This window comes from Mobula birostris, chromosome 3 (genome assembly GCF_030028105.1).
Source record: "Mobula birostris isolate sMobBir1 chromosome 3, sMobBir1.hap1, whole genome shotgun sequence".
In the NCBI taxonomy this organism is placed as follows: domain Eukaryota; kingdom Metazoa; phylum Chordata; class Chondrichthyes; order Myliobatiformes; family Myliobatidae; genus Mobula; species Mobula birostris.
Genome location: NC_092372.1, coordinates 44156386 through 44444743, shown reverse-complemented (window position 1 = coordinate 44444743; position 288358 = coordinate 44156386). Strand labels below are relative to the sequence as shown.

Sequence of the window (288358 nt, the reverse complement as noted above, 5' to 3'; positions counted from 1 at the left end):
TTTCTTGCTGTTGCCATCAGGTAGAAGGTACAAGTTCCTCGGGACCCACTCCACCAGGTTCAAGAACAGTTACTACCCTTCAACCAGCTTGAAAAAAGGGGATAACTGCACTCATTCTATTTCTGGTGTTCCCACAACTGATGGTCTCACTTTAAGGACTTTTTATCTTGTTATTTCATGCTCATTGTTTATTGCTACTTATTTATATTTGCATTTGTATAGTTTGTTGTTCATTGATCCTGTTTACAGTTACTGTTCTATAGATTTGCTGAGTATGCCCACAGGAAAAAGAATCTCAGGGTTATATGTGGTGACATGTATGTACTCTAAAAATAAAGTTTACTTTGAACTTTGAGCATATTTCTGGTGTCTTCACTTATTGATTTTTGTAAGTTATGTGCATTTGGAGTGGCTGTATCAGTTAAATAAGTTGTTCTTATTTATGCAACACACACAAAATGCTGGTGGAACGCAGCAGGCCAGGCAGCATCTCTAGGAAGAGGTACAGTCGACGTTTTGAGCCAAGACCCTTCGTCAGGACTAACTGAAAAAAGAGATAGTAAGAGATTTGAAAGTGGGCAGGGGGGAGGGGAGATCTGAAATGATAGGAGAAGACTAGGGGGAGGAATGAAGCTAACAGCTGGAAAGCTGACTAGCAAAAGGGATACAGAGCTGGAAAAGGGAGAGGATCATGGGATGGGAGGCCTGGGGAGAAAGAAAGGGAGAGGGGAGCACCAGAGGAAGATGAAGAGCAGGCAAGGGGTTATTGTGAGAGGGACAGAGAGAGAGAAAAAAGAGAGAGAAGAAAAGGAAATAAATAGATAGATAGCTGGATGAATAAATGGATGGATAGATGGATAGATAAATAAACAAGCAGATAGATAAGGGATGGGGTAAGAAGGGGAGGAGGGGCATTAACAGAACTTAGAGACATCAATGTTCATGCCATCAGGTTGGAGGCTACCCAGACAGAACATAAGGTGTTGTTCCTCCAACCTGAGTGTGGCTTCATCTTTACAGTAGAGGAGGCCATGGATAGACATATCAGAATGGGAATGGGACGTGGAATTAAAATGTGTGGCCACTGGGAGATCCTGCTTCCTCTGGCAGACAGAGCGTAGGTGTTCGGCGAAACAGTCTCCCAGTCTGCATCGGGTCTTGCCAATATATAGAAGGCCACATCGGGAGCACCGGACGCAGTATATCACCCCAGCAGACTCACAGGTGAAGTGTCGCCTCACCTGGAAGGACTGTCTGGGGCCCTGAATGGTGGTGAGGGAGGAAGTGTAAGAGCAGATGTAGCACTTGTTCCGCTTACAAGGGTAAGAGCCAGGAGGAAGATCGGTGGGAAGGAATGGGGGGACGAATGGACAAGGGAGCCGCGTAGCCTCCAACCTGATGGCATGAACATTGATTTCTCTAACTTCCATTAATGCCCCTCCTTCCCTTCTTACCCCATCCCTTATTTATTTGTTTGTTTGTTTATTTATTATTTTTTATCTTTTTTTTCCTCTCTCTTTTTTCTCCCTCTGTCCCTCTCACAATAGCTCCTTGCCTGCTTTCCATCTTCCTCTGGTGCTCCCCTTCCCCTTTCTTTCTCCCTAGGCCTCCTGTTCCATGATACTTTCCCTTCTCCAGCCTTGTATCCCTTTTGCCAATCAACTTTCCAGCTCTTAGCTCAATCCCTCCCCCTCCTGTCTTCTCCTATCATTTCGGATTTTCCCCTTCCCCTCCCACTTTCAAATCCCTTTGCAAGTGGGAGGAGCAACACCTCATATACTGTCTGGGTAGTCTCAGCCCCTGGGCATGAACATTGAATTCTCCAACTTCTGGTAATTCCCTCCCCCTCCCTTCCCCTATCCCTATGTCACTCTGCCCCCTCCCCCAGCTGCCTATCACCTCCCTCTTGGTTCCGCCTCCTTCTACTACCCATTATGTTTTCCCCTATCCCTTCTTCACCTTTCCTGCCTATCACCTACCTGCTTCCACTCCCCCACCCCTTTACCTTTCACTTTACTGGTTTTTCACCTGGCACTTACCAGTCTTCTCCTTCCCACCCTCCCCCCACCTTCTTTATAGGGCCTCTGCCCCTTCCCTCTTCAGTCCTGATGAAGGGTCTTGGCCCGAAACGTTGACTGTTTGTTTCCACAGATGCTGCCTGTCCTGATGAGTTCCTCCAGCGTGTTGTGCGTGTTGCTACAAATCTTGTACTATCTCTTCTTTCAGTTACTCCTGACGAAGGGTCTCAGCCCGAAACATCGATTGTACTCCTTCCTATAGATGCTGCCTGGCCTGCTGCGTTCACCAGCATTTTGTGTGTGTGTTGCTTGAATTTCCAGCACCTGTAGATTTCCTCGTGTTTGTGTTCTATTATATCCAGATGATTATTATGTATGGTCCTATCTGTAATAATGGATCAGTCATAAGATAATTTTTTGGAATCTGATTCTAAAACTGGATCAGGTTTGTATTTATAGTCATCATCATCATCAGGTGCCATGCCCAGTTTCAGCTTTGACTGCCATGGCCCACGCACTCCTGTATTGGGTCAAGTGGATCAGTTCATTGGTACTCATATACAGTTCTCTGGCTGCTGTCTCCATCAATCTATGTTCCATACCTATTTTGGTATCTGTCCCCCACTTTTCCTGCGCTACATCGACGACTGCATTGGCGCTGCTTCCTGCACGCATGCTGAGCTCGTTGACTTCATTAACTTTGCCTCCAACTTTCACCCTGCCCTCAAGTTTACCTGGTCCATTTCCAACACCTCCCTCCCCTTTCTAGATCTTTCTGTCTCTATCTCTGGAGACAACTTATCCACTGATGTCTACTATAAGCCTACTGACTCTCACAGCTATCTGGACTATTCCTCTTCTTACCCTGTCTCTTGCAAAAATGCCATCCCCTTCTCGCAATTCCTCCGTCTCCGCCGCATCTGCTTTCAGAATGAGGCTTTTCATTCCAGGACAAGGGAGATGTCCTCCTTTTTTAAAGAAAGGGGCTTCCCTTCCTCCACCATCAACTCTGCTCTCAAACGCATCTCGCCCATTTCACGCACATCTGCTCTCACTCTATCCTCCCGCCACCCCACTAGGAATAGGGTTCCCCTGGTCCTCACCTACCACCCCACCAGCCTCCAGGTCCAACATATAATTCTCCGTAACTTCCGCCACCTCCAACGGGATCCCACCACTAAGCACATCTTTCCCTTCCCGCCGCCCCCCCCCCCGCTTTCCGCAGGGATCGCTCCCTACGCGACTCCCTTGTCCATTCATCCCCCCCATCCCTGCCCACTGATCTCCCTCCTGGTACTTATCCTTGTAAGCGGAACAAGTGCTACACATGCCCTTACACTGCCTCCCTTACCACCATCCAGGGCCCCAGACAGTCCTTCCAGGTGAGGCGACACTTCACCTGTGAGTCGGCTGGGGTGATATACTGCGTCCGGTGCTCTCGATGTAGCCTTCTATATATTGGCGAGACCCAACGCAGACTGCGAGACCGCTTTGCTGAACACCTACGCTCTGTCCGCCAGAGAAAGCAGGATCTCCCAGTGGCCACACATTTTAATTCCACATCCCATTCCCATTCTGACATGTCAATCCACGGCCTCCTCTACTGTAAAGATGAAGCCATATTCAGGTTGGAGGAACAACACCTTATATTCCGTCTGGGTAGCCTCCAACCTGATGGCATGAACATTGACTTCTCTAACTTCCGCTAATGCCCCACCTCCCCCTCGTACCCCATCCGTCATTTATTTTTATTCACACATTCTTTCTCTCACTCTCCTTTTTCTCCCTCTGTCCCTCTGACTATACCCCTTGCCCATCCTCTGGGTTTCCCCCCACCTTGTCTTTCTCCCCAGGCCTCCTGTCCCATGATCCTCTCATATCCCCTTTGCCAATCACCTGTCCAGTTCTTGGCTCCATCCCTCCCCCTCCTGTCTTCCCCTATCATTTTGGATCTCCCCCTCCCCCTCCCACTTTCAAATCTCTTACTAACTTTTCCTTCAGTTAGTCCTGACGAAGGGTCTCGGCCTGAAACGTCGACTGTACCGCTTCCTAGAGATGCTGCCTGGCCTGCTGCGTTCACGAGCAACTTTGATGTGTGTTGCTTGAATTTCCAGCATCTGCAGAATTCCTGTTGTTTGTGTCTCCATCATCATTTGTCTTTGTCTTCCTCTTGCTTTCTTCCCTTCAATTGTTCCCATAATTACCGTGCATTCTATCTCCTCTTTCCTAATCACATGTCCAATGAAGTTACACTGTCTTCTCATGATCTCATACATTATTTCTCTTTTTTGTTTGCTCTGTTCATGACATCCTCGTTAGATATTCATTTCATCCTTAATATTCTTTGCATCCTCCTCAAAAACCACATCTCTGCTGCTACAATTCATTTCCTCATGTTACTAGATATTGTCCAACATTCTGAGCCATAAAACATTAATGGATAAACGTAACATTTCAGTACTCTGAGGTCAGTTGTCATGCGTCATGCCTAGTTTAGTATTGGTCAGTATACTCTTCATTCTCGTAAAGGTGTCTTTTGCCATCCTTATTCTTTTTTTGATGTCCATGTCGCACCTGCCATCTGATCTCACCCACCTTCCTAAGTAGCAAAACTTCTGTACTTGTTTTATGTCTTCTCCATTTGTTCTCAGCCTACAGATAGGATTCTCCTTCTTTTTGGATATCACCATACATTCTGTCTTTTTGCAATTGATAGAAAGACCCATTTTTGCACTTTCTTCAACAATTATATCAATTAAGTTTTGTAGTTCTTCCACCGTACTTGCAATTAACACAGTGTTATCTGCATATCTGAAATTATTGGTGTTTTCAACGCCAACTTTGATTCCCAAGATGTCTCTTATTTTTTGTAATATTGTTTCACTGTACACATTAAATAAATCAGGGGAGAAAACACACCCTTGTCTAATGCCTCTCCTGATTTTTGCAAACTGACTCACTTCTCCATCTATTCTTACAACGGCAGTTTGTTCCCAGTACAGATTTCTGATTAAGTGGAGGTCTTTCGAATCCAGATCTGGAGTTTTCTGTAATATTTCCAATAACTTATTGCGCTTCACTTTATCAAATGCTTTTGTGTAGTCGATAAAACAAACAAATCTTTTTGCACTTGAATAGCTCCTTCTTAACATCAATACTGTGTTTCTTGTACCTTTGTCTTTCACAAAACCACTTTGTTCTTTGCCTATTTCAGCTTGTATCCTACCTTTAGCTCTTGTCATCAGAATTCTTAGAAGTAACTTGGTGATATAACTCATTAAACTTATGGTCCTATGTAATTCACATTCTTTTGCTCCAGGTTTCTCAGGAAGAGTGATAAATACTGATTTTTTCATCTCTTCTGGTATTATTCCAGTCTCATAAATGTCATTGATTAAATCAGTAAGTTTTTGATTCCATAATCTTCAAGGGCGATAATTTGTTCTATTACTAATTCATCAGGACCTGCTGCCTTTCCTTTCTTCATCTTATTTATTGCATTACGAACTTCAGATTTTAAAATACTTGGACCTTCAATGTTTTTCTTAATTTCTGGTTTTTCGCCTCAATCGTCTTCAAACAATTCCTGAATATACTCAGTCCATCTGTTCATAATCTCATCTTTTTCCATGATAATGGTACTGTTCTTTGCTTTCAAACATCCACTTGAAGAACAGAGGAACTTTTTACCAGAGATATTCTTGATTTGTTGTTGTACCCTTTTTGGATCAGTAATAGGGATTCTTTCTATTTGCTCACATTCCTGGTTTAACCATTCTTCTTTGGCTTTGTGACATAAGCTTTTAACTTTTTTATCCAAGAACTTATATTCTGTAGGATTTGTTTTCTTCTGTCTCCTTTCTTCCATTAGATTTTTGATTTCATCTGTCATCCATTTATTCTTTGTGCTTTTTTTCTTTTTAGGAATCACCGACTTTGCTGATTCTACCAAGGCATCCTTTAGAGCATTAAATTTCATTTCTACATGATTGCTATCATCTTTCTAGACTTTGGAATCTATTCCTTACTTCAATTGTAAATTTTTTTCTTAAGTTTTCTTCTTTAATTAATTGCAAGTAGTCAAGGGATTGTTCAGGTTTTTGCTTCTTTAGTTTTTTTAATTTTACTTTTACATGACGTACTACTGGGTTAAGGTCACTATTACGGTCTGCACCTGGATATGTTTTGCATTGAATCACTGAGTTTCTAAATCTTTGGTTTATAGTAATAAAGTCAATTTGATTTCTGGTGTTATCACCTGGACTTTTCCAGGTCCACAATCGTCTTGGATGGTTTTTAAAGTAGGTATTCATTATGACCTGATTATTCATCTTGCACCATTCTACCCATTTCTCACCTTGTTCATTTCTTTCCCCTAGTCCAAATTTTCCTATGGTATTTCCATCAGCACCTTGTCCTACTTTAGCATTTAGATCTCCCATGACAATAACAATATCTTGAGATTTGCATCCATTCTTTGCTTGTTCATGCTCTTCATAGAATTTATCTATATCCTCATTTGTTCCCTCTGTTGTTGGTGCATATACCTGTATAATTGCTAAATCAAATAGTTGTCCTCTGAATCTAACAAGGAGCACTCTTTCTGATATTGCCCAACGTCCTAAAACACTTTTTGCCATGTTTTCATCCATAAGAATTCCTACTCCATTAGTATGGGATGTTCCACAAGAATAAATTAGTGTTTTATTTCTATTCTAACATGTTCCAGCACCTATCCAACGAACTTCGCTAATTCCCATGATGTTAATCTTTAGTCTTTCCATTTCATTTATCACATTGTCCAATCTTCCTGCTTGATATTGGGTTCTTACATTCCAAGTGGCAATAATTTTCTTTTGTGTTACCTGAATTTTATGAGCAGTAGCTTGATGACGGTCAGGGATCTCCTGCTGACCGGAATCAACCCTACCAAGCAAAACATTTTCAGAATTGTCTTGAAGATCCTCTTGACGCTGTTGTTGTGTGACACATTTTATAAGTTTGACCATGGTTTTCTTAGCAAAGAGATTCTAGGAAACCTAGTATCTAGCAATGGTGGTTTGCTATTGCTTACCGTTGGGCGAACTAAAAAAATTGTCATTTCTCTTCCCAAATTTTCATCCATCTGTACTATAGCCATTGACATTTGAGATCGTAGCTCATCTGCCTTCTCCATCATAAGTTCAGTTACTGAACCTGCTGGATCTGCTGTTGGCCTTCGCTCATATCCTGAGCAGAAACCCTTGCAGGTGCTACCGTTCCGGGTCAGAGCGGCCCTGGGAGCAATGAACGACTAAGGAGTACCTAAGGAGACCAAAAGCTCTGAAAGTCCCCAATCAGAGCCTCATCACTGGTTGCAGTTTCGAGTCATACCCAGGACAACTATTTATTGTAAGATATGGTTTCTTTTATGAGTTTGTATTTTAAAGCAAGATTTTGAATGATGTTTGCCACTTGATTGTGCCTGTGTAAGTAATCAGATTGAGTTAAACTACTGCAGGATCTTAGAATGTGTTGGATTGTTTGTGGTTTTTCTTGAGATTTTCTACATTTAGCATCTTGAATTTGTTGGTCTTTTATTAAGTACTTCTGATAATTTTTGTCCTAACCACCTGGTCCTGTATTGTCACCAGGAACACTACTGTTTCTGGGAAGAGGTATCCAGCTCTGAGCCAGCTGTTTGTCACTTCCTCGTCACATCTAGTGTGCACAGATTGTAGAGGACCAGGCTCTTCTGTTGGTTAACTTTTTCTTCTGCGATGATAATTTCATTTTTCTGAGTTGTGCTTTCATTTAAATTCAGTGGTGTGCACTTCTTATCAGAATTGCATATGCTCGCGTGGAGTGCTGAATCCTGTTTTCATTGATAGAAGTATATCCTTGGAAGCTTTATCTGACTGTTGTATAAATTTTTTATATCTGTTATTCCTCTCCTCTTTCTGCCCTCGGTTGTATTAATCTATGTGTATTCGTGTGTACATAGTGCTTTTTAAAAATTGTCATTTCAGTTCTTATTTTTCTTTGTAAATTTTCCAGATTAGTTTTAGACCAAGATATTGTGCCAAAAGAATGTGTTAATGTGGGTATAGTGGTAGTGTTTATTGCCTTTGTTATATTTCTACTACTTTACTTTATACTTTATACTTTACTTAACTTTATTGTTGCCAAACAATTGATACGTACAAACATCACAGCGATATTTGATTCTGTGCTTTGCGCTCCCTGGAGTACAAATTGATAGTAAATATTAAAAATTTAAATTATAAATCATAAATAGAAAATAGAAAAGGGAAAGTAAGGTAGTGCAAAAAAACCGAGAGGCAGGTCCGGATATTTGGAGGGTACGGCCCAGATCTGGGTCAGGATCCGTTCAGCAGTCGTATCACAATTGGAAAGAAGCTGTTCCCAAATCTGGCTGTACAAGTCTTCAAGCTCCTCAGCCTTCTCCCGGAGGGAAGAGGGACGAAAAGTGTGTTGGCTGGGTGGGTCGTGTCCTTGATTATCCTGGCAGCACTGCTCTGACAGCATGCGGTGTAAAGTGAGTCCACGGACGGAAGACTAGTTTGTGTGATGTGTTGGGCTGTGTTCACAATCTTCTGCAGCTTCTTCCGGTCTTGGACAGGACAACTTCCATACCAGGTTGTGATGCACCCTAGAAGAATGCTTTCTACGGTGCGTCTATAAAAATTAGTGAGGGTTTTAGGGGACAGGCTAAATTTCTTTAGTTTTCTCAGGAAGTAAAGGTGCTGGTGGGCCTTCTTGGCAGTGGACTCTGCTTGGTTGGACCAAGTCAGGTCATTTATGATATTCACCCCGAGGAACTTAAAGCTCTTGACCCGTTCCACTTGCGCACCACTGATGTAAATTGGGTCGTGCAGTCCACTACTCCTTCTGAAGTCAACAACCAATTCCTTCGGCTCGCTGACGTTGAGGGATAGGTTATTGTCTTTGCACCATGCTACCAGGTTCTTAATTTCCTCTCTGTACTCAAACTCATCATTACCCGAGATACAGCCTACAATTGTGGTGTCATCAGCAAACTTATATATAGAGATCGACAGAAACTTGGCTAAACAATCATGGGTGTACAGTGAGTATAGCAGAGTACACAGCCTTGTGGGGCACCGGTGCTCAGAGTGATTGTAGAGGAGAGCTTGTCCCTTATTTTTACAGCCTGGGTCCTGCCTGTGAGGAAGCTGAAGATCCAGCTGCAGATCTGAGTGCTAAGGCCCAGGTTCCGGAGCTTAGGAATCAGTTTATTTGGAATGATGGTATTAAAGGCAGAGCTGTAGTCAATGAAAGGGAGCCTTACATATGCATCTTTATTCTCCAGGTGTTCTAAGGAGGAATGTAGGGCCAGAGAGATGGCATCTGCCGTTGACCTGTTGCTCTGGTAGGCGAATTGCAAAGCGTCGAGGTTGACTGGTGGGCTGTGGTTGATGTGTGCCATAACCAATCGCTCGAAGCACTTCATAGCAATTGATGTCAGAGCCACAGGCCGATAGTCATTCAGGCATGCCACCTTGCTCTTCTACGGCAGTGGGATTATCATTGCCTTCTTAAAACACGAGGAGGTCTTAGACTGAAGCAAGGAACAGTTGAAGATGTCAGCAAACACTCCAGCTAGCTCGCTTGCACAGGCCCGGAGAACCCGTCCCCGGACGCCATCTGGGCCCGTCACCTTCCTTGGATTTATCTTCAGGAAGGCCCTTCTAACGTCCTCTTCGGTGATGATAAATCTGGATGCCACCAGGTCCGGTTCATCCGGAGGGAGCGGGACGCTCCTCTTCTGTTTGAATCTTGCGTAGAATACGTTAAGTTCGTCAGGAAGAGAAGCACCACAGTTATTGATATTCCCAGCCTTTTCTTTGCACCCAGTGATCTCATTTAGACCCTGTCATAGTCTACTGGCATCCCTCTGGTTACCCTGGGCTTCCAACTTGGCTCAATATTGCCTCTTGGCGCCCTTAATGGCTTTCCGGAGTTCACGCCTGGATTCCGTGTAGCGACTGGTATCCCCGGACCTAAAAGCCGCAGCTCTAGCCTTTAAAAGGGACTTGACCTCATAATTCATCCAAGGTTTCCGGTTAGGGAATACCCTGATCGTCTTGTGAGACACACAGTCCTCCGTGCATTTCCAAATAAAGTCCGTGACAGCTGAGGCATACTCATCGAGGTTAGCTGCCGAGTCCGTGAATACTAACCAGTCCACCGATTCAAAGCAGTCACGGAGGACCTCATCCGTTTGCTCCATCCAACACGACACTACTTTTGACACCGTGACCTCCCGCTTCAGTTTCTGTTTGTAAGCCAGGAGGAGGAGTACGGCCTGATGGTCTGATTTTCTGAAGTGAGGTCGTGGGACGGAATGGTAGGCATCCTTGACCGCTGTGTAGCAGTGGTCAAGTATATTCGGGCCTCTAGTGGGGCAGGAGACATGTTGGTATAACTTTGGCAGCGCCTTTCTGAGGTTGGCCTGGTTAAGGTCCCCGGCTGTAATGAGCAAAGCCTCCAGATACCTGGTCTCAAGTTCACTGATGTTGGCATACAGTATGTTCAGAGCACCCTCCACGTCCACCTGGGGGGGAATGTAGACCGCTGTTAGTATGACCAAGGTGAATTCCCATGGCAGATAGTAGGGACGACACTTCACTGACAGGTGTTCCAGGTCCGGGCTGCAGGAGCTTGTCAGTGGCACTGTGTCCAAGCACCACCCAGTGTTGATCAGTAGGCAGACACCACCTCCCCTCGTCTTGCTGAAAGACACCGTGCGGTCCATCCGATGGATCGAAAATCCCTCCGGTCGGATGGCACAGTCGGGGGTGGCAGGGGAGAGCTAGGTCTCGGTGAAACAGAATACACAGCAGTTCTGCATCTCCCTGCAGTAGGTGAGTCTCCCTTTAAGATCATCCACCTTGTTCTCTATGGCTTGCACATTAGCTAGTAGGATGGTAGGCATAGGGACCCTGAAGCCCCTCAGCTTCAATCTGACCAGCAGCCCAACTCTTTTCCCACTCTTCCTCGGTAAATAGTGCATCTTTCCAGGTTTCCATTGATGCAGTGTGTTATTGGCAGCTCTTTGAGGTTGGTGGACGCGTCCCGCGGGGATCGATTGGCGGGTCGCGTCGTCGGGTGCTCCGGGTCGGGCTGAGTGATGAGGGAGGCTCCACTGCCACTACCAGCTGCCGGAGGCCCAGGCTGTTGATTGGGTCAGGCCCCGAAGCCAACACGTAATCCCGGATGGCCGGGCTCCTGGCTGAAACAAGTTCGTGAGCTGAGTCATGGTTGCGGAGGCCTCCGCTCCAGCCGAGCCTCGGGCTCGATTTCCGAGGTCGGCGGCAGAGGCCTCTCTTCCGGCAGCTATGGATGTCCACCAATGGGGCTTTATGGTGGTCTCTCCGGGGAAGCGTCTGGGGCACCTTGAGGTCTCCGACATCACTTCTGTGTGGTCGTCTGCTCCGGAGAGGTGCTGGTTAGAGTGGGCCGCGTCTCCAAGCTCTCCGGCATGGTAGCAGACCGCGGGTCTCTGGGAATGTGGTGGGCCTTGGACCAGGCCTCGCTGGTCGGGTCCAGGTGCGGTCCAGAGTTGAAGAAGCAATTTTGGCGCGGTGATCTCCAGCTGGGTCAGTAGCTTCGCCAGGGTGTTGTTGATCTTGCTAGATGTAGGAGATTGTAGGTTTAGAAGGGTTTCTCGGGTATAGGATAGTGTGGAGGGCAGTTTGCTCGGAAGAGCACGCACAGAGTCGCCAGTTACCAGCGCCACCTTGAATGTATTGAGCTCTGTTTGGCAGATTTTCGTAGGCCTTGAAGTAAATTCTGCAGAAAATTTTCCCTTTATCCCTCTATGATCTACTTTCTTTGCTTGTTGATATCCCAAGTACTTATATGTTTTATATTCATCCATCGGTTGTATTGTATCCTGCTGCTCTGTTTTGTTTTCTATTAGCTCTATTGCACCTTTCTTTATGTTTAAGGTTCTGCACCTACCTAGTCCAAAGTTATCTATCTTTCAAAAATAGTTCTACTATTTGAATTAATTGTTTTAGCTTTACTGATAAAACAGCATATCAAATCATCCAATATCATTATTATTATTATTATTATTTCTTCATCTGATTTTTGTTTTTGCACAGTTGTCTTTTGCACGCTGGTTGTATGCCCAATTGGTTCGGTCTTTCATTGATTCTACTATGGTTTTTGGATTTATTGAGTATGCCAGCAAGAAAATGAATCTCAGGGTTGTATCTGGTGACATATATGTACTTGGGTAATAAATTTACTTTGAACTTTGGAAAGACAACGGGCCAAATTACTGCAGGGAATTTAAAACAAGGTGAATTTAGTTCACTTTGTTATGTTCACCATTAAGATGAGTCTACAATGACAGAAGAACTTGCACTTCGGTAAAACTTTCCCAATCTCAAGTGCTTTATAATCAATAAATTACTTTTTGACATGCAGTCATGTTAACAGCATTTGTGTACATAGAAATCCCTCAAACAGTACCAAGGTCATCAAGCAGTCTGCTGGGAGATCTCAATGGGTCGAGCAGCGATGTTATGACTCCAGACTGCAACATCTGCAGTCTCTTTTGTTTCCAGTACAAAACCATGTGTAGCCTCAGGGTCGCTCGGCTCGCTGTCGTCTAGGGAAACAGCCCTCGGCCCCGCCAAACTGGGTAATTAGTTTGTGTGGATGCTGTGTGATGTACCCCACCCTGCCCAAATAACAGAGAATACACCAGATATGATTAAAGGATTTACAGTTATAGATATTACTGGAACTATATAATTAATAGAGAATAAAATATAAAAGCTAAATAAAAGGTGCCACACTTATCAAAGTTCAATATCTTCGTGCACATGCAGTTGGAGCTCAGGACCCTTCTTAAACCTCCGTCAGGACTGTGAGTGCTGATGAAGGGTCTCGGCCTGAAACGTCGACTGCACCTCTTCCTAGAGATGCTGCCTGGCCTGCCGTTAGTCCTGACGAAGTGTCTCGGCCTGAAATGTCGACTGCACCTCTTCCTAGAGATGCTGCCTGGCCTGCTGCGTTCACCAGCAACTTTTATGTGTGTTGCTTGAATTTCCAGCATCTGCAGAATTCCTGTTGTAGGGATACCTTGGGCCTGCTTGCTAACTCCTCTCTCACTCAGGCCACCATTACAACTCAGAGCCCCCTGTCCCGTGTCTGGGGCCCCGCTTCTTTTCCTTTCTGGTCCTGTTGTAATTCAGACTGCCCACAGCTAGCCCTCCCCCCTACACCTGACAGTGGGAGAAGGGCCAAGGGTCTCTTCCTCAATCACGGAGAAGTTAACGAAAGGCAGCATGTACCACATGTCCAGCACAACATCCTTCAAATCCATATTCTTCCTCATTCCCTCGATCGGTAGCTGCTGTTTAGGTTTCTCCAAACTGAAACATTTAGCCAGGGCTACTCCTTCAGCCTCCTGCAGTCGAGACGTCAGCTTCTTCGGGGACTCCTTCAACTCTCACCACAGCCTCCGCAGTTCTGGCTCACGGTTCTTGGCCATCTCAATCTGGGACGCAGTTACCCCACCAGCTTCTTCCACCCTGACCTGAAAAGCAGCAGTTAAAGGATGTTTAGCCTCCAGTTTTTTCTTCCTGATGATGTCTTCCAGGTCAACTTTCAGTTTTTCCACTTCATTTAAACTGTCGACAGTCGTCTTCAGGTTCCTCTCAAGCTTCTGCCTCCCTTTTCCGAGATCTGTCCTCCATTTCTTCACCTCCTCGGAAGTGTAGTCAAACTCCCCTCCCTGGGCTCTCGGTTTTCTGTTGGCCTGAGTCAGAACACTTCCTTGATCTTCCCCAACTTGTAAGTCTTCCAATCTTTTCTGAATCAACGTCTTGAGTTTCTGCTGATCCTTTCGAAGGTGGGTCATTGTTTCTTCTCGCTGGATTAATTCATCAGTACATGACCGCAGTGTCGGCTCGGAATTCCGTTGCTCCTTCTCCACATTAACGAGCGTGAATTCCAAGTCTGCAATGGTTGTCCCACAAGCGCGGCACTCGGTCTCCAGCCGGCATTTCTGAGCACTCAGTTCAGCGGTGCAAATCCCTTCTCTCCCCTGTGTCTCATTCAGATTGACCACCCGGGTTTCCACCCCCAGGTCCACCACCGTCTGTTCCAACACCAGGAAGTTCAACTGGTATGTCGAGTCATTTTTCTCACATTGCACCAAAATCCTCCAGCCAAAAACTCCTCCACATTTGACATTTCGCTTCTGTCGCCCGGGCTCAGCCATTCGTCTCGCCTCGCCTCGCCTCGCCTCATAGTCCCCCAGGCGAATCCAAGCTCTAGGCGGTCATCCACATACGCCAAAACTCCACACACCTTCACTTCCCCCATGGTCTTCCTCATGCCCTGCGGGAAGGATGCAGGGGCTCCAGATATGCCCTTGGGCATCTTTTTGGATTGGAATAATCCTAGGGAACTAATAATGGCCATCTTCGGCTTGGCAGCCGCACTCCTCAGGATCTGGCAACATCCACTCCTCAGATCCAGCACATTAAACCACGTCGCATAATCCACACACACACTGCCTTCATCTTCCATGGCGCCAGGGTCCAGTTGCCGCGACCTCTCTCTCACTGAGGTGTCTTCAGCGGTCAACTCCCCTCCCTCGTGGTAGTTCAGAGCGTCTACTAAGAAGGTATCACCCTCAGCTACTTTCCCCAGGCCATACCACCGCTGGGTCTCGTTTAAATTCGGTACCGGCTCAAGGCTGCTACACACATCCTCAGAAGCAACTCAACACTCTGGGTGCCCAGACAATGCTCCCATGAACTCCAGGGTCATTAACCAATCATCGTCTTCTGGATAACTACTGGCACTGGTACCCAAAATCTCCGGTGCCCTTGCGGTTGTCAAGGGTAAATGCTTCAGACACCGGTTGTAAAACGAACTGTACAACAACTTGACCTGCGCCCCGGGGTCGAGGATAGCTTTAGCATCGCTCACCTCTATCCGTAACGACACCCTGGGGCGTGGTCCCTCTAAGCTTCAGGAATAGGGTCTTTTCCTTTCGGAAGTTCATTGGTACATTGCTGGGAACGTGCTTCCCCAGAGACCCCAAGCCATTCCCCCACTGGGCCTCCACTAAGTTTCCCGACACCTCTCTGATCAGCTGAACAACTGGGGGAGGGGCTGATCCCCTGAAATGATCCCCCTGGCACTGCAAGCAATTTAGCTGCCCTCCTAGCCAGAGAAGACACACTGAAAACTTTCCCCCCTCTTTCAAATAACTGACAGCTGTCACTACGGTGTAAGTGAACCGGACAGCTCTAACACCGTCACCAGCCCGCCTACTTAAACTTTCAACCAATCCCTGTCGCTCTCCCTCAACCGAGCACTGCCACTCATCTAACAACTGAGAGATCCGCTCCGCCCACGTCTCGCACGCCTCCGCCCCTCTTGGGGTGGACACTATCCCAAGCGCCAGGCGGAGCCTGCCAGAGCTAGAACATTTATTCACAGACACTACCTCCAAATCAGAACACTCTTTCCTCTCTCTCCCAACAGCATGGACAGCCCTGAGTTCCACCTCCAACTCGTCAATGCTAGTCTGAACTTGAACAAAGACCTCACCCACCACGTATGCAGCAATAATCAGCAAATAACCCACAGAGACACACATTACTGATTTAAACAGGGCCACCACACAGCATACCAGTAGATCCAATCCCGGACAAGCCCCCACAATGTAGCCCCCCCCCCCGGCCAGCCTCAGGGTCGCTCGGCTCGCTGTCGTCTAGGGAAACAGCCCTTGGCCCCGCCAAACTGGGTGATTAGTTTGTGTGGATGTTGTGTGAGGTACCCCACCCCGCCCAAATAACAGACAATGCACCAGATACGATTGAAGGATTTACAGTTTATAGATATTACTGGAACTATATAATTAATAGAGAATAAGATATAAAAGCAAAATAAAAGGCACCACACTTATCAAAGTTCAATCTCTTCGTGCACAAATAGTTGGAGCTCAGGACCCTTCTTCTTCACTCTGTGGCCCCTCGGACCACCTCGACCGGCCACCTGGGACCAACAACGGTGGTCGACCAGATGCTTCACACGAGTTCATCTCTGTCTCCTCTCCTCGCCGAACACCCCGCTCAGGGTCCGACCCCGTTAGTGGACTCACAGCACCCAGTCCATCCTCTGTCTCTCTCCCTCCTGCCTTCTGCCCCAAAACCCCGCACATACAATATCTTACAGACACACCAAAAGCATAACAACTATCGCAATTGGTTCATTCATCCTCATATCAATAGATAATCCAAAGCAAACTGCTAGCGGGAAGGACTTTCTCAGCCATTAACATAACAAAGAAGCGCTTTCAATTATAACATAACGAAGAAGCCATTTTAATTAGACTACACAGTGACATAAAAAAAAAGAAACCCTTTACACATGTCCAGCACTGCTGATTCAGGACACCAGTCAGACTTAGCTGGTCTTATCTCAAGGGTGTTATCTTTACTCTAGAGTGCAAATTTATCATGATTACAGTAAAACTCTCATAATACAATGCATTCAGGACTTCGGTGGTGCAGAAATGGCAGATTTCTGGACTATCAGATGTTATTCCTAGTAACGGTTCAAGAAACTTTTAATTCACTTTTTTTAAGATGTTGCTCAGTATTATGATACATTTTCCAGATAACCATCTAAGTTTAAAGGAAGTACAGGAACCAGGACCCTGTTCAATTGACAGGAACACAAGGACTGGGGACCTGTGAGTAGAGAGAGTGCACAGGTGCTCTGGTCAGTAGAAACAGAGTGTGGGTACCATCGTCCTGGTGAATGGAAAAAGAACACTGGCACCAAGGCATCAGTGAGTCCAAAAAGAGCACAGAACCAAGGGAGCAGTGAGTGGGAAAGGAACACAGGAAGTGGGGGCTCACTGAATTCAGAAAGAGTGCACAACCTGCGACCCCTGTAAATTGAATTAGAATGGAGCAAACCATACCAAGTGAATGGGATGAAGCAGTAGAATTTCAGAATAGTCAGAGAGGGAATTATTAGAGTTTTACTGTATTCAGAAGATGACAATGTCATATTCCCTCAATACCACATTAAAGTGTTAGCCTCAGTCCCTAGAGAAAGTGTTGAACCCAAAATTGATTCAGAGCTGAAAGACCACCAGCTAGATACAAGCTCCAAATAATTAGTTGGCACAGACCTCTGTATGACTATGCGAATTATCTATGAATCGGTTTACTGTTGTTTCTTACACTACAACATAGATTATATTTGAAAAGTACTTCGTGGGCAGTACAAATGCAATGTCCTAGGGTCGTAGGCAGTAATTTATAAATATGATTATTTATTTCCTTTCCAAACTCAGACAGCCATCCAAAACGTCTATTGAGTGGAACTGTCTTCCCTCACAATCTAAGTTCTTTTTTATTTATGCTTGAAGGAGAAAACTGTATATAGTAACAATTATATAAAAAGAGTCACCAGAACTAGAAACTTGGACTCCATTAGGGTTACTTATGAATAAAGCACATCCTGTGGAATGTGAAAACAACCACAGAAGTGTCTGATTATAATAAAACTTAAGTGGTTCACAAGTGTCCTTTAGGAAGGGAATGAGCTTGTTGGGCCTGATTTATGTCTGGTTCTTGTCTCACATCAACGTGGCTAAGTCTAATTGCTCTTCGAAGTGGGCAATTGCATCAAACATCAGCAAGTGGTTCAAAACAGGCCATTATTAGCTTTTCAGAGCATTTGAGAGTATTTAAGAAAAAGGGTGGCCTTGCAAAGTGACCCATTGTGGAGAAACCTACTAAGAAGTAAACTGAGAAATTGCTCTTTCTCAAACAATCTGAATTTGAAGAGGTCAACTTACACTTTGTTCATTAAAAAAATACGTTTTGTAGCAAAAGCCAAAGAAAGTTACAAAAATAATGCTTACATCATGACTTAAAGTTAAAGTTGATAATCCAGATAGCAACAATATGAACTTTAATATATCAGCTTTAACACAGCCAAACATTACAATGTGATTAACTCTGGCATTAAGCCACATAAGAAGATATCATGGCTAGTGGTCAAAAGCTTGATCCAAAATGTAGTTCTAAGGAATAGTTTAATTGTTAAAGGAAAACATAAGATTATGAGAAATAGGAGTACGAGTAAACCATCTGACCCTCCTGTGCTGACATTGACTAAAATAATAACTAATCTCCAAATCAGGAAACTTTTTCCCTTACTCTTTGGCTCCATTAATGTCCAGAAATCTGTTCACTTGTATTCCTAATGAACACAAGGACTGAGGCAACTCCATTCTTGTGAGCAGACAATTCTAAAGGTTCACCACCCTCCGAGTAAAAAAATTTCCCCTTATCTCAATCCAAAGTGGCCTACCTAGTACCCCTGGTCCTGGGCTTCTCAATCAGAGGAAAAGTCCTCTTTATTCTAGCCTGCTAAGCTCTTTTAAAATTTTGCAAGTTCCTCATACTCATACTTTTCTAAAATCAAAATTATACTTTTGAAAACTGTTTGAAAGTTCAATCCTGGCAGACATTTGATCCAATGAGATTGAAATATAATGCTGAACAAGATACATCCATTCATCTTGTATGTTTTTCCATAGTAAAGATAACTATCATCTGGAAAATGTACTTTCAGTGCCTTTGGTTTTAGCTAGAGTTTTGGTGAAACTCATTGTTTTGTTAATTGATTAGGATTCTACATAAAGTACAAAAAAATGATGCTACACAAATGGCCATTTATTAGCTGTTTGAAAGTGCTATATAATTAATTCCACTCACTATGCAGTCCTGCAATGTTTCTGGATGCATTATATTTGTGTGGGGACATATGGAAGTGTCCCTTTAAGAATGGAGTGTACCACGTCAACAAGCACAAAATGCTGGGGGAGCTCAACGGGTCAGGCAGCATTGATGGAAACAAATAAACAATCGATGTTTCAAGCCAAGACCCTTCATCAGGACTGGAAAGGAAGGGGAAAGAAGCCAGAATAAGAAGGTGTGGAGGGCGGGGGGCGGTGGAGGTGTAGAAGCACAAGTTAGAAGGTGATAGATGAAGCCAGGTGGCTGTGGGAGGGGGGATGAAGTGAAAATCTAGCAGGTGATAGGTGGGAAAGATAAAGAGATGGTGAGGGAGGAATCTGATTGGAGAGGAGAGTGGACCATGGGAGAAAGGGAAGGAGGAGGGACACTAGGGAGTGGTGATAGGCAGGAGAGGAGAACAGAAAAGGTAAGGGGGGGGCCAGAGTGGGGAATTAAAGAAGAGGGAAGGGGTAGGGGGAAAATTACTGGAAGATGGAGAAATCGATGTTCATGCCATCAGCTTGAAGGTTACCCAGATGGAATGTGAGGTATTGCTCCTTCAACCTGAGTGTGGCCTCATGGTAGCAGTAGAGGAAGTCATGGATAGGAATGGGAATGGAGATTGGAATTACAATGATTGGCCACTGAGAAATCCTGTGGTGTACCACATCATATGACTTTTTGATACATTGATGACATCACTGTACCTCAGCCGAGAGTTTAATGCTGTCAGTAAAGGATTTTCTATCGTTAACTTTATCTCCTCTTACTTGTCTTTTCAAACAGCAACCTTAAGGACAATGCATTGGCACTGAGTTTGGAATGCTGCTACTTGAGGGAATAGCAGGAAATAAGAAAGGGGACTCCCTCAGTAGAGCAGTGATGATCCCGCACAGCCCAGTCAGACAGCTTAAAAGAAATGGAGTGATATAGCTATTTGCCTATGGGTGAAATAAATGGTAACACTCCTGCAGGTGAATAATATTGTCAGTGTCCTGGGTGAGAACATAGAATTGCAACAGTACATGAAGGCTGCATTGTTGTTAGTGTTACAGGCAGAAATAGATGAGATTTGAAGTCTAACTCCTCCATAAGCTGTACACAGCATCTCATATGAGTACTTTTTAGTATCATCAGAGCTTTGTGTGACCTGAGTAACCTGGAACCAAAGGAAATAGCTGCTGATTGTGGTGAGGTCGAAAACTAGCTGAGAAAGATGAAGAGTCTGAACTTTCTGTTGGAGAAGGCTTTGTGAATATTCCTAGCGAATGAGAGAATTCAGATGAAACTACTGGATATGCTGGACATAATGTAGAATAGCAACCAGTACGGAGATGTCACTTAAGAAATATGAGGCAGTTTCACTGAGGACACAATTTCAGGGTGCAAGGAGGAACAACCCCACCACAAGAGTTATGGTAGTGTTGCCTTGTTTTCACAGCCAAATCAAAATGGCACTGAAAGTGATTTCAGTGGGAAATCAGCAGATCATCTGAGTGCAAATTGTGGGAGACCTCACGAAAAAAGGTCTAGGCCTCAGAATGCCTGTTCAACATTGCCCAGAGTCACAGTTAGTCAGAAGAGGATAAGGATATAGAGCAATCTCACTGGGGAATCTTGCATGTCATCAAATGAGACAATGAGGAAGTGAAAACCAGGATGCCAAACAGTTTCTATTGTACACCACAGAAGGGTAATAAGAGCAGTAAATTTATTGACTGAGGAAGCTATAAGAATGCATATTGAAACAGAATTTGGGCAGTGTATCTGAAATACTTCACCATTTTCTGTGGAGCCAGAGTAAAACTGTAATAGACACTCACGTAAGAGGAGATTGCTAAATTATGAGGGCCAACCAGTAGGATTCCTCATGGAGAAGATTGGCTCCAGTAACTTTTCACAATTATGAGCTCCAAGCAGGCACCAGTTTTCACCAGTGTAGTCTGCAGTAAATTGCTCACATAGGAAATCATTTTTAAGATGATCAAAGCATTAGGCAGCAAGGATATCCAGGAGCCATTCAAGCCTCTGGCCCTACTTAACTAGACCGTTGGTCAGGTGGGCTTGGGAGGAACCAAGAAATATCCAGCTAGCAAGTGCAGATGAAAGATTATCAATCTGAAATTATAATTCTGTTTGTTTACAGATCCCGCTTGGTCTGCTGAGTGTGTCTGGCTTTACCTATTTATAGATATGACTAGATGGATATGGGATTCCATTGAAACTCATAGTATCTGGAAAAGATATATGAAAGGTTTCACATGCAAGATACGGTTAAGAATTCAGTGAACAAAAGAGCCCAATGTGATCAAACTATAACAGCTATGTTTGAAAATATAGGCTGTAGTGAACATTTTCTTACTTTGAAGATGATGCTCTTCTTTGAATTGTCTTCTTTTAAATGTACTTCTTTGTAATTGTGTTTATCTCATGGTTCAGATATAATTGAGGGTGGCACTCTTGTTTAGGGTGTTATACCCCCCTATCACCAGGTGTAACTAGTAAATTAGGAGGTGTACCTAGTTATACCTAGTGATCTTGAAGGAGCATCAAGGAAGGAAGGCGGGTGAGTTGAAAGGGAACTTGCAAGTGGTGATGTTACATCTACTTGCTCCCTGATAGCTGTTGCAGGTTTTGAGAGGGTTTACAATAATCACCTTGCTGATAAACTGCAATGCAGAACTGTAGAAAGGTGCACTCTACAGTCCCAGAATGCTGATAACAGGAAATCGAATGTTTAGGGTAGCAGTGGGTTGGCAGCCCAGTAGGCTGTTTAATCTGAATGGTTTCTTAGATGTTGAAGTTGCACTTATCTAAGCAAACGAAGTATGTCCCATTTTTCTCCTGACTGGTGCCTTTCAGATGGCGGAAAAAAATCAATGAGGATTCAGGAAGTCATTTATCACAGGAGATCTAATCCCTGACCCGCTCTTGTGGCCATAGTTTGTCAATGTGTGGCTCAATTGACTTTTTGGTCAATGATAACATCCAATGGTCTATGGAATGGACAAATTTTGAGGAAAGTACAAGAGGAAACGGAGGAGTTGTTGCCCATAATCCATCAATGCTCTTTGAAGATGGGGCTACTGGCAAAAGACCAGAGAGCAAAATATGTTACTTCCTTTTTAATAGAGGGAGTAAGGATAATTCCAGCAATTACAAGCCACTCAGTTTTATTTTGGTGGTTGGAAAGTTTTTCAAGGCGTTGTTCCAGGACATGTTTAATAAGTAGTTAGAGGAAAATGGACTTGTTAAATGTAAAGTGTGCCTAACCTATTTGATAAGGGACGGAGTTGATGAGGGTACTGCAGTCAAAGTAGTGTATATGCCATTTGTCCCACATAATAAGCTTATCAGCAGTATTGAAGTACAAAACGTCAAAGAGACATTGAAGCATGAAGGAAGGCTAAGTAGCAGACAATAAAAGTTACTAGTAATTGTTACTTTTTCTGACTAGAGAAATATGAATAGTGGCATTTCCCTGGAATCAGTGATGAGACCATTGCTTTTCTGTGACTGATATTAATGATTAGAAACCATGGCTTCTAAATTTGCAGTTAACAGAAATCTTGTCAGTATTATGAGTATTATAAGCTATAAAGAAGAGTGATAGATGGACCCCCATCCCTTTGGTAAGTGATCAAGAACTAGAGGTCACAATTATTCGAGTGCAAGAAAGACGAGACTGTGCAGGCGCGTGATGTAACAGGACAGCGCGGAGAGTTTAAAAAGGAAAGTTGCTACCAATGGCTTTCTTTTGGATCGGGACTACAGAGCGTTGTGGGAGCTGAATTCTGAAGGAAGGCAGTTTTTTTAAAACCTTCTTCGAGTGCAAGAAGGACGAGACTGTGCAGGCGTGTGACGTAACAGGACAGCGCGGTGAGTTTAAAAAGGAGACCACCCTATACAGCGGGCAGCAGAGTGAGCGGTAGCAGAGTGTAGGGCTTTGGCTTCAACAGGCTTCGGCGGTAAACGGGAAGAGGCGAGAGCGAAGCACCAACTCTTTTTTTTCTCCCCCCCACCCCGCTTTCGCAAATCAGCCCAGACAGACAGGAACAGCAGGGCTCTCACAGCTAACGGTTTAAAAGGTTAGTCTGTTTGTCGAGGTAAGTGGGTGAGTAGACTTATTTTTCCTGTTTCATTCCTGTAGAATTAGGTAGTATGCCTGCAGGGTTAGTGCTTTGTTCAGGGTGTCAGATGTGGGAATCCTGGGAGACCTCCAGCCTCCCTGATGGCCACATCTGCACCAGGTGCACCAAGTTGCAGCTCCTCAGAGACCGTGTTAGGGATCTGCAGCTGCAGCTTGATGACCTAGTGCTTATCAGGGAAAGTGAAGAGGTGATAGACAGGAGCTACAGGGAGGTAGACATCCCTAGGCTACAGGGGTCAGAAAACTGTGTGACTGTCAGGAGAGGGAAGGAAAATGCCTGGATAGTGGAGAGCACCCCTGTGGCTGTCCACCTCAGCAATAAATATCTTGTTCTAGATGCTGTTGAGGGGGATGACCTGACAGGGGACACCCACGGTGACCGGGTCTCTGGCACTGAGCCTGGCGCTGTTGTGCAGGAGAGAACGAGGGAGAAGAGGAATGTGGTAGTCATAGGGGATTCCATAGTCAGGGGAATGGACAGGAGATTCTGTGAGCCTGATAGACATACCCGCATGGTGTGTTGCCTCCCAAGTGCCAGGGTATGGGATGTCTCGGATCGGGTCCAGAATATTCTGAAGGGGGAGGGTGAGCAGCCAGTTGTCTTGGTACATGTTGGTACCAATGACATAGATAGGACAAAGGAGGAGGTCCTGAAGAGAGATTTCTGGGAGTTGGGAAGGAAGCTGAGAAGCAGGGCCTCCAGGGTAGTAATCTTAGGATTGCTACCTGTGCCACGTGCTAGCGAGGGCAAGAATAGTAGGATCAGGCAGATGACTGCGTGGCTGAGAGACTGGTGCAGGGGGCAGGGCTTCAGATTCTTGGATAATTGGGATCTCTTCTGGGGGAAGTATGACCTGTTCAAAAAGGACAGGTTACACCTGAACCCGAAGGGGACCAATATCCTGGCGGGAAAGTTAAATAGAGCTGTTAGGGAGGGTTTAAACTAATTTGGCAGGGGGATGGGAACCGGAATAACAGAGCGGAGGAAGGGGAAAACAGAAATAAATCTAAGGTAGTGAGCAGTAACGATGTCAGGAAAGACAGGCAGGTGATGGGGCAAATTTGTAGCCATTGGGATGAGTTGCAGTGCAATAAAGTTGCAGTGAAATCAAAGCGAAGAGTACTAAATACTGGTCTTAAGGTGTTATACTTAAATGCACGCAGCATAAGGAATAAGGTGGATGATCTTGTTGTACAGCTACAGATTGGCAGGTATGATATTGTGGCCATCACTGAGACGTGGCTAAAGGACGCATGTCTCTGGGAGCTGAACATCCAAGGATATACGGTGTATCGAAAGGATAGGAAGGTAGGCAGAGGGGGAGGCATAGCTTTTTTGGTAAGAAATGATATTAAATCATTAGAAAGAGGTGATATAGGATTGGAAGGTGCAGAATCTTTATGGGTTGAGCTAAGGAATAGCAGGGGTAAAAGGACCCTGATGGCAGTTATTTATAGGCCTCCAAACAGCTGCAGGGATGTGGACTACAAATTACAACAGGAAATAGAAAAGGCTTGTCAGAAGGGCAGTGTTATAATCATTGTGGGGGATTTTAACATGCAAGTGGATTGGGAAAATCAGGTCAGCACTGGATCTCAAGAAAGAGAATTTGTAGAATGTCTGCGAGATGGCTTTTTAGAACAGCTTGTTGTTGAGCCCACTAGGGGATCGGCTGTACTGGATTGGGTATTGTGTAATGAACCGGAGGTGATTAGAGAGATTGAGGTGAAGGAACCCTTAGGAGACAGTGAACATAAAATGATTGAATTCACTGTGAAATTTGAAAACGAGAAGCCGAAATCTGATGTGTCGGTATTTCAGTGGAGTAAAGGAAATTACAGTGGCATGAGAGAGGAACTGGCCAAAGTTGACTGGAAAGGGACGCTGCCAGGAAAGACGGCACAGCAGCAGTGGCTGGAGTTTATGCAAGAAGTAACAAAGGTGCAAGATAGGTATATTCCCAAAAATGAAGAAATTTTCGAATGGAAAAAGGATGCAACCGCGGTTGACAAGAGAAGTCAAAGCCAAAGTTAAAGCAAAGGAGTGGGCATACAAGGAAGCAATAATTAGTGGGAAGACAGAGGATTGGGAAGTTTTTAAAACCTTACAAAAGGAAACTAAGAAGGTCATTAAGAGGGAAAAAATTAACTATGAAAGGAAGCTAGCAAATAATATCAAAGAGGATACTAAAAGCTTTTTCAGGTATATAAAGAGTAAAAGACAGGTGAGGGTAGATATAGGACCAATAGAGAATGATGCTGGAGAAATCATAATGGGAGATAAGGAGATGGTGGAGGAACTGAACAAGTATTTTGCATCAGTCTTCACTGAGGAAGACAACAGTATACTGGACACCCAAGGGTGGCAGGAAAGAGAAGTGTGCGAAGTCACAATTACAACAGAGAAAGTACTCAGGAAGCTGAATAGTCTAAAGGTAGATAAATCTCCCGGACCAGATGGAATGCAGCCTTGTGTTCTGAAGGAAGTAGCTGTGGAGATTGTGGTGGCATTAGCATTGATCTTTCAAAAGTCCATAGATTCTGGCATGGTTCTGGAGGACTAGAAGATTGCAAATGCCACTCTGCTATTTAAGAAGGGGGCAAGGAAGCAAAAAGGAAATTATAGACCTGTTAGCTTGACATCGGTGGTTGGGAAGTTCTTGGAGTTGATTGTCAAGGATGAGGTTACAGAGGCATATGACAAGATAGGCAGAACTCAGCATGGATTCCTTAAAGGAAAATCCTGCCTGACAATCCTATTACAATTTGTTGAGGAAATTACCAGTAGGCTAGACAAGGGAGATGCAGTGGATGTTGTATATTTGGATTTTCAGAAGGCCTTTGACAAGGTGCTACATATGAGGCTACTTAACAAGATAAGAGCCCATGGAATTACAGGAAAGTTACATACATGGATAGAGCATTGGCTGATTGGCAGGAAACAGAGAGTGGGAATAAAGGGATCCTATTCTGGTTGGCTGCCGGTTACCATTGGTGTTCCACAGGGGTCCGTGTTGGGGCCGCTTCTTTTCACATTGTACATCAACGATTTGGATTATGGAATAGATGACTTTGTGGCTAAGTTTGCTGATGATATGAAGATAGGTGGAGGGGCCGGTAGTGCTGAGGAAACGGAGAGTCTGCAGAGAGACTTGGATAGATTGGAAGAATGGGCAAAGAAGTGGCAAATGAAATACAATGTTGGAAAGTGTATGGTTATGCACTTTGGCAGAAGAAATAAACAGGCAGACTATTATGTAAATGTGGAAAGAATTCAAAGTTCTGAGATGCAACGGGACTTGGGAGTCCTTGTACCGGATACCCTTAAGGTTAACCTCCAGGTTGAGTCAGTAGTGAAGAAGGCAAATGCAATGTTGGCATTCATTTCTAGAGGAATAGAGTATAGGAGCAGGGATGTGACGTTGAGGCTCTATAAGACGCTGGTGAGACCTCACTTGGAGTACTGTGGGCAGTTTTGGTCTCCTTATTTAAGAAAGGATGTGCTGACGTTGGAGACGGTACAGAGAAGATTCACTAGAATGATTCCGGGAATGAGAGAGTTAACATATGAGGAACGTTTGTCCGCTCATGGACTATATTCCTTGGAGTTTAGAAGAATGAGGGGAGACTTCATAGAAACATTTTGAATGTTGAATGGCATGGACAGAGTGGATGTGGCAAAGTTGTTTCCCATGATGGGGGAGTCTAGTATGAGAGGGCATAACTTAAGGATTGAAGGGCGCCCATTCAGAACAGAAATGCGAAGAAATTTTTTTAGTCAGAGGATGGTGAATCTATGGAATTTGTTGCCACGGGCAGCAGCGGAGGCCAAGTTATTGGATGTATTTAAGGCAGAGATTGATAGGTATCTGAGTATCAAAGGTTATGGTGAGAAAGCGGGGGAGTGGGACTAAATGGGAGAATGGATCAGCTCATGATAACGTGGCGGAGCAGACTCGATGGGACGAATGGCTGGCTTCTGCTCTTTTGTCTTGTGGTCTTATGGTCTTATTATCAAATACAGTGAAAAATAAGTAACACTACTTTAAGTAATGTGTGCTTAGAGTTTGGAATATCCTGGTTATGGAAAATGTGAAGATGGTCCTATTGCCATCTCCACAGGGGAATTAGTGAATAAATATTTGCAAAGTTCAATAAAGAGCTGGGGTTTTAATCTATGAATCTGTGAATATCAAGATTAAGTAGTGGGGCTTTCTCCTGCTAAAGATGCTCTTTGCTTTACATAGATTGCATGAATGTTACTTGCCACTTATCAGTCCATGTGAGAATATCATCTGATTTTTGCTGCATTCAGGCATGGACTGCTACTTCTGATTTTTTGGTAGAATGACGAATTTGCTGAGGCTACTGAAGACAGCTATGTCTAAAGTTCTTCCTGGTGAACTCCAGCAGTGACTATGGCATTTTCCAGCAACTCAAATGGAGAATTTTCTCTTCAATTCCCACTGAGTTCAATTTCTACCATCATTTTGATGCCATGCGTGTTCAAGTATTGTCCAGACATTAAGGTCAGTCGCTCTCATTTCACACCTGGAATTCGGTTTTTATACTTATATTTGGCCCAATATGTTTATGAGGTTTGGAACCAAGTGGATCAGGGTAAACATAAGTTGAAATTTCTCAGTGAGTGTTGCTTGAATACATCTTTTCATAACTACTTTCATCTACCCTTCTTGGGCAATACATCAAAGTTGAGGATGATTTGTTTTCGCTGGACTTTTAAGGATCAAATGCTGGATCTGCATACTCTACCAGAAGGGACAGCTATAATAGAAAAACAGAGGGACATGCAGGAGGGAAGGGTTAGATTTATCTTAGAGTAGCTTAAAAGGTCAGCACAACGTTGTGGGCTGAAGGGCCTGTACTGTGCTGTTGTGTTCTATGTTCTTTGTTCTATAACTTAATGAGATGGATATGTTGTCTGAAATATTATGCACTCTTTGCGTTGTTTGAGCATATAGCCCCATCAGAAAACTGCCAAATGATCAGTGCTTTCTGCATGCTTTTCCGCTAATATGAGTGATCTTGTTAAGTTTTTCCACAAGTCTTTGCAAATAACCTTGAAGAACCTTTTTTTCATTCTCCTGGGAATCACTTTCTGTGACATAGCTCAGAATAAAGTGCTGTGTCTCAGCACACAATATCATTGCCCAATATGGAGTTGATGGAGATTGAGCGGAGCCTCACTGCTGGAGATGTTCATCAGAGTACCTCCACCTTGCCAGCGGATTTGGAGAATTTCATGAGGACAGATTATGTCACCAGTGCTTTGAGATGTTTATTTCAGATTGTCAATATTTCTGACAAGTTAAAAGGGTGTGAGGATCATCCCAGCAAAGCAGATGACAGATTTAGTGTTCAAATACATTTTTCCAATGATGCTGGGTTAAGTTTGGACCTGTGCAGAGGAGAAAGATACAAGGTCCTATGTTGTGATTATCCTGCACGGCTGCATGACAGAAGTCTCTTGGATCTGTGGGCTGTTCCCAGGGATACACACAGAGATGGACATTAAGTGCCGCTGGGAGACCATCAATTTAGTGAAAAGCATCCTTCAGTCTGCCTAGAAGATGATGGCCTGTCAGTGCATCGAGGTGTCCATGGAGGAATGCTGCAGACTGGCACATTCCAGCCTGCAGGAGTACTTGCTGAGGGGTACACTGAAGCTCGGTGCAGTCTCTGCAAGGGGTCAGTGGGAAGGACTGCAGTGTGGAGTTTTTCTGCTACTGGAGAGGAAGTCCCTCAATTATTGTCGTAGTATACCACCCTCGAGTGCCACGAGTGCAGCAGTGCTATTGATATGTAGGAATATAATACAACAGTACAGAAAACATTGACTATGAATGTAAAGAATGAAAAGGCATTGAACAGTTTATTCTTGTAAATATTTTATTATCAATTAAGTTTGATTTGATTAAAAAAAAGATTGGGCTCACTGAAGCCAATAGTGAATTTTGATAGTGGTGTTTCCTATCACTTGAGACATAGCTCCCAAAATACTGGAAGTGATCTACTTGGATTTTGTTATGCATCTTATAGTTGGGAAGTGGATTGATGAAGGAACTTTACTCCTTGATGTTCCATCTAAGACCCATCCTTTCCTATGCCTCAGAAGAGGAGTCATCGATGGTTTCATCTCAACTGATAAATCAATGTCATTGTGTGCTATAGGTCAGTGACTGAGGTTGAGAAAGATTCAATAGTTTCCTGCTGGCTATACCAAAGAATTGCTACTCTCTAGTGGGAAGTTAATGGGAGGTGAAGTTAATTTTTGTAACAAGGATGGCTGAGAAGGGGGTTGAAAAAGCACACAACTACAGGTAGTGGAAGTCGGAATTCAAAACTGAAAATGATTAAGTGAACTGCTTTGCCCTAGATAACTGTTTTGAAGGCTGTTGGAACTGCATTTATCCTGGAAGCTGGAGAGTACTGTGCAAAAGTCTTAGGCACGTGTCAAAAAGATTTGGTAAAAGGAAGATACTGTTAGAGTAATTTTTGGGTTTAGGTCATGTACACTTAGCAAATGGCTTTGGCCACCAGTCTTCTGTTCCTTGACAATGTACTGTGGATTGAGTTTGTAACAATGCATTTCCTAAAAGCTGTGAACATCAGAATCCCAGTCCATTTGTAGCAATGCATTTCCTAAAAACTGTGAATACCAGTCCAGACGTTGCTGGTGCTGGTGGGATGGATGTAATCAGGAAGTGTGAAGTAGCCTCAAAAGAAAGCATTGTCTATACTTTGTAAATATGGATTGCCCTTTTGTGTTTAGCAAATAAATATTGAGCCCCACGCTGGGCCAGCAGACCTTTCCACCTAAAGCATCTCCATATGATGATGCCTGCTGTACCTGGTTTTGTCAAATAAAGAAGCTGCTTTGTATCTACTAGTAACTCTCTCTCCAGTGATTTCATTCATGCAACAACATTTGGAGTTAGGAGTGGGATACCTTCGTGACTTATCATGTGGCCAGCGATCCTAGCACTCTAAGTTGATTTTGGATCTCCCCCTCCCCCTCCAACTTTCAAATCCCTTACTCACTCTTCCTTCAGTTAGTCCTGACCAAGGGTCTCGGCCTGAAACGTCGACTGCACCTCTTCCTACAGATGCTGCCTGGCCTGCTGCGTTCACCAGCAACTTTGATGTGTGTTACTCTAAGTTGTTGAGTATTTTTCTAAAATAGCACTCACACTTCGATCTGTTCGATCTGTACACGGGTACACAAGGTATCACGAACACAGAGAGCTGAACTGGTAGATATAGAAGTGGTGTGTGCGTGTGCATGTGTGTTTATTTAAGTGGGGAAACTTTGCGTGTTAACCTGGTGAGACGGAGCCACCAGTTGCAAAAGGTGGTTACCGACGGTTCGGGACGTCAGAGTAGGGGCGTGTATACTCGTTCGGGGAGCTGCATTTTAGTGTATACGTTTTGCAAGTGTGATGCAAAGAAATACAGCAGGCATCATGAGTTCAGGTACTAAAAAGTGACAGATTGTGGAATACATATTCTGCGGTTTTAACTATGTGCTGTTTAACTGGTACCCGTCTTTTATATTTTGCGTAGTGTGGGAATTGGTGTGGGATTATCTCAGGGAGAGGTTTTACCCAGATTGATCTACCAGAATAGCACCTATTGAGGTCAGGCAACGTCAGTTTGAGAACCCTGATGATCCGAGCCAGCCCTTGACAATGATTACGACCATTCATAAGCCCTTCACCCCCAGGGAGAACAGAGCATCTTGTCTGAATTACCCTCACTTAAAGTCGCCAGTGGGAATTCAGAATTCTGGCGTAAACTCAAGGAAATTGTTAAAATTCACCAGATGCACCCGAAAGATATACACGTGTTGGTGAAAGCGAAGTGCCTGAGGAATATGTGGGACTGTATGGCCCAGGGGGTGCGGGATGGTACATGGACAACTACCGGGAGCGCCAGTAATGAAGAATGATGTCACTCTTTTAAAGGGGAAGTGAGGCAGCGACTGTGGGGAGGCAAGAGCAGCTGGGGAACGATAATGACAGTGACCCAGAGGGCTGACGAGGCTGCCATGGATTACGCAGAAAGTAGGTATCAAGTTTACGAGGAGTATTCCGGGTTGGATAATCCAGGGAGGGATGACGAAGTCTTCCTGAAAATGCTGAAGGATGGCCTGAGCTCAGCCCACCAGGAAGTTTTAGATTTAGGCATAATGGTGGGGTCGACCTACTCTGCCATAGTTTCGTGGGCCACTGAGATAGACCAAAGGAAAGGCAAGAGGAATCGTAAAGTGGGTATCGTGGGTGCAGCTACTACGACGACATCGAGGGTTTGTTTTAGGTGCCAGTAACCAGGGCACCTAGCAAAGGACTGCCGGACCAGGTATCAGACAGTGAAGGAGTTGATATGCTACAGCTGTGGCCTATCGGGACATGGCTGGAGACAGTGTCCAAAAGGAAGGGGAAAAACCCAAGCGAAGGTGGCGGCAGACACCCAGACTATCCAGTCTGACTGCTGATCAGATCATAGAACTAGTAAAGACGGCTTCTAAATCAGGAAAATAGCTGGCGGTGGCCCCTACTGCCAGCGCTGGTAACCCGCGGACGTTCACAACAGCATTGTTCGGGGGCCGGCAATGCAATATGTTAGTGGACACAGGGGCATCGGTATCGATAACTAACCTACCCTTGCCAACAACCCGACATGCTATTTATATTATGGAACTAGGAAGAGAAACAGTAAAAGCTGAAAGAAGCGAGTCGCAAATACTAGAAGTCGGGGGAGTGCAGCTTCCAGTGTATTTCTGGGTATGTCCAAATAATGAGGGCACGATCCTTGGAATAGATATCCTAAGAGAAGCAAGAACTGTTATAGATTCGGGAAAAGGAGAAATATATGGACAAGTCGGGGCAGCGAACGTGTACAACCAACAGAATACACAACCTGGCTAGTATAGGCGCAGCTGCCCCGATCATTAGAGACTGGAGCCCGGATGGTGTTTATGGTTTACTTTGTCAGCAGTTCCCAGCTGTGTGGGCCAGACACAAGCAAGATTGTGGTCAGGTAAATATAGACCCAGTTAAAATAGCTGGGCACCTGCATATCCTATAAAACCTGACGCGCTGGCAGCTGTCCAGGGTATAGTGAAGGAACTAAAACACCAGGGGATACTCAGAGAGATTGCGGCCACTACTAACTCGCCTATATGGCCAGTAAAGAAACCCGATGGGTCATATCAGTTAATAATACCGCCCTTAATAAGACCACGCCCAGATTGCATTCCATCATGACGAGCCCTGCGACATTCCTGAATGGCCTGTCTCCAGAACGTAATTTTTTTTCAGTCCTGCAAATCGCTAATGGGTTTGGGGGGGCTCCCTTTGGCACCGGAATCCCAGGACCGATTTGCCTTCACCCTGGGTGGGCGGCAGTATACGTGGACCAGACTCCCCCGGGGATTCCACAATAGTCCAGCCATTTTTCATAAAGTCATGGCGCAGACTTTGGAAAAGCTCAATTTAACGCACTACCGGTCGACCATTTTACAATATGTAGCTAATCTACTCATTGTTTCGGAAGATGAAGCGGGCCATTTAGGAGCGATGGCCAGTGTTTTAGAGGTACTGCAGAATGAGGGGTTTAAAATCAAGGCTCAGCTAGGCAAAACAAACTGTACAGTACCTGGGCTACACCATTTCCCAAGGGTGGAAGGACATGTCAGATGACAGACGCTCGGCAATCAGCTCCATGCCCCGTCCAGTCAACGTAAGGGGAGTGAGGAAGGTGATAGGTTTGTTTAACTACTACCAAAATTTTATACCGGGGTTCTCAGCACTAGTGGCCCCGATACAGGCCTTGATTAAAGGAGGGAAGCCCCCTCCGGGAGAAGTAAAGTGGGGGTCAGAAGAGGCAAAGGCCTTTACAGAAATCACGAAAGCTCTGGTTTCCGCACCCATGCTAGGGTTACCAGATGCAGCTCGCCTCTTTCACCTATACTGTAGTAACGAGGGAGGGTACTACAACGCGGTAGTAATGCAGGACCATGGGGACACTAGAAGGCCAGTGGCCAATTACTCTACGAAACAGGACCCAGTTGCAGCTTTAGACTCCCCCGCTGCGTTGCGAGTAAGCGAACCAGTTGTGATGATGGGGCAACTGATCCTACACACACCCCATACCATTGTAGAGCTCCTGAACACGGGGAGGCTGAGGGCAGTCACCAATAGCCAAAGAGCAGCTTGGGAGGCAGTTCTCATTCCATAGGACAAGTCAGTAACTATAGTTAGAGACACTGGGGAGAATCCCGTGACTGCTGTCCTAACAGAGGGAGAAGCACATGAATGCCAAATGGAAATTGTGAAGGAAGAAGATATCGGTGTGAAGGAACAGCAGATGAAATCGTTATAAATGGGTCTAGGAGGTACATAGATGGGAAACCACGAACTGGGTGGGCCGTGGTAAAGGAAACAAGTGAAGAGTTAGCTTCAGGAGCACTGCCAGGGGGCTGCTCAGCTCAGGTAGCAGAACTGGTAGCTCTGGTAGAAGCTCTACGCTGCAGTGAGGGCAGACGGGTAAATATATATACCGACAGCCGGTATGCATTCGGGGTGGTGCATGATTACCTAATGGCTTGTGCATAACTTCAGCAGATGCTAATATTCAGCATGGGCACCTAATACAACAGCTACTGGAAGCAGTGAGCCTGCCAGAAGAGGTGTCAGTGATTAAGGTAAAAGCGCACCAGAAGGGTGAGAGCATGGAACAGAAGGGAAATGAGTGGGCAGATGTTGCTGCGAATAAAGCAGCAGAGGAACAAGAGACAATTGAAATTGCAAGCGTGCAGGAAGGAACGAGAGAAGCCAGTTTAGTAAAATTACACGAAGAGGTGGAGACAGAAGAGAAGGGAAAATGGAGGAGAAAAGAGCCAAAGGAGGGACCGGACAGGTGCTGGACACGGGGAGTAAAGAGTGGAGATGGCCCCACCATGTATTAGGCAGATACTACTGAAGTTATATCATGAGGTGATGCATCAGGGAAGGCAAAGCATAATCACAACCCTCCGGCAGGACTGGTGGTGGCCAGGGATGGGTGGGGATGTTGAGAAATTCCGCCGCCGTTGTATCATTTGTGCCCAGCATAACCCTGGTAAGGGCAGAAAGCTACAGCTGGCAAATCTGCCTTCAGCCGAGGGGACTCTGGGAAAACATCCAGACAGACTTCACAGGGCCCCTGACAAAAAGCAGGGGGAAAAGCTACCGTCTAGTAATTATGGATCACTTCACCCAGTGGGTAGAGGCTTTCCCAACAAGGGACTGCACTGCCCGCACCGCTGCATGGATCCCAGTTCAGGAAATCCTCCCAAGGTGGGAAACCCCAGTTCAGGAGGATTGAGATCAGGGAGCTCATTTCACGGGGAAAGTGATGAAGGAAATGTGCCGACTGCTGGGAGTTCGACAACGGTTCCACATACCCTACCACCCCCAGAGTTCAGGGATGGTAGAAAGGATGAACCGAACAATCAAGACAAGAATGCGTTAGCCAAAGCTACAGCTGAGACAGGAAAGACATGGGTTGATGTATTACCAGGAATCTTAATGAGATTGCGCACAACCCCGAACCGCACGTTGGGTCTCAGCCAGTACGAATTATTGACGGGGCAAGCAATGCGACTCCCTTATGGGGTAATTACGGGTTGTGGGGAGCCTGGGGCTTACAGGGCTTACAATGACCCAACATGTGAAAGACCTTTGTAACCAACTTAAAGTGTTGAAGGACTGAGCGAAACAACAACAGCGAATCGCTGATCAGAGAGAGCCAGAGGGAAAGGAGATAGTCCTTCCACAGTCCGGCGACCAAGTTATGGTGAGGGTGCTGCCGGAAAGGCCACGGTTTGCCACCAGCTGATGAAAACATACCCGGAGGAAACGCAAGGGTAGAAAACACCGAGAGCGTGGCAGAAGACACTAAGAGCTTGTTGGAAAACCACAAATAGCCTGTTGAAGTGTGATGATGATGGTACTCTGTAAAGAAGGCTGGTTGCTGAAGGTAGATGATTAGTTTAATAGCATAGAATAGAAAACTATTGGAAAATAGATGGGGAGGGATTTTTAAGTAAAAGCAGAGGCAGCAAATTCCACAACTTCGATGGCATTTCAGACTGCACACGGCATCTGAAAGCAGTCATCCCCAGTCTGAGGAGCTGGGCCCTTTTCAGCAGTTGGGCCAGTGAGCGACCGGACAGTTCGGAAGGGGTGCCACCGGGGAAAGGTCCTTGCAGACATTTACATAGAGGCCACCCCAACCCATTCCCATAGATCTATGAGAGGGCCTGTCGGTGCTCCTGGAAAGAGAGTTTTAGCGACCAGAGAATGAAGGGCTGAAGACGAAGGAATGTGATTAAGCTGCAGTCAGCCTGCAGGGAAAGAGCCGACAGGCACACGAAAGAAGCCGCATTTCTAAAGACTTGTTCAAATTTCTGGAACAGCCTCTCTGCTTAACGTTTGGTAGGTAGTGATTAGGGAATGCTAGGGTAGATATCGAGGCACACAAAACTGGGGAATTTCGAGGCAGGGTGTTTTTGCTGCCCTATTTGAGTAGATCCTCTTAGGTCGGCCTTTCCTGGTACAAATTTATTTTTGTCCAGGAGGGCCAAGAGGAGGGACTGTTAGAGTGATTTTTGGGTTTAGGTCATTTACATTTAGCAAATGGCTTTGGCCACCAGTCTTCTGTTCCCTGACAATGTACTGTGGATTTAGTTTGTAACAATAATGAAATGAAAAGTTTCTATATATCAAAAAATTACAATAAAGTGCAGTAAACAGTAAAAATAACTAAAACCAATCAATAACACCAACAGAATCAACACACTCATTTGTAGGGCCAGTGATGTTGTGGGGATGGAACTGGACTCTCTGACGGTGGTGTCTGAAAAGAGGATGTTGTCCAACTTGCATGCCATCTTGAACAATGTCTCCCATCCACTATATAATGTACTGGTTGAGCACAGGAGTACATTCAGCCAGAGAGCCATTCCACTGAGATGCAACACTGAGCATCATAGGAAGTCATTCCTGCCTGTAGGCCATCAAACTTTACAATTCCTCCCTTGGAGGGTCAGACACCCTGAGCCAATAGGCAGGTCCTGGACTTATTTCCTGGCGTAATTTACATATTATTATTTAATTATTTATGGTTTTATATTGCTATATTTATACTCTATTCTTGGTTGGTGCAACTGTAATGAAACCCAATTTACCTCAGGATCAATAAAGTATGAATATGACTATGACTATTTGGTGTGACCTCTCTTTGACTTCAAAACTGCATTGATTCTCTTTGGTACACTGTTGTGTAGTTTTAAAAGAAAATCAATTAGTAGGTTGTTCCAAGCATCTTGAAGAACTTGCCCCAGTTCTTCTACTGACTTTGGCTACCTCACTTGCTTCTGTCTCTCCAGGTAATCCCAGACAGCCTCAATGATGTTGAGATCAGATATCTGTGGAGGCCATACCACTGGTTGCAGAACTCCTTGTTCTTCTTTTTGTTGAAGATAGCTCTTTATGACCTTGGCCATATGTTTGGGGTCATTGTCCTGCTGCAGAATGAAGTTGGGACTGATCAGCTGCCTCCCTGGTAGTATTGTGTCATGGATGAAAATCTGCTTGTACTTCCCGGCATTTAGGATTCCATTAATTCTGATGGATGATCAATTCCATTTGTAGAAATGCAACCCCAAACCCGCAGGAAACCACCATGCTTCATTGTTGGCTGCAGGCACTCATCCATGTAGTACTGTCTGGGTACAGACAAACTTTGTCCTGTTTGAGCCAAAAATTTCAAATTTTAACTCTTCAGTTTGAGCACATGCTGCCATTGTTCAGCACCCTAGTCCTCGTGGTTTTGTGCATAAGTGAGTCGCAAGGCTTTGTTTCCGCTCTGGAGGAATGTTTCTTTTTAACGGCAACTCTTCCATGAAGATTACTTCTGACGTCTCCGGACTATAGAGAGGTGTGAGCTGATATCAGTGCTGGACTTCTTCCAATTTAGAAGGGACATCAGTTCAATACAGTTTTCATCTGTTGCATTCAGTTTCTGTGGCTGACCACTGCATTTCTGGTCTTTAACCTTACCCTTCTCTTGTTCTTCTTCAGCACATCTTGAAGGTGCTGTCTGCCATGAAATTTCTGCTTGAGAGAGACTGGACGTTTCTGTTTGGGCTGATGCAGATGACTACCTTGTGTCTTGTTGCTATGTTCACTCTTTTCATGATGTAGGAACTAATAATTTGGTTAAGCTGTCACATCTGCCACACCCTCATCTTCTACGTTGGTTGTCCTTTGGTCAGTTCGATTCCTTCTACACCCATTTCTGTTTCATGTTAATCAGTTTAGTTCAGTCAACTCATTATGTCATTGATCATTAGCATCCTGTTTGTTACCTTGGTTTAATCATACACTGAGCTATACATCGACAAAGTAATCAAACTTTTATTTGAATGGTGGTCTACTACTTAATATGTTACTTTCTTGAATGAAATACAAATATTTCTCTGTAATATTTAATTGTTTGGAAAATGAATGTTTGGAAATCTAAAATTTGCTCTTTTCTACAGACATACTAATGCAGAAGACAAAAATAAACATCTAAAGTAAAATTTATATAAAAGATCTAGGGTGCCAAAGGGCTTTGAGATGTCAGGAAGTGAGTCTACACTTTAGGATACCATGTCTGTAACCATTCATAGAGCCCAGGATTTAAGTAATTGATTCAGATGAGATTCTGGTTAATAGTGACCCAGGATATTGATGCTGAAGTGCCACTAATAGCAATGCCATTGAATATCAAGCAAGAGAGGGTTAGACTCCCTTTTTTAGAGATGGCTGTTGCCTGGCACTTTTGTGGCATGAATGTGACTTGATACTTGTCAGCCTAGGACTCAATGTTTTCTAGTTCTTGCTCTATTGAAAGTATGCACTGCTTTATTCACTGAAGTGTTGCAAATGGAATCGTGCATTGTACAATCACTACCACTCCTGACTTTATAATGGAAGGAATATCATTGATAAAGTAGTTGAAGATGGCTTTGCTCTGAAGAATTTCTGCCATGATGCCCTATGGATTGAAACTCTAAAAATTGTCTGTGTGCGAGGTATAACTTCTTCCAGTGGAGTGTTTTCTCCATGATGCTCCTCGACTTCATTTTCATTCAGGGTATTTGATGCTACATACACCCAGATGAAATTAAAGGCAGTCACTCTCACCTCCGGAATTCAACTTTTATGACCTTGTTCGGACCAAGGCTACAATGGGGTGAAGAGTCGAGTGGCCATTGTTATTGAAAAGTATGTGCCACTGAACAGTATAGCAATAACATCTTCCATTTCTTTGGTGAAGCTTGAAAGAAGACAGGTTGGACTTAGATGCATAGAGTCGTTCAGTATGGAAACAGACCCATCAGCTCAAGCTAAGTTTATCATGTTTGTCCATAAACATCTCAACATTTTGTATCCATGTACTTGACGTATATATTTATCCTGATGTTAGTGAACAGAACATATCTGAATAATTCTGAAGTTTGTCAGGTAGCTGTTCATGTTGTATTGTATTGGAGCAACCTGGGTAGAATCTTGGGTCTTTGCTGCTAAGGCAGACATGTTATTTGATCCCATGGTCTCTACTATATCAAGTGTATTTTCTTGTTAACACATTGAATGGATCAGTTGTCTGGAGACAAATTCCTGTAATAATGGGGATCTGAGGATTGATAACCCCTGTGCAGGGTTTAGACCCAAACTGTTTGCATTACCCCCAAAGATGTTGCTCAACCTGCCAATTTTCTTTAAATTTCACCTCCACTCTTACTATAGAGACAACTGTGCTCTGGGGAGAAATCTCTTACTATAGAGTCATAGTAAATAGTATGTAGTCATACTACATCACAAAAGCAGGCCATTCAACCTATCTAGTCCATGCCAACCTGATCTTCTGCATAGTCTCATTTACCTCCCCCAAGACCATAGCCCTCCATACCCGTCTCATCCATGTAACTATCCAAACTTCTCTTCAATGTTACAATTTGACCCACACCTGCCATCTCTGCAGGCAGCCCATTCCACACCTACAGCACCATGAGTGAAGAAGTTCCTCCTCAGGTTCCACTTAAATATTTCACTTTCCATGCTAAACCGATGACCTCTAGTTCTAGTCTCAGCCAATCTGGGGGAACAATCCTGCATGCATTCACAATATCCTTATAATTTTGTATATTCTAGTCAAAAAAAATCCCTCTGTTCAGCTATTACCAAGTCAATGTTAGATCCAGTTTGTGATCTTGCCCTGCATCCCAAAGACTTTTGGACCAAAATTCTGAAATTGCATTTCATTTATACTTTTATACTTATATTGATTCAATCTGTAGTTTCCAAGGAAACACATGTTCAAACAATAATACAAGAAGGTTTTAGGATGGAATGTGGCCACTCCTCCTATTAAGGCCATACTTAAGATGAACCCATGTGAGAGCAATCCAGTTCATTCCATACCTATGCCCATTGCCCTGCAAAGTTCTTCCTTTCATGTATTAATGTGGATTCATTTTGAATGCTCCAATAGCATCTACTTCCATTGCTATTCAGGGCACAGTATCCCAGAGATTACTACTCATTGTGTTAAGGAATTTTCCCTCATGTTACCCTTGCTTCTTTTGTCTAGTGCCTTCATTCCTTGGCCCATGGTTCTTGGCTCCTTTACCATTAGCAAATGGTTTCTTATTGTCAGATCTGTCTGCTGTCTTTTTATTTTATTGTAAATACATCTGTCCCTTTAAATTCCACTCTTAGGGAAGTCAAGTCCCGTTTCTCTTGTAATGGAAGTAACCAAAGTCCCTCGTCACTGGAATCTTTTCTGTAAAGCCCTTCTGTATGCCTCCTGAATTCTTTAGATTTTGTGGCACTGAAGTCAGAGATAATAACCCAGTTCTGTTTAGAACAGTGTTTTAAAGGGCTCAGCCTTACTTTCTCTTTGCCTCCATTGATATCTTGTTTTCTCCTTGCTTTGTAATAACCACAATCTCAACCTGCCCTGCTTCTTCCTAAGAATTATGCATATTTACCCCCAAATATTACTGTTCTTTATGGAATTCTTCCATTGGGTTTATGTTGTCTGGGTATAGTAAACTTTGACATAATACGCGCGGACGCAATGCAATTATATTTATTGTTCGCCTTGAACAATATTTGTTTTCAGGAATATATGAATATATGGTGTCATTTCCCAAAACTAAATTTCCATAAATGTAATTATCAGAAACAACAGAACCAAATGTTGAGTCGGGGAAAACTAGCTCTGGGCTCACCTAAAGGGAGCCCGAAACCCAATTTCTAAATGAATCCGAACATATAAAAAAAAACGACATTATTATTATGGGTTCGAGAAAGCAACTAAGTGCAATCACTCTGCTCTGCGAACGAACGGACAAGATGACTGTGGGTTTTGTTATCTTTTTTTAAATAAACGTACTTTTTAAACGTTTCGCACATTCCGTCTGCACACAGCATTAATTTTAAAAAAAGAACTTCCTAAGAAGAAGTGGTTGGGCAATGGGGAGGAAATGAGATGTTGGGTGGAGAGGAGGAGAGGGGATGCTTGTGTTTGTTGGGACAGGACAGGACAGGAGAGGAGAGGGGAGCGGAGCGGAGCGGTAAAGTTGAAATGACATTTTTTCGGCAGCTCCACCAATGGTAACAAATGTTGCAGAGCTCCTTCTGCCTCCATCCGGGTCTCGGGCTGGCCAGCTCGCTCTCCGGGAGAGGTAACAACATGGCGGAGGTAAGGAGACGCTGGACCGAACGACGGGTTCGGACCGGCATTGCGGGCCAGCCGAGCAGCCCCGACACCGGCAGACACCCCCTCGCTCCCGCCGCCTCCCCGCTCCCCCATCAGGAGGACGCGGCGCCGAGTTGCGGCCGCTGCCCGGGTACTGGGCGCCGCTCCGGTAGATGGAGGGACTGGGGTAGTTGTGGTGGGCTGGGGAGGAGAGAAGGGTACGAGGGATGTGGGGGTTGGACCGCCGGCGGCCCGGCTCCGGGCAGGGACGGGCGGGTGATGTCGAAGCCGGGCGCCGCGACAGGCCCGTTGAGATTCTTTGGCCGGCGCAGTCCCTCAGCCCGCGGCCGGTGACGAGGAGGCGGAGTTGTTTAGGAAGAAGCTGGAGTGGTTGCGAGACGCCGTTTCGCAGTTCCTTGGGTTAGTGACTGGAGGAGGAGGAGGAGGAGGAGGAGGAGGAGTAGCCTCAGATGGCTGAGGCTCGGGCCGAATAACTTTTAGACAGCGGTTAAAGGTAGCGCAGCGGATCCTGGCCAGAGAGAGGGGTGCGAATGGGCAGAAGATGCAGAGAAGGTTAGGAAAAACGGGCGGGGCGGAGAAGTAAAGGAGTGAGAAGGGTGAGGGAGAGAAAATAAATTCAAAGCAGAACTTAGGGGACCGTTTAAGACTAGATGGCAAAAATAAATCGTTGAGAGAAGAGTAAGAGGAATGGACATAATGGGAAAAGGGACAGGGAGGAAAGTGGATCTGGAAGAAAACGAAGTAGGGAGAGATAGGGGAAAAATAGTATAGGTAGAATTGCATTAAGCAGAGAAAAGGGGAGTTGATAAAAAAGCATGGGCAAGGGTTGACAGAGAAAAGGAGTTAGACAGAGAGGGGGCAAAAACAGACTTCTGGGAAGAACAGTGGTTCAAACAAAACCGTGAAAGTGTATGTAAAGACTCTGCATCAGGTCTTGGAGGAAAGATTGCCCGTATATAGTCGTACAAGGGAAGGGTGGGCAAAAGTTGGTGGTGATGAGTGGAATGATGGGCAGGTGGAACTGGGGTTGGTTGTAGAATGGGATGGGAAAGATGCGATAAATTAAAGGAGAAAAGACCTAGATGGACAGGGTTGTGTGTGTTGCATGAAATTGTTCATACCATACCATTGGGTTGTAAGTTACCTAGGCTGAATATGAAAAGTTGTTCCAATTTATATTTGGTCTCTCTGTAACGATGTAGAGGGCTAAGGTCGGACAGCACAGTATAGGATTTGGAGGGCAAGTTAAAGTGAAATGCTACTGAAGCCTGATGTGACTGCTGTAAACAGTGCAGATTCTCCACAAACCGTTGCCTCTTCTATACTTGGATTCTCTAGTGTAGTAGAGGCTATGTTGTGAGCAGTGGATCAAGTTGAAAGAGGTCCAGCTGAACCTCTGTCTCACTTCAGGTCTGTAAATGGTGGTGAGGGAGGAAGTGAAATGACAGATGTTGCAACCCCTTCAAATGAGGAGTTGACCAGCTATTGTCAAGGAGGGAGTAAGTATAATGAATATTGCCAAAAGTGGAAGCTGATAAATTGTGGAAGAGTAAAAAGAAGTAAGGTGTAAGAAGTAAAGTCAGAGAAGGGGGGATGGAGGGGGAAACAAAGCATGAAGGATAGGAAATAGGACTGTAGAAAGGGGAGAGAGAGAAAATGAAGGGGAAAATAATGGGGTCAATTTGGATAGAAAATGTAAGAAGACCAGGATAAAGTATCTTTAAAATGCCTGAAGGACAGGGAGAGAATTCCATTTCTTAGTACTAATGACTCAGCCTGCCAGTGGATGGATTTGGAGGAGCTCAAATATCTTGGGATGTTTTAAGAGGCTCGGAAAAATTAGGAAAATAAGCTGAAGATGAGGGCACAGACTCTATGGCTCAACCTTTTTTATGCCTTTAACTGAGGGGTCTGTGGACCACAGGTTGGGATCCCCTACCGCAGAGGAATTTGAAAGTCAGATTAGGAAAATTAAAAATGAAGTCATTGGTTGTCAAGGAGTTAAGTCTATGTCAATGAGTATAGGGAGAAATAGCTGAATTGGATTTGGTGTGATTTTTAAGTTTACACGTTCTTGAAGAAAGTCTGAGCTGTGGAGCACTGAAACAGTCATGGTTGTGGATCACAGAAGTATGGGTAGGGGCTCAACAGCAGATCATCTGAAGCAAACTGGAGTCAGATAATCTTGTGATGGATCAAATATGTGGCGGTAAGTTCATCATGGCATCAAATCAGATACCATAGTACTTTAATCTTGTGGAGTGGGAGATGGAGATGGTGGTGGAGACTGAAAATGATGGCTTGAATCTTACTGTTCATTACTAGGAAATGTTAACTGAAAAGCATACATTTAGAGAATAGATGATTTATGAGAACTTGACCTGCATGTGGTATCTGGTGTTGTTTTGAATTGTGTTCACAAGAATCAGAATGAAAATGAGAATTGAGTGGGGGAGATACAGCAAAGCTCCTCGAGAAATGGCATAAGAGAAAGCTGGTGATGTTTTTAAAAAAGGGAGAAGAAGTGAAAGATCTCTAGAGAACTTGAGAGGAGCTAACCAAAAAGGATGTGAAGGGACAGAATCTCCAAAGAAACTGGTAAAGTGGAAAAGGAGATGGTCAAAATTCGATCTTTATGATTAGGAGCCATGTGGAAGCGGGATGAGAGCCTTTGTTGATATATGGAGGAAAAGAGAAACTAAGGAGGGAATACAGCAGCTAGATAGCAAGTGGCAAAAGTCAGTGGTAGGTGATCAGGAGTGAGATGAGAGAACTGGGGATGAGCAAATTGCTAGAAGAGCATTAGCCTGAGAGATTGAAACAAAAGCTTTGTATCTCTACTGGAAAGAAGAAAATAGCCAAAATACTGAGTAGGTCAGAAGACAACTGGGATAAGTGAAACTTAATGTTCCATGGAGACACCAGCAGAAAAAAGTTAGTAATCAACTAGGTAATTTTATAAGTGCAAAATTTACTAAAATTAAAAACAGAAAATACTGCAAATGACAGGTAGTATTGATGAGAGAGGGGAAAAACAATCTGTTTAATTTTGTTGATGTCTCATTTCTGGTGAAAGGTCTAAAATGTAAGTTCTGGTCCTCTATCCAGAAGTGACTCCCTGATTTGCTCAGTATTCCCAGCACTTGTTTTTGCTTCAGATTTTCAGCATTTAGAATATTTTACTTTGGAAACACAAATTTCAGCTAAAGTGTAAGCAGGGAAAAGTTGTACTTTCTTCTGCAAAGATGTGACAGCTTAAAAGCTGATCGTGATGATATTTTAAAACCAAAGCTAAGCAGAGATTTTTTAATCAGAAATCCCTTAAAGTTATTATGGAGTACTAGGTGCTTTTGTCTAATGGCTAGATGGGAAAGAGAGACTAAATGTATCAGGACATATTCAACTCTGATCAACAAATTATGAGAATAAAATTCTGGTTAGTTTTCTGCCAGACTGTTTCTTTCATGACTGCACCAAATCTACCAAACCAGTTCAAGAATTGAAGAATTTAATCCAAATTGATTCTCCGTGATTCCTTTTACTTTAATATAACGATTGAGAGTAGAAGAAATTATAAAATGTCAATGGCGAGGGAGAAACAGAAATTATTCCAAAAGAATGGATGGAGATTACATGGCTTTTATAGAGAAAACAGTTTTAATGGAGAAATATCTTGAGGTGTGCTCCATGTGCAGAATTGAGCATGGTGCTGATGTGAATTTATTGTTAAGACATTTTCAAAGCTTTGTGTACCTGGTTTTTGAAGAGGCATTTTATTTATTTACATCAGTGGAATTGGTAAATAGGTCTATTAAATCTTCAAAGTAACTTCTAGTTATTTTAAATCAGATTGTATTCCTTATTATTGGTGTTAACAACTTTTTTGCTGCTGTAATGAAATGAGAAAGCCATTACTATAAATATTTTCAGTGAATATTTTATACATATTTTCAAGCTGTGTTCCAAAACACTACATAATTCCAAAACACTACATAATTACATGGGTTATGAAAATGTTTTGTTTGCAGATGTGCAAGTAAGTTTGAGTAGAAACTTCAGCAAAAAATACTTCTGCAAAGTAGCATCCCTTTTGCCCAATCCCCAATAGGTGAATAGAAAGCTTTGGCCCCAATGTTCAGTGTGTGATATATTTTATGCATTGGATGTGAATATTTTGTTAATCCTTGCATTTTGAAATATTTTATTCTAGGCTTCCTATGGAAGTTCGAGTCCAGGTATGTGCTGATCTACTTTACTTTTGGGTGTGACCCCTTGTAGTTTAATTTTTAAGATTTGTTTTAAAGAAAATAATGTATAATATTAGTGGCTCCACCCTGCAGTTAACATAAGCGTGCAACACAAATATATGTATTATATAAAGAGGATGCATTTAATTATTTAAATGATGTTCTTTTTGGTATGGTGTTTTTTGAGTGGTAATTTTTATTCTATTTGTAGTTGTCCTTTGCAACAACTAGAACAAATACTAGATTTCATCAAATTATTCAACTTTTATTAACCTACTTTTTGCTGTATGATGAATTTTAGAAAACATGCAGTCCTTGCTTTAACAGGCATTTTGTTACCTTACATTAATTCAGTTGACGGCAAACTGTCTTAAAATCTAACATAATTACTGTTAGAGTGATTTTTGGGTTTAGGTCATTTATACTTAGCAAATGGCTTTGGCCACTAGTCTAATTTTCCCTGACAATGTACTGTGGATTTAGTTTGTAACAATGCATTTCCTAAAAGCTGTGAATCCCAGTTCAGATGCTGCTGGCGCCTGGGATAGATGTGAACCAGAGGTGTGAAGTTTACATGTAGTTTCGAAGACAGCATTGTCTGTACTTTGTAAATATAGATTGCCCTTTGTGCTTAGCAAATAAATATCGAGCCCCACTCTGGGCCAGCAGACCTTTCCACTGAGAGCGTCTCCGTATGATGCCGGCTGTACCTTGTTTTGTCGAATAAAGAAGCTGCTTTGTATCTACCAGTATCTGTCTCTCCAGTGATTTCATTCACGCAATGACAATTGGTGTCGGGAGTGGGATACCTTCGTGACCCATCGTGTGGCCAGCGATCTTAGCAGTCTCAGTGGGTGAGTATTTTCTAAAATAGCTCTCACACTTGGAGCTGTTCGGGTCGGTGGTACACGGGAACACGAGGTATCACGAGTGAAGAGAGCTGAACTGGTAGATATAAAAGTGGTGTGTGCGCGTGCATGTGTGTTTATGTAAGTGAGGAAACTTTGCGTGTTAACTTGGTGAGACGGAGCCACCAGTTGCAAAAGGTGGTAACCGACGGTTCAGGATGCCAGAGTGAGGGTGTGTATACTCGTTCAGGGAGCTGCATTTTAGTGTATACGTTTTGCAAGTGTGATGCAAAGAAATACAGCAGGCATCATGAGTTCAGGTGCTCAAAGGTGGCAGATTGTGGAGTATATACTTTGCAGTTTTAACTATGTGCTGTTTAACTGGTACCCGTCTTTTATATTTTGCCTAGTCTGGGAATTGGTGTGGAGATATCTCAGGGAGAGGTTTTACCCAGATTGATCCACCAGAATGGCACCTATTGAGGTCAGGCAATGTCAGGTTGAGAACCCTGATGATCCGAGCCAGCCCTTGACAATGATTACGATCATTCATAAGCCCTTCACCCCCGGGGAGAAACAGAGCATCTCGTCTGAATTGCCCTCACTTAAAGTCGCCTGTGGGAATTCAGAATTCTGGCGTAAGCTCAAGGAAGTTGTTGACATTCACCAGATGTACCCTAAAGATATACACGTGTTGGTAAAAGCGAAGTGCCTGAGGAATATGTGGGACAGGATCGCCCAGGGGATGCGGGATGGTACATGGACAACTACTGGGAACACCAGCAACGAAGAAAGATATCTCTCTTTTAAAGGGGAAGTGAGGCAGCGGCTGGGGGGAGGTGAGAGTAACTGGGGAACGATAATGGCAGTAATTCAAAAAGCTGATGAGACAGCCATGGATTATGCGGAATGTAAATATCGAGCATATGAGGAATATTCAAGGTTGGATAATCCAGGGAGGGACAACCCAGTGTTCCTGAAAATGCTGAAGAAGGCCTGTGCTCAGCCCACCAGAAAGTTTTAGATTTAGGCATAACGGTGGGGTCAACCTGCTCTGTGATAGTTTCATTGGCCAGTGAGATAGACCGAAGAAAGTGCAAGAGAGATCATAAAGTGGCTAAAGTGGATGCAGCTGCTGTGATGTCCTAGAGAGTTTGTTTTGCTTGTCAGCAGCCAGGGCACAAAACAAGGAACTGCTGGAATAGACGTGGGAGGGTAAAGGAGTTGATATGCTACAGGTGCGGCCTATTGAGACGTGGTTGGAGGCAGTGTCCAAAAAAGAGGAAAGAAAAACAGATGAACGTCACAGCAGACACACAATCTCTCACCTCATCGGTGCCCAATCTGACGGTCGATCAGATCACAGAGCGAGCAAAGACGGCTCCAAGTTCTGGAAAAGATGTGGCGGTGGGCCCGCACTGCCAGCACTGGTGACCCGCAGATATACACAACAGCATCGTGAGGGGGACGGCAATGCAATATGTTAGTGGACACAGGGGCATCAGTATCAATAACTGACCTACCCTTAGCACAACCGGACACGCCATTTATATTAGAGGTGTAGGAGGGAAAGCGGTGAAAGCAGAAAGAAGCAAGTCACAAATATTCAGAATCGGGGGAGTGCAGCTTCCAGTGTATTTCTGGGTACGTCCAAATATCGAGGGCTCCATCCTTGGAATAGACATCCTAAGGGAAGCAGGAGCTGTTATAGATTCGGGAAAGGGAGAAATAATATGGATAAGTCAGGGGCAGCGAATGCGTACAACCAACAGAATACACAGCCTGGCTAGCATAGTCGCAGCTGCCCCGATCACCAGAGACTGGAGCTAGGATGGTGTCTATGGGTTATTTTGTCAGCGGTTCCCAGCAGTATGGGCTAGACACAAGCAAGGTTGTGGTCGAGTAAAGATAAACCCAGTTAAAATAGAGGAGGGTCTGCATAAACCCCATAACCAGTACCCTATAAAAACCGACGCACAGACTGCTGCTCAGGGTATAGCGAAGGAACAAGGACACCAGAGGATGCTCAGAGAGGCTGCGGCTCTTACTAGCTTGCCTATATGGCCAGTAAAGCCCAGAGGATCATGTCCATTAACAACAGGCTATACCGCCCTTAAGACCAGGCCGAGATTGCAACTCATAGTGGCAGGCCCTGCAGCAATCCTGAATGGCTTGCCTCCAGAACATAAAGTTTTTCCAGTCCCTCCAAAGGCAGACATTACTGCGAATAAGGCAGCAGGGGAACAAGAGGCAATTGAAATTGCGAGTGTGCAGGAAGAAACGACAAGTCAGTTTAGTAAAATTTTATAAAGAGATGGAGGCAGAAGAGGAGAGGTGGTGGAAAAAGGGAGCAAAGGAGGGACCAGATGGGAGCTGGACACACAGGAAGGGAAGAGTCGAGGTGGCCCCACCATGTATTAGGCAGATACTACTGAAGTTATATCATGAGGTGATGCATCAGGGAAGGCAAAGCATGATCACAAACCTCCGGCAGGTCTGGTGGTAGCCAGGGATGGGCGAGGATGTTGAGAAATTCCGTCGCCATTGTATCATTTGTGTCCAGCATAACCTTGGTAAGGGCAGAAAGCTACAACTGGCAGATCAGCCTCAGCCGAGGGGACTCTGGGAAAACATCCAGATAGACTTCACGGGGCCCCTGACAAAAAGCAGGGGGAGAAGCTACTGTCTAGTAATTGTGGATCACTTCACCCGGTGGGTAGAGGCTTTCCCAACAAGGGACTGCACTGCCTGCACCGCTGTATGGATCCTAGTTCAGGAAATCCTCCCAAGGTGGGGAACCCCAATCCAGGTGGATTCAGATCAGGGAGCACATTTCACGGGGAAAGTGACGAAGGAAATGTGCTGACTGCTAGGGATTCGACAACGGTTCCACGTACCCTACCACCCCCAGAGTTCAGGGATGGTAGAAAGGATGAACCGAACAATCAAGAATGCATTAGCCAAAGCTACAGCTGAGACAGGAAAGACATGGGTTGATGTATTACCAGGAATCCTGATGAGACTGTGCGCAACCCCGAACTGCACGTTTGGTCTTGGCCCCTACGAATTATTGACGGGGCAAGCAATGCGACTCCCTTGTGGGGTAATGACGGGTTGCTGAGAGCCTGGGGCTTACAGGGATAGAATGACCCAACATGTGAAAGACCTTTGTAACCAACTTAAAGTGTTAAAGGACTGAGCGAAACAACAGCAGCGAATCGCTGATCAGAGAGAGCCAGAGGGAAAGGAGATAGTCCTTCCACAGCCCTGCGGCCAAGTTATGGTGAGGGTGCTGCCGGAATGGCCGGGGTTTGCCCCCAGGTGGATAGGACCACAGACGGTACTCCTAACCAATGATACTTGTGTCTGTGTGCAGACTCGGTGAGGCAGCCCGTGGAAACACTGGACTCAGGTTAAAGCATACAACTCACCTTCTTGTTGCTCCCACAGACAGAGCGGGGGACCAAGTGTACCCAGTAACCATGTAATTACAGAGAACCCAAGAGAGGAACACCAGCCAGCCATGCCAGACCAGACCACACCACAGCTGATGAAAACATACCCGGAGGAAATACAAAGGCAGAAAACGCCGAGATCGTGGCAGAAGACACTAAAAGCTTGTTGGAAAACCATGAATAGCCTGCTAAAGTGTGATGATGATGGTACTCTGTATTGAAGGCTGGTTGCTGAAGGTAGATGATTAGTTTAATAGCATAGAACAGAAAAAAAATTGGAAAATAGACGGGGAGGGATCCTTAAGTTAAAGCAGAGGCAGCAAGTTCCACAACTTAGATGGCATTTAAGACTGCACACGGCATCTGAAGGCAGCCACCCTCAGTCTGAATGAGGAGCTGGGCCCTTTCAGCAGTTGGGCCAGTGATTGACCGGACAGTTCGGAAGGGGGTGCCACCGGGGAGAGGTCCTTGCAGACATTTGCATAGAGGCCACCCCAACCCATTCCCATAGATCTCTGAGAGGGCCTGTCAGTGCTCCTGGAAAGAGAGTTTTAGCGACCAGAGAATGAAGGGCTGAAGACGAAGGAATGTGATTAAGCTGCAGTCAGCCTGCAGGGAAAGAGCTGACAGGCACACGAAAGAAGCCGCATTTCTAAAGACTTGTTCAAATTTCTGGAACAGCTTCTCTGCTTAACATTTGGTAGATAGTGATTAGGGAATGCTAGGGTAGATATCGAGGCACACAAAATTGGGGAATTTCGAGGCAGGGCATTTTTTTGCTGCCCTATTTGAGTAGATCCTCTTAGGTTGGCCTTTCCTGTTACAAATTTATTTTTGTCCAGGAGGGCCAAGAGGAGGGACTATTAGAGTGATTTTTGGGTTTAGGTCATTTACATTTAGCAAATGGCTTTGGCCACCAGTCTTCTGTTCCCTGACTGTCTACTGTGGATTTGGTTTGTAGCAATGTATTTCCTAAAAGCTGTGAATCCCAGTCCATTTGTAACAGTGCATTTCCTAAAAGCTGTGAATACCAGTTCAGATGCTGCTGGCACCTGGGATGGATGTGAACCAGATGGTGTGAAGTTTGCATGTTGTTTTGAAGACAGTATTATCTATACTTTGTAAATATGGATTGCCCTTTGTGTTTAGCAAATAAATATCGAGCCCCACACTGAGCCAGCAGACCTTTCCACTGAAAGCGTCTCCGTATGATGCCGGCTATACCTTTTTTTTGTCGAATAAAGAAGCTGCTTTGTATCTACCAGTAACTCTCTCTCCGGTGATTTCATTCACGCAACAACAATTGCAACCCAAATATTGGGTTAAGCATTAGAACAAAAGTGTTAATATTTAAAATCTGAAATTATGGTATAACAATGGCGACCTCTCTTTCAGGCAAAGAAACTTAAGTATTTTATTAAATTTCTTGGCTGTGGCATTTAATCAGCTATATACTGATGATTGTCTTTCGCAAATCTGAAACAATTAAGATACTGTTCAACGAATGAGAGAGGAACCAGAGGACATGCTAAGCTAATTCACAAGAAGTTGAGGCAAGTGATGCTCTTGTTAGGTTTATTATGAGATTATTTAATTTGAATTATTAATTTCACTTCATAGTGCCTGAGGATATACTGGAGATTAGTAGGTTTGTCACTATTGTACAAGCTTTTATCACTGGTTAGGATACAGTTTTTCAGTTTTGAATTGCATCTGCTAATACTTTGGTGCATATGCATTTGAATTAATGTGGGTATTTTTATTGAATAAATTGAACATAATATAGTGTTAGGTGTGGTCATTTTCCTCTTCTTATGTTAACCAAGATAAAACAAAAGCAAAATGCCATAGTGCTAACAGTGAAATTTGTTAAAATAATGTCAGCCAGCAGAAGTCTGTTGATCAACAACTTGGTGCTATAACAGTGTGTCCACGTATCTCTCATGTCAAAAGTAGTTTCTATTAACTATTCAAAGAATTTGTATTGTACTGCTTAAGGGTAGAGAAAGTGTATATGTAAATGGAAATTCAGCTTTTGTGCAAAGATGTAAATTTATTGTGGATTTTTGGCTTGGAATCTATATACAAACTTGTGTATAGATATTTTAAAATGTGCCTATTCAAATTTGATTAGAATGCTTTCCTTGAGTACAAGTACTTCTGATCATGTGCTAATGAACCCGGCTACATATTTTCTAAACTTGGGAAGTATTTCAGTCATACAAAAGTCATGGAATCTTGGTAGATTTTTGGGTTTTCCTGCCAAATATTTACTTTGCAGCTATGTTGTCATTAGTGGGACATCTGTCTTTCTATTTTGGCTGGTTTTAGAAATGTTTAAGTTGCTAGCATGTGCACATTTGGGATAATAGACACAGGAAAGAAAATTAAAACTTGCTGATTATGTGAAATATCCTGTTATGTTTATTACATCACCAGATCTCCATCTCTGCCCTAGTACTGAATCAGCTTCAAAGGTGATGATGTTCGGGTTGATTAAGATTTCTCCTCCTCTTTGAGTGGCTAAAAATACTCCTGTAAGCTAAAGATGCATTTATGAAAAAGGGTTATCACATTATTTTTGGCCCAAACTCTTGTTTTGAGCTGCTAATCGAATTGTACAGGGGATCCATTTTCTTCCATAATTGATGTCTTTTACTGACCAGTTTGATCATCTGACTTGAATCCCTGGGGGAGCTGGAATAGGTTTGCTATCTAATTCTCTTTTTGTTGTTTCTTGGAATCTGCTGGTCAGCTTCATAGAAAGCATAGTTTATCCCATGCTCCAGTTTTGGAGTTTTCAGCTTTTAAAACTTGTTCTTATTTTCATTTTATTTCAAGGTTATCTACCATCTTTCAAACTTTCTAAAATGCATCTACTTCACTGTTGAAATTACCTTTCATTTTCATGCTGTGATCATCCTCTCATCTTTGTATATGGTAACTAACAATGCTGTTTTTTTTTAGCGGGGAAAGCTAATTCTTTTTGATTGTGGGAACTCCTGTACAGAAAATGTGAATAATTGTGGAATTATAGCTTCTGGTGAGAAATGAAATGCCATTTGTTTGGAAGTCATAAGTCCTCCTGAAGGAATTGTCAACTGAAAACTAGTTTTAATATTTCAGATTTCTTGCACTGCCATTTGCCAGTGTCATTTCAAGATCCCATAATTGATGCTCCTCTACTTGGGATGAATGTATTTTAAATTTTTAAATGTTTCATTTTATGACTTGCATTTAGTGATACTGATAGAAATCAAAACTCGTGGACCAGATCAAATGGCAAAACTTAGCGCTATGTTTGGTATTAACTGATGAAAGTCTCAGTGGACTGTTTTATGAAAATGGCACTGAGCTACCAAAAACAAATGATTTAATTTTTTTTAGTTGCTCAGTACAATGGTCTAGTTTTCTGGCAAAAAGTTGGTCCAATGGAGAAGGGGTTGTTGGGATCATGCAGTCATATGCTGTCAGAGCCATTTAGTCTGTTGTGTTGTAGCAGTGACTAGGAATCATTGTGAGACTTATCGAGCTCTGTTGCTGGTGCTTTTTCTTTCATTATTCTCCCATTCAACAACTTCATTTGGCTACTTTTAATGTTTGTTTATGATGTTCTGTCTGTCCTATGTTTTATTTAAATTACTTAAACACATCTGAGTTTTTTTTTGCTTAAATGCTAATATATCCCTCCCTACTTTCATTTTCACTTTCTGTTGGCATTGAGCAATACTAGAATTTAGTATTTTTTCATATATAGTGATCTTTTGCCTCTAATAGCTGTAGTTTCTTACACGTTTTGGAATTGAGTACTTTGTAGAGGAATTCTGATTTTGAATCTTCATATTAAATAACCAAATCTTTTGAATTAGCCAATTTAGTCTTGGGCAAATGAAATCCTCTCTGGAGTCATCTAAATCAAATCATTTAAACTTACACTGGTATCTAGTATAAGCAGTTTGTGAAGTGATTGATTTGCCAGAACACAATATAAGATGTATCACAGATTTAGTATACACTCATGTCATTGTTTTTACTTTATAGTTGGCTCATTATCGTCTGAGGATCATGATTTCGACCCTACAGCAGAAATGCTAGTGCATGATTACGATGATGAGCGAACACTTGAAGAAGAGGAAATGTTAGAGGGAGGGAAGAATTTCACATCAGAAATTGAAGATTTGGAAAGGGTATCTATTTTTTTAAACAGTGAACTAACTTTACATTTGAATTGTTTGAAATTGAAATGGTGCTGCTTTGTCACAAAATTCATCAATAGTCTTTATAGCTTAATATAATGTAAAGATTTGTAATGTAGGACTATCTTCCATGATCATGAATTATTACTCTGCTTAAGAATAGCTGGTGGTAGGGTTCGTAACTGGATTTTTTAAAGTAACATTCTGTTTCTTTCACCTTGTGCTAAAAAAAATTGTAACATGCTAAAAGAGGAAAAGCTAAGTCAATGTATTCTGTACAGAGTGTATACCCATTAAAGAAAAATGTTTTCCTATACTTATCTGTATACATTAAAAGGGACATTACCAGGAATTTTTATTTATTAATGGGATGTGAATATGGCATTTATTTTCTATCCTTCTCCTTATGAATAATGCTTTGATAAGAGAGCTGGTAATAATGGTGCTGTGTCTGAATTTGCATTTTCCAGTCTAGGTAGGAACAGCTGATATCCATGGTCATAATTACTACTGTTATTGGATAAAATATATATTTTTAGCAGATAGAAACCAATGTCGTTATGGAACATTTTCTTTTAATCTTTCTACTAGACGGTGGGAATATTAGCCATATGAATGGAGCCTGCATGCACTCTTGAAAGCAGGGGAAAGATATCAAAGCCAGTCAAACTATGTTGATTTTTTCCAATGTATTGCTGGAAGTTCAAGCTTTTGGCTGAGAGGTTTGGCCCAAGCCTTCAGTTTAAACTTTTGGGCAATGTGAAATTATATGGATTATGAACAGGGAATTAGGAAAAAGGGAAAACCAAATTGACTTTTTATGTTAATTTTGATGTTTAAAGTGAAACAGCTGTCATTCAACAAACCATAAACACAAGAGATTCTGCAGATGCTGGAAATCCAGAGCAACACACACAAAATGCTGGAGGAACTAAGCAGGTCCGGGAGCAACTACGGAAGTGAATAAACATTTGAAGCTTCAGGACTGATGAAGGGTCTTGGCCCAAAATGTCAACTATATATTCCCTTCCATGGATGCTGCCTGACCTGCTATGTTCCTCCAGCATTTTGTGTGCGTTGCAGTTGTTTCTCAAGGAGGACAATAAAATTTCTGTCAAATATGAGAACAACTAAACTTTGGACAAGTTTTATCCTGTAAAGTTTGAGATTATTGCATTAAAATTCTCTTTAAAAATATGCATGAAGCCAAATACCCTGGAGTACTTCTCATGAGATAGATACTGTGTGCCATTGGCTGGAGAATTTCATTCCATAACAGTCTTTTTGCTTCATTGTCTGGCATGTCCATGTATAACCATCAAACCAGAGGTCCAAACTTTATGTGAGAAATGTAGAAAAATGTTTGGGGGCAGCATTAAATTTGCTTAAAAATGAGATGCCATGTTAGTGAACTTGTAATATAGTACTAGTTGTATTCTAAACAGCAATAGCAGCTTGGAATATAGAAAACTAAGTGGTCGCACAATTAACAGATAAAATCAAAGTTCTGTAATCCTGTCTCACATCACGAGTGCAAGAAGTAACAGGAAGAGGAGGCCATCCTCGCTGTTAGTGAGACCCAGCATGAATAGCAGAAACAATAATGATGCATTTGCAATGATCTTCAATGGAATGTGCCGAGTAGAGCCTTCAGATTAGCTTTCCTCTAAGAATTTGGCATAGATATCAGTTTTCAGCCAATTTGATTTACAAACGGGGAAAAAAAAAGGCTGAGATCCCTGGATACAGGAAAGGTTCTGGAACTAACTAGCATCCCAGATACAGAACTGAAATATGGATTCCAGAATTAACTTGCCTTTAGCAAGCTCTTTAAGCATAGTTATGATATTAACATTTAATTTAGAACGCATACAATTGTTGAGATACATCCTGTTAAAGAAATGCAGAAAAAATACAATTCTGATAATTACCAGCAAAGACAGAAGTTGTTGTCAACAAAGTTAACAAGCAATGCGTACATGCCAATAATTTGCTCTTTACTGTTCGTTTTGGGTTTTACCTGAAGCTCCTAGCTCCAGCCTTGCCACATCCGTGATTCAAACATGGACCAAACAATGGATATGATGTGACTGACTACTCATGACTTGGAGACTGTATTTGACTGACTGTCATTAAGATTCCTAGTAATACTAAAGTCAAAAAATTTTAAAGGGATATCTCACCATTAGTCAAGAGTTCTACCTTGCATAGAATATGATGGTTGTGTGTGTGTGTTTTTAATGAGGTCGGTTTCCCAGTGCAATCACTGGGGCCGAATACAATCAGCTGCTTCATCAGTGACCTTTGTGAGTCAGGAATGGGGCAGTTTGCTAATGATTGCACTGTGTTCAATTCCATTTGCAGTCATCACTAATCATGCCTGCATGCCGTTACATTTGAATGTTGTTCAGGCATATGCTGACGAGAAACAATTCAATTTGTTAGCCAATAAAAATCTACCCAAGATGTTCAGTGACATTTTTTTCTAGTCCCCTGCCCTCCAAGTTTGCTGTAGCTACAAGAGCAAGTCAAGGGTTGGGCATCCTGAGCAAATGACTTGCTTCCTGACTCCCCAGAGCCTTTCATTTACAAACAATTCAATCCAGGACCAAATGGCCTGCTTGGCTGCCACACTGTCCACCAACTGACCCACCTCCGACCCTGCCCTCCTTATTCACAGGTGTTGCCCCAAGGTTTCAGTGTGAATCACTGACAGTGTAAGCAACTTTCTGAAGCTATTTACAGCAATATTTTCCCCAAACTCTTGACTTGTACCACCACGAAAGGCAGGGGAAACAGACACACAGGAACATTTCCACTAACACATTTTCCTTTAAGTCCTGCGCTATCTGATCTTAAAAGTCCTTTACAGATCCTTCAGTTCTGAGTCTAAATCTGGCTGTTCCTTACCCAATATTATGTGCAGTATCTTCTACAAAAAGATTGGAATGGTTTATGAAGGACATTTGGGGGTAAGAAGAGCCAGCTTATTATCTTCCTGTCAGTGATACCCACATGATATAAACACATTTTTTTTTTAAAAATCACCAGGCCTAGGAAGAACAGCAATTATGCTGCATTAATTAGAATAATATGGGATGTACTTCTATGTGCCTTTCTTGATTACTCTTTTCAGGCAGAACTCGCATTCATGGAAGCTTGGTGTATGGTTCAGGACAATGGCTAATTTATTTTTCCACAGCCATTTGTTCATCATTTTTAAATGTTATGAAATCTGTTCTCCATCAATCTTTAAAGAAATTATCTGTCCTTTATCACATTGCAACTTAAATATCCCCTTACCTGAAATGCAGTCAAAATGCTAAATTTTACTTTGCATCTAGTCATTAGTTGCTTGGTTCACTGCTTTGTTTTCCACCAAAAGATGCATGCTTGTTTTGAAGAACCTCCTGAAATAAATTCCCTAAGTATGTGCAGGGTCTGCTTTGAATCCTTCATACTGGATCACCTATTTTCAATTATTATGAAAGTATTACCTTAACAATTCATCTTTATTGCCAAAGGACTGTTTTACGTCCTTTGCTTGCTTTTTATTCTAAACTCATGTTTATTTTTGTCTTGCACTTAAAATTACATTCCAAACTCTCTGTCTGCTTGTGGGAATGATAGAAGTACTTTTGGATGGAAATGCAGATTGGAGCTTGTGATTTTCGTTTCTAAAACTAGTTTGTATTATTAAATCTAGTTGGCTTGGAATTTATTAAATTATTTTTTTTAATAGTTAATAAAATGTGAATGAAACTGGTAATTCTAAATGGTTAGGGATTCCTTATCTGTCATTGAACAGTGAATAAATAATTTGTGTTTAACAGGAGAGCAACATGCCACTCGATGATTTGCTGGTACTCTATGGATATGATCCTCCTGTTCCGGTGTTAGAAAATGAAAATCCAGGGAGTTCTCCAAGTGAACTTGCTGATGAGTTACCTGACATGACTCTTGATAAGGCAAGCTTTATAATTTCCATATCTTTTTTGCAATGTATATATGTATGCTTGAAGAATGTTATTTAATGTGTACACTCGATTTTGTCCAATATATTTTCTTATTTGGATTTAACAGGAGGAGATAGCAAAAGACTTACTTTCAGGTGATGATGAAGAAACACAGTCTTCTGCTGATGACTTGACTCCATCTGTAACTTCTCATGAAACAACTGATTTATTTCCCCGACATTTAAGATGTAAGTTATGGGTTAAAAACAAAAGTATCTTATCAAAAACTTTGGGTCTCCAGTTATATCCACAGGTTGTACAATTAGCAACTTAAAAGAGCATGCAGCTGACTAACATGTTATTAGATCAGTGCATCACAAATAGTTCAATACTTGCAGCTCATCTTTGTTTCAAAACCAGCATGTGTATATTAGCAGATATGTTTTTGGATCATGTAACTGTACTTGATCTATGCTCATTCAGCACCATTACTGTCATTTGTAAGTGGGATTAGTGACAGGTCATCTTGTACATTATAATAGAAAATAATGCTTAATAAGTATTTTTCAATATTTTTATTGGAGGTAAAAATTCTGTGTTGGGAAAGTACATTTTTTTTGTGTGTTTTATGCTCTGGATTTTACTATTAACTGGACAGAGCTTCCAAAATCATCTGATCCTTAACTCATAACCTTGGCTGTGTACTCCATACTTACTGGATTCGTATTTCATAATGCAGTTTTCCTGAAGGCCTCTCTCATAGCATTTGGTGAATGAGTATGCTTACTGTGATATGTGGTTAGATTGTACAAGATCCATCACTACAATAAATATATCTGTTGACAAGGCATCTATCTTCTTGTTTGGGTGGTATTACACGTGAAGTTCACAGGAAAGTATTCCAACCCAGATGTCAGTTTCTTGTACGTGAAAGTATTTTTTTTTAAAGCTGCAGTGTTTATTGAAGTATGTACTACAATCTTGTTTTAGCTATAAATGTGAAAACCAAGAACAGTGTGTGCAGTTCCTTGACATAATGGGCTATAATTGAGATACTTTTTTAAAGAGTGCAGTGAAGTATTTTATATGAAAGTACTTTGAAATTCATCTTTTTCTAAACACACTTTGCCTAATTACAGACATATTTTGTACCTCAAAGTGATTTTGTTAAATTTCATAAGCCTAGGGATAGTAACTATGTTTTTAAAAAAAATACATTTGGAGATCTAGCCTTTTCCATATTCAGCTGAACTATTGATGGATATGTGGGACCATGTACAAATATTGTCATTTCAGTGACTATTACAAAGACCATTATTGTTTCAGTTGTGTATATATTTACCTGATGTTGGGAATTTTGTCCCCAGGAATGAATTGTAGGTTTATCATGTGGAAAAGCAAACAATTATTTGCGTGGCTTTATAGTTATTGCTAAGCACAAGATGGTGTCAACGCAGGGAAATCTTTACTTTCAGCAATCATTTTAAACAAAATGATTACTTGCATGTTTCTTGGCAAAAAGTATGATAATGGGCATACTGATCATCATTCTCTCGGAGTAAGTCAATTTTTAAAGAGTAATAGCATTTTTCTAACACAATTTCCTTCCTTCATTCATTTTAGAGACTCTTTCCTTGTCTCATGTATTGTAACATTTCCCCTTTGCAACATGTAAATGCTTGGCACTATTTTCTCACTTGGTTGAGTTCTGTGTTCTCTTGTTTTCCAGCTTGGATTATTGATCTTCAAGCAAGTTGTCTGCTGGTTTTAAACATTACACAAAATGTATTGACGGCTTCGTTGTGGCAGATGGCCACTTCAGTTTGTTGAAATTATGCTTGAAGCACAACCTGGCATTGTGCGCTATATGCTTGGAAGTCTCCTCCTGTACCAGACGGGAGAGTCTGCAAATCTCCAAGAAAAGCATCCATTGCAGGAGTGAGGTCTGGGAGCCAGGTAAGTTGGCCCCCACCATAAGCCTGCTCCACAGGTGCCAAAAAATATGGTTCCTCCTAAGGTTACCACTCCTGCTGTGGCTCAACTTATGGCGCTGCTTTGTATGAGGAGTCAATCCAATGTAGTGCCAAGCAAACTTGATGCCAGGATGTCACTTCTTTTACTCTTGCACCATTCTATTTCCACCAAACCTTTCCCCACACCACCCCTTTCCATTGCCACTATTTCTGCTTCTCCCTTCTCCCTCAAACTTGCCACAACAACATCTTTTCGTTTGAAGGGAAGATGTAGGAAACTCCTTCTGGAATGTGTAGCAGTTGGTCAGGCATCATTCATTATTTGCGCTGACCTGTTTGAGAACACAAACTGCTGTTGACAAATTCTCCAGTGATGGCAAGAATTTTCCTTTATAAACAACAGGAAATGTGGATATTTGATTGTGTTGCTGTCCAAAAAAAAGTAATTGGTTCTTCATTTTATTCTGCTAAGATGAGGTCCAGAGACCCAAACAATACAGATTCCTGTTCTTATCCAAGGATTACTTCATTTGAAGATGAATCAGATGATATCTGGAACAGTTGCATCCATATTTGGGCACTACCTAAATCAGACTTAACGTCTTTTGTCCTTAACATTATCCAAGTTAGTCCATTTCAACTCGTGGCATGAGAGTGGGTGAAGAATTTTTAGCTGGTACTTTCACATTTTATTCTTCTTGCATTCTCCTTAATCTTTATCTTTGAAGGCATCTGTGACATTATTATCACTATTACTACACTGTGTTTGTACTTGCTTAGCTGCTGATGGAGTCAAGAAAAAACCTTTTCTCCATGATGAAAAGAAGGTTGTTGAATACATCTTTGTACCCGATGCTATTTCTGCATCTGTCTTTTGTGGGCTCTTTTGAAACTTGGCTGATGTTTTGTTTCAATGTGACTGATTACCCACAGGAAGCCTCTGAGATTTTGCATTCAAAGAAATGATATTAAAGTGCAATGTTCATTTTAGTCTTGCGACACCATCTAAGGTGACAGCTTCTCTGTGACCCATCAACACTAAGATCTATCTACATTTGAATTTTTGACTTGTCAGGACTGCTTATCACATCAGAGCATAAACCCCAGTCCAGAAACCCTTGTCTTCAGAACTCTGGGGTTTCTCATGACTTGGAACCAAGGTCATAAACATGGCACTGTTTGAATTCAAGAAATGTTGTATGCGTGTGGTTTTATTACAGAGCAAAGGGGATCTTTGAGCTACTCACCTTTCTACCTTGAACTTTTTGTGATCAATTGGAGTTGTAGGTATTCCCCTCCTCCAAACAGAAAAACGCTGGAAAGGGAAAGAAATAAGTAAGGCAACATCTTTGGAAAGAAAATTAGTTTAACTTGCTGTTAACTCCATGCTTAGAAAAGCCTTCTCTAGCTATACTCCACCATTGTAAATTCCCATTTTCTGTACCAAGTTTTATAGCAGATACTGTCTTTTCCTTAAGTGTGTGGGATGTCAGCTTTGTTTTCTGGATGTGTTCAACATATTTTTAATATTGGTCCATTGCAGTTTCTTTTTTGAGATTGCTGTATTTAAGATATTCTCTACTCATCTGTGGACCAATTTCAGGATTCTTCATTTGGAAATATAACCAAGCGCTGTCTTGCATTTTGAGGTCAAATTGTGTCTTGTATTGTAGTTCTTCTTTTGGCCTCCAGTTCCAACCTCTTGGCCTATTAATTGTTGCATTCTTGACAAATAAGAATATCTGTATATATGGTGCATGATTCCGTAGCATTTCAAAGATTGCTTTTTCTTGCACCTATTCATTAAGACTTATTTCTAGAGTGCTGGCAGTTTTTGAGTACTGATCATGTGTGTATTCCAATCCATTTTATTGATGGTGACATTCAGTCAGTTGAGCCAACTGTAATTTTATTTAATTGTTCAGGAACTGAAATGGTTACTGCCTTGGTTTTCAAATGGAAAGTGGTCATTTGATAGCTGTTGATTTGTGTTAACACTCGACAAACTTCAATTTATTTCAGATTTTTGCACGTTTAAAAGATAGTTTGATTGATATCCACTTTATTTTGTAAATTCTAATTTGTTCAAGTTTTTCTTTCTCATTGAATATTATATCAAAAATAATTTATTGTATTCTTTTTGGAACCTGGCTTTGAATAAAGCACTCCAAATAATTTACTCAAGAAAAATAAGACCTCAGTAAATTTCATAAATTTCTTGCTGATTTTGAAATATGAACAATAATGGCAACTGTTATTCTTTCAATTCACTAACTGATGAGAGCAGTTCGTGTTCAGTTGTAGAAGACCTTTCTTTTTAATGTTCTTCAGAACTGTATATTTAATACATTGGATGTATATAGTTATATTTTTGTTTTCAAATTAAGATTGCAAAGAGCATTTGACTTCTCTTTCTTGCCCACAATACTGTTTCTTCAAGCAGTCTTTGTCACCAAAATTTGTATCTTAACATTGTGCTTGTCCAGACAAATATGAAAGACATCCAATTTATGTCTGACCCGATGCATAAAAATGCAGAATTAGCATTTACAAATCTCATTTCAGTCCCTATAGCTTCTCTAGCTACTTTACTCCATCATTTGAGCTAAGCTTTATTCTTTACTAATTGTTAGTGCTGACATCTGTTTAATAAGTTGTGTAAGGAACACTCACAATGCACTGGAGGAACTCAGCAGGTCAGTCAGCATCAGGTGAAAAGATTAGTCGACGTTTCGGGCCGAAACCCTTCGTCAGGACTGAAGGAAGAACTTTGGGGAGGGTTTGAAGAATGCTGGTAGTTGAAAAAACAGTAATTTTAAAGACAAAGGGGTGGAGGAGGGGAAGCAGGGAGGTGATTGGCAGGAGAACAATGCGAAGTAGTAGAAGCAGGCGGAACTATGAGGGAGGTGATGTGAAATAGGGATAGAGGAAGGGAGGGGGAGGGAATTGCCGGAAGTTGGAGAAACCTATGTTCATACCAAAGGGCTGGAGACTACCTAGACGGTATATGAGGTTTTGCTTCTCCAACCTGGGTTTAGCCTCATCATGGCAGTAGAGGAGGCCATGTATGGACATACCGGAATGGGAAGCAGAGTTGAAGTGGGTGGCTACCGGGGGATCCTGTCTGTTGTGGCGGCTGGAGTGGAGGTGCTCGACGAAGCGGTCCCCCAATCTGCGTCGGGTTTCACCGATGTAGAGGAGGTCGCACCGGGAGCACCGATGCAATAGATGACCCCAACAGATTCGCAAGTGAAGTGTTGCCTCACCTGGAAGGACTGTTTGGGGCCCTGAATAGTGGCAAGAGAGGAGGTGTAGGGACAGGTGTAGCAGTACGCTTACAGGGATAAGTGCCGGGTGGGAGGTCCATGGGGATGGACGTGCGGATAAGTGAGTCGCGTAAGGATCGATCCCTGCGGAAAGCGGAGAGGGGTGGAGAGGGATATGTGCTTAGTGGTGGGGTCCTGTTGAAGGTGGCGGAAGTTGTGGAGGATAATGTGCTGGATCCGGAGGCTGGTGGGGTGGTAGGTGAGGACAAGGGGAACTCTGTCCCTGTTGTGGTGGCAGGAAGATGGGGTGAGGGCCGAAGTGCGGGAAATGGAGGAGATGCGGGTGAGGGCATCATTGATCACCGTAGAAGGGAAACCACAATCCTTAAAGAAAGAGGACATTTGAGATGTCCTGGAACGGAAAGCCTCATCCTGGGAGCAGATGCGGCGGAGACGGAGGAATTGGGAATAGGGAATTGCATTTTTGCATGTGGCGGGGTGGGAAGACGGTATGAACGTAGAATTCTCCAACTTCCGGTAATTCCCTCCCTTCCCTTCCTCTATCCCTATTTCACATCACCTCCCTCATAGTTCCGCCTCCTTCTAATACTTCGCATTGTTCTCCTGCCAATCACCTCCCTGCTTCCCCTTCCCCACCCCTTTATCTTTAAAATTACTGTTTTTTTCAACTACCAGCATTCTTCAAACCCTCCCCAAAGTTCTTCCTTCAGTCCTGACGAAGGGTTTTGGCCCGAAACGTCGACTAATCTTTTCAACTGATGCTAACTGACCTGCTGAGTTCCTCCAGCGCATTGTGAGTGTTCCTTTGACAACAGCATCTGCAGATTATTTTGTGTTTAATAAATTGTGTATCCATTTAGGTGAACATCCCATCGGTTAGCTGTTTTTAAATGTAATTACACCACTTGTCCTTTTTATACATTAACTGCATCAATTAATGTTAATTTTACTGATAGAAAAAGTTGATTTGCTAAAGAACTGTTGGTAAGTTTTTCTTTCATTTTGTCTTTATCGAGTCAGCGAATCTGTTTCAACAAAATTGTGTTGGTACATTACATATTTAACTGGTTAATCAGAGATTGGCGAAGAAGAGAAGCAGCTACTGGAGTACTTTTTGGTGCTCAGACAAAAAAAAATGGACCTGTGTAGTTTCTGATTTTCTTTGTGCTTTGCAACTCCCAAAAAAATAGACAATTTTTCTGGTTGCTTTTGTTGAACTTTAATACTGTTATCACAGAATAGTAGTAAGTAGAATTTTTAGCCACGTAGTTGACCAAGTAATATCTAAGGGGTAAAATTTTCTCCTAGGGGCAGTGGTGTCCTCAATTTCATGGGAGGGATGTGAGAAGGTGAAATAAATATCCAATTCAGAGGCTATTAGGCATGAGAATCTTAAGCAACATCTTAACCCCAGCATTTGTGTACTTGATGACTTAATAATGTTTTGATATCTAATCAGTAATTTGAGGGAAAACTTTGTAATTGTTTTATTTAACCCTTGGGCCAATACTTTTAACTGAATTTTCAATGTTTTTAGTGTGATTAATAAAATCTTCGATCTTCAGGAATATGCTGAATATCTATGGAAATTTAGATCATTGCCTTTTGTAGGGCAGTATCTGAGAGCCTTATGTTGAGTTAATGTAGAAATTTACATCAGTCCCCAAGAATTCCTTTGACATATGTCGCTGCCTTTTGGTCAAGCCGAATCAATTTCACATGATAGGTTACTTAAAATCTTAAAACCTTACAAGGATGTTTACCATTATAAGAACACTGGTGTAAACAGCATATGCAAGTTATCAAATTTTTATTGTACACTTTCACTGAGTGGACTTGAAAGTGTAATTGTGATAACTTTTCACATGTTGTTTTCACTGTACACATGATCATTTATAGCAACAGTATTTTTGACAAGATTTGAAACCAAGATGCATGCACTCTGCTCTCTCGAATAATACTTGACACAAAACCTTTTTGTTATGAGGGCATATTGCATTTAAGATATGGAGGGTGTAATGCATGGCATCAAAACATATTCAGAGGATGAATTCTGAATATTGTGGAAAATCTGTAATCGAGAAGGAAAACTGATGTTCTTGGTTAAGAATGACATTTCCCATTAGAAGCGCAAAACAAATTTTTAGCCTTCATGTGACATTTGTTTTTGCCTTTTACAGCAAGCACTGTCTTTGATGGTGATAAAGAATCTGAAGATGAAGAAGGACAAGATGATTGTGTTCCTTCTGAAGATTTGAAAAAGGTAATTGAAGCTTAATGTAGAATATTTAAATTTTCCACTTTGAATTTATGTTCTTCAGAATATTTTGTTTGTCCCTTTGATTTTTGAAGGCAAGTTAAAATGGCAGAATTATCTATCCCAATACCCACAGGAAAGCTCGAGCTGCGTTTCTAACTCTGCATAAAAGTTCCTCAGGGTCATTAAGTTCTCAAGAAGTTGACCCAGATTGCCTCAGTGTGAAATTAATCCAGATTTGAAACTCTATTGATACATTTGTGATCCATTAAATAGTGCCTTATGAAAGGATAACATAATTAATAGAACAAAACATGTAGTTACTGTTGCTATTTTAAAAGTGTTTTAAAAATAGTGGGTTCCAGTTAATTGGGCCGTTGGTTAATCGGGGCAGCCACTAATTTGGGACAATTCTTCAAGAACAAAAAATAATGGATAGAAGTGGCCAGGATTTCTTTTGTTTATTTGGGACACTGGGTTGCTTAATTGGGGTAGGGGATTGTTCAAAAAGTAGTTATTTTGGTCACTGATAGTTGGCGAGAAATAAGTAGCAAGACAATTCTGAGTTGTTCTGCTCACTGCGGTTTCAAGCATTCAGGCTTGGAGATGCTAGAAATGGCCAGGAGTGAAAATGAGACAACTTTACTACTTCAACAATTTGGGAACGACTAAGAATTTGAAGTTATCACTGTTATCTTGAATACAGTGAAAATGAAGATTTGGAGAATGCAGTCATTGATAGCGTTATATGAAGGCGGTCCATTACCTGCACTAGGTGTCTGTATTGATTTTGTTCAGTCAATCAAAAGAACACTGGATGAATTCCTCAGGCAAAACTATAAGGAACTACAGTTTTATAGTAGTGTAGTTGTATTGTTAGTGTTCTAATATGTTCTGCATTTGTTTTAAATACATAATTTGTTAATCAGTTAAATGGTAATTTGTTTTCAATCCATTTAAAAATATTTCCATGAAACTTCGGCTAATTGGGGCAGCCACTTAATTGAGTCAAAATGTACTGGTCCTGATGTGTCTAAGTTAACCAGAATCCACTGTATATATTGGAGAATTTGTGTTAGAGCAGATTTGTTAGTCAGTCTTCTATAATTTGGAGAGCCCTTAGAAATAAATGTAACTTATTTTTCCCAAAGATTTCTGTACCATTTCTGAATCCTTTTCCGCTCACCAAAATTTAAAGTTGAAGAATACATGCAGTTTCCCTATTGATGTAGAAGCAATAACTCAGAAGTTTGTTCGATTTCTTCTTGCTCCTCTTCTAAAGGCGATAATACATATTCAGACAAAGTACCTTAGCAGCTGATGGTCATTTTACATCTTTTTCCAAGTTGTATAGATTAATAGCTGCTTGACTAGTATTTTTGAATCATGGTTAAGTTATCTGATTTGTTTTGACCTCACTTCATAATTCATTGAGGAGATACAATTAAATGATAAGTAAGAGTGGAAATAGTGGCTCATGTTTTTTTTTCCTCACTGGTCTTCATCAGTGTATTCCACTCTACAATTTCAACTTCTGTTTTAGTGAGACTTGACTCATGCTGTGTGATTATTTTGTTTAAGTCAAGAAAGAGAGTTAATTTTCTCAAAGGGGCTGAATTTAATTCATATAGCACCTGTTAAGTCATCAGGGCATCTAATAAGTTGCTTTGACCTTATACTGGTTTTGAATTTAATCTGATTTTAAGATTTACTTCAGGGTAGAAATATAATTCCTTAATGGATTGAGTGAGTTTTGTGGGTTACTGGAAACTTGGGTAGAATGGTGGAGGGTAGTTGACTTTGTGAAGTCAGATTCTGGTAGGACATGGATAAATGGCAGGTCCTTGGGAGCATGAATGTATAGAGAGACTTTAGGGTGGAAATCCATAGCTCTCTGGGAAAACTTGACCACGTGTGTGATAGGAGAGTGAAAAAGGCATTTGGTATACTTTCTTTCAAAGGCGGAGGCTTATAAGAGTTGGGACATCACATTTCAGCTGTAGAAAACATTTGTTAAATGACACTAACAGTATGGTATATAGTTCTGGTTACTTCACGACAGGAAGGAGCAATAAAGAGAATGCAGAACGTGATTACTAGGATGTTGTGAGCAATAGAGGGCTATAGTTATAAGGAGAGATTGGATATGTCAGGTTTATTCTCACTGAGTGAGTAGTGACCTTATAGAAGTTTATAAAATTATGAGGGGAATAGGCTGTTATTTCCCAGGATAGGGGAATCTAAAACAAGAGAGCGCAGTTTAAGGTGAAAGTGGAGAAATTTAAAGGCGATCTGAGGGTTAAATGTTTCACACGGTGGGGGTGAATATCTGGAAGGAACTGTCAGAGGAGCTAACAGAGGCATGTACAGTTATAGCACTTACAACCAGATTTGGCCAATACTTGGACAGGGAGGGAGGGATATGGGCATAATGTGGCCAAATGAAATTAACTCCGACAGACATGACAGTTGACATGAATGTGCTATTTCTGATGGAAAATAATTGTGTTTAATCTTAGCTTCATGTAATGTTCAAGATTTATACTCCCCAGATTTAAGATTTCTTCAACGTGGTTCAAGAAGATGGCGTAGGTTAGGAGAAATAACAGATGGCAATTGTGTGCTAGTCTTGCTCATGATGTCCTGCGCTCTGAATCAGTTTTAAAAAATTACAGCAGAGGATAATATGTTGAATTAAAATTATTTATCATCAATGCAGAAGGTACCTGGTGTTTCAGTGTATCAATAAATAATATCAAATTAGAATCTCTTTAATTGCTTTGTTGCTTTCTGGAAAGTAAATATTTTAGCTGGATAATGATGACTGATTATGGATTCTCCTTGTTTAGGAAATAATGGTGGGTTCAGAGTATCAAGCTGAAATTCCATCAACGCTTTGTAAATATAAAGATGGAGATAAAGGTGAGGGATATCTTTTATGGATTATATATTATAAAATATTCAGGACTCAAATGACTTTTCTCCAGGTGATCCCTAATAAATCAGTACTTTTTTTCTATAATCACTATGATTTTGAATCCACGGAACTGCATGAATTAAGTGCATTGGGATAATGTCAGCTTTGAGAATCTACAGATACAATTGTCAGGGTTGGTTTGGGTATTTTGAAAGAAGAGTCATAGTCACAGAGTGCTACAACACAGAAACAGGGCTTTAGCCCACCTAGTCCATGCCTGCATAGTCTTCCACCTAGTCCCATTCATACCTGCAGTAGACTACAGCCCTCCATACCTTGCCTACCCACATACCTATTCAAACTTCTCTTCAATGTTATAGTTGGACTTGTGTCTACAATGTATACTGGTGGTTCTTTCCATGTGCACCATCCTCTGGGTAAAGAAATTCACCTTTAGCTTCCCTTTAAATTTTTCACCTTTTGCCCAAAATCAATAACCTCTAGCTATAGTCTCATCCAGACTGTGAGGGAAAAGCTATACTCCCATAATTTAGTATCCATTTATATTATCTCCGCTCATTTTCATGTGCTTCAGTGAATTAACCTTTCCCTATAACTCAGGCCCTCAAATCTTGGCAACATCTTTGTAAATTTTCTCTGTATTCTTTGAGCTTCAATAATATCTTTCCTGTGACCAGAACTGTACTCAGTACTTCAGATTTGGCCTCAACAACGTCTGATACAACTTTAACATAATATTCCATGATCTAATTTATGAAAGCCAGTGTGCTAAAAGCTCTTTTTGTAACCCTGTCTACTTATGATGCCGCTTTCACGGTATGATAGATCTGTATTTCCAGATCCCTTTGTTCTGTGACACAGCTCAGTGCCCTGTCATGTACTGTGTTAAGTTTTAACGTAGTTTGTCTTTCCAAAGTGCAATACCTTACCCTTGACTCCTTTAAATTCCTTCAGCCATTTTTCAGCCCGCTTCCCCCAGCTAGTTCAGATTACTTTGCAAGCTTTAGTAGCCTTTCTTACAGTCCACTACACTCCCACTCTTGGTGTCACCTACAGTTTTGCTGATCCTGTTCACCACTTTATCATATAAATCGTTCATATAGATAGTAAACTACAATGGAAACAGCTTCAATCCTTGCGGCACGCAGCCACAAGCTTCCAGTCAAAGAGACGGCTGTCTACTACCACTCCTGGCTACACCCGCTAAGCCAATATTGAATCCAGTTCACTTGGATAAGATGGTGGCGCGGACAGATGTAGTGGCTTCTGCAGGACCAACCAAAGGTGATATTGTCTTTGTTAGAAGTATTTGTTATGATTGCAAGACCCTTCTGGACCCTAAGAACTTAGTACTGCGGAGCTAACCCATCAGCAAATGCTTGTTGGCAGTGAAACTAAAGGAGCTGAACTTGGTGCGGATCGTGCTGTTACCTGGATCAGAGAGGTGTCGGAGTGGGTGCACGAAGGAGTTGTGTAGACCAACAGCGAGTGGTAGTCTTAGTTGTTTTTCTTGTGATCACTTGACCCTGATGGACACTGATAATGTGGAAGGCTGCACGTCCAATTCACTGGTTTATTGGCAAACGGCAGGGGAGCTGAAACAAGGACTAGGCCTCAAGCTGCAGTGTTGCCTGTTTGCCGCCACTCAGAAGAGAGGCATCAGAGCTGGTGCGCTGGCAGTATGGTGTGTCATTGCTACCCACCAATGTTCACTTGGCAGAAAACAAGATGCATCGTGTTCAACTGTGTGCTGATGCAACATTCATAGACTCAGGGACTTGGACTATATTTTATGTGACTGTATTTTACTGCTATCTTATATGTGCTATGTATGCTTAGTACTGTATATGGTTGTGTTTTACACCTTGGTCCTGCTGTTTTGTTTGACTGCATTCATGGGTGTTCATGAATGGTTGAATAACAATTGAACCTGAATGGCAAGTGACCTAACCTCCTTAGAAAGACCTTTGACAAAATCCTCTTATGCAGAATTTTGACAAAGACCTTGCTGAGGTCCATGTAGACCAGGGGTCCCCAACCCTTTTTTTGGACCGCAGACCGGTTTAATACTAACAATATTCTCGCGGGCTGACCGGGTTGGGGGGGGGGGGGGGATGGTGTTCAAGTAGGGTTGCCAACTTTCTCACTCCCAAATAAGGGACAAAAGTAGCAGTCAAATACAGGACACTTGTGTTTACCCCAAGAAAGACTACCATGACCATGAAGCCTTGCGCGGGCACCTGTGTGCACATGAGTGTACGTGCCAATTTTTTTTTCTACAACTCAGTTTTGGCTTAATCTTCCCGATTCTGTTAAGTGAAACTACACTGTACATACATTATTTCTACTTTATATAGGCTGTGTCCTCATCATTTCATTCCTGCTTTTGCTAAATGTTCATATTATTTTAGGTTTTATGTGTCATTTGATATGATTTGGTAGGTTATTTCAAGTTCAACAGTGCGTGACAGGGAATGAGGAAAGGTGCAGCTGACTCATAGCGTTTTATATCGCCAAATCATATTGTTTCCTCGCGGCCCAGTAGCACATGCTTTGTGGCCCGGTACCAGTCCACAGCCCGGTGGTTGGGGACTACTGATGTAGACAACATCCATCTGCTTTTCTTCATCAGCATTCTTGGTACCTTAAAAGCTCTTAAGATTTTTAGACATGACCTGCCATGCACAAAACCATGTTGGTTATTTCTAATCAAGCCCTATGTATCCAAATACTCAAATGTCCTGTCTCTTATATACCTGCCAACAATTAACCCATAACTGACTGCAGGCTCACCTGCCTGTAATTTTCCATCTTGTTCTTAAACCCTTTCTTAAATAACAGAACAACATTAGCTACCTTCCAGTCCTTCGGCACCTCACCCGTGGTAAAAGACATTTCAGATATCTCTGCCAGAGCCCCTGCAATTTCTGCACTAGCCTTTGACAAAATCTGAGGGGACACAAGGACCTGGGGATTTATCTACTGTATTTCACGTCAAGACAGCAAGTACCCCCTCTTTTGTAATCTCAGTACTGTCAAGATTGTTTAATGTCATTTTCCGTAAACAAATGTAAGGAAAACAAAATAATTGTTACTCCAGATCTGATGAAGTACATAAAACACAAAAGGAAAAGAACACAATCATAATGCTAAAAAACACACGCAAATATACAGTTGCAAGAAAAAGTTTGTGATCCCTTTGCAACTACTGGGTTTCTGCATTAATTATTCATAAAATGTTGTCTGATCTTCATCTAAGTCAATAATCGACAAAATGCAATCTGTCTGAACTATAACACACAAACAATCGTACTTTTCATGTCTGTATTGAACACTTTGTTTAACCTTTTACAGTCCAGGCTGGAAAAAGTACGTAGAACCCCTTTTTAGTAGCAATAACCTCCATCAAACATTTCCTGTAGCTGCTGATCAGACTTGCACAATGGTGAGGTGGAATTTTAGACCATTCCTTCATATAATACTGTTTCAGTTCATCAATATTTCTGGGATATCTTGCATGAACAGCCTGCACGTCATGCCACAGCATCTCAATTGGGTTAAGGTCTGGACTTGGCCTTTTCAAAACCCTGAGGCAGCAAAGCAGCCCCAAACCATGTTGCTCCTTCCACCATGCATCACTGCCTGGTATGGGAACTGTACCTCCCTTAATCGCAGGATCCCAGTGCATCTGTAGTTGTGAACTTCCCATGACTCAGGACATTTACAAGGACAGGTGTGTAAAAAGGGTCCATAGGATCATTGGGGACCCAAGTCATCCTGACACAATCTACTCCAGCTGCTACCATCTGGGAAGCAGTACCGCAGCATAAAAACCAGGACCAACAGGCTTCGGGACAGCTTCTTCCACCAGGCTATCAGACTGATGAAATAACGTTGACTTGAGTGTACTATGTATTACATTGACTGTTCTATTTATTATAAATTATTATAAATTACTATGATTGCACATGGCACACTTAGATGGAGATATAACAAAGATTTTTACTCCTCATGTACGTGAAGGATGTAAGAAATGAAGTAAATTCAAAATTCAGTTGAGATGAGGTTTTGGTGTTGGTGTGCATTTCCCTTATTCCTCCAAACATAGTGGTGTGCACTTCTGCCAGAAAGTTCAACTTTTGTTTCATCTGTCCTCAGAACATTGCCCAGAGGTGTTGTGAAACATTTAGGTGGCCTTTTGCAAACTTGAGGCATGCAGGTGTATTTTTATGGAGAGCAGTGGTTTCCTCCATGGTGTCCTTCCATGAACTTCATTCTTGTTCAATATTTTTCTTATAGTAGACAAAAGAACAGAGACTTTAGCAAGTTCTAGAGATTTCTGCAGGTCTTTTGTTGTTATCCTTGGGTTCTTTTTCACCTCCTTCAGCATTGTATGTTGTGCTCTTGGTGTGATCTTTGCAGGATGCCCACTCCTAGGGAGAGCAGCAACAGTACTGAATCTCCTCCATTTGGAGACAGTTTCTCTTTCTGTGGACTGATGAACACTCCGGTCTTTAAAAATGCTTTTGTACACTGTTCCGGCTTCGTGCATCTCTACAATCCTTCTTCTAAGGTCCTCTGAAAGTTATTCAAGGCATGGTGCACATAATCAGATCTTTCTAGAGAAGAGTAAGCTATGTCAATATCCTGACTTTGTCTTTTTATAGGGCAGGGCACCTCTACAACCTACACTCCATCTCATCGTGTGGATTGGAACACCTGACTCGAAATAGCTTTTATAGAAGGCATTACCTCAGAGGTTCACATACATTTTTGAACCTGGACCGTGTTTGTTTAAATGGTGTGCTCAGTATTGACAAGAAAAAGTACAATTGTGTGTTATTAGCTTAGGCAAATTATGCTTGTCTATTATTGTGACTTAGATGAAGATCAGACCACATTTTATGAGTAATTAATGCAGAAAACCAGAAAATTGCAAAGGGTTCGCAAACTTTTTCATGCAACTGTGAATACTTAAGATAGCTTAAATACAGTACGTTGATTTTATGTCCATAAGTGACACTAGGCTATAGATAAGGTGACTGACAGGAAATAATAAAGTAGTGTTGGTATTAGTGGGACTTACTATTCACTACTCTTTTGCTTCGGTTTAGTAGTCTCTGTGTCTGACTCCCAAATGAATATAGATACAAAACATCCATTTCTTTTCGCTCCATGCATAGATGACCACGCTGATATTCAAGAGGACCAATTTTGTACCTTGCTATCCTTTTGCTCTTAATACACCCTTAGAAGCCCTAGGGGTTTTCTTTCACATTGTCTGTCAGAGCAACCTCATATCCTCTTTTTGCCCTTCTGAATTCTCTTTTTAGTGTTCCCTTGCATTTCTTATACTTCTCAAGCACTACATTTGATTCTGATTGCCTCTATCTGATATGCGCTTCCTTTTTCTTTGCCAGAGCCTCTGACTTGATAACCAGGGTTACCTCAACCTGTAAGCCTTGCCTTTATTCTAACAGAGGAACAGAATAGATTCTTACTCCTAATATTTCACTTTTTATGCCCTGTCACTTACTAAACATATCTTTGCTAGAAAGCAACCAATCCCATCCTTGTCTGCTAGATCTCTTCTAATGCCATCAAAATGGACCTTTATCAGATTAGAATTTTAACCTTGGGACTAGTCATATCCTTCTGCATAAATATCTTGAAACTAATGAAATTATGATTGCTTGATCCAAACTATACAACCACAAGTTATTTGTCACGTATCCTCTGTCACTCCCTAAGAGGAGATACAGTATCATGCTCTCTTTAGTTTGGGCTTCTACACATTTGACAGACTCTCTCCCATTCAATCCTTTTACAGTATGGGTGTCCCAGCCAATATGTTAAAAGTTAAAATCACCAGCTATCACAACCATATTTCCTGCAGCTATGTTATCTCTACAGATTTGCCTCTTTAAATGACTGGTAGGTCTATCATATAGTCCCATTAATGTGGTCATTTGTTTTTTATTTCTCAGTTCTACCCATATTGTCTCAGTAGACAAACTGTCCAATGTGTTCTCTTGAGCAATGCTATTGTGATATTTTCCCTCATGAGTAATGCCATATACATGTGTTAGTTTTACATGGAAGAATAGATAAATCGCTTGTATTGACCGTGGTGTATTTAGACTTTGGTTTACACTGAAGAGGATACTAATCAGAATTTGACCATATGAAATTCGGGTAAATACAGATTGTAATGGTCTGGTTTCCATAGCTAAGGAAGGGTAAGGTTGTGATAGACTTACTGTAACAAAGATTTGGCCGAATACTAGGTTCTTGAAGTGGCAGGTTACCTCGAGATGACCGGGTGTATATTTCCTACAGTTTAGAACAGGGTTCCCCAATTAGTTTTCCACAAGGGCCAAAATGTCTAGGGTTTTTATTCATGGCGCCAGTAAGTTGTTTTATGGGCAGATGTTGTTGCTGCTATTACCATTATTATTAGTAGTAGTAGTAGTTGTAGTGGTGGTAGTAATAATAATTTAGGCCTGGGATTCTCAAAGCCCGTGTTGTAGGTCACACAAGAAAACAAAATGCAGTCTTGAAACAAAATAAGTCCAAAACCAACTATTTAATTATGACTCTAGCTATCACAAGTGTCAGCTGTCCCATTGAGAACTCATCTGGGAATGAACACGCGCACGCACGCACACACACATACACCCCCCCCCCCCCCCGTTTCTGTTCTTTCATTTAATCTATTTGTTCTTTTTAATTAAGCTATGTAGCATGTGAAGTGTAGCTGTAAATGAAATTATCTGTATTGTTGTAATATTATTATATCACAATAAGATTGACAAATGGACAAAAATAAATTGATTCACTCACCAATCAGTGAAAGAAGTGACAGCGACGGGATGAGGCAATCCTTCTGATATTGGGCCTGTATTCTGTTGTGGCAATCCTGAGGCACTGGCCAAGATGTGCGTTGGAGAGTTTGTTTCAGTCCTGGTTCTTGATAGAGTGCATTGAAGAAAACGATGACTCACATATGTACGTGGAGGGGAACAGTGTGAGTAGGAGCATTGCAATAGCTCTCGAGTTTTTGAATTGAGCTTGGAGAACCACGTTGATCCAAGAGTCACTCACCCCAACGTCCTTGTGTTGTGCTTTGAGCAACTCAGATGTTCCCGTTTCCAAGACCTCCATCTGAAGAGATGCCTCATCTATGGAAGGCACCAGCCTTTTGGCCTCTGCAGTCCGCTGGCCGACAGCCAAAACGGAGAACGGCTGTCTCAGGAAGAGGAGGATGTCACCTGAGAGTTTAGGGGAGCTTTCAAGTCATTCCCTGAAGTTTTCTGCCAGGCTCATCACGAAATCCGTCATCACTGGATCCTCCCGCATTTCGTTCTTCTCGCAATGCTCCCGCAGACGTGGAAAGTGGAACTTTCTCCCATGAATGTCTCGCTCCAAAAAAGTTCAGCTTTGACTGGAAAGCTTCAATCGCCTCGTACATGTTCGCAACAGTGTGGTTGTTGCCTTGTAATTGCAGATTAAGTTGATTTAGATGAGACATGATGTCACACAAAAAAAGAACGTGCTATCACCTTGTTGTCACTTAAAAAACCTCTTAAATCCTTGGACTTTTTGGCTCTGGAGGCTGGATAAAAATGACACAAGCTCATCACGCAGGTCACACACCCTCTCCAACACATGGCCTTTGCTCAGCCAGCGAACATCATTATGCAGCAAAAGATCTTTGTGTTCCGCTGACATTTCCTCCAGCAATACTCTGAAAAGGTGATGTTGCAGACTAGAACTCTCATGAACGAAAAAAACAGTCTCGTCACAGTATCCATCGTCTCTTTCATTTCCCTGCACAGTTTAGCACACAACACTGATTTGTGAATAATGCAATGAAATGCCAAGAGTCAGACGAAGGGTCTCGGCCTGAAACGTCGACTATACCTCTTCCTAGAGATGCTGCCTGGCCTGCTGCGTTCACCAGCAACTTTTATGTGTGTTGCTTGAAATTCTAGCATCTGCAGATTTCTTCGTGAAATGCAAAGAGTGCTGGGTTAACCGCAGCAAACCTGCTTACCAAGTCCTTGTGTTGTCCCAGCATCGACAGAGCCCCATCAGTGACAACGGACACCATTTTGCTCACATCTAAGCCATTCTTCTTAAAGAAATGTGTCAATTCATTAAAAATTATTTCCCCACTTGTGCGCCCAGGCAAAAGAAGCAAAGTAGCTCTTCCCAAAAGGTCTTCCCATCAAAAAATCTTGCAAATGCAGATAGCTCTTCTGTATTGGTTTGGTCACAGGACGAGTCTATGGCTAGTGATATGGCTTCTGCTTTCTCCAAATCGGTGAGTAGATTGGAAAAACACTCCTCTGCTAAAATTTCTACTCTTGTTGCCATGTTAGCCGACAATGGCACCGTCTTTAATAGCTCCACAACCGTTTTCTTGGTTTTCTCATCATGATTTAAAACTTCGCCAACCATATCAATTGCACACGTTTTAATCAACTCGGCATCACGCGCTGTACGGGTGTGAAGGTCAAGTGTACAGTGTGGGATGAGGTTAAAATAAATTAGAGCAGCGCGTGCTTTATTTACATGTTAGGACAGGTGCATTCACGTAAATGCCAGTGGGTCGGCGCGGTCCAGACCTGGCCCGCAGTCCGCCTATTGGGGTTGTCTGGTTTAGAGGAATGAGTGATGATCACTTTGAAACAAGCAAAAGTCTCATTCAGCATGCCAGGATATATGCCTGGATGATGTGCTCTTGTTAGGATGTTTAGAATCAGTATTTGTTATCTAAATTTGGTCATTCAGGATGGAAATGAAAAGAATTTCATTATTTCAAAAAAACTAGAAGATATTTACAGTCATCCAAATGAATTGCTGAACATTGGAGATGGAGTGCAATAGATTTATGTTCATATGGGAATCAAAGTATAAAGAGGTAGTGCAGGAAATTGATGCCAAGGTAAAAGATCGACCATGATCTAATTAAACAGTAAAACAGATGGCTGTTATTTTTAATGTTTCCAAAGCAAGGGCCTTCCTAATTTCTCCAGAGTTCAGTGTCCACTCCGCCCACTTTCACCGTGACCACCACTTTTAGTTTGGCTTGGTCAATTTTTGTTGCAGACTGTCAGGTCCAGAAGATTTGTTGGCTTTCTGGTCCCTTTATTACTTCACAGCCTTACTAATTATTTTTAACTTCCTCATTTATTGGGCCATTGATTCACTGCTATGTATGGAAGTAAAAGCATAAAATATTCGGTTTAATAGCCCAGATTTAACTTGCTCTATTTCACAATTTCTCCTAAGTAAATCTCTACCCAAATTTAACTTCATTAAAACTCAAAGAAATCTGTTTGTTATCTTTTTGCCAGTTCATTCTCATGGCCAGTTTTACCTTTCTCATCAGTTTTCTCATCATTGCGTTGAGTAGATTTTAAAAATCTGCACAAACCTCGGGCAAATTGCTCAACTTACAGTAGTGTGAGCTCAGTCTTTTAATTTATTATTCAATTTTCTTAGCTCTGGGCAAAACACTTTTCCAGTAGATTTTTTTCCAGATATCTCTGTGAATGTAACACCTTGTGACTTAATCTGTGTAATCGGTTTTAAGTTTGATTATATTTGGATGTCATTGTGAAACAATGTGAAATTAAGAGATTCATGATCTTTTTAATTTCAGAAGATCTAAGCTATTTCTTCAAATTTAAAAACTGCTGTCACTAATGTTTTTTGTTGTTCCTTATTTTTGCATGTAGTTGACTCTATTTTCTGATTGTCGGAGCCTAGAGAAGTCTTGACAATTGTGGTTATGCCATCCCTACTTTTTCGTTCCACAATTGTTCAAAAAGCCACTTGATTTGCCTTATACAACTTCAAAACTTGTCCTTTTGAAATCATAATTATCTGTTATTTCTGTTTGTCTTGTTATGGATGCACCTTACAATGACTGAAACTGCCTTTAATCTTGAGCTTTTAGCATTTTTCTGTGTTTGATCATTTCTTGTTGATGCATTGCAATAGTAAAAGTCTCAGTCCATTCTAGACACAATCTGTTTAACCTTCCCTGTCAGTACACTGCTCTGTAACCTTATGATTACTTCTGTTCTACATGTCCTTGGTCTTTCACAGCATAACTCCATTCTTAGTTCTGCCAATGTCATTTCCCATTCTGGAACTCTGTAGAGATATTCTTAATCCTTGCATCATATGGGTGATGCATAGCCTTTAAATACTTTTGATAGTTGTTGATTACAATTTCTTTCCCATTAACTCTCCTTCAGCATTTCCTGCTCTGCTCTCTTGAAAAACCTTTTGAAGATGAGGATATCATATGTGTTTTTTTCATTTGTCATGAAAAAAGAAAATATTTCTTGCTTGCTGGTAAAGTTATTAGATGAAGTTCCTGCAACACTGCATTCTCATTCTCATTTTTGAATGAAATGCAGTCATATATCCTCCCTCCCCATCTTTGACCACTGATCAGATTTCCATATTGTTACACATTTGTACTTAACAAAGCAACTGTGATTGCTTCTGGGATCAAGTGCAATTATAACTATTCCCTTTTCTGATCTGTCCCAATGTTCAAAGCTCCAACTCAGTTCACTGTTGATGTAGTTGTTTGAAACGTCACTGGTCTCAACTTAAAAACAGTTATAATACATAATCTGGTCTGCCATCTGTAACAAATCTTTTGTTTCTAGGATTTCAATTATTCATTTTTAATGTTAGATTATCCACTAAAAATAAATAAATTATAGATGTTTTAAGCCATTAGATTTTTGTTATGTGTTTAGTCATGGAGTCATAGAATACTGCAGGCTCTTCAACTCACCCAGTCCAGACCGACCCAGTCCCATCTACCTCTACTTGGACCATACTCCTTCAAACCTCTTTCATCCAGCTTCTCAAGTATTACAATTAATCCTGCATCTACCACTCAGACCACGACCACGAGAGATAGGAGCAGAATTAGGCTATTCGGCGTGTAAGTCTGCTCCACCATTTCATCATGACTGATGCATTTTCCTTCTCAATGCCATTTTCCTGCCTTCTCTCTGTAACCTTTCACACCCCGACTATTCAAAAACCTATCAACCTCACTTTAATTACCTGGCCATATGATCCTCCCTTGTTCTGTATTCGAGCATTGGCCCAGAGCCATCAAAAGCTCCTTATACAATAACCATTTCATTCTGGGAATCATTTTTGTGAACCACCTCTGAATGCTCTCCAAATCAGCATATCCTTTCTTAGAAAGAATCTTCTTACATAAGAATCTGATTCTTGAAAGATCATTACCAATGCCTTCATAATCTCCCCTGCTACCTCTTTCAGAACCCTGGGGTGTAGTTTATCTGGTCCAGGTGACTTATCTACCTTTCCAAGCACCTTCTTCCCAGTAATAGCAATTGCACTCATTTCTGCTTCTTGATGCTCTCACACTTCCAGCATACTGTTAGTGTCTTCCATAGTAAAGGCAGATCATATTACTATCTCTCCTGTGGGTTTTTCCAGCGGTCCGATATCCACTCTCACCTTAATATTACTCTTCATATATCTGATAAAAGCTTTTGTATCCTCTTTGATATTATTGGTTAGTTTGCCTTCATATTTCAACTTCTCCCTCCTTATGGCTTTTTTTTATTTGCCTTCTGTTGGTTTTTAAAAGTTTCCCAATCCCCTAACTTACCACTAATTTTTTCTCTGTTACATTCCCTCTCTGTGCCTTTTATGTTGGTTTTGATTTCCCTTGTCAGCCATGCTTGTGTCATCCTGCCTTTAGAATATTACTTCCTTGGGATCTATCTATCCTGCACTTTCCGTATTTCTTTAGGAAAGTACAGCTATTGCTGTTCTGCAGTTGTCTCTGCTAGTGTCCTCTTATAATCAACTTTGGCCTGCTACTCTCTCGTGCCTGTATGATTCCCTTTATTCCACTGTAATACTGATATATCCATTAGCTTCTCCCTCTCAAATTGCAGAGTGAATTCCATTATATTATGATCACTCTCCTTTACCTTAAGCTCCCTAATCAAATCCAGTTTATTACACAACACCCATTCCGGAATAGCTGAGTGGGCTGAACCACAAACTGCTCTAAAAAGCCCGTTCGCAGGCATTGTACAAGTACTGTCCCATGGGATCCAGCATCAACCTGATTTTCCCGATCTACTGAAGCTGCATATTGAAATCCCCCAGGATTATTGTAACATTGACCTTTTGACATTACTGCTGGCACAACTTCTACACTTAATGCCATCAAAAAAAAACTGTACGCACTAAACACAGGTTGAAAATATGAATTGCCTGAAGTTTTTATATGAACTGGAGCAGTAGTTGGTGGAGGCAGTTCATCATGTCCTGCATGCTAATTTGGGTTGCATGAGATCCCCAAAGCTAAGATGCACTTCCTTTCAGTTCACACTGTGCAACCAGTCTAATTTCATCTGCTATTGCTTATTATCTGTTCACATTCCAATGAAGTGTCTCGGGGCATGCTGCTATGTTAAAGGTGCTGTCTAGGTGGGAATTCTGTGTTGAAAATACAAATCTTCCAACTTTTCATAGTGACATCAATGTTTTAAATATAGAATATAAATTCTTATCACTGGTACAATTATTTGAAAAACTGATTTCTTCATTTGCACAATGAAGGACACATTCCTAGTTATGAGCATTCATTTCAGAATTTTGTATGAAAAAGAAGGTAGAAATTGCACTGAGAAACTGTTTTGGAATGTTGAATGTTTATCATCAAATTCTTTCACCTATGTATTGGTTTTTAATTGCATGACGTGTCTGGATATATTCATGCTTCATTCAGAATTAAATTTAGAGTAACGTGTATTTTATTTCCAGTCTATGAAAATGAGGACCAGTTACTCTGGACTCCCTATTTGCTTCCTGAAAGTACAGTAAAGGAGTTCTTGCATGAAGTAGCTAAGAGATCTGCAGATGAGAAAGGTGTTGGTAGTATACCTGAAGACACGCATGTAAGGGACAATGAACAGGTGAATATTTACTGAATGATATTTCATTAGAGATAATTTTCGTAGAATCTCCGAAAATATAATTCCAAGTGCATTAGAATAGTAACTTTCCCAACTAAATGAAGGAGGTGAGTTAAACAAGAGAAACACTATTTGTTAGAAATTAGAATACTGTAATGGTATGGAGCAGTTGATTATTATATGGCAATAAACCAGCAGTGACTAACTTTTAAAGAGTTAATATAATTTAATAAATACTTTAGAGCAAAATTCTCAACAGAAAGTGGTTAATTATGTCTACCAAGAGATGTTAAAGATAAAAGATTATGATGTTGCCAAAGAAACAATAAGCCTGACATTTGGGTAAGTCTCAGAATTCAGCAAGAAGACTGAAGGATTATTTATTTTTAAAAAGGCAAACTAGAGCGCAAGGGGATTCTAGTGAGAGACGACAGATTAAGTGAGTGTACTACAGAAAGACATGGTCCAGAAGATGTAGCAGCTGAATTAGGTCATTTTGTTCATCGAGTTTTTTCTGCCATTCCATCATGGCTAATTTGTTATCCATCTTAACCCCATTCTCTTGCCCTCCCGCCATAACCTTTAACACCCTTACTAATCAAAAATCTATCAATCTCCACTTTAAATATAACCAATGACTCGGCCTCCACATCCGTTTGTGGCAATAACTTCCACAGATTCACAACCCTCTGGCTAAAGAAATTACTCTTCATCTCTTTACTGAAGGTTCACCCTCAGCACATCCACACCATCTAAGCCTTATGTTGGGCTTTGTTATAACAGCACCAAAGACAATGCAATCTTATAAAAGTAGGATAGAAAGTTAAAATAGCAGGCAACTTTTCTCTCTTTAGCTGCTTTTATTAATGTATTGAATGGATGACACCTGTAACTTATCCCCGGGGCAACTTTGGCATAGTTCTATCAGAGATACTCCCTTGTAGGCTATCTATCCCTTCCCAATTTCTCTACATGTTAAAATAAGCTTATTTTCTCTTTCCTTGTTTTTGACAAAAGGTCTTTGACCTGCAGTGTCTGTTCTGTTTCTCTTTCCACAGATGCTACCTGACCTGCTGAGTGTTTCCAGCGTTTTCTGCACCTACTATGATTTTCATTTCACATTTTGATAAATGTTAGGCTTTTATTTTAGGAAGGAACCATACAAATACAGAAAGTGTCAAAAATGGAAGTATTCAATAGGGGGAGCAAAGAGAGTTTTAAAAAAAAGTGTTACTGGCTAGACCAGCATTAATTATCAAGCATCAAACCTCAGAGATAGCATTATCTGGTAACATAAAAAGTACCATATAAATCTAAAATAAATTAAAGGGTATCCAATTCAAGGGCGGGACTATTATTTTAATTCTGTTAAGGAAGTGAATACTGGATGAATGAGCAGAATTCTCTGAAATTACTAGAGAGTTTAGGACTGCAATTGCTAAAGAAGAAAATCTGAAGCTAAATAGTAGTGATTAAAGTCCTTTATTTGCCTTGTATTTAAGGAACAGAAATAAAGGTTATTATGATAGGCCTTAGTTTGATTCTATGGAAGATATGTTAATTATGTTTGTATATTATTGGAAGTTTATAGAAAATGGATGAATTTAATATTTCTTAGTAATTTGATTTGGGCTCATTCACAAGTGTTGATCATCTTCAGCTGGAACTGAAACTGTCCTATATTAGCAATTTTAACTTTTTGAATGCTTTTGACAGGCACTCTATGAACTTCTAAAATGTAACTATGTTGTTAAAGAAGCACTTGGAAATTATCATTCAAATATAAAGATTGCACAAGGTAAAAATACTAATATACTTTGTTTAAAAATGCTTTAGTTGTGAACTTAAATAATTTTGGAATTTTTTTTGTGGAAATATCAATTTTTATTATCCACAGATGACCAGTCAGCTTGGACAGAAGAGGAATGCAGAAACTTTGAACTTGCTCTTCGACTTTATGGCAAAGATTTTCACCTAATACAAGCTAATAAGGCAAGAAAGATGCAATGATATTTATTTAAATTTGGTTATAATTATTTAATGCTATAATGGATTTACCTACAAATCTCTCATCATAATATTATTTAATTCCATGAACCTGGTGAGTTGTAATTTTGTCATTTATTTGATGTTGAATAAAACCAATTATTATAGTGCCTTGATTAGCACCACCCCATGAAGCACTGATTTGTTACTACTTTTTGGTACTTTTTTTAAAAGGAACTACTGAGACTATGTGCAACTGTACTGAGAACTTGGCACAAATTTTTACCCTCTGCTGGTGCTGTTGGTGCTGGCAGCTCAATGCAGAGAGGTTGCCATTAAGGACTGTTGCTGAGCAGCTTAAAGGATGCAGTCTCCAAGTACAAATGTTGGGTCATTGCGAGGGACTGTCAGCACCAACTTCATGTCATGACAAAATACCTCTATGATCTCTGTCATCGCCACCTGTTGGATTTGATGGAACGTGCTATCTCTCCTTGGGCTGCACAGCTTTTCCCAGTACTAACGACTCAACAACCAGCAAACCACACAAAAATGCTGGAGGAACGCAGCAGGTCAGGCAGCATCTATGGAAATGAATAATTAGTTAACATTTCATGCCAAGCAGCTTCCATCACAAGAGGCTAATTTGGTGCCAGTGCGTAGACACAGTTTTATCAAGATCTGTTCCTATCAACTTTAATTTTAGCGCCTTGCCCATGAAAGTGGTCAGTGTCTTAAGTTTATCGTTGAAAAATACCCATCTAATGTAACTCATTTCTTTCCTGGAATATAAATAATGTAGCCAGAAGAATGACCATGAAAGTAGAAAGTGAAAAAGCTGCAGATGATACAAATCTGAAATAAAAACTGAAAATATTGGCTGTACTCATCCAGCAGTATGTGTGGAGAGAGGTATTGAACGACTGTTCAGATTGATGACTTTTCATCAGAGTTTTAAAAATATATTTTAAACTGAGGGGTGCAGATAACAAGGGAAACGTCTGATACTGTAGAGACCAAGGGAATGAATGACACAAATGACTCTGATTACAGCCAAGAAAGGGTGGTGAAGGCTTGTTACTCTCAGCTGGTCTGTCTAAAGAAGCTATAGGTTGAAGTAGGAACCTGAAAATTCTACACTTTTTTTGTTTGACATGTAGATACATCTAGAGAAGTATTTTGTACTAAACATACATGAATGTGAGTAAAATGAATTGCTTTGGCGGAAGAGGTTATTTGGCCATTTGATTACTAATTTAATTAGCTCGGCACAACATTATGGGACAATAATGGGCTATAATGTTCTATGTTCCATACCTTTGCTTTTTGCCTCCAGTCAAGGTGCTTGTTTTTATTTTTAGGTCAAGAACCGCTCTGTAGGGGAATGTGTGGCTTTCTACTACATGTGGAAAAAGTCTGAAAGATACGACTATTTTGCTCAGCAAACTAGATTTGGGAAGAAGAGGTACAATGTTCATCCTGGAGTTACGTAAGTAGATACAGTAAATGATGAGATTGCAGTAGGCAGATAACAGCTGGAAGCTCTTATTGGGAAAGCTGACTTAAGGTAAAGTTAGTTGGTGTTGAGGAACTCATACATCTGCATCTTGACAATCCTGAAGCAGTTTGACCATTTTAATTTTGCTGACTTTCTTGCTTACCTTAAAGGAACTAAACTTTGTCCATTCATTTGAAACCTACAGTAGTTTTTTTTTATTGTAACTTATATGTTTCATGTACCTTCATTCCCAAGATCAGTATTGAAAAAGCAGGTAGGAGCTTGATTTATGTTTGAAAATTCCAACTTAACCTGTATGGTATCATTTTCTCTCCCAAAGCCCGATGAATTTTTCATTTCATTTCATTTCATTCATTCAGTCTTTTGATGTTTATTGTTAAATCTCCTTCCAACACTCACTCAGCCAGTATATTCCAGATCATGGAAAAATTGTGTCCCTGGGTTAAATCTTTTTTTCTGTGTCAATCACCTTAAATATGTTGATACCAAAGACTGCAACTGCAGAATCTGGACCAACATGCAAAGAGCTGGAAGAACTCTGTAAGTCAGGCAGGCATGTTTAAAGGGAAGTGGGTAGATGAAGGTTTTACCCTTCATCTGGAGTCAAAGTAAAGGAAAGATAGCCTGTAAAAAAAGTGGGTGAAGGGTGGAGATGATAGGCAGAGGAAGAGGGGACAGTGGAAGTGTCATCAGAAGCTGGGAAGTGATCAGTGGAAGTGAAAAAGGGCTGAAAGAGATGGGAGAGGAAGGTGGAGCATGAGAAAAGGGAGGGAGACCAGTGAGTGGCAGATGTGGGTGACGGACAAATGGAGAGGTAGAAGGGGAAAGAGATTATAGTGTCATAGAGCACTTCAGCACAGAAACAAGCCCGTCAGTCCATCTAATGAATGAATGAATGAATGAAATTTATTTCGGTCAGTACAAACATAACAAAAAGCATCATTTTCAACAATGATTTCATAGGACAAAATTACAACAAAAAAACATAGATGTTCTTGAAAACAGACTGAAAGGGTGTAGGCTGAAGCGTCAGCTTATTACGCCTAACCCTCTTACTTATACAATAACATATTTGGTGTCAATCATCACATCAAAACAAAAAATTTCATAATCTTTTAACACAAAATCTAATTCCAAGTATCATTTATTTACATTACTCCCATTCATTTTAAATCATGTGTTTTATATTTGTTCATTAAATTATTTTTAAGTAATTTTTTAAACTTAAGTGTGGTGCATGTTTTTAAATTCTCACTACAACTGTTCCATAGATTCACCCCTCTGACTGAAATACAATGATTTTTTAAATTTGTTCTTATCCTTTGCTTTTGAAATATACATGTTCCTCTCAAATCATGTTGACTTTCTCTCATTTTAAAAAACCTTTGGATACTTTGTGGTAGCTGTCCATTTTTTACTTTATACATAATTTGCATTATTTTAAAATCTACGAAATCTCTGAATTTTAAAGTGTTTAGTTGAATAAATAGTGGATTGATTGGTTCATAATAACTTGTCTTATTTACAATTTGTATGACTTTCTTTTCGAGTAGAAAAAATGAGTTTGTATTTGTTTTGTATGTATTTCCCCATACATCTACACAGTAAGTCATGTGTGGGACTGTAAGTGAACAGTATAATGTATACAAAGATTCCTGATTTAAGAAATCATGCGCTTTGTACAGTATTGCAATAGATTTTGACATTTCTGCTTTGACATAATTTATATGTGGTTTCCAGCTTAATTTATTATCTATTACCACTCCTAAAAATTTTGTTTCAGATATCTTATCAATTTCAACATCATTTATTCTAAGTTTACTATATGTTTGGTATACAGTTTCCAAATATTATGAACTTAGTTTTACTTAGATTCAGTGATAATTTGTTAGTATCAAACTATTTCTTTATAATTTCTAGTTCTTTCTCCACTATATCCAAAAGTTGTTTCAGATGTTCCCCACTACAAAATATAGTAGCATGATCAGCAAATAATATACATTTTAATGTCTGAGAGACTGTACATATATCGTTCATATACAAAATGAACAGCAATGGACCAAGCACTGAACCTTGTGGAACCCCACAAGTTACCCTCAAAAGTTATGAATTCGAGTTGTTTATATGTACATACTGATACCTGTCTTCCAAATAACTACTTAACCAGTCATGTGCTACCCCTCTAATACCATATCTTTCTAACTTTGTTAATAATAATTTATGGTCAATGGTGTCAAGTGCTGTTTTTTAAGATCAAGGAATATTCCCATTGTGTATTCATTTCTTTCTATAGTATTTGATATTTCTTCTAAAAAATCTATTAATGCTATTGTAGTGGTTCTGTTTTTTCTGAAACCATATTGCTGTTCACAGAGTATATTATGTTTTGTTATAAAATCACTTAACCTTCTTACAAATATTTTTTCCAATATTTTGGAAAACTGTGAGAGCAAAGAAACTGGTCTGTAATTTGAAAATACATGTTTATCTCCAGCTTTGTATATTGGAATGACCTTGGCTGTTTTCATTTTACTGGGAAACTTTCCAACAGTCAAAGACTGATTGCAAATATGAGTCAGTGGTTTCACAGCACAGTCAATGATGTTTTTAATTAAATACATATCATATCCATTCCAATCTGTTGATTTCTTGCTCTTTGATTTATATACTATATCAATTATTTCTTTTTCCTCAGTGCTCTAATAAACATAGTGTAATCTGTATTTAACTGTTCTTCTGACTAGTCTCATCGACCGTAGCCCTCGGTACCCCTCCCATCCGTATACTTATCCAAGTTTCTCAAAAATGTTACAGTCGAATTGTATCCACCACTTTAGCCTGGCAGCTTGTTCCACACTCACACCACCCTCAGAGGTTCACTCGATTGGGCAATTGAGACAAGGTGGTTTCTAAGGAGAGAAAAACAGGACAGAGGCGGAGCAGTTACTGGAAGTTGGAGAATTTGGTGTACCTATCACCAGGCTGTAGACCAGTGGTCCCCAACCACCAGGCCGCAAGGAAATGGTATGATTTGGCGGTATGATGAGTAAAAAACAAACATCGCTTGAGAGTTTCTTTAGAAGAGGTGGTAGGGGACATAAAAGGCCTAACAATGATGATAACGCAGAGACAGCTGAGGCCAAGACTGCAAAAAAAAAAAGCTTCCTTCAATAGAAAATACAACAAGTTGTACATAAAATATGACTTTAATGCGACAGGTGACTCACACGCTCCAAGCCCCCTGTGTGTGATATGTGGAGACAAGCTGGCTAATGAGGCAGTGAAGCCCTCAAAACTGCTTCGGCACCTTGAGTCCAAGCACCCTGCATTTAAAGACAAACCCATTGAGTCTTTTGAGCGGAAAAAACATGAGCAAGCAGGACAGAAGCAAGTGCTGAGACCCACCACCTCCACAAATACTGCTGCTCTGAGAGCGTCGTACTTAATGGCTAGCCATATTGCTAAGGCTAAGAAACGTCTGTTTGAGCAGCTTTGCGAGGAAATGGATGCTAAGCGGGATTTTCTGCGATAAAACTAAATTGCGGAATAGATTGGACACAAGGAACCCCCTTCGAGTATCAGTGTCTCCCATCACCCCTCGATGGCACCATCTCGTTGCAGGGAAACAAGCCCAGGGTTCCCACTGATTCAGCGATATTGGTGTGTTGCAATGATTTTATATGTTCATACGAGGAAAATATGCGCTGTGTGATTAATATTAAATTCGTTAGATAAAACCTTTTAGAAACGAAATTGAGTGTATTAGCCACTTACAAGTGACTTATAGTTGACTTATCACCTATATTCTGGTTGTGATTATACCCCCCCCCCCCCCCCCCCGGGTCGGCCGGTCCGCAAGAATATTGTCCAGTCCGCAGTGCAAAAAAGGTTGGGGACCCCTGCTGTAGACTACCAAGGCAGAGTATAAGATGCTATTCTAATCTGCATTTAGCTTAACTTTGGTGATAGTGGAGGCTGAGGACAGACTGCTTTGCCTCACATCTTCATTCTGTTTGCTGTGCCACCTGAATCTCCTTATGGCAGGCCTTTTTCATTCACTTCCTCATTCCCACACCTATACATCTGTCTTTGATTTGTCTCTCTTCAAGTTCATCCCACTTCCCAACATTGTATTTTGCAAGTCTTCCAGCAAACTGCAATTATGTCTTGCATTCCCCATACATGTAAACTACCCCCCATATCCAAGAAGAGTGACAGATTGTGGTTGCAGCCTGACTTTGCCACATTGAGGACTACCTAGCTTTTGATACATAAACTGAACTAACTACTAGCTCAGAATTAGGTGCCTGGGATAATTTGATTTTCAACAGCTGAACAGATTAGTTTAGTCTGTTTCTTTTGAAGATAGGGGAGCAAATTCATTCTACAGACTATGTTTTTTCCTACATTGACATTTTGTGTCTATCATATCTTTGGTACGGGATAGGTGTAACTACCACATAAATCTACATGTAACTAGTCCAATATGATCCACTGTGTGAGCAGTAAACTTCGTTACATACTTGCTTGCATATGTAGTTGTTGTTTTCACTATCAATGATGTATACCTGTTGTGATAAGGAGTGAAATCCCTCCCCCAGCTTAGCTGCATATGCTTGGTTCCAGTGCCACGGTAGTTGTAACCTGAGATTCACCTGATTGGAGTAGATTTCCATCAATATCAATACCTAATTGGTCTTCCATGTCCTAATGATCTTAAAGCTCCTTGCTGCAGAATGTCCACCAGTATTTAATTGTGGTGTCTAAGCCATATGTTAGCAGCATTTTTTCCAATATTGAAGAAACCAAAGCCGCGTACAGCGTGTGGTATAAAGTTAAAGAATGTGTTCTCGTTAATACGGACCGGAATATTTCAGAATTGCCATATTGCCATCTATGGAGTCCAGAACTGCATTTGCTAACGCATCACAGGCTGCTGTGTAGTTACTATGTAGTCCACAAACTTTGTAGTAAAATTATTTATTTTAGTTAGGGTATCTTCTGTGAGAGATGTATTGTTTCATTTCCTCTCAAATTCTGTCTCTTGAGCTTTCAACACACTCAAAACAGAGCTTAGGAAGCTGTCCAGTCAGCAGCTGAAAATCCTATATGTGGTTGAATAGGTGTCTGGTGGCCATATCCATGAGGTACAATGAATAGCCCAGGAAGCACACAAGGCCTGACCTCATGCTGCAACACCAAGAGGTTCTTTAATGCTTGTGGCTTCCCCACCCGCCCCCACACAGATCATAGCAAAATACAAGCATAGTTTAAAAATTGCATGTTACCATGATAGTGAAGAGTACCAAAACTGTGCATAACTCAGTTTCAGGTATATTATCACTGACGTATCTTGTGAAGCCAAGGAAAGACGTCGGGAGTAAACCCTGAGGAAGAAGTCCAGAGCCAGGGTCCGTAAGGCAGTTTAATGTTGCTTACAACTTCACCTTGCCCTTCCCTTGGACTACATCAGTGACGTGGAGAGGGGGAGCCCACTGCATGGGCAACAGCCAGTTCTTCAAATCTTCCCGTCCAGGCTTGTGCCCTGGAGAGGACATAGTCCACCAGAGGCTCAAACCCATGATCCCCTGGGATCAACGGCTGCCTACATCTTGTGAAAGTAGTTTTTGCCGCAGCAGTAGTCCAATACATTAAAGTTATTATAAACTACAATAAGAAAAATATAAAAATTAAATAGTGCAAAAAGAGAGTAAAATAGTAAGGTAGTCTTCATAGATTTATAGACCAATCAGAGATCTGATGGCAGAAGGGAAGAAGCTTTTCCTAAAATGTTGAATGTGTGTCCCTCTGACTCCTCTTTGGTGGTAATGAGATGAGGGCATGTCCTGGGTGGTGAGGGTCCTTAATAATGGACGCTACCTTCTGAGCCTGTCTTGTATGGTGGGGAGGCTCGTGCCCATGATGGAGCAGGTTGAGCTATTATTATATTATTGATTATTGTATTGTTCAATATTTCTGCAAATTTCTTTTGCATTTTATTTTAACCTTATGTTAATATTTTCCCTTTATTAAGCATAATTTAAAACTTCTTGACTCTTTCCACCAGATGTGCCTCTGTTTATGCTGAGAATCCTGTGGCTTATTTTGAACCTTGTTGATTGCTTGAAAGCAGTTAAAGATGTCATTCCTATTAGGGTATTTTATTGCATTGATTAGCAAACTTGGCAATTGCTTTCTCAATAGGTAACCAATAATTGAAGTATTCTAGCCTTTTCTCTCTACCGATTTTCATTTTTTTTAAAGTAAAAATTGTTTCTTCCATACCCAACATTTTAAAAGATCACACAGGGCAAATTAAACACTGAACCAGCTCTGCCTTGCTTTTTGTCAGCTAATAGTTTTTGAGAATCTGTATTATCTATTCCTGGTCCAGTTGTTTTTAGTATGTGGAGTGAAATAACTATTTTCTATTCTATGTGAGAAGTTTCCTAAACAAAAGTAATTGTTTCCTAACATCAGTAACTTTAAGTTGATTTCAAGTTTTCAAATATGGTATCCTAGTTATTTACTACTGTTTCATGTTTGGTGTTTAGTACCTTTTGTTTATATGGATCTTCTCTGCAAAATATAATATGGTCAAAATTTGTATATTAAAATCACGAGACCCTTGTTTTGATAGGTGTCAAAGCACAGCACAAATACTGTATGGATCTACCCTATTTTTGTTCCTTTTCAAATACCTTTCCTAGTCCCTTTTAAAAGCTGCATGAACATCTGTCAACGTTTCGGGCTATGCTTTCCAGATCACAAGAATTATGATTTTTTATAAAATTCTTAATTTCTTTTGAAATTACTTTAAATCTTTATCCTACAGTCATCGATAAACCTACTAGTGAACCATTTTCCCCTCATTTACTATTCCAGTATCCTAATATAATTGTAGATACATGGGCAAAGAAGTGGCAGATAGAATATCGTGTAGGGAAATACATGGTCATGCACTTTGATAGAAGAAATAAAGACATAGACTATTTTCTAAATGGGAAGAAAATTCAGAAATCAAGTGTGTAAAGGGACTTGAGAGTTTTTGTGCAGGATTCCCTAACAGTTAACTTGTAGGCTGAGTTGGTAGCGAGGTATAAAAGACCAATGTTAACATTCATTCCAAGAGGACTAAAATATAAAGGCAAGGATGTAATCCAAGACTTTATAAGGCATTGGTCAGACCGCACTTGGAATACGGTCAGCAATTTTGGGCCCCTTATGTAAGAAAGGATATGCTGATAATGGAGAGGCTCCAGAGTGGATTCATGAGATTGATCCTGGGAATGAAAGGGTTAATATATGGGGAGCATTTGATGGCTTTGGCCTGTCTTATTGCAACATGAAAGGCCTACAGAGAGTGAATGTGGAGAGGATGTTTCCTATAGTGGGAGAGTCTAGGACTAGAGGGCACAGCTTCAGAATAGGACAGCCCTTTCGACAGAGATGGGGAGGAATTTCTTTTGCCAGAGGGTGGCGAATCTGTTGAATTCATTGCCGCAGATAGCTGTGGAGGTCAAGTAACTGGGTATATTTAAAGTGGATGTTGATAGGTTCTTGATTAGTAATGGCGTCAAAGGGTGAAGGAGAATGGGGTTGAGAAGGATAATAAATCAGTCATGATGGAATGGTGAAAAAGACTCAATGGGCCAAGTGGCCTTATTCTGCTCCTATGTCTAGTCTATGGTCTTATTAGCTAAGAGTATTTTCCACTGTGCAGAAGCTTTAAATATGTGTGTGTGTTGGCAGATCTGGTGAATAATCGTCATCATCATCATCATAATTGGATTTAAACTTTTTATTATACACTAATTTAATTTCAAAACTTTTCTTTTTAAGGGATTACATGGATCGCCTTGTAGACGAGGCTGAGATGGGAATGTTAAGTCGATCAATACATTCTCCATCTATTTGTTCTTCTGTCAGTAGACCTGAACCAATTTCTGATCAGCATAGTCTAATGAGCTCTGGACACGAGTTTTCTGGTAAGAAATTTGATATCATTTGCAAGCAATGGTTATTATCTAAGAAATCAATATACTTGAATATGAAAGCGTTTGAACTTTTACAATACAAGTAAGTTTTATACTAATAGAGCTTCTGTCCAAGCTTTTATCTTTGTGACAAAACGATGCATAACATTGTGATTCAAGCAGTGACACCTCTGTTAATTTGCATGTGTCTAGATCTTAGGCAAAGCTCGGCATCATGTTCAGGAACTTTCCTGTTTATGATTGCTCATTCCAATTCCCCAGGCTCTTCGGTAAGAATCTAAGTCAGTATAGGACTGTTGTTTGATCTTGGATAACTGGATTCCAAGAACTTATTAATGTTCTTGTTGATGGAAGGATCAAGAACTGAGAAATACAGAAAGTGTTTGGTCGAGAACCAAAAATGACATGGGGAAAATGTTTGTGTTTAAGTTCAGGAATGCATTGCTAGGGATAATAGTAGAGGCAGATTCAATTGAACTATTCAAAAGAGAACTGGATAAGTACCCAAAAGGAAAGAATATGCAGAACCATGGGTAAAATCAAGGGGGTGTGTCTTGCTGGAAGCTTATATGAAGTGGACAGGCCAAATGGCCTCTTTGTACCACCTTCATCCTGCCATCCAAATTTTCTCTGTGGATAACCCCTCCAATGTATCTTCTGAGTACTGTTGTGACATTCTCCGTAATCAGTAGTGCAATCATTCCATTTTTTTGCCCCTCCCCCCCATATCACATCTAAAATAACAAAACCAGAAATACTGAGCTACCAGTCCTGTATTTCTGTAACCACTTCTTTGTAATGACAACTCTATAAGACTTATGTTCCAATCTACATTGCTTCCTATACCAATACTATTTATGTTGGCAAACTTGGATAAACTCTTTGCATTCACTACGTCCTGAATATTTATACTGAAATATTAAGGCATCCATTACAGCGGAAATGGCAAGCAGTTTCCCAGTCATCTATTTAATAAGATATGTACAAGTATGCTGATGGGATTCTATGATAGGCCACCAAGAGATGGAGGAACATCTATGTTGACAGATTATGGACAGGTTCTGAAACTACAGGGTTGGCATGAGTAGGGGAACTTCAACTTCCCCAGTATAGATTGAATCTTTCTTAATACAAGAAACAGACGGGGTGGGATTTCTTCAGTAAATCTAAGAGATTGGTTGGTTCTTGAATAGTTAGGGCATCAGAGGTTACAGGGAGGATGCAGGAAAATGGGATTCAGCAGGATAATAACCAGCCATGACGGAGGGGCCTATTCCGTGCTGTATCTCAATAAATACATTTTTAAAATTGTGCACCTTTGCATAAAAACACAAGGACAGCAGTGCTGAACAGTGGTGCAAGTGCTCTGGACTGATGAGTCAGGACGCTGTTTGTCTGAAGAAGAGTTGGAGAGTGCTACAGAGTTGAGTGTCTGCAGTCAACAGTCAAGCACTGTGGAGGTTTCCTGTAGGTTTAGTCACATTTTTACAAATGGAGTTGGTGATCTGGTCAGAATTGATGGAATTCTAAATTCTTGGAGGTACAAGCAGGTGCTGATCCATCGCGTAATACCACCAGGGAGGCATCTGATCAGTCCCAACATCATTCTGCAGCTGGACAGTGACCCCAAACACATGGCCAAGGCCATAAACAACTACCTTCAGTGAAAAGAAGAACAAGGAGTTCTGCAACAGGCAGTATGACCTCTACAGAGATCTGATCTCAACATCATTGAGGCTGTCTGGGATTACCTGGAGAGACAGAAGCAAGTGAGACAGCCAAAGTCTGCAGAAGAATGGTGGCAAGTTCTCCAAGATGCTTGGAACAACCTACCAGAATTGATGCGGTTTTAAAGGCAAAGGGTGGTGGAGTTGTGGTATGTGTAATGAATTATCAGAGAACACCGTGGAATGTAATCAGTTGATATATCCCATGGTGTTCTTTGATAATTCCTTACACTGTCCAAGGTTACAGTTAGGGTTTAATTTGGACAAGTGTGAAGTGTTGCACTTTGGGAGGTCAAGTGAACCGAGAAAATTATAGACTTAATGGTAGACACCTTAATAGCATTGAGGTACAGAGGGATCTTGCAATCCGGGTCCTTAGTTCACTGTGCAAGTGGATAAGGTGGTAACAAAGGCATTTCAAATGCTTACCTTCATTGGTAGAGGTGCTGAGTATGAGTAAGGAAGTGGTGCTGCAGCTTAAGAGAAGTCTAGTCAGACTGTACTTCTCCATTGTAGAATAAAAACCATCATAGAATCAATGAAAGACCGCACCAACTTGGGTGTTCAACCATTGTGCAAAAGACAACAAACTGAAAATACAAAAGAAAGAAATAATAAATAAATAAGCAATAAATATTGGGATCGTGAAATGAGTCCTTGAAAGTGGTTGTGAGAACATTTCAATGATGGGGCAAGTGAAGTTGGATGAAGTTATTAGACCATACGACATAGGAACAGAATTAGGCTTTTTGCCCCATCGGGTCTGCTCCACAATTCAATCATGGCTTATCCTTTTTTCCCCTCCTCAGCCCCACTCTCCAGCCTTCTCCCTGTAACTTTTCATGCCGTGTCCAATCAAGAACCTATCAAGCTCTGTCTTAAAAATACCCAACAACCTGGCCTCTGGAGCTGCCTGTGGTAATATATTCCACAAATTCATCATCCTCTAGCTAAAGAAATTTCCCTGCATCTCTGTTTTAAATGGATGCCCCTCTATCCTGAGGCTGTGCCCTCTCTTCTCCCCCCCCCACCCCCGCAAATGGGAAACATCCTTTCCACATCTTCTCTGTCTAGGCCTTTCAACAGTTGAAAGGTTTCAGTGAGATATCCCCTCATCCTTCTAAATTCCAGCAAGTACAGATAATGAGCCATCAAATGGTCTTCATATGAAAAACCTTTTATTCCTGGAATCATCCTTGGGAATCTCCTCTGAACCCTTTCCAATGCCACACCTTTACTTAGATGAGGAACTCAAAATTGTTCACAATACTCAAGGTGAGACCTCACCAGTGCCTTATAAAGCCTCAGCATCACATCCCTGCTCTTGTATTCTCGACCTCTTGAAATGAATGCTAACATTGCATTTGCCTTCCTCACCACCGATTCAACTTGCAAGTAAACCTTTAAGGTGTTCTGCACAAGGACTCCCAAGTCCCTTTGCATCTCAGATTTTTGGATTTTCTCCTCATTTTAGAAAATAGTCTGCACATTTATTTCTTCTACCAAAGTGCATGACCATGCATTTTCCAACATTGTACTTCATTTGCAACTTTCTTGTCCAATTTCCTTATCTGTCTAAATCCTTCTGCAGTCTACCTGTTTCCTCAACACTACCTGCCCCTCCACCAATCTTCATATCATCTGCAAACTTGGTAACAAAGTCACCTATTCCATCAACTAAATCATTGATATGTAGCATAAAAAGAAGCGATCCCAACTCCAACCCCTGTGGAACACCACTGGTCACTGTCAGCCAACCTGAAAAGTATCTCTTTATTCCCGCTTGCTGTCTCCTACCAATCAGCCAATGCTCTAACTGTGCTAGTAACTTTCCTGTGATACCACGGGCTCTTAACTTGGTGTTAACCTCATGTATGGCACCTTGTCAAAGGCCTTGTCTGAAAGTCCAAATATTCAAAAAATATGCATCCCCTTTATCTATCCTTCTTGTAATCTCCTTAAAGAATTTCAGCAGGTTCAGGCAGAATTTTCCTGGGTCACCAAGTACTCCATAACCTCATTGTAAACAATTGACTCCAACATCTTCCCAGTGCTGAGGTCAGGCTAACTGGACTATAATTTCCTTCCTGCTGCCTTCCTCCTTTCTTAAAGAGCGGAGTGACATTTGCAATTTTCCAGTCCTCTGGCACCATACCAGAGTCGAATGATTCTTGAAAGATCATTACTGATGCGTCCACGATCTGTACCACTACCTCTTTCAGAACCTTGGGGTGCAATTCATCTGGTCTGGGTGACTTGTGCACCCTTAGATCTTCCAGCTTTTTGAGCACCTTCTCCCTTGTAATAGAATCTGCATTTGCTTCTCTTCCCTCGCGCCCTTCAACATTTGGCACACTTCTAGTGTCTTCCACAGTGAAGACTGATGTAAAATGCTCATTTGATTCATCTGCCATTTCCTTGTCCACCGTTAATATTTATCCAGCCTCATTTTCCAACGGTCCTATATCCAATCTCATCTCTCTTTTATTTTTACATACTTGAAAAGTTTTTACTATCCACTTTGATATAGTTTGCTTTCATATTTCATCTTTCCCCTCCTAATGATTCTTTTAGTTGCTTTCTGTAGGTTTTTAAAAGCTTCCTAATCCTCTAACTTCCCGTTAATTTTTGCTTTGCTCTATGCCTTCTCTTTGCTTTTACATTAGTTTTGTCTTCCCTTGTCAGCCATGGTTGTACTATTTTGCCATTTATTTCTTTGTTCTTGGAATACATCTATCCTGCATTTTCCTAATTTTTCCCAGAAACTCAAGCCATTGCTGCTCTACTGTTATCCCTGCCTACATTTTCCAATTTACTTTGGCCAACTCCTTTCTCATACCACTGTAATTTCCTGTACTCCACTGAAATACTGCTATGTTAATTTACTTGTTCCACCTCCTTTTCAATGTTTCCTTGAATCTTTTGTGTCCACTAAGCTACCAGGCCAGATTAAGTAATGAACTCTGTAGTGTGAACACATCCTCTTTTCTGAACAGTCAGCTGAGTTGAACTGCCTCTGGTTATATTTAGGCAAAGTATGTGAAACAAAATATAATTTATCCTTGTAGTTATTTGAGCTAACATCAAGTTATAGAGCGCCACAGTAGCTTAGCATTTAGTGTGACTCTATATTACAGTTTGGGATGTCAAGACTTCAGTTCAGGCACTGTCTGTAAGAAGTTTGTGCTTGATTTCCTGTGAGTGTGTTTGTTTCCTCTGGGTGCTCCGGTTTCCTCCCACACTCCAAACTAGTAGGTCAATTGATCATTGTAAATTGTCCTGTGATTAGGCTAGAGTTAAACAGGTGGGTTGCGGTGTGGTGCAGCTCGTTGGGCTGAAAAGGCCTGATCTACATTATAACTCTAAATGAAATCAGTTGGAACAGGTGTCAGGATGGTGCAGCCGTTGGCACAACACTATTACAGCTTGGGATGCTTCAGGTTCAATTCCGGAACCATCTGTAAGGAGTTTTTGTATCTTCTTCCTGTGAAACACATAGGTTTCCCCCTGGTGCTTTAGAGATGTACCAGTTAGTAGGTTAATTGGTCATTGTAAATGATACTGTGACGAGGTGAGTTCCTGGGTGGTGGGCTCATTGGGCCTGAAGGGGCCTGTTTCATGCTGTATCTCTAAATAAATAAATGTAAAACGCACAGTGTGCCTCCTGAGGATCCAACTTAAGCATCTAGATGGTAATATCTGCTCTATTTTGTACTTAGCCGTGCATTTAATAACTAGTGAGCCTTTAGTTAATGTAAGTATGGCGAATAAAAATTAAAAGTGATCTCATTGGTAGGTTGTGTTTATTTATCCTTTTAAGTATATAAATCTTTCACCATCTTTTCAAGAATTAAAATAAATTGTGATATAGTTATAAAGCCGAAAGACTTAAATTTTACTTTTCTGTCTTTTAGCACTGACCAGCGTGAGTACACCTTGCAGCGCTGCCGATGTGAACTGTTTGGATTCATATAATTTTCATCCAGTGGAGAGTTTACACACCAAGGGACCAACTACCCATGTGCCTGCTTTAATAGACGAGTCACTTGGTTTGCCTACAAATGGTGACACAGACTGTCTAAATTTATTTGAGACTGGATTCTACCATTCTGATTTAAACCAGATAAACATGTGCAACAGTGAGTCTGAAAGACCGGCAAAGAGATTGAAAATGGGGATTTCTGTTCAAGAATCTTTTATCAATGACCTTTCTGTAAATAACCTGGATGTGGATTTTGAGAATCACACACATCACATCACTAGTGCCAAAATGTCTGTTTCTGTTGCAGATTTTAGCAGCTTGCCTAGTAGTGAAGCAAATGGCTTCATTAATCCCTGTGCACTACACCAGCATACGGCTCTCCAATCAGAGTGACTCCATTGAAACTTCTTCTGAAATGGTGGTATGCAGTAATGTTGAGCTTGGTGGATGAGCCATCGAGATTGTTCAGTCATTCACTGGAAGTTTGAATTTTTTTACTATGACATCAGTGATGTCTTTTTACCTATAGAACTTTAATCTTGATTTCTCAAGAGTTAAATAGCCATTTATTTTCAGTCCCTAGTAACATAGAAATTTGAGAGATTATGTTCATATAGCAGAGTTGGGGACTTAAAATTGAACTTTACGACACAGTCCTGAACTCTCACGCTATTGCATCTCCTTTGTAGTTGAAGAACCATTTCACCTCCTGACACCACCTTTGGGAATCTGAAACAATAGAAATGGCTTCCATGAATGCACACTACTGTCACGGTAGTGGGTATAGAGGAATACTAATGTTTACAGGTACCTGGCCTTGTCCCTGGCTAATGTAGCATTTTGGAAGTGAACTGTGCACAACCTGTGCAAAGACCTGCATGAACAGAGCCTTCTCATCCATTCACTTAAAACAGAGCACTTCAGTTTATGGTGCCATGAGCGCATCCTTTGGAAGAAAATTGATGGATGAAATACAAGTGGGAGAAAGCCTACAGACTTGCAAATGTTGGGCATGGCTGCCATCTGTAAACGGGTTGGAACTACTGCCAGATTTCTGTGCTGAGAAACTTTTCAAGCTTTTATTGATTAGATTAAATATTGAATTTTGTGATAATTGTATATTTGTTTTTTTAAAAGACTTTAAAGATTGTATTATAGTGTATCTCAAACTGCGCAGTGCATTATATATCTTATGAGATTTCCTGGGGCAGCTGAAATCGTCTCGACACAACTTGGGACTTGCCACTTTTAATCACAATTCTGTTTGACACTTAAGCCATCTTGCAGCAGTTCATTATGTTTTGTATCCATGCCCACAGTGTAATACAGTGAAACCTTGAACCAAACGGAAGCTCTACTATTTTGTAATATATATTCCAAATTTTTAGTCTGTTGTAAACTTCGCAATTTCTCTAAGTAAAAGTTTGCAATAAAGCACTTGTTGAACTGAAACAAGAAAATATTGAATTTTAAATTATAGTAATTATTTGATTAGGTATACAGTACCTAGTATCCATTTTACACAGCAGGAAATAAAATGGTACTTTTATCTGTAAATTGTTGTTGATCATTATCAAGTTCTGATTAAGAAATTTTGGAATTCCCTACCTGGTTTAGTATTAGAAGATACTTGGAATCCAGAAAGATAAGTGTCCTTTGAGCCTATTTATAGTACATTTATTGTCACATGTTTCATTTTGTAGTTTTTGCATTAGTGTTTATTGCTTTGCTTCCTAGTTTCTAAAGACATCTAGGTCATTAATATTAATGTAATTCTTACTGTTGAGCATCTGCTAAAATTGTAGTTAAGCTCTGCTGAGTACCTATTCTCACATTATTTTGTTTTTTTTAATTACAAGAATTTACTATACCACATTTGAGAAAGATTGTACTGTTTTCCCAAGTGATTTGAAAGTGTGACGAAGGTTAATTAGCTGGGATACACAACATGATGAACTGCTTTTGTACAATGTAAATATTTACATTCTGTCTGGAGAATCTATCTTCACCCTTGCCCCTATATTTGCACAATCCCCTAAAACTTAGTGCAGAAATTTTACACAAATACTGCCATTTTAAATGCGCAAGAGTGAATACTGTGGTTTGAGAGACTGAGTTGATTTACTGTGTAGATGAGTATGACTGTAAAGCCATACTATGCTTTCAGTTTTTAATACAGGAATCTAGTATGGTAGATGAAGCTTTAGGTTCTGAGACAGTACAGAGTGGCATAAAGGTACAAGACACAAGTAACGGGTAGCCTTGGCTCTTGCCAGTATAGCGTGGAATTTTGATTCATGTCATCAGCTTATAGCTTGTGTTTATGTGCTGATCTATGCATTTGTCTTCTGTGGGATTTTTCTTTCTAATGTTAACTAAACTCAGTCCTGTACTTGTGGAAATGCTATACATATCCCTTCATTTATATTGAGCGTGATGACTGGAATTGCAAAGGCTAGTCTGTAGTAATGTTCACACAGATTTATGACTGATCACTTGCATCAGTTGCACTTTTTGAAATTTTAAAACCATTCCTAGTGCATTATAAATACAGAAATTAACTATGCATTCAGACTTTGTAAGGTTCCCTTGGCAAACAGTAGTGTGTTTTTTTTTATTACAGGGTTTAATTTAAAATTTACTATTACTGATTTGCTTGTGATTTTTAGAGAAAAAATAAAATCCTTATTGGTATGTATTCTCTTGCCAGTTACATTGATTAACTTCTAACTGAGTAATACAGTTTATTTAAAAGCATTTAGTCCAAAATTTAAACTGTTTAACCTTTTTTGTTTGGGGCTAATGTTATTTACTTGTTACAATGTTTAAATATTTTGAAATGTGTGTTTGGCGTGTAGAAAAAAATGTCCTTCATCCTGCACGTTGAACAAAGATCATTGAAATATCTATGATACTCTACCAAAACTAAAACCAAATTCTTAATGGGAACTGATATTTTAGAATTTTGTAAATTTCCTTTTTTATGTTCATATTAAACAGGGCAATAATTTGAGAGAATGTAATTATGTAGAATTTATGCATCTAGTAAACTACTAAGTTTAAGTTTAAAGTGTCATGAAATGATGCTTGCTTCTTTCTAAATGAGAATCTTATTTAACCACTGGGATGTAGAAGATTTGATGTTTATTGTCAAGCTTTGTTGACTGCTGGCCAAAGATGATTGTCTTTCCTTTCCATTTTGAAAAGTCTGTTCATATACTAATACATTTAGAACTGTAACTGGTGCTGTGGTGAATATAGCAATACTTCACCAAGAAAAGAGACGATGTTTTCTCGCTAGTCTAAATGATTAGTTTCCTAATATTAACTGATCCAGTTACTTGAAGGTTTTACTTGTTTGATGGCTGAAGAATATCAAGGGTAGGTCACTTAAAATACTACAGTTTTTTTCTTCTTGGCTGAAGATAACTATCTGTAGTGAGAAAATCTCCCAGTTGTTGAATTTAATGATACTTTATCCAAAGTCTGTAGTATGAATTAAAATTGCTTATTGAAGGTAAAATAGTGACAAGTTGAACTAACTGTAATTGTATACAGAAATTTGAAAAGTTGATACATTGCTGAAGAGGGAGTTTGTACAATGTTTGTGAAGAATGAAAGCAATGTGGTATTGATCAATATAGATATGCTACTTAAATGCTTCTAGTAAAATAAAAGCACTAGCAATACTGTTCTGAAAAATTGGTGCTACAGCTCCTCTTCAACTACTGTTGTAGTTAGTAATAGAGCTGCCAGTGGGGAAATGGGTTAATTGTTGACAATCAAGACAGCATTCAGTTTTGAAGATATACAAGAAGAAAGCTCTAACATTGTGTTTTGTTTTAATATTTGTATATAAATACTGAAGGTTTTTGTTCAGCATTATTTTGTACTTCTGTTGTACCTTGATGTGTGGTGTATACCATTTCCAGAAATAAAAAGTCTGGAAGTCTCATCTTTATTTTGATTAACTATAACTTTAAAGTTGATGTGAAAGTACATTGTTCTCAAATTCTTCTAAAGGCTCGATTTCATGCTGTAAACCATTTGTACAAAGCCCAGCGGCAAATTTGTGACTCTCAACTATCACCAGTCTGATTGTTAACAATAGTTTCTAGTCAGCAGAAAAATGTGCCTGATTTGTCTGAAAATAGGAAATTATATTGAGCATTGAAGTTCACTTGTATATTCCAAGGTGGCGCATGCCTATGAGTATACTGAGCTGCATTGGAATTGACTGTCCTATTTCTTGAGCAGAGTAATTCAACATTTTACTTTTATGAGACCTAGGAGCAGAATTAGGCCATTTGGCCCATCAGGTCTGTCCACCATTCCATCATGGCCGATTTATTATCCCTATCAATTCCATTCTCCTGCCTTCTCGTCATAACCTTTGATTAATCAAAACCTAACAACTCCACCTTAAATATACCCAATGACTTGGTCTGCAAAGCTGTCTGTAGCAAAAAAAATTCCACAGATTCACCACCCTCTGGCCGAAAGAAATTTTTCATCATCTGTGTTCTAAATGGGTGTCCCTCAATTCTGAGGCTATGTCTTCTGGTCCTAGACTCACCCACTATAGGAAATATCCTCTCCATATTCACCCCTTTCAATATTCGATAGGCTTCATTGAGATCCTCCACCCCCCCCCCCCAACATTCTTCTAAACTCCAGCAAGTACAGGCCCAGAGCCATCAAATGCTTGTCATCTGTTAACCCTTTCATTCCTGGAATCATTCTTATAAACCTCATGCCCACCCATACTTCATTAGATAAAGGGGCTCAAAACTGCTCACAATGCTCCAAGTGCAGTCTGACTAATACTTTATAAAGCCTCAGCATTACATCCTTTTGTATTCTCGTCCTCTCAAAATGAAGGCTAACATTGCATTTCCTTCCATACCACTGACTCAACCTGCAAGTTAACCTTTAGGGAATCCTGCACAAGCTCTGCACCTCTGATTTTTGATTTTTCTCCACGTTTACAAAATAGTCCATGTCCTTTATTCCTTCTGCCAGAATGCATGACCATACACTTCTTTATATTGCATCTGCCACTTCTTTGCCCATTTCCCCAATCTAAGTCCATCTGTGAAAAATCCTGTTTTCTCAACACTGCCTGCACATCGTAGGCAAATGGCCACAAGGCCATTGATTCCTTAATCCAAATCATTTGACACATAATGTGAAAAGAGGCACTCCCAACATTGATTCCTGCAGCAAGCACTAGTCACTGACAGCCAACCGGAAAAGGCCCCCTTTATTCTCTCTACCTTCAGTCAGTCAGCCAATCTAATATCCATTTTAGTACCTTTCCCATCATACTCTTTTTTTGAAAATCAAAGAACACAAGATCCACCAGTCTTTTTTTCCTTTTGCCGACCCTGCTTGTTTCCTCAAAGAATTCCAACAGATTTGTCAGGCAAGGTTTCCCCTAAAGGAAACCTACGCTGCACTCCCTCAATAGCAAGAATGTCCTTCCTCAAATTTGGAGACCAAAACTGCACACAGTACTCCAGGTGTGGTCTCACCAGGGCCCTGTACAGCTGCAGAAGGACCTCTTTGCTCTTGTACTCAATTCCCCTTGTTATGAAGGCCAGCATGCTTTCTTCATTGCCTGCTGTACTTGCATGCTTGTTTTCAGTGACTGATGTACAAGAACACCTAGATCTCATTGTGCTTCCCCTTTTCCTAACTTATCGTGCCTCCAAGTACCCAGAAACCTCATCCTTAATAGTAGACTCCAATGTCTTTCCAACCACTGAAGTCAGGTTAAATAGCCTATAATTTTCTTTTTTCTGCCTCCCTTCCTTAGAGCAGAGTGCCATTTGCAATTCTTCAGTACTCTGGAACCATTCCAGAATCTAGATAGCTTCCTCTTTAAGAATCTTGCAATGTAGTCTGTCTGGTCCAGGTAACTTATCTACCTCAAGTCTTTTCAGCTTCCCAGGCACCTTCTTCTTCGTAAAAGCAGTAGACATTCACTTCTGCTCCCTGTCACTCTTGCATTTCTGGCATCCTGCTAGTGTCTTCCACAGTGAAGACTGATGTAAAATGGTTATTAAATTTCTCTCCCATTACTACCTCAACAGCAGTCTGATATCCACGCTTGTCTCTTCTCATATTCTGAAAAATCTTTTTGTGCCCTATTTTATACTATTGGCTGGCTTGCCTTCATATTTCATCTCTTCCCTCTTTGTAGATTTTTTTTTAGTTGCCTTCTGTTGGTTCTTAAAAACTTCCCAATTGTCTACCTTCCTGCTAAAACATAGCTTTTAATATATTAAATGATTGAGTGTATAGATGGTGATTTTTTAAGTCATCCTTTTACAAACATCAGTGGGTAATTTTGTGTGGCAATAGGTATGCTTTCAATGTTTGAATGGAGATTTAAAAGATAATATTTTCAATGATGTTATTTTTAAGATAAAGCAAAATACACCATTATGAACCCATCATTTGGCTATTCTGCATTACTGAATTTACATTCTTAACTCCATTTTGGCAGTTGATATATCCTTAAGAAAGGTTTTTCATATTAATGGCTGACATCATTTGTTGCCCTTAAACCACAAAAATGTGACAAATGGCTCTCTAGAATTAAGAGTTCTCATCTAACAGGGGTCTACTTAAGAACAGAGCATTTTATATTTGCATCAAAATGCAATCTAGATTCTCTAGTACCGCGACATTTCTAATGCCTTTTATCGTCTGTTACAGAAGCATTTCCTGTTTTGTAATGGAAGCCATTTCATCGTATGCTATTAATGTGCATAAGTCTCATTCTGATTCATTATGCCTGATCATTAGGGAATCTACAGGCCAAACTGCTTGAGAGGAATAAGAAAGCATTTAGGCAACAAGGAATCAGCTAAAGTATCATTAAAACCCCCACTAAAAATGTAATGATGTAATTAGAAAAAAAACTTCCTTTTTGTTTGGATGTTACTGACATTGAGTTGCTGGCTGGGTTTCTCTTGGTCAGAACTTACCCTTGAAATATTTTTAGTTTCAAACAAATGCAGTATGACAATTTCTTTTTCATTAAAAGTTGCATCTGAAACTCAGATGAGAAATTACTTTTAAATCTGGTCAGCAAAAATATCCTACTGTTAGAGCCACCCAAGGAGTTATTGTGTCACCCTGAATAATAGATAATTGGCTGCATTCATTTCATTTCTACATGTCTTTAGTAGATTAGAAGAGGTTTCCATTATTTCTAAACTAAGGAAAAGCTGTTGTGGTTTCAGAGGAGTATATTTAGTTATTGTTCAGATATGCCAAAGCAATTTACCAAATAAAAGATTGCTTTTAATGCAATCAATTTTGATGGAAATGAAAAAGTTTTAGAGTCTGATGTTGGGAATATGTTTTCTTAAGGTTCCAATGTAGGGGCAATGTAAACTGAGATCTGTTCACACTGTCATGCTGGTTAAATTTGATCTGGAAAACGTGATGTTTCAGAGAGTGAGAAATTGCAGGCAGACTTGTCAGCCATGGTCAAAGATACAAAGCTGTAGGCACCTTTGACCTACCTATTTAATGTTTGTTTTTCTATCCAGGGAGTTATTGCTAAGAGAACACCAGAGTAGTTTTAATTAAATGCTGGGAGCCGCCCTGCGAAGTGCTGAAACTGTGGGGCAGAAGCAGAATTACCAAACATGGGAGCTGAAAGAGGAATGCTGACTCAGGGGTACCAAAATAGGAGGGAATTGGTTGTTAGATTATCTCTACCACCAGCAGTAAGATGTAAGAGATTTATTATTGGTTGTGGGTTCAATTAGGTCATTCATACCACTTGTGTGTAACCCCTATGCTATGCCTTCTCCAACATGGCACCTTGTGGGTAAGAGGTTGCAAATTATGATGGCTGCTGGCCTACAGTGTTCAGCTGGAACAGCTCAATGTGTTCTGAAAGGGTGTAATTCAGCATAGTAGTAGAACTAAGCCATCTCTCACTAAAAACATACCTTGACCTATAACCTTCAATATCCCTGCACAACTTTTTGTTGATTGAGGAAAACATTTGAAGAACAAGACCTCAGGTTAGGTACAAGCTTCATAGTCTACTGGTTGGCAATGATCATGTTTCTGAAACCTGGACTACCCTAATAAAGTTACTGGAAAAATACCATCTATGCTATCTGCAGCAGGCTCCAAATTTATTGGAAGAATAAGGAAAAAAAAACGGGGACTTCATGAATGTCCCACATAACATAATGTAGAGAGGAACCTGACGCAAGTTGACCAGGTATGAACAAAACTCCTTTCCTCAAAAACATTAATGAGGCTGCTGGGTTTTTACTACAGTCAGGGGCACCATTCTTTTTATAAAACACGAAATGAACAATTTAAATTTCCAAGATCAATAACAGTGTTATTAAGAGAGGATTGAAGTTCTTGGTGATTAGGACTTAACTTTTGAGGCGGAGGTGACCTGTAAAGGAAGATGGGTTGCCTCTGAACTGGAGGGGACCAATAGCCTCATGGACATAGGTAAGGTGAAATAGTCAGTCTTTTTCCCAAGGTAATGGAGTCTCAAACTTGAGGACATCCATTTATTTAAAGGAGTGGTAAACTGGTTAAGATGCAAAGGGGAGGATGGTCAAACTATGAAACAAACAACCAGTGGAAGTGGTAGAGGAGGGTACAAATGCAATGTTTAAAAAGCATTTAGTCAGATACCTGGACAGGAAACATTTAGAGGATAATGGGGCAAATGCAGGCAATGGGACTACTTCAGTAAGTGTGGCTGAGTTGGGCTAAAGTCCCTGTCATGCTATATATGGTAATTCTAAGATCCTAAAAGGAATATAAAGACAGTCTTTTATCGTGGAGAAAGATGACCAATGAGCACAGAGGGATATAGATGTTGTGTATGAGTCACCAAAAGTAGAAAGCAAAGAGCGTTAACATTTAGAAACAATTTTTACAGTTGTGGAATATTGGTGAGGCAGCAGTTATTGCACAAGTTTGTCCTCCTACTTAGGTAAGGATATATATTAGTAGTAGAGGCAGCCTCAAAAAGATTCATTAAACCAGTTCTTAATATGAATGAGTTATCCTGTCGCAACACTTAAACAAATTATATCAGAAATTGAGTTTAGAAAAATTGGGGATGAAGTTAATGAACCTGAGTATGAGCTGGTAATTGTCAAGATGTTTTGCTAGTGGGCAAAATCTCAAATGAAGAAAAACAATTTCATCAGAAGGGGGCAGTCATTTAAAATTGAGGATGTGGATAAATTCTGTAATTATTTAGAATAGGGTGAACCTTCAGAATTCTCTACCCCGGGGGATTGTGCAGACTAAATAACTGTAGGTATTTTAAAAAGGTAAATGTGCTTGCAACACTGTGTGTCTGACAGAGTGATCAGCAGCACTGGGGCTCCACAGCGGACTGTCTTGTCTCCCTTTCTCTTCACCATTTACACCTCGGACTTCAACTACTGCACAGAGTCTTGTCATCATCAGAAGTTTTCAGATGACTCTGCCATATTTGGATGCATCAGCAAGGGAGATGAGGTTGAGTACAGGGCTGCAGTAGGAAACTTTGTCACATGGTGTGAGCAGAATTATCTGCAGCTTAATGTGAAAAAGGCTAAGGAGCTGGTGGTAGACCTGAGGAGAGCTAAGGTACCGGTGACCTCTGTTTCCATCCAGGGGGTCAGTGTGGACATGGTGGAGGATTACAAATACCTGGGGATACAAATTGACAATAAACTGGACTGGTCTAAGAACACTGAGGCTGTCTACAAGAAGGGTCAGAGCTGTCTCTATTTCCTGAGGAGACTGAGGTCCTTTAACATCTGTCAGACGATGCTGAGGATGTTCTACGAGTCTGTGGTGGCCAGTGCTATCATGTTTGCTGTTGTGTGCTGGGGCAGCAGGCTGAGGGTAGCAGGCACCAACAGAATCAACAAACTCATTCGTAAGGCCAGTGATGTTGTGGGGATGGAACTAGATTCTCTCACGGTGGTGTCTGAAAAGAAGATGCTGTCTAAGTTGCATGCCATCTTGGTCAATGTCTCCCATCCACTACATAATGTACTGGGTGGGCACAGGAGTACATTCAGCCAGAGACTCATTCCTCCGAGATGCAGCACAGAGCGTCATAGGAAGTCATTCCTGCCTGTGGCCATCAAACTTTACAGCTCCTCCCTTGGAGGGTCAGACACCCTGAGCCAATAGGCTGGTCCTGGACTTATTTCATAATTTACTGGCATAGTTTACATATTACTATTTAACTATTTATGGTTCTGTTACTATTTATTATTTATGGTGCAGCTGTAACGAAAACCAACTTCCCCCGGGATCAATAAAGTATGACTATGACTATGAAGTTTTCTAAAGTCAGGAAATTGAGTACTATAGGGTACTAATGATGTAAGAGGGCAAGTCCTGGAGTAGATCAGACAATCATTAAATGGTGAGTTCCTATTTTCTTGTGTTCTTATAAAAGCAAAGAGAACACATGGAAAGTGCTAACAAGTTAAATTTTAAGTGTGACTATAGTTTGCAGACAACTAGGGATCAGCAAAAGTGGAGATCAAAAAGTAAATCTGTGCATGGAGATGGAAGACATGAATACAGTTTGAAATGAACACTTTGGCAGTATGACTGCTCTTGCCAAGACAGAATGTATTTGAGATCTACCTGAGCTAGTGCCTGTGCTATTTTAGCTTTTCTCCCATATCTGTACTCAAGGTGCTAGAAAAACCATTCATTGCAAAATCAACCAAATGAAAATCTGAGCAATAGATGAAGCATTGTGCCGGACAGTTGTGGAGGCCAATTCATTGGGAATATTTAAAGAAGAGGTTGCTAAATTCTTGCTGCTCCTCTTCATACATATTAATGGCCCACCAGAGTCTCCCTGAAAGAATATATATAAAATGTAACTGAGAAGAGGTACTTCAATAGTACATGTGGAATATGTTAGTGTTTTGTTTATGCTAATAGATTACTAATCCTGAGGCATAAACTTGCTGAAGTTTAAAAGAATGGGGGGGCGGTGGGAGAGGGGGATCTCATTGAAGCTACTGAATATTGAAAGGCCTAGACAGAGTGGACGTGGAGAGTATGTTTCCATTATTAGGAGAGTCTAGGACCAGAGGCAACAGCCTCAGAAGAGGATGTCCAATGAGGAGGAATTTCTTTAGCCAGAAGCTGGTGAATCTGTGGAATTCATTAGCACAGACAGATGTGGAGGCTAAGTCATTGACATTTAAAGCGGAGGTTGATAGGTTCTTGATTAGTTATGGGGAGGAGGCAGGAGCATGGCGTTGAGAAGGATAATAAGTCAGCCATGATGGAAAGGCCTAATTCTGTTCTTTTGTCTTATGGTCATTCAATTCACAAAACAAAGAAGAACCTCAGTAACTATTCTGGATACAGAAAACCCTTCCAGTATTTTCTGTTTTTATTTCAGATAGTGGTAGTTGGTTTTTAGTAGGAGATTTTTTTGTTTCAAAGCATTCTTCTGGTGTAGAAGAGGTAGTTTGGTTATACAGTGGCAGTCTCCTTAAAGAAATTGTTCATTCAATTTGAATAAAATATCTCCTACAGGTTTAAGATTGGATCAGTGCTCAACACTGACTGAATCGCAAAAATACATAGTAAGAAGATTCCAGGGAAAGGTAGCTGTTCCCATTTTCTTCTGAAAAGCACAGACAAGTCACAGTGAAGATAAAAATCATGACCTTGCCAGTTCTGTTTTCTCCCACCACTGGCCTGCTGTTTCAATGGATGTCAACCAGAAGTCAAATATGTCTGTGCGACTACATATCAGTCAAATAATAGCATGCACATGGAGGTGAGGTTAATCAGTATATTCACTTTGCAGCGAGAGAACAAACAGATCAAAGCACATGGGTAAGTTCAGTCAATAAGTAGTGCTAGGGGAGTCATTGCGCTATAAGAAACAGATCCATACATTTCCTCTTTGGCAAGTATCTTGCCTGTGGTAAACCATATATATATGTTGTAACTGGGTTACCTGTCTGGACACGCCCCTCTGCTGACTGCTCCTGTGGCTCCTCCCACACATCCCTGAATAAAGGCGATTGTGTCACTGCTCCTCTCACAGTCCGGGACAGACGTACAGCATGGACGTGGATCCATTTTACTGTTAATAAAATTGAAGCACTATCAATTACTCCAAAAGATTGGAAGTAGACTAAGTACTGAAAGGCTTTTATTAACAGTAAAATGGATCCATGTCCATGCTGTATGTCTGTCCTGGACTGTGGGAGGAGCAGTGACACAATTGCCTTTATTCAGGGCTCTGTGGGAGGAGCCACAGGAGCAGTCAGCAGAGGGGCGTGTCCAGGCATGTCCAGACAGGTAACCCAGTTACAACCTATATATATGGTTTACCACATTGTCAAAGACAACTTTCCCTGTTGTAGGTGTTAATTTGCTGTTGTTGACCTGATCATTACTAAGAGGCAAGTCTGGTGGATGTAATTTGTCAGGCTTGTTGGATGTAGTCGACTCAGGCGTGTTCTTCAGTTGAGCATCCAGTATCTGGTCCACAGGACGTCTCCATGTCTGATCTCCAACATTCACTGTGTACATCAGTGGTCCAGTTCTTGTAGCTATCCTACCAGGTGTCCACTTGTCTTCTCAGTAATCAGGCGCTAGGAGTTCCTGTCCAAACTCGAAGCTCCTTGCTGATTTACTTAGCTGCAAGTGTAATGTTTATTCTGTACTTGACTCAGTAGATCTGGTTTCAGGAGGTCTATGTGAGATCTCAGATTCCTGCTCACGATCAGCATTGCAGGTGTTTGATTTGTCATCACATGAACAGAGTTCCGATACACAAAAGGGAAGTTGTCCACCTTGTGCCGTAGAGAAACGTCCTCCTTGTTCATAGCTTTAATGGACTTGTTGAAGGTTTGGACAAATCTTTCAGCTAAGCAATTCATTGCTGGGTGGTGAGGAGCTGACTTATTTGATGCCATTTTTCTTCTGATGTGTACAGTAGTCCGTTATCACTCACAATTTGTTCAGGTAAACCATTTCTGGAGAAGATGGTCTCCAGAGCAGAAAGTCTTTTCTGAGGTGGTTAATGTCATTGGTATGACCTCCGGCCACTTCGAATGAGCATCTGCAGCAATCAGAAACATGGAGTCCATGAATGGCCCAGCAAAGTGAATATACACTTTACCATGGTGAATGAAGACAGCAACTCCCACAGTTGTAATGGTGGCCACAGGGGTGCATTTTAAACTTCGTTGCATGCCAAACAGCTTTTGGTCAAGTCTTCAATCTGTTTGTCTATTCCCAGCCACCACACATACCTCTGGGTGAGACTCATCATCCTGACCATACACAGATGTCCTTCATACAGATTTTCTAACACTCTGGTACTCAGTTTTGAGGGAACCACAACACGAGATCCGCACGTCAGGGTTCTTTGACGTACATACAGTTAGTCTCATCTCACTGAGAACTCTATAAACATAGGGTTAGCATGAGGTGGCCATCCTTGAACTCCATGTAATAAGAATGGGCTCCTAGAAAAAGTGCCCAACATTGCAACTGGGTAGCAGATATCACTGGGATTCCCTTCCTGGGATTGAAATTGGACACAAGGGGCTGATTGTCTGTCACTACGTAAACTTTTGTCTGTAGAGGTAGTGGTGGAGCAACTTCATTCCCCACACTAGACTAAGGGCCTCTCGGTTGATCTGTGTATAGTTGTGTTCTGCACTCGTCAGTGATCTTGAAGCAAATGCAACCGGAAGTCCAGATCCATCTTTCCTAGTGTGTGACAAAATGGCTCTAATGCCATAATGGGATGCATAATACACAGCGACAACTCGCGGATACCTCCTCTTATTTACCCCTCGATCGTGACCCCACTAAGGAGCACCAGGCCATTGTCTCCCACACCATCACCGACTTTATCCGCTCAGGGGATCTCCCATCCATTGCTACCAACCTTATAGTTCCCACACCTCGCACTTCCCATTTCCACCTCCTACCCAAGATCCACAAACCTGCCTGTCCTGGTCGACCTATTGTCTCAGCTTGCTCCTGCCCCACCGAACTCATTTCTGCATATCTCGACACGGTTTTATCCCCCCTTGTTCAATCCCTTCCGACCTATGTTCATGACACTTCTCACGCTCTTAAACTTTTCAATGATTTTAAGTTCCCTGGCCCCCACGGCTTTATTTTCACCATGGATGCCCAGTCCCTATATACTTCCATCCCCCCTCAGGAAGGTCTCAAAGCTCTACGCTTCTTTTTGGATTCCAGACCTAATCAGTGCCCCTCTACCACCACTCTGCTCCGTCTAGCGGAATTAGTCCTTATTCTTAATAATTTCTCCTTTAGCTCCTCCCACTTCCTCCAAACTAAAGGTGTAGCTATGGGCACCCGTATGGGTTCTAGCTATGCCTGCCTTTTTGTTGGGTTTGTGGAACAATCTATGTTCTGTGCCTATTCTGGTATCTGTCCCCCACTTTTCCTTCACTACATCGACGACTGCATTGGCGCTGCTTCCTGCACGCATGCAGAGCTCGTTGACTTTATTAACTTTGCCTCCAACTTTCACCCTGCCTCAAGTTTACCTGGTCCATTTCCAACACCTCCCTCCCCTTTCTAGATCTTTCTGTCTCTGTCTCTGGAGACACCTTATCCACTGATGTCTACTATAAGCCTACTGACTCTCACAGCTATCTGGACTATTCCTCTTCTCACCCTGTCTCTTGCAAAAACGCCATCCCCTTCTCGCAATTCCTCCGTCTCCGCCGCATCTGCTCTCAGGATGAGGCTTTTCATTCTAGGACGAGGGAGATGTCTTCCTTTTTTAAAGAAAGGGGCTTCCCTTCCTCCACTATCAACTCTGCTCTTAAACGCATCTCCCCCATTTCACGTACATCTGCTCTCACTCCATCCTCCAGCCACCCCACTAGGAATAGGGTTCCCCTGGTCCTCACCTACCACCCCACCAGCCTCCGGGTCCAACATATTATTCTCCGTAACTTCTGCCACCTCCAACGGGATCCCACCACTAAGCACATCTTTCCCTCCCCACCCCCTCTGCATTCCGCAGGGATCGCTCCCTACACAACTCCCTTGTCCATTCGTCCCCCCCATCCCTCCCCTCTGATCTCCCTCCTGGCACTTATCCGTGTAAGCGGAACAAGTGCTACACATGCCCTTACACTTCCTCCCTTACCACCATTCATGGCCCCAAACAGTCCTTCCAGATGAGGCAACACTTCACTTGTGAGTCGGCTGGGGTGATATACTGTGTCCGGTGCTCCCGATGTGGCCTTTTATATATTGGCGAGACCTGATGCAGACTGGGAGACCGCTTTGCTGAATATCTACGCTCTGTCCGCCAGAGAAAGCAGGATCTCCCAGTGGCCACACATTTTAATTCCACATCCCATTCCCATTCTGACATGTCTATCCACGGCCTCCTCTACTGTAAAGATGAAGCCACACTCAGGTTAGAGGAACAACACCTTATATTCCGTCTGGGTAGCCTCCAACCTGATGGCATGAACATCGACTTCTCTAACTTCCGCTAATGCCCCACCTCCCCCTCGTACCCCATCTGTTACTTATTTTTATACACACATTCTTTCTCTCACTCTCCTTTTTCTCCCTCTGTCCCTCTGAATATACCCCTTGCCCATCCTCTGGGTACACCCCACCCCCCGTCTTTCTTCCCAGACGTCCTGTCCCATGATCCTCTTGTATCCCTTTTGCCTATCACCTGTCCAGCTCTTGGCTCCATCCCTCCCCCTCCTGTCTTCTATCATTTTGGATCTCCCCCTCCCCCTGCAACTTTCAAATCCCTTACTCACTCTTCCTTCAGTTAGTCCTGACGAAGGGTCTTGGCCTGAAACGTCGACTGCACCTCTTCCTAGAGATGCTGCCTGGCCTGCTGCGTTCACCAGCAACTTTTATGTGTGTTGCTTGAATTTCCAGCACCTGCAGAATTCCTGTTGTTTGCATCATACACCTGTCTGATGGGCACAAATGGGTCATTACGGGTGAGCAGTTTATCTGATGTTATTCGCCTCTTGGTTTCCTTGAATGCTCTTTCACATCTTTCTGACGATTCCCACTTTGCTCTGATCTGCAACATTGCATTCAATGGGTGCAGCACCATATATAAGAAATAGGAGCAGGAGTAGGCCATCTGGCCTGTCAAGCCTGCACTGCCATAGAAACCATAGAAACTACAGCACAGAAACAGGCCTTTTGGCCCTTCTTGGCTGTGCTGAACCATTTTCTGCCTAGTCCCACTGACCTGCACACGGACCATATCCCTCCATACACCTCCCATCCATGTATCTGTCCAATTTATTCTTAAACGTTAAAAAAGAACCCGCATTTACCACCCCACCTGGCAGCTCATTCCATACTCCCACCACTCTCTGTGTGAAGAAGCCCCCTCTAATGTTCCCTTTAAACTTCTCCCCCCTCACCCTTAACCCATGTCCTCTGGTTTTTTTCTCCCCTTGCCTCAGTGGAAAAAGCCTGCTTGCATTCACTCTATCTATACCCATCATAATTTTATATACCTCTATCAAATCTCCCCTCATTCTTCTACGCTCCAGGGAATAAAGTCCTAACCTATTCAACCTTTCTCTGTAACTGAGTTTCTCAAGTCCCGGCAACATCCTTGTAAACCTTCTCTGCACTCTTTCAACCTTATTTATATCCTTCCTGTAATTTGGTGACCAAAACTGAACACAATACTCAAGATTCGGCCTCATCAATGTCTTATACAACCTCATCATAACATTCCAGCTCTTATACTCAATACTTTGATTAATAAAGGCCAATGTACCAAAAGCTCTCTTTACGACCCTATCAACTTGTGACGCCACTTTTAGGGAATTTTGTATCTGTATTCCCAGATCCCTCCGTTCTACTGCACTCCTCAGTGCCTTACCATTAACCCTGTATGTTCTACCTTGGTTTGTCCTTCCAACGTGCAATACCTCACACTTTTCAGTATTAAACTCCATCTGCCATTTTTCAGCCCATTTTTCCAGCTGGTCCAAGTCCCTCTGCAGGCTCTGAAAACCTTCCTCACTGTCTACTACGCCTCCAATCTTTGTATCATCAGCAAATTTGCTGATCCAATTTACCACATCATCATCCAGATCATTGATATAGATGACAAATAACAATGGACCCAGCACTGATCCCTGTGGCACACCACTAGTCACAGGCCTCCACTCAGAGAAGCAATTCTCTACCACCACTCTTTGGCCTCTTCCATTGAGCCAATGTCTAATCCAATTTACCACCTCTCCATGTATACCTAGCAACTGAATTTTCCTAACTAACCTCCCATGTGGGGCCTTGTCAAAAGCCTTATTGAAATCCATGTAGACAATATCCACTGCCTTCCTATCATCCACTTTCTTGGTAACCTCCTCGAAAAACTCCAATAGATTGGTCAAACATGACCTACCACGCACAAAGCCATGTTGACACTCCCTAATAAGTCCCTGTCTATCCAAATGCTTGTAGATTCTGTCTCTTAGTACTCCCTCCAATAACTTACCTACTACCAACGTTAAACTTACTGGCCTATAATTTCCTGGATTACTTTTCGATCCTTTTTTAAACAAAGAAACAACATGAGCCACTCTCCAATCCTCCGGCACCTCACCCGTAGACAGCGACATTTTAATTATTTCTGCCAGGGCCCCCGCAATTTCAACACTAGTCTCCTTCAAGGTCCGAGGGAACACCCTGCCAGGTCCCGGGGATTTATCCACTTTAATTTTCCTCAAGACAGCAAGCACCTCCTCCTTTTCAATCTGTACAGTTTCCATGATCTCACTACTTGATTCCCTCAATTCCACAGACTTCATGCCAGTTTTCTTAGTAAATACAGACGCAAAAAACCTATTTAAGATCTCCCCCATTTCCTTTGGTTCCGCACATAGCTGACCACTCTGATCTTCAAGAGGGCCAATTTTATCCCTTACAATCCTTTTGCTCTTAATATCCCTGTAAAAGCTCTTTGGATTATCCTTAACTTTGACTGCCAAGGCAACCTCATGTCTTCTTTTAGCCCTCCTGATTACTTTCTTAAGTATTTTCTTGCACTTCTTATACTCCTCAAGCACCTGATTTACTCCCTGTTTCCTATACATTTCATACAACTCCCTCTTCTTCTTTATCAGAGTTGCAATATCCCTTGAGAACCAAGGTTCCTTATTCCTATTCAATTTGCCTTTAATCCTGACAGGAACATACAAACTCTGCACTCTCAAAATTTCCCCTTTGAAGGCTTCCCACCTACCAATCACATCTTTGCCAGAGAACAACCTGTCCCAATCCGTGCTTTTTAGATCCTTTCTCATTTCTTCAAATACAATAGGATCATGGCTGATCTGGCCATGGACTCATCTCCACCTACCTGCCTTTTCCCCATAATCCTTAATTCCCCTACTATGCAAGAATCTATCCAACCTTGTCTTAAATATACTTACTGAGGTAGCCTTCACTGCTTCATTGGGCAGAGAATTCCACAGATTCACCACTCTCTAGGAAAAGCAATTACTGCTGATAAAACATAGAAAACCTACAGCACAATACAGGCACTTCGGCCTACAATCTTGAGCCGAACATGTACTTACTTTATAAATTACCTAAGGTTACCCATAGCCCTCTATTTTTCTAATCTCCATGTACCTATCCAGGAGTCTCTTAAAAGACCCTATCATATCCACCTCCACCACTGTTGCCGGCAGCCCATTCCACCCACTCACCACTCACTGTGTGAAAAAAAACACTTACCCCTGATATCTCCTCTTTACCTACTTCCAAGCACCTTAAAACTGTGCCTCTCGTGTTAGTCATTTCAGCCCTGGGAAAAAACCTTTGACTATCCACACAATCGATGCCTCTCATCATTTTATACACCTCTATCAGGTCACCTCTCATCTTCTGCTGCTCCAAGAAGAAAAGGCCAAGTTCACTCAACCTATTCTCATAAGGCATGCTCCCCAGTCCAGGCAACATTCTTGTAAACCTCCTCTGCACCCTTTCTATGGTTTCCACATACCTTCCTGTAGTGAGGTGACCAGAACTGAGCACAGTACTCCAAATGGGGTCTGACCAGGTCCTATATAGCTGCAACATTACCTCTCAGCTCTTAAACTGAATCCCATGGTTGATGAAGGCCAATGCACTGTATGCCTTCTAAACCACAGAGTCAACCTGCGTAGCAGTCTTACATGTCTTATGGACTCAGACCCCAAAATCCCTCTGATCTTCCACACCGCTGAGAGCCTTACCATTAATACTATATTCTGCCATCATACTTGACCTAACAAAATGAACCACCTCATACTTATCTGCATTGAACTCCACCTGCTACTTCTCAGCCCAGTTTTGTTTCCTATCAATGTCCTGCTGTAAGCCCTGACAGCCCTCCACACTATCCACAACACCCCCAACCTTTGTGTCATCAGCAACTTTACTAACCCATCCCTCCACTTCCTCATCCTGATCATTTATAAAAATCACCAAGAGAAGGGGTCCCAGAACAGATCCCTGAGGCACACCACTGGCCACTGACCTCCATGCAGAATATGACCCGTCTCCAACCACTTTGCTTTTTGTACGCAAGCCAATTTTGGATTCACAAAGCAAGGTCCCCTTGGATCCCATTCCTCCTTATTTTCTCAATAACCCTAACCCTAACACCTTGCTGAAATCCATACACACTACATCTACTGCTCTACCTTCATCAATGTGTTTAGTCACATCCTCAAAAAATTCAATCAGGCTCGTAAGGCACGACCTGCCTTTGACAAAACCATGCTGACTATTCCTAATCGTATTATGCCTCTCCAAATGTTCATAAATCCTGCCTCTCAGGATCTTTTCCATCAACTTACCAACCACTGAAGTAAGACTCACTGGTCTATAAATTTCCTGGGCTATCTCTGCTCCTTTTCTTGAACAAGGGAGCATAATCTGCAACCCTCCAGTCCTCTGGAACCTCTCCCATCCCCATTGATGATGCAAAGATCATTGCCAGAGGCTCAGCAATCTCCTCCCTCACCTCCAACAGTAGCTTAGGGTACATCTCATCTGGTCCCGGAGACTTGTCCAACCTGATGCTTTCCAAAAGCTTCAGAACATCCTCTTTCTTAATGTCTATATGCTCAAGCTTTTCAATCAGTTGTAAGTCATCCCTACAATCGCCAAGATCCTTTTCTGCACTGAACACTGAAGCAAAGTACTCATTAAGCACCTCTGCTATCTCCACCAGTTCCATGCACACTCCTTTCTATCACCTCCTCACTTTCCCAGACCAGATGAAGGTCATCGAGTTGCATCTCCAGTTCCCTAACATGGTTCCTAAGGAACTGCAGCTCTACACACCTGACGCAGATGTGGCTGTCTGGGAGGCTGGGAATCTCCCAGACATCCCACATATGACACCCAGTACAGAACACCGGCCTCACAGACATATTTCCTGCTTCTATTCCTCACAGGTAACTTACCTCGCCTCGACCTGTTATTGCCGAAGCCCGAATGAGCCAAATTCCTACCACTCTGCCTCAGATCACTCCGTCAATGACCGCCTCTTTGATGACCATTCCACTAGGCAGTGTCTCCCTTTTATGCCTGAACCTTCCCTACTATCTAACTCACGATTGGTGCTCCAGTTATAGCCACTGATAGGCCACATACAATGGACAAACCGTCTTGAAGCTCCCTTTTTAAATAACTGCCACCGACCTGCGAGAAATCTCTCTTGGTAAAGCTCTGTTGACACCACTGATAGGCCACATACTCATTTCTGTCCTAAATCTACTCCCCCAAATCTTGAGGCTATGTCCCCTAGTTCTAGTCTCACTCACCAGTGGAAACAACCTTCTTACCTCTATTTTATCTATCCCTTTCATATATGTTTCTGTAAGAGGTACCCCATGCAAGGCTTATTGAGAAAGTAAGGAGGCATGGGATCCATGGGGACCTTCCTTTGTGGATCCAGAATTGGCTTGCCCACAGAAGGCAAAGAGTGGTTGTAGATAGGTGATATTCTGCATGGAGGCCGGTGACCAGTGGTGGACCAATCTCTTCGGGATTTTTATAAATAACCGGGATGAGGAAGTGGAGGGATGGGTTAGTAAATTTGCTGATGACACAAAGGTTGGGGGTGTTGTGGATAGTGTGGAGGGCTGTCAGTGGGACATCAATAGGATGCAAAACTGGGCTGAGAAGTGGCGGATGGAGTTCAACCCAGATAAGTGTGAGGTGGTTCATTTTGGTAGGTCAAGTATGTTTGCAGAATATAGTATTAATGGTAAGACTCTTGGCAACGTGGAGGATCGGAGGATGAGAGGTGACCTAATAGAGGTGTACACGATGATGAGAGGCATTGATCGTGTGGATAGTCAGAGGCGTTTTCCCTGGGCTGAAATGGCTAACACGAGAGGGCACAGTTTTAAGGTGCTTGGAAGAAGGTACAGAGATGTCAGGGGTAAGTTTTTTTTTAATACAGAGTGGTGAGTGTGTGGAATAGGCTGCCAACCATCGTGGTGGAGGCGGATACGATAGGGTCTTTTCAGAGACTCCTGGATAGGCACATGGAGCTCAGAAAAATAGAGGACTATGGGTAGCCCTAGGTAATTTCTAAAGTAAGTACATGTTTGGCTCAGGATTGTGGGCTGAAGGGCCTGTATTGTGCTGTAGGTTTTCTATGTTTCTAAGATCTCCCCTCATTCTTCTGAATTCCAGAGAGTACAGTCCCAGGCGACTCAATCTCTCCTCATAGTCTAACCTCCTCATCTCTGGAATCAACCTGGTGAACCTCCTCTGCACCGCCTCCAAAGCCAGTGTATCCCTCCTCAAGAAAGGAGAGCAGAACTGGACACAGTACTCCAGGTGTGGCCTCACCAGTACTCCGTACAGTGGCAGCATAACCTCCCTGTTTTAAAATTCAATCCCTTTAGCAATGAAGTCAAACATCCCATTTGCCTACATGATAGCCTACTTCACCTGCAAACCAACCTTTTGTGATTCATGCACAAGTACTCCCAGGTCCCTCTGCACAGCAGCATGCTGTAATTTTTCACCATTTAAATAATAATCTGATCTTCCATTTTTCCTTCAAAAGTAGATGACCTCGTATTTACCAACATCGTATTCCATCTGCCAGACCCTTACGCACTCACTTAATCTATCTATATCTCTCTGCAGGTTCTCAGTATTTTCTGCACAATCTGCTTTTCCGATCAATTTCGTATCATCAACAAACATGGACACTACACTTGGTCCCCTCTTCCAGATTATGAATGTATATCGTGAACAATTGCGGGCCCAGCACCAACCCCTGTGGCACACCACTCACCACTACTGCCAACCAGAGTAACACCCATGTATCCCAACTCTCTGCTTTCTATTAGTTAACCAATCCTCTATCCATGCTAATGCATCACCCCCAACTCAGTGCATCCTTATCTTAGAGATACGTCTTATGAAGCACTTTATCGAATGCCTTCTGGAAATCCAAATAAATAACCTCCATCTGTTCTCCTCTATCCACTGTGCTCGTTATATCCTCAAAAAACTCCAGAAAGTTTGTCAAACAGTACTTGCCTTTGCTGAAACAATGCTGTGTCTGCCTGAACCAATTTCTTTCCAGGTGCCTCGCTATCTCTTCTTTAATGATAGCTACAAGCATTTTCCCAACTATAGATGTTAAACTAACAGGGCTATAGTTACCTACCTCTTGTCTACATCCTTTCTTGAACATTCGTTGTCTTCCAATCCACCAGGACCTGTCCAGAGTCCAGAGAATTTTGGTAAATTATCACCAAAGCCTCTACTATAACTTCTGCCATTTCTTTCAGCACGATGGGATACATTCCATCGGGACCGGGGGACTTGCCTATCTTCAGGCCCACAAGTTTGCTCAGCACTACCTCTTTAATGATTGTGTCAGGGTCCTCACCTCCTCCCATCACATCCATAACATCTCTCTTTGCCATGTCGGACGTGACCTCCACTATGAAGACCAACACGAAATAGTCATTCAAAGCCAATATCAATTCCCCCTTCTCATCCTCCAAGGTACCTACATTCACTTTAGCCACCCTTTTCCACTTTATCTAATTATAAAAAACTTTTACCATCTGTTTTTATATTTTGTGCTTGTTTATTTTAATTACCTTCCCTTTCTTTATTGCTTGCTTTAGATCTTTGTTGCTTTTAAAGTCTTCCCGTCTTTCCAGTTTTTCATTACTCTTGGTGACTTTGTATGCACAAACTTTAGTTTGATGCCTTTTTTAATCTCCTTAGTTATCCAAGGCTGGCTTTCCCCACTCTTACTGTCCCTGCTTTTAACTGGAATATATTTTTGTTGAGCACCATGAAAAATCTCTTTGAAAGTCTTCCACTGTTCCTCAACTGTCCCACCATATAACCTGTGTTCCCAGTCTACACTAGCTAAATTCTCCTTTATCCCATTGTATTCTCCATTGTTCAGGCATAACACACTGGTTTTTGATCAAACTATTGCACCCTCCATTTGTATGAGAAACACAATCATTCTGTGACCACTCTTTCCAAGAGGATCCCCAACTACAAGATCACTGATTTTACCTGTCTCATTACACAGGACCAGATCTAAGATGGCACTTTCCCTTGTAGGTTCACTAACATGCTGTTCAAGAAAGCCATCATGGATGCATTCTATGAAGTCCTCCTCAAGACTGCCTTAACCAACTTGATTCACCCAATCTGTGTGCAAGTTAAGTTCCCCCACGATAACTGCTGTTCCATTCTTACATGCCTCAGATATTTCTCTGTTTATTGCCTGTGCCACTGTAATGTTATTATTCGGTGGCCGACAGACAACACCCACCTGTGATTTTTTTTTCCCTTTTCTATTTCTAATCTCTACCCAGATGGATTCAACATTCTGCTTCTTAGATCTTATACCGTCTCTCACTATCACCCTGATCTCATCCATAATTAAGAACGCTACCCCACCTCCCTTACCTTCCTGCCTATCCTTCCGTGTTACTTAATATCCTCGGATATTCAATTCGTACTCCTCTCCACCCTGCAACCACGTTTCTGTAATGGCCACTAAATCATACCCCTTTGTACTGATTTGTGCCACAAGTTCACTAACTTATTTTGAATGAAATGTCCTTACTCATTGTGCTTTTAAAATCTTGTAATCTTTTTCCTTTTGCACTTGACTTTCTTTACTCCACTCTTACTTTTCTGTTTTATCTTTTGCTTTTTCTTTATCCACACTTTTCTCTTTTACTTTATCCACATTTCTCCAATCTGTTGAACCCACCCCCTACTATTTAGTTTAAAGCCCTATCCGCAGCCCTAGTTATGTGATTCACTAGGATCCCAGGTCCCATCACAGTTTAGGTGGCGCCTGACCCACTGGTACAGCTCCCTCCTTCCCCAATACTGGTGCCCATTTCTCATTAATTCAAACTCACTTCTCCCACACCAATCCTTGAGCCACACATTTAACTCTCTAATCTTCTTGACTCTGTGCCAATTTGCACGTGGTTCAGGTACTAATTCAGAGATTACTACCTTTTTGGTTCTGATTTTTTAAAAATTTTGTTCCCTTGTTGCTCAGATTCCCTCAGCAGAACCTGTTTCCTCGTTCTACCCATGTTGTTGGTACGCACATGGACCATGACTGTAGCAATATTTGTGAGAAACTGCTGGTAGTAGTTTACAAGGCTGACTTTTTTTCTGGTTTTAGTGCTTGCAGCACTGCTTCAATCTTCTCTTGTGACTTATGTAAAACCTTGCTTGGCAATGACATGTGCACAATATGCGATTTCATTCTTGGAAAAAACTCACATTTCTCTCTCTTTGCACGCAGACCATGCTCACGCAGCCTGGTAAGCACTTTACCGAGGTTCTGGAGGTGCTCTTCATCATACTTGTCAGTCACAATGATATCATCAAGGTAACATTGTGTTCCTGGGATATCTTGGAGAACTTGGCCTGTCGCGCTTTGCCAAATTGCTAGAGCTGATGTGATGCCAAAGATGAGACTATTATACAGGAACAGTCTCTTGTGAGTGTTGATTGTGAGGAATTTCCTAGTTGACTCAATCCCCACTTGTACATAGGTTTGTGACAAGTCAATCTTTGTAAACCTCTCCCCGTCTGTCAAAGATGCAAAAAAAAAGTCTTCTATTCGTTGCAAGGGATACTGCACAGTACACAGCACAGGGTTGGTGCTCACCTTGAAGTCCCCTGGCCTTCCCTTTCTTGATCATCAGGACAAAGGGCATGGCCCAATCACTACACTCAACCTTGGAGAGAGTGCCGGATGCCTCCCAGCTCTGAAGTTCAGCCTCTACTTTAGGACATAGTGTGAAAAGCAATGGGCGTGCCTTATGGAATTTTGGCGTTGCTGTTTCATCCAGTTCAATTCTGGCCTCCATGCCTTTGAGTTTACCAATCACTTTCTCAAAACACCTTCTCATTAGAATTAAGCAGCTGTTGACAGTCTCTGGTTAGTACTACCATTTAGGCTACAGTTGCCTGTTGATGACACATGGAGAGCTTTGATTTTGAGCCAGTCTAGTTGGATTTTTCTCAACCACATACATCTGAAAAGTGTTGGCCCTCCACTTTTCAGCACGAAGCTCTGACTGGTGTGTTTGGTTTCCGTATGTTACATACACTTTCAGTTTGCCTTTGGGAGACACTTTATCGCCTGTATAGGTCTTTAGAATCACCAAGGGCTTTTCTAATGGTAGCTTAGAAAACAATCTGTTGTAGTCGGCCTCGGGAATTACAGACACAGCTAACTCTGTATCAAGATCCAATTTCAGTTTTATACCAGACACATCTGTTGTGATCCATATGATTTCACAATCTGTTTTAGTAATGCTATGCAGTTCTAGGCATGACAGCTCACTTTTGTCGGACTTAGTGTTGTCTCATTCAGTTTCACATTCAGTCAGCTTGTGCATTTGTCTAGTTCTGTGTTTGAAACTTTTCTCTCTGTGTGGAATTTCTCTTTGGTTGTGCTTTTTGTCTGACTTGCACACTCTCTCTGTGACCTTGTCAGTGACACTTCCTGCAAACTTTCTTTGAACCAACAGTCATTTGCATTATGGGATGATTTGCCACATCAATAATATTTTCAACTTTTTGCATCATTCAGGGCATTTTGTGTATTTCACATTCTAAATTCTTTTTCTGTAGTTCCAACACATTCTTTGCTGCTGTCTAACAATATTACAATGGTCAATGCCTGTTCTAAGGTTAGGTCTGTTTCTGACAGTAGCCTTTTTTGTGTGCTTTGACTATGCACGCCACATATGAGCCTGTTCTTTAATAGGTCAGAAAGTCCATCTCCAAAGTCACAATATTGGGAAAGTTTGCACAGTTCTGCAATGTATTCAGAAATGCTTTCATCTTTATACTGGTTCATTTTGTGAAATCCAAATCTCTCAGCTATTACTAACAGTTTAGCGCTCAAGTGATTTTGTAAAGTTGCAACAATTCCGTCGAACGTCTTGCTTGCTGGCTTTTCAGGATTTACTAAGTTGCGTAAGAGCCTGTATGTTTTAGCACCCATTAGCTAAGAAGCGTGGGGACTTTCTTTTCCTCATCCATGTTGTTCACATTACAATACAGTTCAACCCTCTCAATATACAATTCCCACTCCTCTATCAAATTCGTCAACATTTGCGACTAAGTCCATCATCGTGTTATTTTCACTTTAACTTTGCCAGTTGTGCATCTCTTACTGTGTACTGTGCACTATTATTCACACAGCATCCTTTTGTTAGCGCCCGTGACAGCCTTCTCGAAACTGATTCGCTCTTTGCTCTCGCTGTGTCTCTCCCTTCCTCCGAATTCTGTTGTCTTGTAACTGTCAGTGCTACTGGCGACATCCGCTGATATTCAGGTTCGTACTTGTCGTCAATTTGTTGTGTCTGTATAACGACGTATCAATTAAATAAAAGCATGCACACAGAGGTGAGGTTAATTGGTATAGTCACTTTGCGGCGAGAGAGAAACAGATCAGTGCACATGGTTAAGTTATCAGTCAATAAGTAGTACTAAGGGGAGTCATTGCACTAACAAAAATAGATCCATACATTACAGCAAACATGAAGTAGCCTTCAATTATTCTTGCGGTTTTGGGCTGGTTCTGTAGTCGCCCAGAAGCCGGAAGCCAGAAGCCTCCTGGTTCCACGCCTTAACTGCCAAGCACTGGCAGCCTGACCAGAAAACTAAAGCTCAACGAGTGCAAATAAATTGCCTTCACAACTTCGATGAAGGGTAGTTGTACAACCATTGCTCTCCACGTTACACACAAAACAGTAGTTATACTTTATACAAAAGTTATGTATTTCAAAATATACTCTAAATGGCAGACCAACTTATCACTTATTAAAACGTTGTTTTGAAATGGTTCAAGAATTCAGCATCAATAGCTAGGAAGTGCAACTCTAGAGAGTGGACTGAAGCACCACAAGAGGGACGTCTAGTGTTTTTATTTTATTATAGTGTAGTAATTGGAAAACAGCTCTTCTCCCACTTCTATGTCTCGAAGAGCCACAAGAACTACACATCGCAAAGGCCTGCAAAAGAAAAGCAGTAAATTCATGAATAACAGATGAAGCATTTAAGTTGCAAAGTAAACACCACAATCATGTAGAATGAAATGTTTTAATATATGAATAGCTCAAGTCTTCTAATATTTTGTTTTTATGCTTATAGGCTTTTTACCTGTTTATGGGTTTTGAACTAACTTGAAGTAATGTTAGAGTGATTTTTGGGTTTAGGTCATTTACATTTAGCTTTGACTACCAGTCTTCCATTCCTTCAAAATGTATTGTGGATTCCTAAAAGCTGTGGATCCCAGTCCAGACACTGCGGGTGTCTGTGGGATGGATGTGAATCAGAAAGTGTTAAGTTTGTATGTAGTTTCAAAAGAAATCATTGTCTATACTTTGTAAATATGGAATTGTCCTTTGTGGTTAGCAAATTAGTATCAAGCCCCACATTGGGCCAGCAGTCCTTTCCACTGAAAGCTTCTCCATATGATGCCTGCTGTACCTTGTTTTGGCAAATAAAGAAGCTGTTTTGTATCTACCAGTAATTCTCTCAGCGATTTCATTCACGCAACAAGTAATACTTACAACTGATTTGCCAGTAGATAGAAATAATCTATTACTCTTTACCCTATGAAACCTTTCTAATTCTGAGTACTTCAATCAAGCACTGCAGTTTTTATTTTCTGCAATGAATTTAGGCTTAATTTCTCCAAATGATCCATCATAATTATAATCCTCACTTCTGTCAGCTCTCTACTGAATTTGTTAATCCTTTCCCTTTGTTCCCAAACACTTCCTATAACTGAGAATTAAAATAAGTATTCCAGCTAAGATCCAATTGTGTGCAGATTTGTTGTTAACCATGCTTTTGTATTCACGTAGCGCAGAACCCACTGACAATCAAAAACGTAGATGCTCTAAATCCAAAGTAAGTAGCAATTAAATAGAGAATTTAAAAAAACTTAAAAAGGGAAACATTCAACATTTTATCATTTCTCATCTTCCATTTACTTCCATTCTTTTCACAGTCTTTATTATTGTTTAAATGTTGTTTCATACTTTCTCTTTAAGCCATAATGTTGGCCCTTATCTCTATATTCATTCATGTAATTCAGGACATCACATGGACTCCAATTCTAACTACAATATCTTGTACAATGGATAGTTATGTCCTCAATATTATTGCAAATCCTCCTATCTGCCCAGTTCCACAAGAAAAGTTCTCAGGGTAAAAATTATGTATTCAAACAATCAGTCTTATTAGAAAATACTTGTCTTTGAATTTATTTGAAGTTACATTAAAAATAAAATAAATAAGTATTTATTGAGATACAGGGTGGAACAAGCCCTTCAAACCGCACAACAACCTACAATTTAACCCTAGCCTAACCAAGGGACAACTTACAATGACCAATTAACCTACCAACTGCTAATGACATCGGACTGTGGGAGGAAACCGAAGCACCCGGAGGAAACCCACGTGGTCTGAGGAGATCTTGCAAACTCCTTACGGACAGCAGTGGGAATTGAACTCAGGTCGCTGGAAGTATGAAGCATTGTGCTAACCACTACACTACCATGTCGCACCAAATTATATTATACAAGCAATACATTCTTTGGGTCTCATATCTAAGAAAGTGTGTGCTGGCATTGGAGAGGGTCCAGAGGAAGTTTATGAGAATGACCTCAGGAATGAAAGAGTTAACTTACGTGGAGCATTTTTTTGACTTTGGGCCAATACTCACTGGAGTTTAGAAGAATGAGGTGGGATTTCATTGAAACCTACTAGATAAGAGTGGAGATGGAGAGGATGTTGCCAATACTGGAGGAGTCCAGGACCCAAGAGCACAAAGATGTCTTTTTAGAACAGACATGAGGAGGAAATTATTTAGCAAAGGGTGGCGAATCATTGCTTAAAGCAGAGATTGACAGGCTCTTGATTAGAAAGGGCACCAAAGGTTACCATGAGAATGCAGGAGAATGGGGTTGAGAGGAATAATAAATTAGCCGTGATGGAATGGCAGAGCAGGCTCAACGGGCCAAATAAACTAATTCTGCTCCTACGACTTATGGACTACACAGGCCCCTCTCAACAGACCCCAGTCCCTCATCTCCCAGTTTATTTAACCTTCCCCATACCCCACTCCCAGTCAGTCTCCTCCTCCCAAAAGTTCCCATCTGTCCGTCCCATTTACTTCTTTTCCTTTCAAATCCCATCACCTGCACACCCTTGACCAGTGGCCAATCCTGACATTGGAAGCTTTGAGAGGAGGGGACGTCAGTCAGGTCCATTGCCCCAGGATAAGAGGCAGCAGCGGGTCGATACGGTGAAAAAGAACTTTGACCAGCAGCCATGCGGCGTTCGGGATTGATTAACAAGATTAAGCAAAGTAAAGGAAGACAGGGACAACTACAGCTGCATTGTTGCAGCAGCCATCATCAGAGTGGTGATCGTGAGGCTTCAGCTGTTCGAGGCTTCAGCAAAGGGAGGCTTCACTCAGAGCAAGCGAAAGAATGGAAAAGCTCAAGTTTTTTTCCTTCTTTATGTCTGCTCAATTAGGGGCAGTAAGGATGACAGGCAGTATAGCAGAATGCTCCCTTTGTGGGATGTGGGAAGGCAGGGAGACCTCCAGTGTCCCTGACGGTTTCAACTGCAAGAAGTGCATCTAGCTGCAGTTTTTAACAATCCGCTTTAAGGAGTTGGAGCTGGAACTGGATGAACTCCAGATGATTTGGGAGACTGAAGGTTGATAGATAGGACATATAGAGAAGTAGTTATACCCAAGGTGCAGGACACAGGAAACTGGGTGACAGTCAGGAAGAGGAAAGGAACCAGTGCAGAGTACCCCTGTGGTCATCTCCGTCAACAACAGGTATATCACTTTGGACTCCTGCATCAGCAAGGACCAGGGCCAATTGCAGAATGCCTAAAGCCACAATAGGTCAACAGCAGAGGCAATCTCAATGGCTCTCCGCACAGCTTTAGACCACCTGGACAATACAGACACCTATAACAGGATGCTGTTCATCGACTATAGCTCAGCATTTAATAGCATCATTCCCACGATCCTGATTGAGAAGTTGCAGAACCTGGGCCTCTGTACCTCCCTCTGCAAATGGATCCTTGACTTCCTAACCGGAAGACCACAATCTGTGCAGATTGGTGATAACATCTCCTCCTCACTGCCGATCAACACTGGTGCACCTCAGGGGTGTGTGCTTAGCCCACTGCTCTACCCTCTACATACACATGACTGTGTGGCTGACGATACAACCATTGTTGGTAGAATCTCAGGTGGTGACGAGAGGGCATACAGGAGTGAGATGTGCCAACAAGTGGAGCGGTGCTGCAGCAACAACCTGGCACTCAACGTCAGTAAGACGAAAGAGCTGATTGTGGACTTCCAGAAAGGTATGACGAAGGAACACATACCAATCCTCATAGAGGGATCAGAAGTGGAGAGAGTGAGCAGTTTCAAGTTTCTGGATGTCAAGATCTCTGAAATTTAACATGGTCCCAACATATCAAAGCAGTTACAAAGAAGGCAAGACAGCGGCAATACCTTATTAGGAGTTTGAAGAGATTTGGCATGTCAACAAGGACACTCAGAAACTTCTATAGATGTACTGTGGAGAGCAGTCTGACAGGCTGCATAACTGTCTGGTATGGAGGGGCTACCGCACAGGACCAGAAGAAGCTGCAGAGGGTTGTAAATCTAGTCAGCTCCATATTGGGTACTCGCCTACAAAGTACCCAGGACATCTTCAAGGAGTGGTGTCTCAGAAAGGCAGTGTTCAATAGGAAGGACCTCCAGCACCCAGGGCATGCCCTTTTCTCACTGTTACCATCAGGTAGGAGATACAGAAGCCTGAAGGCACACACTCAGCGATTCAGGAACAGCTTCTTCCCCTCTGCCATCCGATTCCTAAATGGACATTGAACCCTTGGACACTAGCTCACTTTTATTCATATACAGTATTTCTGCTTTTTTGCACGATTTTTAATGCTGTGGTGATAGGGGATTCATTTGTTTATTAATGGACAGGAGGCTGTGGAGGCAGTTGTTGGTACGACCTCAGACAAAGTTAGGAATCAAAAGGTTGAGCATGGTGTCCTGAGTTGCATAAATTTCAATGCAAGAATTATCGTAGGAAAGGTGGATAATAGTGCTGAGATGAAGTGGCTGGTTTAGAAACAGAGGCAATCTGTCGTGAGGAGAGGCTGCTGATAGGGCAAAATTGCAGTCAACAGGATAAGTTGCAATGCAAAAGGCAAACAAAATCAAAAAGAGTGAATACAGGGCTTAAGGTGTTGTATTTGAATTTGCACAATATACAGAATAAGGTAGATGAACTTGAAGCAGTTACAAATTGGCAGATGTAACGTTGTGGGCATCACTGAATCATGGTTGAGGGAAGGTTACAGCTGGGAGCATAATGTCTAAGGACACACATGGTGTCGAAAGGTCAGGCAAGAAGGCAGAGAGGGCGGTGTTGCTCTGTTGGTAAGAAGTGAAATCAAATCATGAGAAAGAGGTAACATAGGGTCAGAAGGTGTTGAATTATTGTGGATAGAGCTAAGGAACTGCAAGAGTTAAAAGGCCCTGATATGAGTTGTATACAAACCCCGAAACAGTAGGAAGGATGTGGTCTACAAATTACAGGAGATAGAAAATGCATTGCCAAAACAGCATACTACAATACTTCGATTGGGAAAAACTGGTTGGTGCTGGATTCTTTGGGGGGGGTGGGGGGAGATCTCTGGAGTGCCTATGAGATGGCTTTTTTGAGCAGCTCGTGTTTGAGCCCACTAGAGGATCAGCTATTCTGGATTGGATGTTGTGCGATGAACCAGAATTGATCAGAGATCTTAGTGTAAAAGAACCCTTAGGGTTATGTGATCAGAATATGATCAAATTCACCCTTAAATTTGTAAAGGAGAAGCTACAGTCAGACGTATCAGTATTACAGTGGAGTAAGGGAATTACAGAGGCATGAGAGGAGTTGGCCAGAATTGACTGGGGGGGGGGGAAAACACTGGCAGGGATGACAGCAGAGCAGCAATGGCTGGAATTTCTGGAAGCAATTTGGAAGGCACAGGATATATACATCTCAAAGAGGCAGATGACACAATCATGGACAACAAGAGAAGTCAAAGGCAACACAAAAGCCAAAGGGAGGGCAAATAATAGAGCAAAAATTAGTGGGAAGTTAGAGGATTGGGAAGCTTTTAAAAACCAACAGAATGCAACTAAAAAGTCATTAAGAAGGTAAAGGTCGAGTACAGAAGTAAGCTAGCCAATAGTATTAAGGAGGATACCAAACATTTTTTCAGATACATAAAGTGTAAAAGAGAGGCAAGAGTGGATATCGGACCACTGTGAAACGATGCTAGGGTTGTAGTAATGGGGGACAAGGAAATGGCCGATGAACTGAATAAGTATTTAGCATCAGTCTTCATGGTGGAGTTCCAGGTGTCAAGGGGCATGAAGTGTGTGAAGTTACCATTACTAGAGAGAAGGTTTTTGGGAAACTGAAAGGTCTGAGGTGGCTAAGTCACCTGGACCAGATGCTATATATACCAAAGTTCTGAAAGAGGTGGCTGAAGAGATTGTAGAGGCATTAGTGATGATCTTTCAAGAATTGCTAGATGCTGGAATGCTTCTGGAAGTCTGGAAAATTGCAGATGTCACTCCACTCTTCAAGAAGGGAGAGAGGCAGAAGAAAGGAAACTATAGGCCAGTTAGTCTGATCTTAATGGTTGAAAAATGTTGGATTGTTTAGCATAAGGTCTCATGGTACTTGGAGGCACATGATAAAATAGGCCATAGTCAGCATGGTTTCCACAAGGGAAAACCTTGCCTCACAAACCTGTTGGAATTCTTTGAAGAAATAATGAGCAGGATAGACAAAGGAGAATTGGTTGATGTTGTGTACTTGGATTTTCAGAAGGCCTTTGATAAGGTGCCACACATCAGGCTGCTTAATAAGTTATGAGCCCATGGTATTACAGGAAAGATTCTAGCATGGATAAAGCAGTGGCTGATTGGCAGGAAGCAAAGAGTGGGAATAAAGGGAGCCTTTTCTGGCTGGTTGCTGCTGACTAGTGATGTTCCACAGAGGTCAGTGTTGGGACAGATTCCTTTTACACTATATGATAATGATTTGGATGATAGAATTGATGGTTTTGTTGCAAGGTTTGCAGGCAATTTGAAGATGGGTAGAAGGGCAGTTAGTTTTGAGGATGTAGAGAGGCTACAGAAGGACTTAGATTATAAGAATAGGCAAAGAAATGGTAGATGGAATACAGTGTCAGGAAGTGTATGGTCATGAACTTTGGTAGAAGAAATGAAAGGGTTGACTATTTTCTGAATGGAGAGAAATTACAAAAAAAACTGAGGTTCAAAGGGACTTGGGAATGTGCAGGATTCCCTAAAGGTTAATTTGCAGGTTGAATCTATGGTGAGGAAGCCAAATGAGATGTTCACATTCATTTCAAGAGGACTAGAATATAAAAGCAAGGATATAATGTTGAGACTATATAAAACACTGGTTCGTCTGGGCATGTGGCCAAATGGTTAAGGCATTCGACTAGCAAAGGTTGTGAGTTCGAGCCCCAGCCGAGGCAGCGTGTTCTGTCCTTGAGCAAGGCACTTAATCACACAGTGCTCTGCGACGACACTGGTGCCAAGCAGCATCGGCCACTGCCGGTCTTCTATACAACTTTGCCCAGGCCTGCGCCCTGGAGAGTAAACACTTTCCAGGCGCAGATCCATGGTCTCGCAAGACTAACGGATGCCTTATATAAAGCACTGGTGAGCATTGTGAGCAGTTTTGGGCCCGTCACCTTAGAAAGGATGTGCTGAAACTGCAGAGGGTTCAAAGGAGGTTCATGAAAATGATTCCCATATTGAATGGCTTGTCATATGAGGAGCATTTGATGGTTCTGGGCCTGTATTTGCTGGTATTCAGAAGAATGAGGGGTGATCTCATTGAAACCTATCAAGTGGTGAAAGGCCTTGATTGAGTGAATGTGGAGAGGTTGTTTTCTGTGGTAGGAGAGTCTAAGACCAGAGGACACAACCTCAGAATACAGGGGTGTCCTTTTAGAAGGGAGATGAGGAATGACTTTAGTCAGAGAGTGGTGAATCTGTGGAATTCTTTGCCTCCATGGCTGCCTGTGGCAAAGTCTTTCTGTATATTTAAGGCAGAGATTGCAAGATTCTTGATTGGTCAGGGCATGAAGGGATACTGGGGGAAGGCAGGAGATTGGGGCTGAGAGGAAAGTTGGATCACCTATAATGAAAAGGCAGAGCAGACTCCATGGGTCAAATGGCCTAATTCTAATCCTACAACTAATGGTCTTTGCTATCTTCACTTATCACCCTCCAGTCTCTGTCACTATTTCCACCCTTCCCTTCCCCCACCTGCCAATCAACCATCTCACCTACTCTAGATCCACCCACCAGGTGTCATCTACTGCTGCTCCACTCCCGCCTCTCCAGCTCCTCCTACCGGCTACCTCTTCTCTTTCAGTTCAGCTGAAGCGGTCTCAATCCGAAATGTTGACTGTCCATTTCACTCCACAGGTGCTGTCTGCCCCACTGAGCTCACCCAGAAGCTTTTTTTTGCCCCAGATTCCAGCATCTGCAGCCTCATGTCTCTGTTGTATTTGTCTTTGCTGTTTGCTTGTTTTCCTTCAGGGGTGATTGAGGGCAGAACAATTTATGTTTACGTCCCAACAATATCTGGCTTTAACTGCAGTGCTAGCCTTGTTTTCATGATTTGTCCCTCTTTCAGTGCCTACACACCATCCCCATAATACCACACAATCTCCCCTAGTAAGCAATCGGTCCCGTCAGAAACCTGCTACAGCTTAACTTGGTCTCTGCCCTCAATCTTGGCTATTGGCTCAGGCTCTATCAGAAGGTATGATGATCAGAGAAGATGATAGCTATGGAATGATGTAAACCACTTCTTTTTTTAAACATTGAGAACAATTGCTTTGAATGTTCTCTGCTAGTTCCTACTCATCGTATATGATTTTAGTGAAAACTCAGTGCATTCAACACTATTATTTAATTCTCCATCCAAAACTTCAGCACCTATCCAACACTCTTCAGGGCTAAGCCCACAACAACTTCCCCATCGTCCAACATATTGAGTTCAAGCCCTAGCATTTTTTGTGTTTCCCCACCCCCTTCCTTTGCAATTGCAAACACCATTTAAGTTTGAACCTGTTCACCTCCATTCAGGAACACTTCTTCCGGGAGTGGCAATTAGGCCAATTGCCTAATCTGGAAATCCCTCACCACCCGCCTTCCTTGCCTCTCCTAGTTCTTCAATTGCCTCCTGGTGTGCATCTAGCATAGGAGCAGGATCTGGCAAATATTTCCTTAACCTCATTGTGCCTTGCTTTTATCATGTGTATGTTAATCTGTGACCCTTAATCACCATCTCCCAAAAATCCAACACCCTCTTTTTTAAAATTATTAACCAAAAACAGCTCTTTGAGGATCTAACAAACTGAAAAACCTGCAGATGCTGGAAATCTGAAATAAAAGCAACACTTAGCAGTCAGGAAGCTGAGTTCATGTTTCAGATCCAAGACCCACCATCAGAACCCACAGCTGCCAAACTGGTGAGTGTTTGCAGCATTTCTGGGGGAAGAGGATTATACATAGATTTTCACTAGCTTTTCTCTGAGAAGGCGCCATCCCTTATTAAGTTTCATTTCCAGTTATGCCTCCTTGTTCTAGACTGCTCATGTGAGTTTCTCTCCAGTACCCCTAAAATCTCACTGATGGGAAATACTCCATTTCATTCAATGTGCATATTTTTTAAAACTGCAACGTAATTACATTTTGTGCCACGTTGCTATGTGAAATCTTGACCATCTTTCTAAATATAGAAACAGAATATCCAACAAAAATTGCAAATATGTGACTAAAAATTAAACAGAAATACTTCACATCCTTCTCCTCCTTTAGTACAATTATATAAGCAGTCACTGTAGAAATTTCTGTTGAAAGTGTTGAACATTTATCTCCTAATCCTGATGTCTGATGCATTAAAATAAGTTAATCAAAAGGACCAACCTTCCTACATCATGCCTGTAGTTGACATTAGGAATGTACTGACGCAACTCGAGAGGAAACGTTATGGGGACATCAAATTCCTGATAGCATACATTGGCTTCTTTTTCTGCAACACAACAGATGAGGGGACTATTTTTCACACAAACACATAAAAGGTAAGTGCATATTTTTCTCCTTAAAAATAAGAACATTTACCATTATGCCTGAAGCTCCAAACTGCTAGCATCCTCAAATTCAAGCATAATTCTGAGACTTTTCAATGTTCTTCCACATTAGTCAATTTTGCTGCTAAATGCTAGCATTTAGGCTCATAAATAACAGGAAGTTTGGATAGAAAACTGTCTTTCTCGTAAAATGAAAACAAATTGGTCCTTTTCAGACAGGAGGGAGGTAACTCATGGAATACTGCAGGGATCAGTTCTTGACCTGCAATTGTTTGCATTTATATTAATGACCTTGAGGAACAAACAGTATGTAACCTTCCCAGGTTTGCAGATGATACAAAAATAGAAGGAAGGGTATTTTGTGTTAATGATATTGTGATTCTGCAAAAGGATATAGATCAAGTGGCAAAAGGCAGCAAAACCAAGTTGAATTTGATATAAGACCAGAGGACACCACCTCAGAATACAGGGGTGTCCTTTTAGAAAGGAGGTAAGGAATTACTTTAGCTAGAGAGTGGTAAATCTGTGGAAATCTTTGCCACAGGCAGCCATGGAGGCAAAGTCTTTTGCACATTTAAGGCAGAGATTGCAAGATTCTTGATTGGTCAGGGCATGAAGGGATATTGGGGGAAGGCAGGAGATTGGGGTTGAGAGGAAAGTTGGATTACCCATGATGAAAAGGCAGAGCAGACTCCATGGGCCAAATGGGTAAGAGGCATTGATAGAGTGAACAGCCAACTCCTTTCTTCCCAGAGCGGCAATTTTAAATGCAATTGGTGGAAAGTAGAGGGGAGATGTCAGAAGTAGGTTTTTTAGGCAGAGTGGTAGGTGAATGGATGTACTGCTGGGGGGGGGGGGGGTGCCGTGGTGGATGTTATGTTTTGTAACTTCAAAATATTAAAGTTAATTGAAAGGAAAACGAGAGCTAGGAATGCGACTCTAACCATGTTTACTTTAAACGACTGGTGCACATATCATAAATTAGCATCATGATGTATGCAATTCACTTATTTTTACATATAACCCACAACAAATTATATAAACAAACAATAATGCTTAATCAATTTATTTTCAATTTTAGTCAAATACTACAGAAATATTAAATACACAACAGTGGTAGAGGGATACCTTAAAATGCTTAAGAGAGTCTTCGACAGACACAAGGATGAAAGAAAAATGAAGGGCTATGTGGGAGGGGAGGGCTATGTGATCTTGGAGTAGGTTAAAAGGTTGGCACAACATTGTAGGCCGAATGTGCTGTACTGTTTAATATTCTGTGTTTAAGTGTGAAGTCATACACTGCACCAAGAGAAATCAAAATGCAGGTTATTATCTCAATGGAGAGAGATAGAAAGACTGCAGGTGAGTGAACTAGAGAGGAATCTGTGTGTTCTAGTATCAAAAACTAGGAGGCAGATCCAATAGCTAGTTAAGAAAACAAATGGCATTCTGGCCTGCATTGGAAAGGGAGATTAGTTTTTATTATTATACAATTGTATAATATTATTAATTTTATTATACAATTGTACAGGTGGTTTGTCAGGTCTCACCCGGGATATTACACATAAGATTGGTCCTCTCTTGGGGCCGGCTGGTGGCGCAACGACATCAGCGCCAGACCCGGGAGCGGAGGTTCCCGGGTTCGAAACTAGACGGGTCTGCTCCCGAGTACGTTTTCCATCCATGCCGGGTTGAGTGTCTTGAGATCGCAACTCGACCTCGTAAAATAAAGGGAAAATACTGCAAAAATGTCTGTGTGAGGAGTGGTGCGCCACACAGTCTCTCTCTCTCTCTCGCTCAACCCCTTGTAAAAGCCATGAAAAAGACATCATCACGGACACACACGCACAGACGCGCTCACACGCACACGCCAAAAAAAAATTTTTTTTAAAAGAGATTGGTCCCCTTAGCTAAAAAAAAGGACATAGTGACATAGTAACATTATAAACAGTCTAAGGGAGATTAACAGTCTCCTAGTAAGCTGGGCTATAAAGTTTATATTCCTTAAGAGTTCAGAAGAATGAGGGGTGACCTTATTCAAACATACTAGATCCTAAGGGGGGTTGACAGGGTAGATGTTGAGATGTTTTTACCAGTGAGGAATTCTTGAATAAGGAAGAACTACAAAATAAGCAGCCAGTCATTTACATCTGAGCTATATAAAAATTTGCTCTCACAGAAGGTGATAAAACTCTGGAATTCTCTGCCTGATGGGTAATGGCAGATGAACCATTGCAAGTTTCTAAAGTGGAGCTGGATAGATGTTTGATAAAGTGGGGTAAGGGAAATGCCACTATTTCAGACCAGCATAGATCAGCCACCATCATATTAAATGGTGGCAAAGGCTTGTACAACCTATTTTCTTCTGTTCTTTTGCCATATTAGTGTGCACATAATCAAACAGACTCTTCTGAACTGATTGGCGTATTCCATTTGGTGACTCTGTCTAATGGCAAAGCACAAGTTGTTGAACGTTTCATTAGTCACATGCTTTGGGATTGGTTTGCAAATCTATTTAGGGAAATAGCACAGAACAGGCCCTTCTGGCCCACTGAGCCATGCTGCCCAGCAACCCACTGATTTAATCCTAGCCTAACCACAAAGTCTTTGGACCGTGGGAGGAAAACTGAACACCTGAGGGGAGACCCATGCACACACTGGAAGAATGTACAAATTTTCTTACAGAGACACTGGAACTAAACCTGGATGCCCCAACCTGAAATAGTGTTGTGCTAACCGCTACACTACCATGCTCCCCCCACCCCCGTATATATTTCTCTATAATTGTGCCCGGTGGGACAGGCAGAGAATCAGAGAATCCACAGGCTATTTACTTCAATGAAAATTTTACAATTGCCAGTAAGAAAAACAATACACTTTATTATTCGTAATTATTTGTCATGATGTTTTTAATTGCCTAATTATTGATAATAGTTCTTGAATGCTTTTAATTATCAGGTATGATCATAAGCCTTCAAAAAATTAATAGCTTTGATGGCCAGCAAGAATAAGGACGTGGCTTTGCTGATTTTTACAGGTAATCATGACCCAAATCCACTGTATGAGCTTCTGGAACCTTGCTGATAACAAAATGGGCAAGGTTGACCATCATGGAGATGTTTGTACTATCAGCTAAGTTGAGGATCCGAGAGAAGAATCGTGATTTATTTTAGCAGTATAAATATTGATAGTAAGCTTAAAAGGTACATCACAAAAGACAGATGAAGTCACTCAGCTAAAAAATTTTAGTTGCCTGATTTCTTGTAAATTGTAAACATAAAGGTCAGAATGGTTATCAAGGCTCCATTGCTACGACAATCTCTAGGCCTTGTTTTCCCCAGTCAATCTGCTTGTTATAAACGGTGGGTAATGGGTATGAAAAATCCCACTTGGAGCAAAACACTGGCCTTTAATACTGACTTTTTTATTCCTCTCTGTGCCTTGTGGCACATTGAGTGGCAACCTTGCTGTTTCTTTAGCCTATGGTCTTTTTTTTTTTTAAAATGAGGTTGAATTGCTAGCTTGATGCTCAGCCCAGCATGGATGGAAAGCATACAAGGAGCCAGCTGGATTTGAACCCAGGACACTCGCCTCGAAGTCCGATGCTGATACCTCTACACCATTGGCCAGCTTAATGCTGAGTACAAGGGGAATATCTGAGCATGTAAATAAGGCCTGCTTTTCCCCATCATGATTAAATAATTTTTGTGATGTCATCATCTTCTCTTGATTTTGTATGAGATTCCTACAACTTCAATTACTACTGTTCCCTCCAACAATCTCAGTTTGCTCTTTGATGAAGTGCACATATACAGTATTAATTACGTGATTCCAATGCACTTATTTTAATGTGTTTAACAAAAAAAAACTGACTCTAAAATAATGCATCATACCATTAGAACAGTTGTTGACATATTGTCCCACACCTAATGGATTGACTGGGGTTTCTGTAAGCCAAGTGACATCACTTGTTTTACAAGGACCAAGTCTATCCCGTCCACTGCAAGATCTGAAAGGAGACAAATGTAGGAACTTGAAATAAGACTATCCAAGCAAATTTAGTTACTATGATAAATAACCTTTCCCAAGCAAGTAAGATTTTCTTCAAACTTCTCAATAATGTAAAATTGGTGCCAATCCAATAGGTAAAACATTTTCAGAATTGTAATACAGAATATTGCCAAACAACAACAATGTATGCTACGATATCCGACAATTAACAGATCAATGTTCTGCAGCCTTACGTCATCCAGTTGTGAATGGTAGTGGATAATTACACAGCTAATGCATGAAATTGGCTCCGATCTTCAACAGTGGTAAAAGTGGAGCTCAAACACAATGGAGCTAAAGACAAGGCTGAAGTATTTGAAACTATATTTAACCAGAAGCCCCAAGTGATTTATCCATCCTGGTTTCCTGCCGTGATTCAGACATCTGGAGAACCCAGTCTTCAGCCAATTTGATTCATTCGACATTGTGAAGGATAGCTTGGGGCGCTCCACACAACAGAGGTAATGGAACGGAAAATATCCCCGCTGAAGAATTAGTTGTTTTTGGTGAAGCTGTTCCAATATAATTGCTGCCCAACAATTGACAAATACTACGCCAATTTCAATTTTTCCCCTATTGCTTTAATCGCACTAGGTAAAGTGTTGGAAGCAACGTTCCCTCTAATTTTTTTTTTTAAAAAACAGCTTTACGGACTAACAATTTTTACATGGCCTGAAAACTGCACAGCACTTTATTAAAACATTACATAAAATAAAATATCAGCTGCAGTGCAAGAAAGGCTATGTGCATGGGAGCATTTCAGTTACTGTGCGGCCGTGCACCCGCACAGCTTAGAAGCAGCAGTGATTGGAAGGTGTGGTGGGCAGTGCCATGAAGTGGTACTTCCTCTCCGATAACTTGCATACTGCTGCCCCATTTAGGATTTGCCGTGACCACTTAATTCTAGACCTCACCATAGTCCTTACTCTTGACAGATCAGGTGTGGTGAGAAACAGGCAGCATTTTACTGTGTGTGGCATCAAGGTACCCTGGTAAAATGGATGCACAGCAGTGATAAGAATTTGGGACTCACAAGAGGTTAGATTTGGTGTGGTTATGAAATCTCGGAGGTTTTCAGTGCTAGAAGAAGTTATACTGATCTAGACATAGGGGTCAAATCGTAGTATCATTGAGTTTAGTTATAAATTCCCACTGTGCGTTAATTTCAAAAAATAATTACACACTTATAACATGTTTTAAAATACAGTACCAGCACTTAATGAATAAAACATACCTATAAATAACTTTAGAAATTCCTTTATCATTTCCATCAATTAACACACCATCTATACACCGGAAGATGAATGGGTTGCATATAGACTGGAAAAGGATTGGTTCATATTGCTGATAGACAGTACCTTTAAATAATAAAAACAACATCAGTTACATGTAAAGTGGGGTGCAAGCATGAAGGCATATGGTGGAGTGGCTTAATTCAATGTTATACTAAGATATTAAACCTAAATAAAAAATGACTAATGAGGTGCAAATTGGTTCTAATTGATTGGGAAACTAAAAATACATGGCATGCAATGGCTAATATTAAAATAGTAAATACACTGAGTACAGCAAGTATCCATTCATATAAAACCAAGTACTAAGCAGGAAATGTGGTCCAATTATTGATAATAACCTTTAAACATTATATTAGGTAACAGGAAAAAGGCCTATATTCTTTCCAAGGAGAACACAAGTCAGAGCGATGGAAACATTTCAAAATTTACAAAGGGAAGATATACATTTATAAGGAAGGAGAAAGTAAAATAAGAGAATAATCTTGTGAGAAACATGAAAACAGACTGTGAAAGCATCTGCTGTGCAAAGCTTAATGCGGATGTTGATGGTCAAGAATCTGGTGGTCATGTGGGATGAAGGATACCCACAGTATGAATCTACACCTGTCCTCCAGCAACAGCAGGGCTTAAGAAAACTGGTCACGGCACTAGAAAGTATGGTCCCAATGGTACAGTGATTGAAATGGAAAGTTACCTAAAGACCAGATGCGGAGGAACCCTGAAGAAGGTTGCAATGGTAAGGTGGAGCAAGGCCAGAAATCGATCTGAAAACGAGGACGAGAATTTTAAAACTGAGATGTTGCAGTGCTGGGAGCCAATGTAGATCAACAAGCACAGGTTTTTAATAATGATTAGCGTGGTCTAAGTTGGGACAGAGCCAGCAGTTTTGGATCAATTCACATTTGTAAATGGAGCAATTTGGAAAATGGCCAAAAAGGCACTGGAATAATCAAAATTATGAACTTGAATTTCAGTAGCAAAACTATTTTATAATAGTAACTGAAATCCAAAATAACTTTACCTTATTGAAATGACCACTATTTTTATTAGCAGAATTCACACCTCACTTCTTGAAAATATACAACTCCCAGACAAATTACTTCAAATTTTTAAATCTACACCTCACAAAAGCCTGTTGAGATACAGTAGATAAAAAGCTGGCAATTGCCATATTGATGCTTTATCAGCAAGCACCACAGGTGAACAAAACCCAGAATGTTTCACACAATTCGTGCACAATAGCCTTCATTATTTGGAACTTCTGGGTTATAATTCACATGTATGTGTTTATTTTAAACATGTGCTCTACATGTTCATCATGACATCTGCCTTTGGGAGGAGGCAAATATGGACAATGGTGTACAAAAATAAAGTAAAGATGTGCATACACACCTCACACTCAATAAGCAGGTTTTTATAGCCAATCACAAAATAGAGGGGAAACTCCTGTCAGACTTGGAAATAGGAAAGCTTAAATGTCACAGTATTTATCTACATGTTACTCTGCATCTATTTTAATAAATTGTAATGCAAAAAACTGCCCAAGTAATTGACTGAAACAAGCTTTGTAACTACTGTTCAGCAATGGTAACATAATGCCTTTAACATTCCACTGGGAGGCAGTAGAGGATACACTTTTCTATTAAAAGAAAACTCTGGAAGCCTGCTACCATCTGGAAACAGATAGAAATCTTCACCTACTGAAAAAGCCCCCCATTAGGCTCCGAATCCGATCCTCCATCAGGCGTGACATTCCAATGCAGAAGTACTAGTACACTCCAGTAATATTCAAACAGTATTCTAATACATGCAAGAGATTCAGCAGATGCTGGAAATCTTGAACAACACACAAAAAACACTGCAGAAACTCCGCAAGTCAGAGAGCATCTATGGAAGGAAAGAAACAGTCAACCTCTTAGGTCAAGAACTTTCATTGGGACTGAAAGGGGCAGAAGCCAGAATATATAGCTTCAATTATACTGGTGCCCAAGAAGAATATGGTGATCTGCCTCAATGACTGCCATCCAGTAGCAATTACATCCACTGTGGTGAAGCTTTGGTGATGAAAAATATCAACTCCTGCCTGAGAAGTAACTTGGATCCACTTCAATTTGCCTACTGCCACAACAGGTCAACGGCAGATGCCATTTCATTGGCTCTTCATTCAATCCTGGAACATCTGGACAGCAAAGATGCATACATCAGGAAGCTCTTCATTGACTATAGCTCTTGGTGCAACTAGATCCTTGATTTCCTCACTTGCAGACCCCAGTCAGTTCGAATTGGCAACAACATCTCCTCCAGAAGTGCACCACAAAGCTGTGTGCTTAGCCTCCTGCTCTACTCACTTTATACTTCTGCCTGTGAGGCTAAACACAGCTCCAAAGTCATATTTAAGTTTGCCAATGAATCCACTGTTGTTGGCCAAATCAAAGGTGGTGATGTATCAGCATACAAGAGGGAGATTGAAAATCTGGCTGAGTGGTGCCACAACAACAACCTCTCACTCAATGTCAGGAAGATCAAGGGATGATCATTGACTTCAGGAGGAGGAAACGAGAGGTCCATGAACCAGTCATTGGGGGCGAATCAGAAGTAGATTGGATCAGCAAATTCATATTCTTCAGTGTTATCATTTCAGAGGATCTGTCCTGAATCCAGCCATTCTGAAGAAAGCATGGCAGTGCCTCTGCTTTCTCAGAACTTTGCAAAATTCCAGTATTGGCATGGAAACACCAATGCCCTTGAATGGAAAACCCGCAAAAAGCATTGGACTCGGCCCATCACAGGTAAAGACCATAACACATAGGAGTAGAATTAGGCCATCTGGCCCATTGAGTCTGCTCCGCCATTCAATCATGGCTGATCCTTTTTTTTCCCCTCCTCCTCAACCCCAGTTTCCAGCCTTCTGGCCTCGACAGCTGCACATGGCCACAAATTCCACAAATTCACCACCCTTGCCACCATTGAGCACATCTACAAGGAATGCTGTCAGAGGAAAGCAGCATCTATCATCAGGGACCCCCACCATCTAGGCCATTCTCTCTTCTTGTTGCTACCATCAGGAAGAAGATCCAAGAGCCTCAAGACCCACATCACCAGATTCAGGAACAGATATTATCCCATCAGCCTTCAGGGTCTTGAACCAGAGGGGATATCTTCACTCAACTTTACTCACCCCATCATTTAACTGTGCCCACCGAACTGGACTCACTTTCAAGGACTCTTCATCTCCTGTCCTCTATATTTATTGCTTATTTATTATTATTATTTATTTCATTTCTCTTTTTTTCCCTATTTGCACAATTTGTTGTTTTTTTTTCCTCCACATCTGTTGTTGTTTCCCCAATATGGGTGTGGTCTTTCATTGATTCTATTGTGTTTCTTGTATTTACTGTGATTGCTCGTAGGAAGATGAATCTCAGGGTTGTATATGGTGGCATATATGTACTCTGATAATAAATTCGCTTTAAAATTTGAGAACAAGGTGGTGCGGGAAGGGAAGGAATATAAGCTGGTAACAGATGAAATCAAGTGAGCGGGAAGGTGGGTGGGTGGGGATAGGTAGAGGAGATAAATAGCTAAAGCAAAGGAATCTAATATGAGAGGACAGAGGACCATGGAAGGAGGAGGGGAAATGGAGAGAGGTGCAGGGCAGGTGAAGAGAAGGGTTGAAAAGGTAACCAAAATGGAGAGTGGAAAAAAGGGAGAAGGAGAGAGGGGCAGAAATGACCAAACGTTAGAGAACTCAATGTTCATGACATCAGATTGGAGGCTACCCATGTGGAATATGAGGTGTTGCTCCTCCAACCTGCATATGGATTCATCACGGCAGTAAAGGGGCCAAGGATAGACATGTCAGAATGGGAACGGCAAGTCAAATTGAAATGAGTAGCCACTGGGAGATCCTGTGGAAGACAGAGCGAGAGTGCTCAACAAAGCAGTCCCCCAATCTGCATCGGGTCTCACCAACGTAGAGGAGGGTGCACCAGAGCGCACCGGACACAGCAGATGACCCTGACGGACTTGCAGGTTAAGTGTCACCTCACCTGGAAGAACTGCTTGGGGCCCTGAATGGCGGTCAGGGAGGAGATGTAGCACTAGTCCCACTTGCAGGGATAAGTGCCAGGAGGAAGATCACTGAGAAGGGATGAGCAGACAAGGGAATCAAAAAGAGAGTGATCCCTGTGAGAAGCGGAGAGGAGGGTGGAGGGAATGATGTGCTCAGTGGTAGGATCCCATTGGAGGAAGCTATGGAGAACGATGTGCTGGATATGCAGGCTCATCCTGATACAAGCGTTAGCTCAAATATACATTGGAGATAAGCATTCATCTTGGACATACTATTGTCTGCAAGGCTTCACTTCAGACATGCTACGTCTTTGCCACAGTGCTCCCCAGTAGCCATATTACGATTTTACAACTTCTCGCATTCCAGAGATTCCAAAACCACTTTTGTGCTTTGCCCCCAATACCATTTGAGCTCTGTTTACCAACAGGCTTCTTGTTGTTTTATATTCTCGTGGCCCATTGTCACCCATAATGATTCCTGGAAATGTTTCATTGGGCAGCCACCCTTGTGTGGGCTTCAGGTGATCAGTAACTTTTATCCCCACCCCCATATATATTAGACCTTTTGAGGCTGGAAACCAGCACAGTTCACCAATATTAGCAACAGCCCCACAACCCTATTACCTCATAAGAGCACAAGAAATAGGAGCAGGAGTTGGCCATCTGGCCTGTCGAGCCTGCTCCGCCATTTAATAAGATTCGTGGCTGATCTGGCTATGGACCCAACTTCATCTGCCTGCCTTTCCCTCATAACTCTTAATTCCCCTGCTTTGTCAAAATCTATCTAACTATGTCTTAAATATATTTTTATGAGGCGGCATCTACTGCTTACCCGGGCAGAGAATTCCATAGATTCACTACTTTCTGGGAAAAGCAGTCTCTCCTCATCTGTATTCTAAATCTATTTCTCCAAATCTTGAGGCCATATCACTCAGTTCCAGTCTCGCTTACCAGTAGAAAGCCCCTACTATCCCTCTCATAGTTTTAAGTGTTTCTAGATCACCTCTCATTCTTCTGAATTCCAGCAAGTGTAGTCCCAGGTGACTCAATCTCTCCTCACGTGTGAACGCCCTTGTTCTCTAGAATCAGCCCGGGGTGAACACCCTCTACACCACCTGTAAGGCCAGTATATCTTTTCTCAAGTAAGGAGACCAGAACTGCACGCAGTATCCGAGATGTGGCCTCACCAGTACCCTAACAACTGCAGCATAACCTCCCTGATCTGAAATTCAATCCCTCTAGCAATGAAGGTCAACATTCCATTTTCCTCTTGAGAACCTGTTGCACCTGCAAGCCAACCTTTTGCAATTGACGCACAAGAACTCCCAACTCCCTCTGCTGACCAGTTTCAAAATCCTGGTCTACCTTCTCAAACCAGCAGTGGCTGGTCTGAACCAGCTACTGAAGAAGTATGCCCTCTTCCAACATTAGTTACATTTTGGACTTCAAACCCTTCAACTGAGAAAGAAAATTAGTATGGGAAGAAGATGAAGTGATCAAGAGTAGCTGAAGGATAAAGGAGTAGGAAAAGAGGGCAAATAGGGTATTAGGAAGAAATTTGATAGAGAAAGGACAGTAGTAACCATAGGAACAGAGTGGAGAGACAAGGGAAGAGTGCGAAGTCAGGAGAAGATGAGATGCAAAATGCGAATGGGAGGGAGAATTGAGTAAAATGGAGATTACAAGGGGCAGAAGTAAGTGCAATCCCACAGTCCAAAGACTTACCAGTTAGTAGGTTAATTGGTCATTGGCAATTGTCCTGTAATTAGGCTAGTTTTAAATAGTTGGGTTGCAGGGCTATCCGGCTCATTGTGCCAGAAGGGCCTGTTCCACGCTGTACAAAGTGAAAGGAATGGAGGAATGAGCAATGAAAGATCATGCCCTTAGCAACGATCATAGGTGATTTCTTAAGTTGTCTACCCATTACAACTCCAGTTTACAGAGCAAAAATCAGAGATCACACTACAACAGAAATTTCATCAAACTGAAAAGAAAATGTAAAATGACTACAGTACCAGGATACATGCAAACAAGAGTTCCTTTTGGCACCTTTCCTGTTGTAACAAACACCCCTCTTCCTGCAGACGAAAGTGAACTTGTTGCTCTTCTTATAATGAATCCAAGTGTTTTAAACATTGCCCCTTCAGGGTTAAAATCCATATGATTTCCTTCCGTTTCTTTAACAGATTGAAAATGAGTTAATATATCCATGTACTTTGATTGAATACTTTCTGGCAGCATATTAAGAAACTCAGTTTGATTGCTCAAATCTCCTCTGAGCAAGGCACAAAACAACTTCTGTAATGAGTCCTCAATCACAGAGTCAGAAATAATTTTATCCAAAGATGTTTCTGGAACAAACCGTATTGTCCTGTAATGAAAAGTAAGAAGATTACTTGTATTCTTTAGGAATACCATACACTATTAAACCTCAGCAAGGGAATGATTTGACAAACTCAGATTCCCTCAATCCTTGTCATTTCTTATAGGTACAATCTGCAAATTAAGAATGGTACCGCCCTGAACCCTCATAGCTGGAACTGTTAAGCTCCCAGAACAAAATTCTACAAATGAAATTAAATTTGGTTGGACCATTATGCATATACGATTAAAGATCAGTGATTATATTTATTTCACTAATTTTGGCTGTAATTGGCTATAATTTCCCAATTAGTGAGCTTTCAGTCCAATCTTTGCACTTGCCCCTCCAGAGCACGATGACCAGAATGATCAATGTCACAAATGATATCCTGCACCCTTCATTCTTGCTGCTGCTTTCAACAGAGGGACCTGGGGTGTAAAAGAAAAATCTTCAGACACGTTTGAATAACATATCCGGATAATGCAAGTTGATAGGGTTTTAAGAAGGTGTGTGGTATCTTGACCTTCATTAGTGCATGAAGTTCAAGAGTGGCAAAGTAATGTTGCAGCTCTAGAAAACTTTGGTTAGCCCACTCTTGGAGTGTTGTTCAAGTGTGGAAGGAAGTAGAAGCTTTAGAGAGGGTGCAGAGGAGATTGACCAGGATGCTGCCTGGATTAGAGATTATGTCGTATGAGGAGAGGTTCAGTGAGCTAGGGCTTTTCTCTTTGGAATGAAAGAGGAGACCTGATAGAGGTGTATAAGACAATGGTCCCAAGTCCAGATGCAAAAGGAGAGTCTGCTAACAAAAACGTCAACAGAAGCTCCAAAGACCTCATCTCTAGGAGAGAAAGGGTCTTCATCTAGAAGACATATGAAGTCGAGGGGTGAAAGCTATATCTGTGAAAACCACACCTTCTTGCATGAATCACAAAAGGTTGGTTTGCAGGTGCAGCAGGCTATCAAGAAGGCAAATGGAACATTGGCCTTCATTGCTACAGGGATTGAATTTAAGAGCAGAGAGGTTATGCTGCAACTGTACAGGGTACCGATGAGGCCGCACCTGGAGTACTGTGTGCAGTTCTGGTCTCCTTACTTGAGGAAGGATATACTGGCTTTGGAGGCGGTGCAGAGGAGGTTCACCAGGTTGATTCCAGAGATGAGGGGGTTAGACCATGAGGAGAGATTGGGTCACCTGGGACTGTACTTGCTGGAATTCAGAAGAATGAGAGGAGAACTTATAGAAACATAAAAGATAGAGGCAGAAAAGTTGTTTCCACTGGTAAATGAGACTAAAACTAGGGGACATAGCCTCAAGATTCAGGGAGTAGACTTAAGACAGAGATGATGAGGAACTACTTTTCTCAGAGTGGTGAATCTGTGCAATTCTCTGCCCATTGAAGCAATGGAGGCTACCTCAGTAAATATATTTAAGACAAGGTCGAATAGATTTTCGCATAGTAGGGGAATTATGAGTTATGGGGAAAAGCCAGGTAGGGGGAGATGAGTCTATGGCCAGATCAGCCATAATCTTATTGAATAGCGGAGCAGGCTCGACAGGCTGGACGGCCGACTCCTGCTCCTATTTCTTATGTACCATCCAGCACTGCCACCATTGGAACATGGAATGTAACGATCATGTACGAATGTAAAGCACTAACATGGAATCTCCAGGGAAAGTGGAAGAGAGGCGACACAACTTTGAAACTGACACAAAAAAGGCTACACCAGGGGCTAACTTGAAAGGCGAGGAACATTATTCGGCTATTCCGTCCATCAAGTCTGTATCGCTAATCCACCATGACTGATTTATTAACCCTTTCAACCCCTTTCTGTTGCCTTCTCCCCCATCACCTTTGATGTCTTGACTAATCACGAACCTATCAACCTCCACTTTAAGTATACTTCATCACTTGGATTCCATGGTTGTTCATGGCAATGAATTGCACAAGAAATTCCTCCTCATCTCTGTTCTAAATGGACATTCCTTTATTCTGAGGCTGTGTCCACTGGTCCTAGGCTCCCTCACTACATCCACTCTGTCTAGGCCTTTCAATATTCAATAGGTTTCAATGAAATCCCTCTCATTCTTCTAAACTCTAGTAAGTACAGACACAAAGCCCTCAAACACCCCTCGTACATTAACCTTTTCATTCCCAGAATCATTCTCGTGAACCACCTCTGGACCCTCTCCAATGGCTGCACATTTTTTTCTTAGATAAGAGGCCCAAAACGGCTCATAATACTCCAAGTGCAGTCTGACCAATGCCTTATAAGGCCTCAGCATTGTATCCTTGCCTTGTTTCTAGTCCTCTCAAAATAAATTCTAATATTGGATTTGTCTTCCTTACCATTGACTCAACCTACAAGTTAATCTTTAGGGAATCGTGCACAAGGACTCCCAAGTTCTTCTGTACATCTGGTTTTTGAATTTTCTCCCCATTTAGAAACCAGACTACACCTTTATTCCTTCTACCAAAGTGTATAACCATGCACTTCCCTACACTATACTCCATCTGCCACTTCTTTGCCCATTCTCCCAATTTGTCCAAGTCCTGCAGATTCCCTGCTTCCTCAACACTACTTACCTCTCCACCTACCTTCATATCATCCATGAACTTGGCCACAAAGCCATCAATTCCATCATCTAAATCATTTGCATATAATAAAATTAGAGCAAAAGGATTAAACAGACGAAAATTCAGAGAATATTGTGAAATGTTAGATTTGGAATATGGCGATCTTGTCCTTCATTGTGAACTGCACTGGCTTTCTAAAGGACAGGTTCTGAGTAGGATTTGGAAACTGAAAAATACTGTTCATAATTTTCTAGAAGAAAAAAAATGAGCTGCCTGAGGAAAGAGCCCTTTTATGTGATAACAATTAGCTATTTGATTTAGCATTTTTAGGTGATGTTACCAGCCATCTCAAAGATGTGATTTTGAAACTCCAGGGCAAGAACAAATTGTTTCCTAGCTTAGTAAATGATATCAATGCATTAAAGATTAAGTTAAAACTGTTCACCTTGCAGTTAGAAATGAGGATTTGAGCCAGATTCCGCAATTAAAAGAGCAGACTGAATGTACTGAAGATAATGGCAATTTTACAAAATACATTGAAAAAAATCAGGTTATTGCAAAAGTCATTTGAAAGTCGTTTTTGTGATTTTGCTAAAGAAGAGGACTGCATACTTGCATTTGTAAACCCATTTTCATTTAGTGAACAAAAAAAATCATGAAGATACAAATGGAACTTATTGACTTGAAAACAAATTCATTATTGAACATGAAATTTGATGAGCTTTCCTCAGTCCCAAATGCTTCTGACATGATTAATTTCTGGCAAACATTTTCCAGAACTAAGAAAATGTGCCCAGATATATCTGTCGTTTCGGAACCACGTACAGATGTGAACAAGCATTTTCAGCCATGAAATTGATTAAAAACAAAATGAGGTCACAATTGACTGATTCAAATTTGAAGAATTCTCTGCTGCTCTCAGTAACTAATTTGACTCCACGCATTAAAAGCTTGGCAAAATCAAAACAGACTCAAAAGTCTTATTAAGGTAAGTAATGTTTATCTTGTCTTTATATCAAATCAATATATCATGTAAAATGCTAAATATGTCTTTTTAACATATTTTTACAAGAATTGAATTGGGGGTACAAGAGTTGTAGGGAGCATCTGAAACTCGTGCGTTAAAAAATTGACGCACAGAACGTAAAAGTTTGGCCACCCCTGACCTATGTAAAGCGCTCACGCAACGCCGCCATTCACAACCCAGCGGAGACAACATTTCTTTGGTTTGAGACACGCATCTCCTCTTCTTTCTAGCGTGGCTGCCATGTTAGAATCTAGAATCGATGTTTCAAATACATTTCATTGCTGCAGAACTTCGGAATAGCCTTACTAATTATATGTTAATAAATGCAACATTTAACGCTAATTTAATTTGGATGTATATAGTACTTTATAAAAGTTGTTGCACATATTTTGCATTTTATTACAATCTGCATTGCTGCTTTTAGACAATGTTTTAATTGTTTCTACTCCATGGTCTGGCCTTTAAACGCGCAGGTCGCTGCTGGCACAGTCACCGCCCGCTCGTCCGCCGTTTCCCCGCGGCCCGGATTAAGATCCGGCTGTTTGCGGGCAGCCGCCTACTTACCTGGGGTTTCTGCCCAGGTTCAGCGCGATCCAGGGCACCAGCCGGTACTTGTAGCGCTTCCAGACGGAGAGGAGCCGCTGCAGCATCGTGGAGAAACGGCAGCCACAGCCCGGCCCGGCCGAGCCGAGCCGAAGTTCGAGTCCGCACCGGAGTGCAGTTCCGTCTGCCTGGCTTCGGGCCGCCCTTCCCGGGACCGCTCACACTCCCTCTTCGCTCACCCAGCCCTATATCTGAACTTTCCCTCTCACCGCAGCCGCTATTCAACCTCTCCCCAGTCCCCTCGTCAGTAATCATCCCCTCCCCCGCACCTTTCATTCTCATTTCCCTTTTGCCCCCTCTTCACATTCCCCTACGCTCCTCTTTTTCTCCTACACCCTCCACCTCTCAACAGCCCCCAACACACCCACATCCCTCCATTTATGCTCCCATCCTCCCAACCCTCACACTTTCATAGACTGGGTGTGAGGGGAAAGATTAGAAAGGGACCTAGGTGAGAACTTTTCCCACACAGAGGGTGGTGAGTATATGGAATGAGCTGCCAGATGACCACAGGAACAGTATTATTTAAGAAGCATTTGGTTAGGTATATGGAGGGGCAAAGCCACCAAGTATAGACTTCATTGTGGGGGAATAGTCATAGTCATAGTCATACTTTATTGATCCAGGGTGGGGGGGGGAATGGGTTTTCATTACAGTTGCACCATAAATAACTAAATAGTAATAAATCCATAAATAATTAAATAGTAATATGTAAATTATGCCAGGAAATAAGTCCAGGACCAGCCTATTGGCTCAGGGTGTCTGACGCTCCAAGGGAGGAGTTGTAAACAGGCAGGAATGACTTCCTATGACGCTCTGTGTTGCATCTCGGTGGAATGAATCTCTGGCTGAATGTACTCCTGTGCCCTACCAGTGCATTATGTTGTGGATGGGAGACATTGTCCAAGATGGCATGCAACTTGGACGGCATCCTCAGGAAGAGTCTGTAGCTGTGCTTGTGCTGCAATGCTTCATGACTGAATGATCTTCTCCCACTCCCTCTCCTTTCCCCTCTCTGCTTCTCTTTCTCATTCCTCCCCCCACTCTCTCAAGTTCAAGTTTATTGTCATTCACCCATACACATGTAAACCAGCAAATGAAACAATGCTCCTCCAGACCAAGGTGAACTACACAGTACATTAAACTCACACATAACACATATAGTAATATTGCCACAGATTAAAAGGTGCATTTTATGACACGAGCTAGAAAGTAAATGGTACAATGCTACTTATGCTTCATACTTGATGGAACCTGGGTGGTGGCGGGAGTTCAGTGGCCTCATGGCCTGGGGGAAGAAGCTGTTTCCCATCCTAAATGTTATTGTCTTAATGCCCGATGTACCTCTTGCACAATAATAGGAGGTCAAAGAGATTGTTGGACGGGTGAGAGGGACCACTGATAATGTCCAGTAGCAATCACATCTACGGTGATGAAATGCTTGGAGAGGTTGGTCATGGCTAGAATGATCTCCTGCCTCAGCAAGGATCTGGACCTATTGCAGTTTGCCTATCACCATAATATGTCTTCAGCAGATGCAATCTCAATGACTCTTAACACTGCCTTAGATCACCTGGACAATATAAACACCTCTGTCAGGATGCTGTTTGTTAACTATAGCTCAGCATTTAACAACATCATTCTCACAATCCTGATTGATAAATTTCATAACCTGGACCTCTGTACCTCCCTCTGCAATTGGATCCTCGACTTCCTAACTGAAAGACCGCAATCTGTGTGGATTGGTGATAATATCTCCTCCTCACTGATGATCAACACTGGTGCATCTCAGGGGTGTGTGCTTAGCCCACTGCTCCACTCTTTCTACACCTATAACTGTGTTGTACAGGACTGAAGGAAGCTACGGAAAGTCGTAAAATTAGTCAGCTCCATCTTGGGTACTAGACTCAGTAGTACCCAAGACATCTTCAAGGAGCGGTGCCTCAGAAAGGTGACATCCATTATTAAGGACCCCATCACCCAGGGCATGTACTTTTCTCATTGTTAACATCAGGTAGGAGGTACAGAAGCCTGAAGGCACACACTCAGTGATTCAGAAACAGCTTCTTCCCCTCTGCCATCCAATTCCTAAATGGACATCGAACCCATGAACACTACTTCACTTTTTAAAAAATATATATTATTTCTATTTTTGCACTATTTTAAATCTATTCAATATATGTATACTTACTGTAATTTATTTATTCTTTCTATATTATTTATTGCATTGAACTGCTGCTGCTAAGTTAACAAATTTCACAACATATGCCAGTGATAATAAACCTGATTAAATATCTCTGATAGGTGGAAGAGAGACCCCGATGATTCTCTCAGCAGTTCTTGCCATCCTTTGTAGGGACTTGTGGTCAGATGCAGTTCCTATACCAGATGGTGATGCAACTGATCAGGAGTCTCACCCCACACTCCTTCTCCGTTGATCTTCTTGCTCCTTCCTCCCCATCTCGACTTCTGTATTACTCCTCTCTCTGCTCTGTTTTTCTGCACCCATCGCTCTATCTTCCTTTCTGCTGTTCTCTCTCTCTCACTCATTCTTTCTCCTAATCTTACTCTCTTCGTCCCCCTCACAGCTCTTATTTCCCTTTTACTTCCTCACTGGTCTCTGCTCAATTCATTTATCCTACTTTCTCTCAAAGTTCAAAGTCAATTTTATTATCTAAGCACATATACTGTATGTCACTATATACAACCCAGAGATTCATTTTCTTGTCGACATACTCTGCAAATCTGTAGAATTGTAACTATAACAGGATCAATGAAAGACCACCCAACTAGGGCACTCTACCAGAGTTTGGAAGACAAATATAAATAAGTAGCAATAAGTAATGAGAACACGAGAGTTTGGAAGACAAATATAAGTAAATAGCAATAAGTAATGAGAACACGAGATGAAGAGTAATTGAAAGTGTGTCTGTTGGTTCTGGGACTGGTTGAGGGGTAGTAGCTGGTCTTGAACCTGGTGGTGCAAGTCTGATGCTCTCGAACCTTATATCTTATAGCAGCAGCAAGAAGAGAGCATGACCTGGGTGGTGGGATCCTTGATGTTGGACCCTGCCCTCCTACAGCAGAGCTTCATGTAGATGTGCTCGATGGTGGGGAGGGCTTTACCTGTGATGTACTAGGCCGAATCCACTACTTTGTGTAGGATTTTCCGTTCAGTGGTATTGGTGTTTCCATACCAGGTTGTGATGCAGCCAGTCAATATACTCTCCACTACACTACACATCTATAGAAGTTTGTCAAGGTTTTAGAATTTTGCTATGCCAGACCTCCACAGATTCCTACGGAATTAGAGACACTACTGTGCTTTCTTTGCAACTGCACATGTGCTGGGCCCAGGACAGGTCTTCTGAAATAGTAACACCTAGACGTTTAAAGTTGCTAACCCTCTCCACCTCTGATCTTCTGATGAGGACTGGCTCATGGATCTCTGGTTTCCCTCTCCTGAAGACTACAATTAGTTCCTTGGGCTTGCTGACACTGAGTAAGAGGTTGTTGTTATGATACCATTCAGCCAGATTTTCAGTCTCCCTCCTATATGCCAATTTATCACCTCCTTTGATTCCGCTCACAACAGTGGTGTCATCAGCAAACTCATATATGGCATTGCAGCTATGCTTAGTCTCACAGTTGTAAGTGTTGTAACGTGGATGAAATTACTGGAGAGACAGTCACTGGTAGATACAAAGCAGCTTTTTTATTCGACACAACAAGGCACAGCAGGCACCTCGAGACGCTTTCCGCAGAAAGGTCTGCTAGCTAAATGTGGCCTCGATATTTATATGCTAAACACAAGGGCAATCGCTACTTAAAAAGTTACAGACAATGCACAGATAATGCTTCCTTTTGAAGTTACATACAAACATCACACCTTTGGATTTCATCCTTTCCTTCTGACGCCAACATGTCTGTGTTGGTATCCACAGCCTTTAGTTCAATCCACAATACATTTATTTGGCATTTTACATGCTAACATAGAAGACAATTAATACTTATAATGTATAGATAATACTGTCTTCAAAACTACAGCATCAGGCACCAGAAGCATCTGGTATTTACACCTTTTAGGAAGCCCATTGTGGTGGACTCAATCCACAGTCCTTTGTCAAACAGCTAAAATAGAAGTCTGGTGGCCAAAGTCATTTAAGTGTTAACAAATCATCTACCCAAAAAGAAATCCACTCTGACAGTAAGTATAAAGGGAGTAGAGCAGGGGCCTAAGCACACAGCCCTGTGATGCACCTGTGTTAACGGAGATTGTGGAGGAGATGTTGCCAATCTGAACTGACTGGGGTCTTCAAGTGAGGAAATCCAGGATCCAATTGGTCAAGGAGGTATTGAGGCCCAGGTCTCTCTCAAACTCGCACTCTCTCTTTAAATAACTAGTTGATTTCTGCTACTATTAATATCAATTTTAAATAAAAGTTTCTCAACTATAATTACAATTTTCCTAAGAGACTATCTTTTGATTTAATTGTGACACAACTGATGTGAAAAATAACCAACACTGACTTTAAAACTAAATAGAGCAAGCTGCCAAACCAGTAGATGGTGCTGCTGTATAGTATGAAAACAAACATCTGCAATATCAGCATCCATTATCAAGGAATAATACAAACTCCAAAAGATAAACCAAAACATGGATGAGAACATAATGAAAACCAGAACCCAAGCAGGTATAAATTTGCTTTTATCAAACAAATTTTAGTTAAAATTCGAATTACTAGTTTTTATTCTGGGTGGGACTTTCTGCACTTCAGTTTACGGTGGTTTATAAAATGAAACCCATAACGATTTGAAATGACTAAATCAGATTGCGGGAATCCCTGTCCTGTGACCAAAAAACATGCACTATTGACTGTGCTGAATGTTGGACTGAATCATATAAACCACCAAAGAATCACATAGCATAGATCAGATTTTTATTTCCAACCTCAGCAGAGAGCTTGCAACTCCTATACTCAGTCATATCGTCTTATTCATACAGGAGGATTGTTTACTTTTGCATCCTTGAGGCGAATGATTTAACATGTAATGCTCATTAGTAGTGGCTTATGACCTCAAATGCCATCTATTGTATAAATTCGCCAATGACACCACTGTTGTTGGTAGAATCTTAGTTGGTGAAGAGGAGTGCAATAGGTTGGCTGATTTGAGTGGTGTCACAACAGCCACCTTGCACCCAATGTCAGCAAGGTCAAGGAAATGATTGTGGAGTTTAGAAGAGGAAGTCTGGAAAATGCATATCAGCCCACATTGAGGTGTCGGTGTTGAAAGGACGAGCAGCTTCAAGTTCCTGGGCATCAACAATTCGGAAGGCCTGTTCTGGGCTCAACACATCGATTCAATTCTGAAAAAGGCACTCCAGTGACGTTATATCAGAATCAGAATCAGGTTCCCTATCACTGGCATTTGTTGTGAAGTCTGTTGTTTTGCAGCAGAAGCACATTGCAATACATTTAAAAAACTATAAATTACAATAAGAAATATACATATATAAATTAAGTAAATAGTGTAAAAAGGGAGAGAAAAAGGTGAGGTAGTGTACACTGGTTCATTAACAATTCAGAAATCTGATGGTAGAGGAGAAGAAGCTGTTTCCCTGAAATGTTGAGTGTGTCTGCAGTTTCTTGTACCTCCTCCTTGATGGTAGCAATGGGAAGAGAGCATGTCCCAGGTGATGGGGAGTTTTAATGATGGATCACATTTTGAAGGTGTCCTCAATACAGGGAATGCCAGTGCCCATGATGGAGCTGGCTGAGCTTATAACGTTTTCCAGCTTTTTCCAATTCTGTGCAGTGATCCCTCCATACCAGAAATTGCAAGAGCCTTTGGTGACATACCAAGGATCCACAAACTAATAATGGAATATAGCTGCTGTTGTGCTTTTTTTGTAATTGCATCAATAGGTTGGTCCCTGGATAGATCTTCAGATACGTTGACACTCAAGAAGTTGAAACTGCTCACCTTTTCACTGCTGATCCCTGGATGATGACTGGTGTGTGTACCTTGACCTCACCTTTCTAAACTCCACCATCAATTCCTTGGTCTTCCTGACATTGAGTGCAAGGTCATTGTTGCAACATCACTCAACGAGCTGGCCCATCTTGCTCCTGTACTACTTCTCATCACTGTCCGAAATCTCCATTAGGAGTTTGACAAGATTCAGTGTGGTATGTCGCTAAAGGTCCTTACACGTTTCTACGGATGTCTAACGAAGAGAGTTCTGACTGGTTGCATCACAGCCTGGTGTAGAGGCTCTGAGGCACAGGACCACAAGAGGCCTCAGAGAGCTGTAGACTCAGCCAACTCCATCACGGGCACAACCCTCCCCTCCATCAAGAACAATTGCAAGAGGCAGTGCCTCAAGAAGGTGACATCAATCACTCAGGACCTTCACTGTGCAGGACGTGCCCTCTTCACGTCACTATCATCAGGGAGGAGGCACAGGAGCCCTGAGAACCGTACTCACCTCCGCCACCAGATTTCTGAAAGGTTCACGAAACCATGAACGTTACCGTGTCGTTCATTTGTTTTTCACTATTTTACTTGTTTTTGAAAATTATGGTAATTTTGTCTTTGTGTTGTACTGCTTCTGTAAAACAAATTGCAGTGACAGTAAACTTGATTGCCACTCAGAATAAAGGTTCTGCTGAATAAAAACTGACAATTTCTTGATTCCAAACAGTTTCAAGAGTTTCCTTCTGAAATCATGACTCTGCTTGCCTCTTGAGAGGGTGTGGGAAGCAAAAGACATCAGTTTCACTTATGTGTCATCTATTATGTGACTTACCACTACACCTACAATATATTTTGACACATCTTCAACACATGCACAATATTGTAACAAAGGAGCTCCTCACGCTAAATTTTTCCACCAGTCGTCATATGCACATTGTAGCTTCTTACTCCATATTCATTTCTATGTCCTTCTTCAATGAATGATACCAAGGTATGAACATTGTGACAAGATGTGGAAGGAATTGTGCTAATTCTGCACTACTCCAAAGGGCAACCCTGGCTCTGCTTTATTTCCAGACTTCAGAACATTTTTCCATTGTCTTCTTACAGTCTCTCAGGATGGAGGACATCTTGCTTCTCCTCCATTTTAGCAGAACCCCAGATGACTGATGAGACCAATATGGAATCTGCAATCTCTGCCGTATGTGGGGTAGGAGCTGCTTGACAGGATAGTGTGGAATGATTGGCACCTTCTACTGTTCATACTGGGCTTCTGCATGCATCACAAGATGGTCCATGTTTCGCAACATTCTAGATGCTTGCTCTGTGTTCTGTTTGGGTTCTCATGAGTCAGTAAGGATGATTCATGTTGCCAAGGAAGCTTTGAGAACATCCTTGAAACATTTCCCTGTTACTTGCTAACCTTTACTTGTGAACCTAGAATGGACTGCTTGCTTCGGGAATCTGGTGTCAGCATGTACCAAACTGGCCTACCTGCTGGAGCTGGATGGACATGATTAGAAACCTTGCTGCTGGGGACGTTGGCCTGGCAGAGGATGATAAAGTTGGTTCCATTATAGACACAAGAGGTACTGCCGATGCTGGAAATCTAGAGCAATACACACAATGTGCTGGAGGAGCTCAGCAGGTCAGGCAGCATCTATGGATGGGAATAAACAGTTGACGTTTCAGGCCAAAACCCTTTATTGGGACTGGAAAGGAAGGGGAAAGAAGTCAGAATAAGAAAATGGGGGGGGGGGGGAAGAGAGGGGAGGAAGAAGTACGGGGTGAAGTAAAGAGCTAGAACTTGATTGGTAGAAGAGGTGAAGGGCTGGAAAAGGGGAAATCTGACAGGACAGGAGACCAGGGAAGAGGGAGGAGCACCAGAGGGAGGTAATGGGCAGGTAAGAAGAGGTGTGAGGGAAACGAGAATTTACCAGGGGTTATTTACCAGAAGTTCAAGAAGTCAACATTCAATTATCCTCTCTGTGGCTTTAGGGGCTTTTTTTTAATATACAAGAGTTGGAATGTCTTGTTACAGCTGTACATAATGCTGGTTGCTGTTCTGGTTGCCACATTGACATGAAGGATGTGGCACCATTAGATGTGGTGGGGAAGATTTAGCATGATATTGTGTGGAATGAAAGGCTTTACTTGTAATCATACTGCTGATTCCACCAAGAATGAACCCAAATTTACACAAAATCAAACTGTAGATGATGGAAGTTGAGGATTGATTGACCTTAAGGTGGAGCAAAATCATAAGGGGCATAAATAGGACCTCTTTCCACAGGTGGGGGAGTCTAAGGAGGTCTGTTAAGGGTCAAGTTTTCAAGCAAAGGGTAATGGTTAGATGCAACAAGCTATTAGAGAAAATGGTAGAAGCAGATATGATTACAGCATTTAAAAAGGTACTTGGACAGTAACTTGAATAGGAAAGGAGTAGAGGTATACAGGCCTGTTGTGGAGAAGTGGGATTAGTGTAGATAGGCATCACAGTCACCATTGGTTAGTTGGGCCAGAGGGCTCAGTACTGTGCTGTATAACTGTGACTGAGATAACATTCACGGGTTTTCTTGTGCGTTGGAACACCTACTGTTAAGTGGTCTGGCTGGAGGATGGAATCACTATTACCCTGTAAGACCGTGAGCTTTGTGCTGGGTTTAAGATCTTGATCTTAAACATTTTTTTTAGGCCATTGGCATCAGCCTTGAGGTATTTTCTGTTGCTAAAATGCTTTTTTCCTTTGGTTCAACTTATGAACTCATGCAGTTCCTAAATGCTTTTCCAAAGGCACATTTTCTTTTATGCCTGTGCCAATCAACATGATAGTGCAACCAGTGCTTACACCATTTTATTCATAACAGCCTAGATTCCACCACAATAATGAATGGAGCTCTTTATTTAACGATCAGATACTATTTTTGTTGATTTTCATGGGTAAATGGATTACAGATCATTTTACACCACAACCTGGTCTTGTGTGACTTAGTCTCCAGATAACTGCATTATTTTGTCTGCCTTAGATATAACAACTTTTGGCATGGTCATTCACTCCAGTCAGTTTCACAAGCATGCAGTTTAATATCTCAGCTAAAATGGCATCTTTATAGAATTCAGATTCTTACTGGGCTCGCAATAGCTGTCTGAATGTGCTAATACTTCATCGTTCCAGCATATTATTCCAACATTTTGCAAATGTGCAGCTTTGCAGCAATAACAATGAAACTCTGTATCATATCTCATCAAGCAATCCTTCTCAGTTTGAGATGGCCCATTTTTACAATTTGCCCCAGTGGTGGGTCTTGGGCATTCCTGATTCCTTACTAACTGTAAACCTCACCAGCATCTGTCAGTGATTGTGCTTTCCATTAATGGCATCTGATTAAGTTTATGAGATTATCCTGACTCATTAGTATTGTCGCACATTGATAACTTGCTTGTTAATGTGCTACTTGTTGATCAACACCATTAATTAAAAATCTGTTCACTTGTCACACTTATTGCTTGCAGCATATCTATAATTCTTTGTATAAATGAACTTCCAATCTCACAGTCTGCTTTATATTGCCATTTTAAATTTTGGTTAATCGGGGAAATTTTGGCTTTCAACACGTGGTCTATCTGAAACACTTGGCTATTGTAATTGGTAAGGCTCTCAGTAAGTGATGCCTGGATTAGAGAATATTAGATGTAAAGAGAGGTTATTTTCTCTGGGTCTTCAGAGGCCAAGGGAAACCTGATAGATGTACATAAAATTATGACAGATTGGTAGCTAATCTTACCCCCCTCCCCCACCCCCGAGTAGAAATGTCAAATACCAGAAGGCATGGCTTTAAGGTGAGGGAGTGGGAAAGTTTGAAAGATTTAAGAATTTAAAAAAAAAAATAGGGTTGGTAAATGCCTGAACCATGCTGCTAGGTGAAGTGGTTGGTAGTACATACAGTAGCAAAATTTAAGAGGCATTTTAAGGTTCATGGCTATGTCTTCATCTTTAAATTCCTAAGTTACAATTAGTTCCCAGCCAATCTTTCCACTCCTTCCCCTTTAGCCATCTGATCCATTCCTCCCTCCCTTCATGTTAGATTAATAGCAGAGGCATTTATCACGGTGGAGTAGCAGTCGTCTTAGGCACTTTCTCCAGCCACTCACCAAGGGCCTACCACTGATGAAGAGGAAAAATAATGACTAAAAATACGGTGTAGACAAAAAAAGTGATAATACTTAAAGCCAAATTAATGAATACCTGCACATTGTAACCGTGGGGTTAAATACATGATTTAAAAAGTTTACCTTAATACAAAAGTAAATGTTACAAGTTTTGAGAAATATGATCGTAATATTTTTGTTTTTAATTACTTGGAGCAAAAATCAGAACTACCCTCATGTATATTCTACAAATATATTCATAAAATAATTCGATCAGTGCAAAATTAATAATTGCTGGGATAAACCATGGCAATCAGTAATCATATTGCATAAAGGATGCTTTTGAGACTTAGTCCATGTAGGTGTAGGAAGTGTACCGTTATACACTCAGCCAATAAATAACGCACAAATGATCAGTCTTCTCCAAATCCTGCAAAATATTACTTCCAGAATAAATACTGACCAGGTCACAAACTGGTGGGATGAAATGTGTCTGTATGAATGAGCACAAGATGGGGGCTTTGGTTAATGCCTCATTCAAAAGGCAGCATAGCCTCAAGTGCTGTTCTGGATCAGCAACATACAGTGGAATGCAAAAGTTCTAGTCAAAGTTTCTGTTACTGTGAATAGCTAAGCGAGTAAAAGCTGACCTGATTTCCAAAAGGCATAAAGTTAAAGATGACACATTTCTTTAATATTTTAAGATTACTTTATTTCCATCTTTTACAATTTCAAAATAACAAAAAAGGAAAAGGGCCCGAAGCAAATGTTTGGGCACCCTGCATGACAGTGTTAGTAACACCCTCTTTGGCAAGTATCACAGCTTGCAAACGCTTATCTGTAGCCAGCTAAGAGTCTTTCAATTCTGTTTGGGGAATTTTCGTCCATTCTTCCTTGCAAAAGGCTTCTAGTTCTGTGAGATTCTTGGGCCATCTTGCATGCACTGCTCTTTTGAGGTCTATCCACAGATTTTCAATGATGTTTTGGTTGGGGGACTGTGAGGGCCATGGCAAAACTTTCAGCTTGCACCTCTTGAGGTAGTCCATTGTGGATCTTGAGGTGTGTTTAGGATCATTATCCTGTTGTAGAAGCCATCCTCTTTTCATCTTCAGCTTTTTTACAGACGGTGTGATGTTTGCTTCCAAAATTTGCCGGTATTTAATTGAATTCATTCTTCCCTCTACCAGTAAATGTTCCCCGTGCTAGTGGCTGCAGCATAAGCCCAAAGCATGATCGATTCACCCCTGTGTTTAACAGTTTGAGAGGCGTTCTTTTCATGAAATTCTGCACCCTCTTTTCTCCAAACATACCTTTGCTCATTGCGACCAAAAAGTTCTAATTTAACTTCATCAGTCCACAGGACTTGTTTCCAAAATGCGTCAGGCTTGTTTAGATGTTCCTTGCAAACTTCTGACGCTGAATTTTGTGGTGAGGACTCGGGAAACGTTTTCTTCTGATGACTCTTCCATGGTCATATTTGTGCAGGTGTCACTGCACAGTAGAACAGTACACCACCACTCCAAACTCTGCTAAATCTTCCTGAAGGTCTTTTGCAGTCAAACGGGGGTTTTAATGTGCCTTTCTAGCAATCCTACGAGCGGCTCTCTCGGAAAGTTTTCTTGGTCTTCCAGACCTCAACTTGACCTCCACCGTTCCTGTTAACTGCCATATCTTAATTACATTACAAACTGAGGAAACAGCTACCTGAAAACGCTTTGCTATCTTCTTATGGCCTTCTCCTGCTTTGCGGGCATCATTTATTTTAATTTTCAGAGTGCTAGGCAGGTGCTTGGAGGAGCCCATGACTGCTGATTGTTGGGACAAGGTTTGAGGAGTCACGGTATTTATAAAGCTTTGAAATTTGCATCACCTGGCCTTTCCTAACAATGATTGTGTACAAGCCATAGCCCTAACAAGCTAATTAAGGTCTAAGACCTTGTTAAAAGTTATCAGAGAGCTCAAATCTCTTGGGGTGCCCAAACTTTTGCATGGTGCTCCTTTCCTTTTTTTCCCCACTCTAAAATTGTACAAAATAAAAATAACACACTAACCTTGCTTAAAATGTTGAAAAGAATGTTTCATCTTTAACTTTATGACTTTTGGAGATCAGTTCATCTTCTACTCACTTAACTATTCACAGTAACAGAAATTTTGACCAGGGGTGCTCAAACTTTTGCACGCCACTGTATGTTTTTTTTTGCTAAAATCACTGCTTTGGCACTTGAATCCCTGATGTTGACACTCAAAAACAAATGCTTACATCTGTCAGCAGTTCACAGATTAATCCTCTGACTTTAAACAAGATTTTCCATAATTAAAAATGTGAGTGACAAAAAGCAAAGAGAAAATGTTTTTCCAAAAAAAAACTTTTATTTACTAGAAAGACAAAATAACACCAAAATAGGTCCAAATTATGCTATAAAATGTTTCAAAATGGGGTAAAAATTTCAATAATTAAAATATTTGATATATTTAAAATTACAAAGGATACATTTAACCAAATTTTTTCAACCCTAGAGATTTTTTTTAAATTTTGCTTGCACAGCAAGGTGCTAATAAAAGTCAGCCCTTAAGACCTGGAAATTTTAGAAATTACAGTCACATAGCAAATATAGTTTCATTGTGAAAGTGTACTTTGGTAGAAGAACTATAGGACACCTGAGGTAGTAGAAACTGGAATAAAACAGCAGTAGACGTTATTTACAATTTAAGAAGTACCAAATAACAATAAGAACAGCACAAATAATTACACATAACATTTTCAATCCAGCTCTGATCCAAAGAAAAAGAATATTACATCACATGTGCATAAAATAAAAGAAAATTACACAAAATACATCACAATTTACCAGCAAGCTGAGGGCAATGCAAACAATTTCAATTAAAACACATCTTGAAAATAAAAAGCATCAACTTTTTAAAAACAATCCAGATGCTGAGATCTATGAAGTAATACTGATTAGCTGAGGTTCATCAGTTTAATGCCTTTGTCAGAAAGTGAAAATATGACAAAAACATCTCCAGTATAAAATGGCAAGTGTGCATCTTTTAAAGCTCACGAGAAAACACTTAAAACTTACTGACTTGAAAGGACCACAATACAATTCCAAGTTGTCAATACCATAAGGAGCCAGTAGTATCCAGTGTGCTTACAAATACCTCTGTGCTCCTTTTAACTCTTCAAGCAATAAAAGCACCTTTCTAACCAAAAAGGAATGTAACATATTAACACAATCTTTATAAAAATTAGTATTTTCAGGGCTTCACATTATAAGTGGACTTTTAAAAAATAACTGAAAATAGGGACAAAAATCCCTCACATCATTGACACTTAACAGTTGTTTTTTTTTACCTAACCCTTGTATATTAATTTGACACAAACATTTTTATTTACCAAACTTGCCACAGTTACAGTGGTAACAATAATTAAAAATTTGTAAAGACAGTCAAAACTTATTGCTGGAAGAGTTAAAATACCCAAATGACAACATCTTTAGGATGCAAGCTTTTATAAGCCAACCACTTCTTGAAACACTTACAAAATATTTAGATTCACTATAAAATGTCCACATAAAATGCCATTTTTTCAGCCTAAATACATACCTAAAATTTTGATCATGTCAATCAGAACTAATTTTTATTTTAAAATATACTGATTGATGCAAAATATGATATTTTCATTTGTTTTTGATCCAATAGTGCTACTTTACATACAGTAATATGCATTTTCTTTTCCAAACATCTTAAAAAAGAGCAGTCGACAATTCAGGTGATGTCAATAAAGTGATGCAGCTAATTCAAACTTACATTTCTCTATAGTTTAAGGAAAAAGAGGCGATGATAACATTCACACACTTAAAAACTTAAAGGTGTTGCATGTAATTTTTCAACATGCTTTTTAATCAACTAAAGTTTCTTAGCATTAAATCACCTCTATCCTGCAACAGATCACTGAATGAAGGGCTAACATTTAAAATGATTATTCTGCAGGGAAGGGCACATCAGTTTGCACTAAAATTTAAATATTAAGATATTACATAGGGGAAAAATCAAGTTGAATATTAAGAAATATGATAACAATGAATGAAAGAAATCTGCAGACCAAGGATCAAATAATTTTTTTTGTTTTTTTTGTTCTGAAGCGTAAAGTAGTAAGACTTTTTGCAAACATCCCAGAATCATACAGCAGTTAACAAAACTGAAGTTCAACTGATTTAAATATCTACATATTGAAGTTGAATAGAAAGTAGCACAAGTGAAACTGCAGTAGATTCTCAATATTTATCAACAGGAACTGAGCTCAGGTTTAAACAGTACATAATACTGTACAAATTTTATAAGGGACACTGATTATTTGACAATGGAATTCTAAAAGCAACTTGTTTAGCATTTTACAAGATTCATTTTCAATATTTTTTGTAACTCAATAGCTGAATTATGGCAAAATTTTTTTTACATATAGTTTGTTTTTCAAAAATTACCCTTCCCTGAATATTAAACAAATTAATCCCTAAGTGATTACCAGAATTCTTTCAAATACTAGTAAAACAACTTGTCCATTAAAACTGGACAAAGATACAGTAGGCACCTTCCTAGTAAATTGGCCAATCAGCTGAAATGATTTTCTAACTTCACTGTCTTCACATTGAAAACCTATAATCAAGTACTTAAATGGATTGCTGAAGGTAATAAAGGGTAGAATTTCCCCTAGGCAGCGCACGTTTTTCCTAGTTTAAACTTACTGAAGACGACCACAACAGAATAAAAGATTGCGAAATTTCAAGTCTGGTTAAAATTGCAATCCTTTCTGCTAGTTTCTTCGAATAGCATTCCAAATCTGATTCCACCCACAAAACCAGAGATTTTATTATATGGCAAGTGTTTGTGATGCTTCAAGAAAGCACTTGAAATTAAGGCACGATGGCAATAATAGACATATTTTTAAAACTAAACATTAAACTGATTTTTAACATTTAACAATTAAATTATCAAAGCCATCTTCAGTGATTTAAACCTGGGCTACTCATAAGTGGGGATGGGACACATTAAAATACTTAAAAACAAACTTTATTTTCAGCTATAAAACTGTATCATGTTACCACATTTAAACACATCTTTTATACACAAAATAAAAAAAACATTGTTTACAATGATGCAGATTATGCTGGTTGATGATGGACTTTACTTTCAGTGATCTGAAACCCAAGCAAATAGCATCCAATTTCAAACAGTGCAATTCTATGCGCAACTTGCATTTGAATAAGCTGATTGCGCTCAAAGTGGAAACTCTACCCCCAGATATCTCAGCATTAAACCCAGAAATAGATCCTTTATCAGAACTTCTGTACATAAGCTTAATAAGGGGAGAGTCTGGTAGTGTTGACATGTTACTTCAGAAGATAACCAATGGCAGTTAAAAACAGCAAAAACTCATAGGAGCCCCTCAGCTGCTAGTATTGGCTGAAGCAGTACTCCAATGAGTAGTACTCTCAACTGCCCTACAGCAGATCCAAAAACCATTTCTGGCCAACAAGGACAAGTCTAATCAATAAAAAGGCACAACTTTTACAAGCAAGAACAAGACATCTCTGCATACTACTTAGAAGTGTAACTCCTTGCATGGTAGTCATTTCCTGAGACACAGGCTCCGTTTGGCTTTGCTGCTTTCACTTCAAACTTGAGGCCAGTTCATCTGCTTATATAGCTCTACAATATACTGCAGGACAACACTTGGGCATTTTCTTTGTTTCAGTAGTTTTCTCTTGCACAGCTTTTTTTCTCTCCCCCCCCCCCCCCCCCGCCCCCACCCCGTAGTATTCTTCACCACGTTCGGAATACTGGGTGCTTAAGCAGCTCCCGCGATGGAGGTCTATCCTGGGGCTGAAGCTCCAGGCACCGGAGAGCCACATCTCGCAATGCTGGGGATAAGTGATTTGGAATTGTCGGGGCGCTCGTTGCACTGGCAATCTGTTGAGTTGAAGACAAAATGCAACATTTACACATAATTCCTGGTATGCATTAATAGTTAACTTTGAAAATAACAATTACACCTCCTTGTGCAAATGTGGTTTATAAAATCTTAAATTGCAATACAATATCCTTAATTGGTATAATAGACCAAATCCTGGTTTGGTTTTATTCAATGCTATTTGAACATTTCCTCCCTTTGGCCATGATTAAAATATACTCAGAGTAAATACACTATGAAAGTAGGCCCTTTGCCCAACTAATTCATGCAGACCACAGCATCCTCCCTGCTGGTCACAGTTGCCTGCATTCAGTCCATAACCCTTCACTCAATGTAGCCATCCAAATGCCTCTTAATTGTAACACCCATCATTATTCTGCCATTCTTTAAACATGTTCTACTCAGCTTGACTGTGCAAAATGCAGCAACTCAGTTCACCCAAGCTGAAATCCATTTGCCATTCTTCAGCCCATCTCCTTAATCAATCAAGATCTTTTTGAAATTGACTGTAACCTGCTTCATTATCAACAAAGCTCTGATTTAGTATCAACAACCTTGCTAATTTTGCCATGAACATTCATACCCAAATTACTCACATAAATAATAAATAACACTGACCACTGGAGCATCCCACTAGTCACAGGCCTCCATCTGGAGAAACGATCTTCAACCATCACCCTTCTGCTTCCTATCATCGAACCAGTCTGAAGCTGAATCATTAGCTCTCCTTAAATCCCATGCAATCTAACTTTCCAGATCAGCTTGCTATGCAAGTTCTTGTCAAAGGCCTTACTAAAGTCTATTGACACATTACCCACTGCCTTATTTTCATCTATCCCCTTAGTTACCTCTTTGAAAATTCCAAACGATTTGTCAGACCTGCCCTCCCACACATAAAACCATGCCGAATGCTCCTGCTCAAGCTGTAACTATCCAAGTGATGGTAGATCTTGTCCCTCAGAATTCCCTACAGTACCTTCAATCAATTGAAGTCAGGCTCACCTCTCTGTAGTTCCCTGTCTCATCCTTCTTGAACAAGTTAATTGTTCCAGCGTTCTGGAACTTGCCACTGGCTAACGATGAAGCAAATATCTCTACAAGGGCCACCATGATATTTTTTCCCTGGTTTTCCACAAGGTCCAGGGGTGCATTTTGGTGAGGCATTGGCAATTTGCCCAGCTTACTGCGCTTCAAGGTTGCAGGCATCCCCTTCCTCATAATATTCATGTGATCTAAGACCTCACTACTCATTACCTCATTTCTTTGGCATCCATGATATTCTCCTTAGTATACATAGAGGAGAAATAGTCATTATAATCTCAAACATCTCCCACATTGATGGTTTTTAAGAGGACCTAGTCTCCCCCAGAGCCCTTCTTCTGTTGTTATAACTGAATAACCTCTTGGGAATCTGAATCAGAATTAGGTTTAACATCACTGGCATATATCGTGAAATGTTTCATTTTGCGACATATGTATATATAAAAAATAAGTAGTGCCGAAAGAGAGCAAAAAAAAAGTGAGGGATTATCTTTAACCTTGTCTGAAAATTTCATCTCATACCCTCTTTTTGCCCTCCTGATTTCCCTATTACACCTGGCTTAAACTTTTTATGTACACATCTTTCTTTTTCCTTACCAGAGCAGAGTTTTCTAAATTTGGTACCTCTACCCTTCACCATTAAGGAGACACCCAGCCCCTGGACTCTTGACATGATAATTTTAAAAACTCTCCACTCACCTAATTTTCCATTGCCTTTAAATAGTCACCCAGTCAACCCCAGGTAGATCTTGCCTAAAGCCCTCAAAGTTGGCCCTGCTCCATTTCAGGACTTTAATCCATGGACTTGTTCATTCTTTTCCCATATTTGTTTTAAAACTAAGAATTGTGGTGACTGGACTGAAAGTGCTCCCCAAGTACCACTTGAGTTACATGGTCCCCTCATTCCCTAAGTACTGCTCCTTTCCAAGTAGGTTCCTCACAAATTCAGCACCATCCAAGTCCTCTGTACTCTTGAGTGGCCCAGCATTTACCAGGAAAATCGAAATCTCCCACACTGCCATACTGTTCTCACAACTACGTGCAATTTCTCAACACATCCGCTCAAGTTCCCACTGAGTACTGGAAATAATTTACTAATGTTTGGCATCACTGAGCTTGTAATAGTTTATAAGGGATTATAGCTCAATACACGATACTTCACTGCAATTAATATGCACGTAGCTTTTCAAAATTTAATCTGGAAAACTTCTATAATTTTCTCTACCTTAAATATAAGAGCAAGATGATTAGAGTGCTTCTCTGCATTCCAAGGTGGTTTAGCACAAGCCATCTCGATTATAACACAACCCACGCTCCACACGTCGCAGCTTCTGCCATATTGCTGACCCCGTAACACCTAAAAAGACAATGGATTAGGATTAATACAGCTTGTGACTTACTTTCAATACTTTCAATAAAAGCAACTTGCTAAGCAAAATGAGGTAATCTATATCTTTCATGAAGTATGCAACACTCTCAACTAAAGTAAGACTATCTTGTACAAAAAAAATCTAAACAAAAAAATGCCAATGCTGGAAATCTGAAATATAGAAAATCCTGTAAGTAGTGAAAAGTTAGGCAACACCTGTGGAAAATAAAACAACTTTATGAGTCCAAGATCCTTCTCAACAACTCACATCAACACACACACAATGCTGGGGGAGCTCAGGAGACCAGGCAGCATCTATGGAAAAGAGTACGGTCGACGTTTTGGGCTGAGACCCTCTGGCAGGACTGGAGAAAAAGCTGAGTAGTAGATTTAAAAGGTGGGCGGGGGGGAGAAAGAGAAACACAAGGTGATAGGTAAAACCTGAAGGGGTACGGATGATGTAAAGAGCTGGGAAGTTGATTGGTGAAGGAGATACAGGGCTGGAGAAGGGGGAGTTCCAGACAGAAGGCCATAGAAGAAAGAAGAGGGGGAGGAGCACCAGAGGGAGGCAATGGGCAGGCAAGAAGATAAAGTGAGAGAGGAAAAAGGGGATGGGAAATGGTGAAGTGGGGGAGGGGGGTATTACCAGAGTTCAAGAAATCTTTGTTCATGCCATCAGGTTGGAGGCTACCCAGATGGAATACAAAGTGCTGTTCCTCCAACCTAAGTGTGGCATCATTACGGCAGTGAAGGAGGCCATGGATAGAAATATCGGAATGGGAATGGGAAGTGGAATTAAAATGAGTGACTACTGGGAGATCCCACTTTTTCCTGGGGGGACTGAGTGTAGGGTGCTCAGCGAAGTGGTCTCCCAATCTACGTCGGGTTTCACCAATATACAGGACACAAACACTGGGAGAACCAGACATAGTATATGACCCCAGCAAACTCACAGGTGGAGTGTTGTCTCACCTGTAAGGACTGTTTGGGGCCCTGAATGGTAGTGAGGGAGGAGGCATAGGGGAAGGTGTAGCACTTGTTCTGCTTGCAAGGATAAATGCCAGGAGCAACAACAGTGGGGAGGAATGAATGGAGAAGGGAGTGGCGTAGGGAGTGATCCCTGCGGAAAGCAGAAAGGTGGGGGGGGGGTGGTGGTGGTGTCAGGAAAGATGTGCTTGGTGGTGGGATTCCGTTGGAGATGGCAGAAGTTGCAGAGAACTCATGTCAACAGTGAAGGTAATTGCACTGCATCCAATCTACTAGGACATTTTGTGTGTACGTATGTACCCTAACACAAAGAAAGCTGCCTGCATTTTACCAGTATTCCCCATAGTTGCTCAAAAGTGAGAGAGTCTGAGGTTTATACAAAAAGACAGAAGTTACAATGTTATGGTTTTCAAATTTGTTAAAGGGATTCAGTCCATATCAGAGTTCTCCAAGTACTGGCTGGCATTTTAAAACAAAACATTGCTCTAGTAGGATTAAATCGATCACAATTAAGATTATTAAAATATGCAAGAAATTTAAGATTTCTGTCAATGTGATTTTGATTGCATCTCTCAGTAAATCTAACTAGGGAATAAGTAACAGCACACTAAGAATGTCGAAAATAAGGGCAAAAAGTATCCATTTGTTCAAGCAATACAGTTGTTCGGCAAATGAGGATGGATACATTCCAGATTTTCCCAAAAGTATTCATAAATACACTTTCTTTAGACTACACGGTGGTTCTGAACATTGGAACCTAAGCTGAAAAAAATGGATAACAAGCTGGAAAATGTGAACAAACTATAAGGATTTGCAACACAACTTATTTTTGCATTGTTTTCTCAAATGAACACAAGTGAATAAGAACATCTAGGTACACCTCCAATATTTCTTAAAGGATTATTCAAATACCAGTGACTACAGAGAAACTGCAACTGAAGCACTACATGAATACAAAGAGTAATGAAATTTACAGTTCATCTCACCTCAGGTGCCATGAATGCAATGGTTCCTAACAGCTGTCCCTGAAATTCACCTGCACCAGTGCCCTTTGATGCCAGCCTGGCTGCAGCTCCAAAGTCTGCTATTCTTAGCCGCTGTCCTGTGCTGTCAATTAATAAATTGGCACCTACGAAACCAAATGCTGTGAGTTAGTACAGTAATCAGCGGGGGAACATGTTATTTCCGAGTCACAATCCCAAATATCTAATATATAGCACATAATGCCTAAGATTTTTGCACAGTACTGTATATTGGTTAAAATAGGAAGGTGGTTGGGAAACAAAGAGTACTTAGTTTTATTTTAGCTCAGTAGTATTAAGTGTTAATTGGTAAGTAATAGGACATAATTAACAGTACTGTGCAAAAGTCACAAGCAGCTTAGCTGTGTACATGTAGTTAACGCTTTTGCATAGTACTGTACATTCCAAAGAAACCTCATTTATCTATAAATACTGACAGGCATGCATTTTTAAAAGGAGTAAACATGTTATTGGATACGGCTCAAAGGTTCTAAATCAAAAGGTCAGAACAAGATCATGCTCTGCTCTGACAGCACCTCAAAGCATGGTTGCTTACAACAAGACCTGCTCTTGTTACATATATTTGTCTTTTGAACCTATTGTACTTGGCCGAGGATCAAGGCATTCTTTCTTACCTTTGATGTCCCGGTGGATGATCTGGTTCTCGTGAAGATAAGCCAAACCTCTTAACAGCTGCTCATTGTAATTAATAATAACTTGTTCCTTAAAAGCACCGTACTTGTTCAGCAAATGAGAAACAGATCCACCTAAGAGATAAAATTGCCATGTAAGAAGATTCTGAAGCTCATCATAGCATGTGTTCTCAGTTTGTCAAATGAAAAATGGCAATTTTTGATTTCGCTAATGTAACACTTATGCATCTGCTTGCTGTGTTTCTTACAATGAAAACACCTCAAATAATTACTTTATTGACTGCTAGGAGATATCTTGAGATCATGAAAGGAACTTTACAGATATAACTTTGTCAGAGGGTGAAATGTAAAATTCATGAGCCGAAGTATCCAAAACCATTCACTGTTAAATTCCAAGCATTACTTCCAACAAATAAGATACAAAATTTAATTTTAAATACTAGCACTTCACAAGGTTGCATCCTAAGCCTTCTACTCAACTTCCTGCACTGTAATGACTATGTGGCCAGATTCCACTCTAACTTCATCTACAAGTTTGCAGCTGAAATCACTATAATGGGCCACATCTCAAATAATGACAGGTCAGAGTACAGGAAGGGCATAGAGAGCTTAGTGACATGGGACCATGACAAGAACTTCTCCCTCAATGTCAATAAAACAAAAGAGCTGGTTATTGCCTTCAGAAAGGGGAACAGTGCATCTGCTTCAGTCTACATCAATGGCAATGAGGTCAAGAGCTTCAGGTTCTTAGGTGTTAACATCAATAGCCCATCTTGGTCTAACACACTGATATCACAGTCAAGAAATCTTACTGACGTCTCTACATCCTAAGGAAGCTAATGAAATTCCACACGTCTCCATCGGCCCTTATCAATTTTTAAAATCAATACACCAAAGAGCATTCTGCTTGGATGCACAATGGCTTGGTATAGCAACTGCTCTGCAAGTGACTTCAAGAAACTGCAGAGTTGTGAACAAAGCTCAGCCCATCATAGAAAGTAGCCTCCCATCTATACTTCTCACAGTCTCAATAAATCAGCCAGCATAATCAAAGACCCCACCCACTATGGATATTCTCTCTCTTCCATTGGAGAAAAGATACAAAAGCCTGAAAATGTGTACCACCGGGTTCAAGTACAGTTTCTATCGCATTATGATCTTGTACTTCATTGTTCACCTGTACTGCACTTTTTCTGCAGCTTTTACACTTCATTCTGTATTATTATTTAACCTTCTAGCTCAATGCACTGTGTAATATTTTGGGCATTGGTGTCTCCACATCAGGCTATGATGCAATCAAGTCAGGGTATACTTCACCATTACTCTTTTAAACTCCATTTTAAGTGTTTCTCTTAGTTGCTTGTTGTAGGACAACAAAGGCTTTAGATGTAGCCTAATGTTCTGACAAATAGTCTTCAAGCTGAAATGTTGACTCTCCACAGATACAGCCTGAATTATGTTTCTAGCATTAGAAGAAACAGGGCCTTTGGCCAATCATCTTGTATTAAGCTAATTGAGCTAATGGTACCTCATCATTTCTGTCCACACATCTTCCATATCCCTCTATTCTCTGCATATTTAAGTGCCTACCCTCTGCCTCCAACATCAGCATTTTCCAGATACTATTTTTCACTTCTATTTCATATTTCCAGTTTTTTAAAATTATTAACTTCATGGATATTTGATAGTATGTCTCCAATGCTAATCAACAGAGGGGCATCAAAATTAACTGAATAATGACAATGTTCCTATGTCAGCAAAAAGCCAACTGAAAACATGACATTACTTCAGAATATTGAGGAATTGGGAGGCTTTAAAAGAAATATTAATTCTTACCTGCCATCCATTCAACAAACAGATTATAATTACTCTTCTCACAAGTGGCACCTAACATCCGAATAATATTAGGATGGTTAAGGTGTCCCATCATACGGATTTCTTCCCTTAGAGTCTGTACCACTTCTTCTTGTTCAGTAGATGTGTTCCTGACATAAGTCACCTGTTTAGCAAAGTTAGAAAAGATATTAAGTACTCTAAATTAACAAAATTAAATTTCATACTCCAACATTACAAAGGACAAATCAAAATGAAAACTACCAGATGAATGCACATTCAATTTTTTTTTTTTTTTTAAATCAAAGATCCTGGCCTTTAATTTTTTTTTAAACACAGCTTTTCAACCACTATTCCTGTCCTTATGTTATCAAAATGTGCCATCTACTTTTCAGTTTAGTCTTTTTATTAGAGTTTGGGCATCTCTGACAAAGTCAGCATAATTTAACATCTCTATTTGCCCTTTAGAAAACAGCAGTAAACCACCACCTTGAATCACTATAGTCCTCTGGTGTCTCCAAATGCTGTTGATTGCAAAGTCCCAGGAATTAGACTCAGCGATGACCAGCTATATACTTCAAAATCAGAGCAGTGCGCAACTTTGTGGGGAACTTTTAAATAGCTCACTATCCCGAGGTGGTGTTCCCATGCACCTGCTACCTTGGTGGTAATGACATTGAATATGAAAGGTGCTCTTGCAGAAGTCTAGACAAGCAAGTGCAATGGAGTGTACAACATTTTATCGTGTAGGAAGAAATTAATATTCAGACTCGTTGATGGTGTGTCATCAAGTAGGTCACTTTGTCTTGCGTGGCATCAAACTTCTGAGACACAAAAGCTGCATTTGTCCAAGTGAGGAAAGTATTCCATAACTCTTCAGTGTATTTTCAGGATGCTGAAAAGGCTTTAGGGCAGCAAATTCGCCACAAGATAGCCAACCTCTGACCTTTTCTTGTAGCTTCTAACCTTATGTTGTCCTAACCTTACGATGGAAGGTTGGTCATTGATGATGGGATAAATTGTATTGTTGAAGAATGGCTTCTGTTATGATGGGAATCTCAGGAGAAAGCAGAGATAATCAGTCTAGGATTTCTGGCTAAGCAGGGTTGTGAATGCTCCAGTTTTATCTTCAGAGTTCACTTGCTGGGAACTACCAAAACTGAGAACGGAGGCATTCTTGAAGCCTCTTATTCCTGGTGCTTACAGCCATTCAGACTAGATGTGGTCCAATGTATTGCTTCAATCTAATCAATTGCTGAGATCACTCCTTTCTGTCTATGGAATACCATTGTTTTTGTCTAGCACATGTAATCCTGAATTTGTAGTTCACTAGACTGGCACCTTAATTTTTTGGTGTGCCTGGAATGCCCTTCTACATTAATAGACCTCCTGAGCTAACTAGTATTGATAGAATGAGAGCCATTAGAACAAGTCATGAGGTTCTGACTGTGCATACTTCTGTTGCTGCTAAGGTCCATTTTAATTTAAGGATGACCAATTTTGAGATAAATTCTATCCACAATTGATTTTATTAAACATGATTGTAGTGCCCCACACTACTACAATCAAAGCTGTCCTTGCTGTAAAGGTGAAATCTTGTCCCACAAGAGTCATGTAAAGGTAATTTCTTCGAATGCTACCTTGGACAGCTACACTTTAGAAAGCACCAGTCAAGTAGATTTATCCCTAGTTGCAGACACTAGTGGTCACAGTACTAGTTTGCAACTGAGAACCTTCAGATTTCAGTGTTACTGCAATTGAATATTCGGCGTTGATGAACACTGGCTTGATCAGTATCGAAGAATACTGATTCATCTGTTGAGGTAAGACAGTGTGTGATAATTAGGTTTCCTTATCATGATCTGATGTCATGAGATTTTAATGGGGTTTGGATAAATCTAAACACCAGTCCCCCGATGCTTTCAGGGAGAACTTTGCAAGATCAACTGGAATGATAGTAGCTTTGCCATTTTGTAATATGGTGAACACAATGTGGTCTACCTGATCTTATTCTGTTTCAAAACAGCAGTAATGATACTTCTGTGCATTACCATTCCACAACAAGAGTTTTACAATTTCATATAAAGGATATTACAAAATTTGAAAAGAATATCTGTAGAAAATAGTGAGCTGCAATTTAAATTAATCTTTTTATGGAAATGAAAGTACTGCCTTTATGAGATGCTTTAATATAGTGCCCTTATGGTAAGCAATATTTTATATTACCTTAAGCTACAAATAGAAATAAAAGACATGACAAAAAAATTCAAGTAATTGCCAAATTTTGAGTATCGAAGCACTGCTTGAATTGGAGCAAATTTTAAATGCATCACATCTTCCTGATAGCAATAGAATGTCAGAATAATAAGGAATATCTGAAAATTACCTGTTTCACAGCCATTAATGTCCCTGTTCCCACATCTTGTGCCTGATAACACGAAGAAAAGGCCCCTAGTCCAATCTGTTGACCTTTAAACCATTCTACACCTTCTCTGTAAGCAAGTTTTGCTTTGGTATGACCAGGTAAGGTTTCTGGTGTCTACAGGTTGAACAATTAAAAGATAAATACTTAAAAATGAAATATATTTAATTGTAAATTACGATTTAGATTCCAAAATTACAAATATATCACATTAATTGGCTTCTTTTTGTTTGGATGTTAGGATTTCCAACAACTGAGAACAGTTTAGCAGTTGGATTTAGTATAAATGTTACATAAATACATTGGCCTGAGACTTGACAGAATTCCACCATGTATTATCAGTATATACATTCAAGCCTAATTCATCTGAATTACCTACAGTACCTGTAACTCTGATGACATCAGTAAGCATTTCTCTATGGGAATAAAAGAGAATGGCCAGGTGGGAAGAAAATTGGAAAAAAAGGAGGGAAAGGTGCTGGGAGTTAAAAGAAGGAAGCATTCCCCCACCCCATGTATCAATCTAATGCCACTTCTATGTTTGGAATATTAGGTCAGCAATTAGCAATATCTCATCTGAAGCCTCTTTGGTTCCTCACCTTCTCAGCATCTTGTGGAGGAATGCAGTTAAGTCACAACTTAATTGTTTTGCCATGTCAAAAGGAAGATAGTTCAAAGGAATTTTAATTATTAGCCATTTATTTTGTACACTGAAAATATTCCAAATCTAGAATGAAAGTGGTTTGAAAATCTGCTTGTAAACTTCTCCAGAAAACAGGTGATAGGAATACCAGAACGTTTTAAAGGAGAAAGGTTAAACATGAACAACACTTACATCTAACTGAATGAGAATAACATCCTCTCCATTCTGAACTTGCAACTGAGGAATGGTAGGAAGAGCATCCTGGGATGCTGACATAGCCAAGGCAACAGCTAATGCTGCCTCCTCCTCTGCTTCCATCTTTTCTTTGCATTTTTGATTCTGGTTAACATCATCGTTATAGGTACAGTCAGTCTCTGCCTTCTCAGGAGAGAGCACAGCAACTTCAGATTTAAATGTAACAGTACTATCACAGGCAGGCATCGAAGCCTCAAGTAGATCTTCCATACTAGAATTTAGCTCTGCTGAAGCATCAAGGCGAAAATGATCCTCCACAGGAGTGAAAACAGTTTCATCACTGGGAATAACTGGATTGCTGCCAGAGTGGTCACTCAGTGTCAGATCTTTTAGTTCAAGCATCATATTGCTTTTACTCAAGTCAGATTGCAATTTTCCTGCTTCGTTCTGGCATGGCCGAGATGGTTTTGGTCTGTGAATCTGACTGGATGCAGGGGGCTGTGCCTGGGTAAAAACTGGAGACAGCTTTTCAGTCTCTTTACCTCCAGTAATATCCTTAGAACAATTGTTCTGAATTGGAAGTAAAAATTTACGCTGTGCTTTTGGGGAAGACGACGCAAGTTTGCTAGGAACAAAACCCTGAGGTCTTAATTTGGAACTTTCAATAGCTTGTTGTCCAACTGAAGGATTTGACAATGAAGGAGAAGGCAAAGATGGGAAGGAAGATTGGGAATGATGTAATGAAGTCATCGATGAATTGATACATTGACTCAGTGGCCTGGGACATGCTTGAATGGCTGTCTTTGGTTGTTCACAGGACACCGAATTCAATGGAAGTCTTACTGTTGAAGTATTTCCTGTCATCTCTCCCACTTCATCTGATTTAACACCAGATTTAACGTCATGATCAGGACTCAACATATTTTTCATTACTCTTCCAGATAACTGCACTGTATTGATTGGGGAATTATTTTCTGTAGTATTTGGTGAGTTATGTGGAGCTGAGGGTTCTACAAAGTCATCGTGTCTTCCTTCCACAATTTGTAGGTCCTCTATACCGAACTGAATGGCATCAAGAATGTCCATTTCCTCTGCAATAGCCATCAAGCGCCGCCTCATACGTGTATAATGAGTTGAGCTGGTAACACTCAGCATATCTATCAGTTTCAAAAAAATATGAGGCACCCTTGCAACCATTCGTGCAGCACTGAGAAAGACTCTCCGAGACATCTTCCCAACCATTGAATGGGAATTGTCAATCGACTGCAGTGCAAAGTTCAAAAGTGACAGTAGCTTCTTGTATCTGAAAAATAAAACATAACAAAATGCAGCAAGAATTTTTTTTAAACCTACTTGATAAAACAAATGCAGAGTTGGAGTCATAGAGCAGTGGATTTTCATACAGAATATTCTGCCATTGGAGCCACCCAGAATACACCATCAGTAGCTAAAGAAACTACAGGTAACTGTGGTAGATAACAAAACAACTCAAAGATTTGACTGTCCTTGTTCTCTATAATCTTCATATGGTGTATTGTCATTTAATGTCAAAATTAATTTGGGAGTGCTCATGTCTTACCAAGAAGAAAGTTAACATTCACTCTCCTTATGACTAGACATCCCCTCAAAGTAATTTTTTTTTATTTTAAAAAAGGAAAAACTTCACTTATTTCCAACTTTCTAATTTTACAAGACAACTTCAATAGTATTTTGGACCATAATTGCTGCCAGATGTAACTATAACATTAAAATTGAACCCGGATAGGGATTTTTGAACACTCCAAATTTTAGCTATTCATCATCCCTTCTCTATCTAGTTCATAAGGGAACCCGTTTGGAACTTACTTTCACAGCTAAACTTTCCATGAAATTTAATTTGCATGAGTACATAGATTGATGCCATGGAACTCAGCCCATTAACTTATTCATATGTATAAAAATGCAATCTCTTCCCATTTCCATTCAATTGGTCTATTACTATGACATGTAACCAAGTACAGAGGGAAAACTTTGTTTTGCATGCCATCCATACTGATCATTTCATTACAACAGTGCGTTCAGTATTACCTGCTCACATTAACTGAATTTCTTCACTCAGTAAACATTGCCCTGCCCATCTCCTTGCTAACATAACCCCATCACTTCACCACTGCATTTATATTCTTCAGTCACCCTGCTGGATCTGAACAGTAAGAACCTGTGATCCTTACCATTCTTAATCTATCACTCGACACTGCATCATTGATGACATCCAGGCAACACATAACATGCCGGAGGAACTCAGCGTCCGGGAGCATCTATGGAAACGAGCAGTCGACCCAGACTGCATTTTGATCGCTGGGGGAAATTGCCCTCCTATCGGAGAGGGGAGGCTGCCTTTTGATCACTGGTAGGATTGCTTTGCTGCTGTAGAGGGAAAGACCTACCACTGTGACCGGAGAATGTTACCCAGGTTTTCTGCATTTTGGATATGGACTTGGACAATAGACATCTTCCTCCCCTCCCCCCGCCCAAGTCTTAGTTTTTTTAATATATATTCCCTGTTTTTCGCCCAATCTTCCTCGTCTTTTTGTGTGCGAGGAGGGGGATGATGGGGGTCGATAAGCCTGTTTTGTTTATGCTCATTTTGTGTGCAGGGAGGGGGGATTTGGGGGTAGATGATCGTGCTGCCGTTCGTTTCTTTCTTGGTTTCGTGGCTATCTGAAGAAGATTTTCAGAGTTGTATACTTTGATAATAAATGAACCTTTGAACCTTGAACATTTCAGGCCAAGACCCTTCTTCAGAATTGGAAAGGAAGGGGGAAGATGCCAGAATAAGGTGGTGGGGAAGGGGAAGGGGAAGGGGTACAAGCTAGAAGATGATAAGTGAAGTCAGGTGGGTGGGGAGGGGTTGGTGAAGTAAGACGCTGCAAGGAGGTAGATGGCAAAGGCAAAGGCCTGGAGAAGAAGCAATCTGATTGGAGAGGAGAGTGAAGTGTATGAGAAAGAGAAGGAGGGGCACAAGGTTGTCAAGCACCTTTGCTCCATCCCAAAATGCAGGGTTTTCCCAGTGGACAACCATTTAAATTCCAATCCCCATTCCTATACCGACATGGCCCCCTCTCCTGCCACAGAGGACACTCTCAAGTTAGAGAAGCAACACTTTATATTCCATCAAGGAGCCTCCAACCTGATGGTATATATTCTCCAACTTCTGGTAATTTTCCCCACTCCCCCTTCCCTCTTGTTCATTTCCACATTTTGATCCCCCTCTTACCTCTTTTTGTCTCCTCACCTGCTTATCAACTGACCTGGTGCCCCTCCTGCTTCCCTTTCTCCCATAGTCCACTCTCCTCTCCTATCAGATTTCTTCTTGTCCCGCCCTTTACCTTTTTTACTTCATTTCTCCTCCAACCCAACTGGCTTCACTAATCACCTCCTAAGCTTGTACTCCTTCCCGTCCATTTCCCCCCCCTTCCCACTTCATATTCTAACATCTTCCCCCTTCCTTTTCAGTTCTGAAGAAGGGTCTCAGCCCAAAACACTGACTGTTTATTTATCTCTATAGATGCTGCTTGACCTGTTGAGTTCCTCCAGCATTTTGTCTACATTGCTTTGGATTTCCAACATCCGCAGAATCTCGTGTTTATGACGATACCTAGAGAACATTTGTAAAACACTGCACAAGAGCTACCAATGGTCAGAAAAAAAGGACTACAAAAGACATTAGTTTACAATTCCTTACTCTACTCTATATGCTGATAAGCCTAATTAAAGCATGTAAACCTCCCCTTTGTGTCACTTAACAACAGAAACTAGTGTCTTGTTCAAATGCATGAATCCATTGGCTTTTTGGCTCTTTACACAAAAGCTCACCTCAAAGTTGATCAATTTTGACAATTTACATAAAAAGTTTATAAATTTTACAATAAACTAAAATAATTACCCCAATATACATACATTTTATAATTAAAAATTTAAAGCTACTAGACCAGCTATCACCTATGCACTTTTCTTTGGTAGCATTTACTCCTAATTTCTATCATCTCAAATATAAAGTATGGGTGTACTCTGCTGCCACGAGGCTATGAAAGAAATTTGAAAGAGATGACCATTACCTTTCCAGCACAAGTTCTGTTTGAGCAATCGGACCTTCACTACCAGAAACAATGTGGGGATAGAATTCTGCAGGAAATTCCAGTAACAGTCTATCAATAAGACACAGGCGACCAAGCAAAGCCTGCCAATTTGTGGACTCTGTTGAGGTGCCCAAGATACAATTTAAGACATAGTCAACACCTCCAACTCCAATGGACCCTATGCAAGAGGAAATAACATATATTACCATTAAGAATTAATTCTCAAAATCAGATTGCCAGTGAGTTTTTATTTTTGTTTACAACTAGATGTAATACTTTGGAGGTTAAAAACATGCAATGGCAATACTGCATCCCCCACCCCAACCACCAGCACAGCTCAAATTCCATTTCACCATAAATAGCTTTTTAAAATAACTCAACTGCAGTCTGTTGTTTCTAGCAGTTTTATATTTCCAACTTAAACTGCACAACTCTCTTGAAAATTTGGCGTAAAATTGTAAGACATCTGCAATTTCCTCCTGGTTTGTTTTAATATTCAAAGATGGAAACCAGATGGAAAAATCATGAAGATTGAACAATTGTAAATATGGTTATTATATGGTTATCATTTTGTTACCAATGTTATATTCAATGCAATATTCAGCTTCAGTAGATGTAGAACCATACATATGAAATACTATGTTCAAGAACATCCATTCCTAACTTCAATACAGATTCAGTCATTCCACAGTAACTTTCATAACTGTGTGGTTTAGCTTTGAACAAGTGATTAACAGACATCCTCCTTTTAGCAATGCAGAATTAATAGGGAAAAATAAAAACACATCTGTGCACAATACTCATTATATAAAATAGTTGTAATAGCAAATATTTCTTGCCTGATTTAAGAATTTCCCTGCCCACAGCAAGCTCCCCTGACTGGCCTTTGCACAATTCCAGCAGTGTGGATACAGAAAGTTGACTTGTACGACTATAAATAAAATGCAAAATATTATGTAGTTTTGCACATCTTGCTGCTTTTCCAATCTAAATTATAACTTTATATAGTTATTATTGGAATAAAATGTAGGCTTGAAGAAACAAAAGTCAGCTTGGATTATTGAAATAATGGGTCATTGAATACAATAAAAAAAAACTGCCAATTTATTATATGCTTTCTAAACATAAATAATGTTTAGAAACAAGAAACACTGCAGTTATCATGTGTCAGAAGCAACATATTCCTTGTTTTGAAGTACAAAACCCAATTAACCAACCAATTTATAAAGATATGGTCTTCACATACCAGTATCCTGGCATCAAAATATTTTTGTTCAAGGATCAAAGGATTAGATGACTTAAATGTCATCACGATATCAGACAAACTTGTTATAAAGTATCCAGATTTACAATGAATGAACGTATACTTCACTATAATTGCCGCAGAAAAGTAATTGTAGTTGGGAAAGCAGAAGGTGGATAAATGGAAAAAGAAAATAAAATTCATATGATAATTGTGGTATTACAGTTAGGCCTGCAAATACCTCCAAATCTGAATGGAATACTTAAAGGCAGCAAGAAGATTGTCTGAATCAGCTAAATTCAAAGCAAAGGAATCATAAAGGCAATTTTAGAGTGAATGGCAAAGAAGATATTAAATGATGACAATTAAGGAATTAAAACAGAAATACTGGAATATTTCCCTCCCATGCAGAAAATACAAGTGTACTGCTTGATTAAAAATGGAAGTTAATGGAGTGTTAACTACCAAATAGTGAAATATGTAATTCCCAAATTACCTGTTAGCATCTGCACATTTGACTAATATAGTTTCAACCACTGGCCTAAGAAGCCTTTGAAGTCGTGTCCTTTCTGCTGCTGCATGACAAGGTGTATACACTAACATGGCTCGTAAGGTTTTCTGGTTTAAAAAATTAAGACAAGAACTTCAGTTACAAAGTTTCACTTTTCAAGTTTCTGAACATATAGAAAATTGAGTCAACATCAATAACCCAAGTTGTGAAAATATTTTGACAGGAGCCTGAAAAGGGTTTATTGACCAGCAAATTTTCCATCTATTTAGTTGTTTATACATTGTTGGCCAATTAATGCACTGTTAAAAAAAATTCCCATACAATTTAAACTTCATTCCCATACATATTATAAATTGATCAATGTTTTATCCAAGTAGACTTTTATAAATAAAAAGATTTAATTTTAGTACCAAAACGTAGTTACCAACTGATGTTTACTTCATTGGTATACTCAAAGAACATGTACAAAATTACTCAAAAATCATGAAATTGCCCAGAATATTTGGAGGGTCTAAGATGGCAGCATTACACGTTTTACTAATTTAAGACACTCACAGCATCACCAGTCAAGTGATAGTGTGTTGTTTAGGCCTTCCTGCCTTCTCATTCAATAATATGTTTCATATCACCTCTGCCCCTCAACTCCACTAACATCCAAGATTCCATCCATCTTTTTCTTAATGTTCAGTATCTTGGCCAGAGAAATGTAGAGATTCACTACTGTCTCATTTCAGCCCTGAATGGCTGGCCTTATTTGGAAATTGCAAATCCTGATTAGAGGCTGCTATAAGATGCATCATCCTTGCATCTACTCTCTCCAGTCACATTACAAGTTTGTCTTTTTCACTGAACTCACCCCTCATTCTAAATTCTGGATGAAACTAGTCTGTTTGAACTATTCTGATCCCTCTGAACCAAGAACTACTCTAATGAACCTTTGCTGCATTCACTCTCATCACTAGTTTACTCAACAAACAAGACATAACATCCCAAAAACCATGCTGACAGATGTTTGAAACACAAAACTTGACTAGCATTGTACAAAATTAAATGTGCATTTCTTTGTAGTGAGAATATTCCATCTTCCACCCACAAGGCAACAGTGAAAATGCAAGAAAATTGAAGAGAGCTATTGCTAGGTTACCAATACTGTATATACTTGCATTAAGGTAGATCTGAAACCAAGATCTGGAGACAGATACAGGATTGGCTACACTACTGAGCCCCTTAGATACTAAATCAAGATATAGTCATAGAACACTACAGCACAGAAAGAGGCCCTTTGGCCCATCTATTATGTGTCACACCATTAATCTGCCTAGTTCCATCGACCAGCACATGGACCATAGCCCAACATATTTTTCTCATCCATGTACCCATCCAAAAATTCTCTCAAATGTTGAAATTGACCCTGTACCCACCACTTGCATTGGCAGCTCGCGCCACACTCTGAGTGAAGCTCCCCTTCATGTTCCCCTTACATATCTGATGTTTCACACTTAACCCACCATTTCTATTCCAGTCTCACCCAACCTCAGTGGACAAAACCTGCTTCCATTTATCCTATCTACACCCATTATAATTTAGACCATAAAACCAAGGAGCAAAACCAGGCCATTCGGTTCATCCATTACAGAAAACATCCTCTCCACATCCATTCTATCCAGACCTTCCGGTGATGCCTACACTGAAGAAGTTTAAATCTGCTCTTCGACGGGAGTTTATCTCTTCTTTCAGTTAGTCCTGATGAAGGGTCTCGGCCCAAAACGTCGAATGTACCTCTTCCTGTAAATGCTGCCTGGCCTGCTGCATTCACCAGCAACTTTTAAGTGCGTTGCTTTCAATAGCCAATAGGTGTCAATGAGGTTTCTCCCCTGATTCTTCTAAACTTCACAAAGTATAGGCCCAGAGCCATCTAATACTCCTCATATGTTACCCTTTCATTCCCGGACTCTCTCCAATGCCGACGCTTCCTTTCTTAGATAAGGGGCCCAAAATTGCTCAAAATTCTCATCTATGGTCTAACCAATGGCTTATAAAGCCCCAGTATTATATCTTTGTTTTTGTATTCTGGAAATGAATGCTAACATTGCATTGGCCTTCCTTATCACCGACTCAATCAGCAGGTTAACCTTTATGGAACCACCAGAGAAGATCTGCAGGTTCTGGAAAGACAGGCAACACACAAAATGCTGGAGGAACTCAGCAGGCCTGGCAGCATCTATGGAAAAGAGTACAGTAGACGTTTCGGACCAAGACCCTTCATCAGGACTCCGTTCTGTGGGGTACAGCCACAGCCGTATCCTGCACTCTCCACCTATTCCCTTTCCCTATTCTGACAGTCACCCAGGCACTTGCCTTCACCAGTTTGGTTGTGACTACCTCCCTGTAGCATCTATTTATCACCTCCTCATTCTCCCGTATGAGCTGAAGGACATTGAGTTGCAGCTCCAATTCCTTAACACGGTCTCAAAGGAGTTGCAGCTTGATGTACTTCATGCAGATGTAGTTATCAAGGAGACTCTACCGTCTCCCAGATTTCCCACATCTCACACAAGGAACATACCACGACCTTGGATCTATTCTCAGCAGCCTAGCCATGTACTAAAAGGGGGAAAAAAAACACTTAGCAGAAATATTCTTTCTTGCTTACTTAGAACCTCTACCTGCTTACCCAAGCCTGTTGAGTCAAAGCTGGACCGCTCCAACAATGCATACCTCTATCAAATCTCCCCTCAATCTTCTACATTCTAGGGAATAAAGAACGAACCCTTTCAACCTTAACCTATAACTCACGTACTCAAGTCTCGGCAACCTCCTTGTACCTTTTCTATGAATTCTTTAAATCTTAGTTACATCGTTCCTTTAAGTAGGTAACCAAAACTGCACACAGTGCTACAAAATTAGGCCTCACCCACACCTTATACAATTTCAACAACATCCCATCTCCTGTACTCATTGATTTATGAAGGCCAATGCATCAAAAGCCTTCTTTACGATCCTATCCACGCGTGATGTTACTTTTTAGGAATTATGGATCTGTATTCCCAAATCCCTCTGTTCAATAGCACTCTTCAGTACCCTTCTGCTCACCATGCAAGACCTACCCTGGTTGGTCCTCCCAAAGTACCACACCTCACACTTGTCTACGTTAATTTCCAGCAGGTCCAGATCCAGCTGCAAGCTTTGAGTCTTCCTCGCTGTCCACTACATTCCCAATCTTGGTGTCATCTGCAAATTTGCTGATCAAATGTACCACATTGTAATAGAGATCAATGATTTGGATGATAAACAACGAAGGACCCAGCGCCAATTGCTGTGGCACACCACTAGCCGCAGGCTTCCACTCAGAGAGGCAACCATCTCTTTGTGGCTTCTTTCATGAAGCCAAATTTTAATCCAATTTATTACCTCATTTTGAATGCCAATGGACTAAACTTTCTTGACCAACCTTCTATGTGGGATTTTGTCAGAGGACTGGCTTTCCAAGTAACCTCCTCAAAAAAAAACTCAGTTTTGTTTAACATGGCTTACCATGCACAATGCCATGTTGACTATTTCTAATCAGTTGTTGTCTATCCAAATACTTTATAAATCGGGTTATCGGGATCCTTAGAATACCTTCCAATAATTTTCTTATACTGATGTCAGGTTCACCGGCCCATCATTTTCTGGCTTATTCTTAGAGCCATTCTCAAACAACAGAACAACATTAGCTATCCTCCAATCCTCTGACACCTCCCCCGTTGCTAAGGATGCTTTAAATATCTCTGCTAGGGTCCCTGCAATTTCTGTACTAGCCTCCCACAGGGTCCGAGAGAACACCTCATCACGCCCTGGGGATTTCTCCACCCTAATTTGCCTCAAGACAGCAGACACCACCTTCTCTGTAACCCACTTAGGGTCCACAACCTCGCTGCTGCATTGTCTCACATCTATAGACTACGTCCATCTCCTGAGTAAATACAGATTTAAAAATCCATTTAAGATCTCCCTCATCTGTCTCGGCTCCACACAATTACCACTCAGATCTTCCAGAGGATCAATTTAGTCCTTTGCTATCCTTTTGCTCTTAATGTATCTGTAGAAGCCCTTACGATTCTCCTTTACCTTGACTGCCAGGGAAACCTCATGTCTTCTTTCAGCCCTCCTGACTTCCTTAAGTATTCTCTTGTCTTCCTAATACTCCAGCACCTAATTTGAAAATAAACTAGCACAAAATATAAAAACTGGTAGTAAAAGTATTTGTAATTAAATAAAGCGGAAGAGGGTAGCCAAAATGAACGCAGGTCCCTTGGAGGACGAGAAAGGGGAATTTATATTGGGTAGTGAGGAAATGACCAAGCCTTTGAATGACTACTTTATGTCAGTTTTCACGGTGGAGGACACGTCTAACATGCCGAAGAAAGATGATATGGATGTGATGGGAGGTGAAGACCTTGATACAATAGTTATCATTAAAGTGGTCATGCTGAGCAAATTTGTGGGCCTGAAGATAGACAAGTCCCTTGCTCCGGATGGAGTGCATCTCAGAGTACTGAAAGAAGTAAGTTATAGTAGAGGCTTTGGTGATAATTTACTAAAGTTTCTGGATACTGGGCAGGTCCCAGCAGATTGGAAGAACGCGAATGTCACACCACTGTTCAAAAAATCAGGTAGGCGAAAGGCAGGTAACTACAGACCAGTTAGTTTAACATCTGTAGTTGGGAAAAATGCTTGAAGTTATCATTAAAGAAGAAATAGCAAGGCATCTGGAAAAAAAAAATGGATCCATCAGGCAAGCATAGCATGGATTCAGCAAAGGCAGGTCCTGTTTGACAAACTTACCACAGTTCTTTGAAGATATAACAAGCACAGTGGATAGAGGGGAACAGATGGAGTTATATACACTTGGATTTCCAGAAGGCTTTCGATAAAGTGCCACATAAAAGACTGATCCGTATGGTAAGGATACATGGAGTTGGGGCGATGTATTAGCATGGATAGAGAATTGGTTAACCAATTGAAAGCAGAGTTGGGATACATGGGTGTTACTCTGGTTGGCAATCAGTGGTGAGTGGTGTGTCGCAGGGGTTGGTGCTGGGTCCGCAATTGTTCATGATATACATTCATAATCTGGAAGAGGGGACCAAGTGTAGTGTATCTAAGTTTGCTGATGATAGTAAATGAGTGGAAAAGCAAATTGTGTAGAAGATGAGAAGAGTCAGCAGAGATATAGATACATAAATGAGTGGGCAAGGGACTGGAAGATGGAAAACAATGTTGGTAAATGCATGGTCACCCATTTTGAAGGAAAAATGCAAGAACAGATTATTATTTAAATGGTAAAAAATTGCAGCATGCTGCTGTGCAGAAGGACTTGGGTGTGCTCGTGCATGAATTGCAAAAAGTTGTGTTTGCAGGTGCAACAGGCCATCAAGAAGGCAAGTGAAATGCTGACCTTCATTGCTAGAGGGATTGAATTTAAGAGCAGGGAGGTTATGCCGCAACTATACAGAGCACTGATGAGGCGCACCTGGAGTACCAGGTGCACTTTTGGTCTCCTTATTTGAGGAAGGATATACTGAGTTTGGAGGCAGTGCAGAGGAGGTTCACTGAGTTGATTCCAGAGATGAGGGTGTTAAGATTATGAAGAAAGATTGAGTCACTTGGGACTGTATGTGCTGGAATTTAGAAGGATGAGAGGAGATCTTATAGAAACATATAAAATTATGAAAGGGATAGATAAGATAGAAGTAGGAAAATTGTTTCCACTGGTAGGTGAGACTAGAACGAGGGGGCATAGCCTCAAGATTTGAGGGAGTAAATTTAGGATGGTGATGAGAAGGAATTGCTTTTTACAGAAAATGGTGAATCTGTAGAATTCACTACCCAATGAAGCAGCGGAGGCTAACTCGGTAAATATATTTAAGACAAGGTTGGATAGATTTTTGCATAGTAGGGGAATCAAGGGTTATGAGGAAAAGGCAGGTAGGGGGGAGATGATATTATTGAATGGCAGAGCAGCTCGATGGGCCAGACAGGCCTGCTCCTATTTTTTAACATTCTTCTGTTCATAAGACTGTCTATACCTGCTACGCATCTCCATCTTTTTCTTAACCAGGAACTCATTATCTCTGAAATACCAAGGTTCCATTAACCTGTATCCTTACCTTTTATTCTGACAGGAACATGCAAACTCTGTACTTTCAGAATTTCACTTTTGAAGGCCTCCCATTTACCATCTTTGCCAGCGAAAAAAAAGCCCATCCCAATCCACACTTGCCATGTCCTTTCGGATACCATCAAAACTGGCCTCTCTCCAATTTAGACTGAACCGGAGGACCAGACCTATTATTTCCCCTAATTACGTGAGACTAATGGCATTATGGTCACTAGATGCCAAGTGTTCCCCTACACAAATTTCTGTCACCTGTCCTGTCTCATTTCCTAATAGGAGATTAAGTACTGCACACTCTCTCATTGGGACTTCCACATACTGGTTAAGGAAACTTTCCTGAACACATTTGACAAACTCTTTCCCATCAAGCCCTTTTACAGTATGGGAGCCCCAGTCAATATACCACATACTATAACAATGTTATGTTTCCTGCAACAGTCTGGATCTCTACAAATTTGCTTCTCTCAATCCCGTCGACTATCGGGTGGTCTACAACATAATCTCATTAATGTGGTTATATCTTTCTTATTCCTCAGTTCTACCCATAAAGCCTCATTAGAAAAGCTCTCCAGTCGGTTCTAAGTACTGCTATGACATTTTCCCTGACTACTAATGCCACTCCTCCTCCTTTAAGCCCTCACACTCTGTCACATCTAACAACAATGGAAACCCGGAACACTGAGCTGCCAGTTCTGGCGCTCTGGTTCCCATCTCTGTGCAACTCTAGCTTAACCTCCCCCCCCCCCCCCCCCCCACCTCCATGCAGCATTAGCAGGTCTTCCCACTAAGATATTAGTTCCCCCTTCCAGTTCAAGGGATTACTATCCTTTCTGTATAGGTCTCACCTTCCCTGGAAGAGAGCCCAATGATCCAGTAATCTGAAGCCCTCCCTCCTGCACCAAATCTTTAGCCATGTGTTAAATTATACTATAGACAATAGGTGCAGGAGTACACCATTCGGCCCTTCAAGCCAGCACTACCATTCACTGTGATCATGGCTGATCATCCACAATCAGTACCCCGTTCCTGCCTTCTCCCCATATCCCTTCACTCCACTATCATTAAGAGCTCTATCTAACTCTTTCTTGAAAGCATCTAGAGAATTGAGCCTCCACTGCCTTCTGAGGCAGAGCATTCCACAGATCTACAACTCTCCTGGTGAAAAAGTTTTTCCTCAACTCTGTTCTAAATGGCCTACCCCTTATTCTCAAACTGTGGCCTCTAGCTCTGGACTCCCCCAACATCGGAAACATTTCATACTGCCACCCAGCTTTGCGTCACCTGCAAATTTGCTAATGTTACTTTTAATCCCTTCATCCAAATCATTAAGGTATAACTTCTAACTTCTGGCCTCACTAACACGTAGCACAGGTAGCAATACTGAGATCACAATCCTGGAGGTCCTGACTTTGCACTCAACTCCCTGAATTCACTTTGCAGGATCCTACCCATGTCAATGTACTAACATGAACCACTACCTCTGGCTGGTCATCTTCTCATTTATAAATGCTGCAGACTCAACCCAATATCCATGACCCTCGCACCTCAGAGGCAACAAACCATGTGGGAACCTCATTTTCTGTTCCCCTAACCAATGAATCCCCCATTACGAAAGCTCACCTCTTCTTCCCCCCTTCCCTTCTGAGCCACAGAGCAAAACAGTGCCAGAAACCTGGTGCTATGGCTTCTCCCTGGTAGGTTCCCCCACCCCCCCAAACAATATCCAAAGCAGTATATTATTGCTGGGGAATAGCCATATGGGGTTCTCTACACTGGCTGACTACTCCCTTTCCTTCTCCTGACAGTCACCCAGGTATCCACCTTCTGCAAAGTAAGGGAGACTATCTCCCTGTAACTCTTATCTATCACCTCCTCATTCTCATTATCACACTGCAGCTCGGTGCCCTTCACGCAGATGTAGTTATCAGGGTAAATTGAGATCTCCTAACCTTCCCACATCTCACACAAGGTTACATGTCCCTAACTCTTGTTCCATTCTCAACACACCAGCTATGTATGAATAGAAGGAAAAAACCTACTAGAACTTACTTAGAACCTGCATCTGTGCTTCCCCAAGTCTGTTAAGCCAAAGTCAGACCACTTTAACACTGGCCCATTCCAACAATGGTCACCTCACTTACATCTCCGTTCTCTTTATTAGCCCAAATAAAACTCACTCAAGACTCACAGTTTTCAAATGGCTCCCGCCCTGTGAAGAGGGAAGCCACAAATTGATGCAGGGGCTAAAGGGACTTTAAAAAAAATGTCACTTCACATCTGAACAGCAAATGTTTAACTTGTAGAGAAAAAGGAGTCTAGATCAGAAACAGCAGTTAAAATACAGAGCGATAGACGATTGCACAATTTCCATTATAGTGATATAGAACTGCAGAAAACAACAGGACTTCCACTGCACAATTTGCTTCAATAACAAAAGAACCTGCAGAACAGTTTAATTTTTAGTTACAACCACTGCTTTCAGATTGAATGATTTAAAACAATTTTATAGAATAAAAAGTACAAGAAACTGGAAAAATAACAAGATCAGTGAAATCTTAAGGGAATCTCAATTTGACAGGGAACATACAAATTTGGTTCAGCATGTTTGGGGCATTTCAGATAGGTCCTTGCTCCTGATTGATTCCTAGTCATTCTGCTTAAAAGGAAATATACAGTGACATGCAAGAGTTTGGGCACCCTGGTCAAAATTTCTGTTACTGCGAATAGCTAAGCGAATAAAAGATGACTCAATTTCCAAAAGGCATAAAGTTAAAGATGACATATTTCTTTAATATTTTAAGATTACTTTTTTTATTTCCACCTTTTACAGTTTCAAAATAACAAAAAAAGGAAAAGGGCCTGAAGCAAAAGTTTGGGCACCCTGTATGATCAGTACTTAGTAACACTCCCTTTGGCAAGTATCACAGCTTGTAAACGCTTTCTGTAGCCAGCTAAGAGTCTTTCAATTCTTGTTTGGGGGATTTTTGCCCATTCTTCCTTGTAAAAGCCTTCTGGTTCTATGAGATTCTTGGGCCCTCTTGCATGCACTGCTCTTTTGAGGTCTATCCACAGATTTTCCATGATGTTTAGGTTGGGGGACTGTTAGGCCCATGGCAAAACCTTCAGCTTGTGCCTCTTGAGGTAGTCCACTGTGGATTTTAAGGTGTGTTTAGGATCATTATCCTGTTGTAGAAGCCATCCTCTTTTCATCTTCAACATTTTTTTTTAAACAGAAGGTGTAACGTTTGCTTTCGGAATTTGCTGGTATTTAATTGAATTCATTCTTCCCTCTACCACTGAATTGTTCCCCGTGTCACTGGCTGCAACACAAGCCCAAAGCATGATCAATCCACCCCCATGCTTAACAATTGGAGAGGGGTTCTTTTCATCAAATTCTGCACCCTCTTTTCTCCAAACATATCTTTGCTCATTGCGGCCAAAAAGTTCTATTTTAACTTCATCAGTCCACTGGACTTATTTCAAAAATGCATCAGGCTTGCTTAGATGTTCCTTGCAAACTTCTGACACAATTTTGTGGTGAGAAAACAGGAAAGGTTTTCTTCTGATGACTCTTCCATGAAGGTCATATTTGTGCAAGTGTCACTGCACAGTAGAACAGTGCACCACCACTCCAGAGTCTGCTAAATCTACCTGAAGGTCTTTTGCAGTCAAACGGGGGTTTTGATTTGCCTTTCTAGCAATCCTATGAGCAGTTCTCTCAGAAAGTTTTCTTGGTCTTCCAGACCTCAACTTGACCTCCACCGTTCCTGTTAACTGCCATATCTTAATTGCATTACAAACTGAGGAAACGGCTACTGAAAACGCTTTGCTATCTTCTTATAGCCTTCTCCTGCTTTGTGGGCATCATTTATTCTAATTTTCAGAGTGCTAGGCAGCTGCTTGGAGGAGCCCATGGCTGCTGATTGTTGGGACAAGGTTTGAGGAGTCATGGTATTTATAAAGCTTTGAAATTTGCATCACCTGGCCTTTCTTAACAATGATTGTGTACAAGCCATAGCCCTAACAAGCTAATTAAGGTCTAAGACCTTGTTAAAAGTTATCTGAGAGCCCAAATCTCTTGGGGTGCCCAAACTTTTGCATGGTGCTCCTTTCCTTTTTTTCCACTCTAAAATTGTACAAAACAAAAATAATACACTAATCTTGCTTAAAATGTTGAAAAGAATGTTTCATCTTTAACTTTATGACTTTTGGAGATCAGTTCTTCTTCTACTCACTTAACTATTCACAGTAACAGAAATTTTGACCAGGGGTGCCCAAACTTTTGCATGCCACTGTATATTGAGATTGTGCATACATAGTACCCAAATAGATGAACCTGTTTAAAAACATGAACAAATCACTTGATCATGATGCAAGAATTTATTCGTACTTGTGGAACCACATGCCTAATGTTAATATCTTTGGGGGGAAAATAAGTGAAAGTGAGCCTTTAATAACTTGGAGCACAGTGAATCTTAAATTTTGGAAAATATTGAATGTGGAAATTAATGCATATTGTATTATAATCACACAATGTATTGACTATAGTCTGCATTTAACAGTACTGGTACAAATCTTGTCTAATGAATGAAATTCATTTTGATTTGCCAACATGTAATCTATTCCTCCTGCACCATCACCATTGTCTGGCACTTTTGACCACATCATCCTCTTCCAGTGACTTTTCACTATTATCCAGAACAGCAGGGCAAGATTCAACTGCTTTCATTTTCCCTAAAATACTTCAACTATCCTCGTCTCCACAGATGCTGTCTGACCTGCTGAGTTTCTCCAGAAACTTGATTAATTAGCTCCAGACCCCAGCAACTGTAGTCCCTTGTGACTTCTATCCTGGTGTTATCCACTTCACCATAGTACAGGAATAATCTGACGAAGGGTCCTTGATTTTAAACATTTAACTCAGTTTCTCTTCCCATCAATGCTGTTTGTTGCATTTTCTATTTTTGCATAGGGTTAGAGGATACTAATCACTTCATTAACAGAGGATCATTTTGTACAAATACTGATTGTATTCAAGCTCAATGTATGTCTATGAATGTAGTCTTGTCGAAAGATAAGGGTAGCCCTTTGTCTTCTATGTAAAAATATTTTACTTGACGTATGACTGACATATTCTAATAGCAACCAGTAATTTTAATACATGTTGTCTTTATATGCCTCAGTGCTCCTATTTACTACAGCATGTAGCACCACACAAATGTGCAATAGAAAAGCCTTTCTGTATTACACGTGGTTACAAACCTAAATGAACAATGCTTTTCGTTGTTCCTGCATGCCAACCCCTCTAGTCAAAATGCCACAAGCAAATGTCAGCCTCAGTAAGGTCTAAGAATTCAAAAGGACAACATTGAAATACTGAACATGTAAGATGAGGCTTCAAATTTCACCCTTTTAACCTAAAAAGTGAAAATTGCTTAGTTAAAATGATTCCCATCTTTCACAAGTCAAGGACTCATGAAATCAGGGCTTAATTTAACCATTTCACTATGCAAAAACAAAATAAACAAATTATGACACACACACCAAAAAAAAATCAACTTGGAAGTGGTTACTTTGTTTTTCTATCAACAGATAGTGAGCAAAGTTTTCATAATATACAATATGTAAAGCATAACATTAAAAAACTCTAAGATTTTCAAGTCTTCTGTCACAGCCATCTTCTATTCTGAATTGTGCAGTATCAGAATAAACTTCCTCTTTTATGCACCATTTGTTGGGTGTGTCGAAAACACTTGCTAAGACACCAGATTTTCTGGGTCATGTATGCTTACTTTTTAATCCAATGGAATGGACGCAGTAAAGATTTACCTGAATAAATGTTAACTGAACTGCAATACAGGAATGTTAGCAAAATGCAACGTTTAAGTTAGAATCTACTCAGACACAAGTGCACCAAAGTGATATGGTTTTAAAAAATGATCTTATTTTATCAGAAGATCTCTACCAAGTGATTTCTGAACAAAAATTATCAAGCAATACAATTTTAAATCCATTCCACAAGATACAGCAGAATAGGCCATTTGGCCCATTCAGTCTGCTCCACCATTCTATCATGGCTAATTTATTATTCCTGTCAAGCATTTCCTCCATCTACTTATTCACTCATTAATCATTGGAAATTGCATCAATTTACCTTAGAGCTGTTGCGAATGCTTGTTATGTCTAAATCTTGCTATCTGAGGATAGCTTTAGTTCTTTTGAGCTTCCTTAAAATTGCTGCATTCTTAAATTTAGTAAATGAGAACTATTTACATAATTTAGTTATTAAGTATGAAACAATCAGGTATTAGCTTTCTTCTACGATATCTAGAAGCATAATGTTTATTTAGTGTTCTACATATTTACAAAAACTCACTGGGTCAAGTAACAAATGTACAGACAAAATGATAGCAGAACATTTTGAGTCATCCCTGTATGAATACTGAGATGGATTCACTATCCTGTACACAAAACTCACTTTATACATCCCTGTCTACGGCTGATGTTTGATTACTTGCCTTTCCTTTGCATCTTCCACCTTAGTTAATGTTGTTAACAGTTTGTGGGCCTCTGATTCTGGTCGCCCCCTCACCATTTAATTTGCAGTGATTATTCCCCATTGGAAAGTCCAATTCCTTAACTCTGTATCCTTGCAAATTAACACACTAATTCCAGCCTCTGCTTTTTATCCAGAGCCACTGTTGCTTCCAATGTCTGCAGCCACCTTTCCCAGAATTCCAAAAAGGCTGCCAGCTCAAATCAAAGTACCAATATGGCATTAACCATGTTATAATAGCAAAACAGCTCATTGTCAGAGTCATACGGCTTAGGCCAGGGGTGATCAACCTTTTACATTCCATGCGTCAATTTTTTCCACACACGAGTTCTATATTAACATATTTTTACAAGAATTGAATGGGGGTACAAGAGATGTATGGTGCATCTGAACTTGAGTGAAAAAATTGATGCATGGAATGTAAAAAATTGGCCACCCCTGGCTTAGGCTGTTTGGCCTAACAGCCAACAATTAACCAATCTATACTAATCTGATTTTCCAGTACCTGAGCCTATGCTGAGGCAATTCAAGTATTTGGCTAGATACAGATTGTGAGAGTTTCTGTTACCACAACGCTCTCAGATGCTATGTTCCACAATGAACCATCATCCAGGTGGGTTTTTTTTTTAAAAATTCTCTCTGCTCCCTTCTAAATACAAGACTCTCTCATCTCAAAACTATGCTCTCCGGGTTTAGAGATCTCTGCCAAAGCTACAAGTAATATTACCTGTTACACAGAAAACCAGCTCTCCCTCTCCCCTCATGTCTACAGCTTCTGACATCCAATGCCTCTCCAGTCATCCATTTGTATTGGGACTGCACTCACTTGGTTCCCACTTTTGCTGATCACACAGAACCAACAACTTTCCTTTTCACTTCCATGCATACTCTAGATGTCATCAATATGCTTCTCTCATTAACATTATCCACTGATGGTTTCTAGAATACTGCTGATGGCATTTAACTTTCTCAATACCACATTATCACCCAAATGTCATTCTACTGGTCTATCTTCCAATACTATGCAAGCACACATTTTCATCTTTTGGGAATTACCGCAAAGTCATTTCCCAATCACTCACCTGACTCTCGTCCTCGGTCAGTGTCCAATGCTGAACTAGATAGTTTGAACCCTTGGTGTCTAAACTGACCTACGGATGAACTTCTGCCAACAAACCACCCATTTCCACCTTTAACAATAACCGATTCAACTCCTACCCCAACTCATCTTCATACTTTCTACCCTATCTAACAACTCAAAGAGTTTTACATTCACCATTACCACCATCCTACCTAATTTACACAGCAGCTTTAATTACTCAAGAAGCAATTTTAAAATGTTTACCATGGCCTTGCTCCTCATCTCCTTAATCTTGTCCTACAGATTAGCAATATTTACATCCAATGCTGGCCCATTGACAATCCACAATTTTAATTCTGTTGCTGAAAGATGGCTTTCCCTACAAATGCAAGGGACCCAAGATCTGAGATCTCTGATTAAACCTCCATCTCTCTACCCCACTTTACATATTTAATGTTTCTTAAAACCCATCTATTTGGTTAGGTTTTTGCTCACCTGTTCTAACATTTAATATGGCTCAATAATTCCCCTGCAAAATGTCTTATGACACTTTACAATGTTATTTCACATAAAATGCAGTCTCACTCCATTGCATACAAGTGACTTTTATTAATAAGCTTCCCACACAGCATAAGCTAATTTGCTTTTGAAATCTATATACACAAGATCTATTTTATACTATTTGATTTTTATAAATAGTTAAGGGTCCTTTTCATTATAGCCAGTTGAAAAATGCAGTTCCGTCTTCTATTTTAGATGAACACAATTCTCATTGCATTAAAATTATAAGCATAAGCAGCCTCAACCTATTTTGCCTAAAGGGGAAATGAGCAAATGCTGGTGACAAAACTGATCAATAAAACTAAATCATATAGAAACATAGAAAATAGGTGCAGGAGTAGGCCATTCGGCCCTTCGAGCCTGCACCGCCATTTATTATGATCATGGCTGATCATCCAACTCAGAACACCGCCCCAGCCTTCCCTCCATACCCCGACACCCGTAGCCACAAGGGCCATATCTAACTCAAACAGGAAATTAGTGGGAAAAAAAATCAGTAGAGTTTGAAAACAAAAGATGTGTTGGATTGGAAATCATTTTAAGACCGACAACTTTTGCCAGATTATTTTCTTCAGCCCACTACTCTAATGTGGACAGTAATTGAAAACAAAATTTTAATGCTTCCACTAAATTAGGAAGCAGTTACATGGCCTACTAGGATGTTAAATGTTTAATTTTCAACCTGACTGTAACATCAAGTAACTTCTCAGCATTGTTTCTCCCACCCAAAAGAAAAGCAAAATCACAAATTCTAAACACGAGGAAATCCGCAGATGCTGGAATTTCAAGCAACACACATAAAAATTGCTGGTGAACGCAGCAGGCCAGGCAGCATCTATAGGAAGAGGTACAGTCGACATCTCGGCCCAAAACGTCCACTGTACCTTTCACAAATTCCAAAATAATTTCAAGCTTGCTTTCTACCAGTCAGTTCCAATTAACAACCTGGGTAGCCTCCAACCTGATGGCATGAATATTGATATCTCCATCCGGGTAAAGAAAAATTGTCCCCCCTCCACTGCCACCCCGCACCCCCCCCCCCCCCCGGCTCCCTTCTTTCTTTTCCCTAATCTGGCCTCTTCTTACTATCACCTCCCCTTGGGACCCCTCCTCCTTCTCACATCAGATTCGTTTGTCTCCAAGCCTTTTACCACTTCTACCCACCTGGCTTCACCTATCACCTTCCAGCTATCTTCCTTCCCATTGCCCCACCTTTTTATTCTACTGTCTTTCCCCTTCCTTTCCAGTCCTCAAGAAGGGTCTCAGCCTGAAATGTCGACTTGCTTACCTGACCTGCTACGTTCCTCCAGCATTTTGTATGTATGTTGCTTACAAGTAACAAAATGTCTACAATAAAATAAATTCTACAAGTTTTTGTTTGTGGTCTAATTTTGAGTTTTGAGAGGTGATTTACACAATACATTTTGGAACTGGCATCTTATATTTTATTGACTGAGCATTGTGTATAATACATTTAAAATACTAATATCTTACCAGAGCAGCAACATATACTTTGTAGACTGGGTCAGCACAGACCATAGAGAGTACACTGCAACATGACTCCACCACCACATCTCCTGAGATATCAGTCTGAGATGATCCATTGGCTCCTATTAGACAACTAGATCCAGTGTCAGGTCCATTACTACAAGAGGAACTTCCAGTACGGATTTCACCATTTGCCAAAAGCAAGGCACCACTAACATCATGTGAAAGACGTCTTAATGCCATCTCACGTACATTCCAGTTCCGAGAAAAGAGACAGCTGACAAGTTCCATTCCAAAAACCTAAACAAGAAAATGGACAGCATAACAGCAAACGACAGATAAAAATCTAAATTGTTAAAAAGTACATACTCCAAATAAGGAGTTTTATCAGTTAAAATTATTAAGCATTTATGGCTAGCTCAGTTTGATAAATATTGCAACTTATCACAGAAATTCAATAATAGGTTTCAAGACTTTGACAGTTTTCATAAGGCATGTGTTTAAAATTTTCCAATGCATTCAATAAAGCACAATAATTCTTACGAATAAAAATAAAAGTAATTGACATCTCCTCACCTGTATCCAAGGTTCTGTCAGCTCCTTGTAAGAATGTGGAATTTGTTGGACACCATAATGATGAAGACTAAAGTCACTGTCCTGTTGTCGTCTCTGTGCAGCTGCATCCTGTGGCAAATTTTGAAGCTGCATTGAACTTTGAGATTCATGGCTTTAAAAAGAAAAAAAAGAACAAAGCTGTCTTGTAAAATCCTGCAACAAAAATATTAAAGGAATGAAATTCCAGCAAATCTGGGATTTCCACATTTGCCTATATCCACAAGAATCCCAAATATTTTACTGATGGTCAATGGCATCTCTGTCAATACAGTTGTTACTGGACTTGTCAGCAGAACTGTACCTTGCTGAGAAATACCAACATTTGTGTTAGAGGATGATAACAACTTCAAAAAATTTTGAATTTTGGAAATTCAAAAGACAAACATTTCAAAATCATGACAGCTTTAACAGTTAATTGAACTGAGAGTAGGATTCTTCCAAGTCGCATTGCTCTTATGGTCTTGTCACTGGACAAGACTATCTAACCTGGCACAGGCAATCAATGTAGTCCTGAAGAGCAGAGATTGGGCATGGTGAGCTTGAGCTTTGTTTGTAAAATTTAGGCTATAATTTTATTAGTAACTTTTATAATTAACACTGGACAAAGATTTTGCTTCCCAAATACATTTGCATACATCTTATGGATTTTGGGCAGCTAATCATGAAAATCACCATGAATATCACACACACTATTAAAAATTGCCTATATTTGTTATTTCAATTCATAATTCAATTAAAATGTTGCCCACAATTTAAGCTGAAACAATGAAGTGCAACATGTCACTAAAGATTCAATTTCTGCATTCCCGTTTAGACTTCTCTCCTGCAAATCTTGGCGCTGTCAGTGATGAGCCTGGTGAAAGGATTCACCAGGACATTGTGGTTTTGGAGAAACAGCATCGAGGCAACTGGCTGATTATTGTTGGACATTTAAGTGAGACCTTCAGTACAAATGAAAATCATCAACAAAACATTTTTAGCTTAGTTGAACTATTACAAAGCATCAGTACCATTATGCAATTAAATCCATTATATTCAATAAAAGTTAATCTCTAATTTCTCCAAATTCCTACGTGATACAGGTAAGTGGTCTATCAAACAAAAAGAATCTCTGAGGAAGCAACATCTTCAGAAAAAATGGTTGTTCAGTGTAATTGGGGCTGTTTTGTAGCTTACCAACCAGATCAGGCTAAACTCCCATGCTCACAAAAATAAAATCATTTTTTGGTTAAGGTACACTGAACAAATTTTGGATATAATTTTGAAACAGAAATGGGAATTGGCATTTCTGGAAAGAGAAATGGTTAATAAATAACATCAAAGATCATCTACATAAAAAGATAGCGCCACTGAACAAAGTGATCAAGAGCGACATCCTTCAGGTGGTTCACGCAATTACTTCTTTCACTTCTTTTTCTTTCGAGTGTGGTTCTGCTACTGTTGGAACCTGTGATCTACATTTCGATGGCGTGTTTTTGGGCCAATTGAGCGATCTGGCACTTTGCTGTCGCTGAGAGTGTTTGGTGAGGTTTTGAGCAAAGCGCACGGCCTCGAAGACAAGAAGCCTGGAGCCCATTATCGACTTCATTTCTCACCAATTAAAAACGTCCAGGAAGATTGCAATCAGAGGCGAGAGTGGAAGGCAAGCGGGTGTTCAGCGTCGTCTACCAACCTCTTTCTCGCTGCTGCTGGAGCAGAGTTTCTGCATGCGGCGGACTCTCGTCACTCTGCTCACTGCTCCTGGAAGGTGGTCCCTGTGTTTGAATGGTTTCCCGCTCTCTCTCAATGTTGTTGAAGAATGGTGCCAGAGTCCTGGGTCTCGGGCAAGATTTAATCAACATGGTTTGTGGATTGGACTCTATAGCTCATGTTATGATGTATTTTTGGTTCTTCCTTTTTTTGCTGCTATTTTTGCGATCTTGATCGGGGTAGCCTGCAGATAACGAATGACACAGCACTAGATTGAACTGAACTGAATATGCCTGGACTCCTTTGACGTCTTTGTGGGTTGGGTGTTTAATATTTTGTGTTTTTCACTTTTTTTTTGTCACTTGGGCAATTTGGTTTTGCACGTGCGGGGAACTTTTGGGTTTGATTTTCCTTAAACAGGTTCCATGATTGATTTTATTTTGTAGCTGTCTCTGGGAAGATGAATCTCAGGGTTGCATACTACATACATACTTCGATAATAAATGTACATTGAATCTTTGACACCTTTGACCTGAAACTTTGAACTCCGTGCACATTTATACAGATACTGCCTGTTTTGAGTGTTTGCGCCATTTTCTGTTTAGATTTTGCAGTCTGCTGCTTACCTGTTCCTGATCTTTACAAATACTTGGTCTCTTTTCAAGTGCACATATTTATTTCTGACATCAGTTTCAAATTCATCCAATGAAATTGAAGGTGAAAGTGAAATAAAGATTTGGACATAAACATCTATACATCAAACTCCATTTAAAATAATGAATTTTGAAATGTCCTGAGAACATGAGATTTTGTGTGAGTGAGGTTGCTCAGCAACTATTTAGTACATTGTTAAAAACTCAGTTACATCTGACTGATCAAGGGTCATTTTCACTATTTTATGCAAAGACGAATATGAGTAAATAGATTAAATTCACATAACATCAGTAACAGTTCTGTATCAACTTCATCTGCAAATACCACAAACTTCCACCCTGCAGAGACCATTAACACCGGCTTTACATTGCCATCTAAATATGAGGGCTACAGAGTCTGTTTGGTTTCCACTGTCAGTTATCGCATTTATCAATGTACCAATAGTTTTGCTGTCATCTACTAATGCAAATTTCAGGCATTTTTGAGGTGGGCAGACAAATCAGAGTCAGAGTGGAGTCAGTATGGAGTATAGAAACAAATCCTTCAGCCCAATTCATCTACGCTGACCAAATTGCCTACCTCAGTTAGTCCCAATTACTTATGTTTGGCCATATCTCTCCAAACCCTTCCCATCCATGTACCCAACCATATGTCTTTTAAACATTGAACTGCAACCTGCCACCTCCTCTGGCAGTTAATTTCACATACCCATCACCCTATGTGTGGAAAAAGTTGCCCCTCAGTTCCCTTTATCTTTCCTCCAAACTTAAATTTATGCTGCACAAAATCTGGTGATGGATACAAGAGCTTTAAAATTTTAATAAAAAACATCAAAAATATCAAGCAGCAATTTTGAACTCCCAGATGTGATCTTTTCACAACAAATAGATCTGATGAACTCCTGAATTTCAACATTAACATCACTTCCCCTGAAACCCAAGAGGGAAATACAGCACAGGTTTAATCAGAGGTTGTAATTTTGAGAGAGTGCCACAAAACCATCAATGGAAATTGATTCAAAAATAGGCAAGAATTAAAATGAGGTGAGAGTATTAGAGGTATATGAACAACAGCCTAATTCATGAAGCAAATTTCACTACCTGTGTAGTTCATGGGACTTCCACTTGGCTCTACAAAGAGGACAGATCAGTGTCTCCCGGTTTCTTCTGCATTCTTCAGCCCCTGGAATAAAGCCCAACAAACTCAATGCACCATTACTTTAAAACATTTTTAAATACATTCAGAAAATAGACCACAGTAAATCTTTTTATGAGTTTCCAATTCAAATCATCATTTCAGAATGAATCCAGAATAATTAGCTAATCTGCTGAGCTCCAGATTAAAATATCCCCACTTCTGTTTTCAAGTTGTCACATTTCCCAGTCAGTTCAGACTGGCAAAATCTCCTCCACAGCCTCCATCAGCAAAGGTGCACCACAAGGCTGAGTGCTTAGCTCCCGACTCTACTCGCTATATACTCATGACTGTGTAGCTAAGCACAGCTCCAATGCCATATTCAAGTTTATTGACACCACCCAGGACATGGTCTCTTCTCACTGCTGCTATCAGAAAGGTGGAACAGGAGCCTCAGGACTCACACCACCAGGTTCAGGAACAGCTATTACTCCTCAACCATCAAGCTCTTGAACCAAAGGGAATAACTTCACTTCATCATTGAAATGCTCCCACAATCTAGGGACTTACTTTCAAGGACTCACCTGGTTCTCAATATTTATTGTTTAATTATGATTATTTCTTTCTTTTTATATTGGCGTTCATTGCACACTGGCTGAATGCCCAAGTTGGTGTAGTCCTCTATCGTTTCCATTATGGATTTATTGAGGATGCTCGCAAGAAAATATATCTCAGATTTGTACATGGTGACAAATGTAGTAATAAATTTACTTTGAACTCTGCTTAAAAGCTAAAGTTGAAGAAAATCATAAACTTACAGATTGACATGCAGTGATGATGAAGTTTATTCCTGCAGCCTTCTTCACACACTGTTAAGCTTTCCTCATCCAACATATCCAGAAGACAAATGGGGCACATCTGTTCTTCTTCATCCTTCAAGCTATATAAAGAAGAAAAAATCCCAACTTTAAAGTTTCACGAAATTATCAAATTCCAAAACTTCTTGTCTATTAAGGCTGTATGTACACATGCAAAAGTCAATTTCCCTATTCCTATCAAATTTCTCCATAAACACAAATACCAATAGATCCTAAGTTTTATTTAAAATTTAATCAACAATACTGAAATTCCACTTCCTTTAAATTATAAGAACATGGATGAAACAGAATGTGTTGAATGGACATGTTTTTAATTTCAAGTAGCAATGACTGGGCTTCGTATAGTTCACTGGGGACAACTTTGGTTTGAGTCATTACTGCAAACTAAGAATATACAACCCTTAGGAGTTGGAGTGTGCTTAGATAGAAATGTGGAGTGCTGGAGATGGCAGCGAGAGAGAAGAGGAGTGGGAAAGAGGGGGAAACCCATGCAAGTTTACTTGATTTATTTCCAAAATGAAATAACTGCCCATCAAGGAGACAAAGCAGAGTAGACCTTGATCTGTCAGTGCTTATAAGAACAAGGGGCAACTGCATTGAAGGACATGTTTAAAGATGCGGAGAAGCTGCTTCTCTTGGCTGAAGAGCTTGTCAAAAGTCTTATGACTTAGGCTTCAAACATGAAGAAATTTATTATCCAAAAACCTGTGTATGGTCAGTGACTATGCAACTTCCTGAAATTTTCCAATTCTCATGCTTGGCAATGTTAGGTGCTTCTTTTGGATTAAAACCACTTTCATTAACTCAGAAATCTTAATGCCAACCAAACAGCAGAAACTAAATTTTAATTCACGTTTCCTCATTCACAGAATATAAAGATTAGATGCGCACATTTAAACAAGAAATGAAACAGCGCATTTAAAACAAGAATCAATACGAAAAACAGAATTCAAAGGACTAAAGAGAAGGTGCTTTCAAATTAATCTGTCAAAACAAGAATTAAGACTATACAGTTGGTTAACTTTTCTTGTTCTAACAAATTAATTTGGAAGTAATTATTCCATTCCCCAGACCCCTTTAAAATTATTCATTCCAATACCAACCTGTTTTCTGAATTTGATGTAGAGGTACTGGATGAAGCAGATATATGCGAGTTAGACATACGGGAAACAAACTTCTGTATGGTACTACGTGATGGTGCTTTGATACGGGAGCTCCGTCTATTGTGGTACTTCTGGAACAGACTCTCCACCTTTTGAAAGAAAAAAACAAATTTGCATTATATTTTGGTTAAAACCAATCCTATTGCACAAGCTTGACAACTACTTTCTACATCACTTCCTTCTTCCAGAGCAGAGATTGTGCATACACTGTAATCAACAGGGCCTTCGACAAGTCTGGCAATTTTTCCCTCACATTTCATAAACTGGATCCAGTTACCATGTACTGCCAAAACCTATGACCGCCCCCCCTTCCCTAAAGATATCTTATGTGTTAGGATAAGATCTCCTGCTACTTCTCCAGCAATCCCAATCCACCTCCTATTGGCCCAAAGCACTATCAAAATTTTATATATCAATTGGCTTCCCATGGGAACAGCCTACTTTGGCACAGTGAAGCAGAACACAGTAAAACAGATGATTTCTATTACTCATTTTGATCAGTATTAAGTCAGTGGACTCGGATGTCCTGCATTATCAAGCAGCCCTTGACTGGTTCATGAAAACAACCATATTAAGTATTGGCATCTATTAGTTCTCTTCCAATAAACAAGTTTTTTCCTAGTCCTTCCTCCTCCTCCCCCCCCAAACTGGCTTGTGGCAGCATCCTAAATATTGTTTTCTTCCCCAATGCATTTTTTGCCCAGTAATTAAACTACTCCATAACGTTTAACAAGTCTGTCTGTAATATCTGCACTGGCGGTGTGTTTTTTTTAAATAAAAGAATCCATCTCTGGAAAGGTAAAGCAACAACCAACAATGCAAAGCATACAAGTTTGCACTTCAGGTGAGGTGGCACTCCAAAAGCTAGCTAGCCTGCATTGCCAAGCACAAAATATCTTGCACCACAGTTCTGTAGCAGAGTAGGCAAGTTTCTATGTTCAGTATGTTCTGTCCAGTATTTATCCCACAACTGTGAGTCAGCCAGTCACTTATCATTGATACTTGGACCTTGTGCAAAATTAGTGATTGTTCTTTCTGGCTAGAAAGTGCTATGGGATTTTCTGGGGCTATGAAAGTTGATCCACAAATTTAATCTAAAGATTATGAATTCAATCAAAAAAATCAGAAGTGAATCTGAAAGTTCCACTTACCTCAAAATTTTTCAAAGTCTTTCTCCACAACAATGAATCAGAGGGTTCTAACTGGAAAACTCGTAACATAACAAACAGCACATGAATGCAGAATGTTCCACGTCCACAACTGCAAGTCTGCAAAAGATCAAATTAGCAAAATGCTCAAGGATAGGAAGTTAAATTTAATAGTAAAAAGCTAATTTTTTGCCAGAAGATCTTCAAGCCTTCAATATGTCTTCCTCGCTATCCTCCCCTAGAATGATTACTTCATATAGATCTCCTCTCCCTCCACCCTCCAAGTTGGGACTGAGGATTTAATTTTACCAAACTGAATAAAACGTGTGACCAAGAACAGCAGGAACTTGGCAGCTTTAACTAAATGGTATAGTACAAATTCAAGTTTTACAGTCATTATGTCTTCAGTAATTTTTGTGGAACTTGATGTCTTCCAATTACCAAAACCAAGCCAATATAGCCTTTCAGTACAACTTCCAACCAACTATATCCCTTTTTTGAAAGTTGATACAAATCTGACTTTGAGGAATACCATACTATGTACATCGTAAAAAATATCATTCAGAGCCATGCAATATAATAACCTTTGCTTTGATAAGCAAATTATCTACGTACAATATTTCATACTGCCACGATGCTTTAGCAAGCATGAGCAATTTACAAAATTGTAACTGGAACAGCCCAAAATCTGTTATAAAACATTCCGAGGGAAGGGCTATGAATATGCTCAGTTATTTCTTCTAAAGGTGAAAATGAAAATATTAACAATTGTACTCCAACTGACCTGAGGACCGATAAAGACCCTGTACTTATTGTCAGGAACATCGCCTCCAATGAGGAAGGAGTTTGGCCCTATTTGCTGCAGCAAATATAGGCGAGCCCGCATTACTTTGTTGACTCTACGGTTCGTTTCTTCAGGGCTGTAAGGTGAGAAGCCATCAGGTGAAGGAGCTCTTCTCGGTGGTGTTACACGTCCGTTCTGAAACTACATAAGAAAAAAAAATTGGAAAAACTTCCACCACAGCGAGATTTTAGAGTTCTTCTTTAGTATCTACAAAAGCAATTGTTCTTCACAGGCGCTTACCTTACCAGGTAAATGTACAAGCAAAGGAACCCGAGCATTTTTATAGCTCGCCAGCTGTTCAAAAAAACCAGTACTTTGCTCTGAATAGCGAGTAACAATTTAGAGTCGTATAACGTGTTTTGCTATTATTTTCCAAGAGGATTATAGGATATCCAACTATGAAGTTTATTTTAACTTTTCTGCAGCACCATTTACAAGCAGTGTTTTTTTAAAAAAAGAAAAAGGACTGTTGCGAGCTAGAAATAGAATTTTTTTTTTATCATTCTCCCATCAAGACCCACAATAATCCAAGTTCAGGCAGTTCATGGAAAATACTGGGAAGAATTTGCTTACTCATTCCAACATTTTGGTAACACTCAGGAATGAGTCAACATCTATGGAAAAATAAACAGAATTAATGTTTCAGGTTGATGAGCTTTCAACTGGGGCATCTCTAGCATTTTCCACTCAGTATCCAGCACTTGCAGCTTTCTTTTGTACAATACAAAAAGCAATACTTGAATGGAACTTGGCCAAACCATATAAAAATAACGTTGCATATTCAGACCCTTTTAGCCAATGTCCTTCATTAACATAGCTGATACTCATGCAGTTGGTGCAAGCAAGGTATGGACACACCAATGAATGCCCTTCAACGGAAAATCCTACAAGAAGTAGGAGATACAGCTCAGTCCATCACAGGTGAAGTCCTCCCCATCATTGAGCATATCCAGCACAAGGATGCACATCATCCAGGTCATGCTTTCTTCTCACTGTCATCAGGAAGGTGGTACAGGAGCCTCAGGACCCAAACCACTTGGTTCAGGAACATTTAAAACCCCTCAACCATCAGAGCCTCGAATCTGACGGGATAATTTCACTCACCCCATCGCTTAGCTGGGCTGAAAGTCCTATTTTTGTGTTGTACGACTGTTTCCTTTTATGGGAGAACCTACAACTTGGGATCACTGAATAAAAATAACAGGTTATCCACTTAACCATAGACAGCTCAAGTTTTCTTTAGCCTTTGGAACTCAATTCCTCAAAGGGTGGAGGAAGCTGAATCTTTTGAGTATTTTAAGAGAGCAGAGAATTTTGTCAATAAGGTGGTGAAAGGCTAGTGGGAGTAGATGGAAACAGAGCTGAGTTGTAATCAGTTCACCAATGATCATACTAAAGAGTGGAGCAGGCCAAGTGGTTCACTCCTAATTTTATGTGTGTACTTCCACATCCCCCCCGACCCTGTCAAAATGCATCATGGAATCCTGAATAAAATAAAGTACATTAATAGCATACATATTTCATTGGTAGGACTTCTACTCAATGATTAAGGAACAGCTTCTTCCCCTTCATCAGATTTTTGAACAGTCCATGGACAGCACTGTTATTCATTTTTTTGTACTATTGACTGACTTTTGTAATTTATAGTAATTTTACGCACCCACTCTACTGCTACCACAAAACATCACATTCCATGTCATATTTCATGATAACAATTCAGATTCTGATCAATGTTAACCACATTGCCACAAGGATTAAAAACGGTCACTGGACTACTATAAATCAAGGGTGTCATTTGGCTTTATATTCCATGTTGTGCATCCTATGCAATTCTGATTTCAAAAGGCAACTTTAGCACAGTTGAACAGTTCTAAAATATCATCAGACTAAAAACCCAGGGACATTCATTTTCACCCTGTCAATGTAAAAATTAACAATATTTCATCATACACTTAACAGCATATTTTTGAGCAACATACATCAAAGTTGCTGGTGAACACAGCAGGCCAGGCAGCATCTCTAGGAAGAGGTACAGTCGACGTTTCAGGCCGAGACCCTTCGTCAGGACTAACTGAAGGAAGAGCTAGTAAGAGATTTGAAAGTAGGAGGGGGAGGGGGATATCCAAAATGATAGGAGAAGACAGGAGGGGGAGGGATGGAGCCAAGAGCTGGAGAGGTGATTGGCAAAGGGGATATAGGAGGATCATGGGACAGGAGGTCTGGGGAGAAAGACAAGGTGGAGGAGGGGAACCAGAGGATGGGAAGGGGTATAGTCAGAGGGACAAAAAGGAGAGAGGGGGAAGAGGGACAAAAAGGAGAGAGGGGGAAGAGGGACAAAAAGGAGAGAGGGGGAAGAGGGACAAAAAGGAGAGAGGGGGGAGGGGGGGGGAGAGGGAATATGTGTATATAAATAAATATCAGATGGGGTACGAGGGGGAGGTGGGCCATTAGCAGAAGTTAGAGAAGTCATTGTTCATGCCATCAGGTTGGAGGCTACCCAGACTGAATATAAGGTGTTGTTCCTCCAACCTGAGTGTGGCTTCATCTTTACAGTAGAGGAGGCCGTGGATAGACATATCAGAATGGGAATGGGACGTGGAATTAAAATGTGTGGCCACTGGGAGATCCTGCTTTCTCTGGCGGACAGAGCGTAGGTGCGTTCACCAGCAACTTTGATGTGTGTTGCTTGAATTTCCAGCATCTGCAGAATTCCTCGTGTTTGAGCATATTTCTGAATTAGTTCCTAATATTACAATGTTGTCCATGGAAAATGTCAGTTCTAACTCATCAAGCAGACTCATTAATTTTCTTGCACATCTCAGAAAATTCTCATGCACCCGAGAAAGCCGCAACACTTTAAAATTTTAGTCAGCTGGAAGAAGATTAAAACTCAGCCCTCGAAATATTAGCTCCTTTAAAGTCAGCCTTGAGTGTTGAAACTGTGATAGAATTTGGCCATCCGAAGATGGTTAGCTCATACATTATGAATTTGGAGGCTAATTTAGATAAAGTTATGCCACATTATTCAGTATTTGACTGTTGGTAATTTGATTTTAGACACTTGTACATTTAAGTACCATTTCACTGTGGTCAGGAAAGTCAGAATTTTTTTTCCATGCACTTACAGGAACTGGTGATATTCTTTTTCTCCTTACACCAGGAGATTCGGACTTTGCAACACATTTTGAAGATGACGATGATGTGGCTGATGATGATGAACTACTGGGGGAAGGACTGCGCCTTCTTGGCTGCATTTGTGGAGAGACATTTGCATTTGTTTGACAGTCAGATGCTTGCTTTCCAAACTCTGTCCCATCTGCTTTCACTGGAATTGGCTTCACAATCTGCAAGAAAAACAAAAGTGACCCTAGTTAATTTTTTTCCAGTGAACTGGGCTATAAAAGAAAAAAACGTTTAAATTAAATTTAGTAAGTCATTTGCAATTTCCACCAAGTGCATGTAGGCATGACATAGAACTATCCTGGACTACAAAATTAAAAGCAAATTAATTTTAATAATTTGGTAATAATCTGCATGACATTATAATAATTATGTACATGTACACACAATTTATATACTAAAAGGAAAGGGAAACATCTGTGCCTATTTCAAAGAAAACTAGGACAAGTACCTAAAATAACAGTAGAGGGCACTGAGATAAGGCTTTAAGTTTATACCTGCAATGCAACCAGTGTCTAAAGGAGCGCACCTGGGACTTAGTCTGTGGACTCAACACCTCATTTACCCCAATTTAATGCTACTTTTAATCTGATATTAATTACAAGAGCCAGCAGCATTAAAGTTGATGTCATACCAAATATCTTTCAGACTGAAGAATTCTCAGAGTAAAGCAGGAAATAAAAGTACGATTATAATTATTTTTGTTTAAATCATGTTTCAGAAAGTGAGTGAGTTTGGGTCTGCACAAGAATAAAAGGCAGAAACTGAAATACAAGCATTTGAAAATTAAAACTTGAAATTATGGGATTTTAAGTGTGGATGAAAGCTTACATTTTGATATTAGTCAAGTCCCATCTCCCTTCCTTACAAAATGCATTCCTAATTTTAATTTGTATCCCTTCCTCCTTTTAATCATTTGCACTTTTCATAGAATAATGCAGAAACTGTCTCTGCCAAAACTCTCTTGCTCAAAAAAACATTCCTTTGCAAGATATATCACTGTACTTACTACAGGTCCTCGTCTGTTCCTTCTTTCTAACCATTCATGCTTCCAGGCTGGCATGCAAGTCACCTTCAGCTTTTCCCTAATTGTGCGCTCTTCCGGGCGGTCATCCATCTTTGTTAACCCTTTGAGTGTCTCCTTGTTTTCGATGTCCCGACTGGAGGAAAAAAAATGTAGAATTATAACTAAATGACAAAGCCAGTTTATTATTTATAAATACTGCACTTTATATCTATTACTCTTTCAACAACTACAGAGTATTTTCTGAAACTATCTTTCTTGTATACTTCTATGGCGAGAGTTTCCAAGGGTGAGGTAGGACAACCTGCTTCTCTCAGAATCATTAATACTGATCAATAGGATTTGTAGTTGCTTCTTAAGGCAAGATCACCAATAATATCCATTCAGCAAGAGTCAGATTGCAAAACAAGTCTTAACAGAAATAATAAAAAGTTTTTAGTTCAACTATTCTCCAAACCTAATACAAGGCCACAACTGTTCTGGGGAATTACTAGATATCCTAATACATTAAGTACATTTATAGAATGTCTGAACATTTGGATTTACAAAATAATACTGTAACCTTGGACACTAGAGGCCCTCAGAGAAACAGCAGGAACACATTAATGTGCAAGCAATAACCCAACAGAGCAAAAGGAAGCTTATTGACAAGCAGTTTAAGGCAGTGGATTTAAACAAAATAAATGAACCCTATCAAGCTTTTTAACAACAGTAAAACAACGCTGGTATATACACACTGGGTACTGTGGAGTATTATCACTAATTTACTCAAAAGCTCAAGGTTACCAAAACCATTCTCAGTGGGGGTGTGCAAATAGTTCAGCAGAAAGCACTGCATAGGGTAAAGTATGTTTTATCACCAGTCACAGGAAGTGAACATACAAGGTTAATTTTACAATAGTGTTATTGAAAACAAAAATCTGTATATGTTCATTATTATTGCAGTTTTGTGAGAATAGTCTCCATTTTCTAGCTGGCAAGAATTGCTTGATTTTTTTCTGATGAACATATACACATTATTAATAATCCAGCACACGGGGTACATTTCCTGATGAGTTAACTTCCTGTTGTGCTTTTTGGTTATCCCCTTCTGTTACAGGGGATTTAAAAAAAAGTCTTGCATAGTTGTGATGATCTGGGGGTGGATAGTGGAGTTGCAGCCTGGAGGCACATTGTTAGAGCATTTTTAAGTAAACAATATTGAAGGCAACTGAAAGATTAGCAGATGGGAGAGAGAGCAAGACAGCCAGACAGTCACAGTGGTAAAGTGCTGTCTCACAGCTCCAGAGACCTAGGCACGATTTTGATTTCCAGTGCAATCTTCGTGGAGTACACATGATCTCCCAGTGACCACACAAGTTCCTCCTAGATGCCTCAGCTTTCTCCCTCCCATTTCCCAAGACATACCAGTTGCTAGGTTAATTGGTTACTGTAAATTTCCCCTCATCCACATGAATTGCAACAACACGAGTCTCCTGTTTCAAGTATTCTCTCGTTTCAATAGATGACAATAGTTTTCATGGAAATAAAGGTGTGGTTGGTGAGATTACTCCCAGAGTCAGCTTGAGAGGTCATTCAGCACACTGAAACTATGTCATAAGGAAAATGACATAGGAGGGGTTGGTGGAAAAAGATGAATAATGGGGGGGGAGGGGGGGGAAACAAGGAGCTGTTTAGAAACCACCTTTGATACTAATATACTTTTAGAATGCCAGTGCCTGAAAGATTTCAGCCAGCAATTGAACATAACAAATACAATTGACAATAAGCAGTTGTATTGGAGTACGAGTGCACTGAGGATTGTGACCGTGAGAGGAAGTACAAAATGCACCAGGGACAGAGATTGTCCTGCTTTAGGGTATAGAAATTATAAACATTGAGAACTTGTACCTTAAAGAATCAATGGTGTAATAGCACAAGTCACTTGTACAAGAAATACCTGTATACTGATACCTATAGATACCAATAGATACGCAAAATGTTGGAGGAACTCAGCAGGTCAGGTAGCATCCATACAATCAGGTGCTTGATGGTTGTCATGGCATCATAGGCAAAGGCCATTTCCATGCTGCATCTCTTGGACTTTATGGCACACAGATCAGACGAAGTGACGTGCAAGTTTGCATAGAAGGCAGGGCTGTCCAGCTGATCAAAACTGAAGCTTTGAAAGACTCATTGTATATTCCATAACTGGGCAGATGCTTCCTTAACCCCATTCACTTACACGCAAAAAAAAATTATCAATTCATGTGCAACCTCATGCCCCTTTATGCCAATTTCAAGTGATCATACTGAGGCCTACCGAAATTCTCCCCTCTTCCACGAAATTGTCAGGAACAACAGTTACTCATTTCTCCATCTGTCCTGCTTTCCTCTGCACTTGCGCAATGCAACGGTTCTTGTTGGGTTCAAAAAGGTTCCAATGTGCAACTGGGTCTCATCCATTCCCCCAAATGCAACTTCTCAAAGAGTTGAGAAAATTTCTGCTAATAATAAAGGATCTTCATATATTTATGTATGTTGATATGCAAAAACATAAATAAACAATTCAGAGAAATGCAGAAACAATCAACTGAATTGAAGTACATTGTAAGACCCAAATTCCATTTCAGAAAGCATGGATATGGGCCAACTGCTGTTTTTTCAGTGCTATAAATTACTTTATATGGCTTTTTAAAAAAAACATTTAAAGTTCCAAAGATACTTCTCTTACAAAAAAGTTTGAAAGTAACAATTTCTAATTACAGTTCATGCCAACTGATGATCTTAATGTAAGTATTAGCTGCCTTTGTACTTTTCACATAATTCACACAGATGGCGGAATCAATGAAGGTAGCTTGCAAATAAAGTGCCTCAGGTTCAATGGTAAGATAGTCCATCTCAGTCAGGACTAAAAGGGGAAACACTGAATTGGCTGCAGTCACCTAGGCTCAGAAGACGACAAGATCTTGGCCTTCCCATTCCATCTAACAACACATGCGCACGCACAATGTGGGAGGAACTCAGCAGGCCAGGCAGCAGCTAGCAAAACAGTACAGTTGATGTTTCCAGCCGAAACCCTTCCCATTCGATCTAGCGACTTCCTAAAGGGCAAGGTGAAAATATGGACATAAAATTGAATTTAGTTCTCTCCCACCAATTATTCAATACAAAAGCAACTAATTCATTGCCCCCTCCCCATTCAACACTAGAGATTGTTTTATATGGGACACTGTCCTCAGATTGAATGATGAAACAAAACAAAAGGAATAACAAACTGATAGGTGCATAATGTCTATTCAATGCTAGAGCAAATGCTGTTCACATCATACTGGAACATGTGTCATACTCAAAGACTCAAGTATGCATACAGAATACAGCTCTAAGAGTTGTCCTTCTGGGTCGCATTCTGTACACACATACTAAAGGCATAAAACACATATCCAACAGCAAACACTGTCAGATCAAGTACAGCATTTACAGAGATTAAGGGAGCTAGGGCTTTACTCTTTGGAGAGGAGGATGATGAGAGGAGACATGATAGAGGTGTACAAGATAATAAGAGGAATAGATCGAGTGGATAGCCAGCGCTTCTTCCCCAGGGCACCACTGCTCAATACAAGAGGACATGGCTTTAAGGTAAGGGGTGGGAAGTTCAAGGGGGATATTAGAGGAAGGTTTTTTTTACTCAGAGTGTTGGTGCGTGGAATGCACTGCCTGAGTCAGTGGTGGAGGCAGATATACTGGAGAAGTTTAAGAGACTACTAGACAGGTATATGGAGGAATTTAAGGTGGGGGGTTATATGGGAGGCAGGGTTTGAGGGTCGGCACAACACTGTGGGCCGAAGGGCCTGTACTGTGCTGTACTATTCTATGTTCTATGTTTACTTGCTGATATGCTTTGGTCTCTCTTTAGAAGGACTCTCATAGGACATCGAACCAGAATTAGGCCACTCAATCCATTTGAGTCTGCTCCACCATTCCATCAACATCCCAGATCCCACTTAACATCATACACCCGCCTTCTCGCCAAATCCTTTGATGCCCTAACCAATCAGGAAACTATCAACTTCCACCTTAAACATACCCACGGACTTGGCCTCCACTGCAGTCTACAGAAAAGCAATCCACAGATTCACTACCCTCTGGCAAAAAAAAATCCTCCTTGCCGCTGTTTTAAAATTTCACCCTTCAATTTTGAGGCTGTGCCCTCTAGTTCTGGATATCCCCACCATAGGTAACATCCTCTCCACATCTGGCCCACCTAGTCCTTTCACCATTCAGTAAGTTTCAATGAGATCACCCCTCATGATGTTTGAAATTCTTAAACACAAATCAGAATTTAGATTAGTCTTAAATAAAACAGCTCTGGTTCTTCAAAGAGTATTGTCCAGATAGTAGGATTAAAGTAGATAGCTCACAACTTTAAAAATACTGAAAGATGAACCACAGTAAATGGATTTACATTTACAGGATTTTATAGCATGTATTGGGCACAGGATTTTTATAGGATGTAATATTTTAGAGGACTGATTTTATATTTATTGCATTTTTTTAAAAAAAGTGTTCTCTTTATGCTTACTGTGGGTTTTTAAAAAAAATCTTACAACAGATCCAGGACAACAGGCAGTTTGTTCTCCTTTACACTTGTGTATTGAAGAATGACAATAAACAAGTTTGAATTGAACTCTCGGGGGATGTGGATACTCAAGAAGATGGGGAATAGGAGTGGGAAAAGCTCAAGGGAAATATAAATGTTGGCAAACATCTGTTCTATTGACAAATTATACTTTTTAATACAGTTCTAATTACCATGATGGGCCTACATTGTCCTCTTTTCATGGTTCAAACCAGAGCTTACCGTACATATACCTTACACACTGTAAACCTGAGGTCATTTTGATCTCGGGCATACTGAAGATTAATGATATTTAAACATCAGCCAAGGAGCAGAAAAAAAAAACTCAAAACCCCAAGATTGTTTAGATTCCACAAATCACCAACATTGCACCTGGATTCAACTTAATGCCATAATACCAGTCTACACCTAGAAAAGATTAAAAACTGTGAGTGACATTACATTTAGTTAAAACACCTGGAGCCTCACTAAGAAAACCTTTGATGCTGGGTTCAGATACATACTAGCTCACAAAACAGCTGGCAAAATATACATTCAGCACACCAGTTCACCTGCTCCTTATCTAATCTGCCAATCATGTGGCAGCAACAAAATGCATAAAAGCATGCAGACATGGTCAAGAGGTTCAGTTGTTGTTCAGACTAAACATCAGAATGCCCAATAAATGTGACCTAAGTGACAGACCGTGGAATGATTGTTAGTGCCAGACTGGCTGCTTTGAGCAACTCAAACTGCTGATCTGAGATTTTCACACACAACAATCTCTAGAGTTTAGAGAATGGTGCAAAAAAAAAACCCAACAAACCCAAAAATCACATCAACTGGCAGTTCTGCGGTTGAAAATACCTTGTTAATGAGAATGACCAGACTGGTTCAAGCAGACAGGAAGGGGCAATAGTAACTCAAGTAACCATGCGATACAACAGTGTGGAGCAAAGAGCATCAGAATGCACAACACGTCGGACCCTGAAGTGGATGAGCAACAGCAGCAGAAGACCATATTGGGTTCCACTCTTGTACTTAAAGTGGCCAGAGTGTAAGATTGGTTACCATTTTTTTTAAAAAACCCAATTTGAAAACACTTCCATCCTACACATTATGCATTGACACTAGGCCATAAATGGCATGCGAGGAGGATAGATAAAAGGTATTCATTAGGTTTTCAAGGAACAGTGAAGTAAACATTAAATATTTGAATCTATGGTAATTTTTTTCCTGGTTGCTTTAATTATATACTGGTGTGTTTATAATTAAACTACTTTTAGTATTTGCCAAATCTGATATTTATTGCTCGTTGTATACATCCACAAATCCAAAGAATTTTCTCCCTAACTATTAGACTTCTCCAACAGCTTTTTAAATCCTCAAATATTATTAAACAGTAGTTCATACTTATTAGAAAAATGAAAACTAATACAGGGGAATATTTGACTCTCTTTGTATGCAATTAGCTTCGTGAAGAAATCAGGAGGAAGAAGCATGCACACAGTGACATGGGCATCCATTAGGGTCCCCCCCCCCCCAAATGATTTCAAAGCAAATGTATTTCTTGGATTGTTTCCTGGAACACAAATTGTTTTCCTTACCTACTAAAATGAATAAATTCCAGTAATGTAAATAAATATTTTCTTAAATTACTACTAATCTCTTAAGAATCCAATGCAAATGTAGGAACCATGAAGGAATGATGAGATTTACTTCTCAAGTTATGAGTGTGACCACACACAACACAAAAAATAAGTGTCACTTTTGCACAAGAAAGGAATTAGAATTTGGACACATGTTTTGATATTTCATCACTTAGCCCATGCCTCGTACAAGAAGGTCTTTACAAGATGGACCAACAGCACTATACTTTCAGGGTGTTAGAAGTCAATTAGTGATAATTTGATTATTTCCCAAAATTCCTGTCTTGATACAGTTCCACAAAATTGAAAAATTTTAAATGTAATTCTTATTTAAAAACAAACAATGAGCAGAAATCAAGCTGGTAATCTTAAAAAAAATTGTCAGAGGGTAAATGCATTATGATAAAAGATGGCATAACAGGTTACTCAGAAATGTTCAACATAATCGAGCAAAGTGAACACAATCTGGGAAAGAAAAATCACACTTCACCAAATGAAGATCAGAAGATACAACAAATCACATTTTCAGAAGCCATTTTATTAGGTGCCCTATAAAAGATCAGGGCAAAAAAATGCAAGCTCTAACTGCAAGATGAAATGTAGTGTGGGCGGAAGACTGGTTTGCAAACAAGAAACTGAATAGACATAAACAGATCTTTTTCAAGTTGTCAATGTGCGCTACAAAGATTATTAGAATTTATATACACCAAGGCAGCTTGTTAGAAAGCTGAAGCAACACAAAATGTTGGGAGGAACCTCAGTGAGTCAGACAGTATCAACGCTGACTTGCTAAATTTCTCAGAGCAAAGGTCGTACTGGGCTAAATGTCAAAGCTGTGGACCAAGACATTGGTTTAGTACAATACGTAGGCCATAAGCTTACAGGCCTCAAGAGGGAGGGCAGAAAGTAATGCAGATTCTTAGTTTGAAGGATAGCATCGAAAGCACTCAAAAATTGACCTAGGCTTAGTTGGCTTTGTAAAGTTATGAGGGAGACTTAATATGATGTACCAAGTCTTAAATCTTTATTTAACTATTGCTGTACATACCATAGGACTTATTTCGCAAACAATGCCAAAGCATTTTTATCTAGGTATTTTTCTCAACCGTGTGTTCTGAGAAAGTAAAATGGAAATGAGAGACAAAAAGGCCAAGAGAGATGGCACTATGGCAAACTAGGAAACTTGACAATACTCCAACAATCTTTCTGAAAAATGAGATCTAGCACATACTAACCTATTGCTGTACTGTGTGGCTTGCAGAGTAAAGACCACTTATTACTTACTAAGTTTGTAAACAGTCAACTATTAGCCTATTGCCACAAAAACAGGAACAGCACTGACACACAAGCCTAGATACTTACAAAGCCAGATGCTTGTTTTTCAAAATTAAAGCCTAGCTCTTCCGGATTTCTTCGCAGCAAAGTCCTTGATCAAATCACTAAAATCCAGTTTCAAACAAGATCACTTTCAAGTGACATCAGAGTAAGATGACTCAGCCTGTCCTGTCCCAGTGGATCTGAGCCTATGTAGTTGCCGTTATCAGGCCTGCCAAATATGTCACTGGAGCCTCGGATAGCCAGTCCCCTCTCAACCAAAAACTTCACAACCACCAATACTCTTCTCAATACGTCGGTCCAGTAGACACTCTGACTGGAACTGTTTCTGCAGTTCTGTATCTATTCTTCCGCTGTCAAACGCTAGTGTAACGTAGGTCAGTATCGTTTTCCTGCGGTGTTTGCTATTTTCATGTTCTCCTATGCGCTCAGCGGCATGTTTCCAGTTGCTAAAGCCAGTTTCGAAGATGGACTGACAGTTACTATCACTGAAGATGCGGCATGCAAAACATGACACACAGCTGGTGGAAGGGGAATATAAGAGCCATTGCCCATTTACGAGCTTGCGTTTGAAGTGAAATTTGGAGAAAAAACATCTCTGCTGTTTGTATACTCGTTCCAAAGCTTTGATATCCACATCCTTATTCTGGCAGGACTCCGGCCCTTTCTTAGCCCAGTACGCTTGGACTGAATCTTCTAACGTTTCCCTTCCCCAGCGAGCAGGATCAGTGCTGTGAGGATCCTCAGTAGCGGTAACGTTAACATTAATGGCGGCCCGACTTGGTTGTTCGGAGGCCTCTGTGGTCGGGAATCCCAAAGTCATGCTCTCTGCCTCTTCAACGTTAGCTGCTGACTGTGTCAGGACGGTGGTCCTGTGTTTACGCTGGTGCTAGCGCTAGCTGTTGAACAGGTCTCCATTTGTCCACCAGTCTCAGACTGTGACAACAGCAATGGTACTGCAGCATCATCGAGAACAGGTTTAAAAAATTCTGTCAATTTCAATGTCTTTTTTAATGCGTCTTTCTTATGGTCTTTTTCGTTTCTTTTTTCTTTTCTGTGCTCCACTTGCGTACTTTTTTTGTCTGCCATGATGATAGCTACCTATTTTGGGCCCCTCTGCAGCTTGGGCCGCTGAGCTGCAGCCCAGCCTAGGCCTGCCTAAAGTCTGGCCCTGGCTGCCGGCAAGGGTGGTGGAAGCGGATACAATAGGGTCTTTTAAGAGACTTTTGGATAGGTACATGGAGCTTAGAAAAATAGAGGGCTATAGGTAAGCCTAGTAGTTTCTAAGGTAGGGACATGTTTAGCATAACTTTGTGGGCCGAAGGGCCTGTATTGTGCTGTAGGCTTTCTATGTTTCTATGCTTCTGCTCCTATATCTTGTGGTATACAAGGTATTAAGAGGAATAGATAGAGTGGACAGCCCAGTGCCTTTTCCCCAGGGCACCACTGCTCAATACAAGAGGACATGGCTTTAAGGTAAGGGGTGGGAAGTTCAAGGGGGATATTAGAGGAAGGTTTTTCACTCAAGAGAGTGGTTGGTGCGTGGAATGCACTGCCTGAGTCAGTGGGGGAGGCAGATATACTAGTTAAATTTCAGAGACTACTAGACAGGTATATGGAGGAATTTAAGGTGGGGGTTATATGAGAGGCAGGGTTTAAGGGTCGGCATAACATTGTGGGCTGAAGGACCTGTACTGTGCTGTACTGTTCTATGTTCATGTGAGTGTTGCAAGATTTCCAGCTTCTACAGAATCTCTTCCATTACTTGCTTGAGACACAAAAATAGTTGGGAAAATAAATTGTGAGGACAGAAAGAGGCTACAGAAGGTAAAATGTATAGGCCAAGACCTCGCAAGTGCAGCACAACGTATTCCAGACTGAAACTGCCAGTCTGGAAGGGGAAAAAAAAATCAAGTGCAGTTTTCTAAACGAAGGAAGATAGACTTGCATGCCATGGCCATGAATCACAAAGCCTGGTATACAGGAAGAGAAAGTTATCAGTTATCCCCAGAGGAATAAAATGCAAAACTAATGCTTTATGGTGCATCATGGTATATTGGGCATTGATGACAACTTGAGAGACACAGAAAGAACACAAGCATGTATATAGTACTGACCTCATTACTCAAGGATGTTAATGCACTCAGAAGTTCAGATTTAGACAAGTAACAAGTGATCTTTCTAATGAAAAAAGTTAGAGAATAGACATATCTGCTGAGGTTTGGAAACGTGAATAGGGATCACTGTTTTAAATGGGGGGGGTTAGAGATGAAGGGTGACAAGGTTACTCATTTAAAGCAGCAGAAATGAGGCAAATTTTCTTTACTTAAAAGGATCACAAGTCTGGAACCTTCCTCAAAAGGGTAGTGGAAATATATATTAGATAGAAATTTGAGCAATGAGGATAAATAACTATTGCATCTGAGATTAAATTAGATTAGCCTAGCCATGACTTTACCAAATGCACAGCAGGCTCAAGACAATCCACTCCTGCTTCTAATTTGTAATCGTGCACGGTAAGCTTTTCACACACAAGTACTGGGGTCAATTTGCTGTGCCTGAAACATTTACAGCAACAGTTTTGCATCAAGAGATCAGTCTGATCCTTTATTTTACGTGACAAGAATCTCACCACCCATTGAAACTTTAACCCCAACTTCATTTTAGCGTTGGATATTATTTTATTGCTCAATAAATTCCACATGCAAGCATTAAGTATTTACTTGTACTTGAAATCCTTGCTTAATGTTATTTTTTGTTGGACTGAAAATGAAGTTTGGTAAGATGCACATTTTACTCTGCTATAGCTGTTTACTTGCTCAAAACTAAACCTAAAAGATATGCATGATATTAGATTGAGAAAGCTGCAGGTTTCAACAAGACTTCTGTTTGCTGAAGCTCACACTAGACCATTGTCAAGCCAAAATCCTGGAACTTCCTCCCTAACAGCATTGCAGGTATAGTCATACCTCAACGTCTACAGCAGTTCACCATCAATTTCTCGACAGCAATTAGGGATGGAAAATTAAGTGCTGGTTGGGCATGTGATGTCCTTATCCCTGGAATAAATGAGGAAAAAACAATATTTTCCTTCATGTATTCAGTACAAGTTGTTATAATTTATCTTCTCCAAATTACACCTGTCTAGGAAAGTTATTGAAATATTAAATGAAAATTTAGAAATACTTTGTTACAGAAGTATTTACTCAGTGTAATAAGTTTGATGTGCATCTTTAAACAACAGTAAATAGGATAAAACACTACCAAAAATCTGTCAAGGAACAAGTTTCCTAAAGCAAACTTACAGGATTACTGCAATTCCAGTTGTAGCTTTTATAGCCACCCAAATGTATATACTAATATGTGAATTGTTGCACTAAAATAAATAAACACAATAGATAGGCCTTGGATTTTGACTATTACACAAAACAATAAATATAGATACTTCAGGAGAAATTTCCAGTGGAAATAAGGTTAGGAGGGAGAAGGTATAGGAACACTCAAAAGATACATTGGTAAAATGATGGGAAAAATCTTTTCATTTATTGTCAAGACAGTTCTTTTATTTAAAACTAGTTGCCAGGTTTCAAAACTTGGCATTAGCTAACCACACAAAAACCTTCAGCTGCACCCACTCTGCAAAACAGTCTTGCTGAAGTTTAAATTGGCAAAACAACTTTAGAGTTCCAAATATTTCTGAGCCAGTGTTGTTCTAAAATGTACAATAAAACAGTAATCAACTCATACCTGTACAAAATTACATAGAACTGGAGTGACTAAAAGTACTTAGAAAACAATTTTAAAAGACCTAGATTAGGTCTAAAGGCTGATTTATACTTGTGTGTCAAATGTACGTCGTAGGTACCGCGTATCCTATGCTGTAGGGTGATGTGCACCTCCCCAAAAATGTAACTCACATGTCGTGGCGACACAGACCGCAACAACAGTGATTGGTCCGTTTGGTAGCATTGCATTTCCGCTTACTTTTCTCCCCCATGTCTGGACACTGATGCGAAATAAATGGTTGGAGACAATGAACCAATTCAACAAATCTACCTGTCGACATCCGAAAATATTTGAAATGCATCTCTTCGTCCATGTCTCTCATGAAGAAACTCAACACAGTGGCAGAGAAACCCCACCGCCAACTAGCGTTTTGGCGGTGAATTGCAGAGTGACGCAGACACAACTTCGCACGCACAAGTATAAATCAACCTTAACTGGCAGGGAAATACAAGATTTGTTTTAAAAATGTGATCATCTACATCCAAGGCTTCATGAACTCCCGGAATACTTTGCCCCAGGAGACTACCATGACCATGAAGCCTTGCGTGGGCACCTGAATGCGCATGTGCTGATGTTTCCCCCCCACCAATCAGTTTTGCCTTCATCTTCCCGACTACACTGCACATACATTATTTCTATTTTATATAGGCTGTGTATTTATCATATCATTCCTGCTTTTACTATATGTCAGTGTTATTTATTTTCAGTTTTATGTGTTATTTGGTATAATTTGTTAGGTTATTTTTTGGGTCTGGTTATGCTCAAAAATTTTTCCCATATAAATTAATGGTAATTGCTTCACGCCATTTCAACACGAAAGGTTTCATAGGAACGCTCTACCTTAGCGGGGAAATACGGGAGAAACCAATTTAGCCCAATATACAGGATGTCCCGGCAAACTCGGGACAGTTGGCAACCTTACGCTCAAGTTCAACAGTGCGTGACAGGGAATGAGGAAAGGTGCAGCTGACTCATATCGTTTCCTCATGGCCCGATTGCACATGCTTTGAGGCCCGGTGGTTGGGGACCACTGAACTATACCACAGCATCAAAGACAGTGCCAAAACTATTAGCACATGTATTACAGGTCCTTGATACTTTTACAACATTCATCATACAGATAAACAAGCACCTTCTGATGTCCTCAATCTCAAACCCTTTCAAACAACTCAAACCTTAAATAAAGCATGTGCTTTAAATCCTTTCCACGTGTCATCTGCCACAGTTATTCTAAGCACACATTTAAAGATCAAAATCTCAATTATATTTCACATGACATACGGTCTTTTTCCATTTAACTGGTGCACTCATACCATTTAACTGGGACAAAACTGCCTTTTACTTCAGTATTTACATTTTTCAGCAATTTTCACATCTATACTAAACTCCAATTGTAACAACTGGGAAAACTAACAATAAATACTTCAGGAAAGGAGATGACTTTTCAAAGCCAATAGACCAGACACAAGTGATTACTGAACTCCTGACAAACTGGATGTCTTCTATTGCCTGCACATATATACAAGAGGAAACTACTACCCAAAGAGGTGATGGAATCAGATTTAGTTTCTTTTGAAAGAGATTGATCAAAAGTCCAAGGATCCCATGAAAGAGCTAGGAATGGAACTGATTACATTGCTCTTCCTAGGAGGTTGAAAGGTGAACTATGGATATTCAATGTCATAGGGCCCAATGGAGTAAAAAAAAGACTATTCCATTGGCAGAGTCAAGAATCAGAGGGCACAAAGTCACTGGAAAAAGAGCAGAGGCAACATAAGGAAGAACAATTCCCAAGAAGAATTTAGACATGATCTAGAATTCTTTGGAAAAAGGTTAAATCAGAATAAAATTACATTAGACACAGAACGCATCACAAAAGTTGACATAAAACTTGATGAAAGTCTGCTTACTTCAATGTTACCACCAGAATTTTTAAGTAAGATCAGCAGCCCCAGTGAAAATATCTGAAATGGAAGAAATTTTGTTAGAAATGTGACTCTTGAGCCAAGTCATCAATAGATATTGCTCCCATCTTTCAGCACAACAAACTATTGCAAGTATGAGGTGGCAAGGGGCATCTCATGCTTGGTGACAGATGGGATTTTTAACATGAGACTTAGAATTTATAAACAGAAAATCAAATCAGATGGGAGGGAGAAAGAGGAAGGAAAAAAAAGATTAAAAAGAATTGAAAACTTAGTCCTGATGCAAGGTTTCAACCCAAAATAATCGACAATTCCTTCCCTGCACACCCTTGTCACTAGATTCTGAAAGACACATCGAATTCATCCAGCACATTGTTACTCCAGGTTCCAGCATATGCAGGGTTGTGATTCCAATGTAAATATTGCTACTCGGTATACAACTCTACAGCTTCATTGTTCTGAGCTTATTGGTTAATATTTCATTTAGAAAGGCATTTGCATTAAGTTCTAGTCCTAACTCCTTGCAGCGAGTTCGATTGACAACTGACACAATGTTCCAAGGTTTTTGAAACACAAAAGTTTGTTGAGCTGTGAGTAATGGGTTTATTATTCTTGCTACAAGTTGTTAGACCAGTTACACCTTAAAAATATGTTCTAAATTGAGGTAATTGGAATTTCATATGGAAATACTGTAATTTATTTACATTGCCAACTTTTCTCATCATTAGCTATCTTAGTTGTTCAAACATAAACAAGTTCACAACAATTAAGAGGTTTGTAACAAATATTCAAGAACAAGTATTAAAGTAATAATCAAGGAAAATTGCATACACTAAACATCTCTGCATTTGTTCCATCATTCCTTACACATTCGCCTTTCAGAACCTTTACCTCCACCCCATGTACCAATCAATAGTGACTAGCCAAATCTAATTTTCAGTTCTCTTGAGCATAGAAACTTACAGCACATTACAGGCCCTTCGGCCCACAATGTTGTGTTGACCAAGTAACCTACTCTAGAGACTGTCTAGAATTTCCCTAGCACACAGCCCTCTATTCTTCCTTGCTCCATGTACCCATTTAAGAGTCTCTTAAAATACCCTGTTGTATCTGCCTCTACCACTGCCGCTGGCAGTGCATTCCATGTACCCACCACTCTGTGTGGCAAAACTTACCTCTGACATCCCCTTGGTACCCATTTCCAAGCACCTTAAAACGATGCCCAACCGTGTTAGCCATTTCAGCCCTGGGAAAAAGCCTCTGACTATCCACATGATCAATGCCTATCATCTTGTACACCTCTATCAGGTCACCTCTCACCCTCCGTCACCCCAAGGAGAAAAGGCCAAGTACACTCAACCTATTTTCATAAGGTATGCTCTCCAATCCTGGCAACATCCTTGTAAATCTCCTCTGCACTCTCCCTATAGCATCCACATCCTTCCTGTAGTGAGGTGACCAGAACTGAACACAGTTCTCCAAGATCTTATATAGCTGTAACATTACCTCACGGCTCTTGAACTCAATCCCACGGTTGATGAAGGCCAACACACCATATGCCTTCTTAACAACACTGTCAACCTGCACAGCAGCTTTGAGTGTCCTATCGACACGGATCCCAAGATCTCTCAAATCCTCCACACTGCTAAATGTCTTACCATTTATATTATATCTTGTCTTCAAATATCTGGGCTGAAATCCATCTGCCACTTCTCAGCCCAGTTCTGCATCCTACTGATGTCCCGCTGTAACCTCAGACAGCCCTCCAGACTATCCACAACACCCCCAACTTTTGTATCATCAGCAAACTTACTAACCCACCCTAGTAGAGGCTATTCACAATTTGAAAATTTATCAAAAATATTTACTTGAACTCTTTGAACCAGTTCAAGACAGTGTATTTGCTCCACTAGCAAATACACAAGCTATTTTAGCAATGCTCAAGATGGCATACCAATTTTAACTTTGCCAGAATCAATTTTTTTTCAAAAAAGTTTCCAGACATACAAAATGCGATCTGCATCAAGGACAAGATCATATGCTTAGCTTGAAAGGGGCTTAAGATCAATTTTGAATGAAAAGTCAATATGACAGGCATTTCAGATTTAGTAGTTACAGGGAAAAATTCCTTGTCAACTCAGCCAGCTCCATCATGGGCACAATACCCCCTACCAAGGACATCTTCAGTAAGGCAGCATCCATTGCCACGGACCCTTCGGGAGAAAGCCCTCTTCTCGTTACTACCATAAGGCAGATGGTAACCTTAAGACCATACTAAGCAATTCAGAAACAGGTTCTTGCTCGCTACCATCAAATTTCCGAATGGTCCATGATCACTACTTTATTATTCTTTCTTTCCATAATATTTATATTGCAATTTGTAGCCAATTTTATGCCTTTGAGCTGTACTTCCGCCACAAAACAAATTTTATGTCATATGATAAAACCTATTTCTGATTTACAGTATTTAGTTCATTTTCCTTGTACTGTTACAGGGTAAATGGCAGGAAGCACTGGATTAGCTACTTTTGAGGAAAACAAACAACTAGCTTTTATGTTTTTGCATCAAAAGCTCATCAGAAATCGCAGTTATAATTGTGTCAATGTTAAGCACAGAAAGAAGCAAAATATATCCCTTTACCAGCTGACAACCAATACAATGGATTCCAGATAATTGGGCCATCAGTTAATGGAGGCAGCCACTATTTGGGATAACTCTTAAAAGAACAAAAACTAATCAAGAAACCTCTTCCTAGAGATGCTGCCTGGCCTGCTGCGTTCACCAGCAACTTTTATGTGTGTTGCTTGAATTTCCAACATCTGCAGAATTCCTGTTGTTTGCGTCAAGAAAGTAGCCAGGATTCCCTCTATTTGGGACACTATGCCACTTAATTGGGACAGAAGACTGTTGTTGAACAGTTTCTAACTAGTGTCAGTCACATGCACTTGTGTGGATATTTGACACTACACTGTGCTTAGAACGAACAGGTTTAGCATCAGTTCTATGCAACTTTGCATTCATGCAGTAATACTTATCACTGATAGTTGGCGAGAAATAAGCAGTAAGACAATTGAGAACCGTTTTGCTCACTGTGGTTTCAAGCATTCAGGTTTGGAGATGCTAGAAATGGCCAAGAGTGAAAATGAAACAATTTCACTACTTCAACAAGTTAGAAAGTACAAGGAATATGAAGATATTGACAACCATCTTGAATGTTACAGTGGAATTGAAGATCGAGGATGCAATCGCGAAAGCACTGCACGGAGGCAGTCCATTATCTGCACTAGATGTTTACGCAGATTTTGTTCATCTACAGTCAATTAAAAGAAATAGCATTGTACACTGAATGAAATTCTCCAATATTAGGAACTAATACACAATTTTCCCTACTGCAGTCGTACTGGTAGTGCTCTAATTTGTGTATTTCATTTAAATACATAATTTGTTAGCCAGTTAAATTGTAGTTTGTCTTTTTTAAAAATCTACATTTTTAACCATTTCCATAAAACTTTGGCTATTTGGGTCAGCCACTTAATTGGACCAAAATGTACTGATCTGGGCATGTCCCAATTAACTGCAATCCACTGTCCATACATCTTGGCAAACAAAAACATGCATTCATTCAGAAAGTTTCTACTTGTTTCTTGATCAATACTAAATGCCTTGGTCAATTACAAACAATTAGACATGCTGCTGATACAAGTATTTTGGTGTGCTACAAGACACTTAATTAACACAAAACTATTAACAGCTATTTTCATTTAGTCTGCATGTTCATCAGTGATGACAGGTACATAAACAAAACACCATGCTGATGCCAGGCTGGAGAAATGTTTAACATTAAGTGTCTTTCCACAATTGATAAAGAAGGCATGAAGGCAGACTTGACACGGATTTATAGCTTAGTGTATAACTACTACGAATGCTCATACTCAGTGACTGTGCCAGTGATGTAGTGGTACCCGCACCCACACCCACACCTCGAGGTGAGAGGTCCCAGGTTCGAATTCGGCTGGCTCCTTGCACAAGTTCCACCCGAGCTGGGTTCAGCGATGAGCTAGCAATCTGGCCTCATAAAAAAGACAAACACTAAAGGAATGGCAAGGTTGCCACCCGATGCGCCTGAAGGCACGGAGAGGAACTTTATACTCAATAGTAAAGAGGCTAGTTGTTTCCAGCTTCAAGTGATTTATTTATTAAATAAATAAAATTAATGTATTAAATAAGTAAATAATAAATTAGAACACTCCCTGATCAGCTGAACTGAAATTTCTCTGTATAAATGATTACAGCATATGTACATATAACTAGAAAAGATTTTAAGCATAAATGTTGAAAATAACGAAGTTGAAAATCTGCAGACTTCCAAGAGCATGTAATATACTGTAGAATCAAGGTTCAGTAAAAGATTTCAGCAAGACAAATTACCATCTGTTCAGTGATTTCGTACCACGTAGTCTTTCTTCCCCGTTTGTAATGGTCAAAGTATATATGCCATCATATACAACATTGAGATTTATTTTCTTGCAGTAACTACCAAAAAACAGAATAGAATCAATGAAATACAAGACAGCTGATGTGCAAGAGATAAGAAACTGTGCAAATACAAAAATAATAATAACTAAATAAGCAATAAATATCAAGAACATAAGAAGAGTCCTTAGGTTGCGGGAACAGGTGACTGGTTAAGTTATCCCCTCTAGTTTGAGAAACTGATGGTTGAAGAGTAATAACTGTTCCTGAACCTAGTGATGTGGGCCCTGTGGCTCCGGCACCTTCTTCCTGTTGGCAGCAGCAAGACAGCACTGCCCGAGTGCTGGGTGTCCCTAATGATGGACGGATGCTGCTTTTGGGACTGAATTCATTTTATTTTATGAACCTCTTTCTCATAACAAAATCCTTTAATCCATCTTAGTTATTACTAATATGGAGCAAGATAACCTTGACAAGGTACCTGGGAATAAATTGTACTGATTTATGTGGGAATGTTTATGTACAGAGTTGCCAGTAAAGAAAAATATATAATTTCTCAGTTCTGAAGTGTTAATTTTAATTCCTATTTACGTTAAAATAACTATTGGGATCTAAAACTAATCATTGTAACTGATTAAAAGCTCAAAAATAGGAAAATGAAAATGTAAACCACTACAAAAGGACAAATAAAAATAGCTCTAATCAGCCACAATTTAAAAATGCATTTGATGTAGAATGTACACAAAAACTTCTAACATGCTGGAATACCGTTAGCATATTAATTCACAAATACATTGCTGATTTGTTGCCATAAATAGGCTTCTTTGAACTCTTGGTAACATTGAGATACCACATGAAAGGACTGCAAAAATAAACAAAACAAATAAACAAGTAGTTGAGTGAAGCAAAACGAACACTAAAATCAATCTAAAGATCTGCAGCATCTAAAAAGGTATTTCAAACTTGATTGGAAGAATTGTCATATCAATCCTTAAATATTAAAATTTTAGATGAATGTGTACAATTTGTGAAGTTAGCAGTTATCTGTAACAAACATGATCAATTCAACTTTACTAAAATACTACTATAAACTTTGACTCAACTACTGTAAAATACTTCTTTCTAACCACACACCCAACTACTGAAACATCACAAATGTGCAGAATCTCACACTGACTGGGCAGAAGCGCGCTGCATGAAGAAAATTAATGATCAGGATCTTTGTTTTATCGAAGAGATGCATGACAATGATTTAATATTGTTTACCTGTTGATGCAGCAATACCCATGACATTTTAACCAGCAAATCAATGGGCTGGAGCTTGCTGGTAAGGAACTATCTAGAGTTTCCCAAACTGCTGACATTTTCTCCTCACTGCCGAGTCCACTATTCCATGTTTATCAACAACACTTTGAATTTGAACACCATTTCCAGTTGTGGAATGTAAATGTGCTTCAATACAACTCTCCTACCAAACCCACTGAAATATTTAAAAACACATTCAAACAATAAATGTTTTCTGAATGTTTCTGAATATCAGCCATTCAAAGGAGACAAAATAAACACATACTAGTTCTGGAATAAATAATATTTCAAGTCAAGACCTTGCATCAGGAGTAAGTGTGCAGAGGAGATATAGTCAACATAGAGGTGAGGGCGTGAGGATAGTGCAAGGTAGATAGACAGCTGATAGGTGGAGTTAGGTGAGTTGATGAGTTGGTGGGCAGATGAAGCCAGGAGGGGAGAGCAGAGGTAGAGGTAGAGACAGAGGCTTAAAGTGTCAGAAGTAGAAAAAAAGGGCTGCAGATTCTGGAATCTGATAGGTACAGTGATAACAGAACCAGATAAAGGAAGGAATGATGGACAAGAGTTAGAGAGAATAGGCAGCCTAGTGGATAAAGCACTGGGGAAGGGTCTCGGCCCGAAACGCTGACTATCCATTCATTTCCATAGATGCTGCCTGACTTGCTGACCTCCAGAATTTTAGATTTCCAGCACCTGCAGACTTTCTCACCTAGCAGATAAAGCATATGGGTGATGTGCAGTTGGGGCTGCAACTGGAAGTGGCTGACAGGCAGGGTTGATAGTGAGGACCTGGGTTGATCAGGAGAGAAAGGAAGACAGGAGGCATAAGTTGTTGGAAATTGAAAAATTCAGATGTTCGTACAATTGGTAGAGTACGGGGCATTTTTCCTTCTAGTTTGTGTTTGGCCTCAGCCTGGTCAGCGTAGGAATGGAGCTGGAAGTTAAAACGGCATGCAGCTGGGAGCTCAGAATTGCCATGAGGACAGGGTGCAGATAACCAGCAAAGCAGCAGCCTAGTCTATTCTTGATTTCACTGACATACAAGAGGGGACAAAGTAAGAACTGAATGCTATTGGTAAGGTGTATGTCATCCTTTAACAGCTGGAAAGGCTGTTTTGGCCCCTGAATGGTGGTAAGGGTGGTGAGAGGAGAGGTGTTGCAGGGAAAAGTACCAGAGGGTGAGGAAGTACTCTTTATACTGGCCATCTCCTCGTTACACTCAGTCCTGATTCAGAAACTTGAGTTGAAACATTGACCTTCTCTCCCTGCCTCCCCAGTTGCTGCCTGAACTCAGAATTCCCCCAGCAGTTTAGCTTTTACTTCAAGGGAAATTCAACGTCTTTGTCAGATTTTATAGCTGGCAAAGCCCATGGTGTGATTTAACCAACTGAAACTTTCTTTCTCCCCTCCCGCTGTTTCATGGGTAGGGTTCATTCCGGGCCACTCAGTTGCTGACACTGCACAATCATCAAGACGTAACTACATTGGATCAGGGTAACTTTAGGCAGCAAGCTGACAAGCAGATTTGGAAGTCCCCCCCTCCCTCTCTCTCTCTCTCTCTCTCTATATACACCATGGGAGATAGTTCAGGAAACAGGCTGCCTGTCTAGGTTCTGGCACATCACAGGCAACCCACACATACCATTGGTTGCTTCCCTAGAGAATAGGCAGCATTACGAAGCTCCATAATCTGAGCATACGTCAATAAATGTGAATTGAAAAAGCAGACTGTGTTGATTTATTTACCACACCCCCTCCCACCCACACAAATTCCACGAGAGTGAATGTTTTACTGCATCTCAAATTTTTGGATAGCGATTTGTGAAATCAGTACAATTGAATTTCTGTAACCCAAACTATAGCGCCTGTATTTATTGTGTGGTGTCAAAAATATTTCCCATAGCAGCAAAATGGGCTTTGCTTTTTTTAAAAAAAGGGACAAATGACAAATTGGCAGTACTTGGGATTACCACATGCAAACACCAAAGAAAATTATTTCTATTCAAAACTTGGAGGTGTTTTCCTCAATTTTATCTCTTCCACTAGGATAAATACTCCATGTGATACTAAAAGGATCTGAAACACAAAATGCAAATATACACAAAACCAGTCACAAGGTTACTGAATATAGAAATACCAAAGACAATTTCACATGCTTTCAAATCAAGTGATTTGCATGGGGTCCAAAACTTCTTTCCATTGCATCGAATTTTGCTAAGTGGTTTGAAGTTTATTTCAGCCCAATTACAAAAAAAAGTATCATTTGGGGCCAAGCATGTTCCCTTTAATAGGATTTATTGTCATTGTTGCAAGTGAGAACAAATATACAAGACCCAACATGTTTACTAGAATTGAACTGTCCAATTTGTTTTCTGCTTTCCCCTATTCTTTTGAAGATTCCATACAAAAATTGTAATTTCTCAAAACTTCAGGCTTAAGCACTTAGAAATCATTTTATAACCATATTCCAAAATGTAGTATGAAGCCATTCTTTAACGAGATCTCATCTGGAAATGCTTCCACAGAACTATCAGACAACTTAACAATGACAACATCATTAAGTATGACATGGGAATTAAACTAAGTCCATAACAACCGAGCACAATTGGAAAACTTTTATATTCGCAACTAATTTACCTTAAGTGCAATGATTCCACATTAAGTTAACTGAAATTGCCCAAACGTAGGGACAAGAACATTTTGACTGCCCACTATCTGGGACAGGATTGTGACATAGCCAAGGAAGAATGAACCAGGTGATATTTGAATATACTTCAAGAAGAACACTTATGATACAACAGTCAAGTGAAAACTTATTTGAAAAAGCTTAGGCTCCCTCATCTGCTAAATATAATTTTCTGATAGGCTTAAAAGTGCAAACTAATCAACCATGCAACAAGGATCAAGTGTTGAAGGCTGTATAAGCTCTCAAAGTACTTATGCTGTTAATACAAGTGAAATGGATTCTTGCTAATGTACCTAGACAAGAATCAGCTCATTCATCAAGAGGTTAAAATTCATATTTATAGTTCAACAATCAAAACACTAACATTGTAAAACTGCAAGGATTAACCAACAAGTAGAACACAAGAAGAATGTAGCTATGAACAGTCTTTATATTAAAAAAAATCCAGAATACAACTCAGTATCACCTGGAAACCAGAGCAATGCCAGAGGAACTGAGGGGTTCAAAATGTTGTTTATGTTCCGTTGTTAATTACCTACTGTAAAAAAAAATAGATTAGTTGTTCAATCCAGCAAGACCAACTAGTTCTCCCGTATAAAGACCCAGTTACTCATAACAACATACAAAATTATGAACAGCATAGATGGATAGAGCCTTTTCATACGCTGGAAATGTCAGTAAAAACGTAAACTTCCTGCTTCTCACCTTAAAATGAGATGTGCAAGACAAATTAAACAAACCACAAAAGTGATAGGTGTCTGAAAGGCACTGGCATGGGAAGTGAAAGAAGCAAACGTTGAAAAGGCACTTAGACATATGCCAATGCCACAGGCAGAGAATGTGAGGGATACAGGCAACGTGTAGGTGGGATTAATTAGATTAACAGCATAGTTCCGGTGAACACGGTGGGCTGAAGAGCCTATTGCTTTACTGTACTCTTCAATTAACTCCTCGTGCACATTTGTACCTTACCAATACAGTTTAATCATTAGTAAAACAGCACATCAAAGCTGAACCAACAAGCTTTTAAAACAATGCTTCGTAACCTCCTTAGATCATGTATAACACAGGTGAAAAGGAGATACTTCATCCAAGAAAGAGTAGCAAAATTTAATGGTGGAAATAGTAGCCATCAAGACAAGCTTGAAACAACAAAATTCTGATAAGGCAAACTCTACAGGAGTGAATTCAATTGAATTTATTTAAATCTTACACCTGTCCTGAAATGTGAGGGAGTAAAAATCATTGTGTTGTGACTCTAGACAAGCAAGTTTAAGTCTGATGACAGAATATTGGAGCAAACTCGACAGGCCAAATGGCCTTACTCTGCTCCTATGTCTTATGGTCTATGCATCAGTATCCATGCTTCTTTCCCCACTTACCATACTTATTCCAAAATTTATAAAACTGTCTAACGTCTAAAGAGGTGGATTAAAAAATGTGCAGCCATATTTAACATCATAGTCTGTTAAAAACTGTGAGTCTGTCATAAAGTTACCAAGATTGCTCAATTGTCAGAGTTTTGAATCAAAAAAAACCTGCATGTGGAAATAAATCCAGTCAATAACTATACAGCTTTAACAGGTCAAATTATAAAGAAGAAACATCGCTTAATCATGTGCTCATCGACAAGTTGATCACCCCCGCCATAATGCAAGTCATATTTTCTCAGACTACCCTCAATTACAGGATGAATTGTTTTTACGCAAAAACAAAAGATTGACTAAAATCTAAGGCAGAATAAAAATCATTTGTAATGGACTGCCATGAGTCAACATCTGCTGTGCCTGAAGTAGATACATTGCACAAAATCTTTTAAACATCAACTCTTTTTTTAAAATATAGCATTGGTTGAACTATGCAAGTCAAGACACCCAGGAAAGTCAATCTTGGGTTTCGAAACTTGGGTCAGCTTTGAGTGGTGTGGTTTCTCTGCAAACATCAGTAATTTTCCAACTGAGCAACTTCCTTGCTGCAAGTTAATTTGGTCACATACAGGTATACTCTGTTTCATGCCAAACTCAAGCAAGCACGCATTTTCAAAAAAATTTGTATTTTCATGGAATAAAATTTAAAATCATCCAGCATTTAACATTTTAAAAACACAAGGTTCATTTCATCGAATTGATCAACTGAAAAAAGACTATCATCCTAAAACATGGAATTTTAAAATTAACGAAAAGAACCAAATCTGGAATTTGCTTAATCTGAGACCAAGTGAACCAAATATCAGTGAGCAGTGGCTCAGTTGCAAAAACAAACTGCGTTTTCAAAAACATCCACTCACGTGCTTCCTCTCCAGCTGCAGAGCAGAGAAATGCATCAATTCAAACAGGCATGCAATGCCCTTATTAATTTCAACAAAAACTCCTGCAATAAGGCAAGATAGTCTGTTTCCTATCCAGCATAGCAGTTTATAGCATTTCTTTAATAATTCAAGTGATTAGGAAGCATCAGGATAAAACAAAAATAATCCTGTAACAGTATTTAAACATTTTTGAATTATTGCTTTCAGTTTTAAGTACAGTCTAAAGATGCAGTTTCACCACAGCTAAGTGGGGGGGAAGAGGAGGAAGATCACAGGGTGTTAGGTGAAATCGGGGAGAGGGGACAGGGGAGGGGGGAGGGGGGACAAGAGGGGAGAGGGAAGGCTTCCCAGCTTTTTATTTCACTACCACTCCAACAAAAAGGCAGATAGGTGGAGATGAGTCCATGGTCAGTTCAGCCATGATCTTATTGAATGGTGGAGCAGGCTCAACTGGTCAGATGGCCAACTCCTGCTCCTATTACTTGTGTTATGTTCCTCCCCCGCACCACTTTCTTACTCTGACTCCACATCGTTTCCCCCCCCCCAATCCTAACGAAGGGTCTCAGCCTGAAACATCGACTGCACTCTTTTCCATACATGATCCCTAGCCTACTGAGTTCCTCCAGCATTTTGGGTGTGTTGCTTGGATTTCCAGCATCTGCAAATTTTCTCATTTGCAATTTAGAATTAGAAACTAACTGCAAATAAAGCCATATTTTGAAACACTTGAACTTTTTGTGGCACAATTAGCAGCGGGTTTCATGAATCAAGTAAAATGGGGATGAGAGGAATAATAAGCCAGCCAAAATGGAATGGTGGTGCAGATTCAATGGGCCAAATGACCTAATTCAGCTTCTTTGTCTTACAATCTAAAGCACCTTTCTTTCAAAACAGGACTATATAAATAGTTAAAGATATCTACAGTCTTCATCAATTGAAATACTGGATTTTTTCCTGACAAGAAAAAAAAACAGGATTCATGGGGATTCTCCCTCTTTATTAAATATACAAATCAATTGGACATTTTTTGTTAAGGTGCCACGTAACAAGCTTATCGATAATGTCAAAGCTCACGATACAAGAAGGGATATTGACAGTATGGTTACAAAGCGGCCAAGTAAAAAGACCACAATTAATTCTCAGATGAAGGAAGGTAAATATCTTTCTCTCAAAAAACCTACATTAGGCCTGCTGCGTTCACCAGCAACTTTGATGTGTGTTGCTTATATTAACATCTATATACTAAACCACACTTAGGGATGCAATCCACAATCTCTAGTTTTGCAGATTACACAAACCTTAATACCATTAAGAACAATGAGGACTGTGAGGGGTTGCAGCAGGAAATAAAGTGGTAGGATGGGCAGATGAACTTTAATATGAGGAATGTGATGAATCTTTATAGAAGAATGATGAGTGACATTGCAGAATAAAGGACACCATTCTAAAAGGGGTGTAATAGCGAGAGATAATAAGGCATACAGAATTTGGGTTTTTATCAATAAGGTGTAAAAGAGAAATTATCCCGAACCTCTATAAAACACTGGTCCAACCTCAACTGGAGTACCATTCTCAATTCTGGTCAACACATTATAGAAAAGATGCAAAAGTTTTACAGAACTCAAAAAAGACCTGTGATGAATGACTACAATTGGAAGTAAAAAGCTATTTTCTTTGAAGGCCAAGGGAAGACTTAAGAAGTATTTAAAATAATGAGTGATCTGAACATAGAGAACAGCAGTAGTTTGTTTCCATTATTGAAAAGGCAAAGAATAGAGGTTACGTGTATAAAATAAAGGGGGAAAGAGCAAGGGATGACAGTGGAGCAGCTAGTAGAGATGCTTCACAGCCCCAAATGCCTGGCCCTATCCTGACCTCCGGATCGGCTGTGTGGTTTGTACATTCTCCCTGGGATTAAATAGGGTCTTCAAGCTGTTCAATTTTCTTCGCACTTCCCAAAGATGTGCCAGTTAGGTTAACTAGACAATGTAAATTGCTCCTAATGTGCAGATAGGTGCAGAACCTAGTGGTGCTAATGAGAATGTGAGATTAAAAACATTAATATAGTATTAATGTAAAATAAGTACATAATGATTAGTAGAGCAAGGGACTTGTTTCAATGTTTCATGACCCATATGAGAGTCAAGGGTAATACATTTTTAAGCAACTGTGATTGGAATCTGGAATGCACTGCCTGCAGATGTAGTGGAGGCATGTTGTAATGAGGCCTAGGGATAAAGGTATGAGAGAAATATTTGCAACGCTACAGAGGAAGAGCAGAAGGTGAAGCTAAAAAGTCTGAAAATATGATGGGCTGAATTATATGCATGAGAAAGAATGGCAGTCACTGTTCCATTAGAAATAAATGACCTATTAATCAATATCACTAGGAAGGTCTACAACACTGGAGAGTTTTAAAAAAACATTGTATGAAATAGGATTACAAGATCTTATCCCCATAAGGGAGCAGACAACAAAAAGCACATTCCCTCAGAATTGCACTAAAGTTGAAGAAATGACAAACATCTTATTTTCTACTTCTTGTCACCATCTGCACCATGTAAGCTGACAAATTTCAGAATATAACCATATCACTGATCCAAAATGAACAGAATGAAAAGGGCCCAGTAAAATGGAAAAGGCATGCATTGTATGTAAAGTTCAACTGAAGTATCACTTGCCACAAGAAATCAAACCCACAAAAATTATATTTCAAATCTCATCTCCATTGCACAATCCTGTCAAAACTCAAAATTTTAAACTCTCTAAATAGTATATTGCACTTAGAAATTAGATTTTTCCCATTTCTGACGAAACCAAATTTTTAAAAAGTCACACATGCTGTCAAAATGGGAGACACCTCCCTCTCCCTTGCCAGGGAGAGAGAACCTGCAGTTTGTCGAATGTTGGATGAAATGCGAAGCCTTTGGGGTAATTTTGGTCTGTGTCTTTGCTATTGCTCAGCACACGCTTGGGTTTGGTGACGGTACCAATGCACTTTTTTTTGCTGGTGGGGGGGGAGGGGGGGATTGTTGCTTGCTGCCGCTTACGCGGCGGGGGGACACAGCTTTGGAGTTCTCACGTTTAAATGTCGTTCATTCTTTGGGGCACTTCTCTGTTTTTGTGGATGTTTGTGAAAAAAAGTATTTCAGGATATATATTGTACACATTTCTCTAACATTAAATTCCATCTTTGAACCTTTGAAAATGGTTGTGACTGAATAGCAACTTGCAGTTCAGAATAATATAATCCTAGCCTTCCAAACCAACCACATTTTAAAACTAAATCTTCCATGGAATCTTTACTACTACTGTATCATCAACTGTGGGCAATGTGGACACAAAGGTCAGCACTAATACAGCTCTGACCCTCTAAAGATAACTCGCATGCAAAGTTACCATTTCTCCGCTTAAAACCATCTGATACAGGAACTCATCGAGCAACATCCTCTACTTCCACAGATGCTGCCTGAACCGACCTGCTAAGTTCTTCCAAAGTTTGTTTTGTTTTTATTCTGAGTGTAGGACCTGCAGCTTCATGTTTGCAGGTATACCACCCCAAGAACAAACAGCAAGAATATGCAATACCATATGACTATACAAAGCACAAGTTCATCATTTTATCCATTGTGTACATACCAGTTAAAAAGGAATCAATCTCATCACATATACCTACTCTAGGTTCATAATATCACAGGGTACAGCAAATCAAGTGTTATACTATGCACTCAAAATTTACTGATGGCCTCTGCTGCAACTATTTTCTCACGCAGTAAATTCCTAACCATAACCCCCTTCCAGACTGTGTTACATATTTCAAAGTTAGCCACTGATTTTGAAGCATTCAGAAATTAATGTTGTGTTAAGGTAAAATGTTTAAGTACAAATATTATTAAAAAATTTAGAGAAATGGATTTCCCCAGTACAAGAAAACTCAACAGGGAGACAAGCTCACGTACTGAACATTTCTCTTAAGAAAATCCAAGTCCCACAATTTTATGCAACTCACTAACCCAACTGCACTGTTTATTAAATTATTTTTAAAATGTTTAGTTTAATTGCAATATAATCAGTTGTTCAACTTCAGTCACACTAAACAGTCTGAACCAAACTCCAAAGTCAACTCATCTTTGAAATCAGAACAAGTTACAATTATGTGCCAACGTGACAGGAACAGAGACTCATCTGTTACACCCAGGGCAAATTCTGTCACACCACCTTCACATTTCTAGCAATCATAAACTTGCATTTTTGCTATAAACAAGAAGAGATATTGTTCTGACTAGCAACATCTATAAAACACGAAGCACAATTTAAATAATCAAAACAGCGCACTCTTAAAAAAATTAAACCTGTTTTAATTAAAAAAGCAACATCCTGCAATATTTAATAGAACCAGCAAAGCACAATTTAGCAGAGCAATATTTAAAGCAGCATACAGATGTGTAACTGCAATTATGATGAGCTTTGTCAAGAAAAACCACACCTGGAATACTTGACACATAAAGTGCTCTCAACACCGAAGAAAGAAGGTTCACGCCTTGGGAGAGCATCCAGCATTGACTTCTCCGGTTGACCTCTGGAATGATTGCAGCATCCTTTTAGATGCAATTGAATAAAATTTGTCTGAATTTCAGAGCTTTGTATTTCAGAATGAGAACCAAACTTATTAAAATTATACAAAGCAAATGATCTAGATGCTCATCCAGATGAATAACTTTTGAGAGAATTGTTATTTGAAAAATTAGAACCGTCAATATGGCACAAGACAGATGTACGCTGAAGTACAAGTCCAACCAAATCAGTAAGCTCATACAGCCACTTTCAAGCCTTTCAAATGCAATGAGTCTCTGATGAGAACCTGATCACTGCTGGACTTTTAATGGCTGCTGTTCCAGGAACTGTTCAAGTAGCTGTTAAAAGTTAACATGCCATTTATTGGATGAACATTTTTGACAATGAGTCACCTTGTTGCATACATCCTGTGTTATTGAAACGTTGTTTATTATCCTGTTGTTTGTAGCCGATAAGACCAATAGCATTCTTTCAGGCAACCACAACTACAGAGCTATTTAAGAACTATTAACAAGGCAAATCAAATACTTTTCAAAATTCAAAGTAAATTATCAGAGTACCAAATAAAACAATGAGATTCTTTTCCTGCGAGCATACTTAGCAAATCTATAGAAACATAGAAAACCCACAGCACAATACAGGCCCTTTGGCCCACAAAGCTGTGCTGCACATGTCCTTACCTTAGAAATTACCTAGGGTTACCCATAAAGAGCCCTTGAAGTGAGATTATCAGGTGTGGAAATAAAAGAAATAGAATGAGTGCAGCTATCTCCTTTTGCTCAAGGGCCTGATGGTTGAGAGGTAGTAGCTGTTCTTGAACCTGCTAGTGTAAGTCCTGAGGTACCTGTACCTTCTACCTGATGACACCACACCCTACACCACTACAATGAACAAGCCCAAGGTATTTCCAAAAGCAGGAACTGACCATTCCTACCCTCTTTTAATGCCAGATAGATTAGTTTTCATAATTGATCTGTGTTTTGGGAAAATATTTGCAATACCACACTGCTCACAAAAATCTGAAAATGACTCAGTACTGCTGCCAATACCATTTCACGCTCACCTCAGCATCCCATTTTATTTACATGAAAAGTCTTCAAATCATAAAAAGGAGAATAGGTTGAGAAATCAAATTTGTGCCAACCTCAAAGCTAAAACACCCACAAAAACATGCACATTGAATGGGCAAAGCTATTCACTTTCAAAAATGTAGGCAATGGACAATAATGTGCATACAGTAATTATTGTGTTAATCATAGTACAATTTCATTGCTTTTGTATTAGTTATATTAATGTGTAAACCATGACCAACTCCTTGTACTAATATTACTAAATTTAGCTCCTATACTGAAACTGGCATATACAGTCTTGGAAAACAGTTTCCTAAAACCAAGCTAAAAGGGAGATAGTATAGAATCAAAAATTCAGCAAAACATACAACTTTTTATTCCACAATTAAATACACCTCAACATAACTTTTCCTCTCAGACACAGTATCTCGAAGTAGCCATCTTGCACAATTTCAAACGTGACAGCATAAACGAAAAGTAGAGGATTGAACTTTCTGCAATGTTCCCATTTCCTTTCCTCTTACCGAATTCATTACTAAGTAGTGCAAAAGGTTATCAATGAACCCTCAAAGCATCCATGAAGAATTATTTGTTGAAATACTAAAATCTATGATCAAATTACAAATCTATCAATTTCATTTCTGGCAAGTTCATATAAATCAGCACTCTCTAACACTAAATAAACTTGACATTTTTGCTATATCAAAAAAGGAATCCATGCACCATTTTACACCCATGAAACATAAGAAAAGGAAACCATTTTAATGATACACTAACAAACTGGATCATTTTAAAAACTTATTTCTGCTGACTATCAACAGGGAATAGTGTGCTATCAGGAAGAGCTCTTATCAGATTTTTATCTTGATGGAAACACTGGAAACTGAAAATGTTGGGAGTCTGGATCAATACACACACTGGAGTAACTCAGGAGGATGGGCGAATAGCTTTACTTATTATACTACTGAAAATAATTTTCAGCCAACTTTTAAATATTTGATGCTTTCATTGGATTAGTTCTGTCGCGCTATCCAAACATTTCTCACTCATAGCTACATAAGTTTGGAATATCTTTTCCTTCCTTCAAGCAAACAAATGTAGTGTAATCGTCTCAAACAGAAATAAATTTCAGTTAAAGTGAAGCAGAATTAATATTTTGGGTCAGAATTTCATATTTAAAAAAAAAAGCAACACACAAAATGCTGGAGGAACTCAGCAAGACAGGCAGCATCTATACAGGGAAACAGACAGTTGATGTTTTGGGTTCAGTTACTCATTTCCTGTCCTGCTGAGGCCTGTCATTTGCCTATCCTCCAGAATTCCTCCAGCGTCTGTGTGCGTTGATCCAGACTTCAACATCTGCAGTCTCCCATGTTTCCATCAAGATAAAAATCTGATAAGAGCTCTTCCTGATATCACACTATTCCCTTTTGAGTCACCAGAAATAAGTTTTTAAAATAAGTTAGCAGGAAATAGCAGAGGATAAACAAATATTATAAATCTGTCAGGACATATACGAGAACTGTTTGTTAGCTTGCCTAGTACCTGTAAGAGTAGCAAAAATAACAAAAGAGCAGAGTGATAAAATTGTATACCTTAGAAAGGTTCCAGATAAATTAAGGGCATTAAGGCCTAATAAACCTCCTGCACCTGACATTTTCCACCCTAAGAAATAGATACATTGAATATCAAAGTTCACAAGGTTTGGAAAACATGCAAATGCAGCACTACTATTCAAGGGCGGGAGAGAGTTAACATAGCCTGGCTACCTAGTTCATATTGGACTTTACAAAATGTGTCAGCAAGCCGAGTTCGCTTAAAAAAAATTCCTAGGATTTAGGGTTGATTCCTCCATTACTCACTTGCAATAAAAACAAAAATTGTTAGTTGATTTCATTGCTCTGTGGGTGGCAAATGTGTGCAACATTGAGAGATTGCAGCAGTGGTACAGCAAGGGGGAAAACAGGCTAGAATGCAGCAGACAGGTAGAAGGAGTGGCCCAGGGCACAAAAAACAAATGTGGTGTTCTAAATGAATGTAATATCCCTTCTAGGCTCTAGGGCCTGGGTACCCAATTCCAAGCTCAACAGGACCCAACAAAAAACTGATGGCAGTGCTGCTGAATGATCATAACATCAACCAGTATTTTTGTTTCTTTTCACAGATACTGAAAAAGAATGCTGAATGTTGGAAAATATTTTATGTTTATTTAATTTCAGGTTAGCAGCCATATTTGACTTTGGAAGGCAAAGAGGACTTCGGCCTTCAAAGGAGACACCATATGGAAAAGAAAACTAAGGAAATTTACTTAAAAAAATTAAGTGTCCAGATGTAGTAATTATACAATAAAAACAGAAAATACTGAAAAAACAGGTAAGCCAGCATGTGTAGAAAAACAGATAATGCATTAAGTATTATTGCATTTCAAATTTATTTTAGTATCCAAACTACCACACTTCAGACAATTTGTAATAATCTAGGAATGCAAAAGTCTGAGGTAAACTTTAACAGGATTTTCAATTGTTCATTCTTTTTTAAATGCCAGAACTCAGAATGCTATTATAATCAATGTACCCATGAACCTATTAACAACGTCAAAATACATTTCTCTACACGACTTCCCTGTCCAGTTGTCCCTTGCTCTTATCCCTGTAAGTAGAACAAGTGTTACACCTGCCCCTACACTTCCTTACTCCCCACCATTCAGGGCCCCAAACAGTCCTTCCAGATGAGGCAGCACTTCACCTGCAAATCTGTCAGAGTCAGCTGCTGTATCTGGGTCTCCTCTACATTGAGGAGAGCAGACTTAAACTGGGGGACCACTTTGTCAAGCATCTCTGCTCCTTGATATAAAAGGTGGGAATTTCTCAGGGGCCACCAATTCTAATACTACTTCCTATTCTCATTCTGATATGCCAGTCCACGACCTGCTCTAGAGCCACAATGAGGCTATTCTCAGGTTGGAGGAGCAACAACTCATAATCCATCTGGGTCGGCCTCATGAAAATCAATTGCTCTACCTTCCAGCAATTTTTCCACCATCCTCCTTCCCTCTTTTTCTATTCTGGCTCCCTCTTACTCCTCTTCTCCTCACCACCCTCTGATGTCCCTCCTCCTTCCCTCTTCTCAGATTCCTTCTTCAGCCCTTTGCATTTTCTACCCATCATCTCCCTTCATTTCCCCCACTCCTGCACCCTCCCCCTGCGGCTGATTTCACCTATCAACTGCTAGGTTGTACTTCTTCCCTCCCCCATCTTCTTATTCTGCCTTCTTCCCCTTCCCTTTCTGTCCTCATGAGGAATCTTGGCTCAAATCGTCAACTGTTTATTCCTCTCCATGGACGCTGTTTGATCCCAAGTTCCTGCAGCATTTTGTATGCATTCTGGATTTCCGGCATCTGCAGAATCTCTTGTATTTATGCACTCAAACAGTTGTCAACTAAATTACATCCTTTTTTTAAACCAGAACACCCTTCATGAAAGCCTAATATAAGCTGCTGCTCATCAATAAAACAATCTAACCTTTCAATACAAGTAGTAAATAGCAGTCTGTTACAAAAAAAAGTATATTTATTTGTAAATGCTAACGTATATTTACTTGTGTGAAAAACAATCGAGCCACTTTGGTGATAAACTTCAAAACAGAGACAGGATATTTGGCCTCTCCAATCTGCTTCACAATTCAAAGAAATTGTGAACGCGAGACAATTCTCTACACTTGCATACCAATACCAGTATAATACTAAAGCTGGCAAATGCTAACAGAATTTGCAAGTATTGCAATAATTTGGAACAAAACAAAGTTCTACCAAGTTAAATGTGTTTCAAAATATGAAACTATAATCTAGCTTAATATATTATAGTTTAACTACTTGTAAAACTCAACTATAAGAGAAATTATGATCAAAGAACATCCACCATTGGGGAATTTATGAAGCAAATATTTGTTTCACATAACTATAATTAGCAGACTTTATCAAATCAGACAATAATAATAACTATTATCTTTACTTAAATTCAAAAATTTTGAAGTGGTGCTTGTAAGCAGTTTTGAGTACAGCTTTCAATTTTAGTCTGAACCCCCTTTTGGGCAGGCATGGACACAATGGCTGGAATTTTGACCACATATGTTGTAACCATGCTAAGTTTAACATAGCTTATATAATTTTTTTGGATTTAGAATTCTGGACAAAGTTATCTTGGCAGGACATTCTATTTGTGCCCCACAAATTACTTTGGAGCCTGCAAATTCTGTTAGCAGTATAGGTACCACACCAAAAAGATATTAAGTAAATTAGGAAAACTAGTATAGAGAATCTGATCATACATCAGCCATGCATCTTGAATGGCAGAACAGGCTTCAGGAGCTAAATTAAAATCATTCAGTTAATGGCTTCCAAAGAGGTAGAGCACAAATTCACTTGAAAGAACACGGGGTTAAATGACAGTTTGTATAAATGTGACTTGTATTCTTTAAATATATACCATTTGTGATTATCAAGTCACAATTTAACATTTTTTTCCTTTAGATTACCAACGCTCTTCCAGGAGTTCTCATTTCTAGAGTAATAATTGTATTTAAGATTTCATTGAAAAAAGTTACTGAAGTTGCTGGATGAAAGAACTTGGTAACAACCTTATCTAGCAAGTTTGGAATTTAATAGAGAAGACCGTGGGAACTACTTTCCCTCCTTTATCTCTATTAAAATATCAACAGTGATGATCAAGTTGAAGACAGCCCGCAATCACTGAATGTCCTCTCATTCTTGCATAAAGTTTGAATTTGATGGCCATGTTTCTTGTTAAGAGAATGCAGTAAACAGCCATCTCTGGAAGTTACACAGCAAAGCATCCAAACAACCACAATAGCAGATAATTTAACTATTCTGCTAATGGATTAGCATTAGTCCTCTGACAGACAGAGACATCTGTGATGTTGGTTCATAGAAGGCACTATCAACTTTACAAGTAAAAGGCACTTAATCACTACAGTTAGGTCCTAACTAGAGGTAAAACACCAGAAAACAGGTCTCAAGTAAATAAAAACCTTAATCACTTTTACATACAGAATATTCACTTCTACTGTCCACCTGACTACTACAAAATACAGATGAACTACTCACAAATTTCTGACATAGCCACACAATACTCACGAAATAACTTACAGCTTGTTGTATTACCCAAAATTTGGCAGTTTGTCAAATACACCAAAATGCCTGACACAACTTAGCACATTGAAAAGTGAGAAATATTACTACAAGCAGCTCACTATACCCTCTCTTATGGTAAATCTAGGAGAGGAAGTAAGGAATATGGGTGATAAAAAAAATCAGTCATAAAGAACGATAAGGTGCCAGAGGGCTAGCAGTCAAGGGAGAATATATCACCAAAAATATATTCCTTATCCAAAGTGAAGACGGAAGAAGCATTTTCCAGTTACTGGGGGTGGGGGGCTGTGGAATTAGAACTGTGGCCAAGAACAGCAAGAAGTGGGTTAGATCAAACATAACAGCAAGTACAAAAAGAGCTTCCCAAATTAATAGAATTGCATTTTGCCCCAGGACACTCACCACACATAAACACTGAAATAAGAAAATAAATCTATCTTATTTACAAGCAAAATTAAACACTTTAAATTTGCCATTAGCAAATTTTGAAAACCAAATTTTCCCATTTATACAATCAAAAACTGGAGATGCGAATTTGATGTAAACCAACTTTTCAGATTTCACCCACTGACTGAATGCAGCACACAATTATTAAATGCTGAGTCATACATGTTCTTACTACATTATGATCAACCTTTAGTTCTTTTATAATGAATGTACTATGGGGCCTGCAAGTCATGTTTAACTCTGGTGTAACTGCTCAACCTATTTTGAGGTATTAAAATCATCATATATGCTGATAATATGACACAAGGTTATTGTTTTGTAGCATTAGTTGCCATAGATTCAACACACTGATTCCAGAGATGAGAATTACCCCATTACTATATTCTCCAGAGATTAAAAAGAATGTAAGGCAATCTTACTGAAACCTCAAAATTCTCATACAAAATTTACAAGATAAATACAGACACAATTTCTTAAGCTGAGACGTGTAAAACTCAGGGTCACAGTCTTAATGCATCAGACTGAATTGAAATTCTTTTACCAACGGGGTAGTAGATGCTCTCATCTGCAGAGGCAGACTCAGTATATTTTGCACATTTAGTAATCCCATGTTCTTTTGATATAATGTATTAGAGTAGTTAATATTTCATACAGCACTGAAACAGGCCCTATAGCCTAACTCACTATGTGGCCATGGTGCCATCAAGCTAATCCCATTTACCTGTTTTGCCCATATACTCAAAACCCTTCCTATCCAAGTGCTGTACTTACCAATGTAGAAGATCAACTATGACCTCACAGGACAGCACAGAAAATTTTTTTTGAAATGCAAGAAACCCTGAGACCACCAGGCTTTTGACAAAACTAAACTATTTTCAAATTTATTGGTTTTGATTTATTTGTTTTCAAAAAAACTTCCACTTGACCCCTTCACCTTAACATCTCAGAACTTGACTTCTGTCCAAAATATTGTCCATCATCACAACAAGCGTCCCATTATTAAGTCATAGAGCGATACAGCAGGGAAACAGGCCCATCACCCCAATGAGACCCTGCTGATCCAGCTAGCATCAATTTCTTACATTCAGCCTATAACCTTCTAAGCCAGGAGTTCCCAAACTAGGTCCACAGACCCCTTGCTTATTTGACAATAGCATAAAAGAGACCGGGAATCCCAGCTCTAAATCCTGCTCCTTCATGTACCTATCCAAGTACTTCTTAAATGATACTATTGTACTTGCCTCAATTCCATATACCCACCACCCTGTAAGTGAAATACTGCCCCAAGGTGCCTTTTAAATCTTTCCCCTTTTCATTGTAAATCTATACCCACTAGTTTTGGACTCCCCTACCTTTAGCAAAGACTGTTAAGCATCCACCTTATCTATACCTTCCAAAATTTGAAATACATCTACAAGGTCATCCTTCATTTTACTGTACCTGTTTTCCAAGGACTAAAATTCTAAGCCGGCCAACCTCTCCTTATAACTCAGGCATTCTAATTCTGTCAACATCCTTGTAAAGGTTACTCGAAGGGTGGCCTTACAAATGATTTCTACAACTCCAACATAATGTCCCAACTCCATTATTCAATGTCCTGACTGACAAAGGTCAGCATGCTGAGTATCTTCCTCTCAACCCAGCTTAACTGTGACATTGCTTTCAATGAACTATGCACCTGTACTCCTTGGTCCCTCTGCTCCATTTTGTCCCTAGTGCCCTACCATTCATAGTGCAAGTCCTATGCTGGCTTGACTTTCTGACTCACCCCCACTTCTCCAACTGAAAAACACCCTCCTTTAATCCACACTTTACTCTTCCCAAGTGCTGCATTTTTCTAATATAACACTTGCTAATTTTGTGTCATCCACAAACTTGCTGATGAATCCCTACAGATCCACATCCAAATCATTCATAAAAGTAAATAACAAGGGTCCCAAGACCAACCCCTACAACACAGCACTTGTCACTGGCCTCCTTTCCAAGAAAGGACCTTCAACCACCACCCGCTGCTCTGAACCAGTTTTGAATCCACCTAACCAGCTTTCCCTGGATTCTATGGAATCTAAACTTCCAGACAGCTACCATGCAAGACCGTGTCAAAGGCTGTGCCCGTCAACAGACAGAAATTGGAACTACAATTTAAATTGGTTTGTGTACTGAGATACAGTGAAAAGGTTGACTTCCATACTGTTCATACAGATCAAATTTCATTGTATGGTGCATTAAGGTAGTAAAAGGTAAAATAATAACAGAATGCAAAATAAAGTGTTACAGAGAAACTGCAGTGCAGGGAGGTAATAAGGTGCAAGATCATAACAATGAGGTAAAAAGTCTTGCATTGGGGAACCATTCAATAGTATTTAAAATTGAAGTGCCTTGCTAAATCTGAAACATGTTTGCAAGTGGATGCAAAATATTGATTTAAAGAACATAGACATTAATCTGATATCACTTTACTAGTTAATACAATTCACTACCAATGGCAAGAGATTCTAGTATCCCAATCAAATAAAAAGCTGGCAATAAATTATTTAAATTCAAGACATTAAAAATTTCTATCAGAATGTTTCTATTGTTTAGCCAATTACGTTTGTCGTCATTAATGCTGTCATGTAGATAAGACGCCTCTTTATATTATCCCTTTTGCATCAGAATCGTTGTTTTAATGTCATATATCAAATGCACGATGCCAAAAGCATCAAAGATATACACGCACACACACTGCACAGTTCGGCACGTAGGTACAAATGTTAGGACGCCTAGTGTCTGAAAGGCAACACACCAGGGGAAAAATAAACGCGTGCCTCTGTTCACGTGCTACAAGCAATTTACTACGTTGAAGATATGTGGTATGAAACTAAAGCAGGCGTGTTAGAGAAGCAGCGTTTATGAACGTTAGATGATTTATCTTGAATTGTAAATTATTAATTTGTCCGTTAACTATCTGCAGCGGCTCGTAGTTGTCCTATGCAATGCTACTAAGTCTTGTTTGCATCCATGAGAAAGCGGCAGTAAACCCATACAACTTCAGCACCACGTTCGCTAACTTATCAAGTGAACTGAACTCCAAAGCGGAGCCACACACACAGAAGGGAGGAAGATTGCTCCACTGATCAAAGAAGATCATATGACAATGCAACAACCGACAACACATTCAAAATCTGGACAGGAAACTAGGCTTGGTAGGCACTTTTCGGGCAAAAACGATACGCACACGCAAAAAAATAAATAAAATCAGTCCTACGTACCAAAAAAAACCAACAACAAACCACACAGAGCCTCTGATGTTCAAAGCAGACAGATTACCTGTAGTTACGCCCAGGTTTAGGACACACTGTTTACATCGAAGTTGAATGTGGGACACCTGAGCAGCGCCGAACCCTGCCGCTTCTCCAAGCACAGCTACAGCACGTTCGCCCAACCCAGGACTATTACCTGAGCTGAGGGAGCCGCCTTACCTGAAAGGAGCGCCTATATCCATGAGGATAGCCCCGGCCGAGCCGCCATACGCTACCGTGGATCCTCCCGCGGTGTCCCCACTGAAGTGCGCGGGCTGCTCAGCGCTGGGCTCGGCCTGGGGACACGGGTCGCCACTCGACTCTTTCTCCACCGAAGCATCGAAGTCGACACTTTTGACTTTACGGAGGTGTTTCCTGTAAGAGGCGAACTGCCTCTGGGCAGAGCCTAGCTCTTCTTCCCTCGACTCGGCGCTCTTGCTGCTGCGACTGCCGGTCACCGTGTTGGTATCGGCGCTAAGAGCCGCCCGGCTTCCCGTCACCGTCCCCGCTGCGGCCGCCATTTTGTCCTGCTTCAGTTCATGGGCGCCAGTATAATGGAGCAATGGTTGGCCTCCTACAGTACAGCCGGGTGCTGCTCCACCTCACACCGGCCCAAAAACGCACACAGCTTTTGTTTCAGGAGGGCGAAACAATCTCTGCAGCTCCACAGTCGCACTCACATCCTCCCTCCTCGCACAAGCACTCGGGCTCCGGCTGTGCTCTTCAAAGCTGCCCGCGTCTCCCCCTGAGCCGGGTTTACCGTACGAGTTTATCAGCCGGCCTCAGCTGCATCTCTCTTCGTCCAGCCACGGGGCAGGACCCACCAACAAACTTCGAGTTCTCTAATTTTTTTCCTCTCACTCTCAAAAGTAAAAGGGGAGGAGCACCCTAGCTGCTTCATGATGTCGGGCCGTCCCCATCCCTTATATGGAGAAAGATCCCTATCCTTCTCTGGCCGCTAACCAACTTCCTACTCCACAGCGACAAGTTAGCTGGACGTAGGAATCAACGGCGGAGAGCATTCTGTGAGTTGGTCAGTCATTTCATTCATTCATCCATCCATGCGTTCGTCTAGATGCGTAGATGATAGATTCCCGCAGTAAATTCTAACACATATTTTTAATGAAGCTACAAAGTGTTGGAACTGCCCCGCAAGCTAAGCGAAGGTGAGAGAAAGAGAGTTATTCTTTCAGGTCAATAACTTTACACAGAGACAAACATTTTCAGTCGAGAAATCTGAGCTAGATTTTGACAAGCTATTTTGAGGAGGGAGAGATAACTTGATCATTTTGAATGGTCAGTTTGGAGAAGCTACAATTTTGGCATTCACAAGGTTATTTGATAGGAAACCCCCAAAGAAACAATGGGAACGATACAATTCATAGTTACAAGAGTATACATAACCATAGGAGGAGGACATCCTCGAATCTGCCCTGGCATAAAGTAATCTTTCTTGGCTGATCTAATGTCAAGTCTGTGACCGGTGGTGTTCCACAAGGATCAGTGCTGAGAGATCTGCTTATATATAAATTGGATTTCGCAAAATTTGGAATTGCAGATACTGAGGAAGATCGTCAAAGGATACAGCCGGATATAGATCAGTTCAAAAAAATGGACGGAGAAGTGTCAGATGCAGTTTAATTCGGGCGAGTGTGATGTGCTAAACGTTTGGAGGTCAAAGGCATGAGGAAAGTATACAGTGAACTGTGCAGTACCTGGGGAGAATTGATGTATCAAGGGATCTTGGAGTGCAAGATCCCTGAAAGCGGCAAAAGAAGTGGAAAGACAAGCTTTGCGTGTTCTGTTGGGACACTAACTATAAAAGTCAGTAAATCGTTTTGCAGTTGTATACAACTTTGGTTAAGCCATATTTAGAGGTTTATGTACTGTTCCGTTCCCTTTAAACCTTTGGGCAAATGCTCAATCATAGATACACTCTATGAGCAGCTCACTTGAATTATATTGCAGAAAATCTTTCATTATGCATTGGTACAATGCGTTGAAATAAGATCAACATTTTTTCCCAAGTAAAGTGCTTAAAGGTGAATGAATTTATTGTCAGCAGGGCTTATTTTAATTGGATAAACAAAATTTTTGTCCCAGAGTCACCTGCCATTAAGGAACAAATGGGCACAAAATCCATTCTGGGAATTCTATCATTTGTCAATTCTTGCTGTCCATATTAGTAGTTGAGAAAATGTATGAAACATAGTATACAATGGTACCAGTCTAGTCAGAGGAGCAAAAGAAACATTGTGGGCAGTGTTGGTATGACCAGCACTCAATTACCTTTAAATGAAATGACTTGCTAGGGCATTTCGGTCTGAAGTCACAGATTTGGTGGGATATTTAAGTGAGTCACATTGTTTCTTCCATAAGTTGCTAATTTGGTTGTTAAATTACTAAAAATAAAATTTTATTCCCGATAAAATCTAGATCGCCATGGTAGGATTTGAACTCCACTTTATCAGTCCAGGTCTTTAGATGGCCAATAGACTAATGTACTGTTGTCCAAATTCATCAGATTGATGCAAGATCTTGGATTTGACATATTTCTATAAACGTGTAGTGGAGAGTATATTGAGTGGCTGCATCACAGCCTGGTATGTAAACACCAAAGCCCTTGAATGAAAAATCGTACAAAAAGTAGTGGACATAACCCAGTATATCATGGGTAAAGCTCTCCCAACCATTGAGCACATCTACATTAAATGCTGTTGCAGGAACACAGCATCCATCAGCAGGGACCCCCACCATCCAAGACATGCACTCTTTTCATTACTGCCATCAGGAAGAAGGTACAAGAGCCTCAGGACTCACACCACAGGTTCAGGAACATTTACTACCCCTCAACCAACAGGCTTTTGAACCAAATGGGATAATTTCACTCCACTTACTTCATTATTGCAATGTTCCCACAACCAATGCACTCATTTTCAAGGACACTTCATCTCATGTTCTCTATTTATTGCTTAATTATTTTTATTATTATTATTATTATTTCATTCTTTTGTATTTGTAGTTTGTTGTCTTCTGCACTCTGGTTGAACGCCCTAGTTATTTTATAGATTTATTGATTTTGCCCACAAGAAAGTGAATCTCAGGGTTGTATATGGTGACATATATGTAATTTGATAATAAATTTACTTCGAACTTTGAAATCACAATTTGTCACAAAAAGTATGGAAGATTTAAACTTGTTTCCAAAAGAACATTGAATTGAATTGACTTTATTGCTTACATCCTTCATATACATGAGGAGTAAAAATCTTTATATTACATCTTTATATTACAACGTGCATTTTATAGTAATTTGTAAGTTATGTAAATTACATACAAAAATATAAGGGAATTGTTCAGTGAGGATTTAAAGGGCAGCAGGAGAAATATGGGTAAACTGGAATTGAGATACAAACTTGATAGTTACATAGTAAACTTATAGAATTGGAATAGTTATCAAAGTTCGAAGTAAATTTATGAGCAAAGTACATACATGTCACCATTTTCTACCCTGAGATTCATTTTCTTGTAGGCATTCACAGTAGATACATAGTAATACTATGGAAGCAATGAAAGTCTACACACAAAGACAGACCAACAATGTGCAAAGGAAGACAAGCTGTGCAAATATAAAATAAAACAAATAATAATAAGATTAAATATATAATCAAAAAAGAACATTGAGAACATGAGTTGTAAGGTCCTTAAAAGTGACTAGGTGACTCCAGAGATTGTGGATCAGTTCAGTGTTAATGTGAGTGAAGTTATCCATGTTAGTTCAGGAGCCTGATGGTTGAACGGTAATAACTGTTCCTAAACTTGATGGGGTGGAACGTAAGACTCTTGTACCTCCTTCCGGATGACAGCAGCAAGAAGACAGCATGACCTGTATGTCCTTGATGATGCTTTTTTTTTGTGGCTGTATTTCTTCTAAATGTGCTCAATGGCCGGGATGGCATTACCTCTGATGCACTGGGCTACAGTGAGTGTAGGGAGCTCTGGATAGATGTTGTACCTATTATGTCTGGCAGCTGCACTCTACTTCATAGGGTGGACAGGCATCACTGGTCCTCATCCATCTCCGAAATCTTTCATGTCTGCATCCAAATAGCACACCCTGGTACACCGCTTCAGCTGGCAGGTTAAACGATGTGAGGGGATGGTGTTAACATGGTACGACTGGGCAAAGGACCTTGTTGAAGAAGTCACCAGCTAGGGTGGATGAGTTCCCTGAAGAACTACAACAGCCATGTGTTCGAAACCATGGCAAGCATCCAAGTTGGAGGACATCGGGTGTAGTCTGGCCTGGAGAGGGATGGGCGCCCCTCCACGAAATAGCCCCTAGGACCCATACGTGGGTTGTGGGATCCGAACCTCCGTATCCACTACTTTTTGTCATCTTTTCCATTCATGGGCATTGACGCTTCCTTACCAGGTCGTCATGCAACCAATCAAGACACTCTCCCATGTGCATTTATAGAAGATGGCCTTTCAGTCAATAAAGTGCAGACCTTTTTGTAGAGCTAACCCATGTATTTAATTTACTCTACAAGTTGATATTTCTTAAAGTGCCTGTCCAAATTTCTTTCAAAAATGATCATTAATGTTGTGTTTGCACTGGCACAGAAACAAGAGAGTGGAAAGGGCTGATTTTACTAAGGCTTGTAAGATAGGGAAGAAGCAGCTGAATAATCAACGTACTAGTCAGGTCTTAGCTACTGCATTTTGTACTGCTGTTCTGAAGACAACCAGCTTTGGTTGTCACAGGATCTTATTAGGATCAGTTAAGCTTCTGAAATCACCCTGAGTAAAGGGCAATGTGCACTGTGCTTGTAGCAGGCCATGCAGAAGATTATGCTGCTGAGTCAGTGTATGTTTCAGTTATTTCTTTTTCTACTTTGTGGACTAAAAGCTTCTGGTTTACTTCTCTCAGCTCTGCAAGGGAACACTGGGCCTCACTTTCTATTGGTTTATTTCCTTTTTCCTGACTGCAGTCCTCAAGAGAGTAAATTAAAATGAAAGACTGTGGGCAGTTTTATCTGCCTAGCTGCCAGGCTTCTGGTTATTGGATAACTCTGCACCTTGTTATTTCACCACTAAATTCACTACTAAAGAAAATCTAAATAGAGAATATACTCCAGTTAGGCCGATTTCTTAGGAGGGTTTGAAAATAAGTGCTAGGTATTTCATTTAAATATGCAAGGTGAAATGCCTAATATTGTTAGCTAGCTTAAATATACAAATCATTATTGAACTTAGTATCAAATTAGACATCATTTAAACAAACTTAACACTTGGAGTAGTCCAATTTCCAGATAAAAATGCATCAAGCTAGAAAGAGAATGAAGCTAAGTTCATCTTGTCACATATTGATTTCATTTATGAAGAATAATTTAAGTCTAAAGGCAATTCTTCCGGCTTCAAGCCTTAAAAATGATAATGATGTCCAAAATTTTATGTGCCTGTCATGGAAAAATTAGACACAAGGATTTATATCAAAACATATAAAAATCTCCAATTATACTTTAAACATTAGAACCATAAAAGAAAAGAACTACGATATATTCTGTAGTGGATCTATTAGTTCTTTGTGTGCTTTATAATTTTGCCATTCACTTAGGATAACTGGTTGATCTTTGAGGGGAAACAGCACGTTTACAGACATAACAGGCTCAGAAACTTTGTGTCCTCTTCAGCAGAAGTGGAATGTGAGAATTGATAATAAGCTTGAGGAGAAAGTTAAGAAGTTTTACAATAGACCCTTTTCTGTAAAGGCTCTTCTCTTGTATGCCTTGCCAAAGCACAGGTGCAGAGGATACTAAAATCTTCTGCCTTCACATATTATAATTATGACAATTTATTTTCAGTGACCACTCATGTCCAGTTAGTACGTATAAAATTGATATGGAACTTGATGACAGAGATTGAATGCTCGAGCAGGTGTTGAGACTTAAATTGCAACTATCATAAAAAAGATACCAAATAATTACCATAATATACCTAACCTTACATTACCAAGTGGAAAATAATCAGTGGTTCATCTTCAGAGTGCTATCCCAAAATGCTTAGTAGATACTTTTCATGGCTGGGTGGAAACAGTATGAGTGATCTGTGAGCCTCTGAACAAGTGCACATGTTGTTTCTGTTTGGGCAGTTGAATTTGTCTGATAAGTTTGCCTGATCAGTTTGATGACAATAGGTAGTTTGAATAGTATTTGCTAATTTCCCAAATAAAATGGCTGCATAATTTGTGACCTTGATGATATAATTTTCACACAAATCTCTGTTAGTCATCTTTTTATAATTAGATTCTGAATCCAAATACTAGCCAGCTTTTACATTCAGTTATTCTAATGGCATTGAAATGTTCTGTTTGTCTAAATGCAGGCCATCTGAAACATCAACATGTGCAGTGTACAACTACAGTATATGTTTTGCTCCTTACCATTACTGTCAACTTTAGTTTTTTCCATTTAGAATATACTAGAATAATAACTTACCGTTACACCTTGTGAATGGGTGACAATGTTTATTTCAACCACAAAAGTCTCTAAAATGGCAGTAGACCTTTTACATGCATCTTTTCTTCCAGTTAATTTAAAAGCACTAATCCATCCACAGATTTGAATATTCGTAGTTTTTACAATGAAATTGGTTGCAGCAAAATAATGTGTAATAAAGAAGCAAAGGTCAGTAGTAAAGAAGCAAAGTTAAAAGTAGGTCAGAATACATTTATATGTGTAGGTAGGTCCGTAGAATTTCTGCTGGTATGTTCCTGTATTAATTTAAGGGCAAAGCTGCAACAACTTCAGAGAATATTATTTAATGTTTTCAAATGTTCACAAGGTTCAGGAGCATTTATTACCCTTCGACCATCAGGCTCCTGAACCGACGTGGATAACTTCACTCACTTCAACACTGAACTAATTCCACAATCTATGGGCTCACTTTCAAGGACTCTGTAGCTCATGTTTTTTTTTATTATTTATTCATCTTCCACAGTTTGTCTTCTTATGCACATTGGTTGTCCATCTTTGTGTGTCGTTTTTCATTGATTCTATTGTGTTTCTTTGTATTTACTGTGAATGCCCACAAGAAAATGAATCTCAGAGTAATATATGGTGACTTTTCTACCTTGATAATAAATTTACTTTGAACTTTGAATTATTTTCATCTATCATTCACTAAAAGTACAAGGGGCGATTGATAAGTTCGTGGCCTAAGGTAGAAGGAGTCAATTTTAGAAAACCTAGCACATTTATTTTTCAACATAGTCCCCTCCTACATTTACACACTTAGTCCAGCGGTCATGGAGCATACAGATCCCTTCTTTGTAGAAGTCGGGGTCGTGGACCTCCAGAAAGGGGTCCACAGCAGGGGTGATTAATAAGTTTGTGGCCTACGGTAGAAGGAGGTGAGTTATACAGCTCTCGTCACATGCACATGCAGTTCAACTCTTTGACTGATTATCAGAAAGCTTGAAGTTAATAACTCATCTCCCACAAACTTATCAATCACCCCTGCTGTGGACCACTTTCTGGAGGTCCAAGGCACCGACTTTTACAGAGAAAGGATCCTTATGCTCCACGACTGCTCGACTAAGTGTGTAAATGTAGGGGGGTGGGGGGACTATGTTGAAAAAGAAATGTGCTAGGTTTTCTAAAATTGACTCCTTCTACCCCAGGCCATCAACTTATCAATCACCCCTCGTATTTGGGGAAAATTGATTAATTAAGGAAATCCTATCACAAAATAAAAGAAATGCTTGAAAGTAAGGATATTACTGGATATAGAGAAATGAATTGGAAAAGGCATTATTTACTTCTATTATGACTAATGTTGGAGGACCACAGTGAATTGAGTGGCATACTCCTTAAAACTATGCAGCAATGGCAGTCGCACCAAAGCAGTACAACTATTCACCATTATGGAATTCACAGATCGCTACTCAAAAAATCCAAGCTGGAGGATTAGATTCACCCCTCCAAAAATTATGTGGGAACAATCAATAAAATTACTAAAGAAATAAATATAAAATGAAAAGGTAAAACATATTTTGTTTATTTTAATTTTTCAACTGCACAGATAATGTTTTTTTAAGCATGGTAGGTTTACTTTGTTGTCTAACAGTTTTTTTAACCCACTTACCTTTTCAAACAGAGTTTAAGTGCAAGCTGTAAACTTAAGCAACCCCTTAAAGGAATATCGCTAGATGTAAAACTTGAATTTTACAAAGGTTTGATGGTGGATACAAACGTTGTCCTATGGGGCATGGTACAGCATCTCTAATCCCTTGTGTCACCAAGTGCAGCTGCTGCTTACTTAAACAATATCCTCTGGAAACTGACAAGACAATCTCTTAAGTGCTCCCCCGCTGGCAACTAGCAGCTGCAAGTATTATCATTACTTCAGAGAAAAAAAACCATAGGATTGCTTCTGCATAACATAGTGTTCAATGGGAATTAGGATTTCACTTTAGGGGAAATCGTGACATGGATGTTATTCAAAAAACACAAATCCTCTGTAATGGTGGGGGGGTCAGTTGTAAATATTATGAGGATATGTAAATACTTTGAGATAATTAGAAACACAGATAAAGCTTGCATTATTAGTTTTCATTTGAGCACATTCACTTCTATTGCAGATGCCTAACCAATTGACTTCTTTTTTCAACCCTGAATAACTGTTCATTTCTGTATATTTTTAACAAGTCCTATGGTACTTCTGAAAAGAATTTTAAAGAATTAGTTTCATCTGTTTTTTTACCCTCTTTTTGAACATTTTGTTCTAAAGAATGGTATGTCTGGCTTTAATTAAAGAAATTGTCTTGGTAAGATTATTGAGCTTGCATATGGGTGATTTACATCAGTGCACATAGTCATAAACATTGGCTTTATTATTAAAATTATATATAACTTGTTCTGTGCTACATCGGTCCCACCAAGCAATCCTCACAATTAGTTTGAAGACAAAATATTCTTCTTAAAATTAAAAAAAAAGAGGTTGAGAACTGTTTATTTAACAATTTGAATTGTTAAGTGGACATACACCCTTACACTTAAATCTTCAGTTCTATTTAGTACAAATGACTTTTAAATAAGAGGATTTTTCTACTGTGAATAAAGAATCTAAATGTTTACAATAAATATAAATGTTTAACAATGAATTTCAGACAAGGTGCTTATATCATAGAAGCTAAAAGTTGTATTACCAAAAAGCAAAGTCATGAAGACTTATTAAGTTCTTATTCAAGAAGGAACACAATGAATAGATCTTTAATTATGTTTAGCTTAACTGTTAGAATAATGTGGAAAATCATTTGAGATAGTTAACTTTCTTTGAGACCCTAAATATCCAGTTATAGGATCCAGTTATAGAATCAGATAAATATCAAAATATTTATAGTTCTTAACTGTCATTAATGATCATATCCATTTTAGGTTTAAATATTGCTTGTCTTCTCCTTGTGCATCTTAAACAATGCAATTTCTTTCCTGTGTTTGCACATTTTTACTTTCCCATATAGTACATTTACTTAGAACCATGATAAATTGCACATTTAAGATCCCAGGTCACATAACATGCACTGAGTGCTGCAGAGTAAATCATTTTGTCTATATAGGGTAATGCGTCTGTATTTGCTCAACAGGGTGCAGCCTCCTTAAATTTGTTCTTCAATCTAATTTTAGCCTCTTGCGAGGGTATGACCTGTGTTATAGTTATGGCAAAAATAGCGTTCAGGGTAACCTGGTTTTAACAAGTAAGAGGGTAAGAGGGTATAGGATGCTTTCTGCTGCCTGTCAGGTCATATGCAGGCCATCTAGCTGTAGAGTACTTTTTTTTGAATATCACAGAGAAATACTTTCATTGTACTTGCAGTTCAACAATGTCAGCTATATAACAGAAATTTTTCATTGTAGAGTTCTTATCAATGGATTCATTTGTGCTGATATGTTTTACTAATGATCATCTTTTTAATACTTTATCCATTTTCTTTGGTCATGTTTTTTTATCAGTACAGCACTAGAAAAATGTTCTATGTTACAGCTAATTTGAATAGAATTAGGGTCCAATGACCAAGTTAGCATTCTATCACTCTAACATCTGCTCACATTAATATAACATGTGTACCAGCTCTACTCGGGCTGTGTTTATAAAGTTACATTGAAGGAATCAGAATCAAATTTATTTTAACTGACTTAGATGCTGTGAAATTTGTTTTTTCATGGCAGCAGTACAGTACAAAGACATAAAATGACTATAAATTCCAAAATAAAAAGGACAAAATGAAGGAATGACAAGATATTTTCATGGGTTCATGGACTATTCAGAAATCTGATGGTAAAGAGGAAGAAGCTGCTTCTGAATGTTTGAGTGCAGGTCTTCAAGCTCATATACCTCTTCCCTAATGGTAGTCATGAGAATAGGTCACATCCTTGATGGTGAAGACCCTCCTTCTTGGAGCACCAGCTCTTGAAGATGTTTTTGATGGTAGGGAAGGTTGTTCCAATGATGGAGATGGCTGAACCTACACCCTTCAGCTGCATCTTGCGTCCTGAACATTAGAACCTACAGCCAGGCTGTGATGCAACCAGGCAGAAAGTTTTCAGTCAGGAACCTCAGTAAAATAGTATAAATCAACCATAATCATATTGGATGGCAGGGTATGCTTGATGGGCTTGGAGCCACTCCTACTCCTATTTTCTTGAGTTTTTGTGTTTAGGGGCTGTTATTGCAATCCTTTTCACTTGCTTCTTTTCTGAGAGCCCATTTTTTGATGTCCGTATAATATTGGTGCAGTGTATTTTCCCAATAGTAATTATTCTTTGTGCTTTATGTGATTGTGTACAGATAATATGCTCAAAGGGAAAATCTTGCCAGTAGCATTCAGTTGTGAGCTTAAGTTCTCCCTTTCCAGTTTATTACAGACATGCTGCAGTTCTGTGACAGGAAGAAGGTAATTGCTATTGTAGCTATTGTAATTTAAAATGGTCATAGAATTGCCAACCTGAATTAGTGATTAGGGTTGTTCATGTTGGTTCAACAACACAATGGTTGAGGGGAACTACCTGTTCTGAATTTTCTGCCCAATCATAACTACAAGCAGGGTGGTATGGTCCAAATTAGAGGGATCTTTGACAATAGGTGTTGTCTTCTTGAAGCAGTACTTCATGTAGAGACTTTAAGTGGTGGAGAGAGATGTACCCTTGATGTATTGGTGAGTCCACTACCCTCTGCAGCTTTTTTCTGTTCCTGCACATTCGAATCGCCATATCAACTATGATGCAGCCCATCAAGATACTTTCAACAATACATCATTAGAAGTTTACTACAGAAATTTGCTAATTGTTTAAGAATCACTCAAAGAAATTTACTGTATACCATACACATGTATAGATATTTAAATTGTCAAGCTACATATCATTCATTACCTTTTAAATAACAATGTTTTACATGGTATTTCTATATTTTAAGACTGAATTGTATTTATGTAAGTAACGGCAAAAATAAATCAAATGAATGACTACTCATCATCAAGTGAAATGTGAAACCTTCGTTGCTGTTAATCAGCCTATAATCACTCTGTATAAATGCAATTAAATTTAACAGGATTTCTTTTCGTTCTTGTCCTGTGTAACACTTCAAATAAAAATCATTATTTGAGTTTCCTATCTGTTGACCAGATTAATCTTAAGGATTCAATCTGATGAGACGTTTTAATATTTTTGTGATATGTAGATTGCTGACAAAGCAAGCACTTATCACTCATTCCTAATTGTTTTTCAGAAGATGATAGTGGGCTGCATTCTTGACTCATTGCAGTCTGAATGTGAAGGTACTTCTGAGCATTCTGACTGAAAGGAAGTTTGGGGATATAGATGCAGCAAAGATGAAGGAATAGCGATATGTTTCCAAGTCAGGATAATGTGTGAATTGAAGGGGAATTTTCTGGTGGTGGTACTCCCATGACCCTGCTCCCCTTTTCCTTCTTAGTGATAGTGGACCCCGGTTTGGAAGGTGTTGTTGGAGAGTCTGGTTGGATGAATAAATGCGGTTCATTTTGTAGACAGTGAACACTGCAGTCACCATGCACTGGTGGTGAAGGGACTGCATGTTTAGAAAGAGATGCTTTGTCCTAATGGTGTCAAATTTCTTGAGAGGTGTCTGCACTACTCACCCCAGCAAACAGAGGGTATTTCATCAATCAACTGATTTGTCCCTTGTACATTGCCTAAAAGTCTTGGGGTATCAGGAGCTGAGTCACTCACTGCAGGGTACACTGCCTCTGGCCTATTATAGTAATCACAATATTAATGTGGTTGGTGCATTGAGTTTAGCATGACTGGAGATTTCCAGGATGGTGGTGATCATGGTGATAGTAATACTATTAAATATTAACTCTGAAACATTGTGCAATCAGCAGTGACCATCCCCCTATTCCAAGCTCATATTGGAAGGAAGCTCATCACTGAAGCAACTGAAGGTAGCTCTGGTGAGTTCACAGTGAAATCCTGGTGTTGGGATAATTAACCTCTGGCATCCTTTGTGTGATATATGACTCTGCCATAGGTTGTTTTCCCCTTGATGTCCATTGACTCCAGTTTTACCAGGGTATTTTGATACCAAGTCCTTTTCTTTCAACTCCCTTTCAGAATTCAGCTTCTTGTTCCATATGTGGGCCAAAGCTGTGATGAAGTCTATAGCCAACCAGTTGTGGTGAATCTGAAAAGGGAGTGAATAGGTTAATGATGAGGAACAACATTCAGGATAGCATCCTTTGCTGATGAGTTGACTGACTGGCCAATTACTTAGCCTGAGTAGAATGGTCTAACTTTCTGTGAATTGGACAGACTGGAGCAATTTTTCACATTGTTGGGCAATTTGTTCTGGAGCACAGATCTGCAAAGTACAACTGGGTTTCTCTGCACTGGGATCCTTGAGTAGTACTCTGTAGCGTATCATCTGTTTGCTTTAAAATAAAGTCTGGACTTCAAAATAAGAGGGTGTCTTCATTATCCAAACAGGCGCATTCTACTGAATTGATCACCCAAAAATTACATCAGACTCTAATAACCTCATTGTTCAACAACTTTGTTCAATACCTCATATTTTCTACTTTTCCACTAAATTTTAATATGCTGGAATACTCTACAAAGGTAGTTCAACTGATTTATTAGCACCAACTGAAACTTGATATTTCTTTCTACATTGAAGCACATTCATATCTCTTTTGCAACGTATTAAATACACAGACCAGCTCTTCAGTGTTTCACTGGAATCTGACATTTTGATCTTGTGTTTGAACCAAGTTACTTCATTTCAGCCAGATTGGCACCAGGTCAAAATTGGCAACAATCAGCCCAAGAATTTCTGTGCTAAAGAGAGACGGAAAAATTTAGCCAGGTCAAGGCTCAAACTCTTTATTGCTATCCAGTGACTTCTTCTGGAAGGTGCATATTTATTGAGACCAAATGAAGACAGGATCAGATTTGTTAGTCCCCCCTTGAATGATTGAATAACCTGTGGACAAGCACTGTTCAGGCTCAAATATCAAGAATAATTGCTTGGGCCATAAACCAGAGGGCAGCTGGTGCTCATGAAATTTTACCCCAGTAGAAGTCTGTGCTTTCAGGAGAATAGGAGAAGGGAAGATAATTTTGAAAAGCCCTTGTAGAGTTGAAAGCTATGGTATTCAGCAGTAAACATCTGGAACTCAAAGCAGTACTGCAATTCCATAATGCAATATGAATCATCCTACTGTGAAACAAATTGGTATTTCTAATTTCAAAGAATAATGGTCTGTATTATAAGAGAGTTTAGGGGTATAATAGCATATCAGCTGTATTACTGATGTAGCAATTCAGAAGCCTAGACTAATGATTTGGAGATAAGTTCAAATCCCACCACAGCAGCTGGAGAATATAAAGTCTATTAATTAAATCTGAAATATTAAAAAAAATAGTACTAACTGTGAAACTGCCACATTGTTGGAAAAAGCTAATCTGGTTTACAAATGATCTTTAGCAAGGAACCTCACCCCATCCATTCCAAATGTAATTCCATACTCACAGCCAAAAATTTAACTCTTAATTATACTCTGATGCGGCTTATTCAATCATGCCTAATTGTTGTCTCATGAACTTTCGCAGTTCAAGAAGAACTACCTTCATGAAGCCTGCTCAGCAACCATGAATAGTTAGCAAAATTTGAGCCTGCAATGGAGAATGACCATTTGATGTTCTCCTTTAGCTTGAGTGAAAATGGAGTAATGCAGTCACTACAGTCGGGTTCTCAAATGGGAGCAGAAATGTGAAAGCAAAATTCAGATCTTTAAAAATGAAGGAAATTTAGGTATATTTGAAAAATAAAAAGTCAAATGTAATAGGTTATCTAAAGTCAGTTAATTAGTCATCATTAAATGTTTCTAATGTGCAGCTCAGTTTTAGAGTTATAGACCCATACAGCACAGATGCAAGCCCTTCAACACAGCTGGTCTGCACGGAGCAAGATGCTGTCCAAGCTAGTCCCACTTACCCACATATGACCTGTATTTTTCTAAACCTTTATCATCCAACTGTCTCTTAACTGTCCCTTGAGACATCTAGTTGTCTCTTATTGTTACTGTACCTGCCTCAAACACTTCCTCTATCAGCTCATTTCATGTACATACTACCTTCTGTTTAAAAAAAAAGCAAGTTTCCCCTCAAGTTTCTATTACGTCATTCCATCTCACCTTAAACCTCCACCCTCTATAGTTTTTGATCCCCCAATGATGAGAAAAAGTCTGATTTAGTTTTTAATTCACCCTATCTATCCCCCACCCCACCTCAGGAGTTTATACACCTCAATATGATTCTCCTTTCCACAGCTGAGAACTTCTCCAAGGAAAAGTCCAGCTTCTCCCAAAATCCAGTCCCTTGAGTCCTGGCAACATCCTTGTTGATTCTTACTGCACTTTTTCCAGTGTAATAACATTTTTTATACAACAGGATGACCAAAACTGAACATAATTCCTCAATGCAGCCTCACTTGCACGTGGTAAATTGTGACATATCTTCTCAACTTTACACTCAGTGCTGTAACTGATAAAGTCAGCATGCCAAATACCTTTCTTACCACCCTGAGTACCTGTGACTCCACTTTCAGGGAACCATGACCTAGGCGTTGATACTTTCTTCTGCAACTGGATCCTCAATTTCGTCACTTGTAGACCCCAGTCAGACCCCATCTCCTCCACAATCACTATCAGTACAGGTGCACCACAAGGTTGTGTCCTTAGACCCTTCCTAGACACTTTATACTTATGATTGTGAGGCAAAGTACACCTCCGAGATTCCTGATGACCCCACTGTTGTTGACTGAATCAAAGATGGTGACACATTTGCATATTAGGAGGGAGATTGACAGTCTAAGGTTGAATGGTGCTGCACAACAACTTCTCACTCAATATCAGCAATACCAAAGAGCAGTTTATTGACTCACAAGAAGAGGAAGACAGCTGTGGAAGCTAAGTCATTGGGTATATTTAAAGCAGAGGTCCGTAGGTTCTTGATTAGTAAGGGTGTCAAAGGTTATGGGGAGAAGGTAGGAGAATAGGGTTGAGAGAGATAATAAATCAGCCATAATGGAATGGCTGAGCAGATTCGATAGGCTGAATGGCCTAATTCTGCCCTTATGTCTCATGGTATTATGATCTATAAAACCGGAGGTCCATGAGCCAGTCCTCATTAGGGGATTGGAGGTGGAGAGGGTCAGTAACTTCAAGTTCCTTGATATTGTCATTTCAGAGGATCTCTCCATGTATGAGGGGTGATTGATAAGTTCATGGCCTAAGGTAGAAGGGGATGACTTATACAGCTCTCGCTACATGCACGTGCAGTTCAACTCTTTGAGTGATTATGCAGAAAGTTTGAAGTTAATAATGCATCTCCTTCTACCTTAGGCCACAAACTTATCAATCACCCCTGCTGTGGACCATTTTCTGGAGGTTCAAGACGCGGACTTCTACAAAGAAGGAATCCGTATGCTCCATGACCACTGGACTAAGTGTGTAAATGTAGGCGGGAACGATGTTGAAAAATAAATGTGCTAGGTTTTCTAAAATTGACTCCTTCTATCTCAGGCCACAAACTTATCAATCACCCCTCATAAGTGCCATTACAAAGAAGGCATGGCAGTGACTCTACTTTCTTAGACATTTGCGCAGATTTGATATGTCATCTAAAACTTTGACAAACTTCCATAGATGTACAGTGGAGCATATCCTGACTCATTGCATCATGACCTGGTCTAGGAGCACCAATGCCCAAGGAGGGAAAAGCCGACAAAATGTGTGGATAAAGCACAGTCTATCACAGGAAAAGCCTTCCCCAATGTTGAGCACATCTACAAGGAGTGCTGCGACAAGAAAGCAGGATCCATCATCGAGGCCACCTTCTTTTCTCACTGCTGCCACGGGGAAGATATACAGGAACCTTAAGTCGCTCAGCACCAGGTTCACAAACAGTTACTACCCTCCAAACATCAGGCTCCTGAATCAGCATTGATGACTTCACTCACCTTAACACTGAACTGATCCCACGACCTATGAACTCACTTTCAGGGACTCTACAACACATGTTCTCAGTATTTGTTGACTTATTTTTGTATTTGCGCAGTTCGTCTTCTTTGTCAGTAGCTTTAATTGATTCTATTATATTTCTTTGCTCTACTGTGAATGTCTGCAAGTAAATTAATGCCTGGAAGTAAATTATGGTGACATATATGTATTTTGATTTTTTTTTAAACTGTGAGGTCCCTCTGTTCTACAATACCCCCCAGGACCCTACCATTTACTGCAAATGTCCACCTTTTACTTGACCTAACAAAGTGCAATATTTCACCCTTACCTGAATTAAATTCTATTTGCCATTCCTTAACACAGTGGTCCCCAACCTCCAGGCTGCAGACCGATACATTGCCGCGAAGAATGCAGTGGTGCAGTGGTAGCCGGAACGCACCCAACACATCTTTAAAGAGAAAAGCCAAAATAAACAAGCTAATTAATTAGGTGCCGCCCGGCACGTAAATGTCGGCCCTAATTAATTAGCTTGTTTATTTTGGCTTTTCTCTTAAAGATGTGCTGGGTGCGTTCCCACTACCGCTGCATTCTTTGCGACAATGTATCGGTCCGCCGCCTGGAGGTTGGGGACCACTGCTTTAGCCCACTTACCTAGCTGATCAAGACCCCACTGTAGTGCCTGATAACCTTCCTCGCTGTAAATGATATCACCTTTTTAGTGTCATTCGTTAGTTAGAAATATTTAATGCACTTGGGGTCCAGAAATCTAGGTTAGTTTTTCTTGTTTTTGAAAATACTTTATTTGTAAATACAAAATACCCTCCATTCATTTTGCATTCTCATGATTCAGAGGTTTTCACTTGTCCTTTAAGTTCTGAGGCATCTAAGTAACTTGGCAAAATTGCATTTTGGCCACACATAAAAGAGTTTGCAGGAGGAACAAGGGAGTTCTGACTTGACATTGATACTTGGAGCATATTGACTATGTTTTACAAAAAGAACTTCACTCCCAACATTTCCAAATGGCTCGAGATTTCTCACGGTGGAAACTCAAATATTGTTTAAATTTGTTGACAAGAAGAAAGACAAATAATTTTTAATGTTTCAGAAATCAAAGAAGTTTGCTAAGATCCTGAAAATATTGCACATCATTAATAGAAGCAGTCACTGGCCTTCATTTGGCACAAGAACACCATCTGTTAGTTCTGACAATTGTATTTCTCATTGCCTCGTAGAGATTCTGGCAGAACAATTTATAATTGTAATTGATTATACTACAGATGGGATTTAACATACTTATCCAATTTTGAAAACTTAGTTACAAAGAATATTGTTTTACAATAAAACCATAAAATTGAAGTGCTAGCAAAACTTTTTTTATTGGCATGCAATTGAAATGACTATGAAATGTATATGGACTGTAACATTAAGTAAATCATTCTGGTGCCTTATTGATAGCCTGGGGAAAATATAGACATCAGATGCACAGGGAGAAGGTTGAACTTGGTAAATGTATTATCACTAGCTCTCAATTCATCTTGCATCACTCAAGATATAACAGCGCTATAAAGGATTTTACCCTTTTGAGAAAGCCTTGAGCGTATATGGTATACAAATTGTCAGTAAACAAAGCAAAATATATGTGCTGCTAGCACAGACAGCAAGCCTGTCTGGCAATGATGAAAGCAGTTCTTTGGCTTTCTGCTGATTCAATTATTTCCACAGATTATTGCAAGTTCTGAGTATCTATTATTTTTTGTCAAACATCGTCCATGAGTTTAAGTGCCATCTCCACGGCACGTCATTCTGCCCTGACCCACCTGGACAGCCCAACTCTTAAGTCAGAATGCTGTTCATTGACTTTAGTTCGGCATTCAATACTGTGATCCCCTGCAAGTTGATCGCCAAACTTCGCCAGCTTGGTATCAGCTCATCCTTCTGCAATTGGACCTTGGACCTTCTGACTAACAGACCCTAATCTGTTAAGTTAGACAACCTCCCCTCCTTCATTCTCACCCTGAATACCGGCGTGCCTCAAGGCTGTGTGCTGAGCCCTCTTCTGTACTCCCTTTTCACCTATGACTGCATTCCTGTACACGGTTCTAACTCCATAATCAAGTTGGCGGACGACACCACAGTGGTTGACCTGATCAGAGGGGATGATGAGATGGCCTACAGGGACAAGGTCCAGCATCTGGCTGCATGGTGTGTTGATAACAACCTGGCACTTAACACCCAGAAGACCAAGGAAATCATTGAGGACTTCAGGCATGTTAGGAGCCACACTCATGTCCCCATCTACATCAACGGAGCTGTAGTAGAACATGTATCAAGCTTCAGATTCCTTGGTGTCCACATTTCCGATGATCTCACCTGGTCCCTGAACTCCTCCATCCTGATTAAAAAGGCGCAACAGTACCTTTATTTCCTGCAGAGCGTTAAGAAAGCCCACCTCTGTCCCAGGATACTGACGGACTTTTACCGCTGTATCATTGAGAGCATACTCACCAAACGTGGTATGGCAATTGTTCCGTATCGGACCACAAAGCACTCCAGTGTGTGGTGAAAACTGCCCAGCGGATTATTGGCACCTAATTGCCCACCATTGAGAACATCTACCATAAACACTGCCTGGGCAGGGTGAAAAGCGTTATCAAGGATGCATCTCACCCTAACCATGGACTTTTTACTCTCCTCCCATCCGGTAGGCACTACAGGAGCCTCTGCTCCTGCACCAGCAGGCACAGGAAGAGCTTCTTCCCTGAGGCTGTGACCCTGCTGAACCTCACATCACAGCGCTAAGCAGTATTGCACCCATATTGGACTCTACTTTTATAATAGTATGCTGTAGCACTTAATTTTTATTCACAGTTATTTTGTAAATAATGCTATTCTTTTGCACTTCTGGTCAGATGCTAATTGCATTTCATTGGCTTTGTATCTGTACTTAACACAATGACAATAAAGTTGAATCTAATCTAATCTAGTCTAATCTAAAGTATATACAAGTTACTTCTTTAAATTCATTTTTATACTGTCAGGCAGACACATGTGCTTCCAGCTGGCCTGTCAGCAGGTTTAGGGTTTAAGATATCCGGGCATTAAATACTGTAATTGCTAGTCTGTTGATTCTTTCCTTCCATCTATCTTAGCTAAAAATCTTAAGATATAACTCAATTAATATTTTGTGTTCCATTCACTGCTGAACATAGTATCAAGCTACTTCATGAGGCCTGGAACATCCTAGTTTTGATCTTTTCCTGTACTGTGTTTTCCAACCTCAGTTGGAAAGATGGTTATGGTATTGCAACTGTTCTCTGTTCTCCAGTGCTGTAGAAGAGGAAAAAATAAGCCAGAACACTCATATTGCACCATGAGACGTCTATAGGACATGACCGGTACTGGTTGTGCTGTTAAACTCTTTATTTTCCCTCAATCAAAAAGCTACTGGATTCTATCTAAATGAGAAAGGACACTGACCCAAATGGGACATCTAATAAAAAGGCTTCACATCAAAATAATGCCAAGCAAACCTGAACAATACAAGTCAAACATATGTTTAAAGAACATATGGAGACGTTACATCTGGTTATCTGAATCTCACCTTGTTTTTTGAAATTCATTGATAATGAAGTTAGGTCCATTTTTCATAAAAATGTTTCCTGGCAGAATTTTTTTTTCTTTGTGATGATGTAATCATTGGATTGACACTTTTAGATTAATTTATCTCTGCCAATAGGCAGACCTGGAATTCAATGTGAATTTTAAAACAAGTGTAATTCTGTCAAAGTCAGATTGTCCCCCAAATTCTGTTCCCTGACACAAGAAGTACATATTTTGACTCTCCATAAAATAAATGTTGTTCTCTAGACCTTTTCAATCACACATTAAAATATTTTTGAAATAATTTTATTTGTATCATTTCAAGGCACATGTCATGTCTGTTTTTCTAATGTACGTTAGTTTGCTCATTCGGCTTCCTGGGTCTGTGTGTTTAACAAGGCAGGACAGATAGCTGCCTGCAGCTAGTCAGGATTTGTTATTAAAACATGAAGCAGAGCCCTGTCTGCAAAATGTAGGTCAACACATCATAGGACCTCTTCAAAAGAAATAAATGAACCATTATTTAAAGGGATATTGTCAGTAGGAATAGTATTTGGAAAGCCTTATTTTAGTTTGGCAAGGGAAAATAGATGTAAAAGCCTCGTTATTCGCTGTAATGCCATGTGAGTTGGTCACATTGGTAGGTTGTTATTATTTTTATAGCTCCAAGTATAATAATTCATCAAATGAATACTGCTTTTAATATTTTTGATAAATTTGTACCTTTTTAGTAACTATTATTCTGTCATTTAACACAAAATGTTTATCCTGCACCCTTGTTTACACCATGAGGAGACCAAGAGTGGTAGATGAATTCAAGATTATTTTTTGAATGGAAGAAACAGATTTCAATCTGATGATCCCGGTAGAAGAGCATTGTTGTGCCTGAGAGTTTAATTAACATTAGGATGGATTTCTTACTAAATGTCTGAGACTGGCGTACCTCAGTGGTGTGTACTTGGCCCACTGCTCTACTCTCTCTATACCCACGACTGTGTGGCGAGGTGTAGCTCAAGTGCCATCTATAAATTTGCTGACGATACAGCCATTGTTGGTAGAATCTCAGGTGGTGGCGAGAGGGTGTACAGGAGTGAGATATGCCAACTGGTGGAGTGGTGCCGCAGCAACAACCCGGCACTCAATGTCAGTAAGACGAAAGAGCTGATTGTGGACTTCGGGAAGGGTAAGACGAAGAAGCACATACCAGTCCTCATAGAGGGATCAGAAGTGGAGAGAGCGAGCAGCTTCAAGTTGCTGGCTATCAAGATCTCTGAGTATCTAACCTGGTCCCAATGTATTGATGTAGTTATAAAGAATAATAAATCTGATTCTGATTCTGAGAATTGTGGAGCCATCAGATAACTTTAACTTAAACTATAACTCTATTTACAATACTCTTATTTCTCCTGTTTTTCTAGGATTAGTTGTTGAGAATGAGTTGGAATTTAACTATTGACTGAGCAATTGGATCCATTTAAGTCAGATGAGGTGGACTCTTGAAACTATGGCACTGAATTTGCAATAGTTTGAATAGCTAGCAATTAAGTGATGCCAAAGGGCAAGCAGAATATATCACAGAAATGTAATACTATTGGAGTACTATATAAAGATTTACTATTAAATGCATTAATGCAATATCCCTTTAAATAATGATTCATATTTTTGATAAATCATAGGATTCTGCACTTCTCATGTGGGTCTTTGGTTGTTCAGAAAAGATGTGCATTCTGCAGTAATATTTTTGATTATTGATGCGCATTGGATAGCTGAGAAACTGTTGCATTTGATACAATTTCCTTGCTGTCCTGGAGGCAGCAACTCATGAACCATTACAGATCTCCAATCCTGAAGATTCTAATGATTAACTGTTGATATTTTCTATATGTTGATACTGGGGCAAAACAATATTTCTCATTATATGCTCAGTTTTGATAAGATGTAATGTGTCTAAAATAACAAAATTGCACATTATTTTAAAATAGGAAATAACAAGTACCTAGAAAATGAGTTGCATCATGGTGATTTTCAGTGCATAGAACAGAATTTTGATGCTTAATATCATAAAACTTTAAGAATTCTGCACAAATAGAACATTTCCATACTGAAGATATGGGTCTTCAAGTTGTTGATGACACAAAGATAGGTAGGAAAGTAAGTTGTGAAAGAGAGCTTTGAAGGTTACACAGGGATGTGGATAGGGAAAGTCTTGGCAAGAAAAATTAAAAGAACCATATAGAGAGAAAATAGAGGGATGGGGTGCATAATCTACAAATGGCTAGTGTGGAAGTATGAGTAGTTAGGAAGGTTAATAGAATATTATCATTTATTACTAGGGATTTCAATTGCAAAAGTTGGGAAGTTATGCTTCAGTTATATAGAGCATTGTTGAGACCACATCTGGAGTATAGTGCGCACAATTGATCTCCGTATTTAAAAGAAGGTTTATCACACTGAAACTTGGAACAGGTGGTTTGCCTTGCGAGTAAAAGGTTGGACTGGCAATAGTTCAAACTGCTGGAGTTTGGAAAGTGAGTGACAACTTGATTGAAATATATAGGTTTTACAAAGTGATGAAACACATTTACCTTATGTGGAAGAATGTGAGACTTCAGTTATTGTTTATAAATAGGGCTTTGCCCTTTTAAGACAGAGGTGAGGTGAAAGGTTTTCCCTCAAAAGGCAGCAGATGCAGTACCTTTGAATATTCTAAAGGTAGAGGTGGATAGATACTTGATAAGCAAGTGGTTGGAAGCTTATCAAGGCAGAGAAAAATGTGGAGTTAAAAGTTATAATCAGCTCAGCCATGCTTTTATTAAGTAGTGCAGCAGGGTCAAGGGGCTAATTGGCCTAGTCTTTTTCCTAGATTGTATGTCGATATATATATTGCAAAGTTGCATGCAGTAGTTCTGGACAAGGTATTCTGTAGTATATGCCAGATGTTTATCAGGTGCTTCAGACACATTGTGATGCCATTGTAAAATGTCTGCTTGGAACTTTGGCAGATGAAGTTTGATATGCTTTTTCACTTGAAGAGCATGGATGAAAGTTTACCTTTCTCCAAATAACTTCCTCTGCAGCAGTTAGCACAGCTCCCTCACAGATCTGAAGACTTGCATTTGAACCTGACTGTAGGTGCTCTCTGTCTGCATGTTCTCCTGGGTGCTCCAAGTACCCACCACATGCTAAAGACATTCTGGTTCGTAGACTACTTAGCCACTGTAAATAATACCTGGTCTAAATGGGGCAGGGGATTTGTGGTGACATAATGGTGTATATGGCTGCTTGGTGATCATGATGGACAAATGGGCTTAAGGACTTGTTGCTGTTGTGTTTGATGCTATGACTCTAAAATAGCAGAATACTTTGGGTGGGTTTCACTGTTACTACTCAACAGTTTCTATTTGCCGAATATGCTTTTGTTGTATTCCTGCTGTGTATGCTGTACAATGAACACTGAGGAAGTAGAAGAAGCGAATGGACCCAATGTCCCATGAATGTTCGGGGAGCCACAGACTTATCATTAGAGACTAGGGTTTTTTAAATGTTGATGAGACTTCTACCTGCAGAGGTTAAGATCATTGTCACCCTGAATTCCCTAGCCTCTGCAATATTCTAGGCAACAGTGACTGTTCTGAGCTGTTTGTCTCAATTTTTTTGAGCAGAGATCATCAGGTTGAGCAAATAGATTTCTAATTTCTGTAGAATTCTTGAAGCTTTGTGGAGTAATAGACTACACTAATTTCTGTTAAGACACTGATGTTTGTAAGATGAGTAGCTTGCAAGATGGGCTGCCTCAGTGGGATAGATGTCTATGCTTTTGTGGATGTTTGAGATCTTTGAGGTAGAGTCAAATTGGGCAAAAGACTCATAGAGGTTTATAACAAAATGTGTGTGTATATATACCTGTATATATATATTTTTTTGAAATATGGACATACATACATATAAATAAACATATGAACTAGGAAGAGGTCATTTTGCTCATTAATTAATAAGATGAAGGCTGCTCTGCAACTTCAGCTCCACATTCTGACTATCTCAAGTAACTTTTCACCTCCATATTTATCAAATATTTATGCAATTCTGCTTCCTCCACCCTTTAAGTAAGAGAACTCCGAAGACCCATGACCTTCCAGGAGAATACCTTTTACCTCATCTGTCAGAAATAGCCAACTTTTATTTTTAAACAATGACCCCCTAGTTCAAGAGGTAAAATCATCCCTGCATCCAGTCTGTCAGGATCTCGGAACCTATATGTTTTAATCAAGTCACCTTTCACTGTTCTATTCTCCAGCAGTTAAAAGCCTGGCCTGGACATTCGCTTTAACTCAACCTACCCATTCATTTCAGCAAACCTCTGAACTACTTGCAATGTATTAACATCATTGCATCAATCTTACACACTGTCCTCCTGATGAAGTCTCAATAAACACCCATAATACAAAAGCATAACCTCATAAATTTTGCATTCATTTCCCCTTGTGATAAATAATGATATTCCGTTAGCTTTCCTGTATCTTCATACTGGTCTTTTAAAAATCATGCACCAGGCCACACAGATTGCTCTACATCTCAAAGGACTGCAATCTCTCACGAGTTTTCAACTGCCAGAATTGTTGATTCTATACTATTAAACAGATTCATAATGCCACACAACACAAGGCAAGTACCTTTTGTGTAAAAGTAGGACTATGTCTGTACAATTAGGTCATTTGTAGCAAATTTATTCTTGCTACGTTCATTGTTTCCCTGTTGTCCACAGCACCACTGGGGCAGGACTTCTGCCTGCTCTTGAAATCCATCTCAATCATGACCCATTTCCCTGCCTTGGGGTTCATCATAAATACAGTATGTGTCAACCTTCAGGAAATACTTCCATCTGACCTGTATATGGAGAAGGATTTGTGTAGTGCTGAGAAGCGACAGCATATGTTCTAAGTAAGTTAAGATAAAGAGTAGATATCCTGTTAGGGCATCAGGATGAAGAGTAGACATACCAAGTTCAAAGAACCCAGGCTGATGAGAGATATCAAGGTGCTGGTAAGGACAAAAAAAAGGAAGTATTTAGGCAGCTGGGTGTGAAGGAACCCCTTAATGAATATAGAAGTTGAAGTTTAAGAGGGAAATCAAATGAACAAAAAGAGGGTATGGAATGGATTTGGCAGGCAAGGTAAAGATAATCCCATGAGGTTTTTTTTATTTATAATAACAGTAAATGGGTGATTAGGGAGAGACCAGGTGCTCTTAAAGATCATTAGGGTTGCTTATGTGTGGAGCCGCATAAGATGGCCAAGTTTTTTAAATTTCTGTTTTTCCTTAGTGTTTACTAAGGAGAATATCATGGATGCCAAAAAAATGAGGATAAAAAGTAGTGAGGACTTGAAGCATATTTATATTACAAGGAAAGAGGTATTTGCAGTCCCCAAGTGCAGATACCCCCTTCCTTGTAATATACATATGATCCAAGACCCTGGGCAAATCTCCAGAGCCTGGCCAAGTGCACCTCAGACCTGATGGGACCCCAGGGAAGAAATTGCAAAGGCCTCTTTAAATATATTTTCTTCATCATTAGCCACTGGTGAAATTCCAGAAGATTGAGGATGATTAATGTTGTTTCACTGTTCAGGAAGGGTGGCAAGGACAGGCCAGTGAGCCTGAGTTAATTTGTAGGGAAGTCACTGGAGGGAATTCTGAGGGACAAGATCTGCCATCACTTAGATAGTCAAGGGCTGATCAGGAATAGTCAGCATGGTTTTGTGTGTGTGGAAGTTAATGTCTGACAAATCTTTTGGATTTTTTTGGAAAGGTAACTGAGGAGATAGATGTAGGTAGGGCAGTGAATATGGTTGATATTGACTTTAGTAAGGTCTTTGACAAGGTCCTGCATGGCAAACTGATCTGGAAGGTGAGGTTGCATGGAATCCAGTTGAAGTGGATTCAGAATTGGCTCAATCGATGATAGGAAGCAGAGGGTGATGGTTGACGGTTGCTTCTCCAGCTGGAGGCTTGTGACTTGTGGGGGTCACAGGGGTTTGTGTTATTCTTTATTTACGTAAATTGTTTGAATATAAATGTACATGACATGATCAGAAAGTTGCTGATGATACTAAATCAGGGGGACTTGTTGATAGTGAAGCAGGTTACAGTGAATTGCAAAGAGATTTTGATCAGTTTGGGTTGAGGAATGGCAAATGGATTTCAACTTGGGTGAACTAAGTTGATGAATTTTGAACAGCCAAACTGGGGTAGGACTTGTACAGTCAATGAAAAGGCACTGCACAAATGTGGATCTGAGGGATCTTGGAGCACGGTTCTCTGAAAGCAGCTAGCCAAGTAGACAGAATGGTGAAGAAGGTGTTTAGATCGCTGCCATTCATCAGCCAGGGCACTGAGTTCAAGAGCGGTGACATTATATAAGTCACATAACTTATTGGTGAGGCCACACTTGTAGTATTGTGTATGGTTTTGGTCATCTTGTTACAAGAAATACATTTCTAGACTGCAGAAGGTGCAGAAGAGATTTACAAGGATGCTGCCTGGACTTAGAGGGCTTGAATTTTAGGGAGAAGCTGGTCATATTTGACCTTTATTCTTTGGAGTGCAAGAGAATGAAGGGCGGACTTATGAAAGGTTAAAAATCATGAGGGGTATAGATTAGTTGGACAGCTATAGTCTTTCCCCCAGGTTAGGGAGTCCAAAATGAGAAGCAGAGATGTAAGGTAAGGGTGAAGAGATTTATAAGAGACCTGGAAGGTAACAAAAGGGTAGTGAGTACCTCGAATGTGCTTCCAGAAGAAGTGATCATGCTTGCAATTTTCATCATGTTCCAACACTTATCCATTACATTTCAGGCTGATCATAAAGTAGAATCCTTGCCTGATATGAACAATACTTTCTCTCAATGACATTTTTTCAGCATGTGGATACCATGTTTGTATTATTTTCCGTTGTTTTTTTGTTCAACTCATGTGCGGTATTAACAAGAAAACTAAGAGTGAAAATGAATCAATGCAGAAGTGTGAGTGCAATAAATCTGATAGAGGTAATGGTCTTTTTTTTCTGTTCAGGATATGAAAATCACCTTTTCATAATGAACCCCTAAACCCCCAATCTTTCTTAAATTACTTCATCTCAGCCAGGACAATCAGGGAACTATCTGTTAGCTAGTGGGTGAAAAAAATCGAAGTTGGGTTCGTACTTAAACTATAAACAGCAACCTGCATCAGATCACATCCAAATTACAGTGAGAACAGAACTGTTATATTTCAAGCTTTACATACATTTTCCTAAGCATTATACAAACTGTGTTTCAGCTCCCTACCAACTGAAACATGACCTTATGTAGGAAGTATTCTGGGACAGCAAGCCGCAGAGTGAACAATGAATCCTTTTCATAATTAAGCATTTGTTGGAAATAGTACAAAATCCCTCCATATCCTCTGATCTCTGACATAGAGCACAGAGCACAATGGCAGACCAGCAAAACCAATGTTTCAAGTGTGTATTAGGAAGATTGAAAAATTACAAGATAAATGTGGGACACGTATACAAAACAATCAATGGTAATTCATCTATTTAGTAAAAGACAATAGCATGACCCTATTGTGGCAATTACAGTTTATTAAATGCTTACATAGTTTTTGTTTTTATACTATACCTGGAAGTTTATTCCATTAGTCTTTGCATAGAAAGTAATTTCCTGATACTGATGCTAAATAGCCCAAGTTTTATTTATGTAATTTAACTTAAAAGTTAAGGCTCTACATTATATGTGTGATAAACTTGATTTCTGAAAAATTATTAATTGTGGTACTTTTCAGGTTAAAGAGTATGCTGTTTATTTGGAAAGCAGCAGCAACGAGATCTTGAACAGTTTTTAAAAAACATTTTCATTAGTAGAGTGCTTTGTCCTGCACGCTTCTCAGTATAGTACAATTCATTGACCCTTTGCATTAATGGCCTGATAATGTGGAATCCACAACATCCATAATATTGCAATTTGGGTAAGCATTTATTTGAGGCTATTGTTTTTAATTCTTTTCACAACCTTTTAAATTGGTGTGGTAACAGCTCTTGATGATTCCTTTCGTACTCCAAATAGCTCAGATTTCTCTAGTATTTTATAACAGAACACTGCCTTTCATAGACAACCTTTTAATTCTTTTCTATGTTAATGCATAATTTGAATATTGTTTATTGAATCTGCACTATTCATGATGGATTATTACTAAGATAATTTTTAGTTTGACCCTATTTTCTTTGAAATTTCTTATTGTTTTGGTTATCTGTTGCCTTTGATACTAACGTTGAATGGATACGGTTAACATCATCTTGATTATTCTCCTAGCACTCTTGCTGTTCATGTAAGCTCTGAACCAAGTTCTCAGACAGCTGGCATCAATCTTGGAACAGAGGCGAATCACCACAAATGTTCTCCCACAAACATCAGCAGGAAATGTTCACATCACACGATTTGTACCAGCAGGCCAACCTCCAGAGCACCATATAACATCAAAAGATGTAAGCATTCTGCAGGTTGCTGGCGGGATTGGAAAATGGACGTGGACTTGGAAAAAAAGCTTGTGTTTCCCGCAGACATTGTAGCTACAACACTCCGGCCAGACACGGTCCTGTGGTCCACAACAGCCAAGCTGGCATATGTTGTGGAATTGACAGTACCATGGGAAGATGGTGTTAAAGAAGCTTATGAGAGGAAAAAGACCAAGTACTCTGAACTGGCAACTGAAGCTGCCCAGAATGTCTGGAAGACCAAGATTTTCCCTGTAGAAGTGGGATGCAGGGGATTTGTTGCTACATCTACGACCAGTCTGTTGAAGAAGTTGGGGGTGAGGGGTCACTCCCTCCAACAAGCAATCAAGTCCTTGTCAAACACAGCAGAAGAAAGCAGCAATTGGATTTGGATTAAAAGGAAAGACAACAACTGGGCTGCAAGATGAAGACAGGAGGGTATGGAACTGAGGAGGGTATATCTGGGACGCCAGGTAGCACTGTTGAGCCCTCTGGAGACGTCTTGGGCTTATCAACAAAATGTCAAAGAAGGAGGGTGCCCACCTGATGACTCCGATGACATACCTACCCTCCCTCCTTGTCACCACTCCAAGCCCACTGCCAACATCGAGAGTGCTGACTTACCATAGGGATTGAAACATCAAGTCCTAGTAGCTCTACTGTTGAAAGTGCATTTATGCAATGCATGTTGTCCAGTTGTTCTTCCTATATGGGCACACTCACCTGCATTAAATTTCAGCTGCCAGTTTTTCATCCAGCACATTCAGTAGTCCAATCTGATTTCTAGATCACCAGTACACTTACTTACTTAAGCCCATTACCCCGACTGGGGCAGCAGCTCGCCGGAATTCTCTGTCTTGGGCTAGTCTTCCCAAGTTGTAGGACCTCTCACATCTTCTAAGTGAAGATCCTTCCTCTCCCAGGGATGGGGAGCTTCTGTTGGTGTTTCTATAGCTCTGGTTTTTTTTGGGATGGGATTGCAAGCACATTGCCCAACCTTAATTATCCCTTTTGCAGCCAGGTCTGGGACTGTTTATGGTGGAGTTACCAGTATGTTGGGTCTGAAAATTAATTCTGCAATTGCACTCTAAATGGTTTACCAATTAACTGAAGTGCTTAGGCAATGGCTTCTAATATCTATGCTCAGGAGATGGGTCCTTCATATTCATGTTAACTGGACTTCTCTTTTCACACTCATTTGTTAAACCACTACTCAGTCTTCTTTGTTCCAAATAAAAGAACCCCAATCCAGTCATTCTCTACAAATAGTAGTTACCAGCCTGACAACATGCTTGTCGATCTTTTGTGCACCCTCGATAGTACGACTGCATCCTTCCTGTAATGTGAACAGAAGTAAACAAAAACTGCAACACTAAAAATTCAAAAAAAATCTACAACACATAAATAGGTAAAAGAGAAATAATAGCACATGAGGCTCACATGTAGATTGGCCACATAGTTAAGAAAGCAGAATACAGTATATATTTTAATGACTCCTCAGAAATCATGTTTTTAAAGCAATAAAATAGGTAGAAGCAACATAATGCGTGTAAGGTAACTTGCAGTGATCCTAATTTGCAAATTTGAAAACTAGTTAAAGTACTTCTGAAAGTTAGTTATGATAGGAAGCCATTGGACCACTTTTAACTGATAAAAATATGCAGCATTGTGATACAGATCATTTAATAAGACTTGCACCATAAGATTTATATAATACTCAAGAAAGCACGTTCATAGTTGTTGCCTCAGATAACTTCCCTGATGGAAAATTTGTGATAATAAGAATTAAAAGAATTCTTGCTTCCTAATTTCTTAAGATAAGCTTTAAGATTTAGCTGGATGAGGTGTGCAAAGCAGGTGCTGGTAGTTCTATTATTGGCTGGTATCTAAATATTGCACAACTGTGAAAACATGGTGAAGAGAAATCTTGACATTCCATTGCTGGATTGTTCCTGTCTTATCACATAGACCCGAGATACAATTATCAATGTCCACTCTTGTGAAAATAGGCCGGTTGGCAAGGCTATAACATTTTTTAAGTACAGTTGCTGAATATCAACAATATGTCAAACTATTATTAAAAATCCAAAATATGTTAGTCTGACTTAAATTGTTTTATTCTGAAATGAATTTATTTTGAGAAATGTAGGTCAAATTGCTTTTGAGCTCTTATTCTGGAAATTAGTGTCACTTTTGATAGTTCCTTTCAGGAATTTCATTATTCACATAATTGATCCTAATCTGACCAGACTGCAATGTTAATGACACTATGTTTTACTGTGTTGTAAAACTGGATGATAACATATAGTAATTATGTGACCTGTATCATCATACTTATGGATAATTTCATAAGAGGTTTATCATTTAAGTTTTCAAAATGTTTGAGAATCTTGTAAGTTTTTAAACTTTGAAACAATTGAATCACTTAATAATGCTTAAATAAGAGGCAAGAAAAAAACAATAAAAAGTCCTCACATTTAAATTTCACTGATAAAAGAAATTGGACCATTGTAGTAAAATGAAAGATCTGCAGTTTTGCAAAGTTTCACATCTCTTTCTATATATAGTATATATTTTTAAGTACGTACTCTGTACTAATGAAGTACTGTTGAAGTGTAGTCATTTTCTAATTTTCACAAATACTCTTAGATTTCTGTCTGACGTACAATTCTTAGGCTGACAATGGCTTGCTACTTTGCATGAGAGAGTTGGTTAATGATGCAGCTAAATTATTTGATTCTGAAGGCCCTCAAAGGCTAGTCTGTTGACGTATCATTGGGCATTTAAAAAAATGGAGTTATAGCTATTCTAACCCTTGGTAGACAACTATTGTTGATATCTTAACACTAGTTTTGTTTAATGCAGTATTGTCCTTGTTGGATCTGGGACTTTCTTACTCTGTACAAAAAACAAATCACATTGATACATTTAATTTTCAGTTAGTTACACATGTTCACATCACTAATGTTGAAAATGGTAATTAGATGCTATGTTTTCTCTAAGTGGTGCACCGTTCAAATACTGAGCTGCCATTAGTTCTGATAAAAATTTTGAGGGTTCGTGGTATTTATCTGTATTTCTTCCTCCTCTGTCTTAATAATAAAATGCAAAAAAGTATCATGTTATTTTGATTTTAAAAATCCTGTTGGATCATTGATGTAGTCAAATAGAGAAATTAAGAAGAAGTGGTTAGAAGTCAGGAAATACATCATCAGCTAAAGGAAACAGAGCTGGAGCAATTTTGAACCAATGCAAAGAGTACAGTAATTTGTAGAGTTTCATTTCAAACAGGAAAGCTATTCAAAGATACAGAAAAAATAAGTTGTTAATCTGGTGTGTATTAGCCGCACAATTCATTGGCATTACTGTTCATTTAACAACAAGAATTAGTCATTTTGATATGAATTTCCATTCCGTTTCACTGAAACTCCTTGAAGGGTTTACTCATTAACAACAGGTTGCCTTTGGACTTTCAGATAATCTTAGCAAGCATACCATTGGTGTCTGAAAGATTAAAGACAGGTTAATATTTTGATATGCTTAAACAAATAAAATGTGCCAAGCTCCGTCTATTCTTTTAGAGCCTGATTTACCTATTGTGCATCACGAAACTTTTATGATTTTAATCCACATTAATGTTTTTACTTTCATTCCTACAATTTTAAAAGCTGCTCCAGGCTCAGTTGAACATTCTTAAAAATGTTTGTGAATGTTCTGGAAAAAAGGAAATGGCACTTGTAAAACATAGTCAATATGTCGAAGTACTTTCAAGACAGTTGCTTTTTAGAACTTTAGTTAGACCAGTCCAAGCAGGAAAAGAACTGTATTTGGAGACCAATGCATGAAATAATGTTTAAAATGTACAAAATGTAGTTGCTGAAAGATGTGTGAAAAGTAGAACCACTTTTAGGCTCTATTTGTTCATGCTGAAACAAAATCATAAGTGATGGATTGAGTTTTATTAGAAATAATCTGACATAAAGAACAATAACCATTTTATCGATATATTAACTGTTATGTTGTGCTGTTTCATGTATTTTACAACTTTATGTTTATTGTTTTGTGTTTTACAGAAAACCAAAACCATGACTCTTAAATCTGAGAACTTAAAGTGTGCATTAAAAGTATTTTATTCAAATTAGCAAGATTTAGTTTTAATTATGATTACAAAATGAATGATCCAGCCTTGTCTAGGACTCCAGTGGGAATGTAAAAATTATTAGAAGTGCTTTAGCAGAACTGATGGTGATGAAGTGATACCATATTTGGTGTTTGGTGTACCTGAATATTCTATAAGAAAGGAGCAAGATCACTTGTTCTGTTTTCCTTTCATCAAATAGTACAGTGACATCCTTTGTCTGAGTTTGCAAATAAGGATTGCATGCAATTTTAACTGATGTATCCCAATTCCAGAAGAGAAATTTGGAAAAAGGTGGAAATTTAAGTATATTTTTAAAAAGCATGTTAAATATCAAAGAATATTTTGGGTGTGGGAATGCATGGTGCTTAATTTTCCTGTTGAGTACACGAAAACTATTAATGTTTACTGGAACAGTTTACTCAGATAAGGAGGAACGCAGTAATGCTTCCACTCAATTTCCCCTATTTATTTCTCCTGTAGTGTTTGCAGATCAAATACCTGCTAAGTCCTTGATGTAGGGATGAATACTCTGATACTTGAAATTCTTTCACTGGTGTGGAATTTCTTTCTAACAGTTTCAGAGACCAGCAGTATGCTATTGAGAATGTAATCTTATCAATTGGGTCATGAATTCCATAATGACCCACTCCATTATTTTTCTTAAGTCTATGTTTAAATTTATTGTGCTAAATTTAACTTTTATTGAGTATGCTAGCATTCACATACGTGCCTTAAGCACTTTTTGGGGATTATGTCATAAAATCAATTTATTTTCAGGGAGTCAAGGTTTAATATTGAACATTTATTACTAAGGTAAATTAATAAGTTTTAAATTCCTGAAAAATATCCAGGAATATCCTAGCAAAACAGATAGTGAACAGTATTTAATAAATTAACTGAACTACCTGTTATTTATTTATAACAATTAATCATGCAGTTAATGGTTTCTCTTCAGTAGTCACTGATGACTTAATAGAACTGAGTTCATAGGTGAACAAACAAGAATATGTGACTAGAATACATCAAGAACATGAAGTTAGCGACAAATGGGTAGGACATAGAGTTGGCCATGTATGCTTAGGTGAGCTCCACATGTGAGCTATAACGACTTTCATCATAGAGACCATCCCATTTTCAGCTGCTGTAATGACCTATATCACAGCAGAAATTTATCTGATGCATTAGAAAAGAAGAAAGTATAAAACAAGTCTGTTAATGCACACAAATTTCTTGAGAATTTTACATTCTGCCCAAATCTGTTTGGTTTAGCAAAGGGAACCTGTCCATCAAATTGTTTGGATTTTATGCTTCTCCAGCACCCATATTACTGTATTTGCAATCACATTGTGGTAAGTTAGTAAACTATGGCCCATACAAATAGTACAACAATGCACTCTTAATTTGTAAAAGACAGATTTCCAAAAGCCTGTTGAAACAGTTCTATTAATTTTTAAATGCCACAAGCTTTTTGGGCAGTTGGGCCAATTGTTTGCACACGTAATACTGTCTTGCTAGATTCTGAGAGGCGGTGACAGGAAACCAACAGAAAAGAATATATGTTATCTTTCAAAGGTCGATGGAATGTGGAAGAAATTATGCATTTTATAAATTTATGCTTTGTATATGTGGAATATATTAGGTATTCTGGCAGAGAAGATGATAATCCTCAAGTTATCCCTAACTTTTACCACTCTCTTTCAATCACTACCTGATTCTAGATACTGTAAAGGCTCTTAACCTGTAATGTTAACTGTACATTTCCTTCTATAGAACCTGCCTGACTTGCTGACTTCCTCAATTAGCTCTTTTTTTTTGCTCTGGATTCCAGCATCTGCAGTTGCTTCACTCACTACTTTATCTATATCTCTTTTGATTTCCACCCAGTCCATGAGCTTCCTTTTTGGTCTCGCCATCATCTTCCCACTTTCTCTGCTACTTAAATTTCATTCCTTTCCCAGATATGTTAAAAGGTCCTGAAACTTTTATTGCTTTTCTCTCCACAGATGCTGCTTGATCTACTAAATAAGGCATTTCTATTTTTTTTAGATTAGATTATGAGGACACTCAGTCCTCATTTATTGTCATTTAGAAATGCATGCATTAAAAAATGATACAATGTTCCTCCAGTATGATATCACAGAAACACAAGACAGACCAAGTCTAAAACTGACAAAAACCACATAATTATAACATGTAGTTACAACAGTGCAAAACAATACCGTAATTTGATAAGAGCAGACCATGGGCACTGTAAAAAAAAAGTCTCAAAGTCCCGACAGCCCGACCATCTCACACAGATGGTAGAAGGGAGAAACTCTCCCTGCCGTGAGCTTCCAGCACCGCAAACTTGCCAATGCAGCATCCTGGAAGCACCCGACCACCGTCCGACTCTAAGTCCGTCTGAAAACTTTGAGCCTCCGACACCAAGCACCGAGCACCATCTCTGCCGAGCGCTTCGATCCTGGCCCCGGCTGCCAAGCAACAGGCAAAGCCGAGGATTTGGGGCCTTCCCCTCCGGAGATTTCGGATCACACAGTAGCGGCAGCAGTGAAACAGGCATTTCAGAAGTTTCACCAGATGTTCCTCTGTGCTCTCACGTCTGCCTCCATCAAATCAGAATTGTGCACAGCATCCTACTTGATAGATAACAGATATTCATCACCGGAGAGGCCGCACGCGTTGCGTTGCACCACCATCTTCTCCTCCCACCTTTGTTTCAGATTTTCAGCATCTGAATCATTTTGCTATTCTTTGGAGATGATTCTTTTTTTAATTGAAGCTCTGTTGGCATTTAACCTTTAAGGAACAAGAAAATAGCTTGCAATCAACTTTTGGATGCCAATTGGGGATAGACAATAAACGTTGGTACCATAATGCCCATTCCCAAGAAATGATTTAGAAAAATGTGATAATGATACTGCTGTGAAAATGCATGCCTGTTTATTACAATGCGGGTAACAAGGATCGCAGACCTAAAACTTCGACTGTTTCTCTATACAGTACACAGATGCTTTTCACATGCTGAGTTTTTCTGCAGCTCTTCTGTTTATTTTTATCCAATTTTCAACCCTGCTTCTTGTCCATCACGTTATGAATATCTTGTGCAATTTTTCTTGTACATTGATTTCCTGCTGTTTGATTAATAATGCACACCTATAAAATTGATGTGGAACCAAGTAATGTAGGGTTTTACTGATAAAACAACGCCTAGGCATTAAAACACACTACTGCTGGAGGTCATTTTGAGCACTTGAAATGTTCTGCTATCAATAGGATCACGACAGGGAAAGGTGATTGTGTTGATACCACGCCACCTCAAGATCTGACATATACAGGTAATAACCAGCATTCTAGTCAATGAGCTCAAAAATTGTTCGATAGTCAAAGGTGATCAGGGACTCCTGCACTGAGTTGGAAGAATCTTTCAAACCATCAGTGGTAAATAGAGATCCCCAATGCTGGAACAAATACCTTGACTTCATTTGGTTGGCAAGTCTTAATATTATAGTCATACATATAAGCATCAACGGATGTACATACACAACCCCACAAAGCAGCACAGATAACCTGCACAGCAGAATTCACAAGTTATTCCACTGTGTTAACTATCTCCTATCAAGACATGAAAGTAGCTTTTCCTTTATAGTTTAAGATGCTATTAAGATCGGTGGAAAGGGTAGTCCATTTAATAGGTCTGAATGCAACAGCTGCTGGAGTTGAGGCTATTATTGTGTAAGCAAGGATATAGAGTGCTCTATCATATTCTTCATTGCATAATGTATTTTGTTTTTGTATGCTTGGTGAGCACTCCACTTTGCAGAACTGAAACACTTCCCTTTCCAAAGTTACTGTCTAATTTGCTAGGTTTTTCCAGCATTTTCTGTTGCCGTTTTAGATTTCTAGTGTCTTCAGTTTTTAAAAAATTCTCGGTTTTATCATATTCTTATGCTTTTGTCATCGCAGACTCAGAAAGTCACACCTACCTGGTCTTTTCTCTGTTACATCCTGAGAAAGAAGAGGAAAAGGGAAGAACACAACATTAGTGAGCTTGACATCTCCGGGCTCCAACTCGATCCTATGTATTACAATGGAGCTGACAAGGGCTGCAGAATCAAAGTGTAACTTGGAGTTATAGAAGTTAGGCTAGAGTAGACCTTTGGCAAGATATTCAGTAAAACTGAGCTTTGGGAAAGCTAATAATGCTCTAGAATTGTTTTGAGGAGATTTGTTTGAGGAGCAAGAAAGCAGCACACATGGGAGACTGATGCAGTTGACATGGATATGCTTGATCCCTTGCTCAACTGACCAGAAAGCCTGCAAAAGATGTTAAGTAGCAGAAAGGTTTCCTCCTTTTAACAGCTGTTCAAGTAGGGTTTCAGCTTCTAAGAAAGTGTATATGAAGACCAAGTCAGTGTGCATCATATGGAGCTCGGCTCAGTTTCTTAGGAACACTGCTTGTTGCCGTCCAGGTTTGCAGACAATAACAACAACGTCATCTGGCTAGTTTGCTTTCAATTCCTATTCTTGGGAGAGTGCTGTTGGCCCTGTGGATCATGCAATTGCTATCTTTTGTCAAGATGACAGTACATGCACTTCCACCACTGGCATTCCCACAATGCCAATCTCATATGTGCCTTTTGTCAGCTATATCAGACTGCTGCTGCTCATACCAAGACAATGCAGTCCCCACACAGGGCTTCTAAGGAGTGAGCTTCTTAGAGTTGACTCGCCTGACTATCTACTGATTAACCCACTGAAAACAAGAAGCTTCAGTATCTTGGCTGTAGGCATTGGAGGAACATTGCATGTTTATGGACCCTATTAAAATTGTTAAATTTGTTTCAGTTGACTTCTGTTGTTGTGTTTCTGAAATCTTTTGCATTATGGATTTTATGCTTCTGGCTTTTATGAAATGTGCGGCAGGGATGAAGAGGATTGACTTGAAAAATGGAACACAATATAGGTAATTAAGCTCTTGCGTCACTGAGTGTATACTACTGCCTTTATTTTGCATTTGTATGCCCTTGCCAGTATCACAGAGCGGAACTTGTGATCAGCATAGCATAATCAGCATAACATTCCAAATTATGCCTCTTCAATATCTATGGAATGCAGGTGCTGAAGTAAAGTTCACTTTTACAAAGAGTAGGGGAATAACTTTATTGTGACAAATGATTGTAGGTAAGAGATTAACTTTATTTATTGCAAATACATTTTTGAGTTTCTCATTTGTTCCCACTTCAACACTTTTGACATTATAAGTATTCACTATGCATAAGCAAAATAGAATTTTGATGTTTGTGACATTAAACAATATTACTAATTGTATCTTCAGGTGACTGGATCAACAATGTGCAGTGCTTGAAGGGCAGGAAGTGGCGTGCATAAATGACCATGGGTCAATCATGTGAGACAAACTGTCACATTGCAGGCAACAATGGTGCCAACATTTCTCTTTGCCAAGTGAATAGTGACTAATTGCAAACTCAGTGCTTCTGTAGCAATAAGTTGTGACCTGTGCTAATCGATTAGCACACCCTTGGGTAAGAAAGTTAATAATTTTATAAAGAATAAACAATA

The 288358-nt window shown here is 40.2% G+C and overlaps 3 protein-coding genes across 6 annotated transcripts; 1 reads left to right on the top strand and 2 right to left on the bottom strand.

Moving 5' to 3' along the window:
• The first annotated feature begins 40692 nt into the window (after positions 1-40692).
• LOC140195007 (mesoderm induction early response protein 3-like) lies at positions 40693-102128 on the top strand. The gene is made up of 13 exons (XM_072252552.1): positions 40693-40811; positions 45040-45064; positions 53421-53566; positions 57409-57543; positions 57659-57779; positions 64972-65054; positions 67898-67970; positions 80839-80990; positions 82707-82788; positions 82888-82982; positions 84338-84465; positions 92338-92483; positions 98134-102128. Exons 1-13 carry the CDS (start codon positions 40731-40733, stop codon positions 98592-98594), a joined length of 1728 nt encoding a protein of 575 aa, XP_072108653.1. The 5' UTR covers positions 40693-40730; the 3' UTR covers positions 98595-102128.
• A 23583-nt stretch (positions 102129-125711) lies between these two features.
• Positions 125712-151164, bottom strand: setd9 (SET domain containing 9). 4 transcript variants are annotated; one of them, XM_072252548.1, is made up of 7 exons: positions 150993-151164; positions 146513-146834; positions 141087-141156; positions 140332-140455; positions 138941-139056; positions 134884-134989; positions 125712-125809 (listed from the first exon to the last, which is right to left on the bottom strand). In XM_072252548.1, the coding sequence occupies exons 1-7, from the start codon at positions 151076-151078 to the stop codon at positions 125722-125724; spliced, it is 912 nt and encodes a 303-aa protein (XP_072108649.1). In that variant the 5' UTR covers positions 151079-151164; the 3' UTR covers positions 125712-125721. The 4 variants fall into 4 exon arrangements, with proteins under 4 accessions (XP_072108649.1, XP_072108652.1, XP_072108650.1 ...); XM_072252551.1 differs by having other exon boundaries at positions 146513-146640; positions 150993-151070; XM_072252549.1 differs by lacking the exon at positions 141087-141156 and having other exon boundaries at positions 146479-146834.
• Positions 151165-163540: 12376 nt separating this feature from the next.
• On the bottom strand, positions 163541-250818 carry map3k1 (mitogen-activated protein kinase kinase kinase 1, E3 ubiquitin protein ligase). The gene is made up of 20 exons (XM_072252547.1): positions 250125-250818; positions 211325-211475; positions 210261-210479; positions 207076-207276; positions 206295-206411; positions 205084-205232; positions 203921-204042; positions 203069-203150; positions 199587-199737; positions 199017-199310; positions 183150-183271; positions 182250-182341; positions 181390-181588; positions 177290-178595; positions 176419-176571; positions 174036-174198; positions 172182-172313; positions 171511-171653; positions 169394-169525; positions 163541-167126 (listed from the first exon to the last, which is right to left on the bottom strand). The coding sequence occupies exons 1-20, from the start codon at positions 250463-250465 to the stop codon at positions 166980-166982; spliced, it is 4416 nt and encodes a 1471-aa protein (XP_072108648.1). The 5' UTR covers positions 250466-250818; the 3' UTR covers positions 163541-166979.
• Positions 250819-288358: the final 37540 nt, after the last annotated feature.

Coding starts and splice junctions, on each gene's coding strand:
- LOC140195007 (XM_072252552.1), top strand. CDS start 40,731: ATGTTGCAGAGCTCCTTCTGCCTCCATCCGGGTCTCGGGCTGGCCAGC. Junction 57,780..64,971: donor ATTTCCCCGACATTTAAGAT/GTAAGTTATGGG, acceptor TGCCTTTTACAG/CAAGCACTGTCTTTGATGGT. Junction 67,971..80,838: donor ATATAAAGATGGAGATAAAG/GTGAGGGATATC, acceptor TTTTATTTCCAG/TCTATGAAAATGAGGACCAG.
- setd9 (XM_072252548.1), bottom strand. CDS start 151,078: ATGCTGCAGCGGCTCCTCTCCGTCTGGAAGCGCTACAAGTACCGGCTG. Junction 140,456..141,086: donor CCTCCGCATCTGGTCTTTAG/GTAACTTTCCAT, acceptor TATTATTTAAAG/GTACTGTCTATCAGCAATAT. Junction 125,810..134,883: donor TACAGGCATGATGTAGGAAG/GTTGGTCCTTTT, acceptor TTTCTTTTGCAG/GCCTTTGCGATGTGTAGTTC.
- map3k1 (XM_072252547.1), bottom strand. CDS start 250,465: ATGGCGGCCGCAGCGGGGACGGTGACGGGAAGCCGGGCGGCTCTTAGC. Junction 206,412..207,075: donor GGGTCTTTATCGGTCCTCAG/GTCAGTTGGAGT, acceptor GATCTTTTGCAG/ACTTGCAGTTGTGGACGTGG. Junction 204,043..205,083: donor ACATCAAATTCAGAAAACAG/GTTGGTATTGGA, acceptor TTCTTTATATAG/CTTGAAGGATGAAGAAGAAC.